This window comes from Aquarana catesbeiana, linkage group LG03 (assembly GCF_042186555.1).
Source record: "Aquarana catesbeiana isolate 2022-GZ linkage group LG03, ASM4218655v1, whole genome shotgun sequence".
Classification (NCBI taxonomy): domain Eukaryota; kingdom Metazoa; phylum Chordata; class Amphibia; order Anura; family Ranidae; genus Aquarana; species Aquarana catesbeiana.
Genome location: NC_133326.1, coordinates 141,641,922 through 141,862,258, shown reverse-complemented (window position 1 = coordinate 141,862,258; position 220,337 = coordinate 141,641,922). Strand labels below are relative to the sequence as shown.

At 43.6% G+C, this 220,337-nt stretch overlaps 1 protein-coding gene across 7 annotated transcripts; it reads right to left on the bottom strand.

Annotated features, from left to right (window-relative positions):
* Positions 1-39,026: 39,026 nt before the first annotated feature.
* On the bottom strand, positions 39,027-185,653 carry AHCYL2 (adenosylhomocysteinase like 2). 7 transcript variants are annotated; one of them, XM_073619343.1, is made up of 17 exons: positions 185,274-185,653; positions 93,653-93,764; positions 87,975-88,118; positions 86,664-86,764; positions 84,685-84,787; positions 82,703-82,797; positions 79,148-79,254; positions 67,671-67,787; positions 61,045-61,108; positions 60,128-60,216; positions 59,936-60,006; positions 55,739-55,833; positions 54,514-54,612; positions 54,002-54,070; positions 52,520-52,598; positions 52,312-52,432; positions 39,027-43,298 (listed from the first exon to the last, which is right to left on the bottom strand). In XM_073619343.1, the coding sequence occupies exons 1-17, from the start codon at positions 185,532-185,534 to the stop codon at positions 43,292-43,294; spliced, it is 1,734 nt and encodes a 577-aa protein (XP_073475444.1). In that variant the 5' UTR covers positions 185,535-185,653; the 3' UTR covers positions 39,027-43,291. The 7 variants fall into 7 exon arrangements, with proteins under 7 accessions (XP_073475444.1, XP_073475446.1, XP_073475445.1 ...); XM_073619345.1 differs by having other exon boundaries at positions 87,975-88,103; XM_073619344.1 differs by having other exon boundaries at positions 93,653-93,761.
* Positions 185,654-220,337: the final 34,684 nt, after the last annotated feature.

The window sequence follows — 220,337 nt, the reverse complement described above, 5'->3', positions numbered from 1 at the left end:
CAGCAATGTATACATATGTATTGTGATCAAGTGGTTAAATTAGAACTATAGGCAAAATTTGTTTTTTTCTATTCATTGGATAGAGTAAGGGAGGGTTATAACCCCTGTCCGATTTATTTATTTATTTATTTTCACTCTCTTTGTCCCATTGGGGAGATTTACCTTCACTTCCTGTCCAATAGCCAAACAGGAAGTGAGAGGAAATCCCTGCAAAATAAAGGGAATTTCTTAGGCCCCTCTCAGGTCACCAGAGCTAGTGTCTCCATTGGAAGATTTCCCCTCTATTACTGTTTTGGTGACAACCCAAAATTTGGGATTTTCTTTTACTCTCAGGGATAATGGTAAACAGGACAGATAGAGAGGGTGAATCTCAGGGGGCACAGACAGCAATAAAAATCTGACAGGTGTTCTAATCCCTCTCCACTCTATCCAAAAAAAAAAAAAGTTTTGCCTTTAGTTATGTAGCGCTGGTAGATTTGCAATCTACCACAGATTAGGTAAATTTAGTAAATTGTGTGTTAGGAAGGTTAAAAGTTCGCCTCTGTTCCAGCTTGGCTGACGTTGTGTGTGCTGACCGGTGGGTGTCGCTGTTACCACTGGTCAGTGTTGGAAAGGCAACGTGTCGAAGTGTATAGATGCTCCTCTGTCTCGGGGACAAGCTCGGTGGAGGTGGTCCTCCGAGTTGCATTCTGGGAAGGGGGTATTTATGGAACAGACGCCATGTTCTAGAGTTCGTTTTACAGCCACCTGCTGGCCCTCCTGGCTGACAGGTATACGTTAAGGAGCTACCTAGTGGTGCTCCGATCGGGAGGCCCATGATGCTATGGCGCAGGGGTGAGTCCAGAGGCTTTTCTGGGGCCTACCACCGCGGCCAAGGAATGGTCCTGAGCTGTCGGTCCTGTGTGACGAAGCTGGACAACCGAGGAGATCCCAGGGGAGGACCCGTCCTGGAGAGATCACGCGGTGAGCTGGTCTATAGAGGGGCCTGGTGACTCGGTTGGAGGACGTATCCAAAAGAAGTAACCATACAGCATAGTGTTGCCAGCTTGGCTTAAAGGTTCAAGCACTGTGACTGACTTTCATTCCAGAAAATCTGATACATCCTGTGGTAGAGGATCGTACAGATTTACCCCCCAAACAAGTCTGTGGCAGAGACTTTAGATTTGTGCTGCGTACTGGCTGCTAGGCCGGTGAGAGAGGCCTATCCAGACGAGCAAGGAGTGTGTCCCACAAGGGGAACGCATTCCACCTAATTATCTGAATTCTACTAGGACATTTGTCGCTAAGATTCTATAAGAAGATATTTGAGTTTCTCCTGAAAGTTTCCTTTTCCACCTCTTTCCTGCTACTTCCTAAAGTTTGTTCAATAAAGCATTGAAAACATACTCCAGTGTTGGTGCGTGTGTTGTCTAGCAGTAAACTCAATGGAACCCCTAGACCCGGTGCCGGTGAAACCAAGGGAAGCAAAGTGAGGGTAACAGACCCGCTTAAACCAGCAGCTCCACCGTGAGTTAGTGCTACAGTTATGCTTTAAGAGCTTGCCATCCAGGCCAATTCTGACATTTCTATTAGGGCTTGTTCACACTTGACTGAAAGTATAGGTGTCAGACAGGCATCAATGAGCGTTAGAATGGGGTGTTTTACAAGCGTTAAAAACGCTCCCTAAATGCCCTATGCATGGTTTCATAGCGTTTGATGAGTGTTAGGGCGCGTTAAAACTGCTCCACAATGGAAAGTGACAGAAATAAACAAATTTTAACACGCCGCAACCGCACCAGAACCGCGCCGAAAATGCCTGCCAGAGCGTTTGCAAAGCGTTACCATAGCGAACCAATGAAAAGTAAGGTGCTAACACATATGTGATAATTGCATGTGAACAAAGGATAAAAAAAAAAAACAATTCAAATATACTTGAGAGTCCAAAGTTGAAAAAAAAATGTATTTATAAGAATTAATAAATATTGCCCAGTCCAAACATTTTTTGTACTAAATCTTGCTATAGAAAGCTCCAATCACCGTGCTCCTGGTCTTAAAGATGCCTCAGATACTCCTCATATAACTGCTCCACCACAAAGTATACAAAATGCACGCTTACCAACAGCATCTATGATGTGCGCTATTGGTGTCATAGGATACCACCCTTTTTGCACATTTTTTTCACAATGTCCAGGGCTGGACTGGGAATAAAAACCAGCAACTGGAAATAATTTCATACCAGCCCCAAAGCATTATTATACCAGCCCAATGTCATTATTTTCTTGTTCATGAAAAGGAAAACCAGGCATTTTAAAGCACATTTAAAGAGCGTATTATATATAGATAAGACAGATATGAAAGCACATTTCAGAGGCTGCGGGCATATTACAGGAGATGGTCAGAGGCTGTGGGCATGGTACAGGAGATGTTCAGAGGCTGTGGGCATGGTACAGGAGATAGTCAGAGGCTGTGGGCATGGTACAGGAGATGGTCAGAGGCTGTGGGCATATTACAGGAGTTGTCAGAGGCTGCGGGCATATTACAGGAGATGGTCAGAGGCTGCGGGCATATTACAGGAGATGGTCAGATGCTGCAGGCATTTTACAGGAGATGGTCAGAGGCTGTGGGCAGCATGGTACAGGCGATGTCAAGATGTCAGAGGCTGCAGGCATATTACAGGAGATGGTTAGAGACTGAGGACATGATACTAAAGATGTTAAGAGAATGTAGACATGATACAGGAGATGGTCAGAGACGGCAGACATGGTACAAGAGATGGTCAGAGACTGCGGCATGATACAAGAGATCAATGAAGCCTCACCAGTGCCCATCAAATGCAGCCTCACTGTGCCCAACAGTGCAGCCTCTGTGCCAGTTCATGCAGCCTCACTATGCCCATCATTGCCGCCTTGCTGTTCCCATCATTGCAGCCTCACCGTGCCCATCATTGCAGCCTCACCGTGCCCATCATTGCAGCCTCACATGCCCATCATTGCCGCCTCACAATGCCCATCATTGTCGCCTCACTGTGCCCATCATTGCCACCGCACAGTGCCCATCATTGCCGCCTCACTGTGCCCATCATTGCCGCCTCACCATGCCCATCATTGCTGCCTTACCATGCCCTCATTGCAGCCTCACCATCGTTGCAGCCTTACTGTGCCCATCATTGCAGCTTCACATGCCCATCATTGCAGCTTCAACCTGCTCATCAATGCTGCCTTACTGTGCCCTCATTGCAGCCTAACCATGCCCATCATTGCCACCATACTGTGCCCTCATTGCAGCCTCACCATGCCCTCATTGCCACCTTACTGTGCCTATCTCATTGCCACCTTACTGTGTCCTCATTGCAGCCTCACCATGCCATCATTGCCGCCTTACTGTGCCCTAATTGCAGTCTCACTGTGCCCTCATTGCAGCCTTACTGTGCCCATCATTACTGCCTTACCGTGCCCATCATTGCCGCCTTACCATGCCCATCATTGCAGCCTCACCGTGCCCTCATGGCAGCCTTACTGTGTCCATCATTGCCACCTTACCGTGCCCTCATTGCAGCCTAAAAATTTTTTTCAAAAAGTTGTCACTAAATGATATATTGCTCACACATGCCATGGTTATATGTGGAATTGCACCCCAAAATACATTTTGCTGCTTCTTCTGAGTATGGGGATACCACATGTGTGGGACTTTTTGGGAGCCTAGCCGCGTATGGGGCTCCAAAAACCAAGCACCGTCTTCAGGATTTCTAAGGGCGTAAATTGTTGATTTCACTCCTCACTACCTATCACAGTTTTGAAGGCCATAAAATGCCAAGATGGCACAAAACCAGGAGATTACAGGAGATGTCAGAGGCTGCGGGCATATTACAGGAGATGGTCAGAGGCTGCGGGCATATTACAGGAGATGGTCAGAGGCTGTGGGCAGCATGGTACAGGAGATGTCAAGATGTCAGGCTGCGGGCATGGTAGAGGAGATGGTTAGAGACTGAGGACATGATACTAAAGATGTTAAGAGAATGTAGACATGATACAGGAGATGGTCAGAGACTGCAGACATGGTACAAGAGATGGTCAGAGACTGCGGACATGATACAAGAGATCAATGCAGCCTCACCAGTGCCCATCAAATGCAGCCTCACTGTGCCCATCAGTGCAGCCTCTGTGCCAGTCAATGCAGCCTCACTGTGCCCATCATTGCCGCCTCACTGTTCCCATCATTGCATTCTCAGCGTGCCCATCATTGCAGCCTCACATGCCAATCGTTGCCGCCTCACAGTGCCCATCGTTGCCGCCTCACAGTGCCCATCATTGCTGCCTCACTGTGCCCATCATTGCCGCCTCACTGTGCCCATCATTGCCACCTCACCATGCCCATCATTACCGCCTTACCGTGCCCTCATTGCAGCCTCACTATCGTTGCAGCCTTACTGTGCCCATCATTGCAGCTTCACATGCCCATCATTGCAGCTTCACCGTGCTCATCATTGCTGCCATACTGTGCCCTCATTGCAGCCTCACCATGCCCATCATTGCCGCCTTACTGTGCCCTCATTGCCGCCTTACTGTGCCTATCTCATTGCCGCCTTACTGTGCCCTCATTGCAGCCTTACTGTGCCCATCATTGCCGCCTTACTGTGCCCTCATTGCAGCCTTAATGTGCCCATCATTGCTGCCTTACCGTGCCCTCATTGCAGCCTTACTGTGCCCATCATTGCAGCCTCACATTCCCATCATTGCAGCCTCACATTCCCATCATTGCAGCCTCACATTCCCATCATTGCAGCTTCACCATGCCCATCATTGCTGCCTTACTGTGCCCTCATTGCAGCATTACTGTGTCCATCATTGTAGCCTAACATTTGTTTACAAAAAGTTGTAACTAAATGATATATTGCTCACACAGGCCATGGGCCTATGTGGAATTGCACCCCAAAATACATTTTGCTGCTTCTCCTGAGTATGGGGATACCACATGTGTGGGACTTTTTGGGAGCCTAGCCGCATATGGTGCTCTGAAAACCAAGCACCGTCTTCAGGATTTCTAAGGGCGTAAATTTTTGATTTCACTCCTCACTACCTATCACAGTTTTGAAGGCCATAAAATGCTAAGATGGCACAAAACCCCCCAAATGACCCCATTTTGGAAAGCAGACACCCCAAGCTATTTGCTGAAAGGCATGTTGAGTCCATGGAATATTTTATATTTTGCCTCAAGTTTCAGGAAAATGACAAACTTTTTTGTTTTTTTGCACAAAGTTGTCACTAAATTATATATTGCTCACACATGCCATGGGCATATGTGGAATTGCACCCCAAAATACATTCTGCTGCTTCTCCTGAGTATGGGGATACCACATGTGTGGGACTTTTTGGGAGCCTAGCTGCGTACGGGGCCCCGAAAACCAAGCACCGCCTTCAGGATTTCTAAGGGCGTAAATTTTTGATTGCACTCCTCACTACCTATCACAGTTTTGAAGGCCATAAAAAGCCCACATGCCACCCCCCCACCCCAAATGACCCCATTTTGGAAAGTAGACACCCCAAGCTATTTGCTGAGAGGCATGTTGAGTTCATGGAATATTTTATATTTTTCCATAAGTTGCGGGAAAATTACAAACTTTTTTTTTTCTTGCACAAAGCTGACACTAGATGATATATTGCTCAAACATGCCATAGGCATATGTGGAATTACACCCCAAAATACATTCTGCTGCTTCTCCTGAGTACGGGGATACCACAAGTGTGGGACTTTTTGGGAGCCTAGCTGCGTACGGGGCCCCGAAAACCAATCACTCCTCACTACCTATCACAGTTTCGAGGGCCATAAAATGCCAAGATAGCACAATCCCCCCAAATGACCCCATTTTGGAAAGTAGACACCCCAAGCTATTTGCTGAGAGGCATGGTGAGTATTTTGCAGCTCTCATTTGTTTTTGAAAATGAAGAAAGAAAAGAAAAATGTATTTTTTTTCTTTTGTCAATTTTCAAAACTTAGTGACAAAAAGCGAGGTCTGCAAAATACTCACCATACCTCTCAGCAAATAGCTTGGGGTGTCTACTTTCCAAAATGGGGCCAGTTGTGCCATCTGGACATTCCATGGCTTCCGAAACTGTGATAGGCAGTGAGGAGTGAAATAAAAAATGTACACCCTTAGAAAGCCTGAACGCGGTGCTTGGTTTTCGGGGTCCCGTACGCGGCTAGGCTCTCAAAAAGTCTCACACATGTGGTATCCCCGTACTCAGGAGAAGCAACAAAATGTATTTTGGTTTGTAATTTCACATATGCCCATGGCATGTGTGAGCAATATATCATTTAGTGACAACTTTGGGCAAAAAAAAAAAAAGTTTGTCATTTTCCCTAAACTTGAGGCAAAATATAAAATATTTCATGGACTCGACATGCCTCTCAGCAAATAGCTTGGGGTGTCTACTTTCCAAAATGGGGTCATTTAGGGGGTTTTGAACTGTCCTGGCATTTTATGCACAACATTTAGAAGCTTATGTCACACATCACCCACTCTTCTAACCACTTGAAGACAAAGCCCTTTCTGACACTTTTTGTTTATATGAAAAAACATTTTTTTTTTTTGCTAGGAAATTACTTTGAACCCCAAACATTATATATTTTTTTAAAGCAAAGGTCCTACAGATTAAAATGGTGGGTGTTGCTTCTTTTTTTTTTACACAGTATTTGCGCAGTGATTTTTCAAACGCATTTTTTTGGGAAAAAACACACTCTTTTCATTTTAATGCACTAAAACACACTATATTGCCCAAATGTTTGATGAAATAAAAAAGATGATCTTAGGCCGAGTACATGGATACCAAACACAACATGCTTTAAAATTGTGCACAAACGTGCAGTGGCGACAAACTACATACATTTTTAAAAGCCTTTACAGGTTACCACTTTAGATTTACAGATGAGGTCTACTGCCCTCGATCTGACCTACCTCACATGCATGGTGCAATTGCTGTTTACATTTGACGCCAGACTGACGCTTGCGTTTGCCTTTACGCGAAAGCAGGGGGGGACAGGGGTTCTTTTTTTTTTTCTTTATTATTTTTTTGCTTTTTTATCTTATTTTTAAACTGTTCCTTACATTTTTTTTTTTTTTTTTGATAATTTTTATTGTTATCTCAGGGAATGTAAATATCCCCTATGATAGCAATAGGTAGTGACAGGTACTCTTTTTTGAAAAAAATGGGGTCTATTAGACCCTAGATCTCTCCTCTTCCCTCAAAGCATCTGACCACACCAAGATCGGTGTGATAAAATGCTTTCCCAATTTCCCGATGGCGCTGTTTACATCCGGCGAAATCTAAGTCATGAAATGCTCATAGCTTCCGGTTTCTTGGGCCATAGAGATGATTGGAGCCATTCTGGTCTCTGATCAGCTCTATGGTCAGCTGGCAGAACCACCGGCTGCATTCTCAGGTTCCCTGTTGGGACAGGAGAGCCAGAGAAAAACATGGAAGATGGTGGGGGGGGGGGCATTCCCTCCCACTGCTTGTAAAAGCAGTCTAGAGGCTAATTAGCCGCTAGGATTGCTTTTACATGAAAGCTGACTGCTGGCTGAAAAGAATGATACCAAGATGATACCTAAACCTGCAGGCATCATGATGGTATAACCACTCAAAGTCCAGCAACATACCAGTACGTTGCTGGTCCTTGTTGGGCATATATTAAAATAGTTTTTTTCATGCAGCCTGTGGGCTGACGAAAAAAAGAGATTGATCGGTGGGTATGCCCACCATTAAAATACCTCCCTTCATCCACCCACTTCTAATGATGGGCATACATGCACCATTTATATATGGCGAAGCATGGGGGCATCCGCCCCAAAAGTTAGGAGCAAATCGCTCCTCCACCCCTGCTGCCCCCATGCTTTGGCATATATGCTCTTTTGTTTAACTGTGGTGGTAAAATCACCTCCTACAGCGCTGGAGTCACGGCTTTATGTATCGTGGGAGCAAACGCTGTTGCTGACAAAATAAATAAATCTAAGCTGCAACTCAATGGCGTACCTGCTAAGCAAATGATGGTTAACAATAAAACAAAGTAACATTACAGTATAACAGTAAGACATACAATACCTGCAAAGCAAATACAAAAAACATAGTAAAAAATAAAGCATTTTTTAACGCAATCTGTGCCTAAAATATATATATGCTGAAGCATGGGGGCATCCGCCCGCAAAAGTTAGGAGCAAATCGCTCCTCCGCCCCTGCTGCCCCCATGCTTCGGCATATATGCTCTTTTTTAACTGTGGTGGTGAAATCACCTCCGACAGCGCTGGATACATGGCTTTATGTACCGTGGGAGCAAACGCTGTTGCTGTCAAGATAAATAAATCCGCGATGCTGCTGAATGGCGTACCTGAAAACAAAAAAATGGTTAACAATAAAACACAGTAAACAGTAAAGTATAAAAAAAATTGCATACCTGAAAAGCAAACATGATAAAACATAATCACAATAATACATTGCAGAATAGAATACAGTAAAAAGAGCAGAACAATAGACAGAGAATAGAGAGAGAGAGAACAATAAAACAACTATTTTTGTTTTTTTTTATTTTATATATTTTTTTGTGCTTTTTTTTTTTTTTTTTTGTAACTGTAATGTTGTAACTGTAACGGTTCCAGGTTCGGGTCTCTCAAAATGCGATGGCATCTTGGGAGACCCTTTGAAAGTGTGCCTAGTCTGTGCAATGCTATACCCTACGCTAATACTCAACTAGTGTATGGTAGCGTTCAAAACATTCACCAATGCAAAGACCAGGATTGTCAGGACAGGAGGGACAATAACACCGGGTGTCACGCCTATATCCGCGCTTGCTGCAGACATGACATCTTCTTTGGGGGGCTTGTGGGGTAGGGGTACTCAGGAGGACATATGGAAAATGATTCTCATGCAGCCGGCTTACTGCACTGCACTTAGGATTGGGAAGGTGAGGTGGAGCACCGTCTGGAAACAGAAGGGCTCTGACGATCTCTTCCTGGAATTTAAGGAAGGATCCAGTCTGTCCTGAAGCTCTGTATAGCACATGAGCGTTCAGCAAAGCCAATCGAAATAAATAAACAGACACTTTCTTGTACCAGCGTCTGGCCTTAGGGGCAACTAGGTACGGCGCCAAAAATTGGTCGTTGAGGTCCACCCATCCCATATTTTGGTTATATTCATGGACACAGAGGGGTTTCTCCACAACACCAGCTCGCCGTAGTAATTTGGACCTTTCTGTCTGCATGAAGGAGGTAAGAACGAAAACATTCTTATTATCCCTCCACTTCACAGCGAGCAAATTATTACACTTGAAGCAGGCTCTCTCCCCCAGCCTAAGACGGGAATCTACAAGCTGCTGGGGAAAGCCCCGGCGATTAGGTCGCACGGTGCCACATACTGCAATCTGATGATCAAACAAGTGACTGAAAAGTGGCACGCTCGTGTAATAATTGTCCATGTACAAGTGGTACCCCTTTCCGAATAAGGGTGACACCAAGTCCCACACAATCTTGCCAGCGCTTCCTATGAAGTCAGGGCAGTTTGTCAGCTCTACGTGACTATCTTTGCTCTCGTAAACCATAAAACTACATGTATATCCTGTGGCCCTGTCACAGAGCTTATACATCTTGACCCCATATCTGGCACGCTTGCTGGGAAGGTACCGTTTGAATGACAAGCGACCAGAAAACTTAATCAGGGACTCATCAATGCAGACAACTTGATAGGGAGTAAACAAGTCTGCAAAACGTTGGTTGAAGTGGTTTACGAGGGGCCGAATTTTGTAGAGCCGATCGTATCCAGGGTCTCCACGAGGACGACAGAGTTAATTGTTGTTGAAATGCATGAACCGCAAGATCTGCTCGTATCGTGCCCTGGTCATGGAGGCAGAGAACAAGGGTATATAGTGAATTGGGTCAGTGGACCAATATGACCGCAACTCACTCTTTTTAGTTATGCCCATGTTGAGGGATGGGCCCAGAAAGAGCTTAAATTCGGAAACCGTAATTGGTTTCCAATCTCTGGCAAGGGAGGACTGGGGAATAGCGGCGATGTATTGACCAGCATACAAATTGCTTTGATCCATAATAGATCTATTGAGATCTTTGGTGAAAAACAGCGAATAAAAATCAAGTGACATAAAATTAACTGTTTCCACCTGAATGCCCGGTTGGCCAGTGAATGGGGGAAGTACGGGTGCTGCAGAAGTGGTGGGTTCCCAATTAGGATTGGCAAATGCAGCAGGAAGTTCACTTCTTGGTGGCAGCGGGACACTACTTGTGCTTGCCACCTCACCAGCTTGAACTGCACTTATGGGACTTGCCATGTCACCAAGTGTTACTGCAGTGCTGGTTTGACTAAGACCAGGGTGTACTAGGCCGCTGGTGCTTGTCAGTTCACCAGAAGGATGAGCGGTACTAGTACTTCTCTGCTCCATACGAGGGACCTGCGGTTCTTGTATGATCATGGTACGCCTGACCTTGGCAGGGACCACAACTCTGTCGTCAGAGCTATCTGTCATGGAGCCGCTGTCGTCTACAGGTTCGTATTCTGAGCCTGAATCTGACAGATGAGTGACTTCCTCTTCACTATCTGTCATGCTCAGAAACATGTAGGCCTCTTCACTACTGTACCTTCGATTTGACATTTTGGTCTCTAAATTTACTGGTACAGTAGTTAGGCTTACAGGTAAAAAAGCTCCTGACTGTTAGCGACTGTATCAAAACGCTACCAAAAAAACTGTTAGCGATCGCAGGGATCAGGCCTAACTTTGCGAATGCTGCAGTTATGTGTGTTTAGTGTTTTGTAAGTGACAGTGATCGATCGATACTGCACTTGGGTGGGCTGGGCTGGGCAGAGGGGCAAAACGCAAGTGCTAGCAGGTATCTGGGCTGACCTCACTGCCTTTTTGGAAACCCTAAACTGCTGGGGACGCTAGTATAGATCTGATCAGATCAGATATTGATCTGTTCAGATACTATACCACTAAGGGAGGTGTATGCTGCGTGCGTGGGTGTTAGCGGTACTGGCACTAATTTGACGCTGCCTGGGGCGAAGCAGACCCTATCTGACCCTAAAACCTAACTGATATCACCCGTCGGGCGATCAGGGGGTTAAGCCTTTATTAGGTAATAAACAGCGGGTGCCCTGACACTATAAAAAACAAATTAACTAACCAGCGTCACCCGTAACAGTTATATGGTGATCACTGGTGAAAGGGTTAACTAGGGGGCAGTCAGTGGGTTAAAACCTTTATTAGGTAGTATATGGGGGTACCTGACGCTATAAAAAGCTGACGGTGAACCTAAATACTTACCTGGCTACCTAGCATCACCAGTGACACTAATACGGCGATCAGAAAAAAGATTGCTTAGTGACACTGGCGACAGGGGTTAACTGGGGGGTGATCAAGGGTTTAAACATTTATTAGGGGGGGTTAGGGGGGTACCCTAGACCTAAAGGGGCCTACCACTAACTGCCCTACCACTTATAACAGTCACAAATGACACCAATGCAGTAATCAGTACAAAAATAAAAACTGCTATTGGTGTCACTGTGACAGGGGGTGCAGGGGGGATGATCGGGGGGGTGATTAGTGTGCCTACGTGTTCTACTGTATGTGTAGTGTTGGTGCACTTGGAAGTCTTCTCTCCTCACGCGCCGGACCGAAAAGACCGACAATGAGGAGAGATGACATCACTTCCTCTGCTTCTGTTTACAGTTTAGAAGCAGAAGAAGCATTCCATTCGCCAAGAGCGATCGTGAGGGGGTGGGCATGAATCAGTGGCCTCCCCCTCAGCATGGATCGCTCCTGTAGCGATGCCGACCGCCTCGGGCACCCATATGTTACTTTGCCTGCCCGTGCCATTCTGCCGCAGTATATCTGCGTGAGGTGGTCGGCAAGTGGTTAATGTCAAACACCAGAACCTGGTTCTGGAGGCTGAACGAAAGCCTACTACAAAACCCTGCGTTACTGACAGACGTTACAAGCGAACTGAAGCACTACTTCCAAACCAATGACAGCCCAGAATGTGACCCGGGCATCCTATGGGAAGCCCATAAGACAGTTATTAGAGCAATTCTAATTAAACACTGTGCACGTATCAAACGAGAAAGGAAACAACTACTTTCACTCCTTAAAAAGATATATGACGCGGAAACACAGCATAAACGGACACTGACAGCCCCTTTAGAAAAGGAACTGCTATCTCTTAGACGGCAAGTAGTAGACTTACTGCACTACAGGGTAAGGCGGCACTCACATACAAGTCAGGCAACAAATGTGGGAAAATGCTAGCAAAGTCAGTAAGAGACCACAGGTTCAAGACTTACATACCTCAGATTGTAACCTCCTCTGGTCAGAGAAAATACTCGGCTCTTTATAACCTCCCAGTGGGGGTCGCCAAACATAGAGGCAGTAGAGGAGTACATTGCTATGTCCCGACTTCCCCAACTTAGAGCAGAAACTAGGGAAGAGCTGGAAGCTCCCATCACCCTAGAACAGTGATGGCGAACCTTGGCACCCCAGATGATTTGGAACTACATTTCCCATGATGCTCATACACTCTGCAGTGTAGTTGAGCATCATAGGAAATGTAGTTCTAAAACATCTGGGGTGCCAAGGTTTACCATCACTGCCCTAGAAGAATTGCAAGAAGCAATGGGAGGGATGAAACCAGGTAAGGCCCCGGGCCCTGATGGGTTCATGCTACAATACTACCAAGCCCTCCTGCCACTTCTCGGCCCCCACTTGGTGAAGTTGTTCAATGCCCTTCCCTCGGGAGTAAATTTTCCTAGAGATACTCTAAAGGCCCACATTTCCATTATACCCAAAGAGGTCAAAGATCCATCCTCCTGTGGCAGCTACAGGCCCATCTCCCTTCTGAATATCGATCTTAAGCTCTACATGAAAATCCTGGCAATTCGCCTGGCCCAACATCTACAGGAAATAGTCCATCTAGATCAGGTGGGTTTTGTCCCCTCCAGTGAGGCAAGGGACAACACCAAAGTTCTTAACCTGGTGCATTTTGCCTCTGTGACCAAGACACCCTGTGTCTTTCTCAGCACTGACGCTGAGAAGGCATTCGACAGGGTCAATTGGGTGTTTATGTCCACAGTATTTAAACATATTGGTCTAGGAGGCAATATGCTGCAGTGGATTTCGCAAATATACTCCAAGCCAACAGCTCAAGTTAAAGCTAACGGAATCCTCTCGGATCTCTTCCCCATATCTAATGGCACCAGGCGGGGATGCCCTCTGTCCCCACTTCTCTTTGCCTTATCGTTGGAACCCTTCCTCACAGTTCGCGTGAATCCCGTTATTTCGGGGATAACCATGGGCAACTCCTAATACAAGATTTCGGCCTATGCAGATGACCTCCTCTTCTTCCTGACTAACCCAGTATTGTCCCTCCCAAACCTTCTCAAAGAGTTTGATAAATATGGAGCAATCTCTAATCTAAAGATCAACTTTGATAAATCGTCAGCGATGGGTATCAACGTAGCCCAGACCACATTAAGTGCTTTACAAATGAAGTTTAACTCTTAAGTGGTCGGACTGCGCTCTTCAATATTTGGGGACCTTCATCCCCGGGGATCTGACCCGCACCATCGAACTTTCCACCTCTTCTGACCAAGATTCAAATATTGTTGAAAGGCTGGAATAATGGATTCCACTCTTGGTTCGGAAGGTGTAATCTTCTTAAAATGTGTATACTACCAAAGTTTCTGTTCTTGTTCCAGGCCCTACCGATAAAAATCCTATCAGGCTACCTTAAACTGATGCACTCGCTGTTCGTTAAATTTATCTGGGCACACTCAAAACCTCGTTTGGCCAGAAGATATCTCACCTTACCCAAACAATACTGAGGCCTAGCTCTCCCAGACCTGCATAAGTATTACTTGGCTGTACACCTTGGGAGAATTATCGATTGGAACAGACACTATAAGACTAAGCTCTGGGTGCAACTAGAACAGGGACAAACTAGGGTCACGCTGAGAGCAGCCTTATGGTGTTATGACTGACTGCCTCAGATACTGAAATCACACCCCGTAATAGGTGCCACCCCCCAACTTGGGGTATTGACTGTATTCAAAGCTTCTCTTACTACTAGGGAGTCACCTCTGGTGCCTGTACTGGGCAACCCAGCATTTCCGCCGGGACCTGAACTCTCTGAATATGATATGCTTATCCAGGCAGACAGGGACCATGTCTCTCATTTTCTAGAGGGAAATCGGTGGCCCTCAATCCAGTCACTGAGCAATGAAACAAGTCACTTTCAACTTACATTTTCCACCATCCACCACTTCCTACATTCTCTGACAGTGTTCTTCCTGCCAGACCACAAGTGATTTACAAGGGGGCCTCTTCCCTTAGAGGGAGAGTGGCTCCTAATATCCTTGACCCTCCCTCTATTAAGAAAGGATTCTTTGAGAATTTGACAGGGTTCTATCAATGTAGGAAGTGTAGGGTATGTTCCCTTAGATGATGCACACATAGAAGAACACATAGGTTTGTTTCTACCAGCACCTCAGTGGAGTTTGAGATCAAACCGTTCATTACATGCTCGACAGAGAGGGTGGTTTACCTACTTCAGTGTCCATGTGGGCTACAGTACGTTGGGAGGACCAAACGCCCCCTCTCTGTCAGGTTGAACAAGCATGTGACAAACATTCTGACTGATTTTCCTAAGCATCCAGTCTCTAGAAATTACCTTGAGGCCCACAATCAAAATCCTGCCAAGACGATTTTCTGGAGGGTTGACAAGTACACCCCCCATTGGAGGGGTGGGTCTTTGATATGTGGGATCTCAAGGCTAGAAATGGCATGGATACATAAATTGAGAAGCTATACACCCTTTGGACTCAATGTAGAAGTAGATCTTAATGCATTCATTGACAACTCCTACTTGCCATCTGCCCATTATGTGCACTTGTTGTGAACCCTCGGTGGCCATGCCTATATTGGGTATGTTATTGGATTTCATCTAAGGTCCCATTTATTCATAATTTATCCAATCATTCACATTTCTTATTAGATTAATAGATTATTTAGTTATTCATTAGCCTTTTTAGTGTCCATGTTAGTTCATTCTGCATGGATCCATATAATATGTACATTCATTTTTTTATATCCATCTTTTTCTCCATTTTATTCACATTAATTCATTTTTCATCAGATCAATAGATTTTTATGCACATTAATACACTTTTCATTAGATCATTAGATTTTTCAGCCTTTTTTAGTTTCCATGTTAGTTCATCCTGCATGGATTCATATAATATGTACATTTACTTTTTATATTTAATTTTTTCCTTTATTTTATTTTTATTTGTACATATTCAAATTAATTTCCCTTTGTGGTCACTCATGCAGACATCCTTCTCCCCTTTTTCCCCCACTAGATGGCGTAGTGGGTTTTAGTATGTCAGGTTTTATATATTATGGCCGACATATATTTTCCCCTTTATGTCAGGTGTCTGGCACAGATTGTTTTATTACAATTCGGTCCAAAACATAATTTAACATATCATTATGTCTCCTATCATTTTCTGGTTTCATCTTGGAGATCAGGCTCCGCCGCTGATGTTTCACAACAAGGCGTGGGTCTGTTTGCCTATAAATATGCGATGACTCAGCACGCCGCCCATTCCCATGACGATGTCTTCGTGAGACGAAACGTACGTTGGAAGGTTGACGTGCTGACGTCATCGCTGACTACCTCGTCCCGAACGGGTATCTGTAAGCCGGCCGGCTGCTGCTATTGTTTGTTTTCATGCTTTTACCTGCATTCCGCATGTAAGTGTAACTTTTAATCTCTATTAAATGTGGATTTTATCGATTTACACTATGGAGAGCCGTTGTATTATTATTTTTTTGGGTCCTGCCAACTGATCGCCCTATTGGATGGAGCAACCCTGTGTGTTTCTGGCCCTTCACTGAGAAGCCGTGGTGTGTCGTTACTTACCATTGAGTGTCAGACCATCTGGTAAGCGTTGAGCACAAACGGTGGTGGATCTTCTCACAAGTAGCTGTCTGTGTGATCGATTAACCTCACTTTCATTTGGTCTGAACACTGTTTGGATGATTCCATTCACTGAGTCTTCATTATTTCTATTTTTCACTGTTGGGACTAATTTTTACCACCCTTTTATGTTTTTTGGCACTCATATTGTTCATTCTTTGGATCCATCACAGATCCTCGGCTTATATTTATCCATATATTGTATTCACTCTTCACAGCGCTGCTCACGTTTTTATATAAAGATATCCAAAGCCTTGAATATGCCAGTTAATACTGTTCAATGACTTAAGAAGAAAATTAGGGGCCAAGGTCAGGTGGGCCAAGAAAGATTGCAGCCACAACTGGCAGAAGAATTGCTCAGGATACAAAGAAAAACCCACAGGTAACCGCAGGAGAAATACAGGCTGCTCTCCAAAAAGACAGCGTAGTTGTTTTTAAAGGAGCACAATACGATAATACTTGAACAAAAAAGAGCTGCATGGTCAAGTTGCCAGAAAGAAGCCTTTACTGTAAAAGTTCCACAAAAAAGCCTGGTTACAATATGCCCAACAACGCCTTGACATGCTTCATTGGCTTTTTTGTGGCATTGGCGCAGTAAAGGCTTCCTTCTGGCAGCTCAACCATGCAGCTCTTTTTTGTTCAAGGATCATTGAATTGTGCTCCTTGACAACTTCAGCCCCGGAAGAATTTACCCCCTTCCTGACCAGAGCACTTTTTGCAATACGGCACTGCGTTGCTTTAACCACTTGAGCCCCGGACCATTATGCTGCCTAAGGACCAGAGGTCTTTTTCCAATTTGGCACTGCGTCGCTTTAACTGCTAATTGCGCGGTCATGCAATGCTGTACCCAAACAAAATTTGCATCCTTTTCTTCCCACAAATAGAGCTTTCTTTTGATGGTATTTGATCACCTCTGCAGTTTTTATTTTTTGCGCTATAAACGGAAAAAGACCGAAAATTTTGAAAAAAAATGATATTTTCTACTTTTTGTTATAAAAAAATCCAATAAACTAAATTTTAGTCATACATTTAAGCCAAAATGTATTCGGCCACATGTCTTTGGTAAAAAAAATGTCAATAAGTGTATATTTATTGGTTTGCGCAAAAGTTGTAGCGTCTACAAACTAGAGTACATTTTCTGTAATTTACACAGCTTTTAGTTTATGACTGCCTATGTCATTTCTTGAGGTGCTAAAATGGCAGGGCAGTACAAACCCCCCCCAAATGACCCCATTTTGGAAAGTAGACACCCCAAGGAAATTGCTGAGAGGCATGTTGAACCCATTGAATATTTATTTTTTTTGTCCCAAGTGATTGAATAATGACAAAAAAAAAAAAAAAAAAATATTTACAAAAAGTTGTCACTAAATGATATATTGCTCACACAGGCCAAGGGCCTATGTGGAATTGCACCCCAAAATACATTCAGCTGCTTCTCCTGAGTATGGGGATACCACATGTGTGGGACTTTTTGGGAGCTTAGCCGCGTACGGGGCCCCGAAAACCAAGCACCGCCTTCAGGATTTCTAAGGGTGTAAATTTTTGATTTCACTCTTCACTGCCTATCACAGTTTCAGAGGCCATGGAATGCCCAGGTGGCACAAAATCCCCCCAAATGACCCCATTTTGGAAAGTAGACACCCCAAGCTATTTGCTGAGAGGCATATTGAGTCCATGGAATATTTTATATTTTGACACAAGTTGCGGGAAAGTGACACTTTTTTTTTTTTTTTTGCACAAAGTTGTCACTAAATGATATATTGCTCACACAGGGCATGGGCATATGTGGAATTGCACCCCAAAATACATTTAGCTGCTTCTCCTGAGTATGGGGATACCACGTGTGGGACTTTTTGGGAGCCTAGCCGCGTACGGGGCCCCGAAAACCAAGCACCGCCTTCAGGATTTCCAAGGGTGAAAATTTTTGATTTCACTCTTCACTGCCTATCACAGTTTCGGAGGCCATGGAATGCCCAGGTGGCACAAAACCCCCCCAAATGACCCCATTTTGGAAAGTAGACACCCCAAGCTATTTGCTGAGAGGCATGGTGAGTATTTTGCAGCTCTCATTTGTTTTTGAAAATGAAGAAAGACAAGAAAAAACTTTTTTTTTTTTTTTTTTTTCAATTTTCAAAACTTTGTGACAAAAAGTGAGGTCTGCAAAATACTCACTATACCTCTCAGCAAATAGCTTTGGGTGTCTACTTTCCAAAATGGGGTCATTTGGGGGGGGGGGGGGTTGTGCCACCTGGGCTTTCCATGGCCTCCGAAACTGTGATAGGCAGTGAAGAGTGAAATAAAAAATTCACGCCCTTAGAAAGCCTGAAGGCGGTGCTTGGTTTTCGGGGTCCCGTACGCGGCTAGGCTCCCAAAAAGTCCCACACATGTGGTATCCCCATACTCAGGAGAAGCAGCAGAATGTATTTTAGGGTGTAATTTCACATATTCCCATGGCATGTTTGAGCAATATATCATTTAGTGACAACTTTGTGCAAAAAAAAAAAAAAAAAAAAAAAAAAAAAAAAAAAAAAAAATTTGTCTCTTTCCCGCAACTTGTGTTGCAATATAAAATATTCCATGGACTCGACATACCTCTCAGCAAATAGCTTGGGGTGTCTACTTTCCAAAATGGGGTCATTTGGGGGGGTTATGAACTGTCCTGGCATTTTATGCACAACATTTAGAAGCTTATGTCACACATCACCCACTCTTCTAACCACTTAAAGACAAAGCCCTTTCTGACACTCATTGTTTACATGAAAAAGTTATTTTTTTTTGCAAAAAAATTACTTTGAACCCCCAAACATTATATATTTTTTTAAAGCAAATGCCCTACAGATTAAAATGGTGGGTGTTTCATTTTTTTTTTTTTCACACAGTATTTGCGCAGCGATTTTTCAAACGCATTTTTTGGGGAAAAAACACACTTTTTTAAATTTTAATGCACTAAAACACACTATATTGCCCAAATGTTTGATGAAATAAAAAAGATGATCTTAGGCCGAGTACATGGATACCAAACATGACATGCTTTAAAATTGCGCACAAACGTGCAGTGGCAACAAAATAAATGCATTTTTAAAAGCCTTTAAAAGCCTTTACAGGTTACCACTTTAGATTTACAGAGGAGGTCTACTGCAAAAATAACTGCCCTCGATCTGACCTTCGCGGCGATACCTCACATGCATGGTGCAATTGCTGTTTACGTTTGACGACAGACCGCCGTTTGCGTTCGCCTTAGCGCGAGAGCAGGGGGCGACAGGGGTGCTTTTTTTTTTTTTCTTTTTTCTTTATTATTTTTTTGCTTTATCTTATTTTTAAACTGTTCCTTTCATTTTTTTTTTTACACTTTTTTTGTAACTGTAACTTTTATAACGGTAACCGGTTCCAGGTTCGGGTCTCTCAAAATGCGATGGCATCTTGGGAGACCCTGTGAAAGTGTGCCTAGTCTGTGCAATGCTGTACCCTACGCTAATACTCAACTAGTGAATGGTAGCGTTCAAAACATTCACCAATGCAAAGACCAGGATTGTCAGGACAGGGAGGGACAATAATAGCGGGTGTCACGCCTATATCCGCGCTTGCTGCAGACACGACATCTTTTTTGGGGGGGTTCGTTGGGTAGGGGTACTCGGGAGGACATAAAGAAAATGCCTCTCATGCAGCCGACTGCATTTGGTTGGGGATGTGAATGGGGGAAGTACGGGCGCTGCAGAAGCGGTGGGTTCCCAATTAGGATTGGCGAATGCAGCAGGAAGGGCATTATGGGCACGACGGGCCTGTGTTTGTCTTCTTGGTGGCAGCGGGACACTACTTGTGCTTGCCACCTCACCAGCTTGAACTGCACTTATAGGACTCGCCACGTCACCAAGTGTTACTGCAGTGCTGGTTTGACTACGACCGGGGTGTACTAGGCCGCTGGCGCTTGCCAGTTCAATAAAAAGCTACCAAAAAAACTGTTAGCGATCGCAGGGATCAGGCCTGACTCTGCGAACGCTGCAGTTATGCGTTTAGTGTTTTGTAAGTGACAGTGATCGATCGATACTGCACTTGGGTGGGCTGGGCGGAGGGGCGGAATGCAGGTGCTAGCAGGTATCTGGGCTGATCCCGCTAACACTGCGTTTTTGGGAACCCTAAACTGCTGGGGACGCCAGTATAGATCTGATCGGATCAGATATTGATCAGTTCAGATACTATACCACTAAGGGAGGTGTACGGTGCGTGCGTGGGTGTTAGCGCTACTGGCGCTAACCTGACGCTGCCTGGGGCTGGTGCTTGCCAGTTCACCAAAATACTACCAAAAAAACTGTTAGCGATCGCAGGGATCAGGCCTGACTCTGCGAACGCTGCAGTTATGCGCTTAGTGTTTTGTAAGTGACAGTGATCGATCGATACTGCACTTGGGCTGGGCCGGGCGGAGGGGCAAAACGCAGGTGCTAGCAGGTATCTGGGCTGATCCCGCTAACACTGTGTTTTTGGGAACCCTAAACTGCTGGGGACGCTAGTATAGATCTGATCGGATCAGATATTGATCCGATCAGATACTATACCACTAAGGGCGTGGGTGTTAGCGGTACTGGCGCTAATCTGACGCTACCTGGGGCGACTCATATCACCGCCGGGCGATCAGGGGGCTAAACCTTTATTCGGTAATAAACGGCGGGTGCCCTGACACTATAAAAAATAAACAAACTAACCAGCGTCACCCGTAACAGTTATACGGTGATCAGTGGTGAAAGGGTTAACTAGGGGGCAATCAAGGGGTTAAAACATTTATTAGATAGTATATGGGGGTCCCTGTCGCTATAAAACGCTGACGGCGAACCTAAATATTTACCTCACTAACTAGCGTCACCAGCGACACTAATACAGCGATCAGAAAAATGATCGCTTAGTGACACTGGTGACAGGGGGTGATCAAGGGGTTAAAACTTTATTAGGGGGGGTTAGGGGGGTATCCTAGACCTAAAGGGGGGTAATACTAACTGTCCCAACACTGTAACTGTCACAAACTGACACCAATGCAGTAATCAGAAAAACACAAAAAAAAAACAAAAAAACTGCTGGTGTCAGTTTGTGACAGGGGGGGGGGTGATTGGGGGGGGGATCGGGGTGTTTTGTGTGCCTGGCATGTTCTACTGTGTGTGTAGTGTTTGTGCACTCACATACCTGTCTTCTCTCCTCGGGCCGGAACGGAAATTACCGAGCCGAGGAGAGATGACATCATTTCCTTTGCTGCTGTTTAGCATACATCAGCAAAGGAATGTTCTCATTGGCCGGCGGCGATCGCGAGGGGGGGGCACGAACGGATGGCCTCCCCCTCATCTCCGATCGCCGTGGGAGAAAAGACGACCGCCTCGGGCACCGGGGGGGGTCCGATCGGACCCCCCACCCGCGGAAGGCAAATCACGTATATGTACGTGATTTTGCCTGTCCGTGCCACCTTGCTGACGTAAATCGGCGTGAGGCGGTCGTCAAGTGGTTAACTGACAATTGCGCGGTCGTGCGACGTTGCATCCAAACAAAATTGATGCCCATTTTTCCCACAAATAGAGCTTTCTTTTGGTGGTATTTGATCACCTCTGTGGTTTTTATTTTTTGGGCTATAAACAAAAAAGTGCAACAATTTTGAAAAAAAAGCAATATTTTTTACTTTTTGCTATAATAAATATCCCCAAAATATTATATATATACACATATATATATACACATATATATATACACATTTTTTTCCCTCAGTTTAGGCCGATATGTATTCTTCTACAAACACCAATTGTGATTGAAAGAGCCACATATGTGGCAAATTAACCTCTAATTGCCATTTTAACCTGTGTGTACCACCTTCTGTGTCTGTACAAAGACCAAACATTTCAGTATATGTAAAGTTTTTATCAGGACCATTTGGGTGATTTCTGTTATCATTATGATTTAAAAAGGATAAAAAAAAATAAATGGCTTCATGTGATTGCTATCCTTAAATAAAAGTTTTGGTGGTAGTGTAGGAACCATTCCCCCAGGCAGATCTGCTGGCAGCTGAGATCATCTGCCTTCCAGTGCTCTACCCTTGGGATATGAACTGTCGATAGAACCAGCACATGTCCCTCTGCCCTGGACAATATGTGGTTCAACTCTTCCTGAGCTGAACGACTCCTGGTACCGCCCTGGTCGTTTATATAAGCTACTGCAATGGCATTGTCAGACTGAACCCTGATAGCTCCACAGTCCAGGACCGTAGGGCCAAAGGTACTGCCCGCAACTCCAGGATGTTGATGTTCTGCCCTTGACCATCTCCCCTGGGCCCCTCTAGGGTTGCTCCCCAGCCCAAGAGACTGGCGTCTGTGGTCAGTACTCTCCAAGACAGCGGGAGGAAGGATCTTCGCTTTCGCAGGTTCTGATCCTGCAACCACCAGGTTAGGCTTAAGCGCAGCCGAGGAGATCAGAACATGGGTTAATGCAGGGCTTGCCCTCTCCTGTTAGCCAACAAGATGTCTTGTTGTATAGGCCTGGAATATAACTGGGCATAGGGCACTGCCTCGAAGGAGGACACCATCCTTCCTAGAAGACTCATACAGAGCCGAATGAAGGGTTGTCTGGTGCCCCTTATCTGATGCACCTAATCCCTCAGGGTAGAGATCCTTACGGGTGGCAAAAAAAAAAAAAACCCTTGCCTGGACCGTTTTTAGGATCAGCCCTAAATACTTCAGACTCTGAGCTGGTCTTAAGGCTGACTTTTCAGTTTTTATGACCCAGCCCAAGCTTTCTAAATACCGCACTGTGCAGGCTATGCTGTTTTAGAGCCTGTAGTGAGTGATCTCTTAGCAGGAGGTCGTCCAGGTACCCAAGCACCAAGATTCCCTGGGCCCTTTAAAAGACCCAGTACTGGTGCTAGGACCTTTGTGAACACCCTGGGTGCTGTGGCAAGCCCGAAGGGCAAAGCCACATATTGGAATGCCATTCCTCTACTGCAAATTGCAGGAACCTCCGATGATGTTGAAAGATTGGTACATGTAAATACGCGTCCTTGATATCAATGGAGACTAAGAAGTCTCCCATCTGGAGCGAGGCTACTACTGAGCGGACAGACTCCATCTGAAGGACTGGATTAATAGATGCTGGTTCAGGGATCTTGGATCCAAAATGTGCCTTGTGTCCCAGTTTGGTTTTTGAACTGTGAACAGGTTTGAATAAAACCCTGCGCCCCTTTTGGACACAGGAACCTGTATAATCACTCCCTGATGCAATAAAATGATCTAGTGCCTGAAACAATAAGTTTATCTTTGGAGGATCCGAGGGAACACTGGATCTTAGAAACCTCTGAGGGAGACCCCCTCGCAATTCCAGCTTGTAACCGCAGGATACTGTTGAGGTGACACACTTGTCCTGAACCACTGTTCTCCAAATGTCCGCAAAGTGCAGCAGCCCTCCCTCCACCCGATAGAGTGGGGGTGTCCCCTCAAAAGGAGGGCTTGGTGCAGAGTTTAGAAGTTTTGGACCCAGGGTTTCTTCTAGCCCTGGCGCTTGCCCCTGGCTCTAACGCCCTGTTGGCGGCCAAACTGGCTTGGCGCCGAGACACCTGATTAAGCGTTCCCTGAGATTTTAAACGAGGGATGCCTGGTCCTTCTCTTCACAGGAAGTAGAGAGCTCCTCCCTCTGGTGATGATTTGGACAAATATATCAAAGAGATTTCCAAACGTTCCCCATGAAAGGGGAACCCTGCCAATAACTTCGTACAAGGAAGCTCAGCTGACCAGTTCTTAGGCCACAAAATTCTGCGCATGTGTACAGACAGGAGAGCCCAATAAGAAAGCTGCTGTATTGAATCCTCCAAGGCATCAACAGCAAAAAACACAGCGCTCAAGGTATATCTGCTCTGCTTTCAGCAAGATCATCCTCTTGATTAGGCATGTCAAGCAGACTGACCTAATCCTTTAAGGCAGGGGTAGGCAACCTCGGCACTCCAACTGTGGTGAAACTACAAATCCCATCATGTCTCTGCCTCTAGGAGTCATACCTGCGATTGTCAGGGTCTTGCATGGAACTTGTAGTTTAACCACAGCTGGAAGGCCGAGGTTGCCTACCCCTGCTTTAAGGACTGTCCAACTCCAATTGCTGCAACAGCCGACTGAATAGCTGAACTGGCCAAGGAAAAGGAAGCCCTTAATAGTGACTCTAGTTTCTTGGCAACAGGGTCCTTCAAGCCCTGTGTGTTATCCACTGGACAAGTTCTTATTTAAGGAAGAGACTGCCGCATCTACAGCTGGGTGCTCCACTTCTTAAACTTTCCTCCATGGGATATAAAAGGGAAAACCTTTAAGGAGGAACAAATATCTTGTCAGGATGTTCCCAATTGGCATACACCACTTGTTCCAACAGTGGGTGCAAGGGGAAAGCCTGTGCGGCCTCAGGGACCCCAAAGAGGACCAGGGGGGGCTCAGAAACCTCTGCAGGAGGCAACTTAAAGGCAAAACGAACCATCTTGGTAAGGGTCTGGATCAAAAGTCTCTGCGACTGAGAGGCCAATACCAACTGGACATCATCTGGCCCAGATTGCTCAGAAGCAGACTCATCTGCCAGGTCCTCCACAGAATTCTTGGCATTTAGCTCTTCCCCAGCATCAACCCATTCCTGCTCCAAGATAGGAGGCTCAGGGGAGGGGGATCTGTCACGCTTCTTACCACCCTGTGAGACAGAGACAATCATGCCAGCAATCCTGTTCTCTAACCCGGCTATGGCTGAGGACAGATCATCCCTGTAGATAAAGGCAGAAGCAGCAGCATTGACCGTAGGCACAATAGCAAACAGGCGCAGCGGCTCAGACTGCCCAGAAGTCGCTGGTCTTCCAGGGGATACAACACTAGGTTTTTGACTAGGCTCCTCAGGAGCTGACAACATAGATGTGCCCTTTGCTGTAGTGTTAGCCCCGCTCCTCTTTTTTGAAGACATTGCAGGTCACAAAAAGGGAGTACCTGAGTTTACATACCCCAGAAGGAAGACCCTTTAAAAGAGCTCACCAAGCCCTTTTGCAACAATCCTGCTAAGCACCTTAGTCTGCCAAACAACACTTGGAGACTCACATGACTTGGGTAAGGAGAAATGAACCGCTGAAAATGACTGGTTCAGAGCCTGCTCTGTGTCCCACAGCTGTCCCCTGGATGTGTCCCACAGCATGTCTGCCATACTCAGCTTAAATAAGCTGTCTGTGCGCCGGGATGTTCCACGCATGCGTGCACATGCACATGTGCAGTCCCGAATGGGCGCGGCTGTATTTACATATGATGCAAATCTTTGCGTGCCAAGATCAGGCACCAGGACCGGTGCGGCTCCATGTACGCACGCTTGTGGCGAAGCCACGTGCCCCATGGCCGAGAACACTCGTGCGCTTTGCCAAATGGACGTGCACCATGGCGAACCAAATGCGAAATGGCGCACACTCGTGCGCGAACCATAAGAAAAAATAGCCAACAGGGGAAAAAAAAAAAAGCTACTCTTTGCAAACACCCACAGCTAGCCCAAACTCTCCCCTGGGGTCACCGCACACAGATATCATGCCTCTAACTAGCTTGACTGGTTGTAACAACCACTGGGGCACCCCACAATAAGTAAATAAGGGTGCCCCAGTGGGGTACCCTTATTTACTTATTGTGGGGTGCCCCAGTGGTTGTTACAACCACTGGGGCACCCCACAATAAGTAAATAAGGGTGTTTCACTTACTCGTCCAGACGCAGGGCAGCCTTAGAAACTAAGAGCCCAATCTTCACCCATCACGGATGGTTCCGTCACTTTGGGACCTTCAAGGACTGGGTACCCTTTCATGTTTTAGGGTCCACTCCCTTGGACCTGTACAGCTCCCTGCAGGAATGCCTTAGCTCTGTGGTGTCCATGATTCCACTACGCAGGGTCCAGGCAAAACCTTGCAGGATCCTTGCTTCTTTTCGAGGCTCGGGTTCCATTTAAGCATAAAGGCTGTTTTTCAAATGGATCCAATTGGTCAACCCCTTGATTTATTTAAAGAGGAAGTATACTGTCACACAGTGATGCTTCTTTTCATTTAGTCCATTATAATAGGTAATTATCAAACTATAGCCACTGTAATCCAGCCCAAATCACATATTACTTTTTAAAGAAACTTTAAAAAAAAAAAATCTTGTTTCCAGGGGTAAGGCAGCACCATCTTAGGCATTGTTTTCTGAGTCCACAGAGTGTATTTCAGCCCTTACATGGAGCCCTTCCTGTACTGTTAACCAAGCCTCCTTCTCGATCCAGCTGATGACTATCCTGGCCATGGACCTGAAACATTGATGTTTTGTTCCCCAAGCCAATTCGTTTTCACTTTTGCCTTGTGGCAAGGTGCTCCATCATGCTGCAAAGAGCATTGTTTGTCACCAAACTGTTCTTGGAAGGTTGGGAGAAGTTGCTCTCGGAGGATGTTATTGCACCATTCTTTATTCATAGCTGTGTTCTTAGGCAAAAATGTGAGTGAGCCCACTCCCTTGGCTGAGAAGCAAACCGACACATGGTCTCAGAATGCTTTACTGTTGGCATGACAGGACTCATGGTAGCACTCACCTTTTCTTCTCTGAACAAGTTTTTTTGCCCCAGATGCCCCAAACAGTCAAGGGGATTCATCAGAGAAAATGACTTTACCCCAGTCTTCAGCAGTCCAATCCCTGTACATTTTGCTCCTGATGTTTTTCCTGAAGAGAAGTGGCTTCCTTGCTTCCCTTCTTGACACAAGGCCATCCTCCAAAAGTCTTCTCCTCACTGTGCGTGCAGATGCACTCACACCTGCCTGCTGCCATTTCTGAGCAAGCTCTAGCCTGGTGGTGCCCTAATCCGGCAGCTGAATCAACTGTAGGAGACGGTCCTGGCGCTTGCTGGACTTTTTTAGGCACCCTGAAGCCGTCTTCACAAATGCAGGTGTTTATGGGATTAAATTAATTTTCATGGTGAAGAGGGACTTTGCAATTCATCTAATCACTCTTCATAACATTTTGGAGTATATGCAAATTGCCATAATAAAAACTGAGGCAGCAAACTTTGTGAAAATTAATGTGTCATTTCCAAAACTTTTGGCCACGGATGTAGCAATAGTGGATCGAGAAGCAGCCTAACCCTTATGAGAACCCTAAGGCAGAACATACAGGGAATCAGAGTGTCTAAATTAAGTTGTGGGGGGGGCGTGGCTTGCGGCTGATGGAATAGCCGAAAACCCAAGCATTTACCCTGCTAACACTATCCTGACGTGCCTACATGACCCCCCCCCATCTACACCAGAGAGTCCCACTCCTCATCCCCGTACCTGCAGTGCAGTTTTCTCCACAAACCGGCAGCGGACATGTCCCGTAAAGGCGGCAAGGATACTCTGCAAGCCACAGAGCATGGAGGCCAAGATGGCGCATGGACCCAGCGTTCGGCCAAGGAGGCAGCCATGCGGATGTTCTGCAGCACTCTAGGGAAGGGTGGCCTACCTAAAATACCCTCATAGCTCATGCATACCTCTGATCTGGACTCCCCTGCAGAGGCCCTGGAAGAGGCATGGCCGGAGGATGCAGAACAGACCTCCTCATGGGATGCAGTAAGTACACCTGCTCCTAATATTGTTCCCAGGGCCCTGACAGATCAGGACAGACCCCTGAACCAACCCTGAGGGACATTTTTGCAGCTGTAACCTCCTGCAACATATCTATTAATACACTAACTAATGAGATTGAAGGAGTGAAACTGGATTTGAATATGGTTAGACAGGACATGCAGAAGCTGCGTGATCGCACGGCTGCACTGGAAGACAGAGTGAGCAATGTAGAGGCTGATGTTGCCCCCCCTGCAGAGGGAAGTCCACCATATGCAATCTATTCTTACTGGCCACACAGCCCATTTAGAAGACATGGAAAATAGACAGACGCAATAATGTCCGCGCGGTAGGCATACCAGTGAGGGCTGAGGGCAAAAATCCTGGGGCATTTATTGAGAACTGGCTGACGAACACTTTCAGCAAAGATTCTTTTTCTTCCATGTTTGCGGTGGAGCGTGCTCACAGAGTCCCACCTAGGCTGCCTAAACCTGGTGAACCTCCAGGCCGTCCCTGTTCAAAATGCTGAACTTTAAAGACCGCGATGCCATACTGTACCAAGCCAGAACCAGAGGTGCCCTTATAAGAATAGATAATGCTCGCATATCTTTCTACCCGGATTTCTCTGCTGATCTACAGAGTCGCAGAGCCAAGTTCACTGAAGTTAAGAAGAGTCTCTGCAAATATGAGGTCGCATATGCCATGTTGTACCCTGCCAAACGCGAAACGCAGTTTTTTGATAACCCTGCCAATGCATTTATGTGGGTGCATCATGTGGAGCACACCTTCAAGAGAGCACCAGCACCTATGGCCTGATGGCGATTTGCCTTTTTCCCTCTTTCTACTGGGTGAAGTGGATGCCATGTAAGGAGATTTGGACATACTAACCCTTCTCTTCAACATTCCTGACAGGCAGAGAGGAAGACGAATGTTACATGCATGTCTTTTTAGTGATGATTTGGATTCGCAAGTCCCTTTGAATCGGAGTTGAACTGAGATGTTGCCTGCGTGGCCTGCGTGGACATGTTTTTTTCTACCAAGCTTCCTTACTGTTTACAGGATGCGCAAACTTTTTTCCTACCCCTATTTTTTTTTTTTGGTTTCACACTGTGTGGTGTTTTTTTGTTCACACTGACCTCTGCTGTTGGCAGAGTGAATAGTTTAATATATTTTTCTGATTTACTAACCGGAGATGTATCTATGTGGCAGATGCCGTCACTCACCTGTACTCTACCTGGAACACCAGGTTTTTTTTAAAGCTGCCAGGTGGAAACCTGGAGTGCCCCTTGGTGAACCTCTGCACCTGGCATGGCTTCCTTTCAATGATTACCAATATGCATTGTTATGTCTAATGTTTGCACTATAGTCTCATGGAATGTGAGGGGGCTGGGAGATGGAGTGAAATGGGTGGCATTTTTCTCCACGGTTAAGGCTCACAAGCCCTCAGTGGTATGCCTGCAGGAAACTCGCCTGCAGGACAACTCCATATCTACACTCAAAAGCCGTGGTTACCCTACCCAGTTCCACTCCATCCACACAGCTTACTCGAGAGGCGTCAGCATATTTATTTCACGGACGGTCAACTTTCAACTACTGCACTCCCTGATTGACGATCAGGGACAGCATATCTCTTTACTTTGCAAACTGACAGGGTTGACATGTATAGTTGCAAATATTTATGTCCCTCCACCCTTCTCCTTTGACAGTCTGACACATTTGGCCCAATTCATGGCCTCATACCCCAACGTCCCTGTCTGGATGTTGGGAGATTATAATTATGTAATGGATAAAACAAATAGATAAATTCCCATCCAGACCTGGTAGTGCGCCCCACCCCCTTTGCTAAATTTCTAACTGAAATTAGTCTGCGAGATGTGTGGAGGGACCAGAATCCTACTTTGCAGTGTTACTCAGCATCATACAAATGCCTATCCTGCATAGATTTAGGTCTAACTAATGATTTGGCACATGCACTCTGTGAAATATGCTCCACGTAACATATCGGATCACTCCCTTGTAAGTGCTAGTATAATAATCTCAACAAATCCACAATGTAAGCTCTGGAAGGTAAACCCCTTCTGGTTCACAATCTTTCCGAGCTCTGATCCCATTCCCTGGGCTCTGGCAGAGTTTGTGCGTTTTAACCATAACACGGCCGGGCATGCGGTGGTCTGGGACACCCTGAAAGCTCACCTTAGGGGCCTGCTCATCAAGCAGATTAACACCCTTAAAACTAAAGAGTGGGAGAATCAGGGCGGAGGAGAGGTACATTGCTGCCCCCCCTTCAGAGTCGGAGCATAGATGGCAGGAAGCACAAGCCCTATATCAACAAGCTTCCACCACTGCAGCGGGGAACAAGAGGTTCTTCTTGCAGCAAAAATATTTTAACGAAGGGGAAAACACAGGTCACCTACTGGCTATGATAGCTAAAGCCCAGCAGAGCACGACTCATATAGAGGCCATCCAAAATGCAGACGGGGTGACAGTTACTGACCAGACCCACATACCTGACATGTTTTCACTCTTCAAGGACCTTTACACATCTAAGGTACATACCACACACGAGGAACTGGCCCACTTTCTGGACCAGTGCTCGCTCCCCCAGCTGTCACAACAGGGACTTGCTGCCCTTAATGCACCACTGAAGCTGGAGGAATTGTCATTGGCGGTAGCACAGATGGCTATTAAAAAAACCCTGGGAGCCGACAGCCTACCCACAGAAACGTACGGGAAATACGGGGACACTCTCTTAATCTATTAAAAACCCTAAACAATGCCCTTCAGGAAGGTAGTTTACCCGCCTCCATAAATGAGGCTATTTTTATAGTGATTTCAAAGCCGGGAAAGGACCCATTACAACCGGACTCCTATAGGCCTCTCTGCTCAATGCAGATGTCAAATTATTGGCACGAGTATTAGCCACCAGACTTTCGGGAGTTGTGGCAGGGCTGGTCCACTGACTAGTCCAGCTTCATTCCTACTAGATCTACGGCATTGAACATTCAAAGATTGTTCCTTAACACTCAAAGCCCAGTAGATAGCCCTGGCAATAGAGCCATCTTTTCTCTCGACGCTGCCAAAGCCTTCGACAGAGTGGAGTGGAAATATTTATGGGAGGTTTTGCAGCGCTTTGGTCTGGGCGATAAATTTATCTCCTGGGTACAGCTTTTGTATGCTGCCCCGATAGCCAGGGTGAGGATTAATGACACCCTATCAGAGCCCTTCCCTTTGTTTTGTGGTACACGGCAGGGGTGTCATCCCTGCTCTTTGCCCTTGCACTGGAGCCTCTGGCGGCTATGGTACAGGCCTCCCCTGGCATCGTGGGCTTCCGCAGAAGACAGGGAATGGAAAAGATTTCCTTGTATGCAGATGACACCCTGCTGTACTTGGGGGATACCATTAACTGGCAAAGGTTGGCTCTGTTGCCACTGGATCCATTACGGCACCTTTGACGGAGGACGTATCTCACATACAAGTGGTTTCCTCATTTAAGTACTTGGGAATAGTGGTGACTGGAGCCACATGGGACTACATAGCTCTAAACCCATACTACAAAAGTTCCAACAGAAGCAGGCCAGTTGGAGTAGACTACCACTGTCGGTGACTGGTCACGTAAATCTCATAAAAATGATCTGGGCACCACAGCTGTTAAACATTTTACACAGACTTGACCAGGGTACCCAACCGGTCCATCTGGGAATAGGCGGGGGTTAGATTCCTCACCCAAATACTTGATGGACCTGTCTTAAAGCCGTTTACCCAATTACTGAGCGAATTCCCTGCACTCAAAGGCCACCGCTTTCAATATATACAACTACAACATGCCATTAGATATCGGAGTAGACAATCTAATTTGCAACTAGAAGAAGCCACGTTCCTTGAGTCCATATACTGACCCAGAGAAGAAGGGAATCATCTCTAAAATCTATATCCACCTATTATCACACATACAGGCCCCTGACTTGTTACCATATAGGGAGGAGTGGGAGCGAGATGTTGGCCCCATCGATGGTGAGCAGTGGAGTCAAATCCAGGCAGTGGCCCCTTGGTATCAGTATCAGCGGCAAAAAAAGACTGTCCCACCTGTTCATACTGCACAGGGTATACCGCACTCCTGTGCAGCTACATAAATGGGGTAGGCGCGATTCCTCTATATGTCCCAAATGCCATGCCCACCCCGGTGATCTCACTTATATGCTCTGGCGATGCCCCAAGCTAGTGAGGTACTGGAATTGCGTTGTCACCAGAATAAACAGTGTTTACCAAGTTCAGCTAGCAGTGGAACCTCAAAATTGTTTACTAGGTAGCCTAGATGAAGACCTATATCTCCCCTTGGTATACACATTGCCCTCACAAGACTCCTATACTTAGCCAGGAAGCCGATTGCCCCTTTATGGCTATTGACACGCACCCCGGGAAAAAAAAAAAATACATATAATAGAAAATCGCCAAAAAAATGTACCAACATCTAGCAGAGCTGGTCAAGTTCCCAAGAGGTGGCACCACCACAATTGGCCCTGGATAGGCTGCTGATGGGATAACTGGGTCTGTGGTGCTGTTCCTGGAGCCTTATACTGTATGGAAAGATGTGACGTACTAATACTAGTACTAATGATTTGCATGATTGACAGATTTAAACCCCTAATGGTATATCAATGATTGGTCTAACACTTTACTTTTAATTTTGTTTCTTTATTGAGTGGGCACTAGGCAATGTTTTTTGGTTGTATGTTAGCAGTATTGGCTTTACAGTTAACGCCACTCTTATGTTGATGTGAGAATTAAGACTGCTATTTTATTTTTATGTCTTTATATGTCATACGGATGCAATATGTACCATGTAATGCCTTGTGTTCTCATTAATAAAAACCTTTTTTGTTGACAAAAAAAATAAATAAATAATGAAGCTATAAACTTCAGTTAGCCTTGGACGTCCAAAAGCTTGAGGCTCGTCTGCCAAGAGATTTACAATGTCTGCATACTATGTTCTTAGCCAAGCAGGTAAAGTCAGAATCACTGAACACCCTTCACTTATCTTGCAGAACAGACAAGGAAGAAGCTGCAGTGGAGGGAAGATATAGATCAGGAAAAAGTGGTCCGAGAACATCACAAATGCTTGAGGATCCCTGGTTTGATACATTAATCTGTCCAGTTTGTTGTTGAATCTGGAAGCCAAGAGATCTGCATTTGGCATCCTCCAGACAAATTTCTGCAAATACATAAAACTGGGAGAATGGACCATTCATAACTGCTGACTAGGAATGGGCTCGGGCATGTTCGGGATCCCATTAGGAAGCAGACCCCGCACACGGCTAATCACAGGCAGTGAGACATTTCGTGATCGGGCAGGTGGTATCCCGAACACACCCGAGCCCATCTCTACTGCTGATGGCTGAGAAAGCCCACCTGACAATTTGCCATGTTGGGAATGCACGTGGCAAAAAGGTCTGAAATGTGCAGTTCTGCCCAAGACAGTATCAGGTCTGTTTCCTCCTGAGGATTACAACTTCTTGTTCCTCCTTCATAGTAGACGTATGCCATACTACCACATTCCCCGAATTGAGGGGTTCTCTAGAACACCTCCCCAGCTCAACAACCTGGCATTTGTCACCAAGGCCTTCCAATTAATCAGAATTGATGTCACATGGATAGCCATCATTATAATCCAGAGCTGACCTGGTCTTGGGGGTCAGATGCACTGGCAGCACTAAGGACTCTTGATGTTTGTCCTATAGAGACAGGCTATTGAGCTGCAATGCTTTGGAGTGAAATTGAGAATAGGAGACCACATTAGAAAGCAGCTACCTTCTTCTCCAGAACCTTCATGCAGGTGCAAATTCAGGGACTTTCCAATAACCTCAGGGACTCCACCTAAGCTTGAAGAGACAGGCATTTCCCCTGCAAAAGCAGTACTTTCGCCCATGCCATGTTCAGTACTAAATCTAAGTACTCAAGACATTGTGTTGGAACCAAGGCCAACTTATGAAGGCTCAGTACCCAGCCAAATCTCCCCAGAAACCATCAGTGAGGTCTGCAAATCAGGATGTGTAGGTAAGCATCCTTGATATCCACTGATGCCAAAAGCCTATGATGAAGTGAAGCAATCACAAACTGGGTGGACTTCATTCTGAATTTTTCTACCTTCAGGAAACTGCAGAGACTTCCTGAATGCAGGCACCCAAAGATGGTCTAAACAAGGAGTTTGCCCTCAAAGGGTAGCCTCTCAACTGGTTTTTGAAAGGACGTTCCACCGACCAACACTTTCTTGTTCAAGTAGGAAATAGCCAGGTCAACAGCTGAAGAGCCATATTTCTTGTAGAATTCCTCCTCCATGGGGTACTGGTGTGCAAAATGCTTTAGAGGTGAAAACATCTCTAGGTGAACCTGATCTGCATGCATCACTTCTTGTGTTTGTGTACTGCAAAGGACTTTCGGCAGTGGTAGCTTAAGGTTAGTGCGTACCATATCTGCCAGAATGCCCACCATGGTCATCTACGTCTGAGAAAGCCCTGGACCCTATGATTTCTTCAGGGAGGACTCGTCTACAGAGGATTGCTGATCCTCAGCAGCTTATATTTCTTCCTCATTCTGATGAATTTCCTCCAACTTCTCACCCTCACTAAAAAGTAGAACAGAGCACCCACATTTGCATTCCATGCCAGCAAGAACCTTAAGAGCTGGGTCCAAATATGGTTGCAGAAAATTCCTCCCTTGACCCAAAGTAAAGGATTCTACCCCTGAAACAGTGAAAATAACAGAAAAGGGTAGGGATTCAGAACCAAGGAAACCCTTTGGAGCCATCACACGTCAAACTTTCCAGTGGCTCCTCCCTAATACAGGGATTTGAAAGCCCATGCCAATGTCTGTCTCCAAACCTCTCTACCTGCTTGAAGCCATGGTTTGCTGAGAGTTAAAAACAGCCCGTGAACCAGAGGAAAGCAGCCCCCAAGCAGAGAGGGGTTTCAGCCTAATCCAGAACACCTATGTTGCAGTTATACCTAGTAAAGTCCCAATACTTGCTGTGCCTGAAATAGGGAAGCTGTGAAAACTGCTCTACAGAGCCAGAGGCAGAAAGAGCAAGCTTTCAGAGCAGTGTGCCAGTGGTATCCATGTTGTGTAGGCTTAGAAGCTGCAATGCATGTGTACTGTGCCCAGGGCGTGGCTAAAAATAGTAGATGTACAGTGCATCCAGAAAGTATTCACAGCGCTTCACTTTTTCCACATTTTATGTAACAGCCTTTATTCTAAAATGGATTAAACTAATTTTACTCAAAATTCTACAAATGTCCCATAACAACAATGTGAAGGTTTGAAATATTTGCAAATTTATAAATAAAAAAAAAAAAAGAAGACCACCACATGTACTTAAGTACTCACAGCCTTTGCCATGACACTCAAAATTTAGCTCTAAAGCATTCCGTTTCCATTGATCATCACTGAGATGTTTCTACAACTTTGAGTCCACCTGTGGCAAATTCAGTTGATTGGGCATGATTTGGAAAGACACACACCTGTCTTTATAAGGTCCCACAATGAAAAAAAGTGTTACTAATCATCTTTTCACATTAAAATACTGCCACTATATACCTTTTTGGCTGATCTGTATACCTTGGTCACGTGATAAACTGCAGGGTTTGCCCAAGTGCTGAGTGTTCAGGTAGATTTCCACTACAGCCTGTGTCCCCATGCTGTTATGGGTCGCGGATCATCCATGAATCAAGATGCGACATCCCACACATTGTTTTTTTAGTTACTGGGCAAGGAGGAGGAGGGAGGGACTGGGCTGTCATTTAGGATCGATCTGTATACACATCGAAATAGGCGATGTCAATATCATGTGACCTGAAAAGCTCAGCATGAAACTGTTCTCTCCAGCAATAGAGACCAAACTGAGCATGTGCAGCTTTACTACCCCCTCACTGTCTTATCTGGCCTTGCCAAAAGAGACCCTGCAGGAGAAGGAGGATCTGTGCATAGAGGATCAAAAAGCCTTTTTACACAATACAGAAGATTAACCCCTTAAGTTCTACAGTGAGTATTACAAGTATGCTATTCTGCCTATACAGACTGATTTTACCGTTGTGGGTTTAGTAACACTTTAACAGTGCATGTCAGAGCACAAACCAAGCCATGAAGTCCAAGGAATTGTCTGTAGAGCTCCGAGATAGGATTGTATTGAGGCACAGATCTGGGGAAGGGTAAAGAAATTTTTTTTGCAGCATTGAAGGTCTCAATGAGCACAGTGGTCACCATCATCCGTAAATGGAAGACGTTTGGAACCACCAGGAATCTTCCTGTAGCGGGCCACTGATCAGGGGAGAGGGGCCTTAGCCAGGGAGGTGACCAAGAACCAGATTGTCACTCTGACAGAGCTCCAGTATTTCTCTGTGGAGAGAGGAGAACCTACCAGAAGAACCACCATCTCTGCAACACTCTACCAATCAGGCCTTTATGGTAGAGTGGTCAGACGGAAGCCACTCCTCAGTAAAAGGCACATGACAGCCCGTCTGGAGTTTGCAAAAAGGCACCTGAAGGACTGACAAAGAGAAACAAAATTCTCTGGTTTGATGAAACAAAGATTTTATTCTTTGGCCTGAATGGCATGCGTCGTGTCTGGAAGAAACCAGGCACCGCTCATCACCGGGCCAATATCATCCATTCAGTGAAGCATGCTTTGGTGATGTTTATCAGCAGCAGGAACTGGGAGACTAGTCAGGATCGAGGGAAAGATGAATGCCGCAATGTACAGACATCCTTGATGAAAACCTGCTCCAGAGAGCTTTGGACCTCAGACTGGGGCGAAGGTTCGTCTTCCAACAGGACAACAACCCCAAGCACACAGCCAAGATAACAAAGGAGTGACTACAGGACAACTCTTTGAATGTCCTTGAGTGGCCCACAGCCAGAGCCCAGACTTGAACCTGATTGAACATCTCTGGAGGGATCTGAAAACGGCTGTGCACCAACACTCCCCATCCAACCTGATGGGGCTTCAGAGGTCCTGCAAAGAAGAATGGGAGAAACTGCCCAAAAACAGATGTGCCAAGCTTGTAGCATCATACTCAAGACTTGAGGCTCTAATTGGTGCCAAAGATGCTTCAACAAAGTATTGCGCAATGGCTGAATACTTATGTACGTGTTTTTTTTTTATTTTTAATAAATTTGCAACGATTTCAAACAAACTTCTTTCAAGTTATTATGGGGAATTGTTGAAAGAATTGAGGAAAATAATGAATTTAATCAATTTTGGAATAAGGCTTAACATAACAAAATGTGGAAAGAGTGCTGTAATAACTTTCCAGATATACTGTACGTGATCAAATGCGTGCCAAGCAGGGCCACCTCCTTTATGTGTTCTGCCATTGCTAAATTGCGTCCCAAGTAAAAACTGCCCAGAAAAAAGTTGCAAAGCACAGGGAACACCATGGCGGGGAGTGTGTGTGTGTGTGTGGGGTGCGGTGTAGAGGGACCTGTAGAACACCCTGCCAGCGAGTTCACCAGATAAACTGTACACCAGAGATAGCAAAAAGACCATCCCTGTAAAGCCCAGGTCCAGTCTCTTAGCCTGTGGCCCATAGTACCTGAACAGATAAGGCCAGAATAGGATATATTTGAAGCAAAGCCCATGAAAGAACTTGAGACACTAGCTAAAAACTGAGGCTTAGCTGAGCTGGGAGGGGATTCCTGCATTTTTTTGGCCAGTGACAATTCACCTGAATGCGACAGCATAACCCAAGTAGTCATGAATATGAACTTCCCTGTGACCTGCAAAGTAAAAGGTTTTTTTAATAAAAGCAGAAAAAGGTCACGTGGAAAGGGATTTGCTTCTCTTAGAGTAGATGTCCATTCTCCCAAGACACCAACATAAAACTGAAGCCTGACGGGAGTGGGAGGAATTATATCTGGCCAACAGCATTGTCTGCTAGGGTCTACTCCTCTGAGAGGCAGTAGTATATTCCTTGATTCAGAATTAAGTATCTCACAATGAATGGCAATTACAGCCTATTTCTCTACTCAGACTCTTGCAGTGCAAAGGGAGGAAACAAGGTTTTTTTTTTTATTTTTTACACGCACCCCTGGAGTTCAGCTTTAACTCTTTTTTTTGTGAGCCTCATTGTTGAAACATGGTATTGCATTGTGTACCTAGTCCATACTACAGAACACTCCTATGAAGCAGTAGGTATCCCTGCCAGTGCAAAATGATCTGTCCCAACCTCTAACTGCCACCTTTGCTCAACAGCTTGGCCTGATACATTACCTGTTAAACCATTCAACTGACAAGACCACCAAGTAATAGATAAAATATTACAGAGGGGCACTCAGAAAAAATAAATGCTGTGTTAATGCTAAAAGGTGCTTAAATGGTAACTCAATTTTCGTGAGGGGGGGATAGGAAATAAAAAAAATAAATAGTGTATACAATTGCGACACAAGTCATATTGTAATTGAATGTTATTAAAAGTGACCTTTTTTCAATCTGCAGCCACTGTAATTTTATAAATATGCAATACAATATGGCTACCTGGAGGGGTGTACACAAAATGTGTACAGTACACCCCCAGAAACATCATTTCCCGCTTGTGTGACAGGCATCCACTGTAACAAAAATGTAATTTTTGGTGAGATATTCCCATTAGGAACATGTCTAATTTTGTAAGTTGTTAGACAAAAACTAACGTGTAATTTCTAAAAATGCAATGCAATGGCTACCTGGAGGTGTTCTGTACACAGGTCTATAGAACGCCCCCAGAAACATTTCACGCTTGTGTGATTGGCTCACATATTTTTCCAGAAGTCTGCACCAAGATAAAAGTCAGATTTCAGGCATCCCCTGTAACAAAAATGTAATTTTTGGTGAGATACTCCAAATAGGAACACATCTAAAAGGGATGCAGGCCCAGCAGCTTTCCTCATTAGTGCCCTGCAGCGAATTATGAAAGCACTCCCATTACTTACTTTCCCAAATAGACACAGAGAAACAGTGATTTCTTCAATACAAAAAGGGTGCAAACTGCAATAAAGTTTGTTAAAATCCTTGCAATATTCATAGATCACCCAGAGGGGAATGTTCATTTTCAACAAAAGTGGAGTTATGCTTTAAAGTGTATGTATAGCCATTTTTTCAATTTTGGAAAGAATAGGGTTTAAACCCCTGCCAGTTTTTTCCCCTTCACTTCCTGTCAGACACCAGGAATAGGAAATGTTCCTCAGATTTAGCTGGAATCTGTTTCCTCACAACAAAAATGTTGTCTTTCACCTTTCTATTTGTCACCAGGACAAACAAGGGTGACACTCCCAAAATGGGTCACAAACCGTAAACTTGACAGAGGGTCTAACCCTTCCTCACTCTCCACAACTTAAAAATGTTTTCTCAAGACACACTAATAGACTGCATCATTTAATTTTTTTATTTTGCCAGTTGCGCTTAAAGAAACAATACACTTAACAGATTTATTTGATAGCATTTTATTCATGTTTAAGATTACAGATTCCTTATTGCTGATCTAATACAATCACTCATACGTTAAAAAATGTAAAAGACTCTTGGAGACTGCCTTTCTGAACACTGCATTTTCATACTGCAGTACAGGTCAATAAATACATACTGTCCAACACTTCAGATGCTGGTGATAAAGTCTACAGTGGATTGTGCATTGCAGGCTTGACCAACAGCATAAGTTGTATACTATCAGTGAGTAATGGGTTAAATTTTACTTTAAATGTATATAGTTTTGCTGGTATCTTATATCCAGCTAGTCTGGAAGGATAGCGTTCATTCTTAACTATACAAAGAAATGTAAATTACTGAAACAAGACATTGCTGATTAAGAAAAGCTGGAGCTGTTAACAGACTGCAATTTTCTAATGAAAATTTGGGAGTGTTTGTCCACAATACAGGCTGGCTTAGGGGTTGGTGAGCCAGCTTATAAAATATGTGCTTGTTACATAGGGTAATGCAAGGAATAAACTATGTAAAATTGCGTAACATTTAGCAACGAGATTTTAGTTTACTGTTAGAAAAGCAAATATTCTGCCAAGGATTACGGTATTTTACACATAGTTCCTTGCATTGCTGAAAAAACATGGCAGTGAAGCAGCTTTCCCTGGGCTGAACCAAAATTACACTAACTCGTTTTGTAAGTTGTAGATTTAACGCCATTTACTTATTATCAAATCTAGATTTGGTAATGTGTAGCTTTGCATTGCCAAATGTGAGAATACATCAAAAAGTCAGGCCAAGCTGTTTAACCCGCTAGTATGAAGCCTACTTTAGGCAAAAAATGTCATACGCCTCAGTGATTACTCATGGAGGTAGTTAACGGATTAAATTCATCTAATAGTTATAAAATATATATATATATATATATATATATATATATATATATATATATATATATATATATATATATATATATATATATATATATATATATATATATCCAGAAGCTGTCTCCACTGTCAGTGTTGCTTACAAGAACTGTCACTTACAGAATAGTGATCGTGACAGAGAACATGGGAGAGATCCAATGTATTGTTGGCAAATCACCTCCGTTGAAAAACATTGATTTCAAAAGGGAATACCAACAGGATGTCAAATCACCCACACAGTTTAGACGTTGATGTGTTTTAGAAATCCATATTTACTCTAACCTTTACCTCTGTGGTACAAGCACTAGACACAAATGTTTCTACTCTTAGCAAAAATGGCAAAATTAGAGACTGACCTCCTAGCAGGTTTTAAATAAGAAAATTGCACAATTTTACAAGTATATTATGTGCGTATATAGGACAGATATATACAGCTATGCTGTAAATGTTTGTGTATATACACACACACATGTACTGAGGCAATGTTCTCCTCTGCACAGCACAAGATTACAACAGTTCAAGATACAGTGGTTATTTAGCAGCAGTAAACCGCAATATGCAGTAAAAAAAAAAAAAAAAATGCTGGATCTGTATACATAAAATCAAAAGTAGTCAGAAAACAGGAGTAATCAAATATATGTATTTAAATGTTTTGTGAAAGAAAATTAAAAAGGTTACAATAAGTTATTTAAAAGTTTAAGGAAAACTCTGGATTTTCAGTCTAAAGCTGGCCATAGACTCGTTTTCATTCAGCTTAATGAAAAGAAAAAAAAAGAAGAATCTTCTATCCCCCACAAAGAGAAGGATGGGTAGATTCTCTGAGGACATTGTATTCTGACTCCTGCACCTGCACTGTCAGAATACAACGATCAGCAGATAAAGCCATTGATCAACAAATGTTTTCCAGCATGTCTCTAACAAAAGCCAATCAATTGATTGTCTTCTGTCCAGAGGGGACAGCCAAACATTGATCGAACAGGCCAAATTTTAAATCAGTCTATGGCCAGCTTAAAGTGAAATGGCTATTAAAAGAGAGCTGTCTACTGGATCTTGCACTGGTGTCTCCTGGAGAAGAAATTTGGGATTCACAGCTTAATGAGGGAATGTAAATAGCCTATGTGCATGACTCAGCCAGGGGACTCTGGGTACAGAAAAGAAAAAAAAAAAAAGTCAACTATAGGGCTCTCTGAAACATGTGTTTCTAGAGACTTTAAAACTTCATTGCAGGAGACAATGATTTTGCATTAGTGCACCATCATTGACATACCTTTTTTATTAAAGTGTCCATATACACTGAGTAACCCAGTGACAGTGCTTTACTGGCTGGTGTGCACTTCTATATTTTGCATGTTAGTGCATACAACATTAACAAGCGATGACAGACAAACACAGTAGCAAACTGCACAATGAAGCATTTCTAATATAAATCAGAAAAGCCATGGCACAGAAAAAAAAGTTTTGCCCATTGCAACACTGGAGTCCTCCTTTTTTGCTTTCATAGAAAACTTATAAAGAGTAAATGAAGAAAACGCCTGTGTGCATGAGCCCAAACAACTCTGATTTAATGCACAGAATCAGTGGGATGTAAACTGCTTCTTGCCAATTACTAGAAGCTTGAGATTAAACACTGCCATGCTGTATACAGAAGTGACTGGACAAGTTAGCATGTAAATGCAGCTTTACGTACAAGTACCACAATACACTGGTGCTCAGTTTTCCTTTCAATTACAGCAGCATGTAGTTTGTACTTCTGTTAACCTACTTTTAGCCTAATACAGTTATTTTACATGGTAGCAATAGAATTAACAGGCTTGCTCTGTTGTAGAGTTCAAGTACCAGACTAAACAATGAATCAATGAGAGGAAAAAAATAAAATAAAAATGGTGTCCTTCACGCCTTAATAAAAGGTCTTAACTATGTATTTCAAACTTTATACAATTAACTTGTTTCCCTGGTGACATTGACACAAGAGCCTAAGGCCTCATGCACACTGTGCATCTAGCTCCCATGCATTACATACCAGCACACCATCCAGCCTCACTGCCAGGCAGTCTACAAAACGCAGAGGCTGAAAGCTGCTGCAGCTAGGCGCTGTAAATAGTGGTACTAATGTTTAGGGGCAGTAAGCACTTGGGAATTAATGCTTGGAATGCCAGAAGTCTGTGCTCCTAGCATTCTTCCCTGGGAGCAGACTGCCCCCAAGCATTTGTACCACTCAGTACAGCGCCCTGCCACAGCAGCTTTCAGCCTCTGAGTTTAACAGGCTGCCCGGAGCAAGGAAGGATGGTGCATCTGTGCCTACCGCCTACATCTGAATATCAAAGTCTCGAACACCCAGTGTGCATAAGGTCTTAGGATCTTCTCTGCATCCATAAGCAACAGATACCTTACAAAGTCTTAAAAGAGCATCAGTTGACACCAACCTTACACAATGCAGACCGATTTCTGCATAATCAAACACATATTAGAAAACTGTTTTGTACTGCACTAATTTCTTCGCAGGACATTTTTATTCAATATTAATAAGTATCACTGCACATAAAGGTACACCCAGTACAATGGAGCAGCATGTTTGATATAAAACCTCTCATCGATTCATCCTTATTAATGGAATACAAGCCAAAAACCTTTGTTGGGAAAAAAAAAAAAAAAAGCAATGCAGTTAGGGTGTGCAGATAATGCAGTGGGGCTACAGAGACAAACCAGCTTTTAGATGACAATTTTAGATAGCTGCTAGCAGCAATCACAGTTTAGTGAACGGCTATTTAGTGTCCTATTGTTTTGAAATTATTACAGCAGCAGATTAATAGGATCATCATTTTTTGACAAAAGAGGGGAAAAACAAAAACTATCACTATTGAAAACCACAATAAAATAGATTTAGGTCACTTTTACATGTTTCATTAAGACATCCACGCTTTGCATCCTTCAGGTAAATCAATATTAAAAGAGAAATAAAAATGCAAGTTAATGCAAAATAAATTCATTTTTAAATTCAGATTTCATGCTAGTTAACTTGTTCCCCTTCCCACGTGCTGCTGGGATAAGCAGTGTTAAGAGATTGCTATAAGCCTGTAAGTACAGCATGAGGGGGGGTAACCGCTACAGTCTTACAGGCACAGCTCCCCCCATAACCCAGCAAACTGTGGGCTAGCACAGAGAGCAGGTAAAGTCTATTCTAGGCGGCTTTTCTGTAATAAATAAAATGTTTACTAATATGGCAGAGAGTCCAGTTCTTGACATAAGAGCTGGCTGTACAGTGGCTGTGAAAAGCTTAAATTTTCTTATTTTTATTCCAGATTTCCCCATTTTCCAATAGCTCCTTGATTGCAGAATTCGCATGAACTCAATACCTAAAAGAGGAAAAAACAAAAAATTGAGTCAAAGGGGAAATGCACTTTTAATGGAGTTTTATTTGAGCTCCAATGCCCACCCTCATTCCCTGTGTCTGTTTTGACAACTCTTCACTGGGTGGTCTGCTCAACATAGCACTGTTCCTTAAATCTTCACTGTTGGGGCCTTCTTCTGTGCATGAGTGCCTCAGTCTCCATGAATTTTAATAAACTCCTCAATGATCTGAATGGTGCTTGTGGCGCACAATGGCGGAGACAGACCAGACCACCAAGTAGGCAGCACAGCAAAGACTTGGTGGAGTGGGGACAGGCAAGAGAACACCGATTAGGAAGGGGGTATCAAAGTCCACCAAGTGTAACTACTCGGAGTTACAGTATAAGGCTAAACTGCAGCAGATATCAGGTTCACTAGACTGCGAAGGTACTTGGCCCTATCTTGTGAAAAATACTTGGTTGAGCCTGCCTTCATCTGTCCCCACCAAGACCAGCTGGTGTCCTCTACGGAGCATGCTCATATTTCAGGACCCTTTCAAGCTCTTAATTTCCTCCTTTATCTGTTCAGCCCACAAAACTAAGAGTCACAATGTGGGTGTATATAGAGTGGCAAATTACACTTGCCTCCACCATGTCCTCCTACTGCTATACACTATGGAGGGGGGGGGGGAATAGTATGCAGATTGATTACATTCATTAAAACTCAGAACCCTCGGTTTAATATAAATTAGATAAATCTAATGTAATTGCAAATAATGCCATCTGAACAAAGTGCAAGCTAAAGTTAAATCATATTTGACTGCCTACACCACCATAGTGCATAAGAAAAAAAAAAACAAAACATTTGATGTTCAATAAAGATTTATAGGAAGCTGTAAAACAGAAAATCAATTAGAACCCCCAAACATTATATATTTTTGTTTTAGCAGAGACCCTAGAAAATAAAATGGCGGTTGTTGCAATATTTTATGTCACATGGTATTTGCGCAGTGGTCTATCAAAGGCAATTTTTTTTTTTTTTTTTTTTTTAAATACGATTTTTCGTTATACTTACCTGAAAAATTCTTTTTTTCATACATCGTGGAACACAGAGTTGGGCTAATATTAATTACCTACTGGGTTATACGCCATTTCTAGGTGAATGGACACTGGTAGACAAAGTCTTAGACAGGAAGTGATCCCCTATATAACCCCTCTCATACAAGAAGTACATCATTTTTGTAGCAAGCACTGAATCCTCAAAAAAGAGGGGAGGGATCTCTGTGTCCCATGATGTACTCAAAGAAAAGGATTTTACAGGCAAGTATGACAAAAAAAATCCTGTTTTCTTTTTTATACATCATGGGACACAGAGTTAGGCTAATTTTCATAACCTACTGGGATGTCCCAAAGCAATAGCCTTGATGGGAGGGAGACACCCTGCCAAACAATAGCAATGATGGCAAAAAGCCCAGGAGGTTCCAATTCCCCTGGTAGAATGAGCTCTCACCCTAAAGGGAGGAGCTTTACATTTCAGACCATAGGTCTGAATGACCAATTGACGGACCCAATTGGCAATGGAAGTTGCCTACCCCTTCTTGGGTCCTCTTGCTAAACAAAAAAGTAGTCTGATCCTCGGATCTCCACAGATCTAGACAAATAACCTTGACTGCCCAGACAACAACGATTGAATGCAGACGTCTCCATTCCGCCGAATGAGGCTGAGAGAAAAAAGAAGGCAAAATAATGTCCCGATTCAAAGGAAAAACTGACACAGGTCGTAACACGACCCTGTCGTGGTGAAGGATCAAGTATGGTTCCCTGCATGAAAGGGCCACCAAATCCGACACCGCTCTAGCCAAGGTGAGGGCCATCAGGAAGGCTAGCTTGCGTGAAAGCAAGTCTGATGGAATTTCCTTTATGGCCTCAAGTGGTTGTTTCTGTAACAAGGACAGCACCAAGTTCAAGTCCCAAGGACACATAGGTGACCTAATGGGGGGAAGCAAGAGAGTTGCCCCCTGCATAAAGGTTCGGACCAGTGAATGGGAGGCTAAAGGCCTTTGGAAGAATACTGATAGGGCCGAAATCTGATCTCTGATTGTACTCAAAGCCAATCTGATTTCCACAGCTGACTGTAGAAAAAAGAAATTCTCCCAATCACATATTTCCGAGGATGACATTTTCTGGCTTCACACCAAGCAATACAAGTCTTCCAGACCTTATGATAGATCTTTCTAGTGACAGCTTTTCTAGCATTCACTAGGGTAGACACCACTGGTCCCGAAATGCCATGGTCCTTCGACACTATGGCTTCAATAGCCATGTCGTCAAATTTAGAGACTGTAAATTGGGTCGGAATAAAGGCCCTCAGGACAGTAGATCGGAGCGGCGTGGAAAAGTCCATGGCCCATCTTTGTCGGTCTCACAATCTCCGGGAACCAGGCCCTGTGTGCTAGGCTGGTGGCACCAGCCTGACTGGAACCCCCTCTCTAAATCCTGCCCAACAAATGTGGAAGGAGCGGGACTGGGGGGAAAAGCATAAACCAGGAAGTACTGGCTTCATGGAACTACCAGAGCATCTGCTTCGATTGCTGGAGGATCCCTTGTTCGGGACACAAAACCGCTGTAGCTTGTTGAACCTGGATGCGAATAGGTCGACCTCTGGCCATCCCCAACGCTGGCAAATTTCCTGGAACACCCCTGGTTGTAGGGACCATTCCCCTGTGCAGATCTGCTGGCGGCTGAGATAATCTGTCTTCCAGTTCTCTACTCCCAGGATATGGCCTGCCGATAGAATCTGCACATGTCCTTCTGCCCAGGCTAGTATGTGGTTCACCTCCTTCAGAGCTGAACGACTCCTGGTACTGCCTTGGTGGTTTATATAGGCCACTGCAGTGGCATTGTCGGACTGAACCCCGATAGGGCAGTCCTGAAGCTCCACCGTCCAGGACCGTATGGCCAGCTGTGCTGCCCGTAACTCCAGGAAGTTGATGGGCAGGATCTGTTCTGTCCTTGCCCCTGAGCTGTGAGCCCCTCTAGGGTCGCTCCCCAGCCTGAGAGACTGGCATCTGTTATCAGTGCTCTCCAAGTTACCGGGAGGAAGGCTCTTCCTTTTCGCAGGTCCTGATCCTGCAACAACCAGTTCAGGCTTAAGCCTGCCCGAGGAGATAAGAACATTGGATAATCCAGGGCCTGTCCTCTTCTGTTCCAAGCCAACAAGATGTCTTGTTGTATAGGTCTGGAATGGAACTGGGTATAGGGCACTGAAGGACCCCATCCATCGAAGAGAACTCATACAGAGCCGAATGGAAGGTTGTCTTGTGCCCCTTATCTGACCTTGCTTGGACTGTATCTAGGATCAGACCTAAATACTTCAGACTGAGCTGGTCTCAAGGCTGACATTTCGGTATTCAACGACCCAGCCTAAGCTTTCCAAATGCCGCGCTGTGCAGGTTATTGCTGTTCTAGCGCCTGTAGTGAGTGATCTGAGCAGGAGGTCATCCAGATACCCGAGCACAAAGATCGCTTGGGCCCTTGAAAGACCCAGTACTGGTGCTACGACCTTTGTGAACACCCGGGGGAGCTGTGGCAAGCCCAAAGGGTAGAGCCACAAACTGAAAAGGACATTCCCCTACTGCAAATCGCAGGAACCTCTGATGAGGCTGAAAGATAGGTATGTGTAAATACCTTTATATTGATGGAAGCTAGAAAGTCTCCCATCTGGAGCAAGGCTACAACTGAGCGGACAGACTCCATCCAAAAAGACTGGATTCGTAGATACTGGTTCAGGGATCTTAGATCCAAAATGGGTCTTGTGTCCCTGTTTGGTTTTTTAACAACAAGTTTGCATGAAACCCGCGTGCCCCTTTCGGATACAGGAACCTCTACAATCACTCCTTGATGCATTTAATGATGCAGTGCCTGAAAAAGCAAGGTTTTTTTGGAGGATCCGAGGGAACGCTGGATCTTAGAAACCTGAGGGGGGAACCCCCCGTAACTCCAGCTCGTAACCGCGGGATATCGTCGAGGTGACCCACTTGTCCTGAACCACTGTTCTCCAAATGTTCGCAAAGTGCAGCAGCCTTCCCCCCACCTGATAGAGTGGGGGCATCCCCTCAAAAGGAGGGCTTGGTATGGGGTTTAGAAGAGCTTTGGACACAGGGCTTTTTCTGGCCCTGGCCTAGCCCCTGGATCTAACGCCCTGTTGGCGGAACCACCTTAGCACTGAGACAACTGAGGAAGTAATCCCTGAGGTTTTAAGTGGGGGACGCCTGGTGCTTCTCTTAACAGGAAGTTAAGAGCTCTTCCCTCCAGAAATCTTTTGGAAATATTTGTCCAAATCAAACGTTCCCCATGAAAGGGGAAACCTGCCAGTTCTTCAGCCACAAATGTCTGTGCATATGTACAGACAGAGCCAAACTAGAAACCTGCTGTATTGAATCCTTTAAGGCATCAACAGCAAAAAACACAGTGCTCAAGGAATATCTGTCTTATTTTCAGCAAGATCATCATCCTGGTTAGGCCTGTCAGGCCGTCTGACCTGATCCTTTACATACTGGCAGATACCAATTGCTGCAACAGCTGGCTGAATAGCTGAACTGGCCAAAGAAAAGGAAGCTTTTAATAATGACTCCAGTTTGTCAAGACGGTCTTTCAAAATTAAAATTTTGAAGAAAAAACACCCCTCAAGACCCCACTCTATAAACAGCAGCCTGCAAAACCTTGCGACCAAAGGAAGCATCTGCACATGCCAAAATATCTACTTTATAGAATTTAGTGAAGGTATGCACTGACGACCAAGGGGCCACCTTGCAAAGCTGTGATATTGATGCTTGATGACAGAAGGCCCAAGAAATACTAAGTGTCCAAGTAGAATGCACCGTGACAGGGAAAGGAGGATGCTGACCGTTAACAGAATAGGCCCGAGTCAGTCTGTCTGATTCATCTGGAGATGGTAGCCAAGGAAGCGGCAGCCCTTTTCCTCGGTCCCTGTGTAACAAAAAAAAAATGAGTTTGACCTCCGGAAGGACTCAGTGGCTGCCAGATACACTCGTATTGCACGAACCACATCCAAGGTACACAAAGCAAATTCCTTGGGATGAGCTGGCTTGGGACACAGACACCACAATGTCCTCATTCAAATGTAAGTCAGACAACCCTAGGCAGAAATGACGGACAGGGACAAAGAACCACTTTATCCCTATGGATTACTAATCAGGGACTATGACAGGATAATGCCGCCAACTCTGATACCCTGCGGTCCGAGGTAATAGCCACCAAGAATGCCACCTTCTGGGACAAAGTAAGTAAGGGAATTTCCTGAAAATTCTCCAAAGGAGGTTTCTGGAGAACAGCTAGTACCAAGTATAAATCCGATGGAGGCAAAAGAGACCGTACCAGTGGAGCCACATGCCGGACTTCTTGAATGAAGGTACGAACTAAAAAGAGTGAGTGGCTAGGGGTCACTGAAGGAAGACTGCTAAGGCAGACACCTGGCCCTTCTTGGTACTCAAGGCAAACTTCTGCTTAATGCCCCGTTGAAGAAAAGCTAAGATCCGAGCCACAGAAAAGAATCGAGCATGAATGCCAATCGACTCACATTAAGAAAGGTGCGCTTTCCACGTAAGATAGTATATCTCTTACTAGAAGTCGACTTCCTTGCCTTCACCATAGTAGGGATCACTGATCCTGACAGACCTCTATCTCTCAGTACCTGACTTTCAATGGCTAGGCCATTAAAACCAGTTACTGTACAGCAGGATGGAAGCTCAGCCCTCGGTACAACTGGTCCCTTTTGAGAGGTAGCTTTCAAGGGATGTTTACGGCCACCAGACTGACCAGAAGACTTTCACCCTTGGTCCTTTGCAGGCACCACAGAAGAGCAAGGTGTTAGCCCCACACTGTCACTAGGACTGCAGCATCTACCAGAGGAACCCGCAAAATTGCCACAAGCCTCAGTTACTTCCTGTTGAGCTGAACCTGCTGAAGGGGCCGACGTTTAAGAAAAACTACTAACCTGGTCAGCATTCACTCCAGAGTCAGACCCAGGTAACCCAATTTCCTGGAAGGGGCTAGAGGGGACCTTGGGTAGTCCAGAAGTCACCCGAAACTTTACAGGAATTATACCCGCACTAGGAGACACAGGGCCCCCCCCGAGGTGGACAAACTCTGTCGTCCTTTGGTATCCCCAAAAAGTTCAATTCGTGGACCCCCTTGATGCTCACGAAGGAGGTCCATGAATCTGGAAACCAGTGAAGATGTCCTCCCACCCCAGCAATGGGGTGGGGGGACAGACAGACCTTCATGCTGAAGAAGTCTTGTCAGTGGATCCAGAGAAGCCTGCTCTAGGCTTACCAGACCAAGATTGCTTGGAACTTCCCGGGGAAGACTTGAGAGATCCGTTTCCTGGGAGCCCGGAAAAATTTCCTATGGGCTGAGAAGGAAGGCCTCTGTCTGCGACGAGGCTCCTTCCCTTTCCTCGATTGAGGCAGGAAGGTACTCTCCCCCCCCCCGTGACGCCCTTAATGATGTCATCCAGGGTAGCCCTAAACAGGCGGTCACCTTGAAAGGACAGATCAATGAGAGCTTTCTTAGAGGATTGGTCGACCAATTCTTAAGCAACAGCACACATCCAATCACCACCACTGAAACAGAAAGCTTGGACAGCACAGGAGCTGCATCACAAATATACTGCGGCCCATGGACCAACTGGTCCGCTAAAACATAAGCGGCGGGAACCTGCTCATTACCCAGTCCAGGCCACAAAAGCCTGGCCCGTTTAGTTAGGGTCTGCGACTGAGGCCAGAATGGGTCGTAATGCCGAACCAGCCATAGTAAAACATGCTGTGTGCCACAGTCTCTGCTTTCCTGTCAGTTGGGTCCTTAAAGGAGATGGGGATTCCTCTGGGATAATGGTTGCTTTATTCAACCTGGAAATAGGAGGGTCCACCTCTGGTGGGGTAGTCCATTTTTTTAAAAGTGATTCTTCAAAAGGGGTAGCGTACTGAGAAACATTTGGGAACCACAAAGGGTAACTTAGGTTTATCTGTAAGGAATGGGAACAACCCATCAAAATAAGGCAGATAAGGAAACCTTTGGTGTGCGTGATGACTTATGCGTACCAAAGGACACAGCCACATCCTCCATCATTAGCATCTCCCACACCGCGGTAACAAGTGCGTCCACCAGCACTTTTTTACTCGCTGCTGAGACCGGAGGAGGACTCATCCTCACTATCGGACGGGTCAGGGGGCGAGGTATTAAACCCACTTAGACGGGCCACGTCCCCGGTGGCATCAGGCTTAGAATCAGATGATTGAGCAGGGGAAGGCAGGGGGCGCTTCCTCCTGGGTCTTTGCCCACACGCTACTTCCACCCGGGCTACCAATGACTCAAGGACCGCCGTCAGCGCAACCATGGGAAGCTGGGGTTTCGAGGAACCTGCCACCTCCATGAGGGGATCAGTGGGTGAGATGTGACCCTGAAGCTCCATAGGAAAGAAGACCCTGTAGTACAAAGGAATCTTTGGCACCAAGGGACACCCCCAATAGCCAGGGTACCCATCAGCAGAGAGGGAGATACACAAGGTCCCCCAAAAGACTCGCCCTCCCAGCTGGAAGAGCGCCGTAATTGGGACCCAGCAAACACCAATGGTCGGCATCTATTTTTCATCCATCCCGAGCAGGAAGAGGAGAAGAGGAAGGAGGAGGGAGGAGCCCTAGCATCTCCACCAGACTCCAGCCGTCTCCTTAGAATAAGGAAAAATGGCCGCCATGATGTCATCGGCTACACAAACATGGCCGCTGCCAGAGACCAGCCAAACCAAGGGAAAAGGGCCGATACTCCCAAACATGGGCGCCAGTCGTTTGACATGCTAAATCATGCTGCCAGGATCCTCTGTGCCTTCAACATCGCTGCACCTTCTGCAAGGGGACCCCCCTCCAAGAAGGTACTATACTCCACCAGGCTGGGTGAACATTTAAGGGGACACCACTATGCACTCTCAACGCTGGGACCCACAAACTGCACACTACCTCACACTGCACACACAGCAAGGCATGCACCTAGGGGTCTCCGCTGCATCCTCTGCACTGGTAACCCCCCCCCCCCCCAATACCGTCAGGGCAGAACACACACCACTGCAGAAGGGGAATGGCGGGGAAGACCCCAAGGGGTCCCTGCTGCCTGCCCTGGGACTCGCACCAATCCGTGGGGGTAGGGGGAAGCCCAGCTTAACTAAGGGACTTTAGGATGGGAGGAGGGATTCTGCAGGCAGGTCCGACCATCCCTGGACGGTACCCGCGTCTGCCCCAAAGCACACAAAGGAGGAGAGGGAGTCTGTACTTACTGATCCCGATGCAGGTGACCCTCCAGACAGAACTTCTCGCCACCGAAGTGGGGGGCTGTCGGTCAAGGGACTCGGAGCAGAGCCCATTCGTATGCGACCCTCCGAGAAGTTTAACTCGCAGGCCAGGCTCCGTCCGTTAAAGCTATGTCGCGGCCGACCTAGCACGTAGTTGCGGTCTGCACGTGCTCGCTGGCTGGACTAGGGGATACTACTGGATATATATTATCCAGCCCGGCAGTTGATTGTAGATCTTCGAGGAGAAAATGTATGGAAGACAGACAAAAAGCAAAATTTGCTAGGACCAAAAGATCCCAACAACTAGGTCCTTACTCCTGACTAGACAGAAAAACTGAATACCTAGGAGCAGGGAGGGGGGTTATATACTGACTAAGGACAGCCCATGGGCGTAGCCAGATGTTTTTTGTTCTGCCTAGTCCTACTCCTGCGAAGGCGATATAACCCAATGGTCAAGATCAAGGGGGTGCTGTTTCAGTCGATGAACAAAAGAGAAATATTGATTAGCATATTGCAGTGAATATGGAATCTGTTTAGTAACCAATAAACAGTCATACAATGCTTTAACAAGATTTTCAATTTTAGTAAAAATGAGGCTCATTAACACCAAAGCACATCAATAACATCAGCTGTTCAATATTTTATATGTAAGCTTTGATTTAAACACTCAGCACATACCTGTAGTAATTTGGTTTAAAAGGTCCATTCTTGTTCAGACCCAGGTACTTGGCCTGCTCATCTGATAGCTCAGTAAGGTGGGCATCAAAAGTGGGAAGATGAAGGCTGGCCACATATTCATCTACAGGATAGAGATTCCATCCATTTAGAAAAAGACATAAAAATTACAAATCCTAAGTTTTAATAAACATTTTATCAAGACACTTACCCATCTTCTTAGGCAACAGGTAGACATCCTGTTTATAGCGACCCTCAGGGGCATTGTAGAGTTCAATCAGAGCCAGTGCCTGAGAAAGACAGATTTATTTTCTGCACCTATACACAAGCAACTCATCTATAACACTTAAAAAATAGCATTAAAATCAGGTCCGTTAAAAGGACAGCTTGCAAATGTCTACCCCTGTCATTCAAGCATGGGCCTTCATACTATTGGGCTGGACATGTCAGTTTGGCTACAAGCATGTTTCTGGATTGTGGGAAGAAGCAAGAGCACCCAAAGTAAACTCAAACACTCACAAGCAAAAAATCAGTGCAACAGTGAACCCGTACAAACAACTATACTAACTCTGGTGGAATAGGGAAGGGTTTCAACTCAATGTGACTTATAGCACGACATCTCTCTAAACCCTTCTATAATGGGCTTTATAGTAGCACATAGAAGCGACTGGAGGGGTCACCCATCCGCCCACATATATATTTTTTAATGCACAAGAGAAAGAAGGGTTCCTAGTTCTAATCCCTGTTGTCATCCCCCAAGTCTTGGAGTTGCTTTTCTGGAGAAAAACATGACGGTATTATGCCAATTAAGGTACTTAAGCTGCAGCATTTTTTTTTTTTTTTTAAAGCTCATCTTCAGCTTTTAGTGACATTTATATGGTTTTTTTGGACCAAGCTGGTCCAAACTTTTTACTTCATTGAGAGATGCAGTGGCTATTTGCTGTGTATAAAATGTATGTAGCTTCAGCAATATACAGTAAACAGCACTGTGTTCCTGGTTGGGGTACGGGAACTTCCTGTCCTGCTTCTGGAACAAAACCAAGTTGGGCTGGGCGCTGCTCAGCAATTCACAGGAAGCTTTGTATTTTCTAAATGAATACAAGGCTTCCTCTGGCTGAGGCAGAGATCGTGACGTCTTCCGTCGGCTTCTCCCCCTCAGTGAAACAGAGGAAGCTTTGTATTCATTCAGAAAATGCTAGGCTTCCTGTGAATGGCTGAGCAGTGCTCAGCCAGACTTTATTTTGATCTGAGAGCGGTATGGTAAGTTCCCTTCCAAAGGTCAGAACACAGCGCTGTATACTGTATGTAGCTAAGGCTACATACAACTTAGGCAGCATACACAGCCACTGCATCTATGTTCATTGAAAAAAGCAAATGCCTGCATTGTAAGCAGCTAAATCACTTTAAACCTCTCCATTCCTTCAACCAATAGCCCAGAATTGTTTAGAGCCCTGTGAATGTATCAGCAAATACAAAATATTTATTAATAGTAGACTAGATCCTGAAAAATAAAAGGAGCAGAGGGGAAGGCTGCATATATCAAATACTTTGGCCATGTTGGGCCAGGATGCCAAGGCATTTTCTTTCTACAAACCGTGGCATGAGGAATGTTAAACAAAAAACTGGTTTACATGAAGACTTTGTACAAATCCTCAAACCAATGTATGCATATATTTCTGATAAAGATACCTACCTGTGTGGTCGCAGTAATAGACAGAACAAAGGTTGGGACAGTGGAACAGCTCAGGTTGAGGAGGCGTCCCTGTTACACAATTTAAAGAGACTATTAGATTGATAACATTTAACATATATTACCAAATTAGTCTGGCACATTAAAATGTATATGGTGGGTTTTCAAACAAAATAATGAAAGTAGATAAAAAAAAAAAACACGAAGGGGGAAAGTGTTTCCACAGAGTACACCACAAAAGTGGCATAGACTGTTGACACCTGCAGGGATCCGTGGCACAGAGCATCAGCAGACCAGCTGTCCCAGTGTAATCTATAGGAGTCCTGCCTTGTTGCTCTGTGTACCAAGAGCGCTGTATGACCTCAGAAAACAGTGGTTATAATAAAATGAAAGTTGTTCCTATTTTTATTTGGTTTGTAGTGCTAGACAGAAAAAAAATAAATAACTAACTAAAAAAAAAAGCACCTTTAGCACATTAAATATCTTCACTGTGGTCTGTACTAAAAATATCATACCTCTGCCAAAAGAACAATCCTTTTGCCATCAGGCCAAATAACATGATCAACCTGAGACCTAACTCGCTCCCATGTCAACTCAGGAGTGCGTAGGCTTGCCTAGAAAAAAAAAAAAGATCAGTTTTAACATCAAGTATACTGCGGAATACCTGGGTGGAATATTCTGTACAAAAGGCGGTTAAATATAGTAAACAGAGATGCAGCCAGCGAAAAAAAAAACACCATTTTTTTTTTTCAAAAAATTGTACAATTTCTGAGCTTAAACATTTGATGCATTTTCTTTTTTATATATGTTAATAAAATATGGGTTTAAAGGCCAAGATCAGATCATGACATGACATGTTAAACCCGTATCCAGGGTGTAATATGTAACTAAACAAGCAGCCCCCACTGTGACAGCAGGTCGGGGATCTTCCCTTCGCACACACTGTCACAATTAGAAAATTAAGCAGTGCGGGGCTCCGCCCACCCGGTTACGTCATTCATTCACAGAGTTCTGTAAATGGGAGAACTACAACTACTGTAAGCCATTTTGGACAACGCCTTGTAGTTCTTAATGAACTACCAGGGAGCTGATTAGTGCTCTTGGTAGTTCATGGATTCCTCCTGTCATTTAGTAACTGACTGCCTGTACAAGGTACAGGCAGACAACTACATTGAAAGTCTGTGGAGTCTTGCATAGTACCAGCTACCTGCTGATCGCAGATGCAATGCTTTACAGGTTTCTAACAAATTTTTTTTTTAAATAAACGCACATTTTTTTACCCGCAAAAAGATGTGCATTATTTTTTTTAAAAAAAGGTGAACTTAGCCTTTGAGATTTTAAAATCATTGCATTCTGTTTTTATGTAGAAGTTAAATAGCATCCCAACTTTTTTGGGGAATTGGGGTTGTATAATAAATACCAGCTGTAGCAGTGAAAAAAAAATGTTCAGGCTCTGGCCTGTGGAGCCAGGAGACCTCTGATTCTTACCCACCTCTAGTGTGTAATGGGGAATTAGGGGAACAAGACCAGGGCCATATTTGCTCACAGAAAAGAATGCCCAACACATCATTGTTTGCTGCCCTCTGTACAAAAAATCTATTGCATTTTTGACAACTTGTCAAAAACAACCAAACATCTTAGTCCCATCTGCCAGGTATTTTTTAACTAACTGAAAAAATGGATGGCGTTTGTGCACATATTAGGCATGGTTTCTCTAATACAATAATGAGTCCTACTTACCACATCTATTTCAGTGTTGGAATGTCCCATATTGCAGACAATGCAGCCATTCTTCATACGATCTAGGTGCTCTCTGGTCACCACATTCTTATTGCCTGAACAGGTTACAGACTTTTATAATATGAACACAGTCATAGGCTAAATATTTTTTTTAAAAATGTACAAACTATCTATATTTATCAGGCCAATAATGAAACTAAAACTTGTATCCCGTTTTAAGATATGAAAGTAGCACAGCTGCACAAAGAAGCACCCTGTGTTGCCACTAGAGCTCCTCAAAGATTGTATACAAATATAGACTTAGGCTGGCCATACATTATACGCAATCTTCCTTTAGATTTACCAAAATCATAATAGGAGGTAAAAAAAAATTAAATTTGTATGCAAAAGTCGGCATCTCAATAGAGCTAGATATGCCCCTTGTGTAACAGAACCTTGGCCTGGTGATGCAGCCCTAAGAAAATTAGCACTGCACTGGGGGATAGGGGTTTTTGGTCCCATGACCAAAAACAGGATTTTTTCCATCATACTTACCTGAAAAAAAACTTTTCTTTGAGTAGATCATGGGACACAGAGTTAGGCTAAGATTCTTATCTGCTGGGTTATACTTCATCTCCAGGTGAATGGACACCGGTAGACCAAAGGTCTTTAGACAGGAGTGATCCCCTATATAATCCCTCCCATACAGGAAGCACTTCAGTTTTAAAGGCAAGCACCGAATCCTCAAAAAAGAGGGGAGGGATCTCTGTGTCCCATGATTTACTTATAGAATTGAGAAATACTGTACTATTTTTTGGGTGGGTTTTAACACAAGGGTGATGGCAAGTGCTTTAATCATTAGAAGTGACAGATAATTCCTTCTATACAGCTGTGTTGTGGTCACAGATTTTATAGAAAATTTTAGCAATGAAAAAATGTCCTAGCACAGGGTCCTATTACCCAGAACAAAACTGAACCAACCCCTTAATGTTCAGCAGGAATTGTAACTCATTAACTGTAAAAAAAAAAGTTGCAGTTTTGGTATGTCCAGTATACAAGAAAATATTTTCACACTTAGGACACATTAAGGTTTTAGTAGACCAATACTTACCATTTTTTATAAGCAGACAAGAATGTTTAAACTCTCACTAGTGTGGTAATGCATTAAAGTTTTACCAGTGAAATAGGAGAGATAGATATAGATATATAGAGATACATATATAATCTTTTCCTGCTTCCTAGTACCTCAAATAAATATGACTCAATCAAAGCCCCCCGCTCCCTCGTCACTGGCTTTGATTGACAGCACTGGGATCCAATAGCTCCCAGTACCCCAGCAGAGCCTGCGAGACCTGGAAGCAAGGGGAGAGAAAACACAGCGCTGGATCGAATGAGGCCTCAAGGGGGGCGGGGGAATTCTGATGCTTAACCACCTGAATACAGGGCACTTACACCCCCTTCCTGCCCAGGCCATTTTTCAGATTTCAGAGCTGTCACACTTTGAATGACAATTCAAACACAAATAGAGCTTTCTTTTGGTGGTATTTACTCACTCCTGGGTTTTGTTGTTTTAGGAAACAAAGACCAAAAATTTTTTTTAAAAGTTTTAGTTTGTCAGTAAATTTTGTAAATAAGTTTTCTCCTTCACTGATGGGCACAGATGGGCAGCACCGATAGCCAGCACTTGCTGGCAATGATGATCAGTGCCCCGATTACATACCTAGCTATCCCCTGTGAGGAGATGCCGCTGATCAGCTCTCCTCTCCTCACACTGACGGTGTGAGACAAGGAACGCCGATTACTGGCATCTCCGTGTTGACATGTGACTGGCTGCAATTGGACACAGCTGATCAAATGGTTAAAGAGCCGCGGCTCTTTACACAGATCAGGGCCATGCCGTGTCCTAGCAACTCGGGCGCAGCTGGCACGCGAGAGCGGTTGTTCTGGGAGGCCATCATATGACGTCCACTCAGAACGAGAGCCGCACCGCCCAGCCATCATTTGACGGTGGGCGGCAATTAGTTAAAGGAATGCATTAAGGTAAAATAATGTTTAGGCTTTACAACCACATTGTGTTAAGCTTTAACCAATTCAAGCCCAGGACTATTCTGGCACTCCTCTCGTACATGTAAAAATCATAATTTTTTTGCTAGAAAATTACTCAGAACTACACACACTATATATAAATAAAATTACATAAAAATTTATTTTAGGTAATTAAATAGCGCCGTCAATTCACGCAGCGCTTTTTTTTACATATACGTTGTACATTCACATCAGTCCCTACCCATAAGGAGCTTACAATCTAAGGTCCCTAATTCACATTCATACATACTAGGGACAATTTAGACAGGATCCAATTAGCCTACCAGCATGTCTTTGGAGTGTTGGAGGAAACCGGAGTACCCAGAGGAAACCCACGCAGACATTAGGGAGAACATGCAAACTCCAGGCAGGTAGTGTCATGGTTGGGATTCGAACCAGCGACCCTTCTTACTGCTAGGTGAAAGTGCTACCCACTACACCACTGTGCCGCTATATATATATATATATATATATATATATATATATATATATATATATATATATATATATATATATATCTCTATCTCTATCTCTATATATATCCATCTCTGTTGTTGCAATTTTTTGATCACATGGTATTTGCGCAGCAATTTTTCAAAACGCAAAAAAAACCAACACTAAAAAGTTAGCTAATTTTCTGTATAATGTGAAAGATGTTACGCCGAATAGATAACCAACATGTCATGCTTTAAAATTGCGCACACTTATGAAACGGCGGCTACGTTTTAAAAAAGTTTTACAGGTTACCAGATTAGAGTTACCGAAGAGGTCTTGTGCTAGAATTATTGCTATCGCTTTAATGTTCGCGGCAACACCTCATGTGTGGTTTGAACGCAGTTTACATGTGCGGGCACGACCTACATATGCTTTTGCTTCTGCGTGCGAGCACGAAGGGATGGGGATGCTTTAAAAAATAAAATTGTTATTGTTTATTTTTAAACTTTCCCTTTAAATTTTTTTTTGATCACTTTTATTTCCATTACAAGGAATGTAAACTGGGCATCACAGGTCCTCTTTACGGCAAGATCTGGGGTCTACAAGTCCCTAGATCGCTCCTCTATGCTGGAAAGCCTGAGATCAACAAAAAAAAAAAAAAAGTAATAATCTTGATCTCAGGCTTCTCAGAGAAAAAATACAAAAAAAAAAAAAAAAAAACGAACAAAAACACACATTATATCTGACGGGGCCAGCCTCCGAGGGTCATAGAGATTGCCAGGGACCATCTGGTCCGGGGTCAACTATGGTAAACCGCTGCTGGTGGATTTAGTCTCTGGCTCGCCGATCGCACAGGCGAGCCGGGAGAAGCACTGGAGAGCGTCCCCTCCCATCGCCTGTAAAAGCAATCAAGCGGCTAAACAGCTGCTATGATGGCTAACACATTGCAGGGAATTGCCTGCTGAGAAAAACCCATATCTGAATGATGCCTGCAGTTTCAGGCATCATTCAGATATTGCCACTCAAAATTCAGGACTTCATGTAACATCCTTGGGCGGAAAGTAGTTAAAGACTGTGCTGGTTAGGTGCAAAAATGAATGCTCAAAGGAACAGCAAGGTGTGCCAAACTATGTGTAGCAGTAAAGACAAAGGGGAATTTATTCAAAAACAGCCAAATGGCTACTCACATGAAATTGAAAATGTAAGAGCATTGTGAGAAAAGTCTTTAGCCACTGTAGGTGCCCTGTGGTGTATCACTGTGGGTTCGCCACGGCATCGGCAGGGTAGATATCTCAGCTGGCCAAATCTCTGCCTGGAGGTGTGTAGAACCAGCGTGGAATGCACTTGGAGCTGACCGGGACGTGACGTCAAGACGTGTCAGGTTCACTGATCACAGATTCTATGAGAAAGGATGAATCTGATCAGAGCACCTGAGACGTCTTGACGTCACGACCGGAGAACTTCTTGTCTCAGGGGAGCTGCCACAAGTGTTGTTCTCTCATACTTCAGGGACATTATCAACTCTGAAAACTGACTTCTATTTAACACTTGTTCAGTTTATCTTAGATGTTATTCCTTATTTACCGCAGCTTGTTACTGAAAATTATCTTGCACCATTTTTTTTTTCTTTTTGCAAAAGTGAATGTTGAATGGTTAAACAGAAGATTGTTATTCAATAAAGATATAGGGCCACGTTACCTGTGCAAGTGATGACAATGTCCACCTGTCTGATGACCTCATTCAGCTTCACAAGTCTGAAGCCATCCATACTAGGAAACACAAAATAAAAGATTTGAACAGCTATGCTTATGCTACATGACATACCTAATATTGTACAATATTATAGCCCCCCCCATAATTATTCTGAAAACAAGGACACGTATTGCTTACCAGGCTTGAAGAGCACAGATCGGATCAATTTCTGTCACATAGACAATGGAGCCCATAGCCTTAAGGGCTGCACAACATCCCTTACCCACCTAAAAGGACAAAATATCAACAGGTAACCAAAATAACATTTAATGAAATGATTACCGTATTTATCGGCGTATAACACGCACTTTTTTCCCCTTCCGCTCGGGACTACGAGTGGAGCCGAAAGTAAACGAGAGCCGCCGGAAAGAGCCGAGGACCGGCTCTGTGTATTTCGGCGCCGGCGGCGCCATTTTCAAATCGCGGTCGGCGATTTTGAAGCCCAGGAAGGAGGGACAGGGGATCGAAGGCTGCACTGGGGGAAGGCTGCACTGGGGGAAGGCTGCACTGGGGGAAGGCTGCACTGGGGGAAGGCTGCACTGGGGGAAGGCTGCACTGGGGGAAGGCTGCACTGGGGGAAGGCTGCACTGGGGGAAGGCTGCACTGGGGGAAGGCTGCACTGACATGGCTGCACTGACATGGCTGCACTGACATGGCTGCACTGACATGGCTGCACTGACATGGCTGCACTGACATGGCTGCACTGACATGGCTGCACTGACATGGCTGCACTGACATGGCTGCACTGACATGGCTGCACTGACATGGCTGCACTGACATGGCTGCACTGACATGGCTGCACTGACATGGCTGCACTGACATGGCTGCACTGACATGGCTGCACTGACAAGGCTGCAATGATGGGCATTTAAATGTAAGTTTTTTTCCCTTCAACTTCCCTCCTAAATTGGGGTGCGTGTTATACGCCGATACATACGGTATGTTATTGGTTAACACGCTGCATTGTAAAGCAGATTATTATATATGGATGTATCCTCTACTCATATACTCAGCTCCTTTAATAAAATACAGTGTAAATGCCAAGTGACACTCACCTCACCATATCCACACACCACCACCTGCTTCCCTCCAAACATCATGTCTGTTGTCCGTTTAAGACTGCAAAAGCAAAATTTAACAATACATTTTTCTTCATGTCATTCACACATAAAAAGTCTACATATACAATTGACTGATATATGGGCCACAAAATAATTAAAACGATCACTAAGGGACCATAGAAAAAAAATAAATAAAAAAAATAACCAAAGACCCACGACAACCGTGTGTGTAGAAACAATGTAGAAATCAAAAACACATCAAAGTTGTCAGCTTTGCAAGACTTATTTATAGACAGTATCTCACAAACATAAGTACACCTCTCACATTTTTGTAAATGTATATCTTTTCATGTAATACTGAAGAAATGACACTTTGCTACAATGTAAGGTAGTGAGTGTACAGCTTGTATAAGTGTAAATTTGCTGTCCCCTCAAAATAACAGCCATTAATGGCTAAACCGCTGGCAACAAGTGTGAGTACACCCCTTATGCAGAGTACACGATCGGAAATGCGGCCAACAAAACTCCGATGAGAGCATTTTGTCGGAAAACGCGGACCATACACCACATCAAATTGGTCTGCTTGGCCATCGTCCCAGAAGGAAGCCTCTTCTAAAGATGATGCACAAGAAAGCCCGCAAACAGTTTGCTGAAAACAAGCAGACTAAGGACATGGGATTACTGGGAACCTTATCCTGTGGTGTAATGAGACCAAGATAAACTTATTTGGTTCAGATGAGGTCAAGTGCGTGTGGCGGCAACCAGGTGAGGAGTACAAAGACAAGTGTATCTTGCCTACGGTCAAGCATGGTGGTGTGAGTGTCATAGTCTGGGGCTGCATGAGTGCTGCCGGCACTGGGGAGCTACAGTTCATTGAGGGAACCATGAATGCCAACATGTACTGTGACATACTGAAGCAGAGCATGATCACCCTCCCTTTGGGGACTGGGCCGCAGGGCAGTATGGCAACATAACAACCCCAAACACTCCTCCAAGACAACCCCTGCCTTGCTAAAGAAGTTGAGGTTAAAGGGGATGGACTGGCCAAGCAGGTCTCCAGACAAACCCTATTGAGCATCTGTGGGGCATCCTTAATTGGAAGGTGGAGTAGTGCAAGGCCTCGAATATTCAACAGCTCCATGATGTTGTCATTGCCAATAACAGGCTGGGGTCATAGAAGACTCCAGTGGAAACTTGTGAAGCCCTGGCGAAATCCATCCCCAAGAGGGTTAAGGCAGTGCTGAAAAATAATGGTGGCCACACACAATATTGACACTTTGGACCAAATTTAGATATTTTCACTTAAGGGTGTACTCACTTGTTGCCAGTGGTTAAGATATTAATGGCTGCGTGGTTATTTTGAGGGGACAGCAAATTAACACTGTTATACAAGCTGAACACTCCCTACTTTACATTGTAACGTGTCAATTCTTTGGTGTTGTCACATAAAGATATAATAAAATATTTACAAAAATGTGAGGGGTGTACTCACTTTTGTGAGATACCATACATCTCAACTGCACTTGATTTTAAACTGGTTTGAGACATATCTTATTCCACCAAACCATCCACCACTCTAAATCGCATCTGGGTAGGAAGCCACTCACCGCCATTACTGTATAATTTGTATTTTCACTTATCCCCATGCTGACGAAAGAAGAGAAAATCCTATTGCGTCACAGGGAGTTGCAAAGGAGACATGTGCAAAAGTCTTAACCAAAGAATGGGAGGCTAGCAGCCTTTGGAATAAGATCAAAAGGTTGCGATTTACTCCTCGATGGTACTTGGGGCCAAATGCTGATCCAGAACCGATTGCAAAAAGGCTCTTCGGACAGTATTTCCTGGAGCAAGAACTCTGCTCCTTGCACTGTGCTAAGTTAGCTTTTCATGGATGATGGTAGACCTTTTTGGTACATAGACTTCCTAGCTTTTTATAGCATGGGAATAACAGTCAGAGGCCCCTCGCTCAAAACAAGGGCTTCAACCTTACTTTTAAAGCCAGCAGCTGTAAAACAAGGAGGTAATCAGTTCTTGGGCTATTATATTTGGTTGAGCCCACAGAGCACTTTGATCTTGGCCAGTTCAGAGCTACGGCGTATCCCTGGAATACCCCTAATCTCAAGCCTGCAGAGTAGACATGGACAGGAGGAAAAGCATAGATCAGGTTGTACTGATCTCACTGAGCATCCATAGTCTCCACCAGAGAGCTCTGCACCTGGAGACAAACCTTTCCAGTCTGATGAACATGAAGCCCAGGAAGTCCACATCTGGCATCACCCACCCGTGACATAGGTTCTAAAATACTTCCAGGTTGGGGACCATTCCCCTGGGTCCAGGCTCTGATGGCTGAGGTAGTCTGCTTGCCAATTGTCTTTCTCCAAGATGTGAACAGCTGACAAGGGTGGAACATGTTCTTACCAAAAACTGTTCTACCCCTCTTGCTGCAGCAATTCATCCGCTTTCTTCCTGACGGTTGAAGTATGCTACTCCCGTAGCATTGTCTGACTGAAACTGGATTGTGTGACCCATCCACTCAGGAGGCCCAACATTGTAGGGACAACCATATTGTCTGTAGTTTTAGAATGTTGTTTGGAAGGGGAGCTTCTTCTGCCTTCCAAGTCCTCTGCACTAGCAAGATGTCTAAGAATCCTTCCCAGCCAATTAGGCTGGTATCCTTTGCTATATCAAAGCTAGGTGAGTCGGTTTGTCTAGAGGCTGACCCAACTCGTCCCCAGATGGCAGAATATTGAGTTCTCAGGTGGAATTGAGAAAAAAAGAACACGAAAGAGGCCAACATCAAGCCAAGCATTCTTGTGCAGAATTGCAGAGTACAATGACTCAGATTTCTGAAAGTTCAGGATCCAACCAAACCCTTAAGCCTGGAAGTAATGAAAAGGAACACTTTGGCTTTAGAAAGGGAGTTTTCCTAGTTTGAGGCTTGGGCTTCTTCGGGGGTGGGGGTGGGGGGATAAATGATAACCTTTACCTCCAACTGACATCTTACAAGGGTGATCAAAAGCAACTTTGAACAGATGTTCACCCTCAAAAGGCAGGCACAGGAAATACTTTTTACACTACTGTTCCACGAACCAAACATTTTAAAAACTCTTTCAGCAAAAAGACAGGCCATATCAACAAACCCATCTACATAATATTGTAGGGCAGTCACCATGAGCGCGAAGTGCTCTACATATAAAGGGACAGTATGACAAGAAGAAGGATTCTTTATCCTGAATTTAGTTCATTCCCCTAAAGTTCGACAGCCTAACATCACGGCCAAGGTTGGTTGCAATGCAGGGTCTGCTAGAGAAAATAAGGATTCTGAAAGTTTTATAGGTTTGTCATTGGGGTTCTTAAACACTGATGTATCCCTTAAAAAGGAATGGTCAGTGCTTTTCAAGCGGGACACAACTAGATCAAAAGTTGAAACAGCCCTCCTCTCAAAGGCTTCCTCAAAACATATGTTCTGTAAAAGGTTAGGGAAACACGATTGTCTCCAGAAAGAACATCCGAGTAAGGTATTTACCAGAAAGGTTTTTTGGGCCTATCTGGGATTCTAGACTAGTAATGGCGCAACTGGAAGCTACAGGTTGATCTTCCATTTGTAAGGTGGTACTCGCCACATCAATAAGAACAGTAATGTTTATTTGAGCAATGGCAGCTGCCTGAGACTTCTGAAGGACAAAAAAAATCCAGCAATGATTTGCGAGACTCTTAAGAGTTTCAACAGCAGAAGGCTCAGAGGCTGCTACAGCTGCAGGTATGTGAAGGGATCAACTCTGAAGGGGAAGGTGTTAGAGATTTTAAAAGCCTCTGCATTCAGAGTCATAGATAAAAGTTGCAATTTGGCCCATAAACTTGCATAACTGAGAACTCCCCCCGTTGATAAGGCAGAGGAGGGGGCTACACCAAATGAGAGCAAAGGAAGACTCCGAAAAAAAAAGTATGGACTCTGAACAACAATGCTTTATATGCAAGTCCAGTACCTTAACAAGGTGTCAACTGCAGTAATTGAGAGATCTCTTTAAATTGATATTTGACCAGCTAGTCTGACAAGTTTGACCAGGAACAGTCAAGGATGATCGGTTTGTAAATTTTATAATGAAGTCACTGAATAAAGAAAAGCCTTCAGTGTAAGACCACCAAGACCTGTAAACGGTAAGAAAATGCCTTCAACTGCAGTAAAGAAGACTGCTGCAATAAGGAGAAATGTCTTTAACTTGGGCATAAGAGTTGCAGACAAAAACAATGAAAACAATTTGAAAGTCTTTCTTCAGAGATGGCACGGAAACCACATCTGATAACAGATTTAAAGGGGGATCCTTAGTCCTCTAGAAAAGTACAACAGCATGTCTGTGTAGGATTTAGGGGGAAACGAATGTTAGTAAACCTTGGTTCAGAGGTATCCCCTTAAAAGGACAAGTTCACCTTTTGTAACATGAATATTCATTTTACCATGTTACAACTCCACCAGTTCTCATCCCCCACTCGCTGCCACAATCTGAATAAGACATGCCTGTGCAGGACTCTGCCTACCTGGCCACTTCATCTATTCACAGTGTTCTGTTATATTGGAAAACTACAAGTCCTGATAGCCTTTGCAGCAATCGGCCTGTAGTTCTCAAAGAACTAACCAGTTTCAACCAACAGCTGTTGACATGAGAAAAATCTTCCAAATGAACAGAAAACAGAGCTGAAGAAAATGTGTCCACTCTCCTGAAGACCCTAGCAAAAACAAACTAGTTGTGGGCAGTTATCCTGTGTTGGCTAACATTTTCTCCCTGTTAATCATGTCAGTTTCTCCTGTAGGCAGCAGAAAAACCCAAAAGGTTTAAAATGTGTGTCACCAAATAGACTAATTATATTCAGATAACTGTACACAGTTCATAGGTATAAAATAAAGCATGTTTGCAGTTGTACATGAACTGTCATTTTGTGACGTTTCAATCTAGTAAAAAAGGAAAAAAAAAAAAAAAAAAAAAAAAAAAAAAAAAAAAAAAAAAAAACACGAAACTGTAATGTGTTAAAAACACAACTCACTCTACACAATGCACACCAGCGTGCGTGTTATATGGCATATGCCATTATATCTAATCAAATGCATTTAAAAAGAAACCTTTTTAGTGGTTGTGGTCCTTTAGGAAAAATTATCTGTATATGGTTTTTAACAAAAGATCATAGTGCAGGGAAAAAAAAAAAAAAAAATCATGAATAAGGTTACCATGCCAAAGTATTTTTTTTTTTTTTTATACCAGTTACTCATTAAACTAGTTTTAGTGATAATTACTTTACAATATGATTAGCAGACACAGAACAAACAAAATACAGCTTATCTTCTTGCCATTTTTCCATTTGCCCACTGTGTAAATGAAAATCTTACCTAACCTATAGCAGGCAGTTTTTAATTTTTTTATTCCATTCACATGCCAGCAGAAGACAGCACTAGCACTTACAAGAGTCTTACAATGGATACAAGTTAATGACAGTTTAAGAGATAGGCATATTAGGAATTCAACAGCTTACACAAGTAGCTTGCAAAAAGAAATAGTTCAGTTACTATTTGCAGACATGCTAATCCCAGGGTCTTTTATTATGGGATATCATTACCAGTCCTGAAAACATACAAGAAAAAAAAAAAAAAAAAAAAGAAGCTTACATGGCAAAAAATATATACACACACACACTGTACATACATTTATACACACACCCCTTACATTTAGGCCTTATGCACACTGAACGTTATAAGGTCGTTCTAAAAACGACAGTAGCTTTGCAGTGAGTTTTTCAATGTTTTTGCAATAGCGTTTTTCAGCTTTTTTTTCCAATGGGATCAAAAATGTTAAAACATGCTGGTGAGCTGCGATTTTGAGTGTTTATCTGCGTTGACGTTAGATCATTTTTACAGTTGAAAAACTCCTCTCAGAACCTACTAGTTTTGGAAGTTTTTTTTACAGCCAAAAACAGTGGATAACAGCCTATGTGTGCATGGACACATAGGATAACATGCTGGAGAGTTTGTAGAAAAAAAAAAAACATCTGAAGCCAAAAACAGCAGCTGTAAAAACGTCCAGTGTGCATGAGGCCTCATAGGAAGTTAATAAGTATTTTGGAGACATGGTTAGGACCTATATTAAACACTATACTACATAAAAGAAACTGCATTATCTCCCTACTCTACAATTTGCTACCTTGGTAATAAAAATTTGATATAAAACACTGAATGCCCCTTTAGGTATCATGCAGCTCAGTTTGCACTGTGTAACTGAGAACTGAGTCATTTTGTTTAATGGTTCAATTTAGATCTACTTAGTTACATGACGTGCACATTAACGGTGCGCTCTGAAATTCCTGCATATTGGTTTTTCGACACACACAGTAATGACAGGGGCCCCGTTTATGACACGTTTACCACGCTAAATATTAGGGGTCTTTTTACTGTGGCAATGTGCACAGTTTGTAATCTTTTCTTGTATAAATATAAAACACAAATTAGGCAGTAAACTCAATTAAAAACGAATTAAGAAAATTCTAATTGTTAGGTAAACCTGCAATTTGTTTTAGTAGTTGTAGCAAAGCACTGCCTTTTGCACTTGAATGCTGCAAATCCACTTAAATCTTACCCATCTAGGATGGACTCTCGACAGCAGTACAAATTGTCAAACTTCTGTTTGGTAACAGAGTCATTAACATTCATGGCAGGGACACACAGTTTTCCGGCTTTAGACAACTGGTACAAGCTGGAAAAAAAAAAAAAAAAAAAAATCATGTGAGTAAAATAATTTAAATACACATTTTTAGGCACAGTGAAAAGCCTAGATACGCAAGCAGGGCCTAAGCTGCTAAGCTAAGGTAGCTACATTCTGATCCTAATGTAGAGAACGAGATTTTTTTTTTTTACTTACTTACCTTACTCAACCTACAGGAGGACAGGGCACTAAAAAAAGGAAAAATAAAAACTTGGGGCAACCCATTATAACTCCTCCTTTCAGCTTCAGTTTTGTGGCAAAACAGCACAAACCGCATGATTATATGGGGTATGACCTGTGTCCCTCAATGAATGGCAAAAATGAATTTTACAGCATATACATACATACAATTTAGTCTTACGTTAACCCCTTCCCGCCCATGCTATAGCCGAAAGACTGCTACAGCGCTGGCTTAATTTGCCGGGAGGGCGTACATAAACTTCCTACCGTGATCGCGCTGTCTGTGCGCCCCGTTATCACAGAGTCCTTTGGACTCAGCTGATCATAGATCAGGGTAAAGGGCCAAACGCAGCGCCCCTTTGCTACCTGATCAGCCGTGTCCAATGACAGCTGATCATGGAAGTAAACACAAGCTGGTTATCGACTTTTCTTTCCTAACGCTGACAGCGTGTGGAGAGAAAAAGAGCCGGTAACCGGCTTGTGTTAAAGGGACATCAGCACCGATAATCAGGGCACTGATTAACAGTACCCTTCAGTGCCGCCCTCCCCATCAGTGCAGGAGAAACATTACCTGTCTATAAAATTTTATAACCAACTAGACAAAAAAAAAAAATCCGCCCCCCTTCGAAATTTTTGTTAAGCAAAAAATAAAAAAACCCAGTGGTGATTAAATACCACGAAAAGAAAGCTCTGTGTGAAAAAAATGACAAAAATGCCATATGCGTACAGTGTTACATGACCGTGTAATTGTCAAAATGCAACAGTGCTGAAAGATGAAAATTGGCCTGGTCAGGAAGGAGGTAAAAGTGCCCAGTAGACAAGTGGTTAAACTGATTGTAAGCCCTCATATATACTTAGTGAAGTGAACAGCCTCAGATGATACACAGATTAAATAAAGTCTCCTACATAGGTTTTACCTGTTTATCTGCAGTCTTCCCCTTCCCTATATCCCTTCAAAAGGGCAGAAAAGCGTTCAAATACTTCTTCATTTGTCAGGAACACAGAGAAGGGGGTGTAGAGACTGTAGTTACAGTGTGTGAGAGCTTATTGGAGGAAAGGAACACAGCCTCCCTCACACAGCAGAAGAACAATGTTCTGAAAAGAAAAGTTCCATTCTGAGCTCCCTCCCTCGTGTGTCGAGAAAACGTCTCAGAAGTGACTCATGCTAATAACAGAGGAAAGAAATACCAGAGAAAAACGATACTTAAGAGCTTTGGAGAGACCTAAGTAAACACTACAGATATTTGTGCTTTGCTCAAGATTTCATGACTTAGGTTTACAACCACTTTCCATCCTATATGAGTACAGGACAAAGGCAAAAGTATTCATAGAACCTGGGTTATAGGCTTGTACCTTCAGGTGATCAGAGTGGGACAGCCCATAAACATGTAGGGGCCCGGCTGCCCGGGACCCAACCAAGGAGACCAAGTTGTTGCTGCTGGGGCAGACTGACCATTTGGATACTCAAGGGACACAAACTGTCAAAAAAAAAAAAAAAAAAAAAAATATATGCTGGCTTCCCCAATGTAGGTTTAGGAGTATCTCATACCCCAACTCTCGCCCCCACTGCCCACCTGTGTGTGAAAACTATTGATTGTTAGGCCTGCCTAGCATCCTAGCAACCAATCAGGTGCAGGGAGGCCCCGGCAGCCTCTAGTGCTGCACTTCCCATCTTCCTGCTAGGAACGGAACTGGCTACTGTTCCAACCAGGAGTCTGTCCTTGCTATGCCCTGTCAGGATTGGTCATCCAATTTGACGCCTGTTACTGACAATAGCACAGCTTTAACAGTCAAGCACAGGGTCTGCTTCAGGCGGTTAGCTGCAGGGGAAGGGGGGAGTGGGAGAAGAGCACTCTGAAGATTTACATAAGAGACCAGCCTGTCATCCTTAATGTAGGTGATGGGTGAAAGTATAGAAGTGACACATCCTCTGCTGCATTTCTTTTCAGTTTGTTTGTACAATGTGCCTATCACAGTAGGGGTTGCACTCCTTTTGTTCTCTCTAGGTTATTACGGAGATTTCCCTATAATCGTTACCCTCGGGAGATATTCACTTACCTGGAAGCAGTATACTTCTGGTTGTATAATAGAAAATATGTAGCGCTACCTCGGTCCCAAAATATTAATATGTCCAAAGCAAAAACAAACAAGTAAGGCTCCGTACAACAGTGTGTACATGTAAAGTGCAAAGTGAAGCACAAAAAAGTAATTCAAATGCACTTTATTAGAAATTATAATTATATGTTTGCTATATTCAATTACTACATATGTGAATTGCATGCTCGTGGAATTTTTGCACATTATATTTTTTATGAATTTCATTATTATATGCACATTGCACTTTGTTAGAAATTTTATATTCCAGACGCATTGAGTTTTGCATCTGTGAATCGCATACTCGTGAAATTAATCATTTTTAGATATATATATATATATATATATATTTGCAATTTTGTTTGAAAGTTACAGTTGTGAAGTGCCTACTTTATGATTATGGGGTTTTTCAGCTATATTTCTTGATCACGCACATTGCACTTTGTCAAATTGTGAGAAATTGCATTGTTTTATTACATCTGTGAATCGCACACGTGTGAACATTGATGCCATCATCATTATTTTCTAGTATCCGGTTGTTTTTCATGCTCAATATTGATTGGATAATTTTGGAGACACTATTTATGATTTATTTAGTACACTTTGCCACGTGAGGTTGAATTCTCCATCATATCGAGTGTGAGATTGAATTACTTTTTTGTGCTTAACTTTGCACTTTACATGTACACACTGTTGTACGGAGCCTTACTTGTTTATTTTTGCTTTGGACGTATTAATTAATATTTTGGGACCGAGGTAGCGCTACATATTTTCTATTATATGTTTAGTAAGGTTATGTGAGTATACCATTTATGTTGGCGGCTCCTTGTCTATTTTGTCCTATTGTGGTTTTTGCACATTAGTCATTATCTCATATATACTTCTGGCTGTAATGCCTTCCTATTTTTTTGTATTGAGCCATATGTTGAGGTTGACCTGTTTACTAGCCAAGTTGCTGCCAAAAGATTTCCCATTGATTTGTTAACGTGATAAAGGGTATTCGTTTTCTTTAAATTAAAAAAATAAATAAATAAGATGGTTATATTTACCTGCTGGCCCTCTCCTGCACCACGTCTGCAGTCTCTGGCCCTCTCCTGCACCACGTCTGCAGTCTCTGGCCCTCTCCTGCACCACGTCTGCAGTCTCTGGCCCTCTCCTGCACCACGTCTGCAGTCTCTGGCCCTCTCCTGCACCACGTCTGCAGTCTCTGGCCCTCTCCTGCACCACGTCTGCAGTCTCTGGCCCTCTCCTGCACCACGTCTGCAGTCTCTGGCCCTCTCCTGCACCACGTCTGCAGTCTCTGGCCCTCTCCTGCACCACGTCTGCAGTCTCTGGCCCTCTCCTGCACCACGTCTGCAGTCTCTGGCCCTCTCCTGCACCACGTCTGCAGTCTCTGGCCCTCTCCTGCACCACGTCTGCAGTCTCTGGCCCTCTCCTGCACCACGTCTGCAGTCTCTGGCCCTCTCCTGCACCACGTCTGCAGTCTCTGGCCCTCTCCTGCAGCACGTCTGCAGTCTCTGGCCCCCTCCTGCAGCACGTCTGCAGTCTCTGGCCCTCTCCTGCAGCACGTCTGCAGTCTCTGGCCCTCTCCTGCAGCACGTCTGCAGTCTCTGGCCCTCTGCCCTCTCCTGCAGCACGTCTGCAGTCTCTGGCCCTCTGCCCTCTCCTGCAGCACGTCTGCAGTCTCTGGCCCTCTGCCCTCTCCTGCAGCACGTCTGCAGTCTCTGGCCCTCTGCCCTCTCCTGCAGCACGTCTGCAGTCTCTGGCCCTCTGCCCTCTCCTGCAGCACGTCTGCAGTCTCTGGCCCTCTGCCCTCTCCTGCAGCACGTCTGCAGTCTCTGGCCCTCTGCCCTCTCCTGCAGCACGTCTGCAGTCTCTGGCCCTCTGCCCTCTCCTGCAGCACGTCTGCAGTCTCTGGCCCTCTGCCCTCTCCTGCAGCACGTCTGCAGTCTCTGGCCCTCTCCTGCAGCACGTCTGCAGTCTCTGGCCCTCTCCTGTAGCACGTCTGCAGTCTCTGGCCCTCTCCTGCAGCATGTCTGCAGTCTACCTTGTCGTGGTGGCAGGCTTCATATTTTTGCCCAATATATAATTCTTTACTGTTAAATCTTGAAAGCACTAATGACTTGGAATACACATTTCATATATTACCCACTTGCTGACCGCCCTATAGCACTTTTACTGTTGTGGGCAGAATCACATATATACATGATTTTGCATTTCTACCTGCAGGGGGTGGGTACCGGCAAGCTGCTTCTGCTAGGATAATTCACAACAGAAGCTGATCCGTAGGTCCCGGGGGCTTGATGTCCTCCAGCACCCTCTGAACATTACTAAAACATGGAGACCTGCGATATGCCTCTGTAAACAAGGCTCATCTCTGTTCTGACGGGGGGGGAGGGACTTTGTGTCTCCGCAAAGAGACTAGAATCAATATCTTCCCCTAGTGAAAGCACTACACAAAAACACTAGCTAGGCACACAGTTAACCTTTTGACCGCCCTAGATGTTTAACTCCTTCCCAGCCAATGCCATTAGTACAGTGACAGTGCATATTTTTGGCAGCAATTAATGTTTTAGTGTCAATGGTTCCTGCAACGTGTCAGTGTCCAAAAGTCTGTGGCAATATCACAGTCTTGCTATAAGTCGGCGATTGCTGCCATTACTAGTATAAAAAAAAAAAAAAAAAAATCCATAAATATATCCCATAGTTTGTAGACGCTATAACGTTCATGTAAACTAATCAATATACGCTTATTGGGATTTTTTTTTTTTTTTTTTTTACCAAAAGCATTTAGCAGGATACAAATCGGCCTAAAATTTTTGAAGCATTTAGATTTTTCATTGGATATGTTTTATAGCAGAAAGTAAAAAAAAAAAAAAAAATTCCACAAAATTGTCAGTCTTTGTTTATAGTGTAAACAATTAAAAAACACAGTGGTGATCAAATACCACCAAAAGAAAGCTTTTTGTAGGGGAAAAAAAGACAAATTTTATTTGGGTACAGCGTAGCATGTCTGCCCGATTGTCAGTTAAAGTAATGCAGTGCTGTATCGCAAAAAAAGGCCTGGTCGTGACGCGACCATGGGGAATGTTGGTGGCCAATCCTGGGCCTAAACCGGTGCAAGGGGCCCCCGCTGGCAATGTTTTGGAGGACACCCTCCTGGAGGTTTTTCCTATAACCCTACCCACGCCTTGAATTCTCCGTTTTTTTTAGCAACCAATGCAGCGTAACCAAGATATGAAATATCAAAATGAAGATATGAAGTCAAAATCCATCATCTTAATTTTACAGTATAGGACACAAAGTATTCATAGACCCAGGGATGCCCAAGCAAAGCAACTAGGCAAACAGAACTCTGACAACAGGTCCTACAATAAGGGTCAACAGAAGAAGATTGCAGAAGATTTACATGATAGAATTTAGAGAAAGAATGAACAGAGGACTAATGGTTCTGGCAACGTCCAGGCAGTGAAGATACATTTCCTTAGGATTTTGGGGGCAAGGCATAAGGATAGTATGGAAGACTAATGCCACCTTTATAAGAAAAAAAACAAAGTCTTTGGCATAAGACAACCTTGTCTGTGTGAAGTACAAGGAACAGCCAATTACAAACAAGGGCCACCAACTACGACATGTCTGACCGGTGTGATAGCAACGAAAAAGGCCACTTTGCAGGGGAGGTCTTCTAAGGGAATATCACTGATGGGTGGTTTCTTCAGGGCAGACAACCAAGTTGAAATCCAAGGAAGTACAGGGTGCTGCAATGGAGGCTTGATGTGAGATACACAAGTTTTTTTTTTTTTTAACAAAGGATGGTGAAGCCAGAAGTCTTTGAAAGAATTTATAAGGCAGAAACCTGACCTTTGACAGAGTGCTTAAGGCCAAGTTCTGGCCACAGAGTTAGCCTGATGTTGAATCTACAGTCTAAGACAAATATCTCCCCATGTGAGCTTGAATATGTTTGGGTGAAGTGCCCATTCACCTTGATCCAGGCAGTGACGGCTGAGTGTGGTCCATTTTTCAATTTTTCATTCCTGGGGTGTGGCCTGCAGAGATAGGTGGAGTGTGAGTTTGTCCATGACACTATCTGGTTTGTTTCTTTCAAGGCCCTTAAAGGTTGATGTAGGCCACAGCCATGGTACTGACTGCACCCTGGTTGGGTTTGCTCTCAAAAGAGGGGTCCGGTGTTGCAAAGCCATCCAAACTGCTCCACAGATGGTCACGTTGCCTGGTCCACAAGGGGCTGGAACACTCCACCCCAGCCAAAAAGACTGGAAATTGTGGTTAGAACTTTCTACTAAGAGGGAAGGTCTTCCCCTATTCTCAGGGCAGGACTTGAAATCCACCAAGACAAATAGTTTCTCGCATGGCTGGACAGGAACATGGGTAGGTTAAGAGGAGGCATATGAAAAAGACATACATGTGAGGAGAGCAGAAGTTTGCTGCTGTAATTGCTCGGTTAAGGGACGATCCTGAAAACAGGGTCATGTTGGTTGTTCATTACCATACTTTGGTTAGCTACATTTTGACATAGTAAAACTGCAGCGAGAGCCATTTGCAGGGCTGGGCCTGCAAGAGTAAAGTGCCTTTAAGAACGTCTCAAACTTTCTATCTGCAGATTCTGTTCATGAACAAGAAATTTTTTTTAGGTCTCTGTACCCAAAAGGGGCATGGCAAGATAGAAGAGACTCAAGCTGCACAATGCTGAGGCTCTTTCAGATGGCACATTCCATATTGGCAAAAAATGTTGCATGAAGCTCCCTCTTCAGCAGCTTCCCTCCAATACTGCCTGTACAGTATTGTAGGAGTAGGAGAAGAAGCATTATGTATCTGAACCCTGGGCAAAGACGGCTATATTAAGGTCATTATTTGTCTTACAGAAAATTCTGCTTTTTGTCTAAGAGGCCGCCTGTTGCTTCCCTGAAAGAATTAGAATTGGTTGCAGAGACGAGTGTTAGAATCGGCTCTTGCTCCGCTGCAATGCTGCTGAGTGATGTGTGGGTCTTCACCAGAGCGAATGTTCGTTTGCAGTTTTGCAATTGCTCCCTTTATATACAAATTTATACCCACACACAGTTTTTCAGAAAACAATTCATATGTGCTCAATTAAACTTGCCAATTAATGCAAACATACATACATTTGGTGATAAAATAAAGATTCTATAAAACTTCAAGTGTTCATATATAAAATTAAATGTTTCTACAATTGCTCAACTCTGTACCCACCAGGGTCATCCACCGCTCCTTCAATGGCTCAGGATTGGTGCCTTTAATGTATCCTCTTCATACACTCATTCAGGCCGCGGGAAAAGCAAAAAGCACCCCAATAAGATAAAAAACCTTATTTTAAAAACCTATAGATCTAGTAACACTTGAGTGAAAGGGGGTGGGGATTGGGGGGTTGGGGGTTTGTCCTGGGAACAAAATTCTAGCTCGTAGCCACCTCACGTACCCATGCATCTGAGTTGCTGGTTATCTAAGTTTTAACACAGCCAACTGTTGTCGCCCCAGCTTGGAAAATGGGGAACCCCCTTGTTTTGAAGAACATTTATCTGAGGGTTTGGAGATGTCCAGAGTTTGGTACTTTTACCCCTGCACCCAGGGCAGCTCTGAAGAGGCATTTTTCCTTAAAGAGCATGTGAGGCAGGAACTTTTTGCATGTGCGTTCCACAGCCCCAACACTTCCACTGCCAGACAGGAGACTAACAACCAGTACACACTAGCTTAAAGCTGCAAGCATGAGCTCCAGATGTCCCAAGATTAAAGGATCCACTGCCATAGTGATCAGGTCCTCTAATGGCCTTTGCCCAATCAGCTAAAGCCCAACAGACTCATGTCTGAACAAAGATAGGCTTGAACTGTCAGGGAGGACAGTGTCTTATAAACGGTCTCCAATCTAACTTATTGAAGAGGTACTGAAAAAAAAGTGCACCCTTCAATGGGATGGTCAAAGCTTTGGTACGGCAGGATACTGCAAGATCCACAGAGCAGGCAGTCCACTTTTTAACAAAGCCCTCAATGGGTACAAGGCTAAGCCTCAGTTACTCTCAAACTCAGTCGCTGGCTAGTAGGAATAGGGTCAGCAGCTTCAAGGTGACTAGGTCAATGTAGGCAGACAGCAGAAAAACTGAAGATTTCCACCTGTCAACTGCAGATTTGGGAAGGTGCTTCTTCAACATGGAATGGCAGGAAAGAGCTGGAACACACACAACACTCCACCCAGTGGATGTCAGTACTCGATTTCTCAGTATTAACTTTTCCACTGTAAAAGCAAATGAAAGCAAGAATTTTAAATGGTGCCCAATGGCCCTAGTGAGGTAGCATCCAGTGCTTGATCCACATGGCCTACTCACAAAGTGAGTCATCGGGGAAGACGGTGTCACACCTAGGTTTGTGCTATTGCCTCTGGACCTAGAGAAAAGTTCTGCAGGAACTTACACAGCACACTCTGATTTGGAAAGCATTACAATGCAAAGCCCTGTGCCCAAAGGTCAAATTCGAGGCTAGCACCTGCAATCATCCAGCCGAGTTCTGGTACGCATTCCAAAGTCAGGCTAAAAAAAGGCTGAAGTGGATAGCTGCATAAAGAGACCAGATCAGTAGCAATGTCAAAGAAATCTTGACTGAAGAAAAAAATATAATAGCTAGTAAAAACCGTTAGACTTTTCTCGGAGAAGCAAAGAAAAATAATGCATCTTCCTAGTACCCTAGCAAAAAAATACAATAAAATAAAACGGGGGTGTGCTGGAGGAAGGAGAAGTTATACTGGGCCACAATATTTGTTTTTCAGTGTCTAATTAATGGGGTGGGCAACTACATGGAAAATGAGGTTTAATGTAGAAAAACGTAAAATAATGCATTTGGGTGGCAAAAATATGAATACAATCTACTCACTAGGGGGAGAACCTCTGGGGATATCTAGGATGGAAAATGACCTGGGGGTTCTAGTAGATGATAGGCTCAGCAATAGCATACAATGCCAAGTTTCTGCCAACAAAGCAAATAGAATATTGGCAGGGATCCCACTCTACAAGACTTTGGTCCGACCTCACCTGGAGTAGGTGGTCCAGTTCTGGGCAAGTGTCTTTAGGAAGGATGTACTGGAAATGGAGCGAGGAACAAAGAAGGGCATCAAAGCTAAGAAAGGGTCTGGAGGATATTCGTTATGAAGAAAGGCTTTGAGTACTGAATTTATTCTCTCTGGAGAAGAGACGCTTGAGAGGGGATATGATTTCAATTTACAAATACCATACTGGTGACCCCACAATAGGGATAAAACTTTTTCGGGGAAGGGAGTTTAGCAAGACACGTGGCCACTCATTAAAATTAGAAAAGAGGTTTTAACCTTAAACTGCGTAGAGGGTTCTTTACAGCAAAGCGGCAAGGATGTGGCATTCCCTTCCACAGGCGGTGGTTTCAGTGGGGGCATCGATAGTTTCAAAAAACTATTAGATAAGCACCTGAACAACTGCAACATACAGGGATATACGATGTAATACTGACGTATAAACACATTAGGTTGAACTTGATAAACTTGTCTCTTTTCAACCTCACCTATGTAATCCTCCTGTAGGCAGCAGAATAACCCAACTATAGCTGAATGTCAGTGTCCCTCAAAAAAAGAAGCTGCAATTTCTACAGCACAAGCAGTGGACTGTGCTGTAACAAAATTAGATTTCCATTAAAGTAGATCGTTACCTAAAGACTGAAGTTGTATATACTTTAAACACCTTAATGTAATGTAAGCTGGTTCAGATCAATGATGTGCAGGAAGTAATATATCTGGAAGATATCAGCAGCACTGAGACAGTAGAAAAGCAGGTGAAAATATTAAAAATATAATATGGCAATTGATTAAAATACACAGCACCAAGTTGTCCAGTTTAGATTTACCGTATATACTCGAGTATAAGCTGACCAGAATATAAAGCGGGGTTCCACTCAAATTTTTAACTTAATCTTACCCCCTTCAGTTAATTGCATAGATGTTCAAATGCCACACGAAAATTTTTTTTATCGCTGTAATTACCTTTATATTGTACTTTATTGTGGCACTTCCTGTCTCTCCTCCCATGGGAGTAGGCGTGTTTATTGCCTTTCCCCGGCGCCGCACTGTCTCCTGGGAGCTGTGTCACGCTTCCCAAGATTCAGTGCGGGAACACTGATCATGCACATGAACAAGCTGTGAATGAACAGCATTCACCGCATCCAGGAAATCAATGCTTGTGGGCTTCACATGCCCACAAGCAAGATGGAAACAGCCAGCATCACATTTATTCTTCAGTACAAAAACAGACAGAGGCGGAAATATTACACCCAAACTGTGAGTATTATTTCGGGGTTAGCAAAGTGTCTCAATGACCTAAAAAAAAAAAAAAAAGATTGGTCGCCGGACTCCCACTATAAGCTGACGCACCTAATTTTACCACAAAAAAACTGGGAAAACGTATTGACTCGAGTATAAGCCTAGGGTGGGAAATGCAGCCGCTACTGTAAGTGGAAAAGAGGATTAACAATGCCCATCTCCATGCCTCATGTACCTTATCACCAGCTCTGTGACATGCAGTCTAGTCGGCAGCCGTGCAGTGTAACAGAGCCCCGCCTTGTCCATGACGGAACACCAATTCAGTTTCCCAGCAGTGAGTCAGTGTTCCGTCTATCATGGACGAGGAGAAGGAGGAGCTTTGTTATACTGCACGGCCGCTGACTAGACTGCATGTCACAGCGCTGGGAGATCAGGCGCATGAGGCTGCAGATGAACACAGTGACTCGAGTATAAGCCGAGGGGGCTTTTTTCAGCACAAAAAAAAAAAAATGTGCTTAAAAACTCGGCTTATACTTGAGTATATACGGTACTTAAAGCTGAACTGTGTTAAGCACCTATAATCAGTGCAATAACTAAGTGTTATGGAGCACAAATGTCCTGTATGGAAACCATTAGATTTTAGAGTTGTAGGTCACCAACAAAAAAATATACCTGGTCAAGTTCACACTGCTAAATGTATGCATCATGCTAGAAGTAAAAACAAAGGCAGCTAGAAACATAGGTTTTCTGGAAATATTAGGCTTCTACATACCGATGTACACCAGTTACACTTTCTTCCACAATGCCTTTAATCTTCTTAAACATGTTAGGATACTTCTTGTATATCCAGTGTGTCAAATCCCCACCATCGTCCAGGATCTGCAAAGACAGCCAAACTCTGAAACTGGAGATCTTTTATAAGCATTTTAGTAAAAACAAATCTAAAACAAAATGTTGTCCAGAATTAAACTTAAAAATCTCTCATACTAAGACTGATAAGTTGTCTCTTCTTAAACATTATGCTGTGGTGGGTGTTCTACACCTACTGGGGTATCGACAAGACCATGACATAGTGGCAGACAGGACTTGTAGTTTTTTCATTCTAAGAGATCTGTGAATGAATAACTTGACTGTATGGGCCACAGAGATTTCAAAAAAGATAGCCACTTCGGGGGGGGGGGGGGGGGGGGGGGCGCGGGGTGAGCTACACTGTCACAGGGAGCGGGGGAAGGCAGGGGGGTGAGCTAGGCGTTGAACTTGTTACACCCTAAATATGGATGTAACACAAGATCAAAAGGTGAACCTATCTTTTAAAAACACCCAGATTATAGTACTATTTTCTGATAGAGGCGGCCCTATAGAATAAAAAGATGGTAGTTGCAACTTTTTATGCCATACAATATTTGCGCAACTTTTTATCAAATCTAGATTTGAAAAAAAAAAAAAAATGTGTAATAAATATTTATATGTATATTATATATATGTGTATGTGCACGTGTGCTTGTGTACACACATACATATACACTAAAATGAATTTTAGCGCACACAATTTAATTTTCATTTTTCCCAAAAGATGAGGCAGTGTAGAGCAAATATCAAATGTGTCAAGCCACAAAACTGCAAAACTGCGCCCCTTAAGGGGCGAACAATGCGGTACACAAAATTATTAATAGGCGACGCTTTAAATATTCTTTACTGTTCATCAGTTTAAGGTAAATCATAAGTGATGGCCCTGGAATTTTTGTTAACTCCAACAATTATTAGTGATATACAACATATGTGGCTCAATCGCTGTTTACACCTACATGCATGCAGGATGACAGTTGCATTTAAGGTCTCCCCTACCTTTGCTACAGTCTCCCCTACCTTTGCTACAGCCAACCAAGCACAGGAGTGTACTCTATCAGCTGTACACCCAGCTCTAAAAGCTCAGAATCAGAAGTGCTCAAAGCAGAAGGTAGGGGCAGCACACGCAAAAGCAATCGGGCAGCTCCACAACAGTCCAGATCACGCAAACAATTTTTTATATATCTATATTTTTTATATATCTATACATAGATAGAGAGAGAGATATATATATATATATATATATATATATATACACACACACACACACACACACACACATACACACACAGGGGGTCCCCTACTTACAAACATCCGACTTACAAACGACTCCTACTTACAAACGGAGGGAGACAACAGGAAGTGAGAGGAAATCTACCACTAGGAAGGGAAATTCACTCCTGTAAGCGTTAATATGGGTAAAAGGTGTCTCCACTGATGCTTTATCACCTATCCTTATTTCCCTATTAACCCCAAATTTTCAAAATCCAATTGTCATTGGGACAGAAAGTGAGGTGAAATCTTCTGAACAGGGGCACAGACAGCAAAACAAATGTTACAGGGGTGATAACCCTTCCCTATACTATACTATCTACAAAACTTAAAAATAGATTTTTTGGCTGGAGCTACACTTAAAAAATTTACCTGTTCCGACTTACAAACAGATTCAACTTAAGAACAAACCTACAGTCCCTATCTTGTTTGTAACCCGGGGACCCCCTGTGTGTGTGTGTGTGTGTGTATGTATATATATATATATATATATATATATATATATATATATATATATATATATATATATATATATATATATATATATATATATATATATATATATATATATATATATATATATATATGTGTATGGAGATAGATAGAGAGATATATCTCCATACACACATTGTGTATATACACACACATATACATTGAAATTATATATAGTTACAAAATCCTTTCAAACCAAATTTTTTTTTTTTTTTACTTTGATCCTTTCAAGCCAGAAGAACTTTAAAATTGTAAAGATCTGAATGGGTTTTGTAAGATTTGGTTTTCCTGTTAAAAGTCATTAAAATGCTACAGCACATCTCTCGACTCTCGAAAGTTTCCTTTCCAGTGTATCCAGGCAACGCTGTGCCAATTCCACTTGGCAGGCCACTAGCTGCTTACACTGCCTAGCTGTATCCTACAGGTCAGTGCAAGATCACCAGTTTTCTATCTGGCCATTGTAGACCAATCAAGATGATCGATGTTCTTCCTATTCAAAGCAAACAGTAGCACCCGAAGTAAGGGAGAACCGTAAACATCTTCAAAACTCCCTAGGGTCTGTTTTCTAGGCAGAAATGGTCCGAGCTACTTGAAAGCCTACTTATATTTTGGGCAACCAATTGATGATCCTTCCTGACATTTATAGTATATCATAAAAGGCAATATACGTAGGCAGTGCTGGATGTGATTGTTTGATAAAACATTAGTAAGGGATAAAATGAAAAAGCACCAATATATACAGTACATATGCAAATGCAAATTTACTGAGCTCCTGGGAATAGTGGGCTATCAGGACACAATACTAAACTGGACTCCAAAAAGTTTGGAAAGGGGAGTTGCACATAAAAAAGTTGACCAATACATGCCAGAATAGTGATAAACTGCACCTATGCATGCAGCTATTGTTTATTCGGTAATGACCATCTGCATACACTCTGCTAAATCATACAAGAATGATTTATGCTCTTTCAATACTCAAGGTTTACATTGAGCCAAACAAAAGACTAATGATAAATGTCTTCAAACAAGTAAAATCTATGAACTACTAAGATCACTTAGCAAACACTTAAAGGGGTTGTAAACCCTTGTTTTTTCACCTTAATGCATCCTATGCATTAAAGGTGAAAAAAAACACCCCCAGTCCCCCCATTTTATTTACCTGAGCCCCGTATTTCTTCAAACAGCACCTCAAAGATTGCACACATAATGCTATCTGTGCAACTTCATCACCAGCTACATTTAAAGTTGTAAGGCAGAGCTAGATCTGATTGGGGTGCTTTGACAACTGTCTTTGGTACTATTTTTCAATTTTTTTTTCGTTTTAACCAGGTATTCTGTGAGAATAAAATGAATACAAATGGCGGTGGGGTGGATAGGTACACTACAGCAAAGGAAGAACACCACCCAGCTGGTAGGCTATGCTACCATATACATGAAAGCATTTCTGTTTTGAATTTCCAGTTCTAACAGGAGAACACTATTAGTGTAGCACAGTAAGCCTGGAAGCTGCATTCAGCCTTGCAGGCCTTGGGCAGCAGTGCCCAGAGTAGTTACATCAGTTTAGGACACACTGAATTATCAATTGCCGAAATAGGATTTTCACAGAGAAGGCCTATTTGAAACTGAAAAGCTGTCCGTTTTTTTTATTTTTTCTTCACTCACTGAAAAAACATTTACTCAGAATGCTTTAAAATTTGCTTTATGTGCACAGTCTTACCATGTTGGGTTGCCAGCCTTCCACATTCACACAGCGATCAATGCACCACCAAAAGTCATCTTCAGATTCTCCCTTCCAAGAGAAAACTGGAACTCCTGGTGACAATCAAAATTAATTAAATACAGACTGGTCCCATATTAGTTTTGCAAAGAAAAAAAAATATAAGCCCTCTAATCATATACAACATGAAAGTCAGCCAGCTCTCTCTATAGGAGTATTAAACTAGCATTTAGCCAAATGCCAATGATCTTCAACTTTGCCCACCTCCTCTCTGACAATTACTGGCTGACACTGTACACAGTGCTAGCTGTCCCTCTGCTCCTAACTAGGTAAGCTACAATAGGGGTGAAAAAAAAATGTATTAGCTGGAGCATGTCACTACAGGCCGTGGATGGCAGTGTGTATCTACCCGTTTAACACTATAATTGTCTCATGCAGTTATTTGGGGGGGGGGGGGGGGGGGTTAACTAATGAAGCCAATTTTGGTCAAGGCATCTAGGCTCCTTATTCTTTTGTAATTCAAGAGAATAAAAATTACCCTAAGCTGGCTAAAGATTAGTAGAATTTCGTTAGAATGTTCTTAATGATAATTTTCTATTTTCTAACCATTCATGGGATCAAATCGGCATTGTTTTTTACCAGAGTGGCAAGAAAATTTAAAGGAGCAGGATGGCAAATTTTTAAACAAATTTAGTTCAGGAAATGACATGAATTCAAAAACTGTTTGTTAAAAAGCAAACAGTTTAAGTACGTTTGAATGGCATTTGTCCAATCATTGAATGTACAAAGAATAAAAACCCAGGTTAGTAGTGTTGTTGAAACCGAGTCAATTTATTAGAACTGAAAGTGATATTTTTTCCTACTCTGTGCAATGGCTTTGCACACAATCCCCCTCTTCTCAGGTCCCCCACCAGCGAGCCATAACCCAATGTGGCACACATGTGAGCTCAATCCTGAGCTGCACTGTCTGCATTCATTGACAGTGTGGCTCAGACCTTCCCCCTCGTCACAGGATTTGATTGACAGCTTTCAATCTGTCCTATGAGGGGGGAGCGCAGAGAGCTGTTGCTCTCGAAGCACAGTGCTGGAATGAGAATGGGTTCAGGCAAGGGGGCTGGGGGGAGCTGTACACACTTTTGTTACCTTAAAGCATAAAATGTATAAGACCCCTTTTCACACTGGGGCAGTGCGGGCGTTAGCGGTAAAGCGTCGCTAGTTTTAGCAGCAATTTACCGCTGCTATAGTGGGACGCTTTTAACCCCTTCTGGGGGTTAAAAGCACCCGCTTAGCGCTGCCTTCAAAGTGCTTTAAAAGCAGCGCCCATTCTTGTCAATGGGCAGGGGCGGTGGAGGAGTGGTGACCCAAAGATGCTGCTTGCAGGACTTTTTTCCCTGTCCTGCAAGCACAACGCAAGTGCTTTCACGCTGGGGTGGATTGAGAGGCGCTTTACAGGTGCTATATTTAGCAACATACTACCTGAAAAGAGCCCCAGTGTGAAAGGGGTCTTAAGGTAAAAAAAATAAACCTTCTAATTTAACAACCACTTAAAAGTCCTGCTCTAAAACTATAGAATAACTTTAAAAATACAAAAAAAAACTATTAACTCAGTCATGCATCCTCCTGGTGGCCACGTGTGGTGGCTGGACATTAAGGCCCACTTTTCTGGATGCCAAATATATGCATTACGCAGTTCACTGAAGGTTAATATGTAATGTTAACTAAATGGACAAGCTTTTTAGATTCAATTTGCCACATTCCTAAATGATATAAATTGTAACTTATTAACTGCTCATCATTATGCCTGTAACAATCACAAATAATTAAAGGTATACTTTATTTCCAAACTAGAAGCTCTTAAGTTGTGAGCAAGCAGGTCTGAATGAACAGTTGAGGCTATTGCATTAAAAGCGAGAGAGTTTAAGATTGAATAATAAAGTAGAAAACTTAGGTCATTGTAATGTGCTCCTCCAGTTATCACTTACCACTCTCAGCCAGAGCAGCCGCCACTTCATTAAGAGTAGAGTAGATATTACAAGCAGCCCATCTACACTGAGCTCCAAGGGCCCCCAACGTCTCAATTAAAACCTGGAGAAAAGCAAAGGTTTTAGAGATATTCCCAATTGACACAAGCATGTTATTTGTTCACTGATCGAAAAAAGAGGGCCTTATGGGTTTTTTTTTTTTTTTTTTTTTAAATAAAGTGTTTTAGGTATATTTTTAAACTTTCATTTTACCTAATAAATTTTAAACACTGAAACTATGTTCTATGTAATTTAATTTTCATTATTATTCAATATATCACATTTGGCAAGCAACGTTTTTGTAGGATGTTTTATAAAAAAGAATTTGAAATACAAATTAGAAATGCTGTCCAAGCCTATACAGGTAGGTTTTTGGGGTATGTATGGGCATATAAAACTGGACAATTTTTTTTTTTTTTTGCGAGAACGGCTGGAATAATTTCTCTGTAAAAACAAGAACAAAAGCAATATTGAAGTTTTTTTTTGTTAAAATAAAAAAAAGTTCTACTTAAAAAGAGGAAGGTTTCTTGCATTACGATAAGAACCGTTTGCATTTAAAGCCACTTTAATGTGAGCCTCACATTAGTAAACACCATAAAAAAGTCACATACTGAAACATAGCTATTACCAGTTTTAGCCTAGGTTCAGACTGACAGTGGGGTTGAAATTGTGAGAGTTCAGCAGAACTTACACGATTTCATACACGCATGTCAGTCTGACTCGGGGACAATTTTCGGAGACATATGTGCGGGTTGCTGCACAGATGTCTATACAAATCGCACCCCGAAGTCGTCAAAAGTAGTACAGGAACTACTTTTGCAAATCAGTGTAGCGCCGCAAAGCTTTGCGTCCTGGCACCGATTCGGACAGTGCCATTGCCGGCAATAGCCGCCGATTTGGCATGCGATTTGACATGTCAAATAGCTGCAATGTGAACCTAGGCTGAAAGTAGAACTTTGGACAAAACTTTTTTTTCCCCATTTTGGATAGAGAAAGGGAGCGCTATAACCCTGTTCGATTTTTTTTTTTTTTTTCACCATCTGTTTCATTGTTAAGTTTTCCCTTCACTTCCTGTCCCATATCCAAACAGAAAGTGAGGGGAAAACGCTGCAAATTAAGGGAATTTCTTTGGGACCTCCAGGCCACCAAAACTAGTATCCCTATTGGAAGATTTCCCCTATTACTTTTCTGGGGCAACTCAGAACTTGGAATTTTCTTTCACTTTCAAGGATAATCGTAAACGGGACAAAATTGAGAGGGTGAATCTCCTTAACAGGGGCACAGACACTCCCCAAAACTATAAAAAAAAAAAAAAAAAAAAGCCTTTAGTTGTACTTTCAATATAAAAGCAAAGTAATACTCACAAACCCCCTCTTTTTGGAACAGTTTCCTTGCCATCAAAGAGTTTACGCATAGTAGCATGTGTAGATGTGTAGAGCACATTGTGGTCTCGCATATCCGAATACATATATATGTCTTCAGAAAATAGTGGATTGCTCCCTTTGGGTCTCGGTCACACTAGTGGTTGGGGGGGGCGGGTGTAAACCCTGCAGTGGCGTTGCAGCTTATAACCCATGGTCAAGGTTTAAAGGAGCCTGTACTGTACTTTAAGGTGGATGTCATCTGCACTTTTCCCATAATTTTTATTATATTCTGGATAATTTGTACAAGCAAAAAGTTATCATACAGAATGTGTCAATGATCATTCCTTTTGGCAGAAATACAAAAACAAAAAGACAAACGTGACCCAATGTATGGGCTACATCTAGCAAAAACACCACAATGCAAGTGATCGCTACCGGAACTACCCATCTGCACTACTACCCAATAATATTCAATTTTCAAGAGTTTAAAACACCGGCACCTAAGAAATCATATTAAAAAAAACATTACACACAAAGTAGCAATTCCTTTCATGAAATTAAAAGATACATGCTTACCGCAGTCTGTGCGGTTATGTGAGTACAACCAACAATCTTGGCTCCTGCCAATGGTTTTTCTCCTTGTGCTCTCTTGCGTAAAGCCATCAGCGCGGGCATTTCTGACAAAGCAAAATAGCATAAAGCATATATCATAACAGCAAGTAAGAACCAAAAAAAAAGTAAATAATCAAGAGAACAGAAGATTGCATACTCCTCAAGGTGGCCATACAAAATCAGAATTTACAATATTATCATTAGGCTGAATTGTAGTGAATTGTATCACTCCTGTGATATCATCTGGATAGGCATTAGAGCTGCAAGATTAAATTGGGGGGGGGGAGAGCAACCGACAATGTTTAACAACTTTGCTCAGCGCTGAAAGACATTGTATCTTCTTATCCAGGGGTCTCAAACTGGCGGCCCTCCAGTTGTTGCGAAACTACAAATCCCACGAGGCATTGCAAGGCTGACAGTAACAAGCATGGCTCACAGGCAGAGGCATGATGGGTCTTGTAGCTTCACAACAGATAACAGGGGGTCTCAAACTGGCGGCCCGCTATCTGTCCTTCTGTTTATTCATTTACAGATCAAAGTGATGAATTTTGGTCTGCAAATGAAGTCAGTTTAAAGCAACCTTGTCAAGTAAAATACTTTTTTTTTAAAATTTTTATTAAAATTGTTCCCGTTTAACCCCTTAACTTTTTTTTTTTGTTTTTTAATGAAGACTTCTACCTGGTACAGTAGAGGATGTCAAGTCATCTGTGCCCAGTCTTCCCACGAAGCGTTAATCCAGCTCTGAGCACGTGTAAAAAGGGCCTTAGGTTGCATTCACTCTATAGTGCACAAGCATTGCAGCATATACTTGCACATTTTTGTGTTGCATATATTACCATTTTTAATGACACACAACACATGTACATTGCCAAATCAAACACACCTGCTCCACAGTGCTGAAAAAAAATCAACTAAATTTTTAGGCTTGTAGACATGCATTGAGTGCCAACTAAAGTGTAATGAATACAAAGCAACCTGTGCCAATGTACCAAAAAAACTTACAAAAAATGCATGCACAAGTGTGAACTTTATATAGTACTCCCACACTTCCAACAACCTGTTTAAAGAAATTAAAGACTGGAAGCACAGCTCTTTATACCGAACAATCTCTACATGTGGAAAATTAGCTTTAGCATATCAAAACTATTCTCCATTCACATCAACATTACAAAACACAAGAAATATGAGGTTTCAAAAGAGATGAAGAGATGGACATACTGCAACAGTGGGAACACACAAAAGCCAATGCCAACATTCAAATGTGAATATCATTACCCTGCTCTGCAATTTCAATCTCCCGCCGCCCAAATTCAGCCTGCTTGATGTTTTTCACACAGAAGTCACTGCTGCCCTTGGAGTTCTTCTGCTGCTTGTCCCGCGGTGAAGTCTCATCGTCTGAACTGTCTGTGTAGGAAGCAGCTAGTGAAAGAGGATATAATAAGCAAAGGCAAAACAGTATTTTGCCTCTAATAAAGCATGTTCAGAAGCTTCTGAACATAATGCAAACAATTACCATTTGTTAAAACATTAATGTAAACGTTCAAAAAAAAATTATGCTGGTGGAAAACATATGGAAAACACAATACTCACAAGCTTGTATTTCATTCCAGTTAAAGGGATGTGCCATAAAAAATAAATACATATTTTACACTGGTTAGAAGAAATGCTTATGCTTGAATTAGGTTTCTAATAAATGATGAAGGCAACTGATGGCTGGCAAGACCAGAGCTTTGCTCAAAGTTTACCCTGTCATGCCCAATAACTTATTACTGAATCTGCATACTGAATTTTGGACTCACTTAATCAGAAACTCATGTTAAAGTGGAGTCCCACCCAATTTTTTTTTTTTTTTTTTTAAGTTCGCCCTTCCCTTTTGCTGATCATATTGCCGTGTATCATTGGAATGTTTTTTTTTTCCTAGATCTTACCTGTTTTGACCATAACACTGGTGGACTTCTGCTGGTACGTCATATCCGGCCACCTGTTGGCTCGTGGGATGTATCCCATACATCCCGGGAGTCAGTGGGCAGCCTCTGCAATACAAGTCCACCGCGCTGTGTAATGTGCATGCACGAGATCGAGAATCCTGGAAGGAGCTACGAGTGGGCTTCAGATGTCCACACTGAAGATTGGAGCTCACTTTGGAGGCGACAGTGGGTAATTTCCTCAACTAACAAAAAGTTAATTTACTAAATATGCCGGAATGTATTATGCAAGATGCAACCATCGCGGGGTTTATTTTTTGCCTTTTTAAAAAAAAAAAAAAAAAAAAAAAAGGCTGGAACTCTGCTTTAACAAATGATAGCTGTATTCTAAACTTTCCTGTGTCAACCTGGAAAAAGATGAAGAACATGGAAAAACAGCACAGAATGCCACCATGTTCTAACCATTTATGATGTGCACACACATTCCAAGTAAACTTCTTAAAAAAAAAAAAAAAAAAAAAAGAATGTACAACTTCATTAGATGTTGGATTTAAAGTACATAAACGTAGTTCCCACATTTACACATGACAAATTCTATCTGGCCATCTACACCTCAGAATTAGGTGCGACACTGGACTTCCATAGCAGGGTTTCTCAACTGGGGATCTACCAGTCAATCACAGGCAGCTGATGGGTAGATCACATCCTCCGCATGCAGAGCAGTGCAGGTTTCCTGCAGGCGTCTCCACCCCTCCTGTCCATCCCAGATGCTTGTATGTGACATCACACAAGATGGACAGGAGTGGTCAGCAGTGAACAGCACGCCAAAAGAGGCTAGAGGGAAATCAGTACTGTAATGTTTCCTGCCATGTGCCCCATAATGCCTGCAAATTCCCTGTTCTATCGGGTTGAGGTTATGACTGGGCAGGCCAGTCAAGATTGTCCACTCCAAATGTGCTCATCCATGTCTTTATGGACCTTGCTTTGTGCACTGGTGCTCAGTCATGTTGAAACAGGAAGGGGCCATCCTCAAAAACTGTGCCCACAAAGGTAGGAGCATGAAATTGTCCAAAATGTTTTGGTATGCTGACATCTTAATAAGTTATACTAAACTCTCTTTTAAAAGTTTTGTAATTTAAAAATAACAAACATGTTATATTTACCCACTGTGTCAAATGGTTTTGCACAGAGCAGCCCTGAGCCTCCTCTTCTCGGGTCCTTCTTCAGCACCGCTCCTGGCCCCTCCCATCCTGCCGAGTACACCCACTGCAGGCAGCATGCTATGGGGGCATCTGAGCCGAGCTGCTCTGTGTGCCCATGCAGACACGGAGCCGTGGCCCGGCCCTCTCTCCCCTCATTGGCTCATTGACTTTGACAGCAGTGGGAGCCAATGGCACTCCATTGCTGTCTCAGCTAATCAAGAGGGAGAGTCCCTGCCAGCCGAGTCTTTCGTGTAACATCACAGGATGGAGATGGGCTCAGGTAAGTGTTAGGGGGGCTGCTGCACACAGAAGGTTTTTTATCTTAATGCATAGAATACATTAAAATAAAAACCTTCTGCCTTTAGAACCACTTTAAGAGTTCCCTTCACTGGAACTAAGGGGCCAAGATCAACCCCTGAAAAACCCCCACACCATAATCCCCCCTCCGCCAAATGATTTGGACCAGTACACAAAGCAAAGTCCATAAAGACATGGATGAACGAGTTTGGGGTGGAGGAACTTGACTGGTCTGCACAGAGTTCTGACCTCAACCTGATAGAACACCTTTGGGATGAATTAGAGCGGAGACTCCAAGCTAGGCCTTCTCATCCCCAGCCTTCCCAGAAGAGTTGAAGCTGTTATAGCTGAAAAGGGTGGGCCAACTCAATATTGAACTCTACGGACTAAGAGCGTCCCAATACTTTTGGTAAATACACACACAGTATGTGAAGAATACAAGAAGAAAAGTACCAAATCTGTGTGAAGGCTGGCACTTTGAACAGGGTACAAAATGTAAAGCTGCCCATACATTTTATTGTACAATTTTCCTTTAGATTTAACAAAACCATATAATAGGAGGTCAAACCTAAACACCATCTAATCTCCAGTCCAGAATTTTTTTTTTATAGGCAAATACAAAAGAACCAGTGCAACACGAAATGCATAATGATATGACCAGGATGGAAGTATGGGATAACACACGAATGGGAGAGAGGGTGAAAAGAAGATTGATTTGAAGCATCGGGTAGCAGACCTTAGCAGAAGTTAATAGAGTGGCCCAGGATTAGATTGTGCAGAAATATTTCCCCCAAAGGCCAGTCCCCAGCAGGGCTCTGCCCAGCACAGCCTGACCTGCAAATCCCTGAGAGACAGCAGCCTGGCATTTTCTGGGCTACAATCCCACGGTGACCATAAAGCCCTAGAAATCTGTGCTTAATAAAGGAATGACATTGACAGAATATCTGCATGAGAATGAAGAGAGAAAGCCTAGACTTGAAAAAGATCAGCCAGCTCAAACTGGATTTCACTCAGAAAAAAAAAAGGCAGATCTTGTGACTTGCATCATGTTCTAAACCTCTTCCCTCCAAACCATTTGTGTTATTAAAAAGGATAGATTTACATTTCAGGGGGAAAAAAGTTGCCTTTTCTTTCTTTAAACTGACAAAAGAGCAACTTAGGTACTAACTGGATGAGAAAAGTTAGAGTATATTGTTCTTTTATCACATGATCTCCAGGCAGACAAATATAAAGTCAAGGACAACTGAAGTATGAACAAACCTTTTTGGCCGCACTTCTTTTGGGTCACAGGAGTAAATTTGCTAATGTTCTCCGGTCAGCCAGTCAGCTGATAGTGGACTACTGCCCGGCTGATCGCAGCCACGCCCATCCCCTCCCCAGCCTGGCGCTCCAGTGAGTGCTGAAGGAGAAGAGCCGGGCGCTGTGAGCCGACTTGTCAGAGGTCATGTAGTTGGTCAGCTCTTAGAACTTGACAACTGCAGTGTCACATGAATGTTGCAGAATGGAGGGGAGTATATGTTTATGTACACCCCATAATTCTCCTCTAAATAGGATCACCACACACACTTAATGCCATGTGAAAAATCAGGCCAAAGATGACATGGCATCTAGCATCTCTCTGGCTAGTAGTGGCTACCAATATTACAGCAGCCCATTAATAGTTAATGTGACAGCCCATTGGATTACAGGTTAAAAACTGCCTAGCTTTGCAATTCAGTTGCTAAATAATCCAGCTATTTACAAGCTGTACCCTAGGTACTACACAGGAACGGTCTGCAAACAAAAGGTTTTAATGAGAACTGTAAACGTCAAATACTGTTGGTCTCAGTTTAAAAGGAGAAGTATAGCCAAAGCTTGTTTCACAGTCTGTTCTGCACTTCTGTGACCTGTTTTCAGCTGACAGCAGGCTGAGCGAGCCTGAGCCAGCCCCCCCACAGCCCAGCACTCCAGTGAGTCTCACCAGATCTCTGCTCACAGAGCTCTGAGCAATCATCAGTGTTTGATTGCTCAGGTTACCAGTCTTAGAGCTGGCGGGGGGACAGATGCTGCATCCACCTAGGCAAACATGATACCAACAAAAACAAAGCCGTACTTCTAAAATTTTCCACTTTTGAAAATAAATGGTCATCACCAGCATGTGATGCATGACATAATGAGCAGAAATAAGTCAGCTTTCACTGCACAAGCAGAAAAATGAAAGGCGACACACTACTGAACCATTCACAAAATACAAGGCGTTCTGTGACTGGTCAAGAGGAGAGGTGGATAAAACGGTACTGCTTCTGCATATGAGGTCCACAGTTGCAGCATCGGATGTACTCTTCAGCATGAATTAAATTGTAATAGTAAAGAAAATTAAGTGATCCTAAGGCTTAATGTACACAGGTTGTTTTACAACCTCCCCTGACAGATAGTAAAAAACTAAAATGTCAGTTTTGCCGCGTTTGCAGTAAAAATAAAATAAATCTAAAAAAAATGTTTTTCAAGTAGCAAAAAATTTCCATAAAAAACGCACATAAACGAAATGCAGCTTAACGCAAGTTACCGCGTTTACAAGTGGTTACAGGCATTTGCCATTTCAAATGCCTCTGAACATCCGTCCTGAAGGCATTTTTTTGCTTTACAAAAAATTATTCTAAACTCAACTGCCTAGAAACAACTATAAAATGACCCTGTGTACATGTACTGATAAGACCCCTTTCACACTGGGGCGGTTTGCAGGCGTTATTGCGCTAAAAATAGCGTCTGCAAACCGCCCCTAAACAGCCTCCGCTGTTTGTTCAGTGTGAAAGCCCGAGGGCTTTCACACTGAAGCGGTGCACTGGCAGGAGAAGAAAAAAATCTCCTGTCAGCCGCTTCTTTGGAGCGGTGAAGGAGCGGTGTATTCACTGCTCCTGCCCATTGAAATCAATAGGACAGCGCGTTAATACCGCGGCTATAGCCGCGCTATACGAGGGGTTTTAACCCTTTTTCGGCCGCCAGCGGGGGGTTAAAACCGCACCGCTAGCGGCCGAATACCGCGGTAAAACAGCGCTAAATATAGCGCTGTTTTACCGCCAACGCCCCCTACCGCCCCAGTGTGAAAGGGGCCTAACAGAGGAGAGTTCAGGGGGCAGCTGAAAAAAAAAAAAAAAAAAAAAAAAAAAAACCCACGCCCAACTGCTCCTAAAACATCTATTTACCAGCAACAGTGTACATGAAGCCTAAAAATGGCAAATTTAGCCTTGATTTCTGCAATAGTGATAGTTTGTACTATGGCCAACAAACAAACAAACTCACTCCATTTTTGCCATCTTCTATAGGCAAAAGCCTTGTAAATTTCCCCCATGCTGTACACTCATCCAGTAATCAGGAGATATGCAGTATCAATTACTGTATTCTGAAACTGCATAGCTCAAAGTAATAGTTCTTTTACACAGAACAGAAGACTGAATTATTATTATTTTTTTTTTACCAAGGTACCAGTATGCACTATCCTGAACATGAAATAAGAAAACAGTTCCAGAGAGGATCCTAAGCCAGTACTTACCAGAGCTGTAGCTATCGGTTGATGACTGCGATATAGAACGAGACAAGGAGCGACGACCTATCTTTGTGGGACGTTTGTTAAACTCCCGCTTCTGATCTGCAAACTGGATCTGCTGCGAGAAAAACAAAAAAATACTAGAACCAGCAAATTGACTGCAGTTCATCTCAGAGTTTAAAATTACATTTGAAGTGGACACTGCATCAAAATGCTACACAGCTTTTCTGGTAGGACCCATCTAATGTAAAACCACTTTTATAAAATATAAAACTAAATAAAAAAAAAAAAAAAAAAAAAGAGTACCGCAATACTCACCTTATATACCGGCTTCTGGATGCTTCCTTTAGGCAAGGGTGATGTCACTGGGCCTTCCCATGGGGATCTTGGGAATGCTGACAAATCCAAATCTTGTAGGAATATATTCCAGGGCTAAGGAAAGGTCTTCTGAGATTTGGGAGCCTCAGCTTTCCTCAAACCCGGGGGGGGGGGGGGGGGGGGGTAGGCCCAGTCATCTGCACCCATCAACATCGTGGGTGGGGGGCTTGCACAGTGGGGTAAGGAGACCCCACATTTACTCTTTGGACGGTCCACTTGAGAGTGTTTCTGACCCTAATTATATTACATAAGGCAAAATATATATATATATATATATATATATATATATATATATATATATATATATATATATATATATATATATATATATATATACACACACACACATATATACACACACACACACACACATATATACATATAAGAAAATGAGCGAAACAGAAAAATATTTAAATGGATCAAGTACTGATTACAAGTAAACTTGAATTTAATATTACCAAAAATGGTTCAAGCATTGATAACCGGTAAACTTGAATTACCAACAATATAATTCTCAAGGACAAGATTATTAATGTTAAATATTTGCCTTTCTATAGGGTTTGTGATCTAGATAACTATAAGAACAAAGAAAATCAATGATGGCACTGACACCTTTGCAGCAAGGTGATCTGATGAAACCAGGGAACAGAGTTTTACAGGTTTATGATCTCAGGTTTTCAAGTTCATAAACCTGCTTAAAGTTGTAAGGATTTTTATGGAAGAGTTTTTCGAGTGTCACATGAAGCACAAGAACTCACCAAGTGGTGTAGTGGATAGCACTTTCACCTAGCAGTAAGAAGGGTTGCTGGTTCAAATCCCAACCACGACAAATACCTGCCTGGAGTTTGCATGTTCTCCCTGTGTGGGTTTCCTCCGGGTACTCCGGTTTCCTCCCACACTACAAAGACATGCTGGTAGGTTAATTGGATCCTGTCTAAGTTGTCCCTAGTATGTATGAATGTGAGTTAGAGACCTTAGAGTGTAAGCTCCTTGAGGGTAGGGACTGATGTGAATGTACAATGTATATGTAAAGCGCTGCGTAAATTGACGGCGCTATACAAGTACCTGAAATAAATTTTTGCAATTAAAACGTATTTTAACATTACATAAATTAATAACGAGACAAAGAAAGGCGTGTGATACAGTTTCTAAATCACATTTGTATCATTTCCGAGATTAAACTCAAAGTCAGTTAACCAGAGAACAGCTAGAAGCCTTCCACTGTCCAAGCACATGGTGTGAAGATGTTTAAATTCTGAGCATGCATTATAGTCATAAGCTGGGACATAGTTTAGTGACCTCAGTTCCAAGCTATTTAAAAGACATAGGAAGTGTTTAGCAGAATGCAAGGATCACTTGAAAAACCGAAAACCAAATTCTGTAATGTCAAGTCTATAAGGCCCTCACCTGAGATTTTCCATCCATCTCTCCATTGACGTTGTATTTCTTTTTGCTACTCAGCACACCGATAGACCACCAGCTATCAGACATCTCTGAGTATGGGTACAGCCACGTCATGTATTTATGCCCCCATCCTGTCTGCTCTGGTTCTATCTTGCCAGATATGTTTGGTAAGAGTAGACCTCCCACCCCTAAAGTTAATGAGACATTCCAGAATTTACGGCTACTTTGCGTGGTTTAACAACCAATTACACAGAGTGGCCTCTAAACTATGGTTCTAACAAGGCCAAAACATCAACCGCTTATTTTTATGTACGTAACAGTCTGTAATTACCTTGTTAATTAGGCACATTTTGGTGTGTTAAGCCTGAAGCTAGTCAAAGATTTACACACAACCATCTACAACCTGTTGTACATATACACTGATTAACCTATTGTGTCTTCAATTAAAAAGGTCAAATAAATGTGAAACTGGTACTAACATTACAATTATATGGCAGACTTAGGTTTACTTCATTAGTATTGGAAGGCCAACCATTGTTAAATGCACAGCCATATTGTATTCTGTAAAGTTTTTGTACAGGGACTTTATGTGTTCCATTGCTTAAAGCCGAGTTCCACCCACATAAAAGTCAGCAGCTACAAAAAGTGTAGCTGCTGACTTTCTAATCGGACACTCACCTGTCCCACGGTGCAGCGATACAGGCGAACGAAGCCCTGCTTCCTCTCCCCCTCCCCTCTGCGGCACGGGCATTGTCACTGTGGGCCGTGGCTTTGTAGCCGCGCACTGACTGGCCGGGCAATCATCTGGGACCTGTGACATGTCCCAGATGATTGCAGAGAGGGAAGGGGGGAGAGGTGAACTTCCTTCCGGCATGGCCTGGGAGGTGGGACCCCCCCCAAAAAAAAAAAAAAAAAAATTATATGCCAAAAGGGTCACCTGCATTCAAAGCGGAAGTTCAATTTTTGGGTGGAACTCCGCTTTAAGCCTGGTATACCCTGAGTTTTTTCTCATTCAACGAAAGAGAACTATCAGCTCAGTAAAATGCCAAGGACAGAGATATAGAAATAGATATAGATATATATATCTCCTTGATAAAAAGGAAACTTACACAATTTTCCTTAAGATTTACCAAAACTATATAATATGAGGTAAAACCTAAACACTCAATTTGTATTCAATCAGGCAGGCCCTTGCACTACATAGTTGATAGGTAAATCTAATGGAAATTAAAGAAAATTGTATAATGTATGGCCAGCTTAGCTCGTCGTCCATGAAGGCAAGTTTGAAGCACTGGGTGATACCACCATGTATATTGACTGCACTCCATTCCCCAGCTCTGGATCAGATAATCCTGATGACATAAGCCACATGCTTGGTTACCAAGCAGTGAACATTGGTGGTTGTGGTCATGTAACACATGCCATGTATACAGTACATAACTCATTCTGCACTGCCATCCATGTGCATCTGCAATACAGCATCTGTGTCTGTTTCTTCAACAGCGGTCTCCCCTCTGGTTTATACCCAAGAATGTTATGGTTTTACTTTTAGGGCCGGTTCCCACTGGTGCGATGTCCAACATCAAAATGTTATTTGCACCGCAGTGCAAATCACATGCGATCTCTGTGCGAAGCAATTTCAGCCATACATACATCAGATCGTATGGCTGAATTTGCATCGCATTCAGGTCAAACTTGCACAGGACCTTTTTTGGTCCGCAGCAGAATTCCCGTCCGAAATTACAGTTTGCACTGCAATATGCGAACTGATTTGGGGGTGTCAACTTTCAATTGACAATGCCAACAGTTAGCATAGGGCAGTGTGAGCTACCACCGCGAGACATGCGATATGGGAACCCGCAGTGGATTTGCAGGGTTCCTGCATCGCTGCAGTGTGAACTGAGCCTTAGTAGCGGTTCAGTTCCTTTGTTGCATTTGTTTTAACTATTTAATAACCAAACAACTGCTTTGTAAAAGGTGTACACAGGCCCCGTTCACATGACGTAGCAGGAACAAGCATTCCCACTACGTGATTTTGTGAAGCAATTTGCACTTGATTTTACTTGTCGCATAGGGGCCAGCCTATTCACTTGAATGCGATGACCTAATCAGTCTGTCTGAAAAAAAACTTCTGCTCCTCTTTGGGCAACAAGTTTCACCTGATTTTGAAAAGCACAGGTTGCTGCGCAATCCTGGTTCCTGGCAGATTTGCATCATGTTTTGGGTGCCATTAAGGGATAATAGCACCCAAACACATGTTGCCATGCAATTTGGAATCGCAGCAAACCGGCCTATGGTTCCAAATTGCGAGTCGTGAATGCGGCCTTACTAAAACCTGAATCTGTTGCGGACCTTTAACTTTGCATCCAACAGTGACCCCTCTATATCCATGTATAGAGGCTATAAAAAGGCATACAAAATCTGGCAACAAAGTGAAGATAAGATACATATTAGCACATGCTGTAAAGACTACTGGCCAAAAAAAAATAAAAATAAATAAAAGTAGTAACTGCCATGTTAGAGGCATTTTCATCACCTTATACCCCCCTCCAGTACCTTAAAGTATGGGGGGAATGTGGTATAAAGACAGCCTTTTAGAAATATGGATTAGTATCTTGGCAACATATCTGAAGGCTATAATCTGTTCCCCTGACATGCTCTGGTGCTTTACACTAAAACAATTGCAATCTAGATTTTCTTCTTTCTCCTTTATTTCTGAATAGACTTCTTCATGGAGACACAGCATAAGAGCAGGTTACAGAAAACTGACCACAGGCACGACAACAAACTACTAGATCTTACACAAAGGTGTCGAATTAAAAAAAACAAAAAAAAACAAAAAAAAAAAAACAAAGTCACTTTGCAAATCTCAAGCACTCACAAATCTCACGATTAATCCTGTAAATTGCCCAATACATTTCCAACGATTGTCAGCTCCATCAAGTGGCCATAGCGCCGTATTTTCCTGAAATACCTCATTTGGGAAAATACTACATTATAGCCACTAGAGGGCACTGATAATAGGAAATAAATGTATTAGGCAAATTACAGAGATTATTCATTAAGGTTGTACGAAGGCTTGAGATATTTGCACAACATCTTGTTTATATATAAATAGACCCCCAAGTGTTATTTTAGGCCTAAAAACATTGAGTGCAGTACTGGCTCTGGATGCCAGAGGGTAGAACGTTTCACCTAGCTGGCTGGACTATCAGTTGTACACTATATGGCTAAATGTCTCAGTTTAGGGGTTTCTACTACAGGGTACTGTTAATGCTATTGCCAATAAAGATGTAGACAATTGTGTGCTTGCAGCATTATGGCAACAGGTTTGGGAAGGCTCCATTTCAGAACAATGTACCTCTGTGTAGTAAAGCCAGGGTAATCAAGACAGTCTGATGAGTTGGAACTCAAGTGGCCTGCATAGAGTCCTGGTCTAAAGCCTATTGAACACAGCTGGGATAAGCTGAAAATGCAAAATGTGTGCCAAGTCTTCAAAATAAACATCAGTACCTGTCCTGGACCTCCCAAATCCTCTTGGCTGAATGACAACAAATTCCCATACACTCCATTTTGTTGAAAGCCTTCCCCAAAGAGCCCCTGATATATTATAGCAGCATACAGAGGCCAACAAAATATTTAACACATTTTGAAATGAAACAAGTTTAAAAAAAAAAAAAAAAGTGCTTTAGTCAAGTGTCCACATACTTTTATTTATATAGTGTAGGTAATCAACCTAGTGCTGACAAAAATTACCAGTATTAGTTTGCTTGGTATTTTGCAGTAACAGGAACTGAGTTGGAAGTATCTCTCAGGTGATTTAACCAGAAAAGAAATTCATGAATTTTAGTTACAAAAAGTCACTTCAGATCCAACCAGCAAAATACCTTTTGACAAAACATGCACATTCGATCAACTTAACTTGCATTTCTAGGCCTACAAAAGGAGGAAGGGAAAGCACAGCAGAGCACCCTACATGACCTTATTAAAAGACCAGGATTCCACCTTCCCAACAATGCCACCTGTGAACAGAAGGCTGAGCACAAGCGATTCTCAAAGCTTAGACTTCATGAGTTCTATTTATCCTTTGGTGACAGGTTGTTCTATGTTCCAACTTTGTCGTCCTGCAAAGTTAAAAAGCATAGATATTACACTGCTTTGTCTTTTACCAGTCCTCAGATGAAGATGACAGCCCACTAGGGCATGGGGTAACAACATTCAAGGGTTTTTACACTATGAAAGGAATCACCTTTCATGTTCCAACATGCTGGCTTGCTGTGTATATAGACATGACTTGTTATAAGAAAGTCTTGGTTGGTCAGACACACTAGTTCTATATGTACTTGTAAAATGGCTGGTTCATAAGAGTGTTTTTAGTAAGCTCATATTACCACCAAGATTTTGTGTTTTATTTTAAAAGTTACCATGCGTTTGTGATGTGACTCAAGCTCTTACATGTTAAAGAGGAGCTTGAGTCATATTTTTGAAAACTAAAAGTCAGCAGTTACAAAAACTGTAGCTACTGACTTATAATAAACACTCACCTGTCCCAGGAGCCAGCTCTGTGCTCACCCGAGCCATTCTATCCACTGTCTTCGGTCCCCATCTTAAAAAGGGGTTGTAAAGGCAGGTGTTTTTTTTTTATCTTAATGTATTCTATGCATCAAGTTAAAAAGTCTTCTGTGTGCAGCAGCCCCCCGCCCCCCCAATACTTACCCAAGCCCCCCTCTCTAGTCAGCGATGTCCACAAGAGCCTCGATCATCTGGGACTTTCTCTCCTGATTGGCTGAGACCATTCACAAAGCACAGTGTGGCAGAAAGCCTGCTGTGAAACCGCACAGGGCAACCCGGAACCTCATCTCTTGAGAAAATACCTTTGTAATGTATGCCAATAGTCTGCTGGTCTTGCTTGCTGCACCATGGCATTGCGTGCTACCCAAGATCCCTTACCATCCTCGATTTCCCCAGAGGTTCTCCCCCTAGTGAGTAACTTGCATGCATATTTTTAGATCCCAAATGCATTACTTTATATTTTTCAATATTCTACCTCATCTGCCATAGCTGCCTGCTCCTATTTTACCAAGTCTTTTTGTAAATTTGATGTATCCAGTTGAAAGGTATTGCCTTGCTTAGCTTTGCATTAAACACTGAGAGGCACCACCTTTTCAACTCCAGACTGTTCAGTAAGCTAATGTGTTCTAAGATTTGCTTACATTTTAAATATTAAGCTCTTAAAGACTGTGTTATAGCCAAGCGACGGCTACAGCATGGTCGCACATTGCTGGTAGGACATCCATTGACATCCTCCCATGACTGTGCTTTCCGAACGCTTCCTGCAGCACTCATCCGCAGTTGTCTGATTGCTGTGTCCTTTGGACACAGCTGATCACAGGTCGAGGTAAAGAGCCAATAACAGCGGCTCTTTACCATGTGACCAGCTGATCACATTATAAACTGGATCTCCCAGTTATCGGCAATTCTCTCTGCACGCTGACAGCGCGTGAGAAGAACAAGCGGCAACTCACAGAGGGGACAGCTACACTGATCATCACTGCCAACCCTCCCCAACAGTGCCCTTCGGCGCCGCCCCAAGCGTGCCCATCAGCACCGCCGCCCCCTGCCCCCCACCCCCAGCAGTGGCCATCAGTGACACCCCATCAGAGAAGGAGAAAAAATTACCTAACATTTTATAACAGAAACTAAGAACTTTGTTTTCCTCAATTTTCAATCATTTTTCGTTGGGTTTAGCAAAAAAATTAAAAAACCCAGTGGCAAGTAAATACGACCAAAAGAAAGCTCTAACGGTCTAAAAAAAAAAAAAAAAAAATTCTAAAAAATTGTTTGGGTGAGGTGTTGCATGACCACGCAGTTGTCAAATTGCGACAGCACTGAAAGCTGAAAACTGGCCTGGTCAAAAAGAAGGTGAAAGTGCCCTGTAGGAGAGTGGTTAAGCAAATCATATGGAAAGCATCTTAGAGTCTTCGCAAAGGCCCTTGTCCATGTGAACAAGCTCAATAGTCATCATTCTAAGATGGTCTTCAAAGTAAAATCAACAGTCTATACATTTCCTATGTCCTACATGAAAAAGTACAATGAAAATATAAAGCCGTCTATTTTTCAGCCTATGATATTCTAGAAGTTTTGAAGCTCTAAGTGACTATTTCCCCCCTTGCATGCAATCACTTTATTTATCTAAATGAATGCATAGCGCATGGAAAATAGGGATCCCTCAATGCACCAAAGTCCTAATATACAGTATGCCGTTCCTTTGATCCATAAACCTGAAATAAGTGCATAGGTGATTAAATCACAAGTGAAAGCATGGAACGGACCCAAATGGAAGTATTGAAAAACCCAAAAGCCTACAAATTAGACCACATCTCAGCACTTAAACTTATTTGTGCTGTATGCATCAACTCTGCCCAAACACCCCAACTGACACCACTACTTCAATCAGAAGATTATGGAAAATGCAACACTTAACTTCCGCACCCCGAGACAGTGTATGCAATACTAAGTACATTTAAGCTCAAGATGGCCATGAATTCATAGTGGATGCATTATAAAAAACAAACAGTCACTTGTGCTATGCAACATTTGTAAGGCAATCTAAACCTACAGATTGCAAACAAGAGCAGGACCTTAAAACAAAAAACAAACAAAAGTGTTGGGGATAAAAATTACATTTTAGGTAAAGTGTAGAACTGTTAGAAAATGGAGATCACAACTCCCTGTGTGTGGCAAAGCTGGAAAGAAAAAGCACTGTTCTAGACGCAGTCACCTGTGAAACCCCAAGGTTATGTACACTGTGGTTCCCTTCTCTCAAAGTACACAATAACACCATTATCTAACAAAGATTAATGTATGTCAGTGGTACAATGTCTTTTTTTTTTATGTATTCAAATAGAAACAACGTTAATTATTGATGTGTGTCCCAACACCCTACTTTGCCTTTCATTGTGAGGATTTTGAGTTTGGTCCAAACACCTTGGGTATTTTACCACTTAGGAACTTCAGACACTACAAATACAAAAATTATACCCCTTTGTATTTCCGTATTTTCTCTTAATATGAAAACAGCATTAAGTGTCTATATTAGCATAACCCTCATTCTACAAACATAACTATAAGGGTAAAAGCTTGTCATGCCATGATCTTTACAATCTTTTTCAATCAGGAAAAGTAACTTACATTTCTATTCTTCTAACAAGTCTCGAGAAGAACAAAAAAACTTTGATATACTTGGGAATGTTACTTTTCCCCTAAGGCAAATTGATTAGGCACTGCAATTAATAAAGCCCTCAATGAACAAGAAGTGATTCATTAGAATACTGGAGTGGGCAGGGTTCTATCCTTACCAACCAGTCGGGCATGTTGAAGGCAGCGGTATCTTGCGTGCTTTCTGATCTCTCCATTTCACCTGTGTAACTGCAGCTCTTTGTCAAAGTGATCTGAAGAGTGTTTGGGAAAGCTGTGTGCTCAGCAGAGAGCTCTGATAAATCCAATACCAGCCTCTCTAGAAGCTTAAGAGATCCAGCCTCCCCCTGCTCTCCAACTGTGCACAAAAACTCAACTATGCACGGATTCAAGAGTCGGCTAATCTTCCACAGTCCAGCAGCACTCTGTAATAGGATGCTTTCTCTGACATAGGAAATCTATCAGGCCCCTCCTTTCGTAAGTACTATCTTGCATTCTCCATGTACTATTGGTGGTATCTGCACTTTGTAATGTCAATACTCTTAAACAATGACTCATTCAAATCCCTGGCTACACAAGTCAATTTTAATCAAGGTCAACACAAGACCTGACCGAGGTAAATTTATAGTGCTGCATGTTGCCCCTCCTTTTCTCCTGCAACTCTACTTGACAGAGTTATTTAATCATGATCAAAAAAATTCTAGTAAACTTTGCTAATTGCGTCTGTTATGCCAGAGGTGATAATGTAGGCAGGAACACATCTTACTAAAGTTGAAGTGCATAAAATATGGTGCAACTGTGCATAGGAACCAGCTTCCAGGTTTTATTGCCAAAGCCGAATTAAACAAGTTGAAGTTAGACGATTGGCCACCATGCACAGCTACACCAGATTCTCAGTGTACAGGCTTTAATAAATATTCCCCACTGTGCAATGAAAGCTTGCCATACATTAGTGGAATTACCTCCAAAACTTTACTTTAAAGAAAATGTGATTGTCCAATCTTTTCTGGGGGTCAAACCAATGTTCATTTCAACTGCAGTGATGAGAAAATTCTAAGGAGCAAAGATGGTAAATTCTTGAATTTCTAACAGAATATGGTTTTTGTTCAGGAAAGTCCACTCATTTATAAAGCAAAATGTTAAAAGAAAAATGTTTGAGGTACTTTTGAACATCATTCGTCATGTCAGCGAATGTACTGATGAGAATTTTCATATGAACATTCATTTGAAAATCTGTATAACCAGCTTAAAAAGGGTATAAAAAATGCTGACCAGTATTGTTTATGACCCCATTGGTCTCTTCTGTCAAATGCTTCCCCTGCCTGTCCGCAGTAATGCAAGCAGAGCCGTGAGTGCGCAGCTCAGAGTACATTTTCCTTCCCCGCTGTGTTCCATGATGAAGTGACTCCGGAGCGCATGCACAGGAGGCACACTGGTCAGTCATTCAAGCAACCCAGAAGGAAGTCACGAAAAGATGGAAACTCCCAAAGACTGACAGCACTGGAGGACTTTCTTTGACAAGTGCATACTAGCACATTATGCCATTTTCCTCCTGGGGCAGATTTTTTTTTTTTAGCAAAGTTTTCACTTCAAGGGAGGCAATGTACTAGAAAGGAAGGGTAACCCCTGGAAGTCACACATTTATGATGTCCTACTGCAATGAATGGAGTGGTAGCCTCGGCCTGGACTCCGACCAGGCCACGCCTCAATCGCGTTTCACTCCACCCATCCCCCCCCCCCCCCCCCAGAGCCAAGTCATGGGGACAGCTATCCAAGATGGGCTCCATCCTGTGTCAGCACTCTAGCAGCAGCTGCGGACACACTGTCCACATAACCCCTTGCCTATCGAGCCTGAGTGGCCCACACACTTTCCCAGGTCGAAGCAAAATTTTACTGTTCATTTTGGTCAGGAAAATTAAAGATTTAGGATTGTCTGCTATTGGATACCGCACTTCATCTTAAAGCAGTATTAAACCCAAAAGCAAACACTTATACTGTAGCTTACCCATTCTTAGATGTGATGGCTGCATTTATTTTTTAGGCTTTTTATTTTCACCTGGTGATCCAGCCAGCAGGTCTGTTCAACAGAACAGGCTATCCTGCAGATGTAGCATTAAGAGGATTAAGAAACCATTTAACACTGATGGGTGCTTACAACAATCAGCTTTTATGTAAAACCTTTATCCCAAAAAGGAACAAAAAAAATAAATAAATCTGTTGCTGTACTTGCAGCCATTTCAAATTATATTTGTCTTAGTATTATTTATGCTACAAGCTCAATATGTGGGTTCTGCCTTCAGTCTCAAAAGTGTTATCTGGAGTTTGGAGTCAATTTGTTTAAATATTGGGATGCCTGCCTTTACACGCACATGACCTTTAATGGCATCCCAGTCTTAGTCTGTAGGTTTCAATATTGAGTCGGCCCATCCTTTGCAGCTATGACAGCTTCAACTCTTCTGGGAAGGCTGTCCACAAGGTTTAGGTGTGTGTCTATATGAATGTTTGACCATTCTTCCTGAACAAAAAGGTAGCAGGCACCTGCTCATCCTTGAGCTTGCCACCTTTTTGTTTGCTGAAACTTAAACCAAGTGGAACTGGACTAAGTGGTTTCGATGTGGAACGCTTGCCATCTTGGGAGATGTAGGACAGCAGGCGTTTAGCCCGCTGAGATTTGAGATGGACCCTTCCATGAAGGCTTTGGGGACTTCAGACTCCAATCACCGTTGACTTCTAAGGTTCCTCCCCCATTGACGGTTGGCAATACAAGCTCGTTTGACTCATAGAACGTATGTTATTTTGAGTTCAAACTTTCTGGTAAGCCTGCATTTACTCTGGTGGTGGCACTATCATATTGGTATTTTCACCTTTCATCTACCTTATTGGTTGCCCACACGGTGATCAGGACGATCCCACTCCAATATGGACTGCGATTAATCACCGCACATGACTGACACTTGGAGATTACTAGAGACTTTAGTTTACCTTGTCATATAATTTTTTCACTACATGTGTTATATGTACAATTCACCATTAATTATGGTTATTTAATTTGGCACCACAGCGCTACACTTTGATACACTTCCATGTCTTTATGGACCTTGCTTTGTAAACTGGTCAAAATCATTTGGTGGAGGGGGGATAATGGTGTGGGGTTGTTTTTTTAGGGGTTGATCTTGGCCCCTTAGTTCCAGTGAAAAAAAAACTCTTAATGCATCAGCATACCAAGACATTCTGGACAATTTCATGTTCCCAACCTTGTAGGAACAGTTTGGGGATGGCGACTTACAGTTAAAACATGAACTGCACACCAGTGCACAAAGTCCATAAAGACATGGATGAGAGAGTTTGGGGTGGAGGAACTTGACTGGCCTGCACAGAGTCCTGATATCAACCTGATAGAACACCTTTGGGATGAATTAGAGAGGAGACTGAGCCAGGCCTTCTCGTTCACATCAGTGCCTGACCTCACAAATGCGCTTCTGGAAGAATGGTCAAACATTCCCACAGACACTTCCCAAACCTTGTGGACAGCCTTCCCAGAAGAGTTGAAGTTGCTATAGCTGCAAAGGGTGGGCCAACTCAATATTGAACCCCACGGACCAAAACCTCATACACTCAGATTGTTGGCTAACAGAGCGTCGGACTTTTGTTCGAATGACGTGTGCCAGGAACTTGTCTTGCATACTAACGGCACACAATTGTCAGCCAACACACACGAACGTAGTGACGTACTACGTAAAAATTTCAGCTCTTGAGCGCCACCCTTTGTGCACCTTCTGCTAATGTCGTGTTTGGTGAGCATTGATTCCGAGCATGTGTGTTTGTACTTTGGACTTGTGTACAGACGATACGAAAATCTGACAGACCTTTGTCCGCCGAAAATTTACTAGCCTGCCATCCAACATTTGTTGGCGGAAAGTTAGACAACAATTGTCTGAAGAAGCGCAAGTAATACTTTTGGTAATATATTGTATTACACTTTGATTTGGGGTTTATTACCGCTCTAAAAACACTATGATCAAAACCTCTCTAAAACTAGTTTAAAGTGAAAGTTCAGCCTAAAACTAAAATCTCTAAATCTACTTTTCTTAGGCAGAGTTGGTCTCCAGCGGCGGAAGCTCTGTGCAAGAGACAGCCGACAATGGCTGGGAAGTGTCGTCGCCCATAGACTTACTATGGGGCTTCCGTTGCCTGCTGCCTCTTCTGAATCTGCCTACACAGAGAAGCAGTCACTGACAGCTCAGTGTGGGACCAGACTGGCTTCAGAAAAAGTATGCATGGTGATTTTTGCTTTACAGGGCTAGATAGGGGCTGCAAGTAGATTTAGAGATTGTAGTTTTAGACTGAACTTCTACTTTAAAAAGAGGAGTTCCACCCAAAAACGGAACTTTCCCTTTTCCGGTTCCTCCCCCCCTCTGGTGTCACATTTGGCACCTTCGGGGGGAGAGCAGATACTCGTCTAATCCAGGTATTTGCTCCCACTTCTGGATCTGGGGAGATCTACGCCATGTCGGGCCCCTCCTCTGTGCCGCCCCCCACTGTCTTCTGGGAGACACACAGGTCCCAGAAGACAGCAGGGACCAGTCAGGATGCGCTTTGCGACTTGCGCAGCAGGGAACCAGGCTGTGAAGCCGCAAGGCTTCACTTCCCAATTCCGTTACTGAAGATGGCGACGCCTGCACCCGGGAGCCGAGGGACAGGTCAGCTTCGGGTGAGGACATTGTGGGCGCCCTAGACAGGTAAGTGTCCTTATTTTAAAAGTCAGCAGCTACAGTATTTGTAGCTGCGGACTTTTAAAATGTATTTTTTTTTGGCAGAACCCCGCTTTAACATTTGTCTCAGTTTCTGAGATTGGGAAGGTTGCCTACATACATAGCTCACTCATTTTTTAAAAGCCAGACTCTTAAAATAGTTTGTGGCGACTGTCTACCCTTCATTAACATTTAAACCCAAGAACAAAAAATTTAATATTACAGATTAACAGTCCTGATATGTGGTGTCTGCAAGTTCAGGAAATACACATTATGAGCAGACAACAGCATGTAAACACTCGAACCCTTACATAAAAAGCAAATAAAACCATGTAAAAATGTTATATACCTGCAAGGTCATAAAGATGTGGCCATCCAAGGTTGTGAGGAGCAGCATTACTGAAACCAGTACCAGAAGACAAACAAGTGACTCAGTAACATTATTCCATGGAATAATGAAATATTTTAACCACTTGCCGACCAAGCCTTTTCTGACACTTTGTGTTAACAAGTTTAAATCAGTATTTTTTGCTAGAAAATTACCGTACTTATAATCCCCAAACATTATCTATCTTTTTCTTTAGCAGAGACCCTAGGAAATAAAATGGTGATCGCTGCAATTTTTTATGTCACATGGTATTTACACAGCGGTTTTTCAAACACAATTTTTTGGGGAAAAAATACATTTAAATAAATTCTAAAAACACAATATATACCCAACATGTCATGCTTTAAAATTGCGCATACACATGGAATAGCAACAAACGATGGTACTTAATCTCCATAGGCGACGATTTAAAAACTTTACTAGTTACCGGTTTAGCGTTCAACATTAGTGGCAATATTGCACATGTGGTGCGACTACCATTTACATATACGCTAGCTTCTGCATGAGAGCACAGAGGGATGGGGGTGCTTTTTTTTTTTACACTGCTTTAAGTTTTTTTTTAAGCATTTTTATTCTTATTACAAGGAATGTAAGCATCCCTTGTAATAGAACTAAGCATGAAAGGTCCTCTTTATGGAGAGATCTGGGGTTTTAAAAGACTTCAAATCTCTCCTTTACCTTCAAAAGCAAAAAGATCCCAAAAAAGCAAACAGATCTTTTACTCTTAAAGAAAAAAAATAAAATGGTTTACTTCCACCCTGGACCTGAAGTGACGTCATGACATCACTTTGGTCCTCCAACATCACCTTCCATAACTTCTGAAAGCATTCCAGTGGCCCACTGGGAGGCCACTTCAGCAGCTGTCCCTAGTCTGGGCACAAGTGCACTTTACACAAGGAGATTATTCTATTGTCAACCTTGCCCCAGCTCAATTATTTTTCTGGCTACAATGGATTTTCCATTTATTCCCTCAGGCAAAAAAAAAAAAAAAAAAAAAAAGTCAAGTATAAATCTTCAGCAAGGAGACGTCACATGGATCACGAGATACTTCAGCCTATCCGAATTCATCAAAACCAGCTTTCACACTGTTCCAATTGGTGTTACAGCAATCGTGGCATATTTTTTCAAGGAATCAGCAATTATGTCTTGTGGGTCATTTTTTTATTTTTATTTTTTTAAATACTGTGCTACCTAACAGACAATGCAACCTACTGGATGCAGTGTACAAGCACAGCGATGACTGCATATTCTAAAAAATGCAATATTGAAATTGTGTCTACATCTCACTTCAAATACAGCAAACCCTCTACAAGTGCTTCAGCTACTGAATAACCCAATGGCTAATAGTCAAACACACAGAATATTACAGGGCTGTTAAAGTAGAACTAAAAGGCAAAACAGTTATAACCCTCAGTTTTTTCCCTTGCCATCTGTGTCCTATTGGGAAAATTTCCCTTCACTTCCCTGTCCCATAGCCAACACAGGAAGCGATAGAAAAATCGCTCCAAACTGAGGGAATCTTTGGTTGTCACCACAGTGTCAAGAGCTTGAATCCCAATTGGAAGAATCCCCCTCTATAAAGGATGCATTTGTGCGGATATTCGTGAACAGTTGGCTATCGGATCAAATCTCCCTTGAAAAGGGACACAAGACAAGGTTGCCCCATTTCACCATTGCTATACTCCTTTGCAGCAGAACCGCTAGCTATACGATCAGACCCAAATATCATAGGCCAAAGACGGGGTGAATCCTGGGAAAAAAAATAGGACTATATGCTGATGACACCATAATATACCTGGCAGATCAGGGACCATCGCTGCAATCAGCACTGGCTATAATCGAGAAAATGGGTGGATACTCAGGCTTGTGCATCAATTGGGATGAGTCTCAAATTCTTCCCCTAAATTTATTCCCCCCACCCCCCATTTATCCTGAACTCCCCTTAACTAGAGTATCTGCAATTAAGTACTACATTTCGATTTAGTTTTAGTCTTAGTCTTTTGACTAAAATGGCATTTTAGTTTAGTCTTTTGACTAATTCAGTTGTTTTAGTTGACTAAAATAATATTCATTTAGTCGACTAAAATGTTTTAGTCGACGAAATTAACACTGGATTACATCCCTCTTAACATAGAACCCTTATTCACAGTCTTGGTCTAGACTACCCTTGGGAGCGATGGGAAGAATAAATTTAATAAAAATGATTCTTCTACCTAAAGTTTTGTATATTGTTTGGCACGCCCCTCTCTACATAATAATTTGCTTCCTACACGACAGCACGGGCTCCCCGGTGGTCCTGGACACAAAGCTATGTCTATTGGGCTTATTGCCCGATGTCGAAGTTGACAAATACCAAGCCATATTCATGTATGAAACCTTATTCATAGCACGGAAAGTGATAGCCAGATTTTGGATGCAGACGTTGCCCCCTACACATCAGATCTGGAAAAAGGAAATTAAGGATACCCTTCGATACAGGAAAATGATCTATACCCATAGAGGAGGTACGCAAAAATACTCTAGAGTTTGGGATAGATGGATGGAGGATGGCGAGACATGCATCTAACCGATCCACTCTATTGAGGGGAAATAAAAAACAATAAAATTGTTATTGCATAAATAAGTTTATTAAACATATGCTATGTACAATACTATACGTTTATGTTGAATGTACCTATGTATACCACGTTTACATCTCAATAAAGTTGTTTTTCCCCCCCAATAAAAAAAAAAGGCTGCATTCACACTTCAGTGAATTTGCCTATGATTTGAAAGTGCGATGTGTGAACAACAAATCGCGGGACTCACATTTCAGATGCCATTAATTTGAATGACACCTCAAATCGCAGTGCGGGTTTGGCGCAATTGTCGTGTAATAAATTGTGCTGTAATCGCAGGAAGCAGGTCGCCCCAAAAGTAGATCCTGAACTTTTTTTGGGCAACATGCTTCCCACGATGCGGTTGTCACCATTGCAGTACAATTTATCACACCCACACCGCGATTTTAGGTGTCATTCAACTGAATGGCATTTCAAAATGTGAGTCCCACGATTTCTCATTCATACATCAGCGCTTTCAAATCGTGGGCAGATTCCCGACAAGTATACCTGCGACTGAAAAGTGTGACTGCAGCTTTTCTGTCCTGGGGACCATCCAAAATTTGTCATTTTCTTTACCTTCACATGCCCTTATTTACCTGTAAAAACCGTTCTTGTGTAGACCTAACAGTGCTACCACCTTGGATGTGAATATGTAGACAGTGCAGCATTACTCCATATCTTCTTCCATTCAATACATAAATGATTACAAATTAAACTACACACACCATTTTCTTTTTCAAATTAGGAATAGTGTATGTGCCTTAAAGCATGACTACACTCCACACCAGCGATGCGATATCCATAGACACCCTCGACAGCCACAGACATTTTCAGCCATATTGGCTGGCTGGGCCAGGATAAAACAGGCAGATGAAAATACTTTAATGTGGCAGGGACATAAATGGAAATTTGTCAAACCTGGAGCAGACAGAATTTAGAGCAGTTGTGCAGGGCAACAAATCAGCAGCTTTTACCTTCAGCTTATTCAATCAAAAAGTGTTACCCCAAGAAAAAAAAAAAGATCCTGTTCCCTTAAAGGATATGTAAACCTTCCTTAAAAAAAAAAAAAAAAAAAAAAAAAAAACACAAAAAACAAACCACACAAGCATGTCATACTTACCTCCTCTGTGCAGATGGTTTTGGACAGAGTGGCCCCGATCCTCCTCTTCTGGGGTCCCCAAGCAGCGCTCCTGGCTCCTCCTCTTCTAGAGGGCCCGGAGAAGCGCTCTCCCTCGGGGCACCCGTGCAGGTGCACTCCCGTGTCCATTGACACAGACAGCTGTACTTGGCTCCGCCCCCTGGCTCAGGTAAGTAAAAAAGGGGGGCTCTGGGTGGCTGGTGCACTGCAAGAGGTTTTTCACCTCAATGCATAAAATGCACTGAGGTGAAAAACCACGAGGATTTACACCCCTTTAAACCATGAACAGCATAGTGCTTGTGGTGTGTCATTTGGCCCCCTGTATAACCTAAAAAACCTGGCTGATCCTGCCCTCCCACCTGTAAACTGACCACGGTTTATCAAGGCTGCTGAGCCCTGACACTGTGGTCAGTTTACGTACCTCCATCATCCGCAGCTCTGCACTCTCCCATCACCCCCTCTCTCCCCACCACTCCTGCTGCTATAAAAAAAACAGTATTACAGTGGAACCTTGGATTACGAGCATAATCCGTTCCAGGAGAATGCTTGTAATCCAAAGTACTCACATATTAAAAGAGAGTTTTCCCATAGAAGTCAATGAAGATAATTTGTTTCACAAAGATAATTTGTTTCGCTTCAACTTCTTTTGCAAGCAATACCGCCAGAGGTGGGGGGCGTCGGGGAGCCTCGCAAATACTCAGGGACAGCTCGGCTGAACTCGGAAACCCTGGGGAACGGAGTGATTCCAAGTATTTCCAAATGGCTCAGAACCGTTCTGAGTGTCACGGGCGCCCCCGCACCTCTGGCCAAATGCGGTACCACACACCACATTAGCTTGAATTCTGCTTGTCTTGCGAGAAACTCGCAAAGCGAGTCAGGATTTTTTCTTTTAAAGTTGCTAGTTTTTCAAAACGCTTGTTAACCATGTTACTAGTTAACCAAGGTTCCACTGTATTTTTGTACCATCCCATCTGTCATAGAATATGTGACCCAGTGCCTGTGCTGCAAAAAAGAAAAAAAAAAAAAAATGCACATTTACACCTAATTTCAGAGCGTCTCCCGGTGCTCACATAATGCCTAGTGTCTCTCTCCTCCTGGCTGACGTCAGCAAGAGTTCTCGGCCCCTCCTGCTATAGTTGTCAGCCGGGAAGAATAGAGAGCCGAGGAGTCACACGAGCGTCGGGAGACACTGAGATAAGGTAGAAAATCAGCATTGTTTTTATGCAGCACAGGGACACATCGTTACAGTGCCTTGCAAAAGTATTCACCCCCTTGACTTTTTACCTATTTTGTTACATTACAGCCTTTAGTTCAAAGTTTTTTTTTAAACTGAATTATATGTGATGGATCAGAACAAAATAGTCTAAGTTGGTGAAGTAAAATTAGAAAAATATATACCCAAAACTATTTGTTCAGAAATAAAAAACTGATAATTGGCATGTGCGTATGTATTCACCCCCTTTGTTATGAATCACATAAAAAGCTCTGGTGCAACGAATTACCTTCAGAAGTCACATAATTAATGAAATTATGTCCACCTGTGTGCAATCTAAGTGTCACATGATCTGCCATTACATATACACACCTTTTTGAAAGGCCCCAGAGGCTGTAACACCTAAGCAAGAGGCACCACTAACCAAACACTGCCATGAAGACCAAGGAACTCTCCAAACAAGTAAGGGACAATGTTGCTGAGAAGTACAAGTCAAGGTTAGGTTATAAAAAATATCCAAATCTTTGATGATTCCCAGGAGCACCATCAAATCTATCATAACCAAAATGGAAAAAAAACATGGCACAACAGAAAACCTTCTGAGACTGCCGCACACCAAAAAACTCAGGAACCGGGCAAGGAGTGCATTAATCAGAGAGGCAGCACAGAGACTTAATGTAACCCTGGAGGAGCTGCAGAGTTCCACAGCAGAGACTGGAGTATCTGTACATAGGACAATAAGTCGTACGCTCCATAGAGTTGGGCTTTATGGCAGAGTGGCCAGAAGAAAGGCATTACTTTCAGCAAAAACAAAATGGCACGTTTTGAGTTTGCAAAAAGGCATGTGGAAGACTCCCGAAATGTATGGAGGAAGGTTCTCTGGTCTGATGAGACTAGAACTGAACTTTTTAGCCAAAGAAAACACTATGTCTGGCGCAGACCCAACACATCACATCACCCAAAGAACTTACCATCCCCACAGTGAAACATGGTGGTGGCAGCATCATGCTGTGGGGATTTTTTCAGAAGTCGGGACTGGGAAACTGGTCAGAGTTGGGGAAAAAAGGGATGGTGCTAAATACAGGGATATTCTTGAGCAAAACCTGTACCACTCCGTGTGTGATTTGAGGCTAGGATGGAGGTTCACCTGCCAGCAACAATGACCCCAAACACACTGCTAAAGCTACACTTGAGTGGTTTAAGGGGAAAATGTAAATGTGTTGGAATGGCCTAGACAAAGCCCAGACCACAATTCAATAAAAAAAAAAAAAAAAAAAAAAATCTGTGGAGAGACTTAGATAACTGTTCACAAGCGCAAACCATCCAACTTGAAGGAGCTGGAGTAGTTTTGCAAGGAGGAATGGGCAAAAATCCCAGTGGTAAGACGTGGCAAGCTCGTAGAGACTTATCCAAAGCGACTTGGAGCTGTGATAGCTGCAAAAGGTGGCTCTACAAAGCATTGACTTTAGGGGGGTAAATAGTTATGCCCATTGACTTTGTTATTTTGTCCTATTTGTTGTTTGCTTGACAATAAAAAAAAATAAAAAATCTTCAAAGTTGTGGGCATGTTCTGTAAATTAAATGATGCAAATCCTCAAACAATTCATACCAGTTCCAGGTTGTGAGGCAACAAAAAAATGCCAAGGGGGTGAATACTTTTGCAAGGCACTTTATGTAACAGATGGGATGGGAAAAATATAATATAGTGGCTTAACAACCACTTTGAAAATAAGAGCTAGAACCTGACTGGATGCCACGCACAGCCACTTCACTTTAGATAAATTCCTCTCATAGAATGTCCCTTCTGCATTAAATCCAGCTGGAAAAACCAATGTCTGTTTTATATACCTCACTTAGGCATGGTTAGTCTCAACAGAATTGGCCTCCACTTTGGCATAATTGGTTGGCTGACATTCCCAACCTTGACAGAGGTGTGGTCGGATATTCGGGACTTCCCTTTCAAACATTTTGTCTTAGGGATAGACTCAATTCAGAATCGTGCACAGAGACCATTTTAGTCCATCTAGGGTTCATAAAATTAATCCGAACTCTCCTCAAAGTTGTTGAAGATGCTCTAATCCATTGGGGCACTTCATCCTGCTAAAACTCAATATTGGGAGGCAGTTGTCGTGTTATTCCTCTGGTCTCGGGAATCGCATTTCCTCCCTCCTTACGTGTCTGCCTACTGGGCTTAGTGAAAGATTTGGCCCCCACAGTAGCCAAACGAACACTCTTGGGGCTATTTTACGCAAAGGAAGGCCATTACCCTCACTTGGAAAAAGCCTAAATCTCAAACCATCAACGTCTAGAAACAGCTGGTCAATGCTGCATTAACAATATATAAAAAGACATCAGATCTACTAAAAAATTAAATAAATTAATATATTACATAAATAAGTATATCCTATAAAACAAATCCAAAGACATGCAAAAAAGCTTTCAATGATTTATAAAGTCCAAAGTAAAGTGCAAGTGCTGTGTGTGCTGCACAATATCCTTAAAAGAATTTGATTCTGCATATATATTAAGGATATTGTGCAGCACACAGAGCTCTTGCACTTTACTTTGGACTTTATAAATCATTTTTAGACTTTTTGCATGTCTTTGGATTTGTTTTAAAGGATATACTTATCAATTTAATATATTCATTTAATTTTTTAGCAGATTTGTGCAATATATATATATATATATATATATATATATATATATATATATATATATATATATATATATATATATATATATATATTTATTTATTTTTTTTTTTTTCATCTAGCTATTCACTGTTTAGTCTTAGCACCGCACATTTGCCATGTAAATTTTGAATTGTCACATTTGGGGAAGTGTGGAGAGTGCTGGCAGCGTATTTTATTTTTACATTTTTTTTATATTCTTTATTTTTATTTTATTTATTTTTCTTTAGTTTTCATTGCCTATATTAATTTTGGCAGCTCACAAGGTTTCCACCAAGTGGCCCCTTTTGTACCACCTTTTTAAAAACTCATACAGAATAAAAAATAATTTTTTTTTTTTTTTTTTTTTTTTTACAGCCGGTCCACAAATGTATACCAACTTAAAATTCCACATCAAAACAAGTGCAAAGCTGATATAAGGTGGTGTTTATCCATTTAAAAAGAAAAATAATAGCCAATGACGGGTCACAATATATTTCCTGCATGCTGGAAATACCTCCCAAATAACCCAGAGCTCAGTTTGTGGCACAACACATCCCTTACATCAGGGGTCCTCAAACTTTTTAGACAGGGGCCAGTTCACGGTCCCTCAGACTGTTGGGGGGCCGCACTATAGTTTAAAAAAAATATGAACTAATTCCTATGCACACATCTTATTTGTAGTGCAAAAAAAAAAAAAAAAAAAAAAAAAAAAACACGAAAAAAACAGTACAATATTTAAAATAAAGAACAATTGTAACCAATATGAACTTATCAGTATTTCACAGACTCCCCTCATTATAGAACCACTCCTAATCACAGACCCCCCTCCCCATCACAGACTCACCCCATAACAAAGCCCCCCCATGACAGATCCCCCCATCACAAAGCCCCCCAGCACAAACTCCTCTCCATCACAAAGCTCCACATAACAGATTCCCCCCATCACAGATCCCCCCATAACAGACTTCCCCCCATCACAGATCCCCCCATAACAGACTTCCCCCATCACAGATCCCCCCATAACAGACTTCCCCCATCACAGATCCCCCCATAACAGACTCCCCCATCACAGATCCCCCCCTATCAGTCCCCCCCCCCCCCATATCACAGATCTCCCCCCCATATCACAGATCTCCCCCCCATATCACAGATCTCCCCCCCATATCACAGATCTCCCCCCCATATCACAGATCTCCCCCCCCATATCACAGATCTCCCCCCCCATATCACAGACTTCCCCCATATCACAGACTTCCCCCATATCACAGATCCCCCCCATATCAATATTACTCTGCCTCCCCCTATAATATCACAGCACTTCCACTCAACACTTACCTGTATCACGCAGGACACGAGGCATGGTAGGTCCGGACGGAGGGCGGGACTTTGGAAGTGAGGGGCAGGTGATTGGTTCCTGGGACCGCCCCAATGCCTAGTAACCAATCACCTGCTTCTTAGCACAGAAGGTTCTTTGTCCGGGCCTGTCATGTTTCCCGTCCTGTGTGATGGAGGGAGCAGATGGCAGGGGGAGTGCTGCAATTTTAAAGGGACAGTCCGCGGGCCGGATAAAAAAACGCTGGAGGGCTGCATTCGGCCCGCGGGCCGTAGTTTGAGGACCCCTGCCTTAGATAATGCCACTCTCTCAGATGAGATCGGATGATTTTGTAATGCATTTGCATAGTCAGCCGAAAAAATTGGGCAGATTTTCAGAAGGAACTAACCAACATTAGGAATGGCCATCTAAATTTTAAATGAGGTATATTGACTTTATATGCAGGCTGGTCAGCAAGTTGAGCAGAGAATTTCTGACTTTATATGCTACACATTTTTGAATATTTGTTACACATTGCCTAATTAAAATAAAGCCAATTTTCACTCACAGAATAGATAAGTCACCACTGCAAGGGTTTGGCATGGGTACTTAGACTTGGTCATTAACACGAGTTAGTAGTACTATACTGGCATTTTCTTGTGTCAACATCTGGTCTCATGGGGCACAAAATCTAATGGACACCAACAAGCTTCCTTATCACTAGCTCTGCCAGGCATATGGGAGGTGGTCACCGATTATAAAATCAGAGCAGAGGTAGATATCCGAAATTTTCCTCAAAATGTGACATTTTCAAAACAGCCACTAGATGGAGAATTGATGCCACAGTTTAACAACCAGAAAAAAGACAAACTGAAAAAGCTTGATTTGTGGGAAATAAAGCCAGCATACCTTTATGAAAAACTGGATACATTGGAAGAATTCTTCTAATTCAAAAAGGTTTTCTGCTGTATTCTGTTAAATAATGGTAAGTGGGAGGCCAGCACTAGGGGAGATTGGCAATTAGCTGGTATTCAGATAACAGAAAGAATAATGTGAATGCTGCAAATTATTAACAAAGCCTTAACTCAGACTTATTGAGAAAGAACAAAATCAAGTTCATGTCATACCTCACCTACGTAAAGCATAATGTAGTGGGAATGCGCCTAACATTTTTTCCCTATTTAACCGTTTTATGGTTTTTATTAGAAGGGTTGAAGGCCATCACCACCTATTATACCAAGTTACAGCCAAATTTAGGGTGTAACATGGTTACACCTCTAGCTTCATCCAAACCACTCCACTGACAGTGCGCAGGGATTGTTCATGGTGGCAGATGCTTTTTTGCAGCAGCAGATCTGTGAATGAATGAACTACATGGCTGCAGCAACACAGAAGGTTTTTCACCTTAATGCATTAAGGTGAAAAACCATGAGGGTTTACAACCCCTTTAAAGCAGTTCTTCAGTCAGCTCAGAAAAAAAAAAAAGAAAAAGAAAAAAGAAAACAAAAAAGAGAGTCAACAACTTACATGGGTGTACTTATGTTTTCACTTGCTTGACTGTCTTCAGTACAAGCTGCCTTTAAAGGGAGAATTATAGCCAAAGCTCCTATGATCACAGGAGTTCAATTCATTTTGCACTCCTGTGACCCATTTTCAGCACAGAGCGGGTCACAGAAGTTGGTCCAGGCACCGCATTATCCTGACAATGGAAAATGGGATCCGCCTGTTGCCTGTAACGGCACCCGCCTTAGGCTCTTAGCGAACCGCTGAGATCCTGAGCCATCCACCCCACCCCTCCACAGCCCAGCGCTCCAGTGAGTGTGGAGGAGGCACAGCAGAGAGCTGTAAGCGACAGTCTGCAACTCTGCTCACGGAGCTGTTAGAACCAAGCGAACAGCGGTGTTCGATCGCTTGGTTCTTAATGCAGAGGCATTGGGGGACAGCATCCACCTTAGTATAAAACTGCAAAGAAAAACAAACCTATACTTTTTAAGCAGGTTTATGCATTTTACCTTAAAGTTTTCAAAGCTCTACAACTGTAAAACTACAAGTCCCATCAAGCCTCTGCATCTGGGTGTCATGCTTGTGGCTTGTCAGAGTCTTGCTATGCCTCATGGGACTTGTAGTTCTGCAACAGCTGGAGGTCCGCTAATTGCATATCCCTGCTCTACAACATTATGCAGACAAACATTTAGGCAAAGGGCTCACAACAGATGTGACAAAATATAGACAGGACAATCACACAGCTGATATTTTACTGCATAAATAAGGTGCAAAAAATACTGATACACCTTTGTCTCTGACCAACTTGTTTTCTCCCCAGTAATCTCAAAAGAGCAGATATGCTGACAAACACTTTCTATATATGCATCCAAAGATTGGAAAAATACCACAGCAGCTCTTTACTCAGCAGGAAGGTTGAAAGTCACCAGTCGTGGGAAAGCATTTGTACAAAGCAATGATAGATTGATTGTTGGCTCACTCAGGTAGTATCTACAACACTATTACTGGACCCTATGCACTAGAAAATAAACGTGCTTGTTGGCATAAAGATCAAAACAGCAATGACTGGACTCCACAATACATGCATTTGCCCAAACTACTACCATGCTTCCCTGAAAATAAGACTGGACCTTTGACTATCAAAAACACACTAGGGCATATTTTCAGGGGAGGTCTTATTTACGGTATGTACAATGACGATCCTAAAGTGGTTGTAAAAAATAAAATTATATACACATACATATATATATATATATATATATATATATATATATATATACACACACACACTATATATATATATATATACATACACACACATATACAATATATATGTGTGTGTGTGTGTGTGTGTGTGTGTGTGTGTGTGTGTGTGTGTGTGTGTGTGTGTGTGTGTGTGTGTGTGTGTGTGTATATATATATATATATATATATATATATATATGTATATATATATATATATATATATATATATATATTACACACATATATACACCTTGTCAGTGTCCATCTGCAGCCTTGCCCAGGCTGCAGTTAAACTGCAGTGACTTGTCTGTCACTGCAGTTTGAAAATGGCGCCGCCGAGATACACAGAGCCGGTCCTGTGCATCTCGGCTCCTCTCGTAGTCCCGTCCTATGATGGACATAACACAGGTCCAATGGAGGGACTGGGCGTGACTGCGTGGAGCCGAGCGCTACCACCCATATACATACATAGCCAAGTGTACTCGGCTAGGTTCGGCAAGCTCCGCTCACAGTCACGCACAGTCCCTGTGTTATGTCCATCATAGGGCAGGACCGGGCGTGACTGAGCGGAACTAGCCGAGTACACTCGGCTATGTATGTATATCGGCGGCCGGCGCTCGTTCTGCTCACAATCGGCAGGGGATCGGCATATAACACGCACCCACGATTTTCTGATTTTAAGGGGAAAAAAGTGTGTGTTATACGCCGATAAATACGAGATAGATATACACACACACATCCTGATCCTTTACAGCATGTTATACAGCACAGTGCTTGTGCTGTGTCCTTTACCTCTCTATGTTCTTAAAAAACCTATGTTCCCCCCTGAAAAAACTCAGTATTATGACATTCTGCAATCTCAAAAATAAACCTTGGTTAAAAATTGATTGGACCCAAAAAGGGAAAGACAACCTAACAAAGGACGAGAGAGCCGCGCTAATGGAATTAAGGAATGCAAAAAATATCATTTTTAAGAAAAGCGATAAAGGGGGAAATGTCATCCTCATGGACGATAAGCTCTATGAGACAGAAGCAAAGCGACTACTAGGGGACTCCCTGACATATAGGAGACTTGACCGTGACCCGTTTCCCAATGTGGTACAGAAGCTGAATGGCATCCTCTTAGAAGCTAAAGAGGCGGCCATACTAGGCCAACGGGAGTTCGATCACTTGTTTGTGAAGGAGTTCAATATCCCCACTTTCTATATTATCCCTAAAGTACACAAATGTCTCGAAAAACCGCCAGGTAGGCCGATTGTCTCGGCAATTAAGGGACCTCTGGAGAAAGTTGGGATATATTTGGACTCTCTTCTCAAAGAAATGGTCACTAGCCTTAGATCGTACACTCGTCATGTACTATCGAAGCTAGCTGACTTGGAGAATATTGAGGACTGCCCGCTTGTGGGGATAGACGTAGAGTCCTTATACACATCTATCCCACACCACTGTGGTATTCAAGCAGTGAAGGCCTTCCTTGAATTAAAATACCCGGAATTCCAACCTCAGAATGAGTTCCTATTAAAACTATTCGAATTCGCCCTGAGGAATAACTTTTTTCAGTTCTCCTCCCACTATTAGCAACAGGTCAGGGGCACCTCGATGGGGGCCGCGTGGGCACAAGCATATGCGTGCCTCCATCTTGGGTTATGGGAAGAGGAGGAAGTCTTTCAGTCACCAATGTACTCAGAACATGTGCATACATGGCTGAGGTACATTGATGACGCACTGGTCATATGGAAGGGTACCAGGGAGGAAGTAGACGCTTTCATCGACTTACTAAGCAATAATGATCGGAATATCTGACTAACTTATATTATCGATGAGAAACAAATACCCTTCCTGGACCTCCTGATCTTTATAGAAAACGGGAAAGTATGCACTAGCACTTCTCGTAAGAAGACATCAGCGAATACTCTGTTAAGAGCCGATAGTCATCATCCCCCTTGGCTTAAAAATGGAATTCCAGTTGGCCAATTCCTAAGGATTAAAAGGAACTGTACCCGAAAAAGTGATCTTAAAAAGGAAAACGCAGACCTATACAAGAGGTTTCGCGAACAGGGATATTCCCATGGACAAATCCGCAAGGCCAGGGTCAAAGAAGCATGTAGAAACAGAGAAAGCTTACTGGCTCTGAAAACTACCCCAAAAGAAGGAAAAAACACTGACCCAGGCCCTGTAGGATTGATTACCCCTTATGGTGCCCAGTGGGAATCTGTACGTAGTATCCTGAAAGAACATTGGGGAATACTACTGAACGGCCCTGGAATCAAGGAAATTGTAGGGATGTCGCCTACCCTAGTGGCAAAAAGGGCTAGGAATTTGGGGGACATGCTTGTGCGGTCGGAATATATAAAGGAGCCAAATCCAAACTGGCTCTTGAGTTACCCTAGAAGCAAAGGCATGTATCCCTGTAGCGGATGTCTGCCCATTTGTGGACAGGACTACCGTGTTTTATGATGCACTTGGACAGCAGTCCTTTGAGATTCGGGATCTCATTAATTGCTCGACAAGCAAAGTAATCTACATGCTCACCTGTCCCTGTCCAAAGATCTATATTGGTAAAACCAAGAGATCCTTCAGGACTCAGATAGGTGAGCATTTGCGTGAAATTAAAGGCGAAAAAGAAAGATCCAGCAAAATCTCAGGAAAAACCATTAGCGAAGCATTTTACTCTATCCCATGACGGCAAACCAGACGGCCTAAAGGTAAAGGGTATTTATGCACTCAAACTGTCGCCGAGAAGGGGGGACTTCAATCGTATCCTCCTACAGAAGGAGAAGAGGTGGATTTATCGATTGGGGTCCCTTGCCCCTCGGGGACTCAACACAGAGTTGAATTTACAGGCCTTCCTGGAACCTTAGTGGCATATAAGTTGGCGGTCACGCCTGTTCCTACATGACTGACAGCCATGGCCTTCGTGGGTGATAACCCCCACTCATTTGATGGGGACACCTGGTCCTACATGTGGCGAAGCATTTTACTCTATCCCATGACGGCAAACCAGACGGCCTAAAGGTAAAGGGTATTTATGCACTCAAACTGTCGCCGAGAAGGGGGGACTTCAATCGTATCCTCCTACAGAAGGAGAAGAGGTGGATTTATCGATTGGGGTCCCTTGCCCCTCGGGGACTCAACACAGAGTTGAATTTACAGGCCTTCCTGGAACCTTAGTGGCATATAAGTTGGCGGTCACGCCTGTTCCTACATGACTGACAGCCATGGCCTTCGTGGGTGATAACCCCCACTCATTTGATGGGGACACCTGGTCCTACATGTGGCAACCATCATGAGGCTATGGCTGTTTGTATGCTAGAGGGATGTGACGGCTATCTGACCCCCACAACAGGAATTGTTTGAGATGCAAAATACCCAGATATTTAGTAAATCTACTCCCATTAAGCCAACTAGAACAAATTATTTATTACTGAATCTGAACTGACGGTTCTGCGAGTCAGCTTGCAGCAGACTAAGGATGTACCATAATGTGAGAGATGTTACTTCCTCCTTAGCTGTAGGTCCCCCCATTTCCTTAGCTGTAGGTCTCCCACTTTAAATTAATTTACTTTATTTGATTCTATTTTAGTCCACTCTATTCTATTCTACCTTGCTCTATATTCCCCCTGTGTGTCCTTAGTCTTGTCATTATTCGTGTCTTTGATAGTCTGTCTCTATGAAGATGATAAAGGGAATGGTTAAACTGATCTTACCAATAGATCAGTATGTTTGCCTATAAATAAACAAATGTAAAAAACAGTCTGCTGCAATATTTGACATCACCGATCCCACTAATTCAAGATTAGAGACTTTAAAATCAGAAAGATACCTTGAACTATTAGTTTCATTATAGTATTGACATCTGGGAAGGACAAGAGAAAAAGAAATACATGTGAACAGCCTCACTTTATGTGAACCACTTCAGTCAGAAAGCAGAGGCATGAACTGGGCTTACATTGTATATAACATGGGCGGAGCTGTCGGGATGACTCAATGAATAAAAGGAGGCGACAGCCCCCAACCACTCCAGATGAAGCTACGCTGATTGGTTAAGCGAAACGCGTTGACGTCACAGCGGTCATGTGACGCCGGCCAGACGACACGCCTTCCCCCCATCTGTTACCGCTGTGGGAAAGGAGATGTAGGATAGGAGATGCAAGCGCTTCCACCGCCCAGCAAGTATCACGGCTGATCGGTCCCACAAGCTCCGCGCAATCGGCGGCTACACGGTGACAAGAGGAGATCATCTCATCACACGTGAGCAGCCAAGAGATGACTGATGCATGGAGACCTGGATCAAGGCACTGACACAGTGGTAAACTCACGCTGACCTTTAGGGTGGTAATGTAATAAAACCGCATTCACTCCTTTACCTCCTATCCCATTCCCACTTACCTGGCCATCAGTGACTGTTGCTACGGTATGTGCCAGGACCAATGGCTTTAATGTTTGAATAGGAAGATGGATGTATGGATCACTTGGTCTCACGGGCAGCAATTCAAAGTGATAGTCCACTGCGACCATATTGTATCACCTTATCTTACTGACACTTGTGTATTCAAGGCTGCGGGATTGGACTGCATCATGCGGCTTGTTAGACGATACATTGGATAATCGTGTCACAACAGTTAATAGCTGATGCCTGCAGTACCTTCTGAAGGACTCTAGTATTCGCCACTTGACCTCCCCATCAGGGGATGGTTCAATTACTTTAAGACCACATGATCCAAGATGACCACTACTATAGTATATGATCATATACAGTGATTTCCTCAATATCCTTGAGACAGCATTATCCATCCTACCCTATGTGCATACCCAGCAATAGCAGATTATCAATACTATGCCTCTGCCACCCCTGGGGGGCTATTCACAGTGACATTGAATACATCCCTTTGGGATTACAGCATTTGGGGCCTTAAACTATTCCCCTTTGCTCTCTCTACACAATTCTTGTGCAAAGGTAAGCCGGTGTCCAGACTGTTTGCATTGTGGTTGTATTTATGTGTGTGCTTGTTGTTTTTTGTTTGTTCATGTTCGTGGTTTTTCTTTCTTTCTGGCAAGTGTTCACTTTCATCTTGCCCGCTAGGATAATCTCTGAGAGCACCCGGAGGTGCATACAGTGTGTAACAGTAATTGTTTCGCATATTGATGCATTTTATGTGTGTTGAAGCACGCTTTTAAATTGAGCAAAAAATGTTGTCATTTTATATACATACCCAGGTGCTGACTTATTGTTGCCCAAGTAGCCACTTTTTTGATCCCAGTAGTTTGACTGGGGTTAATTCTCTGGCCATAGCAACATTGCCATACTTAGGTAAGGGTTATTAGGGTATATATTTATTACCTGTCACCAGGGTGTGTATACAGTAGGACCAGGTTTTCCTTCTTTTGGTTATAAAGACATATAATATTTTTACAAAACAGATTACATTATGTGCAGTTTGTCTCCTTGTGTAACTTTATTGTGGAAAATACCTCATTTACAGTGCCACTGGGAACTCACGTGACTTCTGCTCTTCTTAACCTGCTCTGAATACTGCAGAGGGAGGGGCTAAGATCCCCACTGACGTCAGCCTCGCTCCGAGCACTGCAGAGAGAGGGGCCCCTGACATCAGCCAGGAGGAGAAAAGATCTCCGGCAGGTCACGTGAGCGCCCAGCAGCGCTGTAAATGAGGCATTTTCTGCAATAAAGTTACAAGAGGAGACACTGCACATTATATAATCTTTTTACAAAACGGATTACATGTTTTTACAAGGACTCTAACTAGGAATTATTTTCAGGTTAAGGCTTATATTGCAGCCATCCCCGGAAATCACGGTAGTTCTTATTTTCGGGGTAGAGCTTATTTTGGGGAAACAGGATAGTTTTAAAATACTGTACTCTGAAAATACTAAAATTGAACATGTAGTGTAGCAGGGGAGTAACATGTTTAAAAAAAGTATGGGAATTGTTTTTATTTTAGAATCATACTTAGATGGATGTAGCATCGCTCCGGTGCTGCATCTGTCCCCCGTCGGCTCTAAGACTGAGAACTGAGCAATCTCTGAGCAGAGAGCTGGTGACTGTCAATCACAACTGTCTACTCTGCCCCTCCAGCGCTCACTGGAGCGTTGGGCTGTGGAGGGGGTTGGGCTTGTTGAGAGGCTGAGCCAGGTGCTGGCCCAGGCATGTGGGTGGATCCCGAACATATGGTCACGATCTTTCCCAAGCTTGGACTGGCTCTGTAGCAGAGGGCTTTAGCCCACAGTAAGCAGCTTGCAATAGGGGCACACAGAAGAGGAGGGGCCAGGAGCACCAGCAAGGGACCCGAGAAGAGGAGGATCAGGGCTGCTCTGTGCAAAACCATTACACAGGGCAGACAGGTATAAATTCTTAATAAAAAATAAAAATAACTGTTTGATAATCCTAGAATAAAGCTTGTTAAAATTAGAAAATTTGGATTCAAGAAAAAAATAAAAAAAATAAAAACCCTGCAGAAATAAAAATAGACGGACTAGATACTTTAATTTCAGGCCACAAATAATCTATATGTGGATGTACCACTAGTCATATTTTGTACTGTATAAGCAAGGGCTTCCCACGAATAAATATTAAGAGACAAATAGTGCTTCTCTGTAAACTCCGTTACTCTCCGATAAGCACATCTGTTGCCAGGAGAACGCTTAAATTGCTCCAAATAAAAAGAGGCTTTGTACAAGCAATACAAAGGGGTAAAGACATAAAGCATGTTAACTGGAGTCTGGAGTTACGGATGGAGAGGTGCAATGGAAATAATGTTTCGTTTGAAACCCAACACTATCCTGTAAACTTATAGGAAAAGTGTGGAGATAACTCAACATGCCCAACTCATAGGATGAAGCTACATAACCTGAACAAAACAAAAAAAAAAGCCTGCAAGTATCACCCAATTTAAATGTCATGTGAAAATACCATCATCTTTAACATCCCAATTTCTAAGAAAAAGAGGTTAATAGGTTAGCATTTTTCAGACAAGTACTCTTTCAAAGTTTCTCGGGACATAAAATTAGATTTAGATATGTTATGTGCTTTCAAACGACAATTTGAGGGCTCAAGATCAACCAAAACTGCTGGGAAAGTCAAAGTCACATTGTCCAACAGATGCAGCCCTGTTCCCTCATCAGGACAGTAATGATTAGGGATGGGTGAATGGTTCGGTCAGAGCATAAGTTCAAGCTGAACTTTCGTTGTTCACCGAACATCTGAACAACCAACATTACGCGGTGTTCGCAGCAAGTTCGAAAGCCGCGGAACCCCATTAAAGTCTATGGGACACCAACATGAAAAACCAAAAAGTGCTCATTTTAAAGGCTTATATGCAAGTTATTGTCATAAATGTGTTTGGGGAACCGGGTCCTGACCAAGGGGACACGCATCAATGCAAAAAAAAAAAACTTTTTTTTAAATTGCAGTTTTTTCAGGAGCAGCGATTTGAATAATGCTTAAAGTGAAACAATAAATGTGAAATATTCCTTTAATATCGTGCCTGGGGGGTGTCTGTAGTATGCCTTTAAAAGTGACGCAGTTTTCCCGCGCTTAGAACAGTACTACAGCAAAATGACACTTCTAAAAAGGAAAAAAATTAATTTAAAACTGATCGCGGCTGTAATGAATTGTCGGATCCTTTCAATACCCATTACCAGGCCCTTGGGGTCTGGTATGAATATTAAGGGGAACCCCAAACCAAAAAAAAAAAAAGAAAAAAAAAAAAAAGAAAATGCGTGGGGGTCCCCCAAAATCCAGACCCTTATCCGAGCACGCAACCTGGCAGGTCGCAGGAAAAGAGGGGGGGTGAGAGAGAGCGCCCCCCCTCCTGAACCGTACCAGACCACATGCCTTCAAAATTGGGGAGCATTTTGGAGTCACCCCCAAAGAATCTTGTTCCAATGTTGATGGGGACAAGGGCCTTATCCCCGTAACCCTTGCCCGGTTGCTGTGGGCGGGGGGCTTATCACAATCTGGAAGCCCCCCTTTAACAAGGAGACCCCCAGATCCAAGCCCCTCCCCCTATATGAATTGGTAACTGGTACATTGTACCCCTATCAATTCACAAAAAAAAAATTAAAAAAAAAAATTAAAAAAGTGTCAAAAATAGTAATTACAGGAGACACTGTTTGGGAAAAGTCCTTTATTAAAAAATAAAATAAAAATGTCCCGCGATGTAAAGCCATCTCATGACGCCCGAACCAAAAAAAAAAAAGCAACAGCTCCGCCTCCATGGGAGGCTCCCGCAAAATGCACGCTTCTCAATGACAGCTGTTATATAGCTGAGGGTGAGGCCAATGGTGACGTAAATGGCTGACCCCGCCTTCCTGGCGTCAGAGGAAGGCAGGGTCACCCATTTATGTCACAGAGTGGCCCTGCCCTCAGCTATATAACAGCTGTCATCGAGAAGTGTGCGGGAGCCTCCCATGGAGGCGGAGCTGTTGCAAGTTTTTTTTCTGGTTTGTCGAGCGGCGTGAGATGGATTTACATCGCAGGACATTTAGTTTTTTAATAAAGGACTTGCCCCAAAGTGTTTAATGTCATTTTTACTATTTGACACTTTTTGTGAATTGGTAGGGGTACAATATACCCGTTACCAATTTACATGGGGGGATCTGGGGGTCTCCCTTTTTAAAGGGGGCTTCCAGATTCCAATAAGCCCCCCGCCCGCAGACCCTTGGTTGTGGGGATGAGGCCCCTTGTCCCCATCAACATGCCCCATATTGAGGGCATGTGGCCTAGATCGGTTCAGGAAGGGGGGCCGCTTTTGCCCCCCCCCCCCTCTTTTCCTGCGGCCTGCCAGGTTGTGTGTTCGGATAAGGGTCTGGTATGGATTTTAGGGGGACCCCTATGCCATTTTTAACAAAAAAATTGGCGCAGGGTTCCTCTTAATATCCAGACTAGAAGGGCCTGGTATGGATTTTGGGGGGACCCCCACGCATTTTTTTTTTTTTTTTTTACATTTTGGTTCGGGGTTCCCCTCCCCAAAGGGCCTGGTTATGGACTGGACCCATGCCATTTTTTTCAATGAGTTCTATTTATATTGCCGGGATCCAATAATTCATTACAGCTGCGATCAGTTTTAAATGACATTTTTTCCTTTAGAAATATAATTTTGCTGTGGCACTGTTCTAAACACGGGAAAACGGCGCCACTTTACAGGGATACTATAGACCCCCGGCACGATATATTTAAAGGAATATTTCATTTTACTTTAAGTATTTTTAAAATCACTGCTCCTGAAAAAAGTGATGTTTTTAAAACTTTGACAGGACCCGGGTCCCCAAAACACTTTTTATGGCAATAACTTGCATATAAGCCTTTAAAAATTAGCACTTTTGATCTTTCATGTTCGTGTCCCGTAGACTTTAACTGTGTTCGTTCGAATTTATTGCCTGTTCGCAAGTTCTGGTGCGAAACGAACCGGGGGGAGGGGGGTTTTGTTTCGGCTCATCCCTAGTAGTGATCCATGGGTAAAAGATGCTCTAGTGCAGTGGTTCTCAACTCCAGTCCTCGGGACCCACCAACAGGCCAGATTTTAAGTATTACCTTGGGGAGTTGCAGACTAGAATACTGCAATCACTGAGCAGCAAGTGATATCACCTGTGATGTATTTCAGCTATCTTGCAATCCTGGCCTGTTGGTGGGTCCTAAGGACTGGAGTTGAGAACCACTGCTCTAGTGGCTGAAGCAGGCCATAAAAACCCCGTTCACACAAGCGCCAAAACGAGACCAAGTCCTGCGGTGTGCTTGAATACACAACTTCTGCTTGCCAGACATTGAAAAGAAAGTCAAACTAATCCTCCCCCTCCACCCAACTGCCCAGATGTACTAGAATATAGGGCTGGGAAAAAAATCGATTTAAATCTTGAATCGAGTTGAGAGGTCAAATCGATTCAAAATTTAAGCAAATCGATTTTTTTAGATTTTTTTTTTTTTTCACCGCGCCGGTCCGGAGGCGCTGCGGGCATGAGTTTTTAGGCGAGGCCGCGGCTTCGGCCTAGTCCACGGCTACGGCCGGACGGCGCGGACTAGGCCGAAGCCGCGGCCTCGCCTAAAAACTCATGCCCGCAGCGCCTCCGGACCGGCGCGGACACCGCGCCGGGCCTGAAGAACTGCGGGCAAGGAGTTTTTAGGTGAGGCCGCGGCTTCGGCCTAGTCCGCGAGGCCGGACGCTGCGGACTAGGCCGAAGCCGCGGCCTCGCCTAAAAGCTCATGCCCGCAGCGCCTCGGGACCGGCGTGATTTCCAAAAAAAAAAAAAAAAAAAAAAAAAAAAAAAAACTCGATTCGAATCGTGAATCGAGTTTTTTTTAAGAGAATCGAAGATTTTTTTTTTTTTTAAGAAAATCTCCCAGCCCTACTAGAATACCAAAGGCAATGGGCTCCGGCCAGTACTGTGTCCTCCTAAAATATATTTGAAGGGTAACTCCTTTCAAGAAATAAAAAAAAAAAAAAAATATGAAGGCAAAGAAAATTTTTTTATATCTATATATCTAGCATATACAATATTACATTTCCATTTAAATCTGAAGCAGTCATTTTCTGTAAAATGCAATAAAATATGGCTACCTGGAAGTGTTCTGTACACAGGTGGTGTACTTAACACCCCCCAGAAACATTTCCTGCTTGTGTGATTGGCTAACTGATTTTCCCAGAAGTCTGCACTAAGATACAAGTCAGATTTTAGGCATCCCCTGCAACAAAAATATAATTTTTAGTGAGATACTCCCAATAGGAAATCACACCTAAAAAGGGATGAAGGCCTTGCAATTTTCTTCATTAGAGCCCTGCAGGTGCAGCAGCTGGTTGAGAATTATGAAACCATTCCCATTAGACTCACTTTCCACATGGACACAGACAAACCGTGATTTCTTCAGAACAAAAAAAAAGGTAGGAAATTGCAACAAAGTTTGTTAAAATCCTTGCAATGTACACAGATCACCCAACGGGGAATATTTTTGCTCTCAACAAAAGTGGAGTTACTCTTTAAAGGCCACATAAAAAATGCTGGAAAGGAATCCACTTGTCAAGTGATAGGGTGATGCTGCCCTGGAACAACTGTCTACAAGAATCCAAGAGCAGATATAAACCAGCCACAGAAGGCTTTAAAAGGAAACTCCCCAATATAAATCTGACCATAGTCTGTTACTCCGGCCTGCATAGCTTGGGAAAAAGGAGGTGGCAGAAAGATTAAAACTATTCTCCTTTCACAGCTTAAAGTGGTTGTTTAACCTCTTAAGCCCCAGACCATTTGGCTGGTCAAAGACCAGAGCACTTTTTGTGATTCGGCACTGCTTCGCTTTAACTGACAATTGCGCAGTCGTGCGACATGGCTCCCAAACAAAATTGACGTCCCTTTTCCCCCACAAATAGAGCTTTGCTTCTGGTGGTATTTGATCACCTCTGAGGTTTTTATTTTGTGTGCTATAAACAAAAAAATAGCGACAATTTTGGAAAAAACTCATTTACCTTTTGCTATAATAAATATCCCCCAAAAATATATAAAAATGTTTTTTTTTTTCCCCTCAGTTTAGGCCGATACGTATTCTACATAATGTCCTAGGGAGTGGTTCTAACTGTGGGGGGATGGGCTGTGTGTGACATGACACTGATCACTGCTCCCGATTACAGGGAGCTGTGATCAGTGTCATTAGGCAGAACGGGGAAATGCTTCTTTACATCAGCATTTGCCCGTTCTTCCGCTCCGTGAGACGTACGCGGGTATCCCCGCGGAGACCCTCGATCATACTCACGGAGCTTGCGACTGCGCACGCCCGCAAACCGCTTTTAAAGGGCAACGTACAGGTACATTAATATGCCTGTACGTGCCCTTCTGCCGACGTATACCGGCGTGAGCTGGTCGGCAAGCGGTTAAAAAAAATAATAATAAAATTGCTTACCTGCTCTGTTATTGCACAAAACAGCACCTTACTGCCTTTACCAGAGTCCACGCCAATGTGTGCCCCTCATAGCAAGCCATGTGCTATGGGGGCACATATGCAGGGGTGCTCCCTAGCCAGAATGTGTGCGTCTATAGACGCATACAACATGGCCTCGGCCACCCCCCCCCCCCCCCACTCCCTCCTAACAGGATATGATGAATAGCAGGAGACATTGGCTCCCACTGCTGTGTGTGTCCTGTGAGCAGGGAGTGAAAAAAAAAAAAATACAGCCGGGCACAGGGCTGGATCAATCGAGGACTCAGGTAGGTGTTTAGGCAGGGGGTAACGTGGTGACGTGCAGAGGAAGCATTAAAGTAGAACTATAGGCAAAAAACTTTTTTTTCTTCATTTTGGATAAAGTAAGGGAGGGTTATGAGTTCTAGAAGGTTTATTTTTGCCATCTGTCCCACTGGGGAGATTTCCCTTAACTTGCTGTCCCATAACCAAAAAGGAAGTGAGGAAATCCTTGAAAATTAAGGGAATCTCTTGGGGATCCTCAGGTTACCAGAACTAGTGTCCTCATTGGAAAATTTCCCCTTTATTACTTTTTTGGGGACAACCCAAAATTTGATTTTTTTTTTCCACTTTCAATAATGGTAAACAGCACAAATAGAGGGGGAGAATCTCCTTAATGGGGGCACAGACAACAAGTGACAGATGTTCTAATATTTCATTCTATCCAAAAAATAAAATAAAAAAGGTTTTGCCTTTAGAACCACTTTACATAGAAATAAAGAGGGCTCTCTCCCATGTGGCCAACGGGCAAAGTACAAAAAGGAATTAGATAAAATGTTTTTACCTCCCCGCAAAATGGCTATTCATATTCAGCTAAAGTTGCCTATGTAGCAAAGTAGTCTCAGAAGAAGCCTCAAATCCAGCATACACCTCTGCTAGGTGCTCACAATGAGCTGCAGAGACAGGGAAACTTCTCTGGACAGTGTCAATTTCTCCTATAGGTGGCGGTATAACTTAAAGGTTTAAGACTTCCTGCGTTCCTAAACGGACAAGAAAATGTATAAAAAAAATTATGCCATAATCAAGTAGCTGAGCTTCAACATTCACCCAAAAAAATAAAAATAAATACATTTTTAAAACACTGTCCATTCTTAAACTCTCAGAACACAATGTACTGCCAAGGGGCATTCAATAGTGTCTGAATACCAGTAAACTCATGCATTGTGTGCATCAATTAGCCATTCCTGCAAAGAGCCAATTCTTTCACAACCAACATGACCACATTTCTTGCCCAGAAAAAGTTGTAAACAGCAACCAAAATGTACTTGGGAGTAAAACATACGTACAATCTAAACTGGAATCAGATACAGCAGACAAAAAACACACAGACCCCCACAGTTGGAGACCCTTTAGAAAGGGTAAATGACTCCCTCTACAAATTTTAATGCATAGGTCAAGAGGTAGAAAGATTACTTTTAATTTTGTCAAAATCTATTATTCAAAAAAAATGGTCAGATTTGGGTACCGTTTCATTGTGCAGACATTTCTATACTGGTCACAATAAAAGACCCTCTCTTACTTTAAACTGCAGATAACCAGATGCTTCAGAGATTCAATTGACCCAATATTTAGATCTACAAAACAGAGTTCTGATGAGGGTTTTAACTATTCAAAATGTTAACAGGCACGAGAAGAAGTTCACAGTATTACAAGAACACACAAATAGGTGAGTAGGTTTTGCTGTGTGAAGGGGCATTCCCTAGTCATTAACATTTCTAAAAATTACAGGTTCTCTCAAAAGGTTTCATTTTAAGAACATTCTTTCCATTTTCTAAGTAGGGTCAAATTGACGTCATTTTTGAACGAAATTTCTAACAGAGGTTTTCTTTTTGGAAACATTTATTTCGAATTGAATGTTAAAAATAAAACAAAAACACAAATTCAATGACTTGTCTTCAAAATTAATGGAGAAATTTTGTATGAACGTTTCAGATGAATGTTTGTTCTAAAATCTTAGAGTATGGCCAGCTTAAGGCACCTAGGAATGGCATTATGTAGAAGGTGGGGTAGGGGAAACATCCCCCAGTGCTGCAAGGGACATTTTTCAAACAATAGTAACGCAGCATTACAGCTCAATCACTGCAGCGCTCCAGGGAAATGGTCCTACCCATAGCTATACTATGTTACCTGCTCCTCCACTTACACCTCTGTATGGCCCCTGTGGCTTAGATTTTTGACAAGAGGAAAAAAAAAAAAAAAAAAAAAAAAAAAACCCACAACCCTCACTCGATTTTCTTGTCCCCTGCACTGCTGAAGTACTCCTCCCCCAGCTGCAGAGCTGAGCAGGGAAGCGATGGGCTCACTAGCCAAGAAGCTGTCAAAATCAATCCTAGGCAGGGGAGGCATTCCCTACCCCACAGCACGCCCCTGGTACAGCATGCAGCTGTGCGCCAGGAAATGCCTCTTCCACCTAGAATTCGCTGTTGACTTGGTGTGACATGTAAAGCTATTGTGCCTTACAACTCTGCAGTTGTTTTCATGAGCAATGCGTTAACTCTGTCCAGATGTATTTTGTGTAACAAGTCCATGTACCGTCCTTAGTGTGTACAGTAAGGTACACATAAGCATCACTTAACGTTGTGACTATCAAAACGTAGCACTGGTGATTAGATATCCAACAGCCATTTGTAAAAGAAGCAGCCATTCCTGGTAATCAAGAACAAGGTAGGAGCAAAACAAAAAAAACGTTCTACTCCGGGAGCCGTCAACCCCAGGTGACTGGTAGAATGCAATCCCGTACCCACTTTGCCGACCATCATGTTCTCCTCCAGGAACTCATGAAGTACTAGTTTATTTTTAGGACTCACATGGCCATATGCATACACATGCCACAGTCCAAGGGTAATCTTGTATAGGCAAAATGTTTCATTTTTTAAAATTGTGATCTTCCCTGAACAATTCAGTCTTACACATGTAGGCTTCGTGTACACGGGACATTTCTCAACTTCTCCTGAACACTGGAACATCACAGCTAGTGATCCATGTTTAAAAACGTGTGTTTAGCAGCGTTTACAAGCCATGTTTAGGTTCAGAAGAGTTTACTAAAGATAACCTCAGGAGACCCTCCCAAATGATTAGAAAGCACTAAACAAAGTATTTAACTATTTCAGCCATGCTGTAAGAGAACAGCGTGAGGTGCAGCTGAGAAAGCAGTGCGCTTGTAGCTAGCTGTTATTTTCTGGTTGGTTTGTTAACATGGATGCCATGATGAACATGTGTGAGGAAATGCTCCTGATGTTGCTTTTGCTGAGGCTCCAAAGATGTAGAAAATTGCATGAGAGGACCATTGCTACTGGACACATTCATTGATGGCTCGACGCATGTCCACAGGATACTTTCTAATATCTATGTTCAGTTGCGTAATTACCCAGAGAAATGTTACACTCGTCAATTGCCACCTTTGACGTTCTCTTGGAAAATGTTGGACCCAGTCTAGTTCACATGGACACCAACCTGAGGAAAAGCGTGCCACCAGAGGAATGTCTGTTGGCAATTCTCAACTTCAGTGTCAAGTAACGAAAGTTGTGTATTGTACGGCATAACTGGCTGATGAGGGGGAATATCACATGGTATATCAAGCTTGCATGCAGTGATAGAGTTTTTTGTGTGTTTTTAGCACAAAAGTAATAAAATGTTTCCCTTTAAAAACGCTTCTAGATGAAAACGCGCCTAAACGTGGCTTGAAATGCCTCTAAACACAGCTTCTGAAAACCTTTTTTTGGGCTCCAAGCCTCTAAACTCAACTGCTTAGAAAGGCCTTAGTTTAAATAAAAGCTCTGAAACAAATCAATTTCCATTCCATTTCCATTCCATTTGGCATTAACACAAGAACTGTATCATACTTGTCGTCAACAATCATCCATCTTGCTGCAAGAAACGTTCAATGCAATTGCCAAAATCAAATTCTCATTAATAACTGTTCATAAGCAAGATTTAGCAGGTTTATGGATGGCGATAAGCTTCAAACATGCTTTTGAGTCACTGACCCTGAGCCTTTAGTTCTCTTGTCAACATACATTAGAAATGTCACAAGATACACTACAACGTCAAAAGAAACTTGACAAGGATACCAAAAGCAAAGCCCTATTATATGGGTATAAATCACAGATTTGTGCAAATATCTTGAGAAGCATAAAAGCAACAATGCAAGCATTATTGAATATATAATTTGCACAAAGCCTACTTTGACCTACTGATGGAGTTGTTCACTCCAGGAAAGCCTCAGGTACAGACACAGAAGAAAATTACATCCTTGCTGTTGAGAATGAGGGTGGGGCATGAAATTTAGGACCCCATCCTATAGCGAGAAGAAAAAAAAAAAACAACCTTATTTTTGCTCTCAAGTAAAAACTTTTGCCTTTTCTGTTCTTGCCCTCACCCTCTACATAAGGCACTGGTTTACTTTCAACAGCCTCTACCAGCAATTCTAATCCAGGTGATATCAAAACTCCCATAAAGAAAAAAAAAAAATGTCTTTCTCATTACTGTAATAAAGGTCTCTCTGATGTTTTACCCAATACAGTGAAAAATGGTTTAACACTTTAAAAATTGATTGCAAAGGAGCGTTTTTTTTTCCTATAAAAATAAACATGTTATACTTACCTGCTCTGTTGCAGTGGATTTGCACAGAGCAGCCCAGATCCTTCTCTTCTTGGGTTCCTCTTCCTGGCCCCTCCTGTTCAGTGCCCCCATGGCAAGCATCTTGGTATAGGGGCGCCAGAGCTGAGTCACAGCTCCATGTATCCATTCAGTCACAGAGCCCCGACCACTCTCTGTCCTGATTGGCTAGCTGACTGACAGCAGCAGGAACCAATGGCACCGCTGCTGTGTCTCAGCCAATCAGGAAGGAGAATCTCGGATGGCTGAGACATTTGTGGACATCACTGGACAAAGGGACAGAGAGTGACCTCAGGTAAGTATTAGTGGGGTGCTGGGGCAGCTGCTGCACACAGGCGGCTTTATCTGAATGCATTGAGATAAAAAAAAACCTTCTGCCTTTACAACCCCTTTAAACCAGGCCTGGGCCAATCTGTCCCAGAACTACAGTAGAAGCCAGCACTACGTGAACTGAGCAGATGGTTTTGCATGGAAAATCCAGTAGATCAGCAGTTTTTTTTAAATACTCAGACCAGCCCATCTGGCACCAACAGCCATACCACATTCAAAGTCATTTAAATCCCTTTTGTTTCCCATTTTGATTCTCGGTTTGAACTTCAGCAAGTCGTCTTCCCCACATCTAGATGCCTAAATGTGTTGGGTTGCTGCCACGGGATTGGCTGATTAGCTTTTTTTGTTACCAAGCAAATGAACAGGTGTACCTAATAGACAAATACAAGACGGTCACTGATTGGCAACGCAGAGTGAGAAACCCCCTGTGGTCAGTGTGCAGAGGGGAAGCCACTCACACGGACCTGGAAAATAGTGGCTATTATGGTAGTAGTGCTATACAACAATTTGCAGCGTCCCCTCAGGTATGGCATTTGCATTTGTAAGTAGGCAAAGATTATACCCGGAGTTCAGCCTTAAAGCAGAACTCCAGCCAAAATTTTTACCATGTCCTTGTTGCTGATCTCCTACCCGTTCTTCTGTTCTTAGTTCCTCTAATAGGCTGCTGAACTTGCTGAAAAAAATGTTATTGCCTGCTGACTTCCTGTTTGTAAGTCTGACACGCCCAGTTGTAGTCCTCTGAAAACGAGCAGGGAGGAAGCAGACATGTTGTGGGCGGAAGGGGTCTCAGCCCCCCAGTCTGTGCCGCCCATGGAGGAGGTGTTGTCTTCTGCTCCTGCTAGTCACCGCCCCTCCACTCCGTCCTAGCCGCACCGCCATCTCCGCGTAGAGCAAGGATCATCATCACTAATTGCTTGCATGACACAGCGGGGATCTCCCACTGTGTCAGGTATTGTTATACGAGAACACCGATCGCCGATGTCCGCCTCCCGCTTGTATAGGAACAGTGCTTTGCATTTATAAGGCTGTAACCTATCATACATTGTTATGTATGGCTTGCTGGCTGCAGAATGAGGGGTGTGATTTATGTTGAAGTAGGCGAGTTCACATTTACATGTACAAGCTTAGTGTACCTCCCACATTCACTCTCATCCCAAGGATTCATGGGAAATTTAGGCTGCTTACAGTTAGAGGTAGAAGGATATGATGCAATCACTGTTCTAAGAGATCCTCCCTGCCAAAAATGATGCATTATTTTGAATCACAGAGCTGACTTCCTGAAAATGAAAGCAGACATCTTAAACTGGTAAGAAATGTCATAAATGTAATAACCGTTTAGTGTTTTGTGTGTGTTTGTGGGGGGTTAAGCACCATCACAATACATTAAGCTGTACCTCCTGTACTCCTGCAAAATAATTGTAAACAAAACACACACACCTCACTGGCATGCAATCATGTACCTTCACTTTTCAGTTCAGATCCGGAGTTCTGGTACTTGCTACACTTAGCACCAAATTTGTCACATAGCTCCAGGAACAGTGTTTAGCAGTCTTATTCTGACTTATGGAATTTTATCACCTAGTGCCTGGGAAGAGGAAGGGGATTTATAACAAAGTCAGTGAGCTGCAAGGGGCACCCTTCCACTCCCATGCCACCATGGTTTTCCTACACCAAGATAGCTGCACCCGTCTCAAAAAGTTATGGTCTTCACACTGACAAATTACGGCTTAGGAAGAGGGAGGGAGCATTTGGGCATGGAGTTTTACTCAACATGCTGCTATACCTATTGTCGGTGGTTAGGCAGTTGACATGCCAGGACTATAGTTAAAGGCAAGCACTGCAAGAGAATATAGCATCCAATGCAGGGATGGACAAATCCCAGTTGCCGGGGCACCAATAAAAAGCTCACAGATGACCAGGTATGAGAGTAGTTTAGATGTAGTTTCATTGACTGCAGTTTGGACAGTCACCACTAGATGGCACCTAGTAGAAACGTATTCACCATGACTGCAGCTTCTACAGCCACCACTAGATGGTGCAACATGAAACGAGATATCCTCAATCACTGAACACTCCCAAAACATTAAAATCAGACCAAACTCCTGTGTACATATATCAAACTGCAAAAAATAATAAAAAACAAAACTAGCCCAAGAAAGACTGTTCATCTATAAACGGCTGTTTAAAACATTGTGGTAATGCAAGTTAAAAGCACTTTGTGTCCCATATATCAGAAGATTTGAATATGTATTTTCAATAGCCTAGTGGAAACCCTTTCTAGATTGTATCCTAAATGTAGTCGCAAATATAATTGAAAAAAAAAAAAAAAATTACACTACTTACAGTCAGTAGGGCATGTCCCTTGGGCAGCCGTCTCCTCTTGAACTGCTTCTCATACAACTACATTGTGTGGCCATCTTTTAGAGACCTAAGATTAAATAGCTTTCTCCCAGTGCTGGGGTCACCATTCAAACATCTGTAAATCACAATCTTATCCTCTTAAGTGTCTCATTGCCAGGGACAAGAAGTTTAAAGCGGAGTTCCACCCTAAAGTGGAATTTCCGCTCATCGGATTCCTCCCCCCTCTGGTGTCACAATTGGTACCTTTCAGGGGGGAGGGGGGTGCAGATACCTGTATAATACAGGTATCTGCACCCACTTCCGGGTATAGCTAGCCGCAGAGTCCCCGCCCACCCCCGTTGTGTTGTGGGAAATACACAGTTTCCACAACACAACGGGGACCAGTGTAGATGCGCAGCGCGACTCGCGCATGCGCAGTAGGGAACCGGGCAGTGAAGCCGCAACGCTTCACTTCCCGATTCCCTCAGTGAGAATGGCGGCGGCAGCACCAGAGGATCGAGGGACGGTTCGGCCTCGGGTGCCGACATCGCTGGACCCCGGGACAGGTGAATGTCCTTATTTTAAAAGTCAGCAGCTGCAGTATTTGCAGCTGCTGACATCTAAAAAAAAATTTTTTAGCGAAACTCAGCTTTAATCTGTGTAGTTCCTCATAACAGAGATCCTCCAGCCACCCTATTAGCTTTGTTGCACTTTTCTATACCATCTCTGGCTCAAGCACATCCTTCCTAGGGTTGGTGACCAGAACCAGATGTGGCTGAACCAGGGTTTTGTAAAATGACAGAATTATACGCTTTTTAATGCATGACTATAGACTGCTGTTCTTGCATCTACGAGGAAACCCAGATCCTTTCCCATACTCTATTCCCCCAGAGGTTATTGTGGAACTTGCTTTACATTTTTCAATATTAAAATCTCATCTGCCATTTATCTGCCCACCCCTCTTTTCTAACTTGGTCCTCTTATAAAGTTGCTTTATCCTGCTATACTGTTATTGCCTTGCTTAGCTTTGTATCATCAGCAAAACACCAAGATTGAAGTCTTTATTCTGACCTCTATAGCGTTTATGAACAGGTTATCGATGCCTGCAGGTACCGTTTTTTAGAGTTGTGGGCATCTCTCTTGTAAAACCAATATAAATGGCTAACTAGTCACTGGATTGCTCGCGCCCCCCCCCCCCCCACACCTTTTACAGCTTTACATGTGGAACTCCCATTCCACCGGGAGTCCCAAACAACCACCAGCGTTTCCACCAGCTGGTTGGAGAGCCGAACAAAGACCAGGTTGGCTTTGTTCAACTCTCGGCTATGGTAACCCGGAAGCGTTGAACTGACAAAATTTGTCAGATGTCAACGGCACCATTTTCAAAAATCAAAAAGCATTCGATCACACCGATCTTGGTGTGATCAAACGCTTAAGGGCAGAGGGTGGATTTGGAGGCAGTGAAAAAAACAAAACAAAAAAATAAATAAAAAAAAAAAAAAAAAAAAAAAAAACACACACACTTCACAAAGTGCAGTTGGGACCCCCTGCGCAAAGGCAAATGAATGCGTCAGTCCCACAAGCATGCAAAAAACCTGTTTGAAAAACCGCTGCACAAATACTTTAGGACATAAAAATTGCACATACAATATAATATACGATGCCCTGCTGAGTTTGTACGTTTGACCACAGACAAAGAAATGATCAGTCTATAATTTTAAACGGTAGGTTTATTTTCACAGTAAAACAGAATTAAAAAAAAAAAAACGCATTTAACCGCTTGCCGGCTACAGTTCGGCTCAATAACTCTGGGAGGGCATACATAGACTTCCTCCCGGGAATATCCGTGACCACCGAGTCCACATCACGGTAAACGGCCGCTAATGGTGGCTGTTTACCACGTGATCGCTCTGTCAAATGACAGAGCGATCACTTGTAAACAAACCGGCGTCACGTCCGGTTCCGCTCTCCCCTCTCTGTATCAATCGGTACAGTGCGAGGGGAGAGATCAGTGGCAGCAGCGCTGTGGGCTGGATTTGTAGTGCCCACAGCGCCGATATGTACCCATTCCAGCCATCCATACTCAGCATACTCATCCAGGCACCCATGCTCACCCATCCATACTCCATACATCCATCCTCAGCCATCCCCATCCACCCCATCCATAATTAGCCGTACCCAGCCATACTCAGCTGTACCCGGCCATACTCAGCCATCCCCATTCATGCTCATCCATGCCATATCAGTTCTCATCCATGCCACTACAGTGCCTCACAAAAGTGTACTAGGTAGTCAAATTAGATTTGAAACTTAAGCCCCCAGAACACCTGACAGTGCTCCCTGCATGTTGGGCCTCTCTATGTGGCCATGCTGTGGAAAAGTCTCACACATGTGGTATCGCCATACTCAGGAGTAGGAGAATCTAATTGGGGTGTATTTTTTGGTAATTTTTGGGGCGTTTCCACTGTTCTGGTTCTCCAGGGCCTTCAAAAGTGCAAGAAGTAATCAAGAAATTATATGTGCAATTTATGCTCCAATAACGCCTGATGGCACTCCTTGCATGTTGGGCCTCTGTACGTGGCCACACTGTAAAAAAAAAAAAATCTCACACATGTGGTATCGCCATACTCAGGAAGAACAGTAGAATGTGTTTTTGGGTGTAATTTGTGCTATGCAGTGTGTGAGAAATAACCTGCTTATAACAATTTTGTGTAAAAAAAAAAAAAAAAAAATCAAATCTTGGATTTTGCAAAGAATTGTTGGAAAAAATTACAACTTCAAAAAACTCACCATGCCTCTAACTAAATACCTTGGAATGTCTACTTTCCAAAAAGGGGTATTTGTACTTTCCTGGCTTGTTAGGGTCTCAAGAAATGAGAGGCCGTCAGTACATCAGGTGTGATCAATTTTCAGAGACTGGCACCATAGCTTGTGGACTCTAACTTTCACAAAGACCAAATAATATACACAGATTTGGGTTATTTTTTTTTATTTTTTTTTTAAAGAATTTTCGGTCTTTTTTCTTTTATAGCGCAAAAAAAAAAAAACCCAGCGGTGATTAACCACTTACCGACCGGCTCCTGTACATATACGTCGACACTTGGAAGATGGATATCTCAGTAACGGCAGCAGCTGCTGCCACAACCGAGGTATCCATCTTTACAGGAGCCGGTTCTGTGTACGATAATGGTGGTCTCTGTGGCGCGTCCGCCGCAAGATCACCGTTATTGGCGGCGGGAGAGGTGCCACCCCCCCCTCCCGCCGCTCTCCCGCGCCCTCCGCCGCTTACCGGTAGCGGCGAAGGCGATCGGGGCCTTTCTGTGCCTGGGTATGGAGACGAGTGAGGCTAAGATGCCCACCACCTGTCTCCATACCATTGGACGGCTGAAGCGACGTCATTACATCAGCTCCACCCACTTTTCTTAAAGGCATATTTTTTTTGTCATTTTTTCAAACGACTTTTTTTTTTTTTTTTTTTTTTTTTTGCATTTTAGTGCATTTTAGTCCAAATATGAGATCTGAGGACTTTTTGACCCCAGATCTCATATTTAAGAGGACCTGTCATGCTTTTTTCTATTACAAGGGATGTTTACATTCCTTGTAATAGGAATAAAAGTGACACCATTTTTTTTTTAAAACAGTGTAAAAATAAATAAAATATTGTAAAATAAATAAAAAAAAAATTTTTTTTAAACCCCCCCGACGAGCTCATGCGCAGAAGTGAACGCATACGCGAGTAGTGCCCGCATATGAAAACGGTGGTCAAACCACACGTGAGGTATCGCCGCGACCAGTAGAGCGAGAGCAATAATTCTAGCCCTAGACCTCCTCTATAGCGCAAAACATGCAACCTGTAGAATTTTTTTAAACATCGCCTATGGAGATTTTTAAGGGCCCAGGCCAATTCTGACATTTCTGTCCTTCATTTTTTTGCTAGAAAATTACATAGAACCCCCAAACATATTTTTTTAGCAAAGACCCTAGAGAATACAATGGCGGTCATTGCAACTTTTTATCTCGCGCGGTATTTGCGCAGCAATTTTTCGAACGCTTTTTTTTTTTGAAAAAAAAAAAAAACATTAAAGTTAGCCCAATTTTTTTTGCATATTGTGAAAGATGAAGTTATGCCGAGTAACTATATACCTAACATGTCACACTGCAAAATTGCACACACTCGTGGAATGGCGCCAAACTTTGGTACTTAAAAATCCCCATAGGCGACGCTTTAAAATTTTTTACTGGTTACATGTTGAGTTACAGAGGAGGTCTAGGGCTAGAATTATTTATCTCCCTCTACCGTTCGCGGCGATACCTCACATGTGTGGTTTGAACACTGGTTTCATATGTGGGCGGGACTTACGTATGCGTTCACTTCTGCGTGCGAGCACACGGGGACGGGGACACTAATTTTTTTTTTTTTTATTGTTAATTTGACTTTTATTTTTTTAGTTTGACAAAAAAAAATAATAATTTTGATTCCTTGTAATAGGAATAAAAGTAATGTAAACATCCCTTGTAATAGGAATATGGCACGATCGGTCCTTTTTACAGCGAGATATGGGGTCAATAAGACCCATCTCACCTCTAGGCTGGGAAGCCTACAATTAAAAAAAACACACAACGATCACTGCTTCCTAGCCGAAGCGGCGCCGTTTTTTTTTTAATGCAGAGGCCGGGCGTGACGTCATAACATCGTGCCCGGCCTCCGAACAATCATAGAGACTCCGGCGACCATCTGGTCCACCGGAAATCTCTACGATCACCATCCGGGGCTGGCGGATCCTGTGTCCGACTCACCGATGGAAGCGGTGAGTCGGTACAAGCACCGGAGGGCGGTGGGAGGCGTCCCCTCCAGCCACCCGTAAGAACGATCAAGCTGCGGAACAGCCGCTATGATCGTTCTTATGGTGTAGGGCAGGGATCCTCAAACTACGGCCCTCCAGCTGTTGCAGAACTACAAATCCCATGAGGCATTGTAAAACTGACATTCACAGACTTGACTAGGCATGATGGAAATTGTAGTTCCTGAACACCTGGAGGGCCGCAGTTTGAAGACCCCTGGTGTAGGGAATCGCCGGCGGAAAAAGCCGATATCTGAATGATGTCTGTAGCTACAGGCATCATTCAGATATAGCCCCGCGACGTCCCAGGACGCTCCCTACGGGGGCTAAGTGGTTAAATACCACCAAAAGAAAGCTCTATTTGTGTGAAAAAAAGGACAAAAATTTCATATAGGTACAATGTTGCATGACTGAGTAATGGTCATTCAAAATGTGAGCACCGAAAGCTGAAAATTGGTCTAGTTAGGAAGGGGGTTTGAGTGCCCAGTGGGCAAGTGGTAAAAAAAAAAAAAAAAAAAAAAAAAAAAAAAAAAAAAAGTTATACATAGATTTGCATTTTAATGAGTGAAAAAAGTATTTGATCCCCTATCAATCAGCAAGATTTGTCTCCCAGGTGAAGAAGACCTATACAGGTAACTAGCCGAGATTATCTCAGCTCGTTACCTGTATAAAAAGACACCTGTTCACAGAAGCAAATCAGATTCCAATCTCTCCACCATGACCAAGACCAAAGAGCTGTCCAAGGATGTCAGGGACAAGACTGTAGACCTACTCAATGCAGTAATGGGCTACAAGACCATCGGCAAGCAGTTTGGTGAGAGGGCGACAACAGTTGGTGCGATTATTTGCAAATGGAAGACACACAAAATAACTATCAATATCTCTCGGTCTGGGGCTCCATGCAGGATCTCACCTCGTGGAGTTTCAATGATCATTAGAGCAGTGAGGAATCAGCCCAGAACTACACAGGAGACTCGTCAATGATCTCAAGGCAGCTGGGACTATAGTCACCAAGAAAACAATTGGCAACACACTACGGCATGAAGAACTGAAATCCTGAAGCGCCCACAAGGTCCCCCTGCTAAAGTAAGCATATGCACAGGCCCCTCTGAAATTTGCTAATGAACATCTGAATGATTCAGAGGAGAACTGGTAGAAAGTGTTGTAGTCAGATGAGACCAAAATCAAGCTCTCTGGCATCAACTCAACTGGCCATGATTGGAGGAGGAGGAAGAGGAATGCTGCCTATGACCCCAAGAACACCATCACCACTGTCAAACATGGAGGTGGAAACATTATGCTTTGGGGGCGTTTTTCTGCTAAGGGGACAGGACAACTTCACCACATCAAAAGGGACAATGGACAGGGCCGTGTACCATCAAATCTTGGGTGAGAACCCCCTTCCCTCAGCCAGGGCATTGAAAATGGGTGGTGGATGGGTATTCCAGCATGACAATGACCCAAAACACACAGCCAAGCTAACAAAGGAGTGGCTCAAGAAGAAGCACATTAAGGTCCTGGAGTGGCCTAGCAAGTAAGCAAACGTCAGCCTCGAAACCTTAATGACTTGGGAGAGGATCTGCAAAGAGGAGTGGGACAAAATTCCTCCTGAGAAGCGTACAAACCTAGCTGCCAACTACAAGAAACGTCTGATTGCCAAGAAGGGTTTTGCCACCAAGTATAAAGTCATGTTTTGCGAAGGGGTCAAATACTTATTTTATGCATTAAAATGCAAACCAATTTATAACTTTTTTGAAATGCGTTTTTCTAGATTTGTTATCCGGTTGAGCCCGGGTTCACACCTATGCGAATTAGATGTGCGTTTCTCCGCATCTAATTCGCATAGCAGGAGAATGTGACTGTCTCCCTATGGAGCCGGGTTCACGTAACTCTGGGGCGGCTGCGGAACGCACTGCACAAAAACGCTGTGCGTCTTTGGCTCAGTTTCAGGGCCGAATTCAGGCATAGAATCGGCCCCGAAACGGGGAACAGGGACGCACAGCGCTCCTGTGCGATACGCAGCCCGTTATAGTGGCTTAAATAAACCTACCAAGAAAATTATAGACTGATCATTTGTCAGTGGGCAAACATACAAAATCAGCAAAGGTTCAAATACTTTTTTCCCCTCACTGTACATGTGATCTCATCAATGCCAAAAGACCTTACATTTTAAACTAAGTGTTTATGGGGTATTGTATCAAAATGTAAAACCAAAAGTGAAATCCAGATAGACCAAGTCCACAGGCCTTCCTTTATCCCAATTACAACTTTACTCCCACTTTAACATTTTGTGGGAAAGTAACTCCCATGGGTGATATTTACCTATAGGTACGCCTATAAGGCTTACCTATTAGGTACTGTAAATATTTCCTAAAACGTGCACTAGGTGAATGGGTGGGAGACGTAACCAGCGCATGCGCTCTGAAGAGACGGAATACCTGTGCTGTTCCGTCAGAGCCCTGTGCTTTGAACATTGGCTCCCTTGGGAGTGATGCCATCGCTGCTTGTCCAAGAGACCGGAGCTTGCCAACCTGGAAAAGCGGGTGATAGCGTGCCACTAGAGGGGTTCATTTTAAGGCAAGTTTCACATAATATGTTAGTATGCAATACATACTAGCACATTATGAAATTGCCTTGAAGGAGGATTTTTCTCTTTTTTCAAGGCATTTGGTTTGGCAAGAATGGTTCTTCATAACACCATGCTGGAAGTTACCACTTCACAAAATTCCTGGCAAAATCAACAGGTAACCTTTGCACTAATCAAACAGATAAGAAAATACTTCAGTGGAGTGTTTAGCAGACCAGTTAATTGTTGGGGTGTACAGCAGCAGAAGTTCTGTTACTGGCATGACCTCCAGGTAAGGAACTTTGCAACCAATGCACAAGAAAGTATTTGATAACGAAAACCGTATGCTGTCTAAAAGACTGGAAAATAGATGTGATTTACATACACTTTTAGAATGGAGCATGTTAGAAAACAAAAAAGAGTTTGCACCAACTTTAAGACATCAGCATACGTCAGAAGCACAAGTTTCCAATGAGGAGGAAAACCAAGTGCTAAAACTCCCCCCCTCCCCCCAACAAAATTTAGAGAGAAAACTTGCACAGCACAAGATAGTGAAGCAATAAAGGAGATATGCCCTTTGTCACTGAACAGAAAAAAAATAAAAAAACACTAATGTGGATCTCACAGTGAAAACACAGCACAGATCCCTCCTGGTTCTGCTTGTAGTGGGTAGACGGCTGCTGCGTGGGATACAGGATACAGAAACAGTGATTTTTTTTATCCTGCTGCCACACACGATGACTCTTAAGAGACTTCAGAAAACAGATTAACATTTGGAGATCAGCTGGCGTCCTGATCACACAATGTGCTAAGGGAAAGTAAGAAGTGTTCCTGCTCATAATACTGGGTATTAAAATAAAAAAAGGAGGCAGAGCTTTTCAAAGCTTTTATACCAGCATGACAAGAAAACAGAACGAATATGCTGTGTATGAGCGTTGTCATGCCTTTTTCAATGGACCCACAAATTGCATAAACACAGTAAACAAATCGCATGTGACCCCCAATAAAGATTCCACGTGTTACCCTGTACTGCACTAAAAGAGAAAAAAAAAAAAAAAAAAAGAGCTATATGGAGGTGGACGCTCTTTTCCACTTTGGTTCATATTGAAAATAGCCAATGAAACCCAATGTGCAAAAATGCACACAGGAGTTGTTCAGGGGCCCTTACTAGAGATTCACTGAAATTTTCAGCCGCCGAAACATATTGGGCAAAAATGGTGTTATCTGCACGTTGCCGATAAGAGAAAGGTGTGAAACCGCATGCGATTTTACTCCACTTATGATCCGCTTTTCACTCAAAACCACATGAAAAACATAACACAGGTGCGTTGATGCGTTCTTGCTGCATTTTTTGTGTGTTTTTTTTTTTTTAACTGACCAAAAATGCAGAAAGCAGAATTTTTAACACAATGAAAGCACAACTTACCAGCGTGAAAACATACATAGAATTTAAAGCGGTTGTATCCCCGCGAAAAAAAAAAAAAACACCTGTAACGCAAAAAGCATAATGAGCTAGTATTCACTGCATACTAGCCCATTATGAAATGCTTACCATAGAACGAAGCGCCGGAAGGTGACGCCGGCATGTTCCCTCTGCATTTTTTCTGGGTTTGCGGCTCTGGCACTGCGAGTGGCCGTAGCCGCAATGACGTCAGTCCTGCACATGCTCGTGGGAGTCTTTTCTGGCAGCATCCACCGGACCTCCAGAGCGCATGCGCTGCTGACGTCAATGGATGCATGCAAGGTGAATATCTCCTAAACCGTACATTATAGGCTTACCTGTAGGTAAAAATGTGAAAGCGGGGTATACAACCGCTTTAATGGGATACATTTTTCTTGCGCTAAAGGTGCCAATAATGACCAACAATAAATTCATATTTATTTAAACTGATATTAAATTAAAAAGTAGAATACAATACAACATACAAAAAAAAAACAACATTATTTAAAAAACTGGTCATTTTCGGTTTTCAGCCACGTGCACCCTGCATTTTCGATTTCGGCATCAAAAAGTCCATGTGGTGCACCTCTAGCCCTTACAATGTTAGATCATTAAAAAGGAGAAGTTCACCCTTGGTAACATGTTACAACCCAATTACGGGTATAACATGTTACTTAAACCCCTTTCACACTGGGGTGGTGCAGCGTTAGCGGTTAAGCAGTTATAGCGGTGCTTTTCGGCTGCTAGCGAGGCACTTTTAACCCCCACTAGCGGCCCAAGAAAGGGTTAATAGCGCCCGTGTTGCAGAGCTTCGGCACCGCTGCCCATTCATTTCAATGGGCAGAGCATTTTGGGAGCGGTGTATATAGCGATCCCGTACCACCTCAAAGATGCTGCTTGCAGGAGTGTTTTTCTTGTCCTGCAAGCGCATCGCCCCAGTGTGAAAGCACACTGGCTTTCACACTGGGGTGGCTTGAGAGGCGCTTTTCAGGCTCCATTTTTAGCGCTAAAATGCCTGAAAAGCACCCCCAGTGGGAAAGGGGTCTAAAGAGCACCTGCCAGCCCCCCTTCAATCCCCCACTTTTCTCCACACCTGCTGCCACAATTTAAAGTGAGCTCAGCCACATGGGGCTCCATCCACATGGCAGTGTCATTTGTTCAGAGTCCTGTGAATGAATGAACTACAAATACTGCACCATTGCGGCAGATGACTTGTAGCTCTCAATGAACTGCGAGGGCACTGGGGAGCACTCTTGTAGATCTTCCCGCTCTCCAGCAACTGTCTGCCCAGACAGCTATACTGAGGTCGCAGGAGCCTGACACGGTGCCGATTACGAATCCAGAAAAATAAATGCAAATTTTTTTTTTTACCTGGAAAAATATGGGCATTTTTTATTTTTTTAAATATTGAACTTGGCCTTCAATGTCTACCCCAAGCAGCTGCTACTACTACACTGACTTTGTAGCATATCCATTTTAGTGCACTCAGACAGGACACAGCCAGCATATACTGTCCTCTCGTCTCTGGAGCCCTCTAAAGTGCTATGAATTGAGGCAGGTACACTATAGGAGAATATGCTTTGTTCATTCTGCATTTCAAAAGGTAGACAACCACTTTAAATGAGATTTCCAGATTGAGGAAATGTTTCTATGCAGAGGAGTGTATCTTGGATACAGTTTAAATGACATCTATTGAAAAGCACAAGTGGAATCAATATTAGGTGGTGTTATCAATTGTATCAAAGGTTAACAAGGAATCACTAGTCAACATTTAAAAACATTACTTTGCCATTAATAAGGGCGAACCTATTGCAGAACAGCAAGCATTTCATAAAAATTGAAAAGAATCCCAAGAGCAAAGTGACCTAATAAGAGATTAAATCATACATGCCAATGTGTTCTTCCAAAACTGCTGGCTAGTTCAAAAAGCGGTATATTAATACATTCACTGTAAAAACAAAGTACCATCAGTGGGGACATGTAACACACTACCATTTCAAGTGCATCTCTAGGCAAAACCTTTTGTAAAGTGTTACTAAACCCACAACAGTAAAATCAGTCTGTATATGCAGTTAAAGCATGTGTTACACCCCCCCCCCTCCTGTCCTGTCCCTTTAAGGCATAATACACAGCACATTTTTTGTGCTGTGTAATTTGGCCCCCTGCATCACCTGGCTAATCTTGCCAGTTTCTACCCTCTCCCCCTGTAAACTCAACACGGTTTATCACAGCTGCTGAGCCCTGACACCGTGGTCAGTTTACGTGCCTACGATATCCACAGCTCTGTCTGCTCTCCCCCCTCCCCTCCCTGCCAGCAAGTGACTCTTGGGAGAGTGCATGTGATCACCACAAGGCCAATTAGCACTGTCCAGACAGAGGGTCAGGGGTCCTGCATCCTGATAGAACAGCTCAGTGCAGCATGAAAACTCCACCTACAAGCTTTAACCAGGAACTGATAGAAGTCACAAGACTGCTATATACTGCCAATGAGAAAAGGCATTTCATTTATATTTATTAAATAATTGCATTTCCATGTTCTGTGGGAGACCAGATATTGTGAATGCAGGGTCCTGGGTTTAGTAACACATTAAGCTTTGGATAGAATAGGAGAGCTTCAAGTTTTTTATTGCACTAGTATATCCAATTGGGAAGACTTCCAAAACGTAGAATTTTAAAGTTGTCCCCAGAACGAGAGGAGGTGAAATCTGATGGCGACATTTGTCTAAAAAAAAGGGGAATTCCCCTCACTTTGGTGAAATTCCTACCAACTTTCAGTTGCATCTTTGGGGAAAATGTCTCTTCACTTCTAGTCCCAGTTGTACACAGACAGGAGATTTAACCTTTAAGTTTTGGCTAAGCCTACCCTGTATTTCCGGCAACTAGCCACAAATATACACCAATCAAGCATAACATTATGACCATTGAGCGATTAACATTGATTATCTTATTACAATGGCAGCAGGTAAAATAAGTAATGCACATGACTCCATTTTTCTAGGTGAATATAATGCTAAAGGTGCTATTGACATGAAATTTTCACCACGTCGGTAACAACCCATTTAATCCATACAAACCAAATAAGTTCAGAAATTAGGTTATGTGTAATAAAATGGAATGACTCAGAAAAGCTATTGAACACGAAGAAAGGGAGGTGCAAAAAGGCATGGAAAACCAAGACACCAGGTGAAATCTATTAGTAACTAGAAAGCAACCCTGCCCCTTGTTAGTGTAAATCTATATCAGCTGGCTCAACTGATGGCCTATAAAAAGGCGTCTCATTACCAAGGTGTCACACAAGAAATATCCCATGATGGGTAAAAGCAAAGCGCTCTCTAAAGACTTCACAACCTTTTTGTTGCAAAACACTGTTGGCACTGGGTACAGAAGGATTTCTAAACTTCTGAATGTTCCAGTGAGCACTGTTGGGCCCACAATCCGGAAGTGGAAAACATAATTTCCCCATAAACCGGTCACGACCAGGTGCTCCTCATAAGATTTCTGACAGAGGAGTGAAAAGAATTATCAGGAGTTGTCCAAGAGACAAGGACCACTTGTGGAGAGCTCCAGAAATACTTGGAATTAGCAGGTACAATTGTTTCAAAGAAAACAATCAGTAATGCACTCAACCGCCATGACCTGTATGCACGCTCACAAGACTCCACTGCTGAAGAAAAAGCATGTTGAAGCTTGTTTGAAGTTTGCTGTACAACATTTAGACCAGCCTGTGAAATACTGGGAGAATAAAGTCTGGTCAGATGAGAACAGATTTGAACTCTTTGGATGCCATAATACACACGTTTGGAAGTCAAATGACACTGCACATCACCCCCATAGCAACAGTGACGTTTGGAGGTGGAAACATGGCGTGGGGCAGTTTTTCAGCATATGGTACTGGCAAACTTAATTTCATTGAAGGAAGGATGAATGGAAAATTGTACCATGACATTCTTGATAGAAATCTGCTGCCATCTACCAGGATGATGAAGATGAAACGAGGGTGGACATTTCAGCAAGAAAATGATCCCAAACACAAAGCCAAGGAAACTCAATTGGTTTCAAAGAAAATAAAGCTGCTAAAATGGCCCAGCCAATCCCCTCACTTGAATCCAATAGAAAAACTATGGAAAGAAATAAAGATCAGAGTTCATAGAAGAGGCACACGGAACCGTCAAGATTTAAAGACTGTGTGGAAGACTGGGCCAAAATCACACCTGAGCAATGTATGCTAGTGCTACTAGTTTCTCCATACAGGAGGAGTCTTGACGCTGTCTTTACTAGCAAAGGATTTTGTACAAAGTATTAAATAAGTTTCAGTTAGCGTGTTTAATACTTTTTCCCTGTGTCATTCCATTTTATTACACATAACTTAATTTCTGAACTTATTTGTTTTGGTTTCTTTGTATGTATGGATTGCATGGGTTGGTACCGACATGTGGTGAGAATTTCATGTCACTAGCACCTTTAGAAATATACCGTATTTCTCACTACATAAGACGCACTTTTTTTCCCCCCAAAAAGCGGGGGGAAATGTCTGTGCGTCTTATGGAGCGAATACTGACCAGCAGAGCCGCTGATAGGGGAATCTTTTCGGCGGCAGAACGATGCCCTATGCATCTCTCCGCCCCAATTAAATCCTGTTTCTCCCCTGTTTTCAGCTGCTATAGGGAGAGAAACAAAAAAGCATTGTTCCTTAATTAAACCCCCCCCCCCCGCAGGATCGGCACATTGTTTCCTAAATGAGGTCGGCCACCGCGATTCATATGCAAATCACGTCCCCATCCTCTGCATGCCGCCCAACCTGGAGGATGTAAACAGCATATAGGTCAGCAGAGTGGGGGTTTGGGGGACAGAGGTCAGCAGAGTGGGGGTTTGGGGGACAGAGGTCAGCAGAGTGGGGGTTTGGGGGACAGAGGTCAGCAGAGTAGGGGTTTGGGGGACAGAGGTCAGCAGAGTAGGGGTTTGGGGGACAGAGGTCAGCAGAGTAGGGGTTTGGGGGACAGAGGTCAGCAGAGTAGGGGTTTGGGGGACAGAGGTCAGCAGAGTAGGGGTTTGGGGGACAGAGGTCAGCAGAGTAGGGGTTTGGGGGACAGAGGTCAGCAGAGTAGGGGTTTGGGGGACAGAGGTCAGCAGAGTAGGGGTTTGGGGGACAGAGGTCAGCAGAGTAGGGGTTTGGGGGACAGAGGTCAGCAGAGTAGGGGTTTGGGGGACAGAGGTCAGCAGAGTAGGGGTTTGGGGGACAGAGGTCAGCAGAGTAGGGGTTTGGGGGACAGAGGTCAGCAGATGATTTAGAGGAGCAGAGTTGTACTGAGAGGGAGATAAGAAAGCAGAGATTAGTAGAGAGATGAGGGGGTTACTGTAAATACACCTGTTATATGGCTAGTCAGTGTAAATGTCTCAATTACATTGGTGGTTGATGTAAATACTCCTGTTGTGTTGGGGTCAGTGTAAATGTCCCAGTTACATTGGGGATCAGTGGAAGGTGCCCCCTTACATTGGTCGTCAGTGTAGAAATATTAATCTGTTATTTTATTAAATATTTTAGTCCACCGTTTGGTTCAGATTTTTTTTTTCATATTTTCCTCCTCTAAAACCTAGGTGCGTCTTATGGTCAGGTGCGTCTTATGAAGCGAAAAAATACGGTATTTACCTAGACAAATGGTGATGTGTTCCATACTTATTTTACCTGCAGTATATGGGTGAGCATAAGGATTTGCATGACTGACAAAAAACTAATTTTAATGGCTAGATGTCTGGGTCAGAACACTTCCAAATCTGCAGCTTTTGTGGGATGTTTCTGGTCTGCAGGGGTCAAAAGTGGTCCAAGGAAAACCAGTGACAGGGTCAAGAGTGGCAAAGGCTCATTGGTGTACATGGGGCGTGAAGGATGGCTCATGTAGCCCAATCCAATAGAAGAGCTCTGTTGCTGAAAATGTTAATACTAGTTCCAATAGAAAGGTGTCAGAACACACAGTACATCGGTTTGTTGTGTATGGAGCTGAATAGCTACAGATCGGTCAGGGTGCCCATGCTGATCTGTGTACACAGCCAAAAGCTCTTACAATGGGAACATGAGCATTAGAACTGGACCATGAAGCAATGGAAGAAGGTGGCCTGGTATGATGAATTCAAGAATGAATTCAGGAACACAAGTTTAAGGTATTGACCTGACCTCCAAATTTTCCAGATCTCAATCCAACTGAGCATCTCTGGTATGTGCTGGAAAAAAAAAAAAAAACAGGTCCGATCCATGGAAGCCCCACCTCACAACTTACAGGATTTAAAGGCTCTGTTATTGACAGCTTGGTGCCAGATATCACAGCATACCTTTAAAAGTCTTGTGGAGTCCGTGCCTTGACGGGTTATGGTGGTTGGTCATATTGGTATGGCTGATCGATGAATCACTCTAAGAAGGCTCTTATTGAGAATTATAACAAATTCTAAAAGACAAAATAAATGTTTCCAGGTAGACTTATTCCTTTAAAAACATACACCACAAGAACATAAACGTCAATATATTGAAGCTTATATGATGCGTTTTAGTTTTTGGTTCATTTTTAGCTGGTGATGCTATCAGTAACACTTCCAGTCCTATGGTGGCAGAGTTCTCTTGCTGTGTTGTTCTCTAGGGAGGAGTAGCATTGCAACTTTAAGAGGTTAAAAAAAAAAAAAAAAAAAAAAACACAAAGCTCGAGAGAGATTGTGCATGCCTGTGGAGGAAAGACAATGATGCTGAACCCTTAGGCCCCTTTCACACTGGGGCGGTTTGCAGGCGTTATTGCGCTAAAAATACCACCTGCAAACCGCCCCAAAACAGCCTCCGCTGTTTGTTCACCGCGCTATACGAGTGGTTTTAACCCTTTTTCGGCCGCCAGCGGGGGGTTAAAACCGCACCGCTAGCGGCCGAATACCGCGGTAAAACAGCGCTAAAAATAGCGCTGTTTTACTGCCGACGCCCCCTACCGCCCCAGTGTGAAAGGGGCCTTAGAGCAGTGATGTCATCCCACCAGAGTCCATAGCACTAAGGCATTGTTGACCCTGAAAGTTTGCATCCACCAGCCACAATGACGGACATATTTGCCTGGAGCTTTGCTGTCAGATCCACTTCACACATGGGCGGCTTCAAAGTCGCTGACTCTGAAGCCGCCCACGTACAGCTCGACTTCAGCACGAGTTACAAAGCGCCTTCTGTATAAAAGTCAATTCAAGCCGCTCTGAAGTCACCTCAAAGTAGTACAGGAACCTTTTTCTAAGTTGGAGCGACTTGAGTCGCTCCTATTAGAACGGTTCCATGGAGAACGACTTGTTAGGCGGCTAAGTCGCCTGACAAGTCACCCCTGTGTGAACCGGGTCTCACTTGTCCACTTAGAAAAAAAAAAAAAAAAAAAAAGTTAAAAATATTTACGTTTAGGTTAGTAACCATATGCAGGAAATTAAGGCTCCATTCACACCTAAGCGCATCAATTTACTGGCTTTTTTTGGCTTTTTACAAGTTTTAAAGCGTTTTAGAAGTGTATTACAAGTGTTTTACAGCTTCAGGCGTTTTTGTTTAGCCAATAGAAAGCACTAGGGGGAGGAGAGAGAAAATTAGGAGGTGGAGAGCTGCTATTTGAGCATTTTACAAGCCTTTTTCTGCTCAAGTCAAATGTTTCTATTGAAGTCTATGGAGCCGAAATGGTGCTTGTAATCAAAAAGAAACTCATGTACTTTGAGCTTCAGGAGTTTTGCTTCTGGCGACAAAATGCTTATATGAAATGAATGGTATTTTGCTTGTTGGGTGTTCGAGCTTTCAGAGCTGAGCATTTTACAAGCTGAAAACCGTTTAGGTGTGAACAGGGCCTAAAAGCAGGGTGAAGCCAGCATTTAAAAAGTGGGTGATCGTACTGCCTTTCTTCCTACTTCAAATTGTGTTTTTCTTTTTTATGCGTGCCCAGAGTTCAGTTTTAACTACTTCCGGGCCGCCCACATACTGCGGCAGGGCCGCCCGGCTGTGCGAAACAACGTACCACGTACTGCCACCGACGATCCGCTCCCACTGTGGTTGCGTGCAGTGGGAGCTAATCAGCAGGTCCCGCGGCCACAGGCCAGCCGCAATTGTTTGGGGGAGTGACAAAATGGCGGTCTGCCTATGTAAACAAGGAAGACCGCCGTTCTGTCAGAGGTAGACAGATCGGTGTTCCTAATTAGTAGGAATCGCAGATCTGTCTAGTGTCAGCATCCCCCACACAGTTAGAAAGCACACATAGGGAACACATTAACCCTTTGATTGCCCCCCTTCCCTGCCAGTGTCATTTATACAGTGTCAGTGCATTTTTTTTTTAGCACCGTTCACTGTACTGGTGTCACTGGTCCCCAAAAAGTGTCACTTAGTGTTTAATTTGTCCGCAACAATGTTGCAGTCCCGCTAAAAATCACTGATCGCCGCCATTACTATTAAAATAAAGTTCCTAAACGTATCCCATAGTTTCTAGACACGATAACTTTTGCACAAACCAATATACGCCAATTGGAATTTTACCAAAAATATGTAGCAGAATACAAATTTGCATAAATTGATGAGGAAATTAGATTTTTTTTACATATTTTTATTGGATATGTTTTATAGCAGAAAGTAAAAAGTTTCTTAAAAATTGTTGCTCTTGTTTATAGCGTAAAAAATAAAAAATGCAGAGGTGATCAAATATCAAAAGAAAGCAACATTTGTGGGGGGAAAAAAAAGCGATCAATTTGGTTTTGGTACAATGTCGCACGACTGTGCAATTGACAGTTAAAGCAACGCAGTGCCGTATCGAAAAAAAAAATCCTTCCGGGGCTGAAGTGGTTAATGAGTACACAAGGTAAAATATTTTATAACTGCATTTCCCGTAAAAGGAAAGAAAAAAAAAACAAAAACACACTCCTTGATATATAAAAGGCCAAGAAGGATGCACAAGGAACAGCAAAAATGATTATATAACAGACTGCAATGTAAACAATTTGGGGGGGGGGGGGGGGGATCAGTTGCTACTTTAACCCCATAAGCTTAAAATCAAAGATCTGTTATTAAACAGAAAGTACCATAAAAGCAGCCATTCCATGCAAGAGCTTTGGTTGCCTGCCTTTTGAGTCAGTTATTTCTCATCCTGACACAGGGGCTCCAACATTGATTATTCAGCCCACACAATAATTGCTGAGCTCTTGTTCCGACACAATCACAAGCAGGAAAGACTGCTGCACAGAACAAGCTGCTATGTTCTGTTAGTAAGGCCTGATACAGCACTGAAGGTAAGACGACCAAGCAAACTGCACAGTTAAAAGAAAATATTTTACCCAAGGATTTACTTTGGTCATGAATATAACGTAGTTTTTAAAAAAACTGCACTACAGCGTCTCAGTGTTAAATTGTTGTTAAGCAGCAATATAGCCAGTTCTAGTCCACAGAAGTGCGTCAATGCATTGTGAAAAGTATGAGATGAAAGAATTTGGCACTACCTCATCTGTCTATTCTCCCCAGATGCTGCAGTAATAAAACCGTTTATGAAGTGGAGTCCCAGATCCATGTTTAATCTAAAGTTCCAGGAAGAATACACATAGGAGGAGATTTACTAAAACTGGTGTAGCTGTGCATAGTAACAAATCAGCTTCAAGGATTAACCTTTGGTTCACATCTATGCGTTTCTACAGGCCACATTTGCGCAGGCACGCCAGCTCAATCATTTCAATGGGCTGCCGTACCTACGTTTCTCACAGGAAAAAGGTGCATGCACCTTTTTCAAAATGTGGCATGCAGGAGAAATCGATGTGTGGTTCCTGCACCCCCTTCGCGATTTTACATGTGTGGGCAGCCCCGCGCGGTCTCAAAACAGTGTTTTCTCTGCAGGTGGGGGAAATCGCTGTGTATCCCGCACGCATAGGTGTAAACCTAGCCTTAAGGCCCGTACACACTATTTGAAAATCGACACGCGAAGGGTGCTGGGGTTTGATCTCGCAGACTCCGCGCCAGTGACCGAATGCTGCGTCACTCGGGTGACGTCAAGAGCACGAAGCCATAATCCGCCCTGCAGCTGCCGCCCGTAGCCCGAGGGGGTGATCACAACAAAAACAACATTGTGTCGCCGTCGTCGTCGCACGGGGCCCGGGGCTCCTCCTGTGTCCGGGGATCGCAGCCGTCTCGCCGGCTTTGGTTGAGCCCTGACCATCTTGGATTCCTCCGGAGGGTTGCTGACAGTGGCTGGTGGCTTGGATTTCTCCTTTCTTGGATGCTTATAATTATTTAGGCTTTGGTGAGTTTAACCCCCTGAGGGGAGTATGTTCTCACAGGGTGGAAGTGGATGGATCGGTGGAAGGTGCACGCTGAACTTCTCTACTTTGATGATCACCTATGAACACTATCTGAACCATTGTGCTTACTGCTCTTCTCTCTCTAAGGACTTTTTTTGCATGTGTAGTTGGCCACATTATCCGTTTAGCTCAACACTAGCGCTGTTTTTAGTGTGTTACAATGATCATTTTGTTGATTTTGTTATGCCACTATCTATGACTATTTGAAAATCGTACGAAAAATATTGCTTTCGAAATGATCGCACAATAATCGGATTGTTCGTACACAGCTTTCGAGTGCCAATCACGACAGTGATCAGACAAGCACGAAAATTTCTCGTACGATGCCAAAATTATATGATTTTCATTTAATCAGTACAGTCGTCGCTCAAAAATACAATACAAATGCAGTACACCACATTAAATCACTCGCAATTTTTTTATTCAGCCGTACCAGAATTTTCATAACTTTAGTATAATAAAAAAAATTAAAAAAAAAAAAAGGAGGATCTGTCATCCGATTTTCAGATCGTGTGTACAGGGTAATGTCAAAGCTTAATTAATTAGACAAGCTGAACAGTTAGAAGCTGACTGGCTACCATGCACAGCTGCACCAGATTGTGTGCACCAGTTTTAGGAGACCTCCCCCACTTATGAGTAAAAACTACATAACAATCAGGAAAAGAATTCGGTTTTGGGAAGTGTTAAACAGGTGACAATGAATTTCTTTATGCTTTGAACATTTCTGTCATGGCCCGAGAGTGCTTTCACATGAGCTGTGTCAACTTTGTTCAGCAAAGAATCCATGAACAAATCCTGTGCTGAAACCGGGACAGATGTTTTCCTTGCATTTTGATAGGGAACCTGTGTTGGACCCATAGGCAGGCGGATAAAAAAAAAAAAAAAAAAAAAACAGACTTGTGTCAGTTTACCTTCCTTTCCCTTTAGACTCCATTCACACTGGACCTCAAAGTTGCATGACAAGTCATTCCCCATGTTTTCCGATTAACCATTCACATATGCGTGACTTAAAAGTTGCAGAAACTTCAAAGTAGTTCATGCATTACTTTGGTCCAACTTTCATACAACTTGAGGGCCATAGTCTTCAACGTTAACCCTCAAAAGTTGCATGAAAGTCATACCTGAATAATTTACACAATGCAACTTGTGTACAACAGTTGTTCATCATCACTGGTCAAAGCCAAAGTCTGCTCCAAAAAGGTGCACTGCTCCAAAGACATAAGAAGATCTTGGCAATCGGGTTAGGTCTTCCATAAGGCCACAGGTGAACACATGGGCACAAACATGTAAGTATAGAAGTCAAACATTGAGCTATAAACTGAATATGAAACATCAAAAATCCATCATGAACACTGTTAACTGTGGTGGCACAGTGGTGTAGTGGGTAGCATTCTCGCCTAGCAGTAAAAAGGGTCGCTGGTTCGAATCCCAACCACGACACTACCTGCCTGGAGTTTGCATGTTCTCCCTGTGCCGGTTTCCTCCCACACTCCAAAGAAATGCTGGTAGGTTATTTGGCTTCTGTCCAAAATTGGCCCTAGTACATGAACGTGAGTTGGGGACCTTGGATCGTGGGACTGATGTGAGTGTGCGATGTATATGTGGAGCGCTGCGTAAATTGACGGCGTCATATGGGTACCTTAATAATTAATAAAAGATGAGCATCTTAATGAGACACAATGTACAGGGATAGGGACAATTGAAGACACGGACCCACACTCACTCAGGTTGAACTGGATGGACGGTGTCTTTATTCAACCTTACTGTGTAAAATTTAAGAAAAACACAGTAAAACAGGAGATATACAGTAAACTCTTGAGGTGAAGACCTCACTAAAGCGTAATCCCACCCCCATTCTAACACCTATACCAACTACCCTGTAAACAGAAGATGCTTATACTTACCTATTCTCATTGAACTAGGGTCCAGTCGAGTGGCTCCCAGTGGCAGCTTCAGGGAAGAGGGACAGCCAACAACGGATACCCCATAATAAGCCTACGGGTGACATCAGCACCCAAGCATTCCATTTGTTGTCAGCACTCCCTACATAAGATTTACATGTGTATCTGCTGTCTTCAGCTCTATATTTTTAAATTGTTAGAAATGTTCGCTTCCTGTTCAGCAGTGGTAGGGAAGGCTTGGCATAAACGGTGTGACAGCTGATTGGAGGACAGGCACACACCCATTCTCCACATAGGCAGAGGAAGGAACGTGCAGAGCTGTGCTGTGAACAGGCCAGCTCTCTGCCAATTTATAGCACCCTCCCGGACACAAATTTCAGGCTGGTTTTAGCTTGGTTGTCGGAGAACTTGTCAGAAGAAGTTATCCTGCTGATAACAGAACAGAGCAGAAGAAAGACAGGGACTTAGGGCTTTGGAGAGAGATAAGAAAACACTGCAGATATATGTGCCTAGGTCAAATTTCATAAATCAGGTTTACATCCACATTAAGATCACCACAAAAACATTACAGCCTGACTGTACAGTCTCCTTCAGGGCAGTCAAAAACAGTGCGAATGCAAGAAAATGTATTTCAATGAGCCTAGTTTACACCATTGTAGTGATTCCTGTGCATTAAAAAAACAAAAAAAATTACAGCACACTTCCTTTTTTGTTACCCCATATAAAAACATATCACACAAGAAAAAAAAAGAAATAATGCCGACTACAAGTGTCAGCCAAGGCCCAGGTCAAGTGTGTTCCCATTAGATAAAGCAAACACAAAAACCCAATACAGCCCCCACATCCAAAGACTGCTTGGCTGCAAAACATTACATGTTTTGTTCTCTAAAGCTAAAAAAGTCTGGGGGGGGGGGGGGGGCACCCCTCCCCAGAAGTACGAGGTACAGCTTCAGACTGAAAGACTGCAAAAGTATTGCAGCAAAAGCGTTTACTTTTTATTTTTTTATTTCTAGTATCACTGGGCTAGTTATTTAAAACTTTTTAGCTGAAGTTCAGTTTCAACTGAACAAAATCCAAATTAATTTTTCAGATTTTCCATCGTTCTTTTCCTGAGTTTTGCACAATATCCACAGGTACGAAAGTACCACCATATACCCAAAAACATCCAGCCATCCATGTCCATGGGTCGGCTAAATATACCACCACTGGCTCCCAGGTGGGAAATACGTGTGACTTGTACCACTGCATGGTCCCAAGCTGTCGTGTGCATGAGCCATGGCTCTCATACCAAAAAGATGAAGGTATACATCCAGACAGCGGCTTTTAATGTCATCACTTTCAGAAAGAAGCATGCTTTTATTGAGCTGGAAGGGCCCCAGCACATTTGTCCACGTTTGTATGTATTTAATTAAACGTACATTTGTTACATTTTTTATTTCTTAAAAATACATAGAGGCACATATTAAAGAACTGTTCTGCACTTAAATCTATTGCAATATAGGTTGAGGGATGTGGGTTAAATGCCTACAGTATCAGTCACATGGAAGGGAAAAAATACAAATGAATGCAGAGAGGCACAGTAGAACAGATCATGCATTCAGCCTTTATCCTGTAGCAGTTGCCAAGGATATAGTGATTTCGTCACAGTCACTCCTCTCCTCCCCCATCCTCCCGCACTGCTGCTAAAGAGATTGCTTTGTACCCAGAGGTGTAGTCCCATTCAGCCAGCAATTGCGGATGGTACGTCCCTCGTTCTGCACACGGATGCACATTGACCAGATAAAAGACACTCAAGTTAAAGCTTCAAACCATACTAAAATGGTACTAATAAGGATACATTAATGTAGTCCTTCTCTAATGTGAACCTTCAGCATTATCAGTTCATATTTGTATACTCTGCAGATATGTCTGGTAGGTCCACACAATATCAGCTATAAATCATAAAAGTACATGCTTTTACTCCCAGCATTCAACCTACTGAGCTGCCAGCTTTAACAATAATCCATGGCAGAAAAACTGGTTAGAGCGTAATACGAACTATTATCTAGGATTTCATTCTAAAAAGGTCTTCCACATTGTACAGCAAAGCCCGGCCTACAGCATTTAAAGGGGAATCACCACCTGACTCACACAGATGGTTGGCATTTCTTGCTCTACATTCAGATACATCACCTGGATCATTTATCACACTGATGTCACTTCATATTTCACAGCACTTTTCAAAAGTAGAATCTCAAAACAGCAGTAAAACCTTTTAAACAATGTATGAAAAGAGAAAACTACTGACTACAGTTTAATTTAGAACAGCAGCACAAGGTCTAAAATGTGTCTTTCAAGTCTATTAAAGTGATACTAAAGCTTCACTTTTTTGCCTAAAATGAAAATGATGTTCTAATTACCTGCTCTATGCAGGGATATTGCACAAGTGGCCCCTTACCTCCTCTTCTCGGGTTCCCCGCAACTAACCGGAGTGTGCCCCCCCCATAGCAAGCTGTGTGCGATGCGGGAACACATGCGGGCTGTGTGTCCAGAGACACACAGCGCTGCTCGGCCCCGCCCCCTCCTCACTGGACTTTATAAACAGCAGCAGGAGTCTGCCCTGCAAGAGCAGGGAGAAAGACCAGCACTGCTGCAGACAGGTACAGCACTGGATTGAGAGAGGCAGGTTTAGGTGAGGTTAATAAGGTAGAGGATTTTTGTTGCCTTAACCACTTGCCGACCGGGCCATAGCCGAAAGACGGCTACGGCGCGGTCGGCTTATTCTGGGTGGGCGTCCGTGGGACGTCCTCCCAGAATGTAGCTCCCGCGCACCCCCTGGGGCGCGCACACGGGAACATCCGTGACCGCCGGGTCCAGAGGACCCGGTACATCACGGTAAATAGCCGCTGATAGCGGCTGTTTACCACGTGATTGTTCCGTCACTTGTCGGAGTGATCACTTGTAAACAAACCGGCGTCACGTCATGACGCCGGTTCCTCCCTCCCCTCTCTGTACAGTGTGAGGGGAGAGGGGGAGAGATTGCAGCACTGTGGGCTGGGTGTGTCTCTGCCAATAAATTTTAACAGAAACAAACAAAAAAAAAAAAAAAAATATAATAATAATAATAATAATAATAATAATAATAATAATAATAATAATAATAATAATAATAATAATAATAATAATAATAATAATAATAATAATAATAATAATAATAATAATAATAATAATAATAATAATAATAATAATATAATATATATATATAATTTTTTTTAACTGAATTTTCAGTCTTTTTTGTTTTATAGCGCAAAAAATAAAAAACCCAGTGGTGATTAAATACCACCAAAAGAAAGCTCTATTTGTGTGTGTGTGGGGGGGGGGGGCAAAAAACTTTCATATGGGTACAGTGTTGCATGACTGAGTAATTGTCAAAGTGTGACTTGCATAGGACTTCTTTAACATAAGTCAATGCAAGTCGTGCTGAAGTCAGACCAAAAACTAGTGCAGGAACCTTTTTCTAAATCAGAGCGACTCAAGTCACTCCTATTAGAACGGTTCATTTGCGCTTAATGGGGTGTGACTTGTGCTCTCAAAGTCAAAGCGCATGTTGTAGTGTGAACTGGGCCTAAAGTGGTTGTAAACCTCAGACATGAAATATGAACAAAACATAACCCTCTATAGTGTGTACTCAATCTGGAGCAAGAAGTGTCATTGCTGCCTGCTGCTTAATTCCTCTTCTATCAGCAGGAATCTCATCCGACAGGTTTTCCTGACACAAAGAGAAAAATGGTTACAGGGAAGGGACATCCAATTGATCGACAGCCTCAGCTCTGCGCCTGTGTGTCATATGGAGTGTGTACCTTTCCTCACTGACCTCCGCAGAGTGCAGCTTCAGCTCCCCGCCCCCTTTTTATTTGAACTCTCAGCCAAGCTTTATAGATTAGCACTTTGAACGGATGTAGAGAAGACTGCAGATCAACATGTACAACCACTTTAATGCAGGTAATGCATTAAAGAGGAAGTAAACCCCCCCAATGGGTTTTACATCCTCTATTTCCCTGCAAAGGTAAAACACAATGGGCTACTATGCATCGCATAGTAACCCATTATGTGTCACTTACCTGAAAACGAAGTCTGCAATGTCACCGCTGGCTGGAAGTGTCGGCCATCTTCACCCCTTTCTTTCTGGGGCTGCAGACTCTGGCTCTGTGACTGGCCAAAGTCTCGTGGAAGCCACCAGTCAGAGCATGATCCCTTTAGAAACGGCATGATCGTGCACATGAGCCCATGAGGTTTAGGCAAACATGCAGGTTTAGGAGATATTTCCAGCACCTACAGGTAAGTCTTAATATAGGCTTACCTGTAGGTAAAAGTGGTTGTACAGAGTTTACAACCACTAAGGTAAAAACATTTCAATTTTAGAACCACTTTAATGGACTGTGCATTTAGTTAGCCTCAGGCAATCACTGGCCATGCATAAAAGGTCATTTTGTTTCTCTAACCAAGTACATCAGATAACTATTCCAATTCTCTCCAATAACTATCTTGGAACCAGAACGGTAATGAGATTGTTTCTTGCATGGCAGAAACAAAGGTTTCATTTACCTGCAACATAAAAACAGTGCACTTTTACTTCAATGAATAGATCAAGCATTGTGCATGACAGGATTACCATGAAAGATGCCTTCTGCATATGGTATTCATTTCTGCATTTTTTAACAGAGCTTATAACCTACTTGGAGTAAAACTAGTCCCCATACTAGAACCACATTGGGGCAGCTACACTGATCAGAAACTACAGTTTTGAACACAACGGGGGTAATTTACTAAAACTGGAGAGAGCAAAAATAGGTTGCAGCTCTGCATGGTAGCCATTGGCTTGTTCAATTTCAATTGTGCTTTGACGAAAAAAAAAAAAAAAAAAAACCCACACAACATACAACCTGGAAGCCGATTGGTTTCTATGCAGAGCTGCACCCAATTTTGCATTCTTGTCTCCAGTTTTGGTAAAACGCCAGTGTCTTCATTGAAACCTTTCTGGCCATACATCTCTTGTAGGTCACAGGGGAACAATATGCATGTATGTATACAGAGTAAAACCTTGGAGTGCGAGCATAATTTGTTCTGGAAACATGCTTGTAATCCAGCACTTGTATATCACTATAGTCAATGCTCCGTTAGATCAGAATGATCTTTGAAGCTGTAATTGTCCATGTTGCCACCATTCAAATTTGTTCAGCTGAAGTCGAAGCACACTATTCATGATCCTAGGATCTCTTATGACATGTGATTCTCATTTAGCTGGAGAGGATTTAACTACTTGACAAGTCACCCAAACCAGCTGTTTTGGTCTAAGGGGTCAGAAGGAAGACCATTGATCTCACAGGAAACCCCCCAACCCCTCAATGACAGTTAAGCAGCAATGCTCACTTCTTTTAGTGCCAAAGGGCAGTTAAATCATGCACATGATTGATTCTTCCAAGTCTATGGGAAAAAATACATATTGCTCGCTTGATCCATTAACAAACTGTAGTTTTTGGTACAATGAAAGTGGAACTAAACCCATCAATTTAGCAGTTTCCTAAAAACGTTACATTCAAGGCTTTGTCAAGGACGCCAGTGTGCTTAGGTCAGCTCTCAACCAAACTTTTAAGGCCTCAAATGGCTGGTGTCATAGCTGATCACATGTACAGCACCATGCTCGACATACAGAACAGGGGCCAAGAAGGAACCTCTCAACAGTAAAGGAGAGGAAACTGATGGCACTGCTGGACAACTTCCAATGTCGAAGGGAAGTCTATCCCCTGCTGCATTAAAGCATTTGTTAACCCAAAAAAAAAATCTCTCTCGGTATATATCTATCTCTATACTGTTTCTTTAAAGCATGTTATACAGCACAGTGCTGTGCAATTTGACCCCCTGTAACACCTGGCTGATCCTGCCTGGCTATACCCTCCTCTCTGTAAACAGACCACGATAATGACAGCATGGTCAGAGTACGTGCCTCCGTCATCCACTGCCTGCTCTCCTGTGTGTCTCCCTCTGTCGTCCTCCCCCTCCTTGCCTGTCAGCTCCCCTTCTATAGTTTCCGCTAATATAGAACACCAAACTCCCTAGTGCAGGTCATTTATAAAATTATGCTGTATAATAGCTTACAGAGCACCACTCGGCGCTCAAGTAACTGCTCCCCCGTTCTTCTCTGACGTCAGCAGGGGTTTCCCAGCACCTCCCCCCTGCAGCTATCGCATCGGGACAGGAAACCAGCGAGCAGTCAGCTGAACGCCTAACAGTGCTCTGAAGTAAGCTAGTATACAGCATATCTGTATGAATAACATGCACTGGGGAGCTTAGTGTTCTATATCAGCGGGAACTATAGAAGAAAGTTTTACCTTAACACTAAGTTTTCTTGGCCGACCATTGCATCTATGGTACTCAACGTTGCCAGTTTCTTTATGCTTCTTCAAAATAGCTTAAAACAGCACATTGTGAAAACCCAATCTGCTTTAAAGTCTTTGCCAGGGATGGACCTTGCTGATGCAGTATAACCGTGTTGTGCTCAGTCTTGCCATGGTGTTTGACCTGTGACATGAAACAGTCTTCCACAGCCTCACTTTAGTAGAAGAGTTTGGCTGTTCCTCACCCAGTTTTAAGCCTACTACACAGCTGTGTTTCAATTAATGACCGTTTCAACCTACATATGACATTTATGATCATTGGCACCTGCTTGGTATAATCACATTCCAGAGTCTAAATGCAAGTGTTAGAATTGGTGCTGTTTTGAAGGCAAAAAAAAAGGATTTGATGTAAATTTCTTACATTCGTTCACTTTGCAAATCATTAAAATACATATCTTTGAAAGCATTCTTACGTTACAGCATTTCTTCACACCTGCCTAGAAAATATATACACACACTGTGCTCTTGCCTTCCTATTACTACACGTTACCTCCAGCTAATTCTGAACCCACATGCTGGCATAACCTCCAGGAATCTCATTCTCATCTTACTTTTACCCTAATGTCTGATGATTATTCCCCTAGCCCCGGCCCACTTCTATTTTCCCCCACACCTGGCACCCTCCACAGTTTAATTTCTATTACACTTTTTTCAAGAACCGTCTCTCATGTGCCCACTACGATGCTTATTTTATCTGTAACAAGCTCTCCTCTGTCCATGACCTTTTTTTTACCAACTACTTTAATCTACTTGTCATTTCCAAAACCTGGTTTCAGGAATCTTAATTGGCCTTTTCAGCTGTCGTCACCTATGATGGTCACCAATGTCATTCACCCAGACCCAGTGAACAAAAAGGAAGGTGGAGTTGGAATCTACTTTAGTGGCTTTGGACAGAGCAACAAGGAGAAGCACAGATGTGATGACTGATCAAAAAAACCTTGCGGAAAGCTCTGCAAATGCCTTGTAAAAGCTTGCTGTTCACACTGCTCTTAGGGCTTGTTCACACTTGACTAAATTATTGACAATCAGCAAACACTCCTATAGCGTTTGTATGGGTGTCAGACAGGCGTCAATGAGCTTTAGAATGGGGCTTTTTACAAGTGTTAAAAACTCCCTAAACGTCCTATGCACGGTTTTATAGCGTTTTAACGCTTAAACTGCTCCACAATAGAAAGTAACTAATTTTAAACGTGCCACCACCGCACCAATACCGCTCAGAAAACACCTGCCAGAGTGTTTGCAGAGTTTTACCATAGACTTGAATGGGAGGCGTTGAAAGGCCTCAAACGCCTCCTGACTCGACATGAGGCTTCAATTTTGAAGCAACGCTAACGCTTTGTGTGAACAGCACAATGTGCTGTCTATTATATCTTGCGCATAGGCATTTGAGGGGCGTTAACACGCATCAAACGCCTGCTCTTAATGCCAGTGTGAACCAAGCCTAATACAAGCTGAAGCCCGTGTGAAACAGGCCTTAGTGCACTTTGCTTAAAAGTGCACTTTAACATTTTGCTTTAAGGTACAGGAAAACATTGAAATAAATTATTCTACATGTACAGTGTTCACAACCAGGGTCCTAAACAGCAGACCTTCGCACACATCATCAAACCTGTCATACACAAATCTCAGCAAGATGCTTGGCTGGCTGAGCAAGAACAAGACAAATAATTATGCATGGCTAACTGGCTCTAAAAAGCTGTAAAAGCTGCTGTGCTTTACATCTGACAGAGCTCACATATGTACAATAAGCAGCGTTAACAGAACTAGGATTCTATTTTATGTACGGCAATCTCACTATTCTGCTAAAAACAGAAGTTGATCACAAGAAGCAGCAGCTGACATGTAACTGTATTTAGGGGAACCTAACGATGCACAGATTCTGAATAATAAAGCTTGCAAGGACGTGTCCAACCATCGCTGCCAAAGCAGACATATACAGAAGTGATTCAACTATTCCTATCACAGTGCAGTCCTACACAGCCACACATTTCAAGGAAAAAGGCTTTTGATGGTGGCTACATATAAAAATACCAATAATAATGCAGAAGTAGATGGTTCAATTCAGTGTTTAAAGTGTTACTAAACCTACAACAATAAATTCAGTCTGTACATGTAGTAAAGCATGCTTGTTGTTATACCCACTGTGGGTTATTCCTCTACATTGTGTAAAAAGACAGCTTGATCCTGTCTTCACGTATCCTCCTCTTCTTCCAATGTCCCCAATCCATGTGAACAGACCTTGGGGGCAAGCGGCACATGCTCAGTTTGGTGTGTATTGCTAGAGAGAGTGTTTTTTCCTTGGGAGAGTGCATGTGATCAGCACAGGGCCAATCAGCACTGTCCAGACAGGGGTTCTGGAGCCTCATAGGACAATCAGGAGAGAATGAAAACTCCTACAAGCTTTAACCAGACACTGGCAGAAGTCAAAAGACTGCTATACAGCATACTGCTGATGAGAAAAAAGGTATTTAGCAGTTTTTATTTACTAAAATATTTCCATGTTCTGTGTACTGCAGGAGACCAGATATAGTGAAGACAGGGTCCTGGGTTTAGTAACACTTAAACAGAAAGCAAGATTTAGAGAACCATTATGTGCTTCAACTGCAGAAAAAAAAAAAAAAAAGTTAATTGTCATTTGTCTGTAAGAGCGGCAAGGATGTGGAATTCCCTTACAGCATACATACAGGGAGATAGATATTACAACATACAGGGAGATAGATATACAATGTAATACTGACATATAATCACACACATAGGTTGAACTCGTGTCAACCTCACCTACTATGTAACGGTACACCAAGCTGTAAGGACACATGGTTTGTTCAGGGAACACAGCATTTTGTTGATGTCCAATTTCTTTATCAAAAGTAGAGCTGCACGATTCTCAGCGTAACATCTTTCTAGAGCTGCAACTAACGATTATTTTCATAATCGATTAGTTGGCCGATGGTTTTGTTAACCTTTTTTTTGCTAGAAAATTACTCAGAACCCACATACACACATATACACACACACACACACACACACACACACACACACACACACACACACCCTAGGGAATAAAATGGTGGTCATTGCAACTTTATCTCGCACTGTATTTGTGCAACAATTTTTCAAACGCTTTTTTTGGATTCACGATTTAAAAAACAAAACCGTAAAGTTTGACAAGTGTCAAACTTTTTGTAATAAAGATGTCATTTGATGGCACTTTAGGCCATTGCATTATTTTGTAGAGAACAGTTATTTTGAGGACTTCAAGCACTAAACACATGTGGTATCAGTGAACAAAAAATACTTCTAGATCTTCAAAGATGGGCAAACAAATCCAACTAATAAATGGATGGTCTATTTTCATTCTGGCCCTTTAGTCTAAAACATAATAAAGCTAACTGGACACCAGCAAATCCAACAGCTGAAGACACCCACAATTTAAGTTGGATGTCCAAAGTGTCCATGTGCATGAGGCTACAGCCTGAATATTCAGTTCAAATCAAAGTAAAGAAAGTTAGGAAATTACATATAGAGGTTGATTTTCAAATGACAATTTGTACAGGATCAGGTTGGTCAGGGTTGTAGATGAGCACCTGAAATAGTGCTTGCAACAATTAAATGGGTAAGTACTCTCTATAGGCCACCCAAGATCTACTCTTAACACATTATGAAAGACTGTTTTTGAAAGATGCCAAAGGTTTGAAGCAACCCAGACTTTCTGAAAGCAACGGATACCAAGGTAATTAAATCAACAGTGAGCATGAGCTAAGCTGAATGCAGAGATAAAGGTCTAACTTGGCAGGAGGCCATCAGACCTCTGCAACGAGACCATTGCAGCCACAAAGAGTAACAGTCCTTCCATATAGTATGTGGTCCTCTCTACATAGGCCAACGCTGCTGTCTAAAGAATACACACTGCATAATTTTGCGCACCATTTGCTTTGATGTCCCTGAATTGTAAGTTTATTTGGCTTTAGGTCTATAAAACTCTCTCTCTCTCATTAGCATGCCATCATGCAGCATACAACAAATAAAACATTCAGAATATTCCTACCAACGACTACCATTTCAATATCAGGGATCAAATGCCTCTTTTCCACACATCCAAATTCATTCACCACCAGTGGAAGTCCTTTTGCAAGGCCATAAGTAGAAAGCTACTGAATCAAAGCAATACGGAGTCATGGTATTTGGATTGCTGGGAGCACCAACTCTGCTGCTTCACTCCTCCAGCAGCAAATGACAGTGACAACTTAAAGGGGTAGTAAAGGTAAAAGTTTTTTTCACCTTAATGTATTCTATGCATTAAGGTGAAAAAACATCCAACAATACCGCCCCCCCGCTTTACTTACCTGACCCCTCGAAAGTCCCGCGCTCGCCCCCAACATCCTCTTTGCCGCTCAGCCTGGCCGTTGATTGGCTAGAGTGGATGGATTGAAAGCAGCGCAGCCATTGGCTCGCGCTGCTGTCAATCACATCCAATGACGCGGCACGCCGGGGCTGAGTGATCCAGTGAGCGGCTATGGCCGCTGGCTGTATCACAGGAGTGCGCCCGCAAGCACTCAACACCATGCGAGTGAGCTTGCATGAAGGTGTCGAGTCCTTGCGGGGGGAGCCGAGACAGCCACCGAGGGACCCCAGAAGACCAGGTTCAGGGCCACTCTGTTCAAAAACGAGCTACATAGTGGAGGCAAGTATAACAGGTTTGTTATTTTAAAAAAATATATATATCTTTAGTGATCCTTTAATGACATTAACCACTTCAGCCCCAGAAGGATTTACCCCTTTCCTGACCAAGCCTTTTTTGCGATACGGCACTGCCTCACTTTGACAATTGCGTGGTCACGTGATGTTGTACCCAAACAAAATTGACATCCTTTTTCCCCAAAAATAGAGGAGGTGGGGGTGGTATTTGATCACCTCTGCGGTTTTTATTTTTTGGGCTATAGACAAAAAAAGGGTGACAATTTTGAAGAAAAAAAAAAAGCTATATTTTTTACTTTTTGGTATAATAAATATCCCCCCGAAAAAATATATATAAAAAAAAAAAAAAACACAAATGTATTCCTCAGTTTAGGCCAATATGTATTCTTCTACATAATTTTGGTAATAAATAAATCGCAATAAGCGTATATTGATTGGTTTGCGCAAAAGTTATAGCATCTACAGAATAGGGGATAGATTTATGGCATTTTTATTAATCATTTTTTTAATTAGTAATGGCGGCGATCTGCGATTTTTATCATGACTGCGACATTGCAGTAGACAGATCGGACACTTGACACTATTCTGGGACCATTGGCATTTATGCTATAAAAATGCACTGATTACTGTGTAAATGTCACTGGCAGGGAAGGGGTTAAACACTAGTGAGCGATCAAGGGGTTAAGTGTGATCCCTCAGTGTATTCTAACTGTAAGGGGGGGATCACTAGAGCACGACAGATCACTGGGGGCAGTAGATTCCTGTCATGTTGCTAGGCAGAACAGGGAAATTCCTTGTTTACATAGGCATCTCCCTGTTCTGGCTCTCAGTGTCACGATCGCGGGCTACCGGCAGGCGCGCTATTCGCCGATGACGCACGGGTACGTCATTTTGCGCACCTGTGCCACTTTGCTGACGTATATTGACGTGAGCTGGTTGGCAAGTGGTTAACAAGCAGTGACAAATGTCCAGATCTTGATTAGGAGACCTACAAGACTAAGTAAAACATAACCGTTTGCATGTAGCCACATGCCAAGAGGTTACCCGCAGTTACGAATGGGTATCCAAGCGGGACACATCTGACATCTCACACCCATCCCTAACCACAGATAAGAATCTGCTGACGCTGGGCACTGGACTCCGATTTATGGGGCTAAACATCTGGTGTGAAGAGTCAGATTGTCTCAGAAGGATGGGCAGAGGTTCACCCTTCTGAAAAGCTGTGTCTAAAAATTGTCAATTTCTGAATAATTTTCAACGTAAAAAACTGCAAAGTCTTTAAATAAATCATCATCTACAGCACATGATATCAAAAGGTTCCAAGAATCTGGAGAAATTTGTGCACAAAGGAGGCTGAAACCAAACGTTAGCTGCCCATGATGGCACTGCATTAAAAACAGGCATGATTCTAAGATTAACATCACTGTATGGGCTCATGAATAATTCCAAAAATCACTGTCTGAACACAGTTCGCAGTGCCATCCTAAAAAGCAAGGTAAAGCTCTATAATTCAAAGAAGAATCCATATCTGAACATGATCCAAAGAACAACTTTTTTAGGGAAGGCCTTGCATATTTCAGCAGGACGATGCTAAACTGCATATTGCATCTATGACAACAGCATGGCTTTGTAGTAGAAAAGTATATATAGTACAGCAGAGGAGATAGCTGTACTAACATCAGATTGTTCGTACAGCGGCTCCTCCTGAGCACTTCAGGTTTTTTGGGGTTTTTTTTCCCATTCAGCCCACTCGGTTGAACGAATTTAAAAATCACCACACACTACTAATGTGTACCAGCCTTTACTAAATCCATAATATGAGAGCCTACCCAATCAGGCAAGCTTATGCACCATATAGTTCTTAGATCTATAGATCTAAAGGGAGGATGGCACGATGGAATTGGGACAAAATGTTTATATTTATAATAGTGTGCCATTAAAATTTCAATCAAAATGTAACGGAACATAAAGCCTGAGATACAGTACTTAGTACTAGCATTGCTAGTATGCACCAGTTCAATCCATTCATTTGTGTTAGTAATCTGGTGATTCCAGAATGCACCTGCTTATAATGCTGGAACACCCACTTGCTGCCTCCTACATATACAAAGCCTGAGGTAGAAGGGAAAAAAAAAAAAATTAAATCATAAGTACAGTACTGATGTTTCTCTCCACAATTTAAAGTTGCTGAGAGGATTAAACATTGCACAACCTTGTACACAAAAAAAAGTACATTTTTACTGACTGGGAGGTAGCCTGTGTGTTCTGTAACTACAGAGGATTACAGAACTCAGATTAAGGTAAAACAAGTAACATTCTGATTCCAGCAAAGCTGCAGGGGGCTGAAATACAATAGCAGCTAACTAATTAGTTTCACTTGTTGCCTGGGCATGCGCTATATATATATATATATATATATATATATATATATATATATATATATATATATATATATATATATATATATATATATATATATATATATATATATATATATATATACACACACACACACATATATATATACACATATATATATATATATATATATATATATATATATACACACACACATATACACATATACATACACACACAAAGATTGGACACTTGTCCCGTTTCCTGCAGAAAATTGTGCCAACTGACCGTCTCAATGTCAATCCTACAAGGCCTGCCATAGACGGTTTGAATCTCGGCCCGTTCGGCAGGTGCGATCCGATAGCGACAGATCCAGATGTAGGGCCATCCGTCTGCTTTGAGCGGATCGGACGGTTTCGGATTTCAGCGGACATGTCTCCGCTGACATCCGCCGCTCCATAGGCTAACATGGAGCGCCCGTTCAGGTCCGCCGTCAAAACTGACAGGCGGACCTACACGGTCCGCCGTCAAAACTGACAGGCGGACCTACACGGTCCGCCGTCAAAACTGACAGGCGGACCTACACGGTCCGCCGTCAAAACTGACAGGCGGACCTACACGGTCCGCCGTCAAAACTGACAGGCGGACCTACACGGTCCGCCGTCAAAACTGACAGGCGGACCTACACGGTCCGCCGTCAAAACTGACAGGCGGACCTACACGGTCCGCCGTCAAAACTGACAGGCGGACCTACACGGTCCGCCGTCAAAACTGACAGGCGGACCTACACGGTCCGCCGTCAAAACTGACAGGCGGACCTACACGGTCCGCCGTCAAAACTGACAGGCGGACCTACACGGTCCGCCGTCAAAACTGACAGGCGGACCTACACGGTCCGCCGTCAAAACTGACAGGCGGACCTACACGGTCCGCCGTCAAAACTGACAGGCGGACCTACACGGTCCGCCGTCAAAACTGACAGGCGGACCTACACGGTCCGCCGTCAAAACTGACAGGCGGACCTACACGGTCCGCCGTCAAAACTGACAGGCGGACCTACACGGTCCGCCGTCAAAACTGACAGGCGGACCTGAACGGTCCGATCGTGTGAAAGGGGCCTAAGACCACCTTAATAGGTTTTAGACTTTTCGGTCTATGTTATCTGCCGACACAATCATTTTCCTTTTATAAACTGCTATGTTACTAAGGGCAGCTAGGAAGGATTTCTTCTACAATACAAATGATGTAATTGCCGAGACTCAAAGCAAACATCAGAGACAAATTTTGGCAAATAATTAAATCCAGCCTGTGGTGCCTCAAAGTAAAACTATCACCTTGCTGATTTATGGCAAATTGACAGTTCCCAGGTAAAGCCCCCATGAACTGCTTTAAACTCACCCGTCCAGCCACCCTCCACCGATCATCTCTACCTCCCAATTCATAATACCTGATGTTTGCAGGTAGGGAAAAGCATGTGACCTCTCACCACAATGGGATGCTTGTACCTAGTAACCAATCAGCCCAAGAACTGTCACAATTGCCACTCAGCTTTAACAGCTGTGAGCACTGGGTATTTTGGTGCCAGATCTTACAAAGGAATGAGTGGTGGAAAGCCCTGGAGTGTAGAAAGTGGTCAGGGATAGGCAATACACAGACTGAAGTGGAATTATTTAGCGGTTACTATACGTCAGCACACTGCAGCTTTGCAGAAATGTTCTTAGATTGTAAGCTCACAAGCACTGTACAAACCGCTGGTGCAATATAAATCTGGACTAAGTAATAGCATCACTTTAAAGCAAGCTGTTTGAAGGACAAATATGGCAGCCACCATTACTAAACGCCTTCTGAAGATGCTAGTTGCCTGACTTTTACTTTGTCAATGAAATGAAAAAGTGAGCAGATCTGGAAAGTCAGCCGTTCCAATGAACATACTTGTGCCATGTCAGTAACTGACACAAATCAGTCAGCATGACAGCCAGGCAACTAGTATTTGGAGAATGGAAGTAGCACCTGCAGGCTTATCTCAGAAAAGATATCCTGAGTGAGGTTTTTAGATGGCATGTTTATGTGGGTTTCAAAGTGGAATTCCAGTTTAACCCCAACTACTCTTAAAACTGTCCCCTCCCCCCTCCTAACACCTATGCTGACTAACCTGTGTAAGAAAGATGTATACCTACCTATTTTCAGGCCACTCCGGTCTGGTCACATGATCTAGCTTCCCTGTGCCAGCCAGCTTGGCTTCAGGGGAGAGTAGGGAGCACAGACAATGGATGGGCCACAGAAACCTAGAGATGATGTAAACACTCCAGGCCTTACTTGGCCATCGTGAAGCACTCTCTCCTCTCCCCTGCAGCTGACACAGGAGATCACGTGACCAAAGGAGGCTAAAAATAGGTAAGCCTACACATTTATTTTACACAGGCTAGTAAGCATAGGTGTTATGGCTGGAGGGAACAGCTTTAAGAGCAGGTAGGGTTATGTTGGACTTCGACTTCAAACTGATAGTTTTTTTAGTTTGTTTTAGATAAAGTGAGGGAGGGACATTTAGAATAGTACATTTCCTGGTGTAGATACATTTTAAAAAATGCTAGATGTCTGGCTGCAAGTAAATACTTTTCTGAGTGAGTCACAACTCTGGGAACAGGTATGCTGTAAATGAGTAATAATTGCCTATTTCTACACTTGTTTCAGGTAGTGACTCAGGAAGCACTGATGCCAACATGTTAGTATGACAGTCCAGCAGCTAGAATGTTAAATGGAAAATGGCAAACTGAGTTTCTCCTAACAGGTGTCCCTTAACATGCATAGACACACAAATACATGCACAGATCACTCCCATTCTTAAAAAGCCCTCACTGGACCCTACTGACCTGAACAACTTAAGACCCATCTCACTACTCCCATTCACCTCTAAACTTCTAGAACGCTTAGTCTACAACCGTCTTAGCTCCTACCTCAATGAAAATAACCTTCTTGACCCCTTAGAGTCTGGCTTTCGCTCGCAGCACTCCACGGAAACTGCCTTACTAAAACTCACTAACGATTTACTAACTGCTAAAACCAACAGCCAGTACTCCATACTCCTACTACTTGACCTCTCTGCGGCCTTTGATACTGTTGACCACCCGCTCCTTCTCAATAAACTACATTCCCTTGGCCTCCGAGATTCTGCTCTATCCTGGTTCTCTGGCTATTTATCACAGCGCTCCTTCAGTGTCACCTACAACTCTGTCTCCTCCTCTCCATTGCCCCTTTCTGTGGGGGTCCCCCAAGGCTCGGTTCTTGGACCCCTTCTCTTCTCTATCTACACCTCCTCCCTTGGTCACCTAATAACTGCCCATGGCTTCCAATACCACTTATACACTGATGACACCCAAATCTGTCTACTCCTCACCTCACTCCTTCAGTCTCCTCTCGCATTACTAACTTACTAACTGACATATCAGCATGGATGTCGCACCACTTCCTTAAACTAAATCTCTCTAAAACCGAGCTATTAATATACCCCCCCGCCCGTGCCCCCCTCCATGACTTTTCCATCAAAATCAACAATGCAAACATCAGTCCCTCCCCTCACGCCAGGGTACTAGGTGTAATCCTAGATTCTGACTTGTCATTTCAGCCTCAAATCCAATCATTGTCAAAAGTTTGTAGAATTCACCTCCGTAACATCTCTAAAATTCGCCCCTTTTTAACAAATGAAACCACCAAGCTCCTCATTCACTCCCTTGTTATCTCTCGCCTTGACTATTGCAACTCCCTTCTCATTGGCCTGCCTCTCCATAGGCTATCCCCTCTTCAGTCTATCATGAATGCTGCTGCCAGACTTATCCACCTTACCAACCACTCAGTGTCTGCCAACCCTCTACTCCAATCCCTACACTGGCTCCCAATCACCCAGCGAATTAAATTCAAAATTCTAACCACAACATACAAAGCCATTCACAACTCTGCCCCAAGCTACATCACTAATCTTGTCTCCAAATATCACCCAAATCGACCTCTCCGCTCTTCTCGAGACCTCCTGCTTTCAAGCTCTCTCATCTCCTCCTCCCATGCTCGTCTCCAGGATTTCTCCAGAGCCTCTCCCATCCTCTGGAACTCGCTACCTCCATCTATCCGGCTATCCCCTACTCTTGCTACCTTCAGGCAATCCCTGAAAACTCATCTCTTCAGGAAAGCCTATCACGTCTCCAACTAATCTCCTACCACTTCCACCAGCTCATTCCCCACAGTTACAACCTTTTGTACCACCTGCCCCACCCTATTAGATTGTAAGCTCTTCTGAGCAGGGCCCTCTTAATCCTATTGTATTGTATTGTATTATAACTATATTGTCTCCTTTTTATATTGTAAAGCGCTGCGTAAACTGTTGGCGCTATATAAATCCTGAATAATAATAATAAAATACTATTTTGTATGTGCTAAACTACAACACATAGGTGTAAACTAGTCAAAAAGTAATGAATGAGCCTGGTACTATAAATGCATTTTCATGAAACAATAGGTTTTATTAGAGGACAGACAATAAGTGAATGGACCATTATTCTACTGTATGTACATAGGAGTCAAACCCAAACAGTATGAGACATCAGGTGTTACCTTCACATCAGTCAGGTCCCCATTCACACCTGTACAATTCTGAAGCGGTTAAACACATGTGAAAACCGACCATAAACTGCATCAATAGATCTGAGACATTTTGGTCAATGGTACTGCAGAAGACAATGTTAAGATTTAATTAATTGTCTTGTGTGCCGTTTCACAGGCATTTAATTGTGCAAAAATGTACAAAACGTGGAAAATTCCTAAAACCTTCCATTCGCTCAGGAAGGACAAAATACGGGTGCAGTTTGTGTCCATTATGGTGCGTCCTAGTACAGACTTTTGATGCATGTATACTGCATATGCTACTTCCCGTTGGAGGTGAAGAGGCTCTCTTATGCTAGCTGTATGTGGCTCAAATTTAACAAACTGCAAGAGAGAAGTCAGAGTGTCAGTGTATGGGTAGCTTAATCGCTTCAGCCTCAGAAGATTTTACCCCCTTCCTGACCAGAGCACTTTTTGCAATTCGGCAATGCGTCACTTTAACTGACAATTGCGCAGTCGTGCGACACTGCACCCAAAGAAAATTGATGTCCTTTTTTCCCACAAATAGAGCTTTCTTTTGTTGGTATTTGATCACCTCTGCGGTTTTTATTTCTTGCGCTATAAACAAAAAAGCGTCAATTTCGGGGGGGGGGGGGGGGGGGAAGCAATATTTTTAGCTATAACATCCCCCAAAAATATCTAAAAAAAAAAAAAAAAAAAATTTTTCTCCCCAGTTTAGGCCGATATGTATTCTTCTACATTTTTTTTTTTTTTTTCAAAAAATAACACAACATCGCAATAAGCATTTGATTGGTTTGTGCAAAAGTTATAGCGCCTACAAAATAGGGGATAGATTTATGGCATTTTTATTACTAATTTTTTTTTTACTACTTTACTTTTTACTAGTAATGGCGGCAATCTGTATCAGGACTGCGACAGACAAATCGGAAACTTGACACATTTTTGGGACCATTGGCATTTATACAGCGGTCAGTGCTATAAAAATGCACTGATTACTGTAAGAATGTCACTTGGCAGGGAAGGGGTTAACCACTAGGGGGCGATCAAGGGGTTAATTGTGTTCCCTCTCTGCGAAGGGGGGAGGGGACTGTGTAGGGGAGATGACAGATCGCTCTTCATACTTTGTATGAACAGAAGATCAGTCTCTTCCCCCCTCAGAGAACCGGAAACTGTTTACACATACACAGATCCCGGTTCTCCATGCATCACGAGTGATCGACGGGAGCCCGGCGATGATCGTGACCGCCGGGCACTTGCACCGGCTCCGGGGGCAAGCAGCGGCCGCACGCGCCGCCTAGTGGCCACAGGGCGAAGCGACAATACATAACGTCATTTCGCCCAGCCGTGCCATTCTGCCGCAGTAAAACTGCGGCAGCTGGTCGGCAAGTGGTTAAAGCTCAATTCAATTTTGTATCAGGATGGGAAGTCCCCCGTACTGCTTCAGGGATACTTCCCTACTTCCCTATTTTTTGTCCAGTCACATGAAGGAGTGGTGACTGCAGGTGAAAAGAGGAAGCGCTGACAACGGCTGGGACACCGCTCCTAGGAATTCTCAACTGTTGTCAAGTGCATCCTCTTCTCCCCTGCAGCTGACGCTCACACCAGAATCACGTGACCAGACAGGGTTAAAAATAGGCAAGTATAGACATCTTGGCAGCAGAGGACATTTTTAAATAAATATTACTAATGTTCGGTAGTAAATCCACTTCAAAACAAAGCAGGAGTTTAAATTACATTTTAAAAGGTGCTCTTAATGCAGGGCAATGCAACAGGTTCACACTAATTCTGCCATCACTAAAGCTGCACATACCTTCCCCTCACCTGCCATTTAAAGTGAAGGCAGATGGCAGTGTTTGCTCTAGTTCATGCTGATACAATACTTCGTATTCTTCTCACCCCATGCAACGACGCTGGGACAATCACCAGCCATTACATGGAGTGGGTCACATGCTTCTCCATACCCAGAAGTCCCAGATATTTCCTTCAGTCCTGACAACTGAACAAAAAGGTTAATAAAGGCTAATGCACACTTAAGTTAAAAAAAAAAAAAAAAAAAAAAAAAAAGTAAAAGGTAAGGCATATTTTTATGCTGAGGGTTTAGAAACACTTCACACTAGAGCTGCACGATTAATTGTTAAGAATCGTTATTCTACGCAGAGAATTCTGTGCTGAAGCAGACGGCTGTCACAAAAAAAAAAAAAAAAAAAAAAAAAACCCAGGCAGGCTGCTAAGTATCACAACATTCCTCAGCTACAGAACTATAAACATTGGAATGTTTAGTCCTTTAGGGTCCTTTCACACTGGGGCGGTTTGCAGGCACTATTGTGCTAATAAATAGTGCCTGCAAACCGACCCAAAAGTGCCACGGCTTTCACACTGGATCGGTGCGCTGGCAGGACGGTAAAAAAAGTCCTGCTAGCAGCATCTTCGGAGCGGTGAAGGAGCGGAGTGTATACCGCTCCTGCCCATTGAAATCAATGGGACGTCGCAGCTATACCGCCGGCAAAGCGCCTCTGCTAGTGGCCGCATACAGATGGTAAAACGCTGCTTACAATAGCGACGCTTTACCGCCGACGCCCGCCCCAGTGTGAAAGGGCCCTTAGATCAAAGGAATGAATTTTAGTGGGGGAAGTTTAACCACAAGCAGAGGTTCACACAAAAATTGAACCTCCACTTTTCGGAAGCCTCCCCCCCCCCCCCCCCCCCGGTGTCACAATTGGCACCTTTCGGGGGGGGGGGGGGGGGGACACAACAGTAAAGTTAGCCCAATTTTTTTTTATATTGTGAAATATAATGTTACGCCAAGTAAATTGATACCCAACATGTCACGCTTCAAAATTGCGCCCGCTCGTGGAATGGCGTCAAACTTTTACCCTTAAAAATCTCCATAGGCGACGTTTAAAAAAATTCTACAGGTTGCATGTTTTGCATTACAGAGGAGGTCTAGGGCTAGAATTATTGCTCTCGCTCTACTGATCGCAGCGACACCTCACATGTGTGGTTTGACCACGGTTTTCATATGCAGGCGCTACGAACGTATGCGTTCGCTTCTGCGCGCGAGCTCGTCGGGACAGGGCGCTTTAAAAAAAATTTTTTTTTTATTATTATTTATTTTACTTTATTTTATTTATTTTTTCACTGTTAAAAAAAAAAAAAAAAAAATTGGATCACTTTTATTCCTATTACAAGGAATGTAAACATCCCTTGTAATAGAAAAAAGCATGACAGGTCCTCTTCAATATGAGATCTGGGGTCAAAAAGACCTCAGATCTCATATTTAGACTTTAATGCAAAAAAAAAAAAAAAAAGTCGTTTAAAAAAAAAAATTACAAAAAAAAAAAATGTGCCTTTAAGAGAAGTGGGCGGAGCTGACGTCATGACGTCGCTCCGGCCGTCCTATAGTATGGAGACGGGTGGGTGCATTCTTCGCCTCACTCGTCTCCATACTGAGGAAGGGAAAGGACCCGATCGCCTCCGCCGCTACCGACGGCTCCGGTAAGCGGCGGAGGGCGATTTTTTTTTTTGGCCCGATTTTATTTTTTGGGCCGATTTAATTTTTTTTTCCCCTTCATCTCAAAATCTAACAGACCCCTTTCACACTGGGGAGTTTTTTCAGGCACTTTTGGGCTAAAAGTAGGGCCAGTAAAGTGTCTGCAAAATGGCTCCCCTGCAGTCTCAGTGTGAAAGCCCGAGTGCTTTCACACTGGGGCAATGCGCTGGCAGGATGTTAAAAAAAAAAAAGTCCTGCAAGCAGCATCTTTGGAGCGGTGTATACCGCTCCTCCACCACTCCTGCCCAATGAAATGAATGGGTACTGCAGCCAAAGCGCCTGCAAAGCGCTTCGGCACTACACGGGCACATTTAACCCCCTAATCGGCCGCTAGCTGTGTTATAAGCGCCCTGCTAGCAGCCGAATAGCGCCGCTAAAACTAGCAGCGTTTTACCATCAACGCCCGCCAGCTCCAGTGTGAAAGCAGCCTAAAGTAATAAGTGATACAGAAAATTTCTTACATTTAAACATTAAACAAAACAAACCTCCAATCAGTTCACTTGTATGTATAATTTAGATAAAAAAAAAAACACTATATCTTAAATATTAAAATACACAAAAACAGGTAATCAAAACTTTTGGAAGAAAAAAATGGGCAAACGTTACGTTTTGTTTTTTTTTTTTTAAATTCAAAAGTGTATTTTTCCAAAAAAATAGCATTTGAAAGACCGCTGTGCAAATGCCATGTGACATAAATTATAACCGCTATTTTATTCCCTAGGGTCTCTGCTAAAAAAATTATATATATATTTTATGTTTGGGGGTTCTAAGTGATTTTCTAGCAGAAAATACAGGATTTTTACTTGTAAGCAACAAGTGCCAGAAAAGATTTAGTCTTTAAATGGTTAAACTGAGAACTTCCTACACACAGATGTTCAGTTCATTGATAAGTAGAAACATTGTATTTCTTAGCTTCTTTTCTCAGACTTGGCAGGCTGCCCAGATAGGAAAGACAACTCTCCATGGGAAGACTTCAGGCAACTTGCATTGACTTCTACTACAGAAGTAATTTGCAAGTTGTGCTGAAGTTTTAAATCAGCCTTTTTTATCAGCACAAGCGGCCGATGCCGATTAACTAAAAAATGCCAACTATTGGCCGACCTCTAGTGCATGTGATCGGCGGAGGACCAATCAGCACTGTCCAGACAGAGGGTCAGGGGTCCTGCAGCCTCATAGGTCATTCGGGGGAGAATGAGAACTCCTCCTACAAGCTTTAACCAGACACTAATGGAGGTTACAAGACTGCTCTAATTGCCGATTTAAAAAAGTATTTACCGGTTTATATTTACTAAAGTAGCTGCATTTCCAAGTTGTGTACTGTGGGAGACCAGATATAGTAAATACAGGTTTAGTAACATTTTAAAGCAATGTTCCACCCATCTTCAGCACTCTCTCTGGTATGAATTTAGCTCATCCTTTTACCAATGCAATTTTTTTTCTTATTATTTCGCAAAGGGGTCCTGGGATAGCGGCGTCATGTATCCCAGGAGCCCTTGAGAATCGCCTGACGAAATCTTGCGTTGGCAACCTCTCAATAGGGAAAGCAGCGGCATTACTCCGCATGCGCAAGATCAGGAGGTGCATGCTGGGTAGCCAGCGGCACGTAAATCCCAGAAATGAAGAAAGGAGGGCTTCAGATACCCACAGCTAAAATGGAACCTGCCTGCTTCTGAGATCTGGAAGTAAAAAACTATTTTTCAAGAACGTATACGTGCAACACAACATATGACATGATGCAAATGTTAATGTACATTTTTGGACAAATACAAAGCAGGTCTTTTTTTTTTTTTTTTTTTTTTAGTGTATGGGGGACTGGAACTCTGCTTTAAGATGGTTCCAAAGTTATAACTTTTTCTTCCCTTAATACATTCCCTGCATCAAAGTAAAAAATGTTTTAGCATTTGCTACCCCCCCAACACTCACCTGAGCCCTGTACCGCTGTGCATGGCTGCATCTGGCCTCTCCCTTACCGCACAGCCTTTGCTGAGGCAGTGGGGGCCATTGGTTCCTGCTGCGGTTAGTCCAATCCAGTGAGCAGAGAATGGGGCTGAGCTACACTGTGTCTATAGATGCAGGCAGCCCAGCTCGGGAGCGAGCCCGTATGAGTGCCCCCCATAGAAAGAGTTTTGCTATGGGGTACTCAAAAGAGGCGCACTGGCGGGGGACCTGAGCACAGGATCAGGGTGCTCTGTGCACCACCATTGCACAGAGCAGGTAAGTATATCATGTTTATTTATTTATTTTTTTTTTAATTAAAACACCACAGACTTTAGCCTTGGTTCACATTGATGCTACTTTGAAATCGCGCCCACTTCACTTGAGGTAGCGAGATTTCAAAGTAGCAAGGTCAGCACGATTTCCGGTGCTACTTGATAGACATCTGTGTGGCTTCATGCACAGATTTCTATTGAAGTTGCACCTGAAAATCGGCAAAACTAGTGCAGGAACTACTTTTGCAAATTGGTGCGAAGTCACACCGGTTGAAACAGTGTCATTGCCTCCAATAGGCTGCGACTTGTCATGCAATTTGATCTCTCAAATCACATGGAAAAAAATAAATAAATAAATCCCTCCAACGTGAACCTAGGCCTACAAACACTCTAAGGCTCCTTTCACACTGGGTTTTTCCAAGCACTTTTGTTCTTTAAAAAGTGCCTGAAAAGCTCTAGAAAAATGCTTTCATTTAGGTCGCTTTCTGCCTAAAAAAAAAAAAAACTGACCTGATCGGACCTTGCGGAGTCCCCTATGGAGCTGCGGGTGTCAGTGGACACATGTCTGCTGACACTTGATGCTACACGATCGTAGCCCCAAAGTCCAGACAGGTGGTGGTCCTATTTCCCCATCTGTCTGGTGGATCAGATGAACACGGACAGGCGGTGCGTTTCCAGCCAATTACCCCATAGAGGAGGCTCAGCGGAGAGGCCAGGAACGGTCATCCACCTGCTCAGCGGGGACCAGTGGATCGATCCCCCGCTAAGCAATCAGATTCCGTTAAGACGGAGGTGCCCATGTGAAAGGGACCATTACGTCTAGGAATGTGTTTACACTGGGGTGGTGCACTTCCGTTGCAATATAAAAGATTCCTGCTTGCAGCAGATTTGGAGAGTTAAAAAAAACTGCCCCAAAAATGCTGCTCCCTACTGAAATGAATGGGAACTTCAACAAAAACGCCCCCACTAAGCGTTTTTGAGTCACATGTCCTTTAAAAGCCACACGGTGCAAAAACACAGCAAAAACGCTCCTATTTTACTGGCAGCTTTGAAGTGAACCAGTGTGAAAAGCAAGCACCAATGACAGTTCAACTCCTGACATTTACCTGTAATAACCAATCATGCAGCGGTCCATTGCCTGGTCACATGACCAATGCCTAGGCATTCTTTATTGAAAAGATCTGAGGCAGAGGATGCTGATGATGTGAATGAGAAGATAACATCCCTGGAGCGGTCACCCCCTTATGTCAGTGTATACCCCTGTAATGGTGCTGGGTACAGGCAGGACATCTCAAGGTCACCAGTGTGCTCTGACACATACACTGACATTCACTCTGCATCTCTCCTTACTACATTTTCCTGTACAACCATGACAGCCTGAACCAATGGGAGGTGGGCTGGCCCTGGACCAATAGGAGGCCAGAAGGCAGCGATGGAGTGATCTGCGGGAGAGGGTCGGCGCTCACCTGTGAGCACATCACTCCATAGCAACTGCGCCGTCCTCTCCCGCCGCAGGAGGATGGAGGAAAAATAGTCCCCCGGCCCCCATTAGAGAAGATGGGGCCCACTACACCGGGGGAGAGGATGGGGTGACATTGACACACACACGGCTGACGTCAGCGGACAGGTACCGGGGGAGCCGGGGAACATTACCTTCTTCACGGTCCTTGGAGCCTCACTGACTGCGCCCTCCGGGCTCCCAGCGCCTTCTCCCACCTCCCTCGGGCGCTGCGCCGGTTCACTTCTCTTCATAGCGGAGGCGGGAAGCCCCTTGATCGCCTGGCTGAGCGGAGGGGCGGCCGAGTTGTTGTCCGGTTCGGCCATGGCAGCGGAGACCAGCGGGGCCCCGTCGCTCGGCTTGTCCTCCTTCAGCTCCACGTCTGCTATCTTCGCGGTGACCAGCTGTACGGACATGGCGAGTTCTGATGCGGGAGCCTCAAATGCCTCCTGATGCACACAAACACTAGCACGCTGCCGGCAGCCGCTGGGTACGCCCCCCGCCCCGTGCGCCTCGGCCCGCCCCTCTCTCGTAGTGCGTCATGGGAAGTGTAGTTCCCTCGTTAGTGTGGGCGCAGACATGCGCGACAGGAAGGGACTACAAGGCTCTGCATGCTGTGCGCGCGGCTCCCTACCCGCAGCGGCATGACGGGAAATGTAGTGCGCGCTCGTGTCCCGTGTATGCGGAGAGGGGAAAACTGACTACAATACCCGATAGGCCTTGCGGTGCTAGTGATGAGGATGACTGTCAGGGGGTGGGGCTTTACAGTTTCAATGATCTTTATTAGCAGTTGGGGATGGGTGTGAGGTGTGTAATAGTGGCACAGGCCAGCTCTCGTTACTGGTTAGTGTATGGGCGGCTGTGTACATAAATGAATGGACTATGTGATAAGAATGGCAATGTTTCAGTGTAAATACATGCAATGGGCAGGCCTTTTAAGGAAACATAAAAAGCAGATAAATTATTGTCAGGTATTTGATCTCCATGGAAGCCAGGCCTTCTTTTAGTTTCAGACTGACTGCTATTTGCCCAGGTTAGTTATTTTCAGCTTTATTATCAACGTTTTGGTGCCAAAAAAATGCTCCTTCTTATGACCTCAATCCCTTAGATCAGGGGTCTCCAAACTTTTCAAAACGAGGGCCACATTGTAGATTTTACAAGTATTGTGGGACTGAAAAAAAAATCAGTTCTGTATAAACGAATGATTAACATTTAAATAAATGAATATATTTTATATGGATCGTTTTTGCACATCTGTGTCCCTACCAGAGCCTTTCCACACCTCTGTGTCCCCATCAGAGCCTTCCACACCTCTGTGTCCCCACCAGAGCCTTCCAAACGTCTGTGTCCCCATCTGAGCCTTCCACACCTCTGTGTCCCCATCAGAGCCTTCCACACCTCTGTGTCCCCTTCAGAGCCGTCCAAACGTCTGTGTCCTCGTCAGAGCCTTCCACACGTCTGTGTCCTCTTCAGAGCCTTCCACACGTCTGTGTCCCCTTCAGAGCCTTTCACACGTCTGTGTCCCCTTCAGGTCCTTCCAAACTTCTGTGTCCCCATCAGAGCCTTCCACACGTCTGTGTCCCTATCAGAGCCTTTCCACACGTCTGTGTCCTCATCAGAGCCTTCCACACACCTGTGTCCCCATCAGAGCCTTTTCACATGTCTGTGTCCCCATCAGAGCATTCCACACCTCTGTGTCCCCATCAGAGCCTTCCACACCTCTGTGTCCCCATCAGAGCCTTCCACACCTCTGTGTCCCCATCCGACCCTTCCACACCTTTGTGTCCCCTTCAGAGCCTTCCAAGCATCTGTGTCCCCATCAGAGCCTTCCACACGTCTGTGCCCCCTTCAGAGCCTTCCACACGTTTGTGTCCCCTTCAGGTCCTTCCAAACGTCTGTGTCCCCATCAGAGCCTTCCACACGTCTGTGTCCCCTTCAGAGCCTTCCAAACGTCTGTGTCACCATCAGAGCCTTCCACACGTCTGTGTCCCCATCAGAGCCTTCCACACGTCTGTGTCCCCTTCAGAGCCTTCCAAACCTCTGTGTCACCATCAGAGCCTTCCACACGTCTGTGTCCCCATCAGAGCCTTCCACACATCTGTGTCCCTATCAGAGCCTTTCCACACATCTGTGTCCTCATCAGAGCCTTCCACACGCCTGTGTTCCCAATCAGAGCCTTTCCACACGTCTGTGTCCCCATCAGAGCCTTCCACACATCTGTGACCCCATCAGAGCCTTCCACACCTCTGTGTCCCCATCAGAGCCTTCCACACCTCTGTGTCCCCTTCAGAGCCTTCCAAACGTCTGTGTCCTCGTCAGAGCCTTCCACACATCTGTGTCCCCTTCAGAGCCTTCCACACGTCTGTGTCCCCTTCAGAGCCTTCCACACGTCTGTGTCCCCTTCAGGTCCTTCCAAACTTCTGTGTCCCCATCAGAGCCTTCCACACGTCTGTGTCCCTATCAGAGCCTTTCCATACGTCTGTGTCCTCATCAGAGCCTTCCACAGGCCTGTGTCCCCATCAGAGCCTTTTCACATGTCTGTGTCCCCATCAGAGCATTCCACACCTCTGTGTCCCCATCAGAGCCTTCCACACCTCTGTGTCCCCATCAGAGCCTTCCACACCTTTGTGTCCCCTTCAGAGCCTTCCAAGCATCTGTGTCCCCATCAGAGCCTTCCAAGCATCTGTGTCCCCATCAGAGCCTTCCACACGTCTGTGTCCCCTTCAGGTCCTTCCAAACGTCTGTGTCCCCTTCAGGTCCTTCCAAACGTCTGTGTCCCCATCAGAGCCTTCCACACGTCTGTGTCCCCATCAGAGCCTTCCACACGTCTGTGTCCCCTTCAGAGCCTTCTAAACGTCTGTGTCTCCATCTGAGCCTTCCGAACGTCTGTGTCCCCATCAGAGCCTTCCACACATCTGTGTCCCCATCAGAGCCTTCCACACGTCTGTGTCCCCATCAGAGCCTTCCACACCTCTGTGTCCCCATCTGAGCCTTCCAAAGGTCTGTATCCCCATCTGAGCCTTCCACACGTCTGTGTCCCCATCAGAGCCTTCCACACGTCTGTGTCCCCAACAGAGCCTTTTAAAGGTCTGTGTCTCCATCTGAGCCTTTCCACACTTCTGTGTCCCCATCAGAGCCTTCCAAAGGTCTGTGTCCCCATCTGAGCCTTACACACGTCTGTGTCCCCATCAGAGCCTGTCCACACGTCTGTGTCCCCATCAGAGCCTTTTAAAGATCTGTGTCCCCATCTGAGCCTTCCACACGTCTGTGTCCCCATCAGAGCCTTCCAAAGGTCTGGGTCCCCATCTCAGCCTTCCACACGTCTGTGTCCCCATCAGAGCCCTCCACACGTTTGTGTCCCCATCAGAGCCTTCCAAACGTCTGTGTCCCCATCAGAGCTTTCCACACGTCTGTGTCCCCATCAGAGCCTTTCCACACGTCTGTGTCTCCATCAGAGCCTTCCACACGTCTGTGTCCGAACCAGAGCCTTCCAAACGTCTGTGTCCCCTTCAGAGCCTTCCACACATCTGTGTCCCCTTCAGGTCCTTCGAAAAGTCTGTGTCCCCATCAGAGCCTTCCACACGTCTGTGTCCCCATCAGAGCCTTCCACACATCTGTGTCCCCATCAGAGCCTTCCACGCGTCTGTGTTCCCTTCAGAGCCTTCCAAACGTCTGTGTCTCCATCTGAGCCTTCTGGACGTCTGTGTCCCCATCAGAGCCTTCCACACATCTGTGTCCCCATCAGAGCCTTCCACACCTCTGGGTCCCCATCAGAGCCTTCCACACCTCTGTGTCCCCATCTGAGCCTTCCAAAGGTCTGTATCCCCATCTGAGCCTTCCACACATCTGTGTCCCCATCAGAGCCTTCCACACGTCTGTGTCCCCATCAGAGCCTATTAAAGGTCTGTGTCTCCATCTGAGCCTTTCCACACGTCTGTGTCCCCATCAGAGCCTTCCAAAGGTCTGTGTCCCCATCTGAGCCTTCCACACGTCTGTGTCCCCATCAGAGCCTTTCCACACGTCTGTGTCCCCATCAGAGCCTTTTAAAGGTCTGTGTCCCCATCTGAGCCTTCCACACGTCTGTGTCCCCATCAGAGCCTTCCAAAGGTCTGGGTCCCCATCTGAGCCTTCCACACGTCTGTGTCCCCATCAGAGCCCTCCACACGTTTGTGTCCCCATCAGAGCCTTCCACACGTCTGTGTCCCCATCAGAGCTTTCCACACGTCTGTGTCCCCATCAGAGCCTTTCCACACGTCTGTGTCTCCATCAGAGCCTTCCACACGTCTGTGTCCCCACCAGAGCCTTCCAAACGTCTGTGTCCCCTTCAGAGCCTTCCACACATCTGTGTCCCCTTCAGGTCCTTCCAAACGTCTGTGTCCCCATCAGAGCCTTCCACACGTCTGTGTCCCCATCAGAGCCTTCCACACATCTGTGTCCCCATCAGAGCCTTCCACGCGTCTGTGTTCCCTTCAGAGCCTTCCAAACGTCTGTGTCTCCATCTGAGCCTTCCGGACGTCTGTGTCCCCATCAGAGCCTTCCACACGTCTGTGTCCCCATCAGAGCCTTCCACACGTCTGTGTCCCCATCAGAGCCTTCCACACCTCTGGGTCCCCATCAGAGCCTTCCACACCTCTGTGTCCCCATCTGAGCCTTCCAAAGGTCTGTATCCCCATCTGAGCCTTCCACACATCTGTGTCCCCATCAGAGCCTTCCACACGTCTGTGTCCCCATCAGAGCCTTCCAAAGGTCTGTGTCCCCATCTGAGCCTTCCACACGTCTGTGTCCCCATTAGAGCCTTTCCACACGTCTGTGTCCCCATCTGAGCCTTTTAAAGGTCTGTGTCCCCATCTGAACCTTCCACACGTCTGTGTCCCCATCAGAGCCTTCCAAAGGTCTGGGTCCCCATCTGAGCCTTCCACACGTCTGTGTCCCCATCAGAGCCCTCCACACGTTTGTGTCCCCATCAGAGCCTTCCACACGTCTGTGTCCCCATCAGAGCCTTTCCACACGTCTGTGTCCCCATCAGAGCCTTCCACACCTCTGTGTCCCCACCAGAGCCTTCCAAACGTCTGTGTCCCAATCTGAGCCTTCCACACGTCTGTGTCCCCATCAGAGCCTTCCACACCTCTGTGTCCCCGGTAATTTTAGTGATTCATAAGGCCACACATGTAGATTGCCACCATCCCTTGATAATATGTAAAAGAAAACAGAAGCTCTGCACTTAGGACTAAAAAAGAGAGAGAAGTAGGTATACAGCCTCCCCTGATAACCACCTAGAGGGCAATTATGTATAAAGAAAGTAAAAAATGAGGTGAATGGCGCTCCCTACTGGGTAGTAAAATAATCTGTTTGTGCAGCAACAGTGCTACCAAACCACTATAATGATATGCACATTAAGTGATAACCCCCCTATCTTGTAACTATATCCAAACAAATCAATCACTGCTGCAAAATTAATCAATTATACCATAAAACCATAAATAACAAAGTGTAAAACTCGGTGATATATAGTTATATACAGTGCTAGGCATATATGCAATATTGTGCCAATCTTATTAAAAAATGTGCATCATATCAAGTCCAATATGTGGATATCAAAAAACAAATCATCCAGCAAAAATATAAAATATAATAGATAATGATAAAGTGTCAAAAAAATATATAGTAATAAAAAAATATAGTAATTAAAAAAAAAAAATTAGTGCAGCTCCAAAAAATGACAAAATATTTTAAAGTTCAAACAGTCTGGTGACTCTTGTGCTCAATTTGACCGGTGACTTCTGTGCTCCCCCTATGGCTCCCCACTCACCAGCTCCTTATACCCCTACAGGGGTGACAGGCAATATGGAACATCATAGCTACTCCTCATGGATGGTCTTCTGTGGTCCCTCTGTCAATGGCCCGTGCTTCCACTTAGACAGGACGTCCGGATCTGTCAGCCGCACATCACAACCCCTGCCACCATGTCCAGAAAGGGGATCCTCAGGGATAAGTCCTCATTGGAAGAGATCAAACCCCCATAGTGTAGTATTTTAGATAAAAAAGCTTTTATTTAAAATAATATAAAAACACAAAAAAATTCCCTATGTCAGGGATAAAAGCTACAAAAACACTACAGCGTATGTACAATCGTTATCCAGGAAAAGCCGCCTCGCAGCGTGTGGTCCAGCTGTGTTCCAGGCTCCCTGTCTCTGTACCGGAAGTGATGTAAGTGCGTAGCCCTGCCTTACACGTTTCGTCTCCATCAGAGCCTTCCACACCTCTGTGTCATCATCAGATGCCTCTACCCGTCTGTGTCCTTATCAGAGCCTTTCCACACGTCTGTGTCCTCATCAGAGCCTTCCACATGTCTGTGTCCCCATCAGAGCCTTTTCACACGTCTGTGTCCCCATCAGAGCCTTCCACACATCTGTGTCCCCATCAGAGCCTTCCATACCTCTGTGTCCCCATCAGAGCCTTCCACACTTCTGTGTCCCCATCAGAGCCTTCCACATTTCTGTGTCCCCATCAGAGCCTTCCACACCTCTGTGTCCCCATCAGAGCCTTCCACACCTCTGTGTCACCATCAGAGCCTTCCACACGTCTGTGTCCCCATCAGAGTCTCCTTGCACATTGTGTCCCCATTAGAGCTTTTCCACACATCTGTGTCCCCATCAGAGCCTTTCCCCACCTCTGTGTCCCCCATCAGAGTCTCCCCATATCTGTGTCCGCCATTAGAGTCTTCTCATCATCAGTGTCCCCAGCAGAGTCTCCCCATCATCAGTGTCCCTAGCAGAGTGTCCCCATCATCAGTGTCCCCAGCAGAGTGTCCCCATCATCAGTGTCCCCAGCAGAGTCTCCCCATTATCAGTGTCCCCAGCAAAGTCTCCCCATCATCAGTCTCCCCAGCAGAGTGCCCCATCATTAGTGTCCCCATCATCAGTGTCCCCATCATCAGTGTCCCCATCATCAGTGTCCCCAGCAGAGTGTCCTTACCATCAGTGTCCCCAGCAGAGTGCCCCCATCATCAGTGTCCCCATCATCAGTGTCCTCATCAGCAGTGCCCCCATCATCAGTACCCCCATCATCAGTCTCCCCATCAGCAGTGCCCCCATCATCAGTGTCACCAGCAGAGTGTCCTTATCATCAGTGTCCCCAGTAGAGTGTCCCCATCAGAGCCTTCCACACCTCTGTGTCCCCATCAGAGCCTTCCACACCTCTTTGTCCCCATCAGAGCCTTCCACATGTCTGTGTCCCCATCAGAGTCTCCTTGCACATTGTGTCCCCATTAGAGCCTTTCCACACATCTGTGTCCCCATCAGAGTCTCCCCCATATCTGTGTCCCCCATTAGAGTCTCCTTATCATTAGTGTCCCCAGCATAGTCTCCCCATCATCAGTGTCCCTAGCAGAGTGTCCCAATCAGCAGTGTCCCCAGCAGAGTGTCTCCATCATCAGTGTCCCCCGCAGAGTGTCCCCATCATCAGTGTCCCCAGCAGAGTCTCCCCATTATCAATGTCCCCAGCAGAATCTCCCCATCATTAGTCTTCCCATCATTAGTGTCCCCAGCAGAGTGCCTCCATCATTAGTGTCCCCATCATCAGTGTCCTCATCAACAGTGCCCCCATCATCAGTGTCCCCATCATCATTGTCTCCAGCAGAGTGTCACCATCATCAGTGTCCCCAGCAGAGTGTCCTTATCATCAGTGTCCCCAGCAGAGTGTCCCCATCAGAGCCTTCCTGCACGTTATGTCCCCATCAGAGCCTTTCCACACATCTGTGTCCCCATCAGAGCCTTCCACACATCTGTGTCCCCATCAGAGCCTTTCTACACCTCTGTGTCCCCCATCAGAGTCTCCCCCATATCTGTGTCCTCCATTAGAGTCTCCTCATCATCAGTGTCCCCAGCAGAGTCTCCCCATCATCAGTGTCCCCAGCAGAGTCTCCCCATTATCAATGTCCCCAGCAGAATCTCCCCATCCTCAGTCTCCCCATCATTAGTGTCCCCAGCAGAGTGCCTCCATCATTAGTGTCTCCATCATCAGTGTCCTCATCAACAGTGCCCCCATCATCAGTGTCCCCATCATCATTGTCTCCAGCAGAGTGTCACCATCATCAGTGTCCCCAGCAGAGTGTCCTTATCATCATCGTCCCCAGCAGAGTGTCCCCATCAGAGCCTTCCTGCACGTTGTGTCCCCATCAGTGCCTTTCCACACATCTGTGTCCCCATCAGAGCCTTCCACACATCTGTGTCCCCATCAGAGCCTTTCCACACCTCTGTGTCCCCCCATCAGAGTCTCCCCCATATCTGTGTCCTCCATTAGAGTCTTCTCATCATCAGTGTCCCCAGCAGAGTCTCCCAATCATCAGTGTCCCCAGCAGAGTGTCCCCATCAGCAGTGTCCCCAGCAGAGTGTCCCCAGTAGAGTCTCCCCATCATCAGTGTCCCCAGAAGAGTGCCCCAATCATCAGCCTCCCCATCATCTGTGTCCTTGTCAGCAGTGCCCCATCATCAGTGTCCCCAGCAGAGTGTCCCCATCAGAGCCTTCCACACATCTGTGTCCCCATCAGAGTCTCCTTGCAAATTGTTTCCCCATCAGAGCCTTTCCACACATCTGTGTCCCCATCAGAGCCTTCCACACATCTGTGTCCCCATCAGAGTCTCCCCCATATCTGTGTCCTCCATTAGAGTCTCCTCGTCATCAGTGTCCCCAGCAGAGTCTCCCCATCATCAGTGCCCCCAGCAGAGTGTCCCCATCAGCAGTGTCCCCAGCAGAGTCTCCCCATCATCAGTGTCCCCATCATCAGTGTCCCCATCATCAGTGTCCCCATCATCAGTGTCCTCATCAGCAGTGCCCCCATCATCATTGTCCCCATCATCAGTGTCCCCATCATCAGTATCCTCATCAGCAGTGCCCCCATCATCAGTGTCCCCAGCAGAGTGCCCCCATCATCAGTGTCCCCATCATCAGTGTCCTCATCAGCAGTGCCCCATCATCAGTGTCCCCATCATCAGTGTCCCCAGCAGAGTGTCCCCATCATCAGTGTCCCCAGCAGAGTGTCCTTATCATCAGTGTCCCCATCAGAGCCTTCCACACGTCTGTGTCCCTTTCAGAGTCTCCTTGTACATTGTGTCCCCATCAGAGCCTTTCCACACATCTGTGTCCCCATCAGAGCCTACCACACATCTGTGTCCACATCAGAGCCTTTCCACACCACTGTGTCCCCCATCAGAGTCTCCCCCATATCTGTGTCCCCCATTAGAGTCTCCTCATCATCAGTGTCCCCAGCAGAGTCTCCCGATCATCAGTGTCCCCAGCAGAGTGTCCTCATCAGCAGTGTCCCCAGCAGAGTTTCCCCATCATCAGTGTCCCCAGCAGAGTGCCCCCATTATCAGTGTCCCCATCATCAGTGTCCCCATCATCTGTGTCTTTGTCAGCAGTGCCCCCATCATCAGTGTCCCCAGCAAAGTGTCCTTACTATCAGTGTCCCCAGCAGAGTGCCCCCATCATCAGTGTTCCCATCATCAGTGTCCCCATCATCTGTGTCTTTGTCAGCAGTGCCCACATCATCAGTGTCCCCATCAGAGTCTCCCCCATATCTGTGTCCCCCATTAGAGTCTCCTCATCATCAGTGTCCCCAGCAGAGTCTCCCGATCATCAGTGTCCCCAGCAGAGTGTCCTCTTCAGCAGTGTCCCCAGCAGTGTCCCCAGCAGAGTCTCCCCATCATCAGTGTCCCCAGCAGAGTGCCCCCATTATCAGTGTCCCCATCATCAGTGTCCCCATCATCTGTGTCTTTGTCAGCAGTGCCCCCATCATCAGTGTCCCCAGCAAAGTGTCCTTACTATCAGTGTCCCCAGCAGAGTGCCCCCATCATCAGTGTTCCCATCATCAGTGTCCCCATCATCTGTGTCTTTGTCAGCAGTGCCCTCATCATCAGTGTCCCCAGCAGAGTGTCCTTACTATCAGTGTCCCCAGCAGAGTGTTCCCATTATCAGTGTCCCCAGCAGAGTGTCACCATCATCAGTGTCCCAGCAGAGTGTCCCCATCATCATTACCCCCAGCAGAGTCTCCCCATCATCAGTGTCCCTAGCAGAGTCTCCTCATCATCAGTATCCCCAGCAGAGTCTCCCCATCATCAGTGTCATCAGCAGAGTCTCCCCATCATCAGTGCCCCAGCAGAGTGTCACCATCATCAGTGGCCCCACCACAGTCTCCCCATCATCAGTGTCCCCAGCAGAGTCTCCCCATCATCAGTGTCCCCAGCAGAGTCTCCCCATTATCAATGTCCCCAGCAGAATCTCCCCATCATCAGTCTCCCCATCATTAGTGTCCCCAGCAGAGTGCCTCCATCATTAGTGTCCCCATCATCAGTGTCCTCATCAACAGTGCCCCCATCATCAGTGTCCCCATCATCATTGTCTCCAGCAGAGTGTCACCATCATCAGTGTCCCCAGCAGAGTGTCCTTATCATCAGCGTCCCCAGCAGAATGTCCCCATCAGAGCCTTCCTGCACGTTGTGTCCCCATCAGAGCCTTTCCACACATCTGTGTCCCCATCAGAGCCTTCCACACATCTGTGTCCCCATCAGAGCCTTTCCACACCTCTGTGTCCCCCATCAGAGTCTCCCCCATATCTGTGTCCTCCATTAGAGTCTCCTCATCATCAGTGTCCCCAGCAGAGTCTCCCGATCATCAGTGTCCCCAGCAGAGTGTCCCCATCAGCAGTGTCCCCAGCAGAGTGTCCCCAGTAGAGTCTCCCCATCATCAGTGTCCCCAGAAGAGTGCCCCAATCATCAGTCTCCCCATCATCTGTGTTCTTGTCAGCAGTGCCCCATCATCAGTGTCCCCAGCAGAGTGTCCCCATCAGAGCCTTCCACACATCTGTGTCCCCATCAGAGTCTCCTTGCAAATTGTGTCCCCATCAGAGCCTTTCCACACATCTGTGTCCCCATCAGAGCCTTCCACACATCTGTGTCCCCATCAGAGCCTTTCCACACCTCTATGTCCCCCATCAGAGTCTCCCCCATATCTATGTCCTCCATTAGAGTCTCCTCATCATCAGTGTCCCCAGCAGAGTCTCCCCATCATCAGTGCCCCCAGCAGAGTGTCCCCATCAGCAGTGTCCCCAGCAGAGTCTCCCCATCATCAGTGTCCCCAGCAGATCAGTGTCCCCATCATCAGTGTCCTCATCATCAGTGTCCTCATCAGCAGTGCCCCCATCATCATTGTCCCCATCATCAGTGTCCCCATCATCAGTGTCCCCATCAGCAGTGCCCCCATCATCAGTGTCCCCAGCAGAGTGCCCCCATCATCAGTGTCCCCATCATCAGTGTCCTCATCAGCAGTGCCCCATCATCAGTGTCCCCATCATCAGTGTCCCCAGCAGAGTGTCCCCATCATCAGTGTCCCCAGCAGAGTGTCCTTATCATCAGTGTCCCCATCAGAGCCTTCCACACGTCTGTGTCCCTTTCAGAGTCTCCTTGTACATTGTGTCCCCATCAGAGCCTTTCCACACATCTGTGTCCCCATCAGAGCCTACCACACATCTGTGTCCACATCAGAGCCTTTCCACACCTCTGTGTTCCCCATCAGAGTCTCCCCCATATCTGTGTCCCCCATTAGAGTCTCCTCATCATCAGTGTCCCCAGCAGAGACTCCCGATCATCAGTGTCCCCAGCAGAGTGTCCTCATCAGTAGTTATAAGTAGATAGATCCGCGCTTAGGACAGAATGAGAGCTGCTGCCAATCTCTAATTAGTACCCCTAGGGGTCTAATTACATAATAGGTAAGTGAAATGAGAATGAAAACGGCGCTGCCCTCTATATTAAGTAACAGTTAAAAATGTCACAAGATTTAGACCTAAATCCAAATGGCTCCGATTCATAAAAGCTCCACCAATATCAAAACATAATACAGTCTAAACCATAGTAGATCATATATTTAGAGATGACCAAAGTTTAAAAAAACACCATTACTTTAAAGACTACTGAATAAAGTGCATCCACTCACCGGGGTAAAAATGTTATCCAAATTGGAGTATAATAAATGAGTGAAGAAAATTATTATGATGAGCTGTGCGAAAAAAGAGGTGCAAAAAAATTTATTTTAAAGAAATTAACCCCAAGGTTCAAAAATTTTTGGGACAAAATGGCGCCCAAAAAATTTTTTGAATAGTAAAGAGTAAGTGTGAAATTTATTATCAGTGTAATGTACATGTTGCCACTTCCATATATATATGTGCAAAGAGATAAGTGGAGTTGTGTTGGACTCCAATATTCAAAAATATTGGGACAATATGGCGCTTGTGAAACGTAAAGTGTCCTACACGTTTGCACACGTTTGTAAAAATATTTGTAAGCCACTTCACGGCCACAGTATTATCTGCAGTCCTAACTCTAAAGTTTGAGAGCCTCCATAGTAGAAGCACATGTAGAATAATGGATAGGCAGAGGGCAGGTGAGCCTAGAGGGAGCCCAACCCTTCTTAAAGGCACAGGGGCACACTGGACACCCAGCAGATAGCACTGTGGCAGCAAAGGTGCCCAGTGCGTCTCCTCACCAGTATTCCAACAGTACAAACAAATGGCCACTGTCCCTACCTATAACTGGCCTTTGCAGCAAGAAGCACATGGAAGGGTGACACATGTCAAACAAAACCAAAGAAAATTCTCAACTCAATTTACCAACCAGTCTGCGACCAACCGAATTATCCTGTCTAACAGTATGCTTTAAAAACAGGGGTTTTATTTGCACACATTTGCAAAGAACCACTTCACGGCACCCAAGGTATTATCTGCAGTCCTAAGCCTACATTTTGAGAGCCTCCATAGTAGAGGCATATGCATTATAATGGATAGGCAGAGGGCAGGTGAGCCTGGAGGTAGCCCATCCCTCCTTAAAGGCACAGGGGCACATTGGTCACCCAGTATATAGCAAAGGTGTCCAGTGGGTCCCCTCACCAGTATTCCAACACTACAAACAAATGGCCACTGCTCCCACCTATAACTGGTCTTTGCAGCAAGGAGCACATGGAAGGGAAAGCATGTCAAACAAAACCAAAGAAAATTCTCAGCTCAACTTACTATGGGGACACTCGTGCAGGCTCGATCCCAAGCCGGGCTGTGTGCATCCACAGACATGCACAGAGCGGCTCAGCCCCGCCCCCGCCCCCGCTCCCTCACAGGATTTGACTGACAGCAGAGTGAGCCATTGGCTCCCGCTGCTTTCAGTAAAGCCTGAGAATGCAGGAAGAGAGAAGAGCGGGTCTGCTAGCACGGAGAGCGCTGGATTAAAAGTGGTGTCAGGTAAGTGTCTAGGGGGAGAAAGCACAGCCATATGAATGTTTTTTTTTTTTACCTTAAGACGGATCTTCACTCTAGAAAATGTAATTAAAAGTCAGCAGCTACAAATACTGTAGCTGCTCATTTTTTATAAAAGGACACTTACCTCTCCAAATATCCAGTGCTGTCCTCACAGGGGCTAGTTTTTCAGTAGTCTGTGGGTTTCCAGCGCCAGCATCTTTAGTGTGGGAAGCTGCGGCTTCACAGTTGGCTTTTTACTACTCATGCGCAAGTCATGCTGAGCCTTGTAAACAATCCCACAGCATTCTGGGACCTGTGACATGTCCCAGATAGCTGCGGGAGAAGAGAGGGGGGCCTAGGCAATCCAAGCAGAAGTGGGAGCGGGTAAGTGTCAAAATTAGGTACCCGCTACCCCCCTCCCCCTGAAAATTATAAGCCAACTGTGGGGACTTAAAGCGAAGTTCCAACTACAATCAATAATTTTTTTTTAACCTTTCACAAACAGGTCAAATGGCATTGTAACACTTACGTCTTCTGTAAAATGTGTCCCCCGATGTCCGGTTTCATCTGTAAAAAGAACTATGATAACAGTGTTCTGGCCGTTTTCATTTAGCTTGTGGGCATGTGAAGCCCACAAGCATCCTGTTCCGGGATACGATGCTGATGCTGGGCCAGCATGCACCACCCGTTCTCTTCCCGATCTCGTGCATGCGCATTCTGTCGTCACAGCGCCGTCAACTACTCAGGTTGCGGTAGTGGAAGTGCCCACCCCGTTGTGATGGCAACGAAGCCCTCGGCACTGCCCACTGACTCCTGGGAAATGATGACACACATCTCCCAGGAGCAGTAGCGAGTGGAGGCGCCGAGTGAGTAACGTCAGGAGCCAAGGCGATGAAGGAGGAAGATTTCAATGGACCGCATAGCAACAGGCAAAAAGAGGTAAGTAAAAAAAAAAAATTTTTTTTAATTTTCTCCAAATATTTTTTTTTATATTATTTCATGCACATCATGCAATAATGAATTTTTTTTTCTTGGGTGGAACTTCACTTTAAAGCAGAACTTCACAAGAAAATAGAATCTATTAAGGTAAAAAAAATTATTTGCCTTTAGAACCGCTTTAATGCAGAAGAGACACACTGTAGTTTGTCCCTTCTGCATTAAAAAAATGCTTTTTCACATTCACTATAAGAGCAAAATGTTCCTTTGCAGCCTCTGTAGATGTCACAGAGGTTGTAGCTGTTTGATTAGATGCTGCAACGTTTGGGGACCTCTGTCAGCCATCTTGATGTGGGACGTCAAAGGTGCTGCACCATTAGGGTGCACTTTGAGCGAGTGGATAGGTCAGGGACGGAGATCCTATTTTGCCAGGAAGAGGTTCGTGATCGAGTAGGGTCAGCGCAGGGAGGCCTTCTGTTCTCTACAGACAATCTGGTACCCGGAACAGTATTTGGGCTTCTTTTCAGGGTCATAGAATGTCGCTAATATTTTCTACAATTGTCACCCCTCCAGCAGTGCCTTGTCACTGTAATACTGTATTATTACTGAGTGTTATATCACTGCAATACTGGGTCATTACTGAGTGTTATATCACTGCAATATTGGACCATTACTGAGTGTTATATTGCAATTGTATAAACTTGCAACACTATAGTACCAGTACCAGTGCCTGAAGCAACTATATGCAATACCTCTGTTAACCTTACTATATTATAGAAGATATGATACAGCATTCCGGATTATGTGTGTGTTCTCTCTTTCAGTTAGGTTATCTCAGCCCCAGGTCCAGCCTACACTCCATCGGCTCCAGCTGTGTCATTTAATACTCCTCATTAGTCTTTGATTTTGTTTTTCTTGCTAGGTGATCCTAGGAGTTTCGTGGCTTCCAGTCCTAGGGTGGCAACCTTCCCTGCGTGGCTTCCTCAGTAGGAACAGATATGTCACCCCAACATACAGCAGGGCAGGATATCTGCATGAAGAGCAAGGCATCATGGGATGTCCACATCACCAGGGAGCTAGGATTGAGGATGAATACAATGCTTGGGCTTTTAAAGCCACAAAAGAAATTGGTGTACATTGGAAAAAAAAATCCACAAGCCTACTAGGGACATTGACTATTAGAAAAGGGAATGTCTATGTGAGGGTTTAATTCTATGTGAACCTGAGCCCTAAAGAAACAACCTAGCCTCAATTAAAAAACACTTGAGGACCAAGCCTGTTTTTCATGTTTACAAGATAAAAACAAGTTTTTTTGCTAGAAAATACTTCTTCTTTCTAACACTCTAGAGAATAAAATGGCGGTCATTGCAATACTTTTTGTAACACCGTATTTGCGCAGCAGTCTTACAAGCGCACTTTTTTTGGAAAAAATTACAGTTTTTGAATTAAAAAAATAAGACAACAGTAAAGTTAGCCCAATTTTTTTTTATATTGTGAAAGATAATGTTACGCCAAGTAAATTTATACCCAACATGTCTCGCTTCAAAATTGCGCCCGCTAGTGGGATGGCGTCATACTTTTACCCCTAAAAATCTCCATAGGCGACGTTTAAAAAATTCTACAGGTTGCATGTTTTGAGTTACAGAGGAGATATAGGGCTAGAATGATTGCTCTCGCTCTACCGATCGCGGTGATATATCACATGTGTGGTTTGAACACCGTTTTCATATGCGGGTGCTGCCCACGTATGCGTTCGCTTCTGCGCATGAGCTCTTCGGGATAGGCCGCTTTGAAAAAAAAAATTTTCTTTTTTATTTTTACTTTATTTTATTGATTTTATAACTGTTTAAAAAAAAAAAAAAAAAATTGGGTCACTTTTATTCCTATTACAAGGAATGTAAACATCCCTTGTAATAGAAAAAAGCATGACAGTATGAGATCTGGGGTTAAAAAGTCCTCAGATCTCATATTTGGACTTAAATACAATAAAAAGAAAAAAAAAAATTTGTCATTTGAAAAAATGACAACAAAAAAATGGCCCTTTAAGACGTATGGGTGGAAGTGATGTTTTGACGTCGCTTCCGCCCTGCTATGGTATGGAGACGGGTGGGGGCCATCTTCCCCTCACTCGTCTCCATACCAAGGAAGGAGAAGGACCCGATTGCCTCCGCCGCTACCGACGGCTCCGGTAAGCGGGAGGGGGGGTCCTTCTCCCGCTGCCGATAACGGTGATCTTGCCGCGAATCTGTCGCAGAGGCCATTATTATCGTAAACAGAACCACCCACTGAAAAGATGGATACCTCAGTTGTGGCAGCAACTGCTGCCATTCCCAAGATATCTATCTTTAAAATGCCAACGTATATATACAATAGGCGGTCGTTAAGTGGTTTTTAAAGAAGAATTCCAGATATGGATACTTCATACATAATTACATTGGTTCAGCTTGGAACAAGGTAACTATGTAGGCACTATACCTGGCTGATGCCCGTGGAAGCTGGAAACAACTGAAGTAGACACCGCCGTTCCAGTGACCTCCACTATCTTCCCGGTCCCGTGCCAAGCAGCTGTCCGACTGCATTCTGAACACGGGAGCTTGGCTGTTCAGCACAGGCGTTATACATGAAATAGGAAGGGAAGGGAAGAAAGTGGCAAACCAGCATAGATTAGCACAATTTATTAAGTAAAATACCATATAATACAAATAGAACTCACAAGTGGATTGTAATGAGCTGAGAGCTGTGTGGTAGTCCTTGGTGGAGAAGAAAGCTGGCTGTGTTGGGGAGCAAGATGAGCCTGGAGTCCGTGCAGGGAGACCGGCGTTAGGCTGCCCTGTGTGGCCGTAATGGTATATCCAGAAACCGGATGTCCGCCCAAAGACGATGTGTCCAGCTGGCGTAGTGAGAGGAGCTGTCAGTCCAACCGCTGTGTAAGCCAATCGGGATGCATCCTGCTAGATCACCTCAGTCTTGCCCCTTTTGCAGGCATAGCTATATAAAACATTAAAAATAAGTGTCTATACTGTTTAAAATCCAGTATTGTATGGTCTTATCCTGCTCTGCACATGCTCAGTTGCTCTCTATTTTTAGGCACTGTGCCAAAAGCACAAGCTGATGACAGCCTAAATATTTACTGCTGTTCAGGGGTCTGTGCTTCAGCAAAATGGCATCCTTCAGCAAGAAGAAACAGGAGCAATGCTGGAGGCAATTTACAGCACACACACATTTTTGCGGCATAAATATTCATGTGGAATGTATGTTCCTTGCTAAAGAACATTATTTTTATCAAGTTGTTCTGAGTAAAGTTCCAATTGAATCCTTATCTTTCCTCCATGATAGAGGGCAAAGATCGGCCACACTTAAAAGGAGATTTCTCAAAAAAGTATAACACTATCAGTTATGTGCAATAACTTTCTAGGAGGTCAGAAACAGCAAGAACCTTGACCCTTATCACCTGATACAGCACGTTTTTTTTTCAGTTCTGAGCACTTCATGTGATGAATGGCCAATGCAGATGACAAACCAGCAATAATATTTGTCACTAACCGAGATCTATGATGATGGAGTCAGAAGCATTCCCACAAGCTGAAAAGTTTTTCAAGAGTAAAATCATCTGGACAATATAGCATTTGGCTAAGTAAAGTAAATTATCCTATGTATGAATTTGATTTAAAATAAAATGTAAAACGAGAAGAAGAACTCCTTGCTATGACCCTCCCTAGGAGGTAATAACTGCTTGTGACCATTGAAATCATTTGTGAGTATTTCACTGTACATGCGTTAAGCTGGCTATACACTTGTAGATTTTCCAACGAATGGTTGTAGGAGTATTCGTACGAACATTCATATGAAAATTCTTTGTGCATTCGATGACTGGACAAATGTTGTTTGAAAGTAATTCAAAATTCTGTTTGCTTTTAACATTTGATTTTTGGAATGAGTGTCATTTCCCAAATGAAAACCACATTAATTGTCAGAAAATCGTTCACGCAAATTTCCATCCTGATGATCAGTCAGTAACAGAACTCCTATCTTAGGGTGGCTACATTCACATCTACACTGTATCTGTGGAGGAACAACATAGCCACGATTGGAGAGCAGCATTGTCAATCAGTGGAGAGGGTGGTGTTAGATGGAGTAGTAGGTTTAGATGGACTTTAAATAAGTTACTAACAATTCAAAGCTAAACTAACACTCTTTAAAGCAGAGTTCCACCCAAAAGTGGAAGTTCCACTTTAAGCACTTCTTACATGCTACATTTGGCATGTCATTCTTTTTTGGGGGGGGGGGATCAGGTACCTAGTTTTGACAGGTCCCTGCTTTCACTTCTGCTTGGGCCGCCCAGGCGGCTCGAGTGAAAGTTCTCCTCTCCCCCTTGCTCCCTGCAATCTTCTGGGACACGTCACAGGTCCCAGGAGATTGCCCGGCCATTGAGGAGGCGCAGTGCGCACCCGGCTGTGGAGCCGCAAGCTGTCACAGTGGGGTGCCCACACTTGCAATGATGGCGGCGGGGAGAGGAGAGGGAGAGAGCCGCATTGCTGGACCGTGGGATAGGTAAGTATGTGATTATTAAAAGTCAGCAGCCACACTTTTTGTAGCTGCTGACTTTTATTAAACACAAAAACAGCTGGAACTCCTCTTTAAGGTGTTACAGCAACAGTTTTTTTCTTTTGAGATAATCTTTTTGAGATGAATTAATAAAAGAGGACCATTGTAAGTACCATTGTCAGCGTAAAATGGTTTGTCTGTACCTTCTATTTTTTGCTGGACAGCTCAATCTGTTAAAGTAAGTTGGAAAAACAACAGACTTACTAGCTAGATTGTCAGGTACTAAGCTAGAGTATGTTACAGGGGGATTCTGAAAAACGAAGACTGCTGTGTTAAAGCTAGTGTCATTTTTTTTCATTTGGCACTAGTTATGCTTTATGGCTGCTATATATGACTCAAAATTCAAGCCCTGGGTGCCCCTAATAGCATCACCCAGATCAAAAAAGCCAATTAAACAATCAACTTTTGCTGAAGGAGTTGGGTTAAATGTTGGCCGGTTTCTATTGAACCTGCCGATGACGGTTTTGACTCATAGCTTAGTAATACATCTAAAGTGTTTAACTTAGCAATTGTTTCAGAATCACATTAACAGTTTTGTTTCCTGATTTGGAAGCATTTGATAATTAAGGTTTTGTTTACCCTTAACCTGCATATCCTAATCAGAGAGCTAACAAAGATAAGGTGTGATATAGGTTTTGTGTGCAGTATCTGAGAAATCGTTTGGGTAATTGGAAGGTACACTGAGTGCAGACTCTCACTGAGGATAAGAAGGGGGCAGAAGAAATACTTTATGGCAACCACAGACATTAGATGGTCATCGCTCCCTCCTGCATTATCAGATGATAAGATTGTTACACAAATTATATGAGGTCAGCACTTTCAGCTTGTAAAAACTGGGGTGTATTTGTTTATGGTGTGGGAGTTTTGGTACTTGAAATGTTAGCACACAATTTTTTGGCAAATATTGCTTCCATTACATGTGTTATACATATACCACACATGAAAAAATTATTTTACCCCTAAACCTAACCTGTAAAGCGCTAATGCTGTGTGCACACGGTCGGACTTTCTGGCAGAAAAGGTCAGACGGAATCATTCCATCGGATATTCCGATCGTGTGTGGGCTTCATCTGACTTTTTCTTTCTAAAATTCTGACGGACCTAGAAATAGAACATGTTTTAAATCTTTCCGACAGAATCAATTCATATTGGTAAAACCGTTCATCTGTATGCTATTCCAACGGACCAAAAACGATGCAAGGGCAGCTATTGGCTACTGGCTATTTAACTTCCTTTTTCTAGTCCCGCCGTTCGTGTTGTACGTCACCGCGCTCTAAACGATCGGACTTTGGTGTGATCGTGTGTACGCAAGTACGTTTCAGCAGAACTCTGTCGGAACTGCGTCAGAAAAACCATCAGAGTTTATTCTGATGGAAAAACTGGTCGTGCGTACACAGAGGCAGCAGGAGACATGGGCTCCCACTGCTGTCAATCAAATCCTATGAAGAGGGGGCAGGACTGACACACTGTCTGTGTCTATGGACGCAACAGGCCTACGGATGTGCCATGATAATAAGTGACTTCTGTGTTTATTCATTAACACTTTAATAACACACAAAAAGGAAAAAATTATATCATATTCTGCCTATAAAATCCTGCCTAAAAGCAGACCTCAAGATTCCCGCTATTACTTTTATTAGTTGCCCCTCTGTAATTTTATTTTTATTTTGTTATTATGGCCTGAGTTTCTCTTGACTTGAAGGCTAAGCTCCTCCAATTGTTGTCAATCTGTCCACCAAGAATACCTTTACTGGTCACTAAGGTATTCTCAATGGACAGTGGAATGGTAGTTCGCTGTAGAGATGGGCCGAACATCCCCCGGTTCGGTTCCTGCCGAGAACTCTCGAACATCGCAAAAGTTTGAACCCAAACCACAAACCCTATTAAAGTCTATGTGTCCCGAACTTGAAAAATCAAAGACTTATATGCAAGTTATTGGCCATAAAAAGGGTATGGAGGCCTAGGTACTGCCCTGGGGGACATGTACAAATGCATAATTTTTTTTCTAAAAAAGACAGTTTTTAAAGGAGCAGTGATTTTAAAGAGACTTAAAGTGAAACAGTAAAAATTCCTTTAAATATAGTGCCTGGGGATCCCCTTAGTCTGCCTGTAAAGTGGCGCATCTGTACCGTGTATGGAACCTGCTGCAGCAAAACTGACATTTATAAAGAAAAAAAAAGACATTTAAATTGATTTTCCACGCAAGCTTTATTTATTTTGTAAACAACAGCTTGGGGGCACAATTTAGTGCACTCGGAACAAGATTAGAGATTTTTTGGATAAATTCTGGTGTCTCTTTGGCAGACTTTGGATGGAAATAACAAAGTTTTGCACCACAGCGAGCAAGCCTTATGTGAAGAAGCCAAATTATAGTACACTCAGGTCAAGATTTACAATTTTGTTTTAGATAAAGTCTGGTGTCTCCTTCGCAGACTTTGGATAGAAGTAACAGGTGCGGAAAAATTGACCTTTGGGCGTTGGTGGTGCCATCACACTGTAACCCTATAGAGGTACACTTGATGAAAGCAAGAATTGGCCTTGCTGTAAAAAATTTAAATAAGATGCCCCTGTCACACAGTTGCAGGAAAATTGGTCTTTGGGTGTCGGTGGTGCCTTCACCCTGTAACCTTCTAGAGGTACTCTTGATTAAAGCAAGAATTGGCCTTGCTGTAAAAAAATGAAATTTGATGCCCCTGTCACACAGTTGCGGAAAAAATGGTCTTTGGGTGATGTGGTGCCCTCACCCCATAACCTTCAAGAGGCAGAATAAGCCACTCTCACAGCTGTGGTGAACTGCACACTAGTGTCAGCTTGGGTCATAGAGTATGAGGAGGATGAGGATGGTTTGCTTTGCCTGTGGACACAGACACTGCTGGCCCCCTCATAGTGGCATGGAAACGTCTGCCTCTCCTTGTTGGCCTCCCAGACATGATGGGGGGGGGGGTTACTACCCAAATTTACTAGAAACTGGGAAATGTGTGATTGGATGCATTTTATTGAATGAAAAATGGTGCACTTTAAATTGAGGACTAACAGAAATGTAAAAACTATAAAAAAATTAAAAAGGGGGAACACCAGCTTCGCAGTCAGAAAAACTGCGACTCACAATAAAAAAAAAGGGGGTCAGGCAGGGGACACAAAAAACAAAACAAAAAAAATGCAGCAACCAAAAAAAAAAAGAAGAGGTATACAGCACTGTATACAGCACTAAATGTTATGTAATGCAGTGTTAAACAATGCACTACACTAACACACTACACTTACACTACACTATACTGAAACACTATACTTACTTTACACTATACTGACCCACTATACTAACACTACACTAAAACTCTACACTCAGAGTCACAAAAAGTGAGCACACTAACTCGCTAGTAGCAAACTGAGCCCTGCTCTATTTCCACTCCAACTGCACACTGCAAAAGCTTCCTGTGGGAGGAAACCTTTTATAGTGTGGGGTGGTACTATGAGCACTGAGCTGTGATTGGACAAAGTCATCATCACTTTGTCCAATCAGGGCTCTGACAGTGCTCTGTGCCCTAACTGGCACAGCCTTGCAAAGCCCTAGAAAGCACTGTGCAGCGAGCAGTGCATTGTGGGGTGCTCGGCAGGTGAACTACACAAATTTGGATATTCGCCGAACGAGCAAACAGGAAATGTTCGGGCAGAACTTTTGCTCGGCCCGAACCATTCGCCGAACACTAGTTGGCTGGTCTGAGCTATAAACTCAGATGAAGTCAGGCCCCAGTAACAAAGTTAAACTGATTCAGAGAGGGGACCAAAAAAACTTTTATGGATAATAAAAGATAATAGGAGAAATCTAGTGAAGTATTATTACATTAAAACAGAGCATAGGTTCACTTTAAACCTTAGATGATGCTTACTTTTAAAACCTCAAAAAACAGCTATAAATACTTTGTTTTCACAGTCAAACTGCTATTATAGCAATTCTAGCTGCGAAAATTCAACTGCTCCCTTCCAGATCATAGATTTTGCTTGGCCACAGTGGCAGTGGAGTGCACCAAGAGAGGCCGGTTATAGTCCAGATCAGGGGTCTCCACACTTTCTAAACAAAGAGCTTGTTTACTTTCCTTCGGCTATAGAGGGGCCAGACTGTGGCCAGTGGGCATAAAAAATGCTGCATCCTTGGTTTTAATGGGTGGAATAGTGCCCCATTGATGGTATTGTAGCAGAATCTCTAACCTCTTTCAGTCTAATGAGAATCTTTGAAGCCACGGACCGCTGACATCCTTCAATATGTAGTGAGTTGTGAGGCATAGTGGGTGCAAAGATGGTGAAAGTCATTGGGCGTCAGACACTTCTTGGATGCAAAAGAGGTTTTATTTCTTTTAACAGTCCTTTTTGTATTTTGCAAGGGAAAGAGGGTTAGGGCCAGGACAACCTTAAAGTGGATGTAAACCCGAAAACATTTTTTTTAATATCATACTGTAGAGTATAAGATTTCCTATCATTTGAGCCCAGTCTTGCCACACAGAGTTAATCCATCTCTGAGCAATCCTCTTTTATTGTTCAGTGAGATAAATCTTGACAAACTGAGAAAAACTTTGTCAAATACTCCCCCTTGCTGTGAGTGACAGCCTAAGACACTGGTTGCAATTTCAATAGGCAGACTCCAAGACTTCAATAGGAAGACATCCGTACAGGGAAAGGCCCCAGTAAGTGCCACATCTGCACGTGCAGGTTTGCTGTCTCCTGTGGCAACAGTATTTAACAGTTCCTAACGCAAAGTTCAATAGTTCTCTCAGCTTCACTACAATGTCCACTTGTAGCTCTTCAGCCCCTTGAGCTCCTAGTCTCTCACTGGACTCTCCGATTCACTGACTCAGAATTCCGTGAGCTCCTCAAGGCTTTTGTGGTGGTATCTCCCCCAAGCATCACCCAAGCTTCCCTGCTGGGTCTCTAGCTTGGCACTCCAGATACCTTTCAAGCTTCACCCCTGCTGACCGGCTCGGTCCCTGGCTTGACACACAAGGCTGCTATGCAAGCGTCACCTCCGCTGGTTGGGTCCCTGACTTGATCACCACCTGAAGTTTCCCGATTCTCCACCGTGCCCATTTGGTGAGAATGTTACTCCGGTACTTGCTTTAGTTACTCACTGTGGTCCCTAGTAAAGGTGGTTGGCCCCTTAGTGGCGTCAACTTCCCTTCTACCTCCGACCACGACAGGTTTTCTGGCCGGCAGAACCATCACTTTTGGTTAGACTGTAAGCCGCAGTTCCAACCCTGCACTGCCCTCTTACTTCTGAATAGGCCCTCACACAGTCTGGCAGCCAGATGCCCCCGGGATAGGCCCAATCTCTGGCCAAGCAGCCGGGGCAGACGACATGCATCCACCCAGATGGCAGTCCGGGTGGTACAAAACATAGATCACCTGACTCCACCCGAATATATAGGTTCTCCCAGCAGGCTAAGGGATTCAAGAAAACCCCTGCCCATTATTTGTGATATCCCATATACCCATAACTTGACCTTGAAATGTCCTTCTCACATCTAATGCTACCAAGTGCCCAGCCACCTAGTGGCAGAAAAGTAGAGTACAACAAGGCCAAACTTAGGGAAAAATCAATGGATCTCTAACAACTATCGTTAGTAGCTACTCCTGACAAGGAATTTGGTAAACCCCAGGGCGCTACAGTATCAATGGGAGGGATAGTGCCCCATCGATGGTGTCAGTGAAAGGAATAGTGCTCCATCAATGTGTCAGTGGAGGAATAGTGCCCCATCGATGTGTCAGTGGAAGGAATAGTGCTCCATCAATGTGTCAGTGGAGGAATAGTGCCCCATCATTGGTGTCAATGGGAGGAATAGTACCCCGAGGGCAAGAGAAAGGCAAGGAAAGGTCCTTATCTGATCTCCAGGTTTGGAGATCACTGGTCTAGATCAGCCTTTTTAACCTTTTTTTTTTTTTTTACCCCAGCGGAACCCTTAAAAAAGATTTAGATCCCGGGGAACCCATGCTAAAAAAAAAAAAAAACAACAGACTTACTAGCTAGATTGTCAGGTACTAAACTAGAGTATGTTACAGGGGGCCTCTGAAAAACGAAGACTGCTGTGTTAAAACTATTGTCATTTTTTTCATTTGGCACTAGTTATGCTTTAAGGCTGCTATACATGACTCAAAATTCAAGCCCTGGGTGCCCCTAACAGCATCACCCAGATCAAAAAAGCCAATTAAACAATCAACTTTTGCTAAAGGAGTTGGGTCGAATGTCAGACGGTTTCTATTGAACCTGCCAATGACGGTTTTGACTCATAGCTTAGTAATACATCTAAAGTGTTTAACTTAGCAATTGTTTCAGAATCGCATTAACAGTTTTGTTTCCTGATTTGGAAGCATTTGATAATTAAGGTTTTGTTTACCCTTAACCTGCATATCCTAATCAGAGAGCTAACAAAGATAAGGTGTGATATAGGTTTTGTGTGCAGTATCTGAGAAATTGTTTGAGTAATTGGAAGGTACACTGAGTGCAGACTCTCACTGAGGATAAGAAGGGGGCAGAAGAAATACTTTATGGCAACCACAGACATTAGATGGTCATCGCTCCCTCCTGCATTATCAGATGATAATATCTATGTCTTTTAGAGATTGTTACACAAATTATATGAGGTCAGCACTTTCAGTTTGTAAAAACTGGTGTATTTGTTTATGGTGTGAGAGTTTTGGTTCTTGAAATGTTAGCGCACATTTTTTTGGCAAATATTGCTTCCATTGCATGTGTTATACATATACCACACATGAAAAAATGATTTAACCCCTAAACCTAAACTGTAAAGCGCTAAGTTGTCAGTACTATATAAGTGCATGTAATAATAATAATACTAAACTTAAAGTGGAGCTCCACCCAAAAGGGGAAGCTCTGCTTGTTCGTACCCCCCCCCCCCCTCCACTGCCACATTTGGCACTTTTCTGGGGGGGAGTGGGTACCTGTCTGACTTTCTGGTAAGATCGCCACACAGCGATCTATGTAATTTCCGGCCCCTCCCCTTCTGCCTTCTGAGACACACAGAGGTCCTAGAAGACGGCAGGACCATTCAGAAAACGTAGCGCGACTCGCGCATGCGCAGTCGGAATCAAGCAGTGAAGCCGCAAGGCTTCACCGCCTGTTTTCCTTACTACAGATGCCGGCGCCTGCACCCAAAACTGATTAACGAATCAGCTGAGGGTGCTGACTTTGTGGGATCCCTGGATAGGTGTCCTTATATTAAAAGTCAGCAGCTACAGTATTTTTTTTTTTTTTTTTTACAGACTGGAACTCCTCTTTAACCTTGACCTCTCCTCTAAACCGAGCTCTTTTTTTTCAATATTATTTGGAAATATTATGTATTGATATTTATATTTGTTTGCACATACAAGTTCTGTCCGGAAAATATCCAGCCTTTGTTAACCCCTTGGCGCCGTCTGCACACAAATATGTGGCCACTTTCCGCCTGGTCCTTGGCACCGAGGGTCCGCATATTTGCGTGAATTTCTGTCCATACAGCTTGTGCCGAGATCGCGCTCCTAACACAGTAACCGGCGCCTAACCAAAATCTCCAGATCGCTGCTTGCGATCGGGAGTTTTCAGATCACATGACTGCCGTGACAGCCAGTCACATGCTCTTCAGCTCCGCCACAACTCCCAGCATCATAAACCTCTTATAGGGTCAGGAGGTGCCAGCACAAAGAGGTTAATATAACGAGAATGGTTTGTGCAATGTAAATGTAACCTGGCAATCATGGAGAGTGGACTGGAATGTGCACACTTGAACAATGACGACTTCACTGTGATAGTCAGTGGGGGCGCTGGACGCTGTTGAATGAGCATGTGTACTGTGTGGCTGTCGCATTCAAAATGACTGAGCGAGTAGAGCAACAAATCAGCATTAAAGTTTGCGTTAGGCTTGAACAATCCTATGCGAAAACTATTTGGATGATTCAGAAGGCTTTCGGGGGCCCTGCAACGCAAATAAAAGTGTGGCACAAACACTTCAAAGAAGTTTGATAATACCTTGAAAGTGAACGTTCTGGTAGGCCTTGGCATGAAACGCGTCGTAGCAAAATGAGTTCCGCAGCTTCTGCTACCTATGTCCTATGTACAGTGTTTCTTGTATCCTTTTTAGCAAATGTCTTTTTTTCATGGCTGGATACTTTCTGGACAGACCTCTAATAAGACATTTAATTGATTTATGTATATGTTTTAGAACGAATGCCTCCGAATTACTGCTGAAGAAGTTGAATTGAACAATTCAACAAAATGCGTTGGGTTCTGGGTACTAATAATTAAAGGCTTGAGAAGATGACAACATGTTATACATGGTGGGAGGTTAGCTAGGAGGTGGCAATATATTAAAGTGGTTCTAAAGCTTAAATATTTTTACCTCAATGCATTGCTTGCATTAAGGTAAAAAATGTTTAGGTAAAAATACCACACCCCAATATACTTACTTGAGTCCTCACTCGATCCAGCGCTGTGTCCATTTGCAGCGGCTCACTTCTTATGCCGCATAACACAAGCAGACTTTTCAGCAACAAAGGTCCGACGGTCTTTCCGACGGACTTTCAACAGAGTTACAACAGACTTTCGAACGACCGGACTTGCCCATACACAAACGGACAAAAGTCCAGTTGAAAGTCCGTTGGTTTGAACATGATGACGTACGAAGGGACTAGAATAAGGAAGTTCATAGCCAGTAGCCAATAGTTGCCCTTGCGTCCTTTTTTGTCCATCGGACTAGCATACAGACGAACTGATATTTCGACCGGACTCGAGTCCGTCGGGAAGATTTGCACAAAAAAACAAGAGAAATAGCCCTGGGACTTTAGATGAGGTGAGAGAGGTTTAGCCAATGTTCACAGCGAACACTGAGACAAAATCAATTTATTCGTTTCAAAATGTTATGTAACGGAGTGGCAACAACAATGATTGTGAGTTACCCGGCATAATAGCCAATGCACACAACACAGATGAAAGTAAATATACAAAGATTTATTACAAGTGTTATACATCAATGAGTAACAATAAAACTTGAAAGTTGCTGGGTCAGTAAATACACATACACAATAAGAAAAGATTTGAAACATGTTCTAAATCTAAAGTCCGTCTGATTTTCGACAGAAAAAGTCTGCTGAAGGTCCGATGAAGCCAACACACGGTCGGATTGTCCGACGGATTTGTTCCGTCAGACCGGTCCGGTCGAAAAGTCTGCACGTGTGTACACGGCTTTAGTTTTGCAGAGGCAGCAGGAGACATGGGCTCCCACTGCTGTCAATAAAATCCTATGAAGAGAGGGCAGGGCTGAGCCACACTGTCCATGTCTATGGATGCAACAGGCCCATGGGTGTGCCATGATACAAAGTGACTTCCTATGGTGAAACACCGAGAAGAGGAGGAGCCAGGTACACTGGCAGGGGACCCCAGAAGAGGATGAAAGGGGCCGCTCTTTTCAATAGCATTTCACAGTGCAGGTAAGTATAAACCTGTTTGTTATTTAGAAAAAACATTTTGAAAAAAAATAGTTTACCAACACTTTAAGCTTTTTATTCTATGTTTGAAAGATTTTTTGAATAAATACTTATGTGCGAAATGGTACCATTAAAATTTCAGTCTTTTTATATATTTTCTTTTTGCAATTATCTGTTATATGGGGATGTAGGTACCCTCAGCAACAATGTAAGATCTGGCCCTTATACCCATTACTGTATTTATTAACACTTTAATAACACACAAAAAGGAAAAGTTATACCATATTCTGCCCTTAACATCCTGCCTAAAAGCAGACCTCAAGATTACCGCTATTACTTTTATTAGATGCCCTTCTCTAATTGTATTTTTATTTTGTTATTATGGCCTGAGCTTCTCTGACTTGAAGGTTAAGCTCCTCCAATTGTTGTCAATCTGTCCAGCAAGAAAACCTTTACTGGTCACTAAGGTATTCTCAATGGACAGTGGAATGGTAGTTGGCTGTAGAGATGGGCCGAACATCCCCCGGTTCGGTTCCTGATGGGAACTCTCAAACATTGCAAAAGTTTGGACCCAAACCGCAAACCCTATTAAAGTCTATGTGACCCGAACTTGAAAAATTAAAAGCCCCCATTTTGAAGGCTTATATGCAAGTTATTGGCCATAAAAAGGGTATGGAGGCCTAGGTACTGCCCTGGGGGACATGTACAAATGCATAATTTTTTTCTAAAAAAGATAGTTTTTAAAGGAGCAGAGATTTAAAGAGGCTTAAAGTGAAACAGTAAAAATGAAAATTTCCTTTAAATATAGTGCCTGGGGACCCCCTTAGTCTGCCTGTAAAGTGGCGCATCTGTACCGTGTATGGAACCTGCTGCAGCAAAACTGAAGCCTTATGTGAAGAAGCCAAATTATAGTACACTCAGGTCAAGATTAACAATTTTGTTTTAGATAAAGTCTGGTGTCTCCTTCGCAGACTTTGGATAGAAGTAACAGGTGCGAAAAAATTGAGCTTTGGGTGTTGGTGGTGCCTTCACACCGTAACCCTATAGAGGTACACTTGAGGAAAGCAAAAATTGGCCTTGCTATAAAAAATTGAAATAAGATGCCCCTGTCACACAGTTGCAGAAAAATTGGTCTTTGGGTGTCGGTGGTGCCTTCACCCCGTAACATTCTAGAGGTACTCTTGATTAAAGCAAGAATTGGCCTTGCTGTAAAAAAATGAAATTTGATGCCCCTGTCACACAGTTGCGGAAAAAATGGTCTTTGGGTGATGTAGTGCCCTCACCCCATAACCTTCAAGAATAAGCCACTCTCACAGCTGCGGTGAACTACACACTAGTGTCAGCTTGGGTCATAGAGTATGAGGAGGATGAGGATGGTTTGCTTTGCCTGTGGACACAGACACTGCTGGCCCCCTCATAGTGGCATGGGAACATCTGCCTCTCCTTGTTGGCCTCCCAGACATGATGGGGGGGGGGGTTAATACCCAAATTTACTAGAAACTGGGAAATGTGTGATTGGATGCACTTTATTGAATGAAAAGTTGTGTTTGGTGCACATTAAATTGAGGACTAACAGAAATGTAAAAACTATAAAAAAAATGAAAAAGGGGGAACACCAGCTTTGCAGTCAGAAAAACTGCGACTCACAATACAAAAAAAGGGGGTCAGGCAGGGGACAAAAAAAAAAAGACAAAAAAAAAACGTGCAGCAACCAAAAAAAGAAGAGGTATACAGCATTGTATACAGAACTAAATGTTATGTAATGCAGTGTTAAACAATGCACTACACTAACACACTACACTTACACTACACTGAAACACTATACTTACGCTACACTATACTGACCCACTATACTAACACTACACTAAAACTCTACACTCAGAGTCACAATAAGTGAACACACTAACTCGCTAGTAGCAAACTGAGCCCTGCTCTATCTATTTCCACTCCAACTGCACACTGCAAAAGCTTCCTGTGGGAGGAAACCTTTTATGAATGAAAATGAACTTTTATAGTGTGGGGTGGTACTATGAGCACTGAGCTGTGATTGGACAAAGTCATCATCACTTTGTCCAATCAGGTCTCTGACAGTGCTCTGTGCCCTAATTGTCACAGCCTTGCAAGGCTTCATCCAATTAGGGCGCTAGAAAGCACTGTGCATTGTGGGGCGCTACGGAAATTTGGATATTAGCCGAACGGCTGAACAGGTAATGTTCGGGCAGAACTTTTGCTCGGCCCGAACCATTCGCCAAACACTAGTTGGCAGGTCTGAGCTATAAAGTCAGATGAAGTCAGGCCCCAGTAACAAAGTTATAAAGAAGTGCATAAGTGTAGTGCTTAGAAAATTGGGTTGGTTAACACCAACTATTAACTATAGAAAGTGAATTGCAAAATATCAGTGAGTCAAATAAAAACCATATTGGCTAATAAAAAACAGAAAATCGCAACAATACCACATATGACATGTGCCTTGTGAATTATACAATTAAATGCAAAAAAATCATATATAAAAAAAGTCTGTGAAGAGTTCTGAAAGTCCACAGTGTGTAGTAAAAAAAATGAAGATCCTATTCACCACATTGGCATAAAAAATGAAATAGATAAAAAATGAAAACACCAGTGCAATGAAGCTCCCACCAAGGCAGATGTAGGCTTACCAGATAGTTTGAACTCAAGAGAACATACGTTCTATGAGTCAAACAAGCTTAAATCATAAACTGGCAACCAGGATGGAATCTTGGGGATCCTCTGCGGTTGGAACCCAGGGCGTCCCGAAACTTTACAGACAGTTGATCTCCAACGATCCCTTGCACAACCTGGACGTATGTTTCCCACAACAGATTTGGCTCAATTTTATACGGAATTATGCTATGTGGCCCTTTCTTTTCATGCCCCTCATCCAGTTAACCAACATACATATCTGATGTGCAACCACCCCCGTATGGAGATCAACTATCTGTAAAGTTTCGACTTAGGGAAAAATCAATGGATCTCTAACAACTATCTACAGTAGCTACTCCTGACAAGGAATTTGGTGAAGAGCTCCCTGACTAAACCCCAGGGCGCTACAGTATCAATGGGAGGGATAGTGCCGCATCGATGATGTCAGTAGGAGGAAGAGTGCCACATTGTTGGTGTCAGTGGAAGGAATAGTGCCCCATCGATGTGCCAGTGGAAGGAATAGTGCTCCATCGATGTGTCAATCGGAGGAATAGTGCCCCATCATTGGTGTCAATGGGAGGAATAGTACCCCGAAGGCAAGAGAAAGGCAAAGAAAGGGCCTTATCTGATCTCCAGGTTTGGAGATCACTGGTCTAGATCAGCCTATTTAACCTTTTTTTTTTACCCCAACGGAACCCTTAAAAAAGTTTTTAGATCTCGTGGAACCCATGCTAAAAATGTATTGCTGATTCTTTTGAAAAATGCACCTTATGTTGAAGGTTAGTGGAAAGAATGTCACCTTTACAATTGTGGTCAGAATGTCACTCTTATAGGTAGATAAAAAGATGGTTGCTGTCATGCTGATGGCTCTGCCAAGTGGCGCTGGCCCTAGAACTCTGTAGGCATCATCAGATGGGAGGTCAGTCAACTCAAGGAACCTCTAGCAACCTCTGGCTGAGAATGGCTTTTTTAGGTCTCTAGAAGTATATAATTCTTCTTTGATTTCTCTTTAAAAAAAACAAAACAAATCCCACTACCTCACCTGTCAGATTCCCACACCTGCCCCCTGCAAAGTCACTGGCAATTGTTGGCAATACTTGGTATTGCCGACAAATGCACAATCAATAGATTGCCACTGGCAATCGGCTGCTCAGGCCTCCAAGTACCGCATTGTGGGAGGTTGGTGGCATGTCATATGATTTTTTCATATTCAAAAGTATTGAGAGTTTACCAGGGTGGTGGGTGGATTGGTGGATCTTTTCTTTGTCGGCAGACTTGCTTTAAATGTACCTGTACTCTAGAAAAAAAAATATAAAGTAAAGTTGTTGCCACTTAGCCAGCACCATAACTTTACCGATACAATTAGAATGCACAGATTGCTGCCACAACTCTGTTAAAGAAGCCTAACTGTATGGTTGGAGTAGGCAAAGCCCCTCTGACATCCCACAATGCAATGTCCAGTCACCCAGAGACCTATTAGAGAACTAATATCAGGCTAGATTATAGAGGGTATTAATTTTAGGAAAGGAACTATAGAGGCCTATGGCTCCTATGGAACCTGCTATCCAGCAGCACCTTTAATTGACATGTTTTTCTCTGAACACAGCTCTACTTTTAAGGAAGTCAGCAAGAAAATACTGCAGCTACGCTGGCATATAAATTAATGACCGTGTAATTTAACGTAAGCTGTCCACACAGAAACATAATGGGGAAACCAAGGGTTGCCATAGTTTCCTAAGGGGCAGCTCTGCTATTTCCTCAGCTGTTTTCTATGCTTGCATCTTGCATCCTGTGTGAATACAACGTTTAGAAAAGCTTTTCACGGGCAATGGGCTTGAAGGCAAAAAAACAACTTTATGTGACCAATACACAATCATCTTTCATTTGTTTGGCTGGTATAAAATGGTAAAAGGTGAAACGTGATGGGTAGTTATGGTTTACAACGCCAAGTACACCGTTAATGCCCTTTGTACTGTCTTAAAATAAGCCATTTATTGTGTAATTGTATCTGCCTGCAAGATAAATGTTAGTGTTTAAAGAAAATAAGATAACCATAGACATTAGAAGAATGATATCATTGTGGATTATTAGAGATACTTTATCCACTACAGATAAGGATCTATAGCACTATCTTATATTAGGCTGTATAATATCCTAATTTCTTATATTTGGGATGTACCTTGATGCTTTTTTTGGCATATAAGTGGCATGTTAGAAATATAGCAAAACGTGCACTAAAACACAGATAAGCACAGTAAATAATGCGTAAAAAATGTATGCTAAAACATTGGGTTTTTAGAATCATACTGTATATTTGGCTTTTTTTTCACAGAAGGAAGTATATTTGGCTTTTACCCATTTACCTTCCTGCATTTACTACATAAAAATGCTTGTCAAGTAGATAGCCAGTTATTTCATTGTGGCTATTTCACATCTAAGCACTACAGCCTAGTGCATTTGTAAACTGTAATACGCACTGCAGTTTTCTGCAATTACACATGTTAAAGCAGAACTTCAGGCATTTTTCATCTTTTCATCTATTAAATCTTCTGCCCTTGTTGTTTTAACTTTGGATAGTAAAACTGTTTTTTTTCTGCCAGTAGTACCTTATACAGCCCACTTCCTGTTCCTTGTCTGGAAAAAAGCCCAGGCTTATGACATCATGCATAGCTCTCTCTCTCACTCTCGTGAGAGTTTGCCAGGAAGGGAGGGGGGATGAGTCATAAGAGGGCCAATGAGGTGTGCCTCTGTGTGTCTGTGTAAATCCAGGAAGTGAACAGGCAACAGCTTCAGCTGCCCACAGTTAAAATGGATGCAGCCAGACTTAGTGGAGGGAGATTTCTTACATTACACTATCTGCTTTTAAAAAAAAAACTGTATGTTGATTGTTTCCTTCTCACTTTGCATAATAAATAATAATTAAAAAAATGCACAGAAAACACATACATGTGAGTAAAATGCATGTAAAGGTAAACAGATGCATGTGTCAACTTGTACATTACTTCATATGCATAGATATGAAACACCCTGTGTTCTGCATTCAAACTTAAAGGCATAGGTGCAATAGTCTTCTGATTTGAACATTTTTGATAGAATTGGTTGTTGACCAGAATATCTGTGTATGGGTACAGCCATGAGCACTATCCCAGCCAATGGAAATGGGGTTACAATAAAAAGTCATATTCACCATTCCTTTACATGCCCATACTATCTTGGAATGAGCAGGGAGCATGAACATATAAAGTGATGCAGAGAATGCATTCCTTCCACACAATCTTGAGGCGCCCCATTCTAAAATCTAAAAAACTAAACTAATAGTTTTGCATAATGTAGCAATATCCACATGCATAGGACTGGACACCCAACATTAGCAGGTAATTTATTCTTCCAAAGCAAATACATCTTTGCACACTGGTACTTATTCGTATTCCAGTGTTCCTATTCTCTCTTAGCTTCTCTCCCTCACTCAGCTAATATTACCCCAGTGCTGAAGGAGAGAGGCAGGGGAGGGACAGGTGCCCCGACATCCTCTTTCTCAACCAAAGACATCATTGGTTGTTAGGACACTGGTGGCTAGAAGGTTGTAATGGTGGACAATGAAAACAATGTGGCTTTGTGTAACTAATAGGCAGGCTTGATCCACCCTCTGGCTTGTATACAGGTTTTGGTCAATTTCTAGGTATTTTGCCAAAGCACCCCTGAAGACACCTGAAGGCACCCCAGGGCTGTTCTGTTTTATCTGGGCAAAAAACACACTTACTTTTTCTTTTTTATCCCTTTCATCTTCAGATGTGTGTAAATATAAACTGTACCATTAAAATAGAGACATTTTGTGCGCATGCGCGCGGGCACGGGAGCGGACATGTTCTGACCTGCTCCGCACGCCGCCGGCCTTTCCAAGCAAGATTACGCCAGAGAGAAGCCACACAGACAGCAAATCTTTGCGCGATCCGCAGTATGAACCGAAGAGGAGGGGGGACAACCAAAAAAGAAACCCCCAACTTCCAGCTATTCGTTCCGCTCGGGGAACGATACAGCAGGGACTCCCCCTTCCAAGATGGCGTCGGGCCGGAGGACAGAGACAAACGCTGCTAAGCAGGTGAGCGGATCCCAGGGATATCAGGGCCCTCCTGCACAAAGACTCTCTCCTCAAAATACAGCAGCAGCTGACCTGGATAGAGAGCGGGACCCCTTCTCCTCCCAATCACAGGAAGATACCATAAGGCCACAGAAGGATGGGTCCCCTCGGTTCTCTCTCTCCCCCTCCCAAACTT

Coding starts and splice junctions, on each gene's coding strand:
- AHCYL2 (XM_073619343.1), bottom strand. CDS start 185,534: ATGTCCGTACAGCTGGTCACCGCGAAGATAGCAGACGTGGAGCTGAAG. Junction 86,765..87,974: donor GATTGAAATTGCAGAGCAGG/GTAATGATATTC, acceptor TTGCTTTGTCAG/AAATGCCCGCGCTGATGGCT. Junction 54,613..55,738: donor CCAACACTGAAATAGATGTG/GTAAGTAGGACT, acceptor TTTTTTTTCTAG/GCAAGCCTACGCACTCCTGA.